The sequence below is a fragment of the Salvelinus namaycush genome, chromosome 29 (assembly GCF_016432855.1).
Source record: "Salvelinus namaycush isolate Seneca chromosome 29, SaNama_1.0, whole genome shotgun sequence".
Taxonomy (NCBI): Eukaryota; Metazoa; Chordata; class Actinopteri; order Salmoniformes; family Salmonidae; genus Salvelinus; species Salvelinus namaycush.
In genome coordinates this window covers 30,690,809-30,948,669 of record NC_052335.1, presented here as the reverse complement: position 1 = coordinate 30,948,669, position 257,861 = coordinate 30,690,809, and the positions used below count along the sequence as shown (strand labels likewise).

The 257,861-nt window shown below is 43.2% G+C and overlaps 6 protein-coding genes, 1 long non-coding RNA gene, 1 other non-coding gene and 1 pseudogene across 8 annotated transcripts; 3 read left to right on the top strand and 6 right to left on the bottom strand.

Annotated features, from left to right (window-relative positions):
• Window positions 1–25,286: 25,286 nt before the first annotated feature.
• On the bottom strand, window positions 25,287–35,175 carry slc30a1a (solute carrier family 30 member 1a). The gene is made up of 2 exons (XM_038968153.1): window positions 34,231–35,175; window positions 25,287–27,939 (listed from the first exon to the last, which is right to left on the bottom strand). The coding sequence occupies exons 1-2, from the start codon at window positions 34,820–34,822 to the stop codon at window positions 27,017–27,019; spliced, it is 1,515 nt and encodes a 504-aa protein (XP_038824081.1). The 5' UTR covers window positions 34,823–35,175; the 3' UTR covers window positions 25,287–27,016.
• Window positions 35,176–36,952: 1,777 nt separating this feature from the next.
• On the bottom strand, window positions 36,953–43,695 carry nek2 (NIMA-related kinase 2). The gene is made up of 9 exons (XM_038968886.1): window positions 43,347–43,695; window positions 42,622–42,839; window positions 40,917–41,157; window positions 39,985–40,067; window positions 39,760–39,886; window positions 39,312–39,543; window positions 38,931–38,985; window positions 38,643–38,719; window positions 36,953–38,183 (listed from the first exon to the last, which is right to left on the bottom strand). Exons 1-9 carry the CDS (start codon window positions 43,440–43,442, stop codon window positions 37,972–37,974), a joined length of 1,341 nt encoding a protein of 446 aa, XP_038824814.1. The 5' UTR covers window positions 43,443–43,695; the 3' UTR covers window positions 36,953–37,971.
• Window positions 43,696–48,472: 4,777 nt separating this feature from the next.
• LOC120024054 (acyl-CoA:lysophosphatidylglycerol acyltransferase 1-like) lies at window positions 48,473–129,330 on the bottom strand. Its single transcript, XM_038968155.1, has 8 exons — window positions 128,810–129,330; window positions 127,073–127,324; window positions 97,935–98,053; window positions 83,276–83,371; window positions 78,342–78,627; window positions 66,477–66,603; window positions 51,507–51,613; window positions 48,473–51,337 (listed from the first exon to the last, which is right to left on the bottom strand). Exons 2-8 carry the CDS (start codon window positions 127,308–127,310, stop codon window positions 51,186–51,188), a joined length of 1,125 nt encoding a protein of 374 aa, XP_038824083.1. The 5' UTR covers window positions 127,311–127,324; window positions 128,810–129,330; the 3' UTR covers window positions 48,473–51,185.
• Window positions 129,331–131,158: 1,828 nt separating this feature from the next.
• Window positions 131,159–137,137, bottom strand: LOC120024246 (annotated as a pseudogene).
• A 400-nt stretch (window positions 137,138–137,537) lies between these two features.
• Window positions 137,538–138,443, bottom strand: LOC120023879. Its single transcript, XR_005472791.1, has 3 exons — window positions 138,312–138,443; window positions 138,088–138,134; window positions 137,538–137,684 (listed from the first exon to the last, which is right to left on the bottom strand). It is a non-coding gene; the product is annotated as an uncharacterized LOC120023879 (long non-coding RNA).
• Window positions 138,444–144,634: 6,191 nt separating this feature from the next.
• On the top strand, window positions 144,635–152,951 carry LOC120024050 (denticleless protein homolog). The gene is made up of 15 exons (XM_038968151.1): window positions 144,635–144,844; window positions 145,271–145,375; window positions 145,484–145,576; window positions 145,845–145,906; window positions 146,016–146,136; window positions 146,618–146,683; window positions 147,091–147,206; window positions 147,313–147,386; window positions 147,626–147,729; window positions 148,005–148,109; window positions 149,687–149,799; window positions 149,941–150,030; window positions 150,395–150,533; window positions 150,821–151,479; window positions 151,688–152,951. The coding sequence occupies exons 1-15, from the start codon at window positions 144,793–144,795 to the stop codon at window positions 151,772–151,774; spliced, it is 1,986 nt and encodes a 661-aa protein (XP_038824079.1). The 5' UTR covers window positions 144,635–144,792; the 3' UTR covers window positions 151,775–152,951.
• A 191-nt stretch (window positions 152,952–153,142) lies between these two features.
• Window positions 153,143–229,185, top strand: ppp2r5a (protein phosphatase 2, regulatory subunit B', alpha isoform). Its single transcript, XM_038968152.1, has 13 exons — window positions 153,143–154,314; window positions 192,026–192,222; window positions 207,239–207,340; window positions 207,470–207,562; window positions 223,702–223,832; window positions 224,615–224,674; window positions 226,076–226,184; window positions 226,892–226,945; window positions 227,266–227,316; window positions 227,466–227,585; window positions 227,932–228,059; window positions 228,456–228,557; window positions 228,816–229,185. The coding sequence occupies exons 1-13, from the start codon at window positions 154,170–154,172 to the stop codon at window positions 229,066–229,068; spliced, it is 1,545 nt and encodes a 514-aa protein (XP_038824080.1). The 5' UTR covers window positions 153,143–154,169; the 3' UTR covers window positions 229,069–229,185.
• On the bottom strand, window positions 223,158–223,234 carry trnav-uac. Its single transcript has one exon. It is a non-coding gene; the product is annotated as a tRNA-Val (tRNA).
• Window positions 229,186–240,370: 11,185 nt separating the features above from the next.
• On the top strand, window positions 240,371–252,367 carry opn8c (opsin 8, group member c). Its single transcript, XM_038968440.1, has 4 exons — window positions 240,371–240,491; window positions 242,917–243,210; window positions 249,113–249,444; window positions 252,011–252,367. The coding sequence occupies exons 1-4, from the start codon at window positions 240,371–240,373 to the stop codon at window positions 252,365–252,367; spliced, it is 1,104 nt and encodes a 367-aa protein (XP_038824368.1).
• The last annotated feature ends 5,494 nt before the right edge of the window (window positions 252,368–257,861 follow it).

Sequence of the window (257,861 nt, the reverse complement as noted above, 5' to 3'; positions counted from 1 at the left end):
GGTCTGGCTGGTCGGTCTGGCTGCTCGGTCTGGCTGGTCGGTCTGGCTGCTCGGTCTGGCTGCTCGGTCTGGCTGGTCGGCTGGCTGGTCGGTCTGGCTGAAATTTGATATAGAGGAGGTCTTAATAAAGACAATCAAGTCATTGACTTTGTTCAAGAGTTAATTTGTTCATTTGTTAGGCTATTGGTTAAAGGTGCAACACAATATTTATTATTGAATTACCTTTGATCTAGTTCAGTCTTATTAATCACTTAAACATATTTAAAAATGATCTCCTACCTAGCTTGATGACGATGGGCGTTTTTGTTTACTTTTTGTTTTAAATGGAGACTGCATATTGGATTGTGTAAAAATTCAGGAAATAAGCTTAAGATGCCCCAAAAAAGTGTATATCTTTGTCTTATAGAACCACAACAATAAGAGTCCAAGTCATTCAGATTACCAAAATCACATAAACATCTTCAAATGGAAACTGCTGTGTCTGCGTGTACATGTGTGATGGTGACTATCAAGAGTACAGTGATGGGCCTCAACATCATCTTATAACCGGACAGCACTAAAGTGGGCAGAACCAAACCAATCAGTTATAAGTATATAGCGGGTGAGGGCATTCACAGCCGACCGCTCAGATGGGTGAGGGCATACCAGCCAACCGTTTTCCATGGTCCTTCTAAACGGATTTAGTGTCCAACAGTTTTTTACATGGACCGTAATTTCTCCAGAATTAGCGACCAAACATTTTTACAATTAGTGAACATTTGAGAAAGTTTGAAAATCACTAAATAAATGACCGTTATCTTGGCAAGAGTATCCAAAAGGCACTGATAACTCTGGTTCCACAAAAAACAATAGAGGCAATTGTTGAGAAGATTAAGAAGGCAAAATACTTTGCTGTCATCATGGACTGCACGCCAGATATAAGCCATGCTGAAGAGCTGTCAGTGGTATTACAGTGTACAATATTTGCACATTGTTGATCATTGCTAGACAGCCATTTTCAAGGCTTGCCATAGATTTTCAAGCCGATTTAAGTCAAAATTGTAACTAGTCCAATCAGGAACATTCAATGTCGTCTTGGTAAGCAACTCCAGTGTATATTTGTCCTTGTGTTTTTGGTTATTGTCTTGCTAAAAGGTGAATTTGTCTCCCAGTGTCTGTTGGAAAGCAGCCTGAACCAGGTTTTCCTCTAGGATTTGTCCTGTGTTTAGCCAATGACAAGCATACTAAGAGCATACCCATAACATGATGCAGCCAACACCATGCTTGAAAATATAAAGAGTTGTACTCAGTAATATGTTGTGTTGGATTTGCACCAAATATAACGCTTTGTATTCAGGACATAAAGTTAATTTCTTTGCCAATTTGTTTTGCAGTTTTACTTTAGGGCCTTGTTGCAAACAGGATGTATGTTTTGGATTTTTATTCTGTCATTTAGGTTAGTATTGCGGAGTAACTACAATGTTGTTTATCCATCCTCAGTTTTCTCCTATCACATTAAACTATGTAACTATTTTAAAGTCACCATTGGCCTCTTGGTGAAATCCCTGAGTGGTGTCCTTCCTCTCCGGCAACTGAGTTAAGAAGGACGCCTGTATATTTGTAGTTACTGGGTGTATTGTTACACCATCCAAAGTGCAATTAATAACTTCAATATGCTCAAAGGGATATTTAATGTCAGATTTTTTTTACCCATCTACCAGTAGATTTCCTTCTTTGCGAGGCATTGGAAAACCTCCCGGGTCTTTGTTGAATCTGTGTTTGAAATTCACTGCTCGACTGAGGGACCTTACAGATAATTTTATGTATGGTGTACCGAGATGAGGTTGTCATTCAAAATCATGTTAAACACAGACTGGCCTCTGCCTGGGGCCTCCAAATCACTAAGTCCACCCCTGCACACCAGAGGAGGTGTGCACATTGTGGCAACACACAGCAGGTGACTCATCAGTGGGTCCAAATGAAAGAAGAATCTAATTCAGTCTTGTGACCAGTGACCACAGGGTTGGCTGCAGGGTCATGGATGAAAATATGTGAAATTGAGAAATATTCATAATACAAACATTGCTCAAGTGGTTTACTGGGTCACTTGAATGAGCTACGATGGGAATGATTTGCTATTGGTAAGATAAACAAATGAAAAGAATCAAACAAATGTGTTTGAGTTCTGATAGCTGTGTTCTGATGGCTGTGTTCTGGGCTGTGTACTGATGGCTGTGTTCTGATAGCTGTGTTCTGATGGCTGTGTTCTGATGGCTGTGTTCTGATGGCTGTGTTCTGATGGCTGTGTTCTGGGCTGTGTACTGATGGCTGTGTTCTGATGGCTGTGTTCTGATGGCTGTGTTCTGATGGCTGTGTTCTGGGCTGTGTACTGATGGCTGTGTTCTGATGGCTGTTTTCTGATGGCTGTGTTCTGATGGCTGTGTTCTGATGGCTGTGTTCTGATGAATTATTGGATAGTCAAACAACATTTTTCAATCCATTGATTTCACGGAAAGTGAGCCTTCCTTCAGTTAACCAACTATGGCAGTGTTGTGCATTTGTGGCCCCTCTCTCTTGGATAAGTGGATTCAGCAAGGTGTCAAAATAACAAGGTGGTGGGCAGTGTAATTGACTACTCACTGTCTTTTTCCTGGCCTTTCACACAAGCTGGCTTGCTGCTTCAGAGCCTGGTGTTTGCGCTAGGGGTGATGGCCCCCCTCAGACTGTTGCTGTGATAGCGAGGGCTCAGCCATTATGCAAGAGAGGGATGGGGCACCAGGAGGACTGTGGGTTTGTGGCTGCAAATATTCTATCAAAGCCCCTTGGTTTTGGGTATTCTTTAAAGAGGAATACCTCAGGGTTGTATTTTGTGACCTCTCCAATTCAAAAACAGTGGACTACATTGAACTCGCACATCAATTTCGAGCTGTACTACTGCTTTTGGTTTGCCAACAGCTAACACTTGTTGGCTTATTATGAGTGTATAATAGACTGAAAGGCTCCTTAGATGTTTGACGAGCAGGTGTCCACATACTTTTGTCCATGTAGTGTATATCCCAAAAAAGCACAATCCCTAAACAATTATTCTATTCATGACCACAATATAATTTGAGTGTTAGTCTAATCACATAGACAAAATACAAGATCTTGTGACCTTAGATGGAAATCCATCAGAGCAGATGTAATTTAAGATGTGCTGTGTCAATGACCTTTGCTCGTCCATATACTTATATGTACATATTCTCATTCACCCCTTTAGATTTGTGTGTACTAGGTAGTTGTTGGGGAATTGTTAGATTACTTGTTAGATATTACTGCACTGTTGGAACTAGAAGCACAAGCATTTCGCTACACTCACATTAACATCTGCTAACCATGTGTATGTGACCAATAAAATTTGATTTGACCTCAAGCAGAATCCTGTCCCTCTGCTGAGGTTGACCCTGGGGTCGGTAGGATCAGGGGCCTCATTTATGAACATAGATATTTATATACAGTACCAGTCAAAAGTTTGGACACACCTACTCATTCAAGGGTTTTTCTTTATTTGTATGAGAACTTTTGACTGGTACTGTATACAGTACTGTGCAAAGGTTTTAGACATGTGTGAAAAAATGCTGTAAAGTAAGAATTCTTTCAAAAATAGACATGTCAATAGATTATATTTATCAATTAACAAAATGCAAAGCGAGTGAACTGCAGAAAAATCTACATCAAATCCATATTTGGTGTGACCACCCTTTGCCTTCAAAATAGCATACATTTTTCTAGGTGCACTTGCACATAGTTTTTGAAGGAACTCGGCAGGTAGGTTGGCCCAAACATCTTGGAGAACTAACCACAGTTCTTCTGTGGATTTAGGCAGCCTCAGGTGCTTCTCTCTCTTCATGTAATCCCAAACAGACTCGATTATGTTGAGATCAGGGCTCTGTGGGGGCCATACCATCACTTCCAGGACTCCTTGTTCTTCTTTACGCTGAAGATAGTTCTTAATGACTTTCGCTGTATGTTTGGGGTTGTTGTCATGCTGCAGAATACATTTGGGACCAATCAGATGCCTCCCTGATGGTATTGCATGATGAATAAGTATCTGCCTGTACTTCTCAGCATTGATGAGACCATTAATTCTGACCAAATCCCCAACTCCATTTGCAAAAATGCAGCCCCAAACATGCAAGGAACCTCCACCATGCTTCATTGTTGCCTGCAGACACTCATTTGTGTACCGCTCTCCAGCGCTTCGACGAACAAACTGATTTCTGCCACAGCCAAATATTTAACATTTTGACTCATCAGTCCAGAGCACCTGCTGCCATGTTTCTGCATGCCAGTTCCTGTGTTTTTGTGCATAGTTGAGTCACTTGGCCTTGTTTTCACGTCGGAGGTATCCCTTTTTGGCCGCAAGTCTTCCATGATGGCCACTTCCGACCAGACTCCTCCGGACAGTAGATGGATGTACCAGGGTCAACACTGTTTTCTGCCAATTCTGAGCTGATGGCACTGCTGGACATCTTCAGATTGCGAAAGGAAGTAAGCATGATGTGTCTTTCATCTGCTGCAGTAAGTTTCCTTGGCCAACCATTGCGTCTACGGTCCTCAACGTTGCCCGTTTCTCTATGCTTTTTTAACAGAGCTTGGACAGCACATCTGGAAACCCATGTCTGCCTTGACATTTCTGCTTGGGAGAAACCTTGCTGATGCAGTATAACTACATTGTGTCTTGTTGCTGTGCTCTGTCTTGCCAAGGTGTATGACTTTTGACAGTAAACTGTCTTCAGCAACCTCACCTTGTTAGGCGAGTTTGGCTGTTCCTCACCCAGTTTTATTCCTCCTACACAGCTGTTTCTGTTTCAGTTAATGATTGTGTTTCAACCTATCATATTGAATTGATGATCATTAGCACCTGTTTGGTATAATTGTTTAATCATACACCTGACTATACGCCTACAAAATCCATGACTTTGTGCAAGTGTACCTACAAGAATTGATGCTGTTTTGAAGCCAAAGGGTGGTCACACTAAATATGGATTTGATTTAGATTTTTCTTCTGTTCACTCACTTTGCATTTAGTTAATAGATAAATATAAACTATTAAGATGTATATTTTTGAAAGCATCCTTATTTTACAGCACTTTTTCACGCATGCCTAAAACTTTTGCACAGTACTATATATATAAATACATTTTTTCTCAATTGCGCTAAAGCAATATTTGGATATGTGTTGAAACGTATCTATATCAATGATCAAATGCTCAAATACATTTACAGAACTTCTAGTACCTGATTTGAATATCTTAGACCACCTTTTGCAAAACATTAAATACAAATGTCACCATTGAATATCCAATTATTTGTTAGGTTTTGTTGAAAATAATATTAACATACTGTTTTTATCAGAAAATAAATGTGTGCATTTGTGTTCACTGTTTCCGGGAGTGAACACAAATTAAATTCTAAATCACTCCATCCGTGTCAAAGGGACAGGAACTGTCTAATTGTTATGATTTTTAACAGTATTGCGGACATGCAGAGAATGAAGTTGGGTTACATCTTTTTATTTATTTTTCACCCCCTTTTTTGTGATATCCAATTGCGATCTTGTCTCATCACTGCAACTCACCAACGGGCTCGGGAGAGGCGAAGGTCGAGTCATGCGTCCTCCGAAACATGACCTGTCAAACCGCGCTCCTTAACACCCGCCCACTTAACCCGGAAACCAACTGCACCAATGTGTCGAAGGAAACACTGTTCAACTGACACCCGAAGACAGCCTGCAGGCGCCCGGCCCACCACAAGGAGTCGCTAGAGCGCGATGAGCCAAGTAAGGTCCCCCGGTCAAACCCTCCCCTAACCCGGACAACGCTGGGCCAATTGTGCGCCGCCCAGGGGCGCCGTATGGGGGGAAAGTTAGGACGATTCTAAGGGCCTGTGACAGGCGCCGCAAAAAATTATTCAAACATTAGGTACATTTTTTTCAATATTAATTTATTAACCTATCATCATTAATAGAATATTTGATTTACAATGTACTGATAAAACTATGTTTATTTTTCTTTTCTTGTATTTGGCAAAAAGAAAACATCCAGAGAGCCTCTGTATTGTCAGGGAGGAGTGTGGAAGTGGAGGAAGAGGTGAAAGACAGTGCCTGCAGTACCAATGCAGATAATGAGGATGGAGCAAATGAGAGAAGGTGCACAGAAAGAGACAGAAAGTGAGGATGTTGAAAAACAAGCTGTAGATGGCTAGTTATGTGAAAGAGATTCAGAGGAAGATCATTTTCTATCAGATGACCCGTGTTTGTGGCCAGCAAAAATAACTGATATGGACAGGGAGACTATTGTTAGGAAATTGACCACAAGAGATGAAGACCTAGAAATGCCACAGGATTCAGACGGAAACCCATTCCCAGAATACTTGCAGTATACTAAGGCAGCCAATGGAAGAGAGAAGGTGAAGAGAGACTGGGTAATTCATAGCAAAAGTACTAATGCACTATATTGCATCCCATGTGTGCCTTTCTCCCATGGACAAAAAAATACCTTCCGTTAGTGCACTGAACAGTCAACATGGATATAAAATGTCCGATGTGAAGTGGCGTCGTATGTATGATAAATTCCCAAGCCATGAGAGGAATAAGGCACACAGAGACTGCTACTTGAAGTGGAAGAATTTGCAACAATCTGTAATGGCAGTTCGTGGCATTGACTGTCAGTTGCAGAAGCAGATACAAACAGAAACTGAGAAAAATAGAGCTCTCTTGTAGAGAATCCTAGATGAAACACTGCACTTGGCATCAAGGAATTTACCTTTCAAGGGTTAAACCAAAGACCTAAATGACATCCACAATGGTAATTTCCTAGGCACACTAGAGCTCTTGTCTCGTTACGATCCACTGCTGAATGAGCACTTACAAAAAATCAGGGACAAAAAAAAGGAACCAGGCTGACACATTATCTGAGCTCTGACATTCAAAATTAGTTCATTGAATTATGTGGCAGAGGAGTTTTGAAAATAATTCTAAAGGAAAGGGAGGATGCTATTTATTATTCTGTAATCTGTGATGCTGTGCCAGACATTTCCCATACTGAGCAGAATGTTGTGCTCATAAGATATGTGAGTTATAACAAAGAAACAGATGACTGGGAGATCACTGAACAATTTCTTGAATTCAAGAACTTTCACAAAAAGACAGGAAGTGAGATAGCAGAGATGATTGAAAACGTGCTTCATGACCAAGGGATAGACATCGGAGATTGCAGAGGGCAGGGATATGACAACAGGGCAAACATGTCAGGGAAAGTCAAGGGAGTCCAAGCCCAAATATTAAAGAAAAATCATCTGGCTACACTCTCACCTTGTGCCTCCCACACCTTAAATCTTGTAGGTGTGCATGCTGCAGAGTCAAGCCCAGAAGTATCAACATTTTTTGGCTGCATCAATCGCCTTTACACACTTGTTAGTGCCAGCCCAGAGCGATGGGCCATCTACAAAGAGAAAACAGGTTGCTCTTTGTATCGCCTCTCCAATACCCGCTGGAGTGCAGGGATTGACAGTGTTAAACCTGTAGTAAAACACCTACCTTGCGTCATCAAGGCCCTTGATAGCGTACTCAGGAACATGCAGTCTCACCAGCGAGGCCAGAACATAAGCTAGTGGTCGGAAGAACTACTTCATGTCATTCAACGCTATTGTCCTCCTCACTGTCTGGCTGAAAGTACTGCAATGCATTGAGGACAGGAATGTGATTCTCCAGTCAAGAAAAATCTCACTTGACACAGAGGCAGCCAATATTAGAGCCTTAAAGGAAGAGATGCAGGCTCTTAGAGATGGATGGGAGTCTCTCCTGTCTGAGGCAATACTGATTGCTACGCAAATGGATGTTGTACCTCAATTTAGCAAGGAACACAGCCGCCAGAGGAAAAGGAAGAGATTCCATGATGAGACCTCTCAAGAGGAGACAGCTCAGGACAGTGCAGCAACGGTGTTTCAGAACACAGTGTTTTTTACTGCTATGGACAACATCATACGTGACTTGGACACAAGGTTCCACACCACTGCAAAAATTGTAGAATCATTTTCTGCTGTTCTGAAAGTTGGGCAGATTAGTGAGGATAAATTCCCTTCTGTGTACCAACCATTGATCATGAAGTATTCCAGAGATCTTACACCTGAGTTTCAAAATGAAGTAAGACACCTGAACACTGTATATGCTGCCACTTTCCCTCCTAACTTGTCCCCTCTTGGTCTCCTGAATGCAATTTGTAAGATGCAGCTGCAAAGCATTTTTGGAGAAGTGTGCATAGCTTTACGTATATTTTGCACACTGCCTGTGACTGTTGCTGGTGGCGAGAGAGCTTTCAGTAAGCTAAAACTGATTAAAAAAACTATTTGAGGTCCACTATGTCCCAGGACAGGCTTTGTAGTCTTGCCATGCTGTCCACTGAAAGCCAGTTAGCTAGAAAGCTGGACTTCAAAAACTTGATCAGTGACTTTTCTAGCAAGAAGGCTCAGCGCTAGGCTGAGCAAGGGCCAGTGTGTCACACCCTGATCTGTTTCACCTGTCTTTTTTATTGTCTCCACTCCCCTCCAGGTGTTGCCCATCTTTCCCATTATACCCTGTGTATTTAGGCCTGTGTTCTCTGTTTGTCTGTTGCCAGTTCATCTTATTTGTCAAGCCAACCAGCGTTTTTGTGTCAGCTCCTGCTTTTCCCCAGTCTCTCTTTTCTCATCCTCCTGGTTTTTTGACCCTTGCCTGTCCTGACCCTGTACCCACCCGCCTGACCACCATGCCTGCCCCTGAGCCTGCCTGCCGTCCTGTACCTTTGCCCCATCTCTAGATTTCCGACCTCTGCCTGACCTGACCCTGAGCCTGCCTGCCGTCCTATACCTTTGCCCCATCTCTAGATTTCCGACCTCTGCCTGACCTGACCCTGAGCCTGCCTGCCGTCCTGTACCTTTGCCCCATCTCTAGATTTCCGACCTCTGCCTGACCTGACCCTGAGCCTGCCTGCCGTCCTGTACCTTTGCCCCATCTCTAGATTTCCGACCTCTGCCTGACCTGACCCTGACCCTGCCTGCCTGCCCCTGACCCTGACCCTGCCTGCCGTCCTGTACCTTTGCCTCTGTTGCTGAAATAAACATTGTTACTTCGACACGGTCTGCATCTGGGTCTTACCTTGATACCTGATACAGTGATAACTGTTAAATGGCATGGCTATGGATATTGGATCACTACACACATGATGCCCACAGGCTGAGAACAAGACTGAGAACAGACTGAGAACAAGATATATCTCAAAGTAATGGCTGGATTGCCATAAAATGTGTTGTGCACAGTCAAGACCCCAAGTGGAAGAAACCTATTGATTTGATGACCTAGTGACCTTTCCCCTAGCGCCACCATCAGGCCTTTTCATTTCCATATTGTTTTCCATTTCCCATTTCCACTTTTACAGCTGCTTATTTTCTAGTTGGTATGTATACTTTGTTCAAAAATCTGCTGCTGATTTTATTATTTGGTTTGTTATATCATTCTATAGATGATCATGTTAATTTATTTTAATTGAAGGTTAATATATATTTAAGTTATATTTATTTTAAGTTATTCATTAATGCTAAGAGAATTTTCAATTCAAGAATTGTTCCGTTAAAATTACATTTAGATTGTAGAAGATGGCCTTTAGCACATTTCTTACTGAGGGTATCAGTCTTGTATCAAATAGTGAATTCCACTGAATGCAGAATGTTGCATGTATGTCTGCACAGTGTTATATTTTCACTGCTCACTGTCAGTAAATATCGTACAGTAAATATTGGACTACAAGAGAGTTGCAAGCCTGCAAAGTTAAGAGTTATTTAAAGCTTTGAATGGGTCGATTGGGTTCTGGAGGTGTGTGGTTACAGCAATTGGGCAGGGTTTGAGTTGGCTGTGGTGGTGGGGCCCAATGTGATATCTTTCCTTGGGGCCCAAAATCTGGCACCGCCCTATGGTACTCCCGGTCACAGCCGGTGGTGACAGTCTGGGATCAACCCCAGGTCTGTAGAGAGGCCTCAAGCACTGCGATGCAGTGCCTTAGACCGCTGTGCCACCTGGGAGGCGGGTTACTTCTACCTCCAACATTGTGACCTTCCATTATAGAGCTTTGCTTAGGGTGTGGATTGAGGCCTACACAATCATATCAGTTGTTTCCTTCATTGTATTCACATTTCCTTGTTTCTATTGTGGATTGTGTTTCTTTGCGCCAATGGAAAGTCTACAAAACTATGAGCAAACCAACCTTTGTATTGAATACATGGAATTGGATTATGATGATACCGATGAATGAATCACAATGTGCTTATTTTTTACTTATTTATGACCATATTACAGGGGCTGAGTTACTAGCCTCTTTGCGCTCTTCCATACTGTCTTTGGGAGGGTGCATTACATCATGCCAGGTATTTGTCACTATGCTCAACTCCATAATGTAGGTTGAGTCTCTGATGTTATTTTCCTTCCTGGGCTTACTCGACCTTGTCTCAAGGTAGCACTAGCGGTCTGTTGACATCCCTTAAGGGGTGTGGGGGCTGTGCTTTGGCAGAGTGGGTGGGGTTAACTCCTACCTGGTTGGCCCTGTCCAGGGGTGACTTTGGATGGGGCCACAGTGTCTCCCGACCCTCTGTCCCCAGTCTCTATGCTGCAATTGCTTGTATGTGCCGCGGGGGCTAGGGTCAGTCTGTCCTATCTGGTGTACTGTGTGATTTTAGGCATGCTTTCACTAATTCCTCTCTATGTCTCCCCTCCCGGAGGACCAGAGCCCTAGGACAACCTGCCTCAGGAGTTTTTCCTAGCTTTCTTTGCGCCAACTTCTGCATCTGCATTGCTTGCTCTTTTGGGGTTTTAGGCTGGGTTTCTGTAAAGCACTTTGTGACAACTGCTGATGTAAAAACGGCTTTACAAAATACATTTGATTTATAAAAATGTATATGTAGTGGATGGCAACACCTTGGGTCCATACTTGCGAACATTAGAAAAAGTTTTACGGTTAAGCTTTTTCTTGACTCAAAATGCACATCAGCCAATTAAAAAAAAAAATCATGTTAGCTGTTCCCATTACAGAACCTGGCACATTTAGCTTTATGCTAACCTGACCAGGTGGCAGTTATTATTTCCGGTATCTGTCACGTCTACAGACATGTAACTAACAGAAATGGAATAATGTGTCCCTGAACAAAGGGGGTTTCAAAATCAAAAGTAAGTCAGTATCTGGTGTGGCCAAGAACTGCATTAAGTACTGCAGTGCATCTCCTCCTCATGGACTGCACCAGATTTGCCAGTTCTTGCTGTGAGATGTTACCCCACTCTTCCACCAATGCACCTGCAAGTTCCCGGAAAATGCAGGGGGGAATGGCCCTAGTCCTCACCCTCCGATCCAACAGGTCACAGACGTGCTCAATGGGATTGAGATCTGGGCTCTTCGCTGGCCATGGCAGAACACTGACACTCCTGTCTTGCAGGAAATAACGAACAGAACGAGCAGTATGGCTGGAGGCATTGTCATGCTGGAGGGTCATGTCAGGATGAGCCTGCAGGAAGAGTACCACATGAGGGAGGAGGATGTCTTCCCTGTAACGCACAGCGTTGAAATTGCCTGCAATGACAACAAGCTCAGTCCGATGATGGTGTGACACACCACCCCAGACCATGACAGACCCTCCACATCCAAATCGCTCCCTCTCCAGAGTACAGGCCTCGGTGTAACGCTCATTCCTTCGACGATAAACGCGAATCCGACCATCACCCCTGGTGAGACAAAACCGCAACTCGTCAGTGAAGAGCACTTTTTGCCAGTCCTGTCTGGTCCAGCGACGGTGGGTTTGTGCCCATAGGCGACGTTGTTGCCGGTGATGTCTGGTGAAGACCTGCCTTACAACAGGCCTACAAGCCCTCAGTCCAGCCTCTCTCAGCCTATTGCGGACAGTCTGATCAATGATGGAGGGATTGTGCGTTCCTGGTGTAACTCGGGCAGTTGTTGTTGCCATCCTGTACCTGTCCCGCAGGTGTGATGTTCGGATGTACCGATCCTGTGCAGGTGTTGTTACACGTGGTCTGCCACTGCGAGGACAATCAGCTGTCCACTCTGTCTCCCTGTAGCGCTGTCTAAGGCGTCTCACAGTACGGAGATGGCAATTTATTGCCCTGGCCACATCTGCAGTCCTCATGCTTCCTTGCAGCATGCCTAAGGCACGTTCACGCAGATGAGCAGGGACCCTGGGCATCTTTCTTTTGGTGTATTTCAGAGTCAGTAAGAAAGGCCTCTTTTGGCGCAGCGGTCTAAGGCACTGCATCTCAGTGTTAGAGGCTTCACTACAGACCCTGGTTCGATTTCAGGCTGTATCACAACCGGCCGTGATTGGGAGTCCCATAGGGCGGCGCACAATTGGCCCAGCGTTGTTAGGGTTTGGCCGGGGTAGGCCGTCGTTTTAAATAAGAATTTGTTTTTAACGGACTTGCCTAGTTAAATAAAGGTTAAATAAATAAATAAAAATACATTTTTTCAAAAGTATCTGTAATCTGATTACAATATTTTTGCTGGTAACGTAACGGATTACAGTTACCGTTTTATGTAATTTCTTACATGCCTTTGTAATCCCTTTTGTAATCCCTTACATGTAACGGATTACAGTTACCATTTTTTGTAATCCTTACATCCCTTTGTAATCCCTTACATGTAACCCTGTATGTTGCCGTAGAAGACTAAATAAACCCTTTCTCACCAGAATAATGTAATAGATCGATATAATGAATGCTTTAATCTAGATGGTATCAAACTGAGCATTGCATTCTCTCAAGATGCAGAAAGAAAGAAATCATATTTCTCCACTCTTGTTCCCAAGCCCAAATTTGGCCTACATTTGTTGTATCATTTTACTGCAAGAATTGCTTAATTCTTCAGGAGTTATTATTAAGGCTATGTGAGAGGTTATAGATCTACAGTCAGTGTCCAGATTTCAGTTTCCATTTAACCCATCTTAACAATAGTCTACAGTTCTCTTGACATGCCATAGGCCTATTTGAAGTCCCGTCTTGTGACTGTTGAATTTTCATGGCGCCAAACAATCATCACACACAACATAGCCGGTACTGCTATCATCGTCTTTTACCACTTCACCAAATCTTTTCCAAACACTTTTCTGGCCCTCCCTTATTTTCAACTCTCCTTTTGCAGCTTTTGTCTTCTTGAATTAAACTTCGATAATGTCCTTTTTGCCTGCATGGATTGATGTTAACAGTTTCAAAATCCTTATTTGGCGATTGGCTGTGTAGGCTATTTGGCACGCATACAGTTAAGCCCTAAAGTTTAGGCTTATGCACTAATGCCTAAAATAATGAAAGAAAAACCTCCATGTAGCCTGTAGATATAAATTTCAAAATAATTATACATTTATGGATTTTTTAAGGTATTTTTTCTCTTTATTCAACCTGCCTTTATTGTGTTAGTGTGTCGCAAAGGGAAGTGCAACCAAGAGAGGCATTTTGAGACTGAGATTTTTTTTTTTTAAGTTATATTTTTCTAATATTCACAGGTATGGACCCCTTGGCTTTTCTGGGCCTTTGTTATTGATAGGCCTGGGGAGCGATGCTGAACAAGGCACTTAACCCCAATTGCTCCAGGAGCGCTGGACAATGGTGACCCTGGTCGTGACCTCACTCCCTGCGGGTGTCTCAGGGGGAGTTGGGATATGAAGAAACACATTTCCATGACACACTGTTACACACTTGTACAAGTGTGTAACAGGACAAATATAAGCACCCCCCAAAAAAATATTATTACTATTATTATTGAGTATGTAGTTGTGCAACAGTGTGGAGGGTAGTGTGAGTTCACTCTCCAGTCGGGATGGAATTTCCATTATGTCACACACACAAAACACAAGATTTATAATAAGCTACACAAAACACAAGATGTGTCAAAGGTTTGGTCACCTTGATGGAAGCTGTCAGTTTACCTGTTCAAGAAATGACAATTTTGGTTAATGCTGAAATTGCTCAAATACACACAAATTATTGTTGTTCACAGTTAATGAATGTGGTCCCAGGATTCTAGAGGCGCCATCGGCTTTTGGCCTAGTAACTGGCTTGGCATGGACTCGCCACTGGCATGTGCTTATTTTACCACTAGGCAAGGCACACTGTAGATTCAGTATGAACCTCCAGTTGTTTACTCTCTGACCTGGTAATCTGCCCTTTGGGGAATTTTGAGTTACTTTCACCCAACCTTTTATAACCTACAACCTCCTTTCCATGGACGAAATGATAATCTATATTTTATTTAAGAAATAAGTATGAATAGGCCATGGATTAGCTGAAGGAGTTAAGCCACCAGAATGGTTGACTTTGGCCAAAAGCACATTTAACCTGGGGAGCTTTGGTCTCAGCTATTGGGTTGTACAGGCTTATTGGGCTATATCTCAAGATTTAGCAGTGGAAAATATCAAGAAAGCATTACCAAGATTAGTCACACTACAGCCTATGGCTTTAAGAGGCATGAATTCATAGTCTGGAAGTGAATTCCATTACGGCATACACAAACTACACAGGTTTGACATGGGGTTGATTTGTGTGATGCTGAATGTTAAAGTGAACATGTCTGTTAAACGGAACACTTAAACAGTCATCACAATCAATTACAAACTATTACGTCTGTCTGTGTGTGTGTGTCCGTGTACCTCCAGAAAATATGTCCTTTGTGGCCCAATAACAGTACATGTTTTACAACTACTTAGACTGACCAGGTGGATCGAGGTGAAAGCAATGATCCCTTATTGATGTCACCTGTTAAATCCACTTCAATCAGTGTAGATGAAGGGGAGGAGACGGGTTAAAGAAGGATTTTTAAGCCTTGAGACAATTGAGACATGGATTGTGTATGTCTGCCTTTCAGAGGGTGAATGGGCAAGACAAAAGATTTAAGTGTTTTTGAACGGGGTATGGTAGCAGGTGCCAGGCGCACCGGAGTGTGTCAAGAACTGCAAAAAAACAAATTTTCTGTGCATTCCTTAATGAATACAAACCTGGTTTGTGTATTTCTAGTTTCCATTAGTTAGGGTTTGTTCCAGTATTCTGTTGTCTCTCACCTGTAAAGGCCACGGTGGGGTGGTCCTCTAACCCCTCCTCCGCCCCCGACAGCATCTTGTCTGGGACACACAGTTAGAATTAAGAGGACTACTGTAACACAGTCACTACATGACCAGTGATAGCATTAGAGAAAGCCGTGTTAAAGAGGACCACTGTAACAGTCGTTACCTGACCAGTCACAGCTTTAGAGAAAGCCGTGTTAAAGAGGACCACTAACAGTCGTTACCTGACCAGTCACAGCTTTAGAGAAAGCCGTGTTAAAGAGGACCACTAACAGTCGTTACCTGACCAGTCACAGCTTTAGAGAAAGCCGTGTTAAAGAGGACCACTGTAACAGTCGTTACCTGACCAGTCACAGCTTTAGAGAAAGCCATGTTAAAGAGGACCACTGTAACAGTCGTTACCTGACCAGTCACAGCTTTAGAGAAAGCCGTGTTAAAGAGGACCACTAACAGTCGTTACCTGACCAGTCACAGCTTTAGAGAAAGCCGTGTCAGACCAATGGTTCTCCAACCTCTCCTCTGGGACACTAAGCTCTTCCATGTATTTCAACTATTCCTGAATTAGCACACCTGATTCAACTTATCAACTAATGCCCAAGTTCCTCTTAGTTTCATCAGATATGCTAGTTCAGTAATAAATAAATACAAATGTTAAATGGCTAGGGGTGCTGGAGGAGAGGTTTGGGAAACACTGTGTTAGATAGAGGGGGCAGTACATAGGAAAGAGAGAGAGATAGTTACTAATCACCTTTCTGTTTTCTGAGGAGGAGTGGACTACTGCAGAAAGGCCTGCATTGGCTGCAGGCAGGAACAGGAAGAACACACACAGGAACAGGAAGTTAAGGAGAGAAAATAAGTTAGTGAGAGAGGGGATACGTCCCCCCCAAATGGCACCCTATTCCCTAGATATTGCTATACTTTTTACCAGAGCCCTGTGGTTCTCTGGTCAAAATTATTGAACTATACATTGAGTATACAAAACATTAAGAACACCTGCCCTTTCCATGATATAGACTGACCAAGTGAATCCAGGTGAAAGCTATGATCCCTTAGTGATGTCATTTGTTAAAACCACTTCAATTGGTGTAGATGAATGGGAGGAGACAGGTTAAAGAAGGATTTTTAAGCCTTGAGACAACCGAGACATGGATTGTGTATTTGTGCCATTCAGAGGGTGAATGGGCAAGACAAAATATTTAAGTGCCTTTGAACGGGGTATGGTAGTAGGTGCCAGGCGCACCGGTTTGTGTCAAGAACTGCAACACTGCTGGGTTTTTCATGCTCAACAGTTTCCCGTGTGTATCAAGAATGGTTCACCACCCAAAGGACATCCAGCCAACTTGACAACTGTGGGAAGCATTGGAGTCAACATGTGCCAGCATCCTTGTGGAATGCTTTCGACACCTTGTAGAGTCCATGCCCCGACAAATTGAGGCTGTTCTGAGGGCAAAGGGGGTTGCAACTCAATATTAGGAAGGTGTTCCTAATGATTTGTCCACTCAGTTTAGATCTGTGTTGTGTTGAGAGAGCTTCTGGTAAATTGTGAAAAATTGAGCAAGAGGTTGTTTGATAATGTGTTGTTTATTCTGTATCTCCTGTTTCTCTCCTGCACATCCCCGTGATAGGAGTGTGTGTGCTTGCACGTGTGTGTTCTAGAATGGCTTTGACCTTACTTTCCTCAGACAGAAGAGCCACTGATGACCCCCCCAAGGCTCTTTGAACAAGGGAGGAGGGAGAGAGAGAAGGAGAGGTTATAAATTACACTCCCTATGATAAATATACTTTTTTAACAGCGCAATACAAATAATATTGTTTGATTAATTGATTGATACGATAAATAATTTTTCAAGTGTATGTTAAAATGTATCTACTGTAGTAATATGATTGTATAAGGGAAGATGCTTGTCTCATCGCATCACTCCAATATTATTGCTTTGGTCAAAGGTTTTATCAGTTCTTGGGCCCTTTTCCTTGTAATCTTTGCACCATTAAAAAGAAAAACAACGAAGGCCCAATGAAATAACATGTCTATTTATAGGCCTCAGGGAAAAAGAGGTGAACATTTCACACAGAAATCAACACAAACTTACACATAAGATGTTCAGTCAAAAGATGATCAGTCCGTTTAAGTTTAGCTTCCCTGGTTTTGTACATCCTTGGTTTGTCCTATTGTCCTGTCGGCCTGAATCCAGGCTGCCTCTCGATTGGGAGCAGTGAGATAGAGAATGTGGCATAGTCTGCCTGCGCCCTCCATCCAGCCTGCTGCTCTATTCAGCTTGGGCTTAGCGGGTCTATCGGAGCGCCCAGTGATGTCATGGGGGGGGGGGGTTGAGGAGTATGGAATGTGGTCTGTAATACGCCAGCCAAGCAGTGTCTGCCATCTGAGTAGAATACACCACGCGGTCGGTTGCTGTGGAATGGTGTGTTTTTCAGCATGGTGTATTTTTCAGTCTTGTAATATTCTATGTTGTACTCTTGGCTTTGTAGATTGTACAGTAGGTTACTCAATTACATGTGTGATGCTCAGTGCACTGCTAAGCAGAGTAGCATGATGTACTACAGTGCCCATAATGCTCTGTACCTTGCATCCAGTTTTACTAAAAGCCTTTACACTATGGAGTACAGTACAATAAGTAACCAATCTCCTGTACAATAAGTAACCCAATACTTTCGTTTATCTTGAAAGATTAGCGAGACTGTGAAAATGTAAATCTTCAAGGTTACCTAATAGAATTACATGAACTGAGATAAACTGAATTTATCAGTCTTTCCCAAACATTCCTCTGCACATCCTATCATTTGTTTTGCAATCGCTGTCAATCAATGCATCTTTATTGTTAATGATATAGCTCCTCATAATCATGAGATCTTTATGATGACCGGAACAAGGTCGTCTGATAGGAGCATGCTCCATCCAGATACTGGAACGTCCCCAGCTAAACATTTCCTTTGTTTTTCCTTGTTACATACATGTTGACAATCCTTCAGATTTGATCATTTGTGAACTTTTGCATCTTACTGAAAGTGTTCGGTTTAACAACAGGCAGTGTTGAGGAGTAGTGAACTACATGTAGTTCAACTAGTCATTTAATTACATTTTACAGTAGCTTGGTGGTAGTTGAACTAAATTCAAATCTAGGTTGTGTTTTCAGCACTTCATTACTTTTTGACATGTGTTGTAGCTAACTACTGGAACTAAACACGACTTTTTTGCTAAATGAAAACCAAATATGGGTGAAGTAGGGAATATTTGGTTTTCTTTTCCGACATCGGACCTGCCCAATCCTCACTTGAAACATTGTTTTTGTGTTTAATAAGCTAAATTGTATTTGCCACATGCGCCGAATACAACAGGTGTAGACCTCAAAGTGACATGCTTACTTACAAACCCTTAACCAACAATGCAGTTTTAGAAAATACCAAAAAAAGTAAGAGATAAGAAAAACAAATAATTAAAGAGCAGCAGTAAATAACAATAGCGAGGCTATATACAGGGGGTACCAGTACAGAGTCAATGTGCGGAGGCACCAGTGTCGAGGTAATTGAGGTAATATGTACATATAGGTAGAGTTATTAAAGTAACTATGCATAGATAATAACAGAGAGTAGCAGCAGAGTAGAAGAGGGTGGGGGGGAGGGCAATGCAAGTAGACTGGGTAGCCATTTGATTATCTGTTCAGGAGTCTTATGGCTTGGGGGTAGAAGCTGTTTAGAAGCCTCTTAGACCTAGACTTGGCGCTCCGGTACCGCTTGCTGTGTGGTAGCAGAGAGAACAGTCTATGACTAGGGTGGCTGGAGTATTTGACCATTTTTAGGGCCTTCCTCTGACACCGCTTGGTATAGAGGTCCTGGATGGCAGGAAGCTTGGCCCCGGTGATGTACTGGGCTGCACGCACTACCCTCTGTAGTGCCCTGCGGTCAGAGGCCGAGCAGTTGCCATACCAGGCAGTGATGCAACCCATCAAGATACTCTCAAGGCTGCAGCTGTAAAACCTTTTGAGGATCTGAGGACCCATGTCAAATAGGTTTTGTCGTGCCCTCTTCAAGACTGTCTTGGTGTGCTTGGACCATGTTAGTTTGTTGGTGATGTGGACACCAAGGAACTTGAAGCTCTCAACCTGCTCCACTACAGCCCGTCAATGAGAATGGGGGCGTGCTCGGTCCTCCTTTTCCTGTAGTCCACAATTATCTCACAATTATCTCCAATTATCTCCTATTGTCTTGATCATGTTGAGGGAGAGGTTGTCTCATCGTTGTCGGTGATCAGGCCTACCACTGTTGTATCATCAGCAAACTTAATGATGGTGTTGGAGTCGTGCCTGGCCATGCAGTCATGAGTGAACAGGGAGTACAGGAGGGGACTGAGCATCCACCCCTGAGGGGCCCCCGTGTTAAGGATCAGCATGGCGGATGTGTTGTCACCTACCCTTACCACCTGAGGGCGACACGTCAGGAAGTCCAGGATCCAGTTGCAGAGGGCGGTGTTTAGTCCCAAGGTACTTAGCTTAGTCATGAGCTTTGAGGGCACTATGGTGTTGAGGGCACTAACGCTGAGCTGTAGTCAATGAATAGCATTCTCACATAGGTCTCACTTTTGTTCAGGTGTGAAAGGGCAGTGTGGAGTGCAATAGTGATTGCATCCTCTGTGGATCTGTTGGTGCGGTATGCAAATTGGAGTGGGTCTAGGGTTTCTGGGATGATGGTGTTGATGTGAACCATGACCAGCCTTTCAAAGCATTTCATGGCTACAGACGTGAGTGCTACAGGTCGGCAGTCATTTAGGCAGGTTACCTTAGTGTTCTTGGGCACAGGGACTATGGTGGTCTGCTTGATACATGTTGGTATTACAGACTCAGACAGGGAGAGGTTGAAAATGTCAGTGAAGACACTTGCCAGTTGGTCAGCGCATGCTCGGAGTACACGTTCTGGTAATATGTCCGGCCCTGCGGCCTTGTGAATGTTGACCTGTTTGAAGGTCTTACTCACATCGGCCACGGAGTTTGTGATCACACAGTTGTCCGGAACAGCTGAAGCTCTCATGCATGTTTCAGTGTTACTTGCCTCGAAGCGAGCACAGACGTTATTTAGCTCGTCTGGTAGGCTCGTGTCACTGGGCAGCTCTCAGCTGTGCTTCCCTTTGTAGTCTGTAATAGTTTGCAAGCCCTGCCACATCCAATGAGCGTCGGAGCCGGTGTAGTACGATTTGATCTTAGTCCTGTATTGACGCTTTGCCTGTTTGATGGTTTGTCGGAGGGCATAGCGAGATTTCTTATAAGCTTCCGGGTTAGAGTCCCGCTCCTTGAAAGCGGCAGCTCTACCTTTTAGCTTAGTGCTAATGTTGCCTGTAATCCATGGCTTCTGGTTGGGGTATGTATGTACAGTCACTGTGGGGACGACGTCCTCGAGGCACTTATTGATAAAGCCAGTGACTGAGGTGGTGTACTCTTCAGTGCCATCAGAAGAATCCCAGAACATATTCCAGTCTGTGCTAGCAAACAGTCCTGTGGTTTAGCATCTGCTTCATCTGACCACTTTTTTATAGACCGAGTCACTGGTGCTTCCTGCTTTCATTTTTGCTTGTAAGCAGGAATCAGGAGGATAGAATTATGGTCAGAGTTGCCAAATGGAGGGCGAGGGAGAGCTTTGTACCTGTCTCTGTGTGGAGTAAAGGTGGTCTAGAATTTGTTTTCCCTCTGGTTGCACATTTAACATGCTGATAGAAATTAGGTAAAACTGATTTTAAGTTTCCCTGCATTAAAGTCCCTGGCCACTATGAGCACCGCCTCTGGATGAGCATTTTCCTGTTTGCTTATGGCGGTATACAGCTCATTGAGTGCGATTTTAGTACCAGCATCGGTCTGTGGTGGTATGTAGACAGCTACGAAAAATACAGCTGAAAACTCTCTAGGTAGATAGTGTGGTCTATAGCTTATCATGAGATACTCTACCTCAGGCAAGCAAAACCTTGAGACTTCCTTAGATATCGTGCACCGGCTGTTGTTTACATTTAAGCATAGGCCCCGCCCCGTTTCTTACCAGAGGCTGCTGTTCTATAGAGTTTATAACCCGTCAACTGTATGTTCTTAATGTCGTCGTTCAGCCACGACTCGGTGAAACATAAGATATTACAGTTTTTAATGTCCCGTTGGTAGTTTAAATATGCTTTCAGTTCGTCCCATTTATTTTCCAGCAATTGAACGTTAGCTAGCATGACAGAAGGCAAAGCCAAATTGTCCCCTGTTCCTCATAAGGCACCCTGATCTTTTTCCGCGAAATCTCTGTTTCCTTCTCCAGCGAATGACGGGGATCTGGGCCTGGTCGGGTGTCTGTAGTATATCCATCCCGTCCGACTCAATAAAGAAAAGCTCTTTGTCTAATCTGAGGTGAATAATCATAGTTCTGATGTCCAGAAGCTCTTTTCGGTCATAAGAGACGGTAGCAGCAACATTATGTACAAAACAAGTTACGAACAACGCAAAAAAACAAACAAAATAGCATGGTTGGTTAAGAGCCAATAAGACGGCAAGCATCCCCCCCCGGCGCCATCATCACATACTCCAGAGTGATATGTTGCAATTTGTTGTCTATGACATTTCAGATTTACATAGGGTAATTTTTCAAAGTAGTTTGGATGTAGTGAACTACTTTTTCATAGTAACTTTAGTGAAGTAAACTATATGTTTCTTTAGGATAGCTTTAGTGTAGCTTAACTTCTTCCAGTGTGAAGTAATTGGTAGTTTGGTAAACTATGTTTTCAGAGCAGCTTCCCCAACACTGCCAACAAGTGTTGGCTCTACTTTTGATCATGCTAGTTGAAGGGCCAGAACTCAAGTCAACTGAAGATATAACAGTACACACACAGTTATTATAACAACAACATCAACATGTGTATAAGTAGTTGATAACCGTGCATGTCTTTCACATGGGCCAATTGATCTAGAGCCATGAGATGTTAGTTTAAGGTGTTGTGCTAAATGCTTTATCTATTGATTACACAATAAAGAGGGTGAGTATTACACCTGGGTCATGTTGATGTCGTTGGCAGTTGGTTTATCAGTGAGGCGTTCATTATTGCAGGTTGAACCCACTCAACTCAACTATGATCAAAGTCTGAGAAAATGCTGAGTGAGGCATGAGGCATACAGTATACTCCGCCCTGGGGGGAGATTAACCCATTCCTTCCTTTACTTTTCTCACCCTTGTTTCTTCTCTCCTTCCAGCACACAAAATGGTGTCTGTTCTGTGAAGCAGTAGAAGAGACCTGCCTTGAGTAAAATAAAATGATTTGCATTGAATGAACTGTGTGGGTCTGTCACAAAAAAGTATTGCTTGCACACATATCGTATTTCCAGGTGCATAGAGAACATTACATGTTTTGTGGAGAATCTAAGCTCTCCAGTGTGTTGGAGTTTATTCCATTTTATTGTAACTAACCAAAACATTATATCTCAAAAAGTGAGACAAAACATCAAACGTGAGTGACAGAATAAATACATTTCAGCAGAGAGAGTTTTGAGCTAAGAGTGTCAACTTGGTGTTGTGTCACTGTTGGCCACCATGTGAGCCTTCGTTCCTGGGTGAGCATCATCATTATCATCATCTGACATGTAACATTCCAACATTCCCTAATCTCCCAGGGATGGGACAGCTCTTTTCTCAGTAGGACTGTGTCCCAAATGGCACCCTATTCCATATATAGTGCACAACTAGGGGCCCTGGTCAAAAGTAGTACACTACATAGGGAATAGAGTGCCATTTGGGACAGAACCTACACAGTTGTCATGTGATTCGACTTCGAGGAAGGGGCTGTGGGAAGTGTTGTGGGGGAGGGGTGGGGCATTATGGTATAATCCATTTTGGCAGTTATTTTCTCTTTCTAATCCTTTGGTGTTGACCCTCCTATAGTGCTCCCGAGTGGTACAGCGGTCTAAGGCACTGTATCTCAGTGCTAGAGGCATCACTACAGACCCTGGTTCGATTCCAAGCTGTATCACAAATGGCTATGATTGGGAGTCCCATAGGGCGGCACACAATTGGACCAGGGGTGTCTGGGTTAGGCCGTCATTGTAAATAAGAATTTGTTCTTAACTGACTAGTTCAATAAAAATATGTAGTTCCCCACTAGGCCTATCTCTCAGTCTATATCCCCCTTGCCTAGATCATTCCCATTACAGACTATTCTTACTAGCTTGGCAATATCACTGACATTCTCTAGGGCACTCTCAATGGTTCATCCTGTGGTCATTGTGGACATTATTATTACAAATGTAGAGAGTAATTAATTACTAATAGTTCGATTTTGGTTACTTAATCTATTTATAGGAAATGATGGGTGTTCTTACTGGTAGGGACACATTCAGGGTTGTCTGTGTGATCTGATGTGCCTTGAAAAAACTTCTGATTCAGAACCAACTTTCAATGACCTCAACTTGGTAGTTTTGGTACCTTTATTATTTTGTTTTTCTGTGGAGAAAGCAGACGTGAAACTGGCCTGTCAGCAGTGTATTATGTAACCATTTAACCATCTCTTCCCCTTAAAGTCGGAGTGTGCCAAGCCCATTGAACCAAACTGTAGATGTCATCTGTACTCTGTGGGAGGAGGGTTAGAGGTTAGGGGACAGCGATGGCAGCTAGCTCTCTGGAACAACAGTGGAGACCCAGGGCCTCACAGCTGCACTGACTGACCACTGGGTTCTGCCTCACTGAGCCTCACTGACTGACCACTGGGTTCTGCCTCACAGGGCCTCACTGCAGCACTGGGTTGCTCCACCCAGCGGTCTATGGGGGAAGGATGGTAGGACTGGTCATTATGTCCGTGGAGGACCAGACCATCTGTCTCACTGGCTTTGTTCACTTGTGTCCAGCCAGGTTGTGTGATGGGTGGGTGGAGTGAGGGTTGTTGGAAAAGGGGGTTTGGGGATGGTTGAGGGGGGGACACAGGGCTGAATTGAATGCTCTCTAAAAAAGGCTAGAGCAGGTGGACCAAAGCTCACAGGTTAAAAAGGTCTAGCTGAAGTGATTCCTCCTAGCCAACACATTTGTAAGCACAGGCTACATCATCAATGTACGCAACAAAGGCTAAACGAATAGGTAGTCAACAGGAAACTATATCTATTAAAATCAGATCAGGGAAACATCCTCAGAAAGGTGTCTGGACAGATTAAACCAGCAAGTCATCAGCACTAGGGCTCCCGAGTGGCACAGTGGTCTAATGCACTGCATCTCTGTGCTAGAGGTGTCACTACAGACCCTTGTTCGTATCACATCCGGTCGTGATTGGGAGTCCCATAGCGCACATTGTCTGGGTTTGGCCAGGGTAGGCCGTCCTTGTAAATAAGAATTTGTTCTTAACTGACTTAGTTTAAAAAATTAAAAAATGTTATGTAAGCTTTCAGCTATGGTTGATGGCCAGAGGGAACATACTATTGCTATAATTGTATCTATAGAACATGCATCCCAATTCAAGTTAATGTTCCGACAATGGCTTCTGTCAAATTGCCACCTGATCAGCTTTATCTTTCTAGAGACTATTTCAATGCATACAAAACCCCATTCTAAATGGTGTTACAGAAAAAAAACTTTAATAAACCCAGACAATAGAGACCTACCACATGCCGACCCCCACCTCCCTGAACCATTTGGCCACATTTTCCAATCACTACGGGTAGCAGCCTGGGACTCAAATGTAAATAAAGTGAAACAATGGTGAGTGCGGTGTTGTCTGGTTTAACCAGGCCAGGTAAATGTGGGCAGAGGCAGCAGGACGCTGGAATGCTGTATAGACTACTAGAGCCGTTTGGCTTTGTGGAATGCTCCCCCAGGGCCGCTTACATAAGGCCATCTGCCTCAGGGCTGTTCACTGGGCTACAGAGCTAGGCCAGGGGCTAATATGGCATACTGCCCTGCCTGGAGATGGACGCTAATTCTCAGTCACTAATGACGTTTGTTCCCACTGTAGATTCCCTTTCAAACGTTCAATGTAGATATATTGTGGAAGATGGCATTTGAAATGGCTAAGAAGCAGTACGGTTACATGTATTTTCTAAGGCCTTCAAGTGGCTTTAATAGTCTTACTTCTAGACCAGTCTACTGGATCAGTATCATTGCAGATATTAACTGCGTGTGTGACTTAAGTGTAGACCTAATGTCCAAAGAAACAGTATGTAACTAGACAAACACAGAACAGCTTAACTGTACCAAACAAGCATGTTTAATTTTCACAATGACACATTGACAGGTACTGTAATATATCAAAAACACATCTAAAATCCAAAAAACGACAACTCAATTTTGCACAGAGAGAGATCGGGTCTCAAAGATACCGAATAATAGTAACCAGACATTTTCAAAACAAAGAAACGTGTCAAAATACATTTCCCAATACAATGCTTCTATACTGCATACACATTTACTTTGAGTGGATATCTGAAATGCATCCTTGAATCATCATATAAAATGATATCTTTGTGATGATAAATGATACTGGATGAGGAATGATCAGATTTCCTTCTATTAAAAAGGCCACTAAGATTACTGTAAAATCGGCACATGAAGCATAACAAACCCATTCACTACAAAGAAAGGAAAAGCTTAGGCCCAAGTGACATTTCGATAAAAGTTATTCTTGCCATCTGAGAAAACAAGGAAGTAGGCTACTTTTTTGCAGCACTGTTGGCTTGTTTTGAAGCTCTGTGATTCAAATAACACTTCAGTTTGGTCATGCAAAGTTGCAGCAGAAGGACTAGAAACTAAAAACGTTCAGCATGGATTTTGACTAGGTCCCTTCCTCAACACATGAGGAATATTAGTATGAATTTCAACAACCCATCTGAATGTCCTCCAGCATAGATTTAAAACAATATAGTTGTTGACATTTTGTAGTACACATTTTATTTCAGTGAGAGACGCACAGGCTTGCAAGGCCGATTTGATGTTTGTCGAAGTTTGCCAATACAAGATAGGCTAACCTACAGTACTTATTTCAACTGTACTCAGTGCCATTTAAACTCAGTTTGAAATAAAGGCGAGGTTTGAGGTTTTTTACATTTTTTACACAGCATCTGCATTCAACTCACAACAACCATTAAAACAGAGTCAAGGCCAGAAAAGAAGTCATAATTAAAAGTAAAATGCACAATTTCAAAAACAAGTCTACAGCATAGATGGTTTGTCAAATATTCAAGTGGCAGAACAATTACAAAAAATGTAATCCATCATCCAAACTAAATATTATGAAAGCATTGACAGAGAGAAATAGATCATTACTAAACTTAAATACATAAATATTTTTGTTGTAATATAATCATTTTCCATTGGGCGCCCGAGGCTAATAAAATAGAGATGTTCAAAGCCTATCCAACAGAAATGTAATAATACATAAATGAAAGGTTCAGAGATCGATTTAAAAAACCTGCGGGGTAGACAGGTGTGCGTTGCCTTGCATATGTCGTATTTGCTCTTTGTCCTTGTTGGAGTCTCCCCTTGTCCTTTCTGCCCTGCATTGAGAAGCTTTGGCACAGAGACACCATGGAGGGACAGGACGACACACATCACAACATGGTGCTAACGAGGGGTAGGCCACACATGCAGCAGGCCAGACCAGGCCGAACCCCAGCCTGGGTGAGAGGTGAAGTCACAAGTATCATCAATGTGCTGCTCTCTGTGACACTCAGAGTGGGCCAGGGGTGAGGGGCTCAGAGGCGAGGATGTAAAGGTGGCGAGGGGTAGGTTGTGGAGGGGGGGCAGTGGGAGGGTTAGGGGCTCAGAACAGAGGGTGTCATCAAACCAGACCGCGGCGGTGGAGCCATTTTTCAACCCGTCTCCAGAAACCGAGAGCGCTGTACAAACGACAACCCGTCGGCAAGTTTAGCCCGCACTTTAAAAAAAAAACTCCTCTGACCGTCTGGTCTGGTCTCTCTCACAGAGAAGACTCCACCTCCCGGGTGATGACGACCTCGGGCTCCGGCTGAGGAACCACCTGGACAATTGCAGTGGCCGCCTGCTCCAGGACTGCAGCTCCGGGTCCTGCTGCTCCCTCTAGGGTCTCGTTGATTACATCTATGGCCGAGGCTGCCAGCGCATTCCCCTCACCGCTCAGGATCTTCTCCGTGCCCACCGGACCAGCACCAGCCACGCCCAGCTTGTCAGCAGCGCCACAACACAGCTTAGGTGCGCACTGCGTCCGGCAGGAGAGCTCGCAGAGGGACGCACTTGACTCGGAGTTGATGGTAACGAACTCGGGCTGGATGGTGGTGGCGTGGATGCCCTCGTCGTGGAAGAAGTCCTTGATGCGCTTGGCCACGTCCATGTAGGACGTGGGGTCGTGACACTTTATGTGCGCCGTGGCGATGATGCGTGAGCCCGCCAGCTGCCAGATGTGCAGTTCGTGGATGGCCAGCACGCCGTCCAGCAAGAGCAGCCGCTCGTTGAGGCGGTGCATGTCGATCTGCTTGGGCACCGTCTGCAGGAGGATCAGTGCAGACTCCTTGAGCAGTGGGTAGGTGGTGTAGAGCAGGATACCCACCATGATGATGCACAGCGTGGGGTCCAGGTACAGCACCCAGCACGGTCCCACCATGGTCCGTTGAAAGCTAGAACTGTTGCCCTCGGTGGAGTGGCTGTCGATGCATGGGTTGAAGCAGGTCTCGCCGGGGGGGCACGGCCGCCATACGAAGGTGAAGATGAGGGCGTTGACCACCACGATGACAGAGCCCAGGGCATCGCCCAGCACATGTAGGAAGACGCCGCGCATGTTGAGCGAGGCCTCGTCGTGGCTGTAGTCCAGCTCCTCGTAGGGAGCGCTGCCGTTCATCTGCATCTCACTGTCGTTACAAACAATCTCTGAAGGAAGAAGACAGAGACGAGGGGTTAAAGAAGTACAAGGGAGGCAAAAGCACAGCCCTGTCACAAATTCATCCTTCCTTCCTTGAGATAAGCATCGACCTATAAGTGATTAGATAGGTGAAAGCAGAGTGACCACTATCCCCAATGACAGGCAATTCAGATAGGTAGGAAGGATGCATTTTTACAGCATTTAAACAGAGCCCACATATTTGAGAGGACGGAAGGAAGAATGTCAGAGAAAATGGTGGGGGGGGGGGGGGGGCACTCTTCCAAGGGATGGAGAAAAGAAAATTGAGATTTTTTTCAAAGACGAGGAATGACTAATACATAAATCGTGAATGACTCACGAGTCCCGCTGCAATTTATCAGCTGACTGGTCCAACTAGTGACCCAAACAAAGCATAATGATTGATGACTGCGTCAGGGTTTTTGGAGGACATGGTTGAGGTACCGTAAGTTACGGCTGCCCCAGGTGATAAACACCTTCATAGGAAGCTAAGTCGTGTTAGACATGAAACCCATTTACTTTGACGTGGGAAAGAAAATAGGCCATAAGACATCACCTGAGGCAGGCCTCCAGTTCTAGACATGAACTACAACCAGTGTGGTGGTGGAAGCCAGTATATTAACCAACCACAACCGACTCCCCTGCTTAACACCTCGAGGATATTCAAATGGTGTCTGCAGACAAGTGAGACGGCCTAGCACGACACTACAGCTCATACAGTTACATAATGCCCAATGGCACCAGAAACAGTGCTAGGCTAATAGCCTCTGGCTTGGCACACAGCGACGTAGGGGAAATTCATCGGGCTAATAGTCTGGGTGTCGGTCACTGCCTTCGATGATGTATGGATGGCCGGGTGGCAGCGACCAGTGCACGGAGAAGGGAGAAATGGGCTCAATTTATTGAAACTGGCAGAGCCTGACAGGCCCAGGGTTGGGGGGAAATGACAGTCTCCTGGTTCTACCCTTTTCTGTACCAACAGGAAGCAAGGCCAAGGGCAGCTCTCAGTTCCCAACCCTTAGTATCAGCAAGAAGATGGTCAAACAATGTTTTACCTGAAACTGGAGGATCACCAAGTCTAAATCATGATATCCTGTTAATATGACAAAACAATAGGGGACATGAATCCCTGAAGGCATGTGACAGTGATTTAACACAAGTATAAACAGAAAGAAAATGGCTTAAACACATGGGTTTTGTGAAAGAAGCCAACTTCCTCCTGTTATGGGTGTAGCAGCACCAGTAGTGACAATAGAGATCAAGTGTCTTCATAAAAAGGTCACGATTTGAATGTGTAACAGTTCAAATATTCATTAATTTACCCAATGCAATTGGAGTGACCAAATCAGGATGGCGGGACTCCCACCAGTTTGGTTTTGTAACAAGTCATGACTCGCCCGCCACCATGTAAAACACATGTCAAACTCATTCCACGGAGGGCCAAGTGTCTGCGGGTGTTTGCTCCACCTCTTGTACTTGATTGATGAATTAAGGTCACTAATTAGTAAGGAACTCCCCTCACCTGGTTGTCCAGGTCTTAATTGAAAGGAAAACCCAAAAAGCTGCAGACACTCGGCCCTCCATGGAATGAGTTTGACACACCTGATGTAAGACATCTGCAGGCTGAGTGGGGGCTAGATTCTTCAGATAACAAAGATCAACTCAAAACAAACTTATGTGACAGTGAGGATGAAGGGGGCACAGGTTTAGGAACCATTAGGTCTTTCCCTGACAAGCTCAGATGCAGAAGCTCAGAGGTCATATTTATCCAGTTATTGCCTGATAACATGACATAAAAAATTGTTTCCTAAAGTGATGAAAATAATGAATGAGTTACAAGGTCTGTCTTGCACTCTCATTGCCTCTGCTAAAGGTACTTCAAAATGGGTGTGCAGAATGGACACAGTCATGGACCACATTGTTCTGTATCAAGTCACTGCTGATACCAGTCGCTGAAGTTTATGAATATAATAGCCCCGTCCCGGTTCCTGTTCAAAACTTAAAGCGACGGGCTGGATTTCATTATGATGCTCCCAACACATGCGTCTTTGACTGGTCTGGTAAAAAGGCTCCTACAGCTTACAGGGCAACAGATGATACTGATGATGCCCAAGCCAGGAGACACACATCAGCCCAGTTACACGTTTGAGATTGTAGTGGATATTGATCCATCTACAATACTACAGAAGAAACCCAGCCAAGACCATGTGAGACTGGCATCTTGATCAACAGGGCAGTTGTGTTGAATGTCTCTCCTCAAAAGGCAGAAATATCAAAGGGTTTTAAGGTCATTACCATGTAAAAGGACCCATGAGGACCAACATGTGAAGTCCATATAAGCATGTCAAATTGGGTGTCAAATGATAGCTAAGAGTCTATTTTTGAGAAATTACAACACACATATATACAGTACCAGTCAAAAGTTTGGACTCATTCAAGGGTTTTTCTTTATTTTTAGTGTTCTTTACATTGTAGAATAATAGTGAAAACATAAACTATGAAATAACACATATGGAATCATGTAGTAAGAAAGAAAAAAAGTGTTAAACAAATCAAAGTAGCCCCCCTTTGCCTTGATGACAGTGTTGCACACTCTTGGCATTCTCTCAACCAGCTTCATGAGGTAGTCACCTGGAATGCATTTCAATTAACAGGTGTGCCTTGGAAAGAAATTCCACAAATTAACTTTTAACTTCTTAATGCGTTTGAGCAAATCAGTTGTGTTGTGACAAGGTAGGGGTGGTATACAGAAGATGGTCTTTTACCAAATAGGGCTAAGTCCATATTATGGCAAGAACAGCTCAAATAAGCAAAGAGAAACAACAGTCCATCATTACTTTAAGACATGAAGGTCAGTCCGGAACATTTCAAGAACTTTTAAAGTTTTGCCAAGTGCAGTTGCAAAAATTAAGCGCTATGATGAAACTGGCTCTCATGAGGACCACCACAGGAAAGGAAGACCCAAAGTTAGCTCTGCTGCAGAGGAGAAGTTCATTAGAGTTAACTGCACCTAAGATTGCAGCCCAAATAAATGCTTCACAGAGTTCAAGTAACAGACACATCTCAACATTAACTGTTCAGAGGAGACTGCTTGAAAATCAGGCCTTCATGGCCAAATTGCTGCAAAGAAACCACTACTAAAGGACACCAATAATAAGAGACTTGCTTGGGCCAAGAAACACGAGCAATGGACATTAGACCGGTGGAAATCTTTCTTTGGTCTGACGAGTCCAAATGTGAGATTCTTGGTTTCAACCTCTGTGTCTTTGTGAGACGCAGAGTAGGTGAACAGATGAGCTCCACATGTGTGGCTCCCACCGTGAAGCATGGAGGGGGTGTGATGGTGACACTGTGATTTATTTAGAATTCAAGGCACACTCAACCAGCATGGCTACCACAGCATTCTGCAGTGATACACCATCCCATCTGGTTTGAGCTTAGTGGGACTATCGTTTGTTTTTCAACAGGACAATTACCCAAAACACACCTCCAGCCTGTGTAAGGGCAATTTGACCAAGAAGGACAGTGAGAGAGCGCTGCGTCAAATGACCTGGCCTCCACAATCACCTGACCTCAACCCAATTGAGATGGTTTGGGAGGAGTTGGACTGCAGAGTGAAGGAAAAGCAGCCAACAAGTGCTCAGCATATGTGGGAACTACTTCAAGACTGTTGGAACAGCATTCCTCATGATGCTGGTTGAGTGAATGCCAAGAGTGTGCAAAGCTGTCATCAAGGCAAAACATGGCTACTTTGAAGAATCTAAAATATGTTTAGATTTGTTTAACACTTTCTTGGTTACTACATGATTCCATGTGTTATTGCATAGTTTGTCTTCACTATCATTCTACAATGTAGAAAATAGTACAAATAAAGAAAAACCCTTGAATAAGTAGGTGGTTAAACTTTTGACTGGTACTGTATATACACGCACATATTTTTTTTGACAATAATTTTCCATCCTAAAAAGTATGAATAGGCTTTGATAAAAAAGGTATTAGAAACACACCAAAAAAATTAAGTAAACACCCCTGCCAACTAATAAACACATATTTAGTTTAAGATAATTTTCAGCCTTTTGTAAGTTTAAGAAACCTGACCTCATGCCTTGAAATTCCATTGCCAACAACCCACATATCTTCAAGATATTTTCTAATTTCTCCCACTCATGGTGGGAGGATAATGACATTTCACAGAAGTAACAAGGTAGACCTATCAACTAGTTAAATTACATTTTGTTTATGAATTATGAAGTGATTAAAACGCAATTGTTACCAAATCGGTAACAGACTTTCTGAAATTGTATTGGCTACAATGGGAAATCATAGTAGTCACAAACCACAATTGGGTCGAGTGTACTGTCCTCCCTTCCTCTGGCATACCGTTAGGCTTATGTTCAGATGAAATTTGGTCAGTCCGCCCTGGCCTTAATTTCAACGCCCATAGACGTCTGGACTGGCCTTCATTTGGCCCAAACATGGACATCCATGATTGGTACAGTACATTCAATACATCAAAGAGTAAAGTACAGTAAAGAAAAGTAGAGTAAAGTTCAGTACAGTACACAGTAGAGTACACTATAATTTACTGTACTATACTGTTATGTGCTGAGCTTTAATGTCAACTCTTGTGAAACAGACGTCTATGGTTGGTTCAGATTTGGTCCTGTCCAACCAAATTTGATCTTGTTTGATGATGGCTCTCAATATAATAGCCAGTGTGTAGAATAATACCTACATATAAAAAAGGAGGATATTGCATGTTTATACATTTGTGTACCTATTTATGATACATCACCATGATGACAATGACATTCATATCAACAATTATGCATTTCTGTGTAGTACAGATCAGGGACCCATGATCAAATTCTGTTACCGCAACTCTGTTACTGGATGTAAATCCACTTCAATATCCAAAATATATATATATATTTTTTTTAACCTAAGGTGTCATGTCATAGCTGACACCCCATTCTTTCGGCAAACAACGTTGAATCTTAATTTGGAGCCAATTTGCAATATCATTAGATTTTGATGACAGAATATTCCAGAGACAGCCACATACGCATTCATTTTAAACAATACATTTGACAATGTTTTTACGATTCTACTACATAAGATACATTTTATTTGAATGGTAAATCTCTTGATAAACTGGGTAAATTAAGATGCCATAGGCCTACTCACAATACAGGTGAATGCATATTCAAACTTCCATTTGGGACTTATATTAGCCTACTGATCAACAACATTTGCATAGAAGCATCACTCCAGCATGTCACACCTGTATGGAAGGACATCATAGATGTCTGCCTTTAGTTTGAGAATATAAAAGGACATATATTCAATGAAAATCGGTCCACGTAACGTCATGATTTGGGATCAGGGATGATTATTAAACTATTATTTTTTGTCAATTTCCATGATCTGGATTTTATTTTAGACTTCAGGACGTATCTCTAAACAACTCCACATGAGCCCTATTATCGGTAAATTAACTAAACTAATATTTGCAACAGGAGTTCGATTTAGGACACTGTCAACTCATCCATTTCTCTCAATACTTCACCTATCTGTTGGAGAATGAGCTAGCACGCTGCTGATTTACCCTGCTGGACATTCCTCGGCATTGTGCAGTGCTCCTGGCTCAGGCAGTGAGTGGCAGCTTGCATAGCAGCATTTTTGCAATGATCGAGAAGTGCGAACAGACTACAAATGGTTCAAATCGACCAGATATCGGCTCGGCCGATTATCCGTGGTTCTCCCAAAAAATCTATGGTTTTTGTTTTGCATATATTTAAGTGAGTCTCAGGGCAATTCCATTCAGGGCAATTCCGTTACCATGGAATTGCCCTTAACAAGAACACCACAGAGATGGCTTAGTTTGGACTAAAGATCGCTTCATCTTCAGTAGGCCTATGGCCTACGTTATTTAGTCAGCAAAGTCCCAGAAGTTTCAGTTATTTTAATAAATTCCCTGTCTGTGTGAGATTGTGAGTGTGTGCTCCCTCTGCCCCCACTCCCCAATAAAATATCTTATTTTAAATCGATGAAACCACATAGCTAGCCAAGTACAGTAGTTACAGTATTGTAATGAAACAGGCAGGGAGCAGGTCTCGAACCCTCGACCTCCTAGCCCGAGGTCCGGCGCGCTATCGACTGTGCCGCAAAAGCATGCTCAAGGGGCAGAGTCGATTTCCGCGCTTATAAACCCAGGGTCGTTACAGTATGTTGACAGTATAGCTAGCTACTGTAATAGACAAATGATTAACATAACTTACCATGTCTACGTCTCTCGGTGTTCACGCCATTAGGGGGGCTGTTGTGGCTTCCTACCAGGTTGTTGGTCTCCTCTCCTGATGATCCATTCGGTCTTTCTGACTTGCATAGTTTACCCCTCTTGTTTTTCTTATTTCCATGAGAATGGCCTCCTCCTCCGTGGGAGTGCCCGTGTCCACCACCTGCGTGTCCGTGGAACAAGCACAGCCCGAGGAGGTTGACCAGGAGCCCGGCGGCCCCCACACCGATAACTACATGGGGTTTCTCGATTTCATGTGGGTTGGTGAATCGCTCGACGGCCTCCAATATTATGGTAAAACAGAGAGCTGTGAGGAACACTGCGTTGACCAGAGCCCCCATCACCTCAGCCCGGATCCATCCGAAGGTGTTTTTATTTGTCGATTGTGTTTTCTGAGCGAAGCGCACGGCCACCAAAGCCACAAGCAGCGCTATGACATCCGATAGCATATGAAAGGAGTCCGAAAGCATTGCTAAAGATGCAGTGATCCGACTGACGACAACCTCCACGATAAAAAAGCCAAAAGTCAATGAAAGCATGCATACTAGCCGCACACGATTAGGTTCACAAGCCATTTCTCTACGCTGATCACTTGTTAACGTTAACTGAGTTAGCTAGCTAGCTTACGATATGCACGTACGATGTTACGGTATACTAGCTGTAACGTTAGCTACAACATGCGAGCCAATCGATAGGCATATGATGCGATTCCACCACGTCTTGTAAATATTTATACGGTCGCTAACAATTCGTCATTGTCATACGATTACAACCGACTCCAATTCCAGATACAGCTAAAACCGATGTTGGTTCCTCAAAAGCAGACAATTGGGAACACTCAAAGACAAGGGCATATTCCAGAAACGTTGACCGTAGACTCCGATTTGCAGACGGCTGAAACTTTGCACCCGAGCCGGTAAAGTTTCCACACGGAATAAGGCGACTGAGAGGCACGCCCTGGTCTTTTGCTATTGGTTGTTAGGGATAAAGTAGAATTTGGTTGGTCAATTTATACAACCATTTCACGTGGACGGAGCCCATCGTTGCTATGTAGCCACGTTGATTAATGCAAACATTTAGACGTTGCGGACTCCTCCAACATTCTGACTCATCATTTTTTAGGATGGTGTGTAGCATCGGCACACGGCCCCTTGTCTTATTTCTGTGTGGTTAACAAAATTTTATCCATTCGAAATACATTAGGTTAGACTACGTTTCAAGCACCCAACTGAAAAGAAGACTAGTCCTACTAGACTATAGGTCTAGACGTATTATTTCGCAATCTGTTCAAACACTTTTGAGAGGTTAAATGTCCTGGCAATACTTCAATAGAATAAACAACTTTCCATGCATCTAGGGCTGGGCCCTCACACATTCACAGGATTCACTTTGGAGGAAGCGCTTTACCTGCAGATTTCTCCACAGCCACTATCGAAACATCTTTCAACCTTTCCAACATGAAGAGAAAATATAAGGATAAACGACGACATCATGTGGGAGATACTGATAACTACAACCCTTTAGATACACAGTAGCCTACGTACATCACCGGGCTGTACATTTTGTTTCCCTTTCCATTGTTTGAAGTGAAACAAGTCAGTCAATCACCAGATAAACTCTTTACGAGGTGTGCATGGAGATCAATGCATGCAACATAAACTTTCCATGTAGAAAAATAGATCACTCTGATTACATCTGCATTAAATGTTTACAAGAGACCATTCACTACATGTTATGTTCCCACATAATTTACATGACCAAATGTATATGCAAACTAATTATGTAAAACATGTAAATTAAGTTTAAAAACATACATACCAAGAGTTGAACTTCATCATGCAACCAAAATAATGTACATGACGCCAATTTGAGATGAAAAACAGGAGACAATTCAAGGGCAAAGGAACAATAAAGCAAGGGCAAAAGGTCAATCAGTTGACAGTTCAACAGAAAGTAATGCCACGTTCCCGTCTTGTCGGAAACTCAGAAATGTTCGACTTGCTTGCTCGTTGTAGAAAAATTATACCGAGTTTAACCACTTGGGAAGTATCAGAATCAAGCAATAGGAAGCTCTACGCAAATAATTTATGTTAATTTTAAATCGGAGATTCTGAATTTCCGACATTATGTGAACGCAGCATGGAACTTTGCACCCGAGCTGCTTAAGTTTCCACTTTCCACACATAACTAGAGGAAAGGCCTGGTATTTTGCTATTGGTTGTTAGAGATAAATGTACAATTTGGTTGGTCAATTTTTACAACCGTTTCACGTGGGCGGAGCCCAGCGTTGCTATGTAGCCACGTTGCGTAATGCAAACGTTTCAACGTCATCGTTTGGAATGCGCTGCGAACTCATCCAAAATTCTGACTCATATTTTTAGGATAGTGTGTAGCATCTCCACACGGCCCCCTTATCTTATTTCTGTGTGGTAACAAAATAGTATAAATCCAAAATACATTAGGTTAGACTACATGTCCAGCACTATTACAAACTGAAAAGACTTGGCCTACTAGACTATCGTTATAAATAAAAATGGTGTATTTTTTCACCTTCTGTTCAAACATCTTTGATAGGTAAAATGTCCTGGCAATACTTAAATAAATGTAACAACTTTGAATGCATCTAGGGCTAGGCCCTCACATTCACATGATTCACTTTGTTGGAGGTGCTTTGAAGAGAAATGATAAGGACAAATTACATCATGTGGGAGATACTAAATACAAACCTTTAAATGTACAGTACATCAACAGGTTGCAAATGTTTCCGTTTACATTGTTTCAAGTGAAGCTAGTCAATCACCAGATAAACTCTTTACTTGGTGTGAATGGAGATCAACACATGCAACATAAACCTTTCATTTAGAAGAGATAATGTAGGTGTACATTCTGCAACAGTAATCACTGATTACAGCTGCCTTTAATGTTCACAAGAGGATACTCACTACTTATGTTCCCACATCATTTTCCTGGCCAAACTTCTATGCAAATTGCTTATGTTTAGAAAACAAAACATGTAAATGAAGATTAGAAACACATTTACCAAGAACTGAACCATCATGCAACCAAAATAAAGTACATGATGCAACCTTGAAATAAATAGACCATTCAAGGGCAAAGGAACAATAAAGCATTACGGACAAAGGTCAATCAGTTGACAGTTATACAGAAAGTGGACCTGTCTGAAACAGACATTTGTTGAAGGTCAACAGTGCCTGTTTTTTGCCAACCCATCCCAATATCATATTTGCAAAACATTGACATATTTCCTGAACAGAAGTGTATGCGGGAGTGTACACCTATTTATACATCTTCAGATAACGTACTAACATTGCCCTTTAAATATATTTTTAATGCCACCATACAGTATGTACATAGTGGTTATAAATCACATATTCACAAATCAGAACTTGAGTGAAATTCTGAGCATCAACAACACATTTTAAATGTCAAGGTTGAAGAAACACAAACACCACTATAAACAGAGATATCTGGCATCCAATATTAGGCAATTTCACCATAGTACAAACCAATCACCATGATACAAATAAATTAAAGCTACATAATTTCCCTATGGACCGCTAGGTTTCAATAGCTCTGAAACTAATGTTAGTCAAGAAAACTAAAGCAGAGACCTGCTACTTCAGGGACACACCTCAGACAACCATATATTCATCCATCCACATGACACTGTTAGTCAGGCCCTAGGCAGCAGACTCTCTGTGGGCTAGCGGATGCCTAGGATCTGCCAGCTCTTGAGCTGGTAGAGCCTCTCCACCTCCCCCAGGGCCTGGGCCCGCATGTTGGCTGCCTGCAGCCTCTTCTTCAGCCCCAGCTCCTGGCTCTTCACACTCTGCTTCTGATCTGGCCTCTGGTTCTCTTTGCTTTCTCCGGCAAAATGGACCTTCTTTCCAGGTGAGACGTTCGCCTCTCCCTCATCTAAGGGGCCAAGACGGCAAAGCGTTATATTTTTTATTTATGGAACTCTACAAAAAACAGCTCAGATAAAGACCCTCCTTTGTAGGATGCCTCTGGGATTTTTCAGACTACCCAGAAATGTTAAAATTCATAACTTAACTCTAAATCAAATATGCTTCCCACCTTTATTTCATTTAAAAACATGGTTACCCCATGGCTACTGTATATTATATTGAACTTCAATTACAAAGCAAAACAAGTACCCCTCATTTACCTCCTGGTTCCCACCCCATGTTTGTTGCAGGTTTTATTGCAGTAAAAAAATATATACATATATATACACACATTCACAAGGTTAAAATTCATAAATACACAAAAATACAGTAAAATGCTAAAAATTCCCCAATTAGAGAAGTGAACACAATGCTCAGTTCTTCTCAATGTTCTGGGGGTCCAGAGGCCTTCGCTTGACTCCCATACCCATTTCATTGGAATAGAGCAGTGGCAGGGCCTTCTGCTGTTTCACCAAGTTGTAGCTCTTCCACAAACTCTCCGCTCTAAAACAAAAAGCAAACATTGTTGGGAGTCAAAATGGATTATACCCACTTGCAGTTTTATAGCAAGCAATGAGATTATAACACCAAAGCAGGAAGCAAAAGTAGCATTAGCACAGCTTGGAGGAGGATTAAAGCCTTAGGATTTAGTCTGACAAACAGCAGTTTGCTGCATTTCAAGTAAATTAAGTGATCCAAGAGAGCTCCGTTTTACCTGGAAAGCTTCTCATTTGATAGTCTCTCGCGAACACAAAGCTCCTGCTCCCGCTCTGTAGGAGGAATGGAAACACATTCACCAGATTTAAATTAAACATACCTCAGGTTACAAACAATTCAGTCTGTGTATACTCGGTAGCATAGCCAGTGACACACTGACCTTCTTTACAACCAATCATTTCAACAAGACTGACCCCAAAAAACATGCACGTTCCAACACCACAGGGTCTCATCTGTGACTAGGACATTATAGGGACCAGGGTTGGGTTTGAAAACATTTTCAATTCAGGACATTAATTGAAATGGACATTCACTTCCTGAATTGGCTGAGCTAAAAACAGAATTGAGCCCAACCCTGATAAGGGCAAATGACACTCACGCTCCAGCCTCTCCTCTCGCTCCTTCAGGGCCTTCTCCCTGTGCCGCAGCACCTGCTCCTTCAGCCTCAGTGCTGCAATGGTAGGGGCGGTTGAAGACTCTGCAGGCTTTGGTTTCTCTGGATCAGCCGACCTCCTCCGGTGTCTTGCATGCGCCCGCCTCTGCTCATCGGCGACCAGGTCCGTCAACAGGCTGCTCTGGAGAATGGACTCAACTGAGGGCCTCAGGTAGTCCTGGCAACACGGCAGTCAAATCGACAAAGCAAACTGGTAGTTTGAGTACAAGGGAGTGAGGGATTCAAATCTCTTGACGTTGAAATTGTATATCGAGCCAAATTACATGCTTGGTGATTCAGACAAACAATCATCTCAACAGAAGTGCAGCAGTTGCTCACAAGATGCCCTGAACTTTATATGGAGATTATCAGTGCTGTGAAAGTTGTTCCAAACCTTTAAATGGAGCATTCTGGACAGGAGTGTATTCAGCTCCTCTGAATACCGGTAGGGGATTCTCCTAAACTTTCCCTCTCGGATCTTCTCTGCCAGCTCTTTTTGGTTATAAGCTGTGAAAGGAGGCCTACATGGAAGAAATGCATGCGCCAGACTTCAATATCGTCTAATGCATTGACTGGGGGATATTGAGCAAGAATATAGATGACAGGCAAGGTAACTCACGATAAGGCACAGAGTTCATACAACAAGCACCCCAAGGACCAGATATCTGATTTCTCATTGTAGGACATGCGATTTATTTGTTCCTGTAAAATATGAAAGTGTCCAGACATTGACAAACTGATTAGACAAGCTCATTATTTCTCTAAAATCATAATTAAAAAAATATCTACTTTTAAACCATAATCATAGTTGGAGTCGGTATTGACAATTTCCCCACCGTGGGGGAAAACACAGGGAAGTACTCAGACCGCCAGCAAAAAAGGCCTCTATTTACACGTTGCTTAGGAGTGCATTTCACACAACTTTTTGATTCTAAATTGGATTGTAAGGCACGTATGAATGTCCTGCGTAATATAATGTTTGTCATTGTTGCCAATCAGCTGCATTATACTTAAAAACACTTCAAATCAGTTAAAATTCCCTTTGGCTAACTTTGTCACAACCTATATCAATGAGCATTAGCATTCTAGCTCAGTGGTTCCCAACCTTTCTCGGTTACTATACCATCAAATACATTTTGCTCTGCCCGGAGTAACCCTGAAGAACCCCCTCACGTGAATTTTATCAGTAGGCCTTTGATCTCATGAATCTTCTCATCAACCCCTTGTCGATAGGCCAAGTACCCCCAGGCGTCCTAGTAACCCGGGTTGGGAAGCACTGTTCTAGTGAACTGCTGCATCCAAAATAGGTATTCTAAGATGACAATCAAATGTAATCTCACCGACTGTTCAAGCAATAATCAAAACATTGTAAGAGTTTGAGAACCCATCTCCGAAAGACCGCAGTAAATCTAGGCTGTTGAAAGGGCGCAGATGGCGAACGGCAGTTATCCCTACGGTGGCCGTTGTTCACAGGGCTACCTGTTCATGACATGAATAGCAACTTGGAGTATAGGATTCACAATTATATGATTGCCTTTGCTACGGACTCACAGGAGACATGTAGTATGGGGTCCCGACGAAAGTCTTAGCGAAACTGGTGTCATGGTTCAGGATACGTGCGAGACCAAAGTCGCCAAGCTTGACATTCTGCTTGACATCCAGGAAGATATTGGCGGGCTTAAGATCTCTGTGCAGCACTGTGGCCCCACCATTGCTCCGGCGATGGCAGTCCTTCAGGGCAAGAGTGAGCTGTGCCATGACTCGCATGATGAATTCCTCCTCCAAGTAACGCCTGGACACCAGGAACACAACATACAAGTTTTATTAGTCACATGTAAGAAATACACATGGACGATGTCTAACGAAATGCTTTCTTGCAGGTTTCTTCTCAACAATGCAACAATAAATAATAAAAATCCGAACATTAAGTAAATGGCTCAATAGAGTAAACATTTTAGCATAATACAGGAACACGCTATTTATAGTCCAATGTGCACACGTGTATGGGGGGGGGGGGGGGGGGGTGTATAAACTGAGCAATATAATACGTGTCTGGTAGCAGCAGTTGTGATGTGTACGTAGCATGAATGTGTGTGTAGCATGTGTGTGTGTGTGTGTGTGTGTGTACAGTGCATTCGGAAAGAATTCGGATCTTGAATTCCACATTGTTACTTTACAGCCTTATTTTAAAATTGATTAAATTGTTTTTATCCCTCCTCATCAATCTACATACAATACCCCATAATGACAACGCAAACAGGTTGTCATTTTTGCAAATATATAAATTAATGAAATAACACATTTACATAAGTATTCCGACCCTTTACTCAGTCTTTGTTGAAGCACCTTTGGCAGCGATTACAGCCACGAGTCTTCTTGGGTATGATGCTACAAGCTTGGCACGCCTATATTTCTCTGCAGATCCTTTCAAGCACTGCTAGGTTGGATGGAGAGCGTTGCTGCACTGCTCTTTGTAGGGGTTCAAGTCAGGTTCAAGTCCGGGCCACTCAACGACATTCAGGAGACTTGTCCCGAAGCCACTCTAGCATTGTCTTGGCTGTGTGCTTATGGCCGTTATTCTGGTGGAAGGTGAACCTTTCACCCAGTTTGAGGCCCTGAGCGCTCTGGAGCAGGTTATCAAGGATCTCTGTACTTTGCTCCGTTCATCTTTCCCTCAATCCTGACTAGCCTCCCAGTCTTTGCCGCTGAAAAACATCCCCACAGCATGATGCTGCCACCACCATAGGGATGGTGCCAGGTTTCCTCCAGACATGACACTTGGCATCCAGGCCAAAGGGTTTAATCTTGGTTTCAGCATACCAGAGAATCTTGTTTCTCATGGTCTGAGAGTCCATTGGGTGCCTTTTGGCAAACTCCAAGCAGACTGTCATGTCACTCTTCAGTAAAAGGCACTTCTGTCTGGCCACTCAACCATAACCATCCTACAGGGTGGCAGGTAGAGCGTTGGGCCAGTAACTGAAAGGTTGCTAGATCGAATTCCGAGCTGACAAGGTAAGAATGTCGTTCTGCCCCTGAACAAGGCAGTAAACCCACTGTTCCTAGGCCGTCATTGTAAATAAGAATGTGCTCTTAACTGACTTGCCTAGTTAAATAAAATAAAACATTCAAAACCCACAAAGGGTGTTGCACTGTCGCAGTTCACCACCTGGTGTCAGAGTGGGATGGCCATCAGAGAGGTGTATACATGACACATGCTGGACAAGGGAACCAAGGTCAGCACAAAACACACACACACCTTTCTTTGATGCATCTGGTGATGAGGCTGGAGAGGTCACCGCCTTCACAGTGTTCCATAACGATGTACAGTGTGGTGTTGGTCCGGTCAATGATGCGGTCATAATATCTCACAATGTTTGGATGCTTCAGTTCACGCAGGAGATTGACCTCGGACACCAGCATCTGCTTCTCGCTCTCAGCCATTGTGCCGTAGTCCAACTCCTTCCAAACTAGAATCTATGACGAAACCCAGACAACAGGACTAAACATGTATTGATTGGCCAAAACTTGTTGATGTTGGGAAACATTTTAAAGATAAACATACAGTGTAGGATATTTGCTAGCTACCTGTTTGTTTTACGTCAAATCCTGGTTTAGTTAAATGTTAGCAGTGTGGTTCATATGTATAGCTAGCTATATAACACGTGCCATATCATAAAACCACACAGTTCCTCGCAGTTGTAGGCAAACATGGCAAATGCTTTAGTATTGCTGATGTGGGGAGGTCTGGTGTTGTTCCCCGCTTAATGTCCAATGAGGTCATTTCTAAAATAAATGTAAAAAAAAAAAAAATGTCTGTCCACTTAGGGGACACCTTTTGTCTCGTCTCAAGAGCATCCCCCAGAGGCAAACGTTACGCACTGGCTCTGGTTACCTTGATAGGTGCAATGAGAGCATGCAAAGCAAACATAGCTAGCTAACGTTGATCAAACAACGCCTTAATAAAACGTCGGTAACACTTACCTTCGCATCAGACTTCCTCCGTATTTTCTGACATTTTCCGTAAGACCCTGACCCTATGGTATACAACACCTCATAATCTTCAACACGAGATGGCATTTTGTCGTAGCGAACGTTAACGTTATATAACTAGCTAGCTAAATGCAGATTGCAATGCAAGGTACCTAACGCAGCTATCTATCGAAGAGCAATAACGACTATTCTGGACGTCTTCTTTCTTGAAATATCGTTAGCAAACGTAAATGCTGACTATATCTCTCCGATAACGTATTGATAAAATAGCTAGCTAACTACTCGTCAAAACAACGTGTTTTATGTTGATAACACAAGCAACGAAAGGAAGCAGGGGATTCCTTGCGCTGGTTTCAAATTGGTGCCTGAATTCTTCAATGTGATTGGTCCGTCTACTACATATAGAATGTTCTAATTGGCTGTAATGAAGACACAAGCTGCTGGTTGCTAAGCATCTGAAACCCGCGAGATTTGGCGCGGTTGTTTAAAGGGGAATAATTATTTTGCCGACGGGAACCGTTCTGACGATACCTCAGTGACGGAAACGTTCTATCAAAGACAGTACGATTGCGTGGAAATATATTTGCATACCGCATTTGTCCAAATTAAAACGTAGTAATGTAATACATTCACAGAACCCCACGTATACATCTAAAATATGGAATCTTCACTTGCTGATTACCACAGAGTTTAAGTAATCTATACCATCTATGACACAACATTTACATGTTTGTCATTTAGGAGACGCGCTTACCCAGAGCGATTTACAGGAGCAATTACGGGGTAAGTGCCTTGCTCAAGGGCACATCGGCAGATTTTTCGCCTAGTCGGCTCGCAGATTCGAATCAGCGACCTTTCAGTTACTGGCCCAACGCACTTAAACGCTAGGCTACCTGCCACTACCCCGTGTGTATCTCACCACAAGGTGGCAGAAAAAGCATACTCTACTTTTATCCTGCCCCATGAAACTGAAAACTGAAGGTGGCCACTGTCCACGCAAGTTAGAATATAATAGCTTCTAGTGATTGTCTAGTACTTCCACACATCTATCTGATAACTAATCAAAGTACATTAGGTCCATCTATGCCAGTTAGAATATAATAAAACAAAATAGAATAAAAGAGAATAGAATATCCAGTGTAAATAAAAAAACATTATTTTGTGAACTCTACAATTCCTCTCAGATTCTAGTGGATATCAAGATACAGACAGCCTTGAACCCTCTTGGGTGTTTTTACATATGCATCATTGACTTTATAATCATTTTCTGCTGCGTAGCTTGTCATTGTGAGAACATGTGGCAGCCAGGCTGAGTTCTCTGTCTGTCCCACAGTCCCAGAGCAATGATGAATATGGGTATCAGTCTGCATCATAAATCACTGTCAGGGGAGCAGTGTGTTAGACATTGTTAGCAGTTGACCTCACATAGCGAGTGCCACATTTTGTGATCAACTGTTGATCTACCCTCATCACAGAGAAAGTGATACCCTACAACACAACACTGCTCATTGATTTACTGCCTGCATTGACAGGGAGGTTGTTTGGCGTTTGTACTAAGGTTGAGTGGGCCAGCTAGGCTAGATGATAGGCACCCATGAAATCTGCAGATCGTGTTGATTACTGTGAGGTACATTGAAACTCGAAACAGAGACCTCACACTCCATCCAGGGATATCAATAGCACTTTACCTGGGTCATATTCATTCATGCACACCATCGCAAAACATTTTACAACAGAAAACAAAAAATGAGCATTTCTCATTGGACACGTGCAGGTATTCCTTCCGTTTTAGTCCACTTTCTTCTGTTTAGTGCCTAATGAACATGACCCGGAACTTGTCAGTGTGAAATGATCTCGTCGTTGTCTTCATATCACCAAGCATCTTCCCTGTTGTGATGCACCCTGTGAAAGACAGGGGCCCATGTAGACAGGCTAGTTTGCGGCAACAATATCTAATTCCAATTATACCTGTGCACCTATTAATTGCCCCAAAAAGGTCATTGCCACTAGGGCTGTTTCCATGGCGCCCTCTCATGCACACAGGGGAGGCTACTGGGAATCAAGATCCAGCAAACACGGTATCAATCCTCAGCAGCGGTGTCATGTAATTAACAAGGCCCCCTGCAGAGTCCCTCTAGGGGCATACCGTGGTGACAGGCGTCTTCGAATTACCCCTGTGTCACTCGTCTCTCTCTCCTGCCGTCACACTGCGTCGTACACACACACGTCAGGAGGACATGGCAGGGCTCACGGTGCGGTGTAAAAGAGTCTGTCTGTCACCACAAAGGTAATTTCCTACAGAGGGGCTGTTATGGTACCAGTGTCCCTCTTTCTGTAAGCAAGTCAGGAGCGTTGGGGTGCTTAATGTGAGGCTGACAACCAAAACAACAAAGACCGCCGGGGGCGACTAGGGTCCCTTGGGGGGCCACGCTAGGTGTCACCCATCTCTCTGAGGGCCAAGAGCTAGGAGGGAGAGACAGTGGACCCCGTTTGAATGGCACACTATCACAACAGGGGTGTCAGTCAGTTTTCTTGTCTATATCCTTTGGTCTTTTTATATACCGTGTGTGTCAATGTGTATATGCTTGTGTACTGCGTATGTGTGTTTATGTATCGGCGTGTGTGTGTACCGGACAAGCCCCTATCCAAGGAGTTGGTGGGTCTTTGGTGTCACCGGGCATGGAAGGTGGCGGAGCTGGTGGCTGCAGCCATATTGCTGTACTGTGACATTCATCTGCCTGCTTCCCCTCAGACTGTCCTCCATCGTAGGTCACCCTGGCCTTCCCCCCCGCAGATCACCCTGGCCTTCCCCTGCCACCATGTCAAGTTTTAGTGTTTGCTGACTCAAGGGGAGCAGCCACGAACCACAACATTTATCAACCAGACCAGAGCAGCCGAGCATGAAGACATGGTACCCTGTGGAGCTATGCTTGTGATGCATTTAGTGTAACTGTCACTGCAGGCATTCTGGGAGCGACGCTATAGCCTAGCTTACCTGCGGCTGGGCATGGTGGAGTCTGTGTGCAGTCAAGAACATACCGGTACATGTGTTTGTTTCTACACTGATGTGTTCACATTGGCTCCGGGGTGAAGTTTCCCTCAAGGGACAGATCTAGGATAAGCTTCCTCTCTCCGAATCCTAACCATCAGTGGGGGAAATGGAAAACTGAACCAAGATCAGCATCTAGGGCGGGGATCGGCAACTTTGATGAGGGAGGGGGCCACAAAAAAAAACATTATTCATCATGAGGGGCCACAGTGGCTCATGGGTCTGCGTACCCACATCATATATATACATATACAAAAGGGGGGCCGGCTGCCAGTTGCCCATCCCTGGTCTAGCGGCAACTTCGTCCTACACCTTTCACATCACTTGTGTAAAACAGAAAATTACTAGGCCTTCAGAGAAGAATATGTATGGGGTTGTTGTAAATGTAGATTATTAATATTAATTCTGTAGTCTCTGGCTTACGCTGGCCATGAAAATACACAGCTCTGACACGTTGTGACGAAAGGAGATCCCTGGTCTGACTTTGGTCCTCCCTCTCAGTTGTTTGGTATGGAGATGACGCTCTGGTGTGAATCCCAGATTAGTCATTTTGCAGGTCAGCAGGGTCCTTATAGTCTCTCCTGTGCATCTTTAATCCCATTTTCCAGCTCACTTCCCAGTGCCTAGGCCCTGGCTACCCATTGGCTGCCTGCAGCTATGTGGCTCTCGCAGAGACCCAGCCCTCCTCCTCCCTTCCCCCTTCACTCCAGCTGCTATGGCGATGACAAGCCAGGCCGCCCTTGCTCTAGATCCTCGCTTATCATCCTATACATGATGTAACATTTTACTACATCTGCCAGTCAGGCGGCTTAGTTTAACAAGTGGCCACAAGGCCTCTCATTCATGACCTCGCCCCAGTGGTTTATGCCTACCTGGCAACAAATAAATGCAACAATCTTAGTAATTCAGTCCTGTGCCAAATGATAAGCGTAGAAGGATAAAGAGAAGTCTGAGAAGTGACAGATACTCTGTGTAGATAGAACAAGTGTCTGTTCAGAAGGGTGCGAAACGTGACATTTTCAGATAGAAATGCATTTTGTAGAACAGGCATGATATTCTGTCATGCAGAATTGGACATAAAAATGTAATTAATAAAGCTGACACTATCTGCAATGTTCTATAACGTGAATACACACCAGGAAGAAACGTGGTGGCATTCACTCACTTCCTCTAACATGGGCTGTGTTCAGAATGGCACAGCGTAGCAAAACGTTTTGGAACAGGAAATGAAAATCTACGAACAAATTTAGTTAGTGCCTCCCCGGTTTGAATGGTTTTCTTCCTACTGAGGACGACCCGTTTCAGAGCTGAAAGAGGATCTGTAATGTAAACCGTTGGGTCTCTGTGGTCAAATGACAGATGCCACGGTTAAACAAAGAGCAGAGACCAAAAGCAAGGACAGGCTTTAGTTACCTGGAAACCGCCCTGTGGCAACGGCATCACTATCAGTGCCTATGTCAATAGAAAATGAGGAAATAAGCCTGACAATAAACCTGACAGATGCAATCAGAGCACCATAAAATCACTATTTATTGTGCTGGGTTTAGGTGTGGGAGAAAGGGGTTTGCTTACCCATACCACTCCAAGACATAGAAAAAAATACAAATACATTGTGAAAGAGTTTGATTTACAAATGTTACGCTCCTGTTGTGTTATTTTTTTTGTTCTTACCTCGCCTTGAGACATGGCTGAGCTGCAATTGTTTTTTTTCTTCTTCAAATTAAGGAGTGGGCCTTTATTAAAAATGCCTCATGCACCGCAGTCTAAATTCAATCAGGTCTCAGTAGCTCACAAGTATATCACACATTCTATGAGTGACACCCTCTCTACACATTCTCAGTATATTAGTGAGATAATGGCTCCTAATAAAATTTATATATATATATCTATATGTATATTTATTTACATAAAACTCCAACAGAAGTAAACGTGTGCCATCTGAAAAGGGGTGTGTCAGACACTTCAAAAACCAACATCAAATACTGAGTATGAGGCAGAGAGAGTATGAGGCAGAGAGAATATGAGGCAGAGAGAATGAGGCAGAGGAAAAATCAGACAAGCTATCAGGATCTTTATGACCATCACTTTTATTCCAGCACAAGTTCTTTGTGTTGTAAAATGGCTGTGTAGCTAGGAAGAAAGGGAGGAGTACAAAATGGAAAATTACAGAGTTTCTAGTATCGTTTGTTAAAATTCTTAACGTTGTCATTGTTTTTCTTTCCTAAAACCATATCTAGGAAATCAGATTTTTACCTGCCTTTCTTTGGAGACAGTTAAAAATAAAAAAGAAGATGAAGCTTCATTTTCTGTCACTCTCTCACATTGAAAAGCAATCTCACGGGACCGGCACAAAGATGACCGCTAAAAATGTACGTCCCTATCTTCAAATGGACTCCTTATCTCCCGAACCAGCCAGCCTTCTGTCTTTCATACACAGCCTGTTACTGGACAGTATTAACCACAGTTTAAGAGGTAAGTCATGACTAAAATGCATTCCGTTTGCATTCCTTAGACATCATGATTGTAGCTGTTCATCTAAAGCGTAAATACCTCTTAGGTGTGTTTATATATATTTTTTAGATAAAAAAACCCCCATGGTATTATTAAAACAACTTTTGGGAGAGAATTGGTGCATAATTGCTGGGCCGTGTCTGAATTCCCCTCCAATGTGAAGGAGTGATTTCTTCCTGGATGGTCTAGTTTCAAATCAAAAACGTAATGCCCTACCAATAGACAGCTTCTTGGTACCCCCCTAAGATCTAAAAGGACTGGATAGAGATCAGTAAATTGGCAATATCTTTAATAGGCTAGGTGGGAGATTTGCCATATACTGCACACATCAATCAAGTCCTTTTAACATCTCCAAGTGGGAATCATCCAGTGCCTAGGGGGGAGGGGCCTATGTTCCTGTCCCGTTACTTCCACCAATCCAACCACTTCAGAGCTGTGATTATGTCAAGAAAGGTAGAAAGGAAAGGATGCATTTCTGAAGTATTCCAACAGGGCCATATGTGTATCAATGAGCAGTGTGACAGTGCAGGAGATGAGAGCCTGGCCGAGCCCTCTGGATTCATGAAGCGCGAATGAATAACATCCAGGTCAGAGGTCAAACCAAAGGTCAAGAAACAGGGAAGTAACAAAGAAGTGACTGGTTTCAAAAGCCGTTTGCTTTTTCTTCCTCATTTTTTTCTTGTTCTTTAAACATTTATGATATTTCAAAATTAAAAACAAATCAGAAATAGTACGGACCAAGAGAGAGATAACATCGGTTGCAGTCCCTCACAACATTGAATTTCTTCCTCAGCTTCGTTATGTACAAGAATAAACATACCCATGACGTAAGGACAACAGTTCAAGTCATTTAAAATTGAAATAAAATCTGACCACTAACAGTGATTTGCTGTCGAAACTCCGTTATCGCGGAGCAGCGCGACATCAATTTATATATATAAAGGGGGGGGTTATGCTGTAAATTTACAGTAATGACACCAATGAGTGTGTAAGCCAAAATCTCTAATTTAGAATGCAGAGCATTAGGGTAGCCACATCTATAAAAATTATATTTTTATTATGTCATTCCCCACCCCATGACTTAAATATTTGTAAAACTACAGTATGGAGTCCAATGGGGGTAAATTCAGCTTTGTCCTCCTTTTTCAGTTTGGCTCGCTGAGACGTTCCTATATGGACAGAGATCCACTCTGCTCTGTGTGTGTACGAGTGAGGACAGGGGGGTGGAGAGGGTGTTAGGGGAGTTTGTTTTCAGGGTGGATCGGATCAGAGTGCTGTCCCAATGTGCCATCAGTGTTCTGTCATCAGCGTTTGGGCACTGTTCCTCCGCCGCTGTGTCCTCCTTCCCCCCTTGGTTCCAGAACCAGGTACCCCGACCACATGTTGTGGAAACAGTCCTAACCAGAGCCTGACATCGTCGCCAGTGTCCCTTTAGGCCCAGACGGAGGGCCACTAGTGTAAACAAGAAGATTCCCCCGCAGTCAGTCAGTTCAGAATACTGTCGAAGACAGACAGAGTAAAGTCTCCAAGACTTCAACGTAGATAGAGAGCGACGACGACCACAACAAATGCAATGGCCGTTGTTAAGGGGAGGGGCAATTTAAAATAAACATTAACAGCTACCATTCAGGAATATTTCCTGGAGTAGAAGAGGGGGGTAGTAGGGATCCTTTTAGTGCAATGAAGGCTAGAGGAGAGGGGTTGGCATGGTAGTCTCTGATGGTACATACAACAGCCCACCCTCTCTGTAGTGTGGGTCAACCGCAGAATCAGCAGGCCTGGAGAGAGGTCCAACTGGGGGTTGGTTCACCCGAGGGTGGGGGTGGGTACAATGGCAGACACAATGCATACTCGCACACTGTAAAACTACACCTAAAGACCAGGAAGAGAGTCCACTTGAAAACACCCTCAGTCTAAATCCTGAGCCTCATGCTTGAGAATGAGGCTCCATTGGAGAGACCAACTAGATTGGGACGTTTATATCCAAGTAGTAAGTATGTGTAAATGATTAATGTTCAGAAGTATGGGCTTCAGTCAATTGTGTGTGTGTCCGTCCGTTTGTCTGTGTGTGTGTAGGTATTTATGTAACCAGGGGGGAAAATAGCCTCCAACATGGTCATTTTTTTTCAGTCTCTCCCGGTTTTTGCAAAATGTACATTCATCCATCATAGGAAGGAGAGATGGCGCCGGGGCGGGCGAGCCATCGACTGATCCAGAAGCAGTGCCATTAGGGTCTGGTCCACTTTTAAACTCCATCTTCTTCAGCACACTCAGAACAAACAGTAGTAGAAGTACTGGAGGACGCTGTACCACAGGTAGCCCGAGGCAAAGGCCAGGGATTGGATGAGACAGAGCCGCACGGGGTCAAGGGTCATCGCCCGGGAGACGGCCTCCTTCTGGCCTTTCGGTGGAGGGAAGGCTCCTGTTGGGGGGGACACAGGAAGGAATAGTCAGCGACATTGTGATCACGCCTCAATGTGGACAGTCACTTCTCTGAAATAGAGGGAGAGGCCAGAAAGAGACAGCTCAGAAAGAAAGGCAGAAAGAGAGGAGGGAGAAAAAGAGGGAGAAAGAAAGCAGTGAATACCGACCTGTTTTGTAGAAGTGAGCCAGTAGATCCTCCTTCTCCACAAACCTCTGGTACAGCCAATCTGTCAGGGGCTTGGTCTCTACCGGAACCTCCTTTATGGGGTATACCCTGGGAGAGGATCAAGGGGAGAGAATTATTACATTTAATTACATTTATTTAATATGTTCGCGTTGGCAATGTATGTGGTTACCCTTTCCATTCTGACACAGACAGACAGAACAGTATTATTGAAGTTTTTTCTCAACGAAGGCTGGCTGCATTGATCGGTCTCCTCACTCCCTGAGCTGAGTCTATCCCAGAGAAGAGTCTACCACAGTGTGTGTGTATGTGTAGAGAGATGTGAGAATGAGCTGCAACCCAAGTTTGTTAATGAGTTTATCAGAGAGTGTGTGCGCGTTCGTGTGTGTGTAAGCAGTACAAGCCTCAGCTCTTTCAGGAGACTTCATTAACAGACAGGCTAATCACGGTGACAGGGAATCCATCCCTGCCTCTGACTCTACAGAGATACAGACAAACAGCAGTCCCAGCAAACAGAGAAATGCTGCCTCACCTAGCTGGTCCCAGATCTTGTTTGTGTGGTCTTGCAAACTTGGCAAGTCAGCACAAACGTATCTGCGACCAGGCTAAACCTCACCTGCCCATATGAGAGAAACCACAAACCCGGTCACTTTATCAGGGCTAAAAACTGCTGGCTGTTGTACAGTGCCGTGCCGTTTTTTTGCATTAGTCAGCTCCGTTGTCACAGGGCCTGTGCAGAAATGGCCTGTACCACACCAAGGCACTTCTGAGAGGATTGGATAGATAGAAACAATATGGTAGTAGCTCCACCCAGCTCTCTGATAGGCTTGTTGTAATTCTGCCATACTGCTTAAACCAATCCAATCCTTTCAGATCCAAGACTATAGTCTTTCTAAACAAGAGATGGCAGAAAGTAAACTAACTGCCATCCAGGCTTCCCTGGACATCATGCTTTCAGATAAAAAAGTCAGATTCTCCCACTCATCTCCCATGACATGAATCCTTGAATAATACAGCTACACAGCCCATCTACCACAATAGTACAGCGGCAGGTAGCCAGGCGGTTAGAGCATTGAGCAAGGTCACTGGTTCGAATACCTGAGACGACAAGGTGAAAAATCTGTCGATGTGTCCTTGAGCAAGGCACTTAACCCTAACTTTCTCCAGTGGCGGTGTACTACTATGGCTGACCCTGTAAAACAACACATTTTACTGCACCTAACTGGTGTATGTGTATTTTTTGTAACATTGACTGTACGGAATAGGATTATTACATTGTGAACCAGTAACAGGGATGCTTGAAAGGATCAATGTAGCTCTGGTCTAGGTCATTAGTGCATGCCCCCCCGTCTCACAGCCAAAACCAGGGTCCTGTTAAGTTGGGAAAAAACGTTTTGAAATAGATTGAAACAGGGGAGGTACTGCCTGATCTCATCCAATAAAAACACAGATTTCTGTTTTTCATTGCAAAATGTTTGCGACAGCGTGCCCTACTGAACCTGCTCCAGCTACGCAACACTAAAGAATTGACGAGAAACACACTGAAAATGAAACATGGTTTCTTAAAATAATTCCTCTGCTTTTTAATTGATCCACATTTAGTCAACAGTGGATCTCGAATCAGAAACCGTCTAATCCTAACTATATGTAATAATCCTATATAGTGTACAACCCAAATGACACACAGAGCTGACCAAATGTATTGCACTATATAGGGCAGCGGCGTCAAAGTCATTCCATGGAAGGCCTAGTGTCTGCATGTTTGACTTTTATCCTTTAAATTAAGACCTAGACAACCAGGTGTAAGGAGTTCCTCACTAATTAGTGGCCTTAATTCATCAATCAAGTAGAAGGGAGGAGCAAAAACCTGCAGACACTCGGCCCTCCGTGGAATGAGTTTGACACCTGTGATATAGGTAATAGGGTGGCGTTTGGGATGCAGCCATTCATGAGAACCAAGCCCATCTAGCCATGGTTCCACACACACATAGCTGTTTTAGTGTAGCGTGCCTACTGCCTACCTATGAGGCCCTCTCCGGTCCCAGTGGTAGAAGATAACCCAGTAATCCTAGAGCCTAGCGAGAGGAAAGGGAAGCTAGCAGGCTTAGGCCACTTAATTAGCTGTTTGGGCATCAGTAAAGTGGCCACTGCCCTGAGCTTTCCTCTGGCTAAAAGATCCATCCAGGTTAATCAGGGACCAGGGGGGCAGAGTGGGGGAGGATCCAGGTTAATCAGGGACCAGGGGGCCAGAGTGGAGGAGGATCCAGGTTAATCAGGGGCCAGGGGAGCAGAGTGGGGGAGGATCCAGGTTAATCAGGAGGTAGAATGGAGAAGTATCCAGGTTAATCAAATGGTAGACTGGCATGAGATCACCCTTCTCTTATCTGTTATCTGCAGGGAAGTCGTCTGTGCGTGGGCAATAAAACAACTATACTCAACAACAATATAAACACATCATGCAACAATGTCACAAGTTTACTGAGTTAAAGTTGAAATCAGTCAATTTAAAACAATTCATTAGGCCCTAATATAGGTATTTCACATGACTGGGGAGCCAGGTCCAGCCAATCAGAATGTTTTTCCCCACAAAAGGGCTTTATTACAAACATAAATACTCCTCAGTTTCATCAGCTGTCCGGGTGGCTGTTCTCAGAAGCCGGATGTGGAGGTCCTGGGCTGGCGTGGTTACACGTGGTCTGTGGTTGTGAGGCCGGTTGGATGTACTGCCAAATTCTCATGGTAGAGAAATTAAACATTCAATTCTCTGGCAACAGTTCTGGTGGACATTCCTGCAGTCAGCATGCCAATTACACACTCCCTCAAAACTAGAGACATCTGTGGCACTGTGTTGTGTGACAAAACTGCATATTTTAGAAAGTGGCCTTTTATTGTTTCCAGCAAAGGTGCACCTGTATAACGATTTTTTTTGTTTAAAATTAAAAAAACATATAACCTTTATTTAACTAGGCAAGTCAGTTAAGAAAAAATTCTTATTTACAATGACAGCCTACCACGGCCAAACCCAGACAACACTGGGCCAAATGACCATGCTGTTTAATCAGCTTCTTGATATGCCACACCTGTCAGGTGGATGGATTATCTTGGTAAAGGAGAAATGCTCACTAACAGGGATGTAAACATGTGTGTGCAACGTGCTTTTGAGAAATAAGCTTTTAGTGCTTATGGAACAGTTCGGGGATCTTCTATTTCAGCTCAAGAAACATGGGACCAACACTTTACATGTTGCGTTTATATTTTTGTTCAGAATAGTTCCAGACAGCCTGACCCGAGAGAGAAACAACACTTTATCTCTGTGTGTGCGCCACTGAGGATTCCTTTTTAAGGGAGTGGAATCCTAATCGCCATTCCATATTTTTTTGTTTATTGGGAAAGGCGGATACGAAAGAGAGAAGGAAAGATAGAAGTAGACATAAACAGAGGATTAGATCCCATGCCAACACGTATGGCATATGCCCTACAGCCTGTGATTGTAGCTGCTAGACCAGCCCCAGGCCAGAAGGATTCAGTTAGCTCTCCAACAACACCTTTAACCATAGAGGCTGTAGACTTCATACAGAGTCAACCGGGGGTAGCCTGCAGGCATACTTCATCTTGCACATAAACATTTGACTGCTAACTGTGGAGCGATACATTGGTTACATGCACACAATATGATTATTGTGGATAGTCCAATTAATATAATAGTTTGTTTGAAACCTTGACATGCTTTACAAGGACAACTTTTTCATCTAATAATCCTGGATACATCTGAAATCAGGCTACCTGATGGGACTTTTGATAAACGCAGAAAATAAAACATTCTATCACAGTGATCATATTATTTTTTATTTGGACATATAAAGTTCGTATGTGAAGAAAAATGATTAGAGTTTTTCTGAACTCGTAAGATGGAGGCTTGCGCTACCGGTGCTGGTAGATGTGCAGATCAAATTCACCGCTGGAAAGCCCATTAAGCTGTTTACATGTCCTAATAATTAAAAAGATTGCTCAGAAAACCAGGCTTTTTAAGTAAGCAATTGAGTAATTGATTTGGGACCTTATTCCGATTAAGACAAGCAGAGTAAGGCGTTTACATGACTAATGTAATACTCTGCGTATTGCCATAATCAGTTTAATATCTAATCATTAGTGTGCATGTAAACATATTGATTGCTTCCAAATAGGGGTTTGGTGTCTGATGCGCCTGGGTCAAGTCCATTAGGGCCTAACGTAGCAAAACATTGTACAACGGAAAACAAAACGTTTCTTATTGGACAAGTAAAGGTTGTACCTCCTCGTTTGGGTCTGTTTTTTCCCGTTTGTGCCTAATGAACACAGTCCTGATAGAAACCATACACTGGATTTACTCAGGAGTGTTCAGCCAGCTTCACCTGTGTCTGTTTACTACTATGCTACTAGCATCGCCATGGCGATGCTAGTCCTCCAAGGAAACCAGTCCCTAAAATGTCACTTTTCATATTCATACTCCCAATAGACTAATAATCCTCACAGCCCTCATTATACACATCACCTGACTATACAGACAGCTGGAGAGAGGAATAGAGATGTAAAGGAGGGCTGGAGAGAGGAATAGAGATGTAAAGGAGGGCTGGAGAGAGGAATAGAGATGTAAAGGAGGGCTGGAGAGAGGAATAGAGATGTAAAGGAGGGCTGGAGAGAGGAATAGAGATGTAAAGGAGGGCTGGAGAGAGGTATAGAGATGTAAAGGAGGGCTGGAGAGAGGAATAGAGATGTAAAGGAGGGCTGGAGAGAGGTATAGAGATGTAAAGGAGGGCTGGAGAGAGGAATAGAGATGTAAAGGAGGGCTGGAGAGAGGTATAGAGATGTAAAGGAGGGCTGGAGAGAGGAATAGAGATGTAAAGGAGGGCTGGAGAGAGGTATAGAGATGTAAAGGAGGGCTGGAGAGAGGAATAGAGATGTAAAGGAGGGCTGGAGAGAGGAATAGAGATGTAAAGGAGGGCTGGAGAGAGGAATAGAGATGTAAAGGAGGGCTGGAGAGAGGAATAGAGATCTAAAGGAGGGCTGGAGAGAGGAATAGAGATGTAAAGGAGGGCTGGAGAGAGGAATAGAGATGTAAAGGAGGGCTGGAGAGAGGAATAGAGATGTAAAGGAGGGCTGGAGAGAGGAATAGAGATGTAAAGAAGAGCTGGAGAGAGGAATAGAGATGTAAAGGAGGGCTGGAGAGAGGAATAGAGATGCAAAGGAGGGCTGGAGAGAGGAATAGAGATGCAAAGAAGAGCTGGAGAGAGGAATAGAGATGTAAAGGAGGGCTGGAGAGAGGTATAGAGATGTAAAGGAGGGCTGGAGAGAGGAATAGAGATGTAAAGGAGGGCTGGAGAGAGGTATAGAGATGTAAAGGAGGGCTGGAGAGAGGTATAGAGATGTAAAGAAGAGCTGGAGAGAGGAATAGAGATGTAAAGGAGGGCTGGAGAGAGGTATAGAGATGTAAAGGAGGGCTGGAGAGAGGAATAGAGATGTAAAGGAGGGCTGGAGAGAGGAATAGAGATGACAGGGGTTTTTCAATATAAAAAGGCACTTTATAAAAGTGCAGAGAACAGGAACGATTCAACTTCTCCACCAAAATCCCCAAAATTGATATGGCTGCAAACTTCCTGTCAAGTGTTTGTGTGTGTGTGTGTAAGCACATGTAAGGACAAGAGGTGCCTAGCTAGCTGGGGACCAGGCAAGCATGGAGGTTATGAATTATGTCCCCCCCCCCAACACACACACAGAGCAGCAGTTGGAAACACACAGAGCAGCAGTTGGAAACACACAGAGCAGCAGTTGGAAAGGAAAGCTCAGAAAAAAACTGAAGGAAAATCCTTACAGGAAGAAATCAACCTGTTTAACACCTCTACAAACATACCTAGCTCACACATCTGCCATTCAGAAGGGGGTTCATAATGTCACAATCTGGGAGATTGTGATTACAGAGAGACAGACAGACACAGAGCATAGTACCTGGTATCATCTAAATTCCTTTCATTTTTTGTATTCTGAATCAGTGTAAGGTGGAGGGGCAAAACAATGTTTCTATCTCTCACACACACACACACACACACACACACACACACACACACACACACACACACACACACACACACACACACACACACACACACACACACACACACACACACACACACACACAACGAATACAGAGGAACTCCCCTATTTCCCAAACAAAGCCAGAAGACCCACCCCTATCTTCTAGTAGGCAGTTAGCAGCGACATACATTTAAAGATACTCCAACATTCTCAGATGACTCTGAAAATAACGACTAACCTTTTCAACACACCTACACCCACCCACAGCCTCAGTCTCCTCTGAATCGGAAAGTTCATCCTCATCAATCAAATCAATCAAATGTACACTGCTCAAAAAAATAAAGGGAACACTTAAACAACACAATGTAACTCCAAGTCAATCACACTTCTGTGAAATCAAAGTGTCCACTTAGGAAGCAACACTGATTGACAATAAATTTCACATGCTGTTGTGCAAATGGAATAGACAAAAGGTGGAAATTATAGGCAATTAGCAAGACACCCCCAATAAAGGAGTGATTCTGCAGGTGGTGACCACAGACCACTTCTCAGTTCCTATGCTTCCTGGCTGATGTTTTGGTCACTTTTGAATGCTGGCGGTGCTCTCACTCTAGTGCTAGCATGAGACGGAGTCTACAACCCACACAAGTGGCTCAGGTAGTGCAGCTCATCCAGGATGGCACATCAATGCGAGCTGTGGCAAGAAGGTTTGCTGTGTCTGTCAGCGTAGTGTCCAGAGCATGGAGGCGCTACCAGGAGACAGGCCAGTACATCAGGAGACGTGGAGGAGGCCGTAGGAGGGCAACAACCCAGCAGCAGGACCGCTACCTCCGCCTTTGTGTAAGGAGGTGCACTGCCAGAGCCCTGCAAAATGACCTCCAGCAGGCCACAAATGTGCATGTGTCAGCATATGGTCTCACAAGGGGTCTGAGGATCTCATCTCGGTACCTAATGCCAGTCAGGCTACCTCTGGCGAGCACATGGAGGGCTGTGCGGCCCCACAAAGAAATGCCACCCCACACCATGACTGACCCACCGCCAAACCGGTCATGCTGGAGGATGTTGCAGGCAGCAGAACGTTCTCCACGGCGTCTCCAGACTCTGTCACGTCTGTCACATGTGCTCATGTGCTCAGTGTGAACCTGCTTTCATCTGTGAAGAGCACAGGGCGCCAGTGGCGAATTTGCCAATCTTGGTGTTCTCTGGCAAATGCCAAACGTCCTGCACGGTGTTGGGCTGTAAGCACAGCCCCCACCTGTGGACGTCGGGCCCTCATACCACCCTCATGGAGTCTGTTTCTGACCGTTTGAGCAGACACATGCACATTTGTGGCCTGCTGGAGGTCATTTTGCAGGGCTCTGGCAGTGCACCTCCTTACACAAAGGCGGAGGTAGCGGTCCTGCTGCTGGGTTGTTGCCCTGCTACGGCCTCCTCCACGTCTCCAGATGTACTGGCCTGTCTCCTGGTAGCACCTCCATGCTCTGGACACTACGCTGACAGACACAGCAAACCTTTTTGCCACAGCTCGCATTGATGTGCCATCCTGGATGAACTGCACTACCTGAGCCACTTGTGTGGGTTGTAGACTCCGTCTCATGCTACCACTAGAGTGAAAGCACCGCCAGCATTCAAAAGTGACCAAAACATCAGCCAGGAAGCATAGGAGCTGAGAAGTGGTCTGTGGTCACCACCTGCAGAACCATTCCTTTATTGGGGGTGTCTTGCTAATTGCCTATAATTTCCAACTTTTGTCTATTCCATTTGCACAACAGCATCTGAAATCTATTGTCAATCAGTGTTGCTTCCTAAGTGGACAGTTTGATTTCACAGAAGTGTGATTGACTTGGAGTTACATTGTGTTGTTTAAGTGTTCCCTTTATTTTTTTGAGCAGTGTATTTATAAAGCCCTTCTTACATCAGCTGATGTCACAAAGTGCTGTACAGAAACCCAGCCTAAAACCCTAAACAGCAAGCAATGCAGGTGTAGAAGCACGGTGGCTAGGAAAAACTCCCTCGAAAGGCCAGAACCTAGGAAGAAACCTAGAGAGGAACCAGGCTGAGGGGTAGCCAGTCCTCTTCTGGCTGTGCCAGGTGGAGATTATAACAGAACATGGCCAAGATGTTCAAATGTTCATAGATGACCAGCAGGGTAATAATCCTCATCCTGACACCAGTGCACCACAAGGCCTCCCTCTGCTAAACTCAGCAACATTCATTCCCAGCAGCCAGTGTGTGTGTGTGTGTGTGTGCACAAGTGCCTCTCACAACAACCTGGGTTCCCAGAGCGGAGCTCCAGAGCGGCTTACCCTGCTGGGGAGGCTGATTGTAGTCACAGCCCAGCGGAAAGTCCCCTAGATGGGTTAGGAAAGAGCGTCTTGTCTCCTGCTTCTCTCATTACTGGGCCTAATGAGTCTTTAGCCTTAATCTGAGCCTGGCCCAGCAGTAGCAGAGAAAGGGGCCTCTGGGAGCCAGAGTGGGGGCTGGTGGAGGGCTCCAGTGGCCATGGTTCACACAGATCACCCGGATGTCAGCATCATAGCCCTCAGAGACCAGAGGGAGGTCTGTACCGGACTGGCTGGAGCACTGGGTCATGTTAATTTGGACCAAACTGACTGTGTTTTTGAACAAACACAACCTTGGATGCAGTGGACGGTGGAGTGGGCAGGAGAGCGAGAGAGAATGCCTCTAGAATGACAGGGCTGTAAAAAAAAGTCAACCCTTGATATAAATCATAGAGATCATTGTGATGCCGTTGGAAAAGAAGACTAATCAAAGAGAAAGTCATTGGAAATGTATATGCTAAGCCATCCACCTTATGAGAGGCCGTCGGTGTGAGGAGGCTGGGGTCACTTACACAGCTGAGCCTAGATCGGAGAGAACTAAAGCGAAGTACATGCCAAGTGTGCACTGCCTTATTAATGTGTGTGTGTATGCACGCTCATACACAAACATGCGCTCACACACAAACGCGTTTGTTTGTACTCTAATCAGTGCAGTAATATCAAGGGAAAAGCAGCTAAGGCAACCTGAGGAGATCAACGCTGTCAGAGGAATGGACTGAACTTGGCTGGGAGTGAGTGAGTGTGTGTGAGCGAGAGAGTGTGTGAGATCTCCTTTAATGAATAGCTGTAGAGCGGCAACAAAGTGACAGAAACAGCTTTTTAACAGCCTTGGCTTTAATCCTCACCCTACCTGAATGCCTTAACCAGGGAGTGATCTATGCAGTCCTAGTGTCATATCTTAAAGTCTCCTGTTCAGCGCTATCCCTTTAATTCCATGTTGACACGAGGCTAGCGCCACTTTAATGGGTTGTGGTTCCCAAATGGCCCCCTATTCCCGATATAGTGCACTACTTTTGACCAGAGCCCTGTGGATGGGAGTGGGGGAATTCCTAACAGTGCCACACCAACTGTAGGCTTCCGACTGAGGCCATTTCTCTACCTTTTAAGTAGCTGCTTTATGTTGCGTACAGCACTATCAGTGTAATGGCTGTAAAGTAGGTTCAAAGTCCTCTCTGTCTGCACAGAAGTTAGGGCGGCTCCTCCGTATTGCAGCTAGGGCGGCCCCTCCGTATTGCAGCTAGGGCGGCCCCTCCGTATTGCAGCTAGGGCGGCCCCTCCGTATTGCAGCTAGGGCGGCCCCTCCGTATTGCAGCTAGGGCGGCCCCTCCGTATTGCAGCTAGGGCGGCCCCTCCGTATTGCAGCTAGGGCGGCCCCTCCGTATTGCAGCTAGGGCGGCCCCTCCGTATTGCAGCTAGGGCGGCCCCTCCGTATTGCAGCTAGGGCGGCCCCTCCGTATTGCAGCTAGGGCGGCTCCATACTTCCGTCTGGACAGTGTGTCACATGAATAGGGGTTACTATGGAGTCACAACGTCTCAATGTCCCTACTTTGCTAATTAGCAGTAATCCATTAGTGGCATTCCAGGCACCTTGTCACCTAATTTATCAGGTGATTTACTGGACAACAGCACATTTAAGTAGGTGGTGCAGGTATCCTCATGAATGGCATAAATGGGGCGGGGGGTGGTCAATTTGTTCCAGCAAGCATGCAGGGGGAGTGGTTTTCAATGATTTCCTCAAAATGTATGTTTTCACTATTTTGAGAAAGTAACAAAAATAACTGGATGGCTTCTTTTTAAAGGCCTTTAGAGTCTTGTGGAGTCGTCTTTAATCAGAATGGCTAGAGAATGATAAGAATAGAATGATGTTCACACACTATGAGTGTGAACATTGTTTAACACATGTTAAAACAAAATTGGGATATTCACGTAACAAAACAAAATCAACATCACAGTGCAGTTAACACAAAACTAACAGGTCATCATCATCCTCAACCCTAACGCAACAATTGGATTTGATTGGACAATGCTGTACCGTAATGCACAAGACAAGTTGCGGGAGACGATGCTCGCGAATGAATAGGACCATATTCTGCATTGTGCACATTTTAATGGTAGTTTAAAACATTAAGATTTTTTTTTTTTTTTGGCACATCCCTAATAGAAACTGCTGAGGGGAAGGACATACAAAACTTACTGTACACAGCAGAGGCAGAGAGTGTGTGTGGGGGAAAGCTACAGCAACCAGCCTCTGTCTAATTAATCAAATCAAATGTTATTTGTCCCATACTTCGTAAACAACAGGTGTGGACTAATAGTGAAAAGCGTACTTACGGGTCCTTCCCAACAATGCAGAGAGAAAGACAAGAGACATAATAGAAAAGTAAAACTCGTAATAATAAAAGTAGTAATAGATACATAATGAGTAACAATAACTTGGCTATAAACAAAAGATACCAGTACTGAGTCGATGTGCAGGGGTACAAGGTCATTGAGGTAGATATGTACATATAAAACTTTGAATAAAGTGACACAGTAAACAGTAGCAGCAGCGTATGTGATAAGTCAAAAAAGTTACCGCAAAAATGGTCAATGCAGATAGTTAAATAAATTCCGCAAAAAAAGAAACGTCCTCTCACCGTCAACTGTGTTTATTTCCAGCAAAGTTAACATGTGTAAATATTGTATGAACATAACAAGATTCAACAACAGACAAACTGAACAAGTTCCACAGACATGCGACTAACAGAAATTGAATAATGTGTCCCTGAACAAAGGGGGGGAGTCAAAATAAAAAATAAGTCAGTATCTGGTGTGGCCACCAGCTGCATTAAGTACTGCAGTGCATCTCCTCCTCATGGACTGCACCAGATTTGCCAGTTCTTGCTGTGAGATGTTACCCCACTCTTCCACCAAGGCACCTGCAAGTTCCTGGACATTTCTGGGGGGAATGGCCCTAGCCCTCACCCTCCGATCCAACAGGTCCCAGACGTGCTCAATGGGATTGAGATCCAGGTTCTTCGCTGGCAATGGCAGAACACTGACATTCCTGTCTTGTAGGAAATCACGAACAGAACGAGCAGTGTGGCTGGTGGCATTGTCATGCAGGAGGGTCATGTCAGGATGAGCCTGCAGGAAGGGTACCACATGAGGGTTGAGGATGTCTTCCCTGTAGCATTGAGATTGCCTGCAATGACAACAAGCTCAGTCCGATGATGCTGTGACACACCGCCCCAGACCATGACGTATCCTCTACATCCAAATCGATCCCGATACAGAGTACAGTACAGGTACTGCCTTAGGCGTCTCACAGTACAGACATTGCAATTTATTGCCCTGGCCACATCTGCAGTCCTCATGCCTCCTTGCAGCATGCCTAAGGCACGTTCACGCAGATGAGCAGGGACCCTGGGCATCTTTCTTTTGGTGTTTTTCAGAGTCAGTAAGAAAGGCCTCTTTAGTGTCCTAAGGTTTCATAACTGTGACCTTAATTGCCTACCGTCTGTAAGCTGTTAGTGTCTTAACGACCGTTCCACAGGTGCATGTTCATTAATTGTTTATGGTTCATTGAACAAGCATGGGAAACAGTGCTTAAACTGTTTACAATGAAGATCTGTGAAGTTATTTGGATTTTTACAAATTATCTTTGAAAGACAGGGTGCTGAAAAGTCTGGGTAGTTATTTTGTTAACTATTTAGCAGTCATAGCTTGGGGGTAGAAAATGTTCATGGTCCTGTTGGTTCCAGAGTGCAGTAGTAGAGAGAACAGTCTATGACTAGGGTGGCTGGAGTCTATGACAATTTTTAGGGCCTGACGCCGCCTGGTATAAAGGTCCTGGATGGCAAGGAGCTCGGCCCCAATGATGTACTGGGCCGTACGCACTACCCTCTGTAGTGCCTTGCGGTCGGATGCCAAGCAGTTGCCATACGAAGCAGTGATGCAGCCAGCTCTCAATGGTGCTGCAGTAGAACTTTGAGGATCTGAGGGCCCACACCAAATATTTTCAGCCTTCTGTGGAAAAAGAGTCATTGTCGTCCCCTCTTCACGACTGTGTTGGTGTGTTTTGACCATGACAGATCCTTGGTGATGTGGACACAGAGGAACTTGAAGCTCTCAACCTGCTCCACTACAGCCCCGTCGACGTGAAAGGGGGAGTGCTCGGCCCTCCGTTTCCTGTAGTCAACAGTCAGCTCCAACAAACCACACTGCCAGGTCTCTGACCTCCTCCCTATAGTCTCATCGTCATCAGTGACCAGGCCTACCACCATTGTGTCATCGGCAAACTTAATGATGGTGTTGGAGTTGTGCGCAACCACGTAGCCGTGGGTGAACAGAGAGTACAGGAGGGGACTAAGCACATACCCCTGAGGGGCCCCCGTGTTGAGGGTCACCGTGCATATGTGTTGTTGCCGACCCTTACCACATGGAGGTGTCACATCAGAAAGTCCAGGATCCAGTTGCAGAGGGAGGTGTTCAGTCCCAGGGTCCTTAGCATAGTGATGAGCTTGGAGAGCAATATGGTGTTGAACACTGAGCTGTGGTCAAATTAACAGCATTCTCACATAGGTTTTCCTTTTGTCCAGGTGTTGGACAAAGGGCAGTGTGGAGCGGTATGCGAATTGGAGTGGGTCCAGGGTGTCTGGAATGATGGTTTTAATGTGAGCTATGACCAGCCTTTCAAAGTATTTCATTGGTACAGATGTGAGTGCTATGGGGAGATAGTAATTTAGACAGGTTACCTTGGCGTTCCTGGGCACAGGGACTATGGTGATCTGCTTGAAACATGTTGGTATTACAGACTGGGTCAGGGAGAGATTGAAAATGTCAGTGAAAACACTAGACAGTTGATCAGTGCATACTTTGAGTATGCGTCTTGGTAATCTGTCTGGCCCTGCTGCCTAGTGAATATTAACCTGTTTAAATGTCTTACATCGGCTACGGAGAGCGTGATCACAGTCATCCGGAACAGCTGGTGCTCTCACGCAAGGTTCAGTATTGCTTGCCTTGAAGCGAGCATAGAAGGCATTTAGCTTGTCTGGTAGGCTTTTGCCACTGGGCAGCTCGCGGCTGTGCTTCCCTTTGTATAGTTTGCAAGCCCTGCCACATCCAACGAGCGTCGGAGCCGGTGTAGTACGATTTGATCTTAGTCCTGTATTGACGCATTGCCTGTTTGATGGTTCGTTGGAGGGCATAGCGGGATTTCTTATAAGCGTCCGGGTTAGAGTCCCGCTCCTTGAAAGCGGCAGATTTAGCCTGTAGCTCAGTGCGGATGTTGCCTGTAATCCATGGCCTTTGGTGGGGATATGTATGTACTAGAGGTCGACCAATTATGATTTTTCAACGCTGATACCGATACTGATTATTGGAGGACCAAAAAAAGCCGATATGATTTTTATATATATATTTGTAATAATGATGATTACAACAATACTGAATGAACACTTTTATTTTAACTTAATATAATACATCAATAAAATCTATTTATTCTCAAATAAATAATGAAACATGTTCAAATTGGTTTAAATAATGCAAAAACAAAGTGTTGGAGAAGAAAGTAAAAGTGCAATATGTGCCATGTAAAAAAGCTAACGTTTAAGTTCCTTGCTCAGAACATGAGAACATATGAAAGCTGGTGGTTCCTTGTAACATGAGTCTTCAATATTCCCAGGTAAGACGTTTTAGGTTGTAGTTATTACAGGACTATTTCTCTCTATACCATTTGTATTTCATATATCGTTGACTATTGGATGTTCTTATAGGCACTATAGTATTGCCAGCCTAATCTCGGGAGTTGATAGGCTTGAAGTTTCCGAGAAACATAAGATATTACAGTTCTTCAGGTCTCGTTGATAGAATAGTCTAGAACGGAGCTCGTCCAGTTTGTTCTCAAGTGATTGTAAATTCGCTAATTAAACAGAGGGTGGAGGTGGATTATTTACTCTCTGCCGTAGTTTCATCAGGGCACCAGCACGTCGGCCTCTATATCGCCGTCTCTTTATCTTCCTAGTGTAGGGGGATCAGGGCCTGGTCAGGGGTGAGCAGTATGTCCTGTGCCGCCGATTTATTTAAGTAGAAATATTAATCCAAATCAAGGTTAGTGATCGCTGTTCTGAATCTGTTTACGGTCATAGGAAACGATGGAGGAAACATTATGTACAGAAAAACAGAAGATCAGCGCACAAAACCACAAAATAGCAGAGTTGGTCAGGAGCCTGTAAAACAACCGCTATACTTCCCATCGTCATCCTTCCTCAGAATGAATCCATAATTACAAGATCTGAACAACAAGAGCCTTAACATATTCTTATTATATTTTCTATGATGAAGAGGGCCAGACCAAGATATGGATCGCAACCTGGGCGAGCCCTAAAGCCAACAACCTGGGCGAGCCCTAAAGCCAACAACCTGGGCGAGCCCTAAAGCCAACAACCTGGGCGAGCCCTAAAGCCAACACAACACAGCCCAGCCTTGGATAGAGACTAAGAGGGTGAGAGAGGTACAGAGATAAAGAGAGAGGTGTCAGTATAGTTAGGGTCAGTCATTACCTGTAGTGTACATGTGTGACCGTGGGGGGTCTGTAGCCAAAGATCCACGTCTGGATGTCCATGGGCCTGGCTTTGGGGTACGCTATGGTCACGTCCACCACCCACTGCAGGCCTTTGGGTTTACTACCTGCACAGACGGAGATAGAGAGAGTTAGGACATGAATGAGCATCACAGGCAGACAGTGAGGATGATATGGACAGGGGAGAGAGGGGGGAGATGGGGAGACAGGGGCAGAGGGGAAGAGAGAGAAAGAGGGATGACAGATGGGAGGGAGAGAGTAAGTGACTCTAAGGGGTGTGTCTGTGTGTATGTCTGTCTGTCAGAGTGGGCTGTGCGTCCTTAGGCTGTGACAGAGAGGACGAGAGAGGCTAAGGGGGGTTGAAACCATCAGGAGAGGAACGTCTGGCTCAGACACAGGCCGTGTATGAAAACCTTACTAGCCGTCATATTCTTGCTTCCTCCGTCCTTGTTTCTTTAGTTCCTCTTCAAAGCTCATTGGAGGGGAGGATCCATAGTCCCTCCCTCAAATCTTCTCCTCCAATGAGCTTAGAGAAATTGAGCTAACGAGGAGGCAAGGATTTGAGGATTAAGTAGGCTTTTCAGACACAGAGCCATGGCATCACAGGGCGGACAGAGCTAGCAGGCGAGGCAGTGACATGGTCCAGGTGATTATCTAAGGATAAACCTCATCGCTCAAGCCGAGCCTCTGATCTGTGACATAAGGCTGCAATGGCCTACAAATACAGATGTAGCCTGTTTGACCTGTGTGTGTGACTGTCGGAGACCGTGTGTGTGTGTGTGTGTGTGTGTGTGTGTGTGTGTGACTGTCGGAGACCGTGGGTGTGTGTGTGTGATTGTCGGAGACTGTATGTGTGTGTGTGTGTGTGATTGTCGGAGACTGTGTGTGTGTGTGTGAGATTGTCGGAGACTGTGTGTGTGTGTGTGTGTGTGTGTGTGATTGTCGGAGACTGTGTGTGTGTGATTGTCGGAGACCGTGTGTGTGTGTGTGATTGTCGGAGACTGTGTGTTTGTGTGTGACAGTCGGAGACCGTGTGTGTGTGACAGTCGGAGACTGTGTGTGTGTGTGACTGTCAGAGACCGTGTGTGTGTGACAGTCAGAGACTGTGTGTGTGATTGTCGGAGGCTGTGTGTGTGTGTGTGTGTGTGTGTTTGTTGGAGACTAAGTGTGTGTGTGTGCGTTTGTCGGAGACTGTGTGTGTGTGTGTGTGATTGTCGGAAACCGTGTGTGTGTGCGCGCGCGCGTGTGTGTGTGACTGTCGGAGACCGTGTGTGTGTGTGATTGTCGGAAACCGTGTGTGTGTGTGTGTGTGTGATTGTCGGAGACCGTGTGCGTGTGTGTTGGAGACTATGTGTGTGTGTGTGTGTGTGTGTTGGAGACTGTGTGTGTGTGTGTGTGTGTGTTGGAGACTGAGTGTGTGTGTGTTGGGGACTGTGTGTGTGTGTGTGTGTGTGTGTGTGTGTGTGTGTGTGTGTTGGAGACTGCTTGTGTGTGTGTTGGAGACTGTGTGTGTGTGTGTGTGTGTGTGTTGGAGACTGTGTGTGTGTGTGTGTGTGTGTTGGAGACTGTGTGTGTGTGTGTGTGTGTGTTGGAGACTGTGTGTGTGTGTGTGTGTGTGTTGGAGACTGTGTGTGTGTGTGTGTGTGTGTGTTGGAGACTGTGAGTGTGTGTGTGTTGGGGAATGTGTGTGTGTGTGTGTGTGTTGGAGACTGCTTGTGTGTGTGTTGGAGACTGCTTGTGTGTGTGTGTGTGTGTGTGTGTGTTGGGGACTGTGTGTGTGTGTGTGTGTGTTGGAGACGGTGTGTGTGTGTGTGTGTGTTGGTACTGTGTGTGTGTGTGTGTGTGTTGGTACTGTGTGTGTGTGTGTTGGTACTGTGTGTGTGTGTGTGTGTGTGTGTGTGTGTGTGTGTGTGTTGGAGACTGTGTGCTGGAGACTGCGTGTGTGTGTGTGTGTGTGTGCTGGAGACTGTGTGTGTGTGTGTGTGTGTGTTGGAGACTGTGTGTGTGTGTGTGTGTTGGAGACTGTGTGTGTGTGTGTTGGAGACTGTGTGTGTGTGTGTGTTGGAGACTGTGTGTGTGTGTGTGTTGGAGACTGTGTGTGTGTGTGTGTTGGAGACTGTGTGTGTGTGTGTGTTTGTTGGAGACTGTGTGTGTGTGTGTGTTTGTTGGAGACTGTGTGTGTGTGTGTGTTTGTTGGAGACTGTGTGTGTGTGTGTGTGTGTGTGTGTGTGTGTGTGTGTGTGTGTGTGTGTGTGTGTGTGTGTGTGCTGGAGACTGTGTGTGTGTGTGTGTGTGTGTGTGTGTGTGTGTGTGTGTGTGTGTGTGTGGGAGAGTCTCAACATCAGTGAAGAGGCGACTCCAGGATGCTGGCCTTCTCGGCAGAGTTGCAAAGAAAAAGCCATATCTCAGACTGGCCAATAAAAAGAAAAGATTAAGATGGGCAAAAGAACACAGACACTGGACAGAGGAACTCTGCCTAGAAGGCCAACATCCCGGAGTCGCCTCTTCACTGTTGACGTTGAGACTGGTGTTTTGCGGGTACTATTTAATGAAGCTGCCAGTTGAGGACTTGTCTGTTTCTCAAACTAGACACTCTAAAGTACTTGTCCTCTTGTTCAGTTGAGCACCGGGGGCTCCCACTCCGCTTTTCTATTCTGGTTCGAGACAGTTTGCGCTGTACTGTGAAGGGAGTAGTACACAGCGTTGTATGAGATCTTCAGTTTCTTGGCAATTTCTCGCATGGAATAGCCTTCATTTCTCAGAACAAGAATAGACTGACAAGTTTCAGAAGAAAGGTCTTTGTTTCTGGCCATTTTTGAGCCTGTAACCGAACCCACAAATGCTGATGCTCCAGATACTCAACTAGTCTAAAGAAGGCCAGTTTTATTGCTTCTTTAATCAGACCAACAGTTTTCAGCTGTGCTAACATAATTGCAAAAGGGTTTTCTGATGATCAATTAGCCTTTTAAAATGATACACAGGAGTGATGGTTGATGATAAATGGGCCTCTGTATGCCTATGTAGATATTCCATAACAAATCTGCCATTTCCAGCTCCAATAGTCATTTACAACATTAACAACGTCTACACTGTATTTCTGAACAATTTGATGTTATTTGAAATGGACATTTTTTTTTGCTTTTCTTTCAAAAACAAGGACATTTCTAAGTGACCCCAAACTTTTGAACGGTAGTGTGTGTGTGTGTGTGTGTGTAAACTTTGCTAAGATGAACACAGACAGAATGAAAGCAGAGTTCTGATGCTGTTCAACAGAACATCTATTCCTGCCTGGGCAATGTTGAACATTTTGAATCAGGCCAACAGTGTTCCCATCGCCATGAGGGTAACATGGATCTGGTTCTCGGCACAGTGAAAGCCGAGCAGCCGAGCTTGCCGCTAGATCCGAAACAGGCGTGGTGCCAAGCTAACACTCCCTCCCTGTAACGCAGTGACAAACAATACTGTAATGACAGCACAGCCATTCATTTGATACCACATCGCAGTAGCCTGGATGCTGTAAACAGTTACAGAGGGAGCATACACAGGGTGTCCATCTCAAATGGCACCCTATTCCCTATAGAGTGCACTACATTAGACCAGGGCCCATAGGGAGTAGTGCACTAATAGAGGAAGTGGGATGCACACAGGGACAAAGGTCTCCCTGACAATGAGGCTAGTCAGGCCATGCTCTTAACCAATCAGGAGGTTCCTGGGTTAATGGACACCTGTGATTAGTCACTGCGCACGGGAAAATCCCATACACAGCTTATCAAAAACCAAAAGGCATAGCATCAAGCGAGTCATCAATTAACTGCCGAATGCGTTGTCATCCCTGTACCTTGTACAAGCGGCCATTAAGACTACAACATTTCCCCTGCATTTCCACATCAGCCCGTTTAACAGCAGTTATCAGATTGGCGACCATGCTTCGGTTGAGTGGCTTGATTAGGCTGAACAGGCCAAGCCACCAGCGAGAAGCTCGGCAGTCATTGGCTCTGGGTTTACACAGTCTCTGTTGTTGTGCGACTGTCTTTATTTACCCCGAGTGACATAGAGGGGCCGATACACAGCGGTGGTAGAGGAGGAGGAGGAGGAGGTGGTGGAGAAGGCAGCGAGCTATGTGGCTAATACACAGCAGTGGTGGAGAAGGCAGCGAGCTGTGTGGCTAATACACAGCAGTGGTGGAGAAGGCAGCGAGCTGTGTGGCTGATACACAGCAGTGGTGGAGAAGGCAGCGAGCTGTGTGGCTGATACACAGCTGAGGTGGTGGAGAAGGCAGCGAGCTGTGTGGCTGATACACAGCGGAGGTAGTGGAGAAGGCAGCGAGCTGTGTGGCTGATACACAGCGGTGGTGGAGAAGGCAGCGAGCTGTGTGGCTGATACACAGCGGAGGTGGTGGAGAAGGCAGCGAGCTGTGTGGCTGATATACAGCGGTGGTGGAGAAGGCAGCGAGCTGTGTGGCTGATACACAGCGGTGGTGGTGAAGGCAGCGAGCTGTGTGGCTGATACACAGCGGTGGTGGAGAAGGAGGAGAAGGCAGCGAGCTGTGTGGCTGATACACAGCGGTGGTGGTGGAGGAGGAAGAAGCAGCGAGCTGTGTGGGCGATACATTAACATCAAATCCCATTTCCTCCGAGTGGCCCAATATCTGCCTGTGTGAGTCAGCAGAGTGAGGCTCTAGGCACCATCAGGAAAGGTGAGAGAGAGAGCGCGATAACGATGTGCCTTTCATCAGCCAGGGATACAGACGCTAATACAAACTCACACACGCATATACAAACACATACTACACAAACTATTCCAAACACTCTCACACACTACGTAATAATAACACGTGTTGTATATAGTGCAGTTCAAGAGCCCAAAGACTGTTTTACACTAATGTGAATATACAAACACTCACATGCACTATAAGCGTGCACGCAAACACACGGTGCAAAACATTAATAAAACCAAAAGCGTACCTTGACTTGGAAGAGTTCCAGTGTTGGAAAAGCCATAGCCAGCTAGCTAACATAGCATCCCTCTCTGTTTGAGCCAGGAGTAGGCTAAACTAGCTAGCTGCATTTGCTAGCTAAGTGAAAGTAAAAACAAAAAATACAACCAAATATAGCTAGCTCTCTCGCTTCTCCTTCATTTTGGAAGAAATTAATTTGTTGTCTTCTTGAGTAAACTACTCACCACATTTTATACACTGCAGTGCTAGCTAGCTGTAGTTTATGCTTTCAGCACTAGATTCATTCTCTGACCCTTTGATTGGGTGGACAACATGTCAGTTCAAGCTGAAAGAGTTCTGATAGGTTTTTTATTATTCAACTAGGCAAGTCAGTTAAGAACAAATTCTTATTTTCAATGACGGCCTAGGAACAGTGGGTTCAGGGGCAGAACGACAGATTTGACGGCCTAGGAACTGCCTTGTTCAGGGGCAGAACGACAGATTTTTACCTTGTCAACACGGGTATTCGATCTTGCAACCTTTCGGTTACAAGTCCAATGCTCTAACCACTAGGCTACCTGCCGCCCCAGGTTGGAAGACGTCCTCTGGAAGTTGTCATTATTACTGTGTAAGTCTATGAAAGGGGGTGAAAACCATGATCCTCCTAGGTTTTGTATTGAAGTCAATGTACCCAGAGCAAGACAGAAGCTAGTTGTCCTCCGGCTACACCACAGTGCCCACCCCCAAGAGTTGCTGCTGAGGCTACTGTAGACCTTTACTGCAAAACAGTGTGTATTAATCAATAATTTGGTGATGTGAATATACAGTGCCTTTGGAAAGTATTCAGACCCCTTGACTCTTTCCACATTTTGTTACGTTACAGCCTTATTCTAAAATGGATTAAATAAAGCAATTTCCTCAGCAACCTACATACAATATCCCATAATGACACATCAAAAACATGTTTTTAGATAAAAAATGTTAACCTTATTTACATAAGTATTCCTTTGCTATGAGACTCGAAATTGAGCTCAGGCGCATCCTGTTTCCATTGATCATCCTTGAGATGTTTTTACAACTTGATTTGAGTCCACCTGCGGTAAAATAAATTGATTGTAAATCATTTGGAAAGGCTCACACCTGTCTATATAAGGTCCCACAGTTGACAGTGCATGTAAGAGCAAAAACCAAGCCATGAGGTCAAAGGAATTGTCCGTAGAGCTCCGAGACAGGATTGTGTCGAGGCATAGAGCTGGGGAAGGGTACCAAAACATTTCTGCAGCATTGAAGAGATGGTGCCGATAGAGATGTCAGCTTCACTTCTAGTCCTTAAGAAACTGTGCAGTATTTCATTTAAAAAAATATTATTTCTTATATTGTAAGCCCAGAAAACCTTAAGTGTTATTATATACAGCCATGAAGAACTATTGGATATCAGAGAGATGTCAACTTACCAACACAACCAGCACTACGACCAGGAATACGACTTTCCCAAAGCGGATCCTTTGTCTGCACCTCCCAGGGCATTTGAACTGACTCATGGTGTAATTATAACAACATACAAGAACAAGTCCTTTTGTTCACTTGACCTAGAATTCCTCAATCAAATGCCGACCGTATTATCTACAAAGGGAACTCTCCTCGGTTATCGTCACAGCCGTGTATATCCCCCTTCAAGCGGATACCAAGACAGCCATCAAGGAACTTCACTGGACTTTATGCAAACTGGAAACCATATATCCTGAGGCTGCATTTAATGTGGATGGGAATTTTAACAAAGCTAAGTTGACAACAAGGCTACCTAAATTCTATCAGCATATCGATTGCAGTACAAGAGCGAGTAACACGCTCGACCATTGCTACTCTATCTTCCGCGATGCATGCAAGGCCCTCCCCCACCCTCCTTTTGGCAAAACAGACCATGACCATCTTGTAGCTCCCCTGCTATAGGGAGAAACAAACAGGAAGCGCCCGTGATTAGGTCTATCTAACGCTGGTCTGACCAATCGGACTCCACGCTTCAAGATTGCTTCGATCACATGGACTGGGATATGTTCCGGGTAGCCTCAGACAATAACATTGATGTATACCCTGACTCGGTGAGCGAGTTTATAAGGAAGTGTATAGGAGATGTTGTACCCACTGACTATTAAAACCTTCCCTAACCAGAAACCGTGGATTGATGGCAGCATTCACGCAAAACTGAAAGCACGTACCACCGCATTTAATCATGGCAAGGCAACTGGAAACATGGCTGAATACAAACAGTGTTGTTATTCCCTCCGTAAGGCAATCAAACAAGCAAAGTGTCAGTGGCAGGGTCTACAGACAATAACGGATTACAAAAACAAAAAACCAGCCCCGTCGCAGACAATGACGTCTTGTTTCCAGACAAATTAAACAACTTCTTTGCGCGCTTTGAGGACAATACAGTGCCACTGATGCGGCCCGCTACAAATGACTGTGGGCTCTCCTTCTCCATGGCCGACGTGATTACACCATTTAAACGTGTTAACCTTCGCAAGGCTGCCGGCCCAGACGCCATCCCTAGCCGCGTCCTCAGAGCATGCGCAGACCAACTGTCTGGTGTGTTTACAGACATATTTAATCAATCCCTATCCCAGTCTACTGTCCCCACATGCTTCAAGATGGCCACCATTGTTCCTGTTCCCAAGAAAGCTAAGGTAACTGAACTAAATGACTATCGCCCTGTAGCACTCACTCCTGTCATCATGAAGTGAGAGACTAGTCAAGGATCATTTGACCTCTACCTTACCTGACACCTTAGACCCACTTCAATTTGCTTACCGCCCCAATAGGTCCACAGACGATGCAATCTCCATCACACTGCACACTGCCCTATCCCATCTGGAATACTTATGTAAGAATGCTGTTCATTGACTACAGCTCAGCATTCAACACCATAGTACCCTCCAAACTCATCATTAAGCTCGAGACCCTGGGTCTTGAACCCGCCCTGTGCAACTGGGTCCTGGACTTCCTGACGGGCCGCCCCCAGGTGGTGAGGGTAGGTAACAACATCTCCACCCTGCTGATCCTCAACACTGGGGCCCCACAAGGGTGCGAGCCCTCTCCTGTACTCCCTGTTCACCCACGACTGCGTGGCCATGCACGCCTCCAACTCAATCATCAAGTTTGCAGACGACACTACAGCGGTAGGCTTGATTACCAACAATGACGAGATGGCCTACAGGGAGCTGATGAGGGGCAACAGAAAACGGCGATCCTGCTGATTTGCGTCAAGTTAATAATGGCAAAGGTACATAAAGATGACGGAATTCAGAAACGACGCCATTGTTTTAGTACTATGCACATAGTTTTAAAATTATGGCGCACCAACAAATCAGCACAATCTACTCAGTTTTTCTAATTGGTGACATCTTGTAGCTAAAATTGGGATCATGTATACTGTGGTAAAGACAATACAATTATTATTATTATTTTTTTACAATACGTTGAACTTAGAAAACAAGGCTTTTGTGGTAAGTGCATGGGGGCCGCAAATGTTAAAAACATCTGTTGCTGCGGGGCTGCACAACGCAACGACGCAGAATGGCCTCGTTGTGTAGCTAATTGTAGTTCTTGCGTTGCATATACTGTATAGGGTATAAATCAAGCTTTAATCATCAAGCCCTTAGTATCCTCCATCATCATCCCTTTCCCAAACTATTAAATTGATTCTTTATTGGAATTTTTGTTTTACCTAAGAAGCATGTACTTCCATGCTTTTCAATAGACCTGGATGTATTTGATAGCTCAACTGTAAATGCTGAGTCTGTTATTGCAGGCCACTGGAGTTAGCTGCATTAGCAACCCCCATGGTGGCCAGATCCCTTAGCCACGCGCACTCAATACTGCTGGCCCCAAAACTACTTTACAATTACTAGAAATGCAGCAGGACCCGTTTAAAATGGATTTTGATCTTAAGCCAGGGAATTCCAATGTGCGTGCGTATGCCTGTTTGTGTGACGGGGGATTCTTGTGTGTGTGTGTGCGCGCTTCAGTGATGGTGTTTGTTAGGCTTGGGTGGTATACCGTATACCGAGGTATTTGGAAAAACCACAGGATGGTTTATCAATAACGTTAACACTATTTCCTTTAAGTATTTTAATACATTTTTATATTTGTAGCTACTGCACTTAAGTAAATACCTGCAGTCAACTTGTGCAATACGTTAGGAGATAAAGAACATTACCATCTTCATTTCACCTATCATGAAGGTTATGGCAGTCCCCAGTCACGTGGTGTTTTTTGTTGTTTTATAATTATTTATTACAAAAAACACAAGGAAGGGGTAACATAAAAGTATTAGAACATGAAGGACAAACAATACAGCATCAAGACACTATCAAACATGTATCAGTCTCCGCAACAGAGACATCCTTATGTGTGAGGGTGCGTGTGCATGATAGTGATATAAAATATATGTCATAGTTTCCTTTTTCATGATCACAATCTTGTGAAGCCCGAACCCTCCAAGATCCCCCCACAGTTCCCCCAATAGCTGTCCCTCAACAATTCAAGACCCCTCCCACAGTCCCCCCCCAGAAGATTAAAAACATATATAATTCCATTCCCCACCCCCAAGAACCCCCCCAATGCACCAACAACCAAGAGAATGAACTAAAGAGAAAAAAGGAAAAGACAAGAAAACAGTAAACAACAATGCAAAAAATATATAAAAAAAGAATACATTTAAAACAAAGGACATCAAGGACAACTGAAATCATAACAGCAATGCCTACCTTATATGTTAGTGTGCATGTCTGGCACTATTACATGTATGTGTGTGTTCTTGTATGTGTTTAGAGAAGAGAGAACACGTGGTGTTTGTTTACATGCACACAAAGACGTGAGTCACTCACTATTGTGCAGAATACACCAGGTGATCTAGTTACAGTATGGAATTCACAACTAAATGTTTGCCAGCTAGATATCGTCTAACTATTAAGTTTACTTTCTAAAATGTGCTAAATGCTCTGCAGTTGTGCATTCGATTTGCTAATTTAGTAGCTAGTTAGCCATCTAGCTAAGTGGTTAGCTTCTTCCAAAATCAAGCATTCGCTTAGTAACAGCAGAGAACCCCCTCCTGCATCAAGAGCCTTGCTGGCTAATATTTGTTTTGTGCGTGAAGCAAACTGTGTAGCATTTTTGAGTTACTTGTACAAAATGTTCGCAATGCGCTCATCAACATTTAGTTAGTGTTCTCTATGGGATTTTACATGTACTTGTTAGCATTGCTAACCTTCGGATTACAGAGTATCAGTGGCGTTTAAAAACAGCCGCCTTGTGTTCACTGCCGGTATTACCGAATATCCTAGTATGGCACAAGGTCGGTATGAAGGTATGACAATCTGGATACCGCCCAAGCCTAGTGTTTGTGTGCGCCTGTCTGTGTATGCGTGTATATGTGTGTTTGTACTCACGCCTGTATGTGTGGGTGTATGCAGCCTGGGTGGGGGGGTAAAATAAACATGTCATTTTCAGAGCATTTTCTTAATTGCGGAGACATCCTCCCACTCAATCAGTGTATTGAGGCCTGGTCCCCAGAAAGAGAAATTACTCTACCGCAAACTGTCGCTGGGGGTCCAGGGAGCCTCAGTTGCAATTTCTGGCTCCTTCATATGTGACACTATCTGTGTGTGTCGCCCCCCCCCCCATCCATCCAGCCCACGCCCTCCCATTTAAAACAGTATTCTCAGAGGGCACTACAACAGAGAAGTGATGATTTGATGTGAGTATTCCCGTCAACAGGCAGCCAGCTCAATACAAAACTCCCATTTGATCAAGATCTGCACTACACATTCTATGTATAGGAAGAGTGACAATATTTACAGGAACAGTATGGTAGTTTGAAAGAATAACTGTCAATATTTATCAAAGAGGCTACCAGTGAAAAAAGTAGTTTACTGACAGTAGAAACTAGTAGTTTACTGACAGTGTGACAAGATTTGCCCCTGGGAGGTATTTTGAAAGAGGTATTTTACTTGAAAACTAGGCCTACTCAAAAAAAAAAATTAATGAATCCACTTTTTGATGGAATCAAAAGCTTAAGATACATTGTTGAGTCTCATGCCAAAATCGCATGTCTGATTACTACTTCAATACACACAATCTCCTTCTCTCTCCCCCATTTGGAAAGTATAGAACTAGGGCGTGTTGTACTCTGGGAACCACAGGCATGGTTGATAACTGACCGGGAGAGTCAAAGAGCAGGAAGTGACGGATGGTGATGCGTCCTGACAACTTCTTTTCCAGGAATCCGTGTCTATCTGGAATCAGGTAAAATCCCCTTTAAACCAGGGTAGGGTCGTTTCAAATGGAAGTCAGTCAATTCAGGATGTCAACTGAACTTCCAATTCAATCATTGAAAAAAAGGGCACCAACGTTCAATGACTTCTCAATAAACTGAAAATGAGAAGCTGTTTATATTACAATTATAATCGCTTAATAATTTCAATTGACACAGACCCTGCTTCAAACACAGGAGACCTTTGCTTGGTGAGCCCTGGTGGCTGACCTGATCCTAGATGACTATAATAGGTGAACAGATGGTTCTGTCTGTACCTGTCCCCGACAGTCTGACAGGATTAGGGGGGGGGGGGGGGGGGGGGGGTGTCAGAGTCCTCTCAGACCTCAGGTGACTAGAGATTTGGATGCAGGGTAAGGTGAAACGGAAGAGTGTGTGTAGGGAGCTTCTGACTTGACAGTGTGTTAACGTGTGTCTCAATGTGTGTGTGTTGGTGTGTTTCTGAATGTGTGTGTGTCAATGTGTGTGTTTGTGTGAGAGAAGTGACAATCGTAAAAGAGAGTTTATGTATGTACATGGTGTGTGTGATCCATTAGCTCCCCCTCCCTGCCCTTTGTGTGTGTGTGTTGGTTACCCACCTGACTGGCTGGGGTGCACCGTGCTGGCCTCCTTCCCCAGGCTGCCGTTCTCCTGCTGCGGTCCTAGGGTCTTCAGGATCACCTGGGTGGCGCCTAGCCGCGGAAGCGTCACGTGCGTCAGGGGCGGTAGTGAGTTCTTCTTGGCAAACGCCTGGCTGGTTTCCCGCCGCTTGCGCAGGAAGCCGCCCTCCGGGAAGAGCACGATCCACTTCCTGTCGCGGCTGCGGTAGTACCGGTCCAGGTGGTCCTTTAGGTAGATCAGCTGCTTGTCCCGGTACGCTTTACCCTGCGGGGTAAACAGGAACACAGACCAGGGGTGTCATGAGGGCGCTATCAGGGCTGTCTGCACGAGGAACAATGTTTAGATATGCAGAAAATGTAAAGGGTCCACACACTAAAAGATTTTGCAAAAAGCTTCCGCTTTAATTTGTTTTATTCTTTATTACTGTGGTAGTGTACAGTCGTGGCCAAAGGATTCGAGAATGACACAAATATTAATTTCCACAAAGTTTGCTGCTTCAGTGTCTTTAGATATTTTTGTCAGATGTTACTATGGAATACTGAAGTATAATTACAAGCATTTCATAAGTGTCAAAGGCTTTTGTTGACAATTACATGAAGTTGATGCAAAGAGTCAATATTTGCAGTGTTGACCCTTCTTTTTCAAGACCTCTGCAATCCGCCCTGGCATGCTGTCAATTAACTTCTGGGCCACATCCTGACTGATGGTAGCCCATTCTTGCATAATCAATGCTTGGAGTTTGTCAGAATTTGTGGGTTTTTGTTTGTACACCCGTCTCTTGAGGATTGACGACAAGTTCTCAATGGGATTAAGGTCTGGGGAGTTTCCTGGCCATGGACCCAAAATATCGATGTTTTGTTCCCCCAGCCACTTAGTTATCACTTTTGCCTTATGGCAAGGTGCTCCGTCATGCTGGAAAAGGCATTGTTCGTCACCAAACTGTTCCTGGATGGTTGGGAGAAGTTGCTCTCGGAGGATGTGTTGGTACCATTCTTTATTCATGGCTGTGTTCTTCGGCAAAATTGTGAGTGAGCCAACTCCCTTGGCTAAGAAGCAACCCTACACATGAATGGTCTCTGCCTGGCCAGTTCCCCTCTCTCCACTGGGATTCTCTGCCTCTAACCCTATTACAGGGGCTGAGTCACTGGCTTACTGGTGCTCTTCCATGCCGTCCCTAGGAGGGGTGTGTCACTTGAGTGGGTTAGGTCACTGACGTGATCTTCCTGTCTGGGTTGGCGCCCCCCCTTGGGTTGTGCCGTGGCAGAGATCTTTGTGGGCTATACTCAGCCTTGGCTCAGGATGGTAAGTTGGTGGTTGAAGATATCCCTCTAGTGGTGTGGGGGCTGTGCTTTGGCAAAGTGGGTGGGGTTATATCCTGCCTGTTTGGCCTTGTCCGGGGGTATCGTCGGACGGGGCCACAGTGTCTCCCGACCCCTCCTGTCTCAGCCTCCAGTATTTATGCTGCAGTAGTTTATGTGTCGGGGGGCTAGGGTCAGTCTGTTATATCTGGAGTATTTCTCCTGTCTTATCCGGTGTCCTGTGTGAATTTAAGTACGCTCTCTCTAATTCTTTCTCTCTCTCGGAGGACCTGAGCCCTAGGACCATGCCTCAGGACTACCTGGCCGTGCTGCTGCTCCAGTTTCAACTGTTCTGCCTGCGGCTATGGAACCCTGACCTGTTCACCGGACGTGATACCTGTCCCAGACCTGCTGTTTTCAATTCTCTAGAGACAGCAGGAGCAGTAGAGATACTCTGAATGATCGGCTATGACATTTACTCCTGAGGTGCTGACCTGTTGCACCCTCGACAACCACTGTGATTATTATTATTATTATTTGACCCTGCTGGTCATCTATGAACATTTGAACATCTTGGCCATGTTCTGTTATAATCGCCACCCGGCACAGCCAGAAGAGGACTGGCCACCCCTCATAGCCTGGTTCCTCTCTAGGTTTCTTCCTAGGTTCTGGCCTTTCTAGGGAGTTTTTCCTAGCCACTGTGCTTCTACGCCTGCATTGCTTGCGGTTTGGGGTTTTAGGCTGGGTTTCTGTACAGCACTTTGAGATATCAGCTGATGTAAGAAGGGCTTTATAAATACATTTGATTTGACAGAGTGATCTCCAGCCTTGTCCTCGTCAACACTCACACCTGTGTTAACGAGAGAATCACTGACATGTCAGCTGGTCCTTTTGTGGCAGGGCTGAAATGCAGTGGAAATGTTTTTTGGGGATACAGTTAATTTGCATGACAAAGAGGGACTTTGCAATTAATTGCAATTCATCTGATCACTCATAACATTCTGGAGTATATGCAAATTGCCATCATACAAACTGAGGCAGCAAACTTTGTGAAAATTAATATTTGTGTCATTCTCAAAACTTTTGGCCACGACTGTACACAGAGGGAAAACATTTCAAGACGTATTACAGCAGAAAACTAAAATCTTATTGGACAAGTCCTGGTAGTCCCTGGGTGTTTCAAATCTTTTATTCTGTTTGGTGCCTAACGAACTAGTCACAACCCAGTTTAGAGGGTACACTACAGTATCAGTGTAACACTCAGCCAAGCTACATTGAAATAAATGGACAGCAAGGTTCATATGAGCTGTGGTTACATTAGCAGTAGGAGCATTATCAGTAGAGATAACACTAGCAGGGTTTTTGGATTGATTGCCAGTTAGGCCAGGTTCAGAGGCAGTTTAACAGGCATCAACACACTGAGGCTGGATTCATGTGCCAGTATTGGGTTTCTATATTTGTGTGATTAGTACATGTGGTATGTTATACAATAGAGTTATACATGTTGGTCAAGTTATGTACGTTATGGCATTTGTAGTGTGGGCATGTGCCTTCATGTTCGCCTCAATTTCTCAACCCGTAGTAATCTAAACCCCAAAACTTCATACACAACCTTTTGGACAGCTGAAGCAAGCAGACCATTTTTCCTTCAGGACAATTACCTTTTCTAGTTTGCATGTGTCGGGCATTTGCCTTCATATTTGTATGAGAGAATGTAAGTGAGTCCAAGTAGAGCTCCTGGTACTTGGTACAATATGCAGTAACATCATTCTAGAAAACTGGCTACCATGTTATGTGTGTTAGGTGATTTGTGTGTGTCAGCATTCATGCTAGTGTGAGTGCCATGTGGAGCAGTCCAAGTAAAGAGCATACTATGTAGTAATACATCATACCAGAGCCATATATTTCCATAAGATGTAAATATATGGCTCTGCATCATACTGTCTACTGTTGTGTTATGTATGTTGTGCAATTTGTCTTTTCATGCTTGTGTGCGTGCGATGCATGCCAGTCCGGTCAGTCCAGCCTAAGTAAAGAGCGTGGTGCCAACAGTGCAGATGTTCAGTGTGTGAGGGAGTGTGAGGTATTTGGAGGGAGGAATGCGAGCCACGTGACAGGAAGGCCAGAGGAGATTGGAGCTGCTGGGCCAGCATGCAACTGGCACTGTAACTGAATCAGCGCTCTCCCTCTCTACAGCACCAGTCCCCCTGTCCGTCTGTCTCAGTCTGTGTCCACCTCTCCCCGTCGGTCTGTCTGTTCTCCCAGTCTGTTAAGGTTGGGAAGTGCCAGGGACCTCATGATACGATCACAATACTTAGGTGCCGATACAATAAGTATAGCGATTCTCACATTTCTACATGTATTGAGATTCAATACTGCGATTTAATGTTCCAAACATATTGCTCACTATATGTCTGCTGCAGAGAGACAAGAGATAGCATGATATAATTAGTTTTGGTCAGTCATGGAAATAAGTGCTGAAAACATGTTGGCTTTATTTAAAAAGAAGATAGAGAACAAGCTAAAGGTTGAAAATATCAGAGTTTTGGCACATTTACTTTATGATTATTTTTACAACTCAATACTTGGGAGTCAAATTATCGATATATTATCCAAAATAATATTGCGATATCTAACTATCCATTCCCCCCCATCGCTACTGTCCGTCTGTCCCCGTCCATCTGTCTGCCTGCCTCTCTGTCTTCTCTCTCCGTCTGTCGGTTTGTCCCCCAGGCAGAACACTGCTCTCTGTTCTGTTGTCTTCCAGCTGCTCCCACACTGCAGGCTGGGTCACTCCAGGCCATGGGACTAGACTACTGTACGGTACCATAACACTGCTCTACTGTCCACTGGGCCTGCCTGGCTGTTCCCTGTTAGGGGGTGGAGGCTGTAGTCGTTTCCTGCCTGGCTGTTTCCTGTTAGGAGGTGGAGGCTGTAGCCGTTTCCTGCGTGGCTGTGTCCCTGTTAGAAGAGGAGGCTGTAGCCGTTTCCTGCGTGGCTGTGTCCCTGTTAGAAGAGGAGGCTGTAGCCGTTTCCTGCGTGGCTGTGTCCCTGTTAGAAGAGGAGGCTGTAGCCGTTTCCTTCCTGCTGCGCTGATATACTGCTCAGTTGGAGTGCATGTGTAATGAGTGTGTGTGTGTGGTAGGTAATAAAGTATGTGTAAGTAGGTAAAGTGTGTGTGGTAGGCAATAAAGTATGTGTAAGTAGGTAAAGTGTGTGTGGTAGGTAATAGTGTATATGTATGTGGTAGGTAATAAAGTAGGTAAAGTGTGTGTGGTAGGTAAAAGTGTGTGTGTGTGTGTGGTAGGTAATAAAATGCTAACCTATGGGACAAATACAAACATTGGTGAAAATATAAAACACATTTTTAGATAGAGACGATGACAGTGTGGAAAGATGGAGAGGTTGCCAGAGGGTAGAAGGCCTGATTCAAACCTATGCCGACACTGTAGATGTGTGTGCCGGACGCTGTGGCATTAGCCTTCCGCTAGATCAGCCAGACCACATAAAACAATATCTGATCACAAGAGCAGTTAGGTAGTTATCAACCATCAGGTGACGGCCGAGCTAAAGCCAGCCAGATGGATAGAGGTCTCAGAGTCTGTCTGTCTCACCTGTCTGATGAAGAAGTCCCCGTGGATTAGAGACACCAGGCCGAAGTTGGTGTACTTGAACACATGGTCCATCAACCACATCATCTTCCTCACCACCTAAAGGACAGAACGGAACAGACTGTGGTCACACACTCTATAGCCATAGGTCTGGACACACACACACAAACAAACACACACAGTCTACGTAGCCAAAGATGCGTCTGTGCGCACACACACAAAAACACAATCTATATAGTCATAGGTATGAAGGCAGTCTACGTAACCCTAGCCCCCGCTGATCAGCTTTGGCCCATTCTGCCATTTTGGTCACTTCCTTCTTTCAGCACTAAGAGGATAACTGGGCTGAGGAAGCACGTGATGAGGTGGATCATGTCATCATGTTGGTGCGCCCCGCTCTCCATCTCCTCCAGAAAAACCCTCACCCTCAAAACCTCCACAATTCACCCTCTCTTCATTCCCCAAACCAGGGGCTCATCCATATGATGGCAGTGGGCTGCGTGTGAGGTTGGCAGTCGTCCTCAACAAAGAACTGTACTATCCTGGAGAGAGGACAGGACAGGAGCACCAGCCCCCTGCTCAGTCCCCACTGGCTCTACCCACCACAGAGGGGGTGTATCAGTAAGGCAGCTCTGTGATGTTACACAGTATGACGTCTGCCTGGCTTGGCCTGCAGAAACCAAAGGCATTTCCAGGCAGCTCTATCACATTGATCTTTAAGTTGTACTGATAGAAATGTAGTTTATTAGATGTAGGCTAGTTTATTAGCCTAGGTCCCATACCGCACAGTAAGAAGCCCACTCTTATTAGTGTCATGTTGGGCTTGGCAATGAATGAACACAGAGTTGTTGGCAAAAAGAACAAACCAACTGGATCACCAGGATGGAGGTTCATATAAACCTGGGGTGAAACAACTTTTTAAAATAAAATGTTATTCATTGCATGCTTGGTAAACAACAGGTGTAGACTAACAGTGAAATGCTAACTTACGGGTCTTTCCCAACAATGCAGAGAGAAAGAAACTAGCGAAATAATAGAAAAGTAAATCATGTAATAATACATTCACAATGAGTAATGATAACTTGGCTATATACATGGGGTACCAGTACCGAGTCCATGTGCAAGGGTATGAGGTAATTGAGGTAGATATGTACAATGCATTTGGAAGTATTCAGACCCCTTCACCTTTTCCACATTGTTACGTTACAGCCTTATTCTAAAATGGATTCAATACTCCCCCCTCCCCTCAAATCTAAACACAGTACCCCATAATGACAAAGCAAAAACAAGTTTATAGAAATGTTTATAAATGTATAAAAAAATAAAAATAATAATATCACATTTACATAAGCATTCAGACCCTTTACTCAGTACTTTGTTGAAGCTCCTTTGCCAGCGATTACAGCCTAGTGTCTTCTTGGGTATGACACTACAAGCTTGGCACATGTATTTGGTGTAGTTTCTAGCATTCTTCTCTGCAGATCCTCTCAAGTGCTGTCAGGTTGGATGGGGAGCGTTGCTGCACTGCTATTTTCAGGTCTCCAGAGATGTTCGATCGGGTTCAAGTCCGGGCTCTGGCCGGGCCACTCAGGGACATTCAGAGACTTGTCCCAAAGCCACTCCTGCATTGACTTGGCTGTGTGCTTAGGATCGTTGTCCTATTGCGCTCTGGAGCAGGTTTTCATCAAGGATCTCTCTGTATTTTGCTCCATTCATCTTTCCCTCGAGGCCGACAAGTCTCCCAGTCCTTTCCGCTGAAAAACATCCCCACAGCATGCTGCTGCCACCACGCGTCACCGTAGGAATGCTATTGGCCAGGTGATGAGCGGTGCCTGGTTTCCTCCAGGTGAGACGCTTGGCATTCAGGCCAAAGAGTTCAATCTTGGTTTCATCAGATCAGAGAACCTTGCTTCTCATAGTCAGATTCCTTTAGGTGCCTTTTGGCAAACTCCAAGCGGGATATCAGGTGCCTTTTACTGAGGAGTGGCTTCCGTCTGGTCACTCTACCATAAAGGCCTGATTGGTGGAGTGCTGCAAAGATGGTTGTCCTTCTGAAAGGTTCTCCTATCTCTACAGAAGAATTCTGGAGCTCTGTCAGAGTGACCATCGGTTTCTTGGTCACCTCCCTGACCAAGGCCCTTCTCCACCGATGGCGCAGTTTGGCCGGGTGGCCAGCTCTTCCTAGAGTCTTGGTGATTCCAACTTCTTCCATTTAAGAATGATGGAGCCCACTGTGTTCTTGGGGACCTTCAATGCTGCAGAATTGTTTTGGTACCCTTCCCCAGATCTGTGCCTCGACACAATCTCAGAGCTCTACAGAGAATTCCTTCGACCTCATATGCACTGTCAACTATGGGACCTTATATAGACAGGTGTGTGTCTTTCCAAATCATGTCCAATCAATTGAATTTACCACAGGTGGACTCCAATCAAGTTGTAGAAACATCTCAGGGATGATCAATGGAAACAGGACGCACCTGAGCTCAATTTCAAGTCTCATAGCAAAGGGTCTGAATACGTACACTAACGTTCAAAAGTTTGGGGTCACTTCAAAATTTCCTTGTTTTTGAAAGAAAATGCAAAACAAATTGTCCTTTTAAATAACATCAAATTGATTGGAAATACAGTGTAGACATTGTTAATGTTGTAAACGAGCATTGTAACCAGCAGATTTTTAATGGAATATCTACATAGGCATAGAGGCCCATTATCAGCAACCATCACGTTCCAATGGCACGTTGTGTTAGCTTATCCAAGTTTATCATTTTAAAAGGCTAATTTATCATTAGAAAACCGTTTTGCAATAATGTTAGCACAGCTGAAAACTGTTGGTCTGATTAAAGAAGCAATAAAACTGGCCTTAGACAAGTTGAGTATCTGGAGCATCAGCATTTGTGGGTTCGTTTACAGGCTCAAAATGGCCAGAAACAAAGGACTTTCTTCTGAAACTCGTCAGTCTATTCTTGTTCTGAGAAATGAAGGCTATTCCATGCGAGAAATTGCCAAGAAACTGAAGATCTCATATAACGCTGTGTACTGCTCCATTCACAGAACAGAGCAAACTGGCCCTAACCAGAATAGAAAGAGTGGGAGGCCCCAGTGCACAACTGAGCAAGAGGACAAGTACATACGAGTGCCTAGTTTGAGAAACAGATGCCTCACAAGTCCTCAACTGGCAGCTTCATTAAATAGTACCCGCAAAACACCAGTCTCAACGTCATCCAGTGAAGAGGCGACTCCAGGATGCTGGCCTTCTCGGCAGAGTTCCTGTGTCTGTGTTCCTTTGCCCATCTTAATATTTTCTTTTTATTGGCCCGTCTGAGATATGAAGGTTCCCTTTATAGCGCACTACTTTTGACCAGGGCCCATAGGGAATCCCATAGGGCTCTGGTCAGAAGTAGTGCACTATATAGGGAACAAGGTGCTATTTGGGACGCTGTCAGTGAGTTTGGGACAGAGCCACTGGCTGAGGGCTGAGGGACTGGGTTCTCGCATCCCATCACAAGACGTGCCAATCATTTCAGGTTAAACTGGAGGGAGGCTGAGAATCAGATACTTGCTGGCTAGCCAGAGTACAGTATCAGCCAGCAGCGCTTCGAGTAGAGCTGTTACAGTCAACATGAAGATGTGTGTGTGAGTGAATGTGCGGATGACCCTGTGTGTGTATGTGTGTGTGTGTGTGCACGGTTTCCGTTAGGAAAATGTGGTGCCAGATATTTGACCGCCAGCATTTTACTACATTTTGTTGAGAAATTTAGCGGACCCATATGCATTGGCTGCGTATCCTTATTAGGGCGTCCACCCATGGTGCTCAGAATGACAGAAATCACATTTAGATTAAGACAATTCATCTTAAAAAAGGTCCCACACAGTCATCCTATTTCCCAAGTAAAAATTGCCTTTGAATGACCAAACCATCATTCGTAATATTTTTATGCTATTAAAATGCTCAGAATTTCTCAGAATCTCTAAGTACCAGGAAGCCTAAAAGAACAGGCGGTGAGCGTATATTCATGAGCTCACCTTGTCTAACAGCTCTTTGAAACACCTTTGTGGTCGTTGCCAGGTGACAAGGTAAGCAATGGGCAACATGTCGTTGATGACCTGGGTCCGGTTTCCCAAAAGCATCTTAAGTCTAAGTTCCTCGTTAGAACCTTGGTAGGAGCATTGTTAAATCTCAGAGCTGTTTCCCAAAACCATCGTTATTAAAGTTGCAATATGTTACTTTTTGGGAGACCTGACCAAAATTACATAGAAATGTGAGTTATAGATCTGTTACGTGTCGAAAGCAAGTCTAAGAAGCGGTAGATCTGTTCCATGTGTGATATTTCTGTGCTTAAGTTCTGTTTTTGCATCTTTTACCCTCGGTTTTGTACACCAGCTTCAAACAGCTTAAAATACTATATTTTGGGTTATTGATGATACAATGAATCTCTACACAATGCAAACTAGTAGGATTTTAGCAACCAGGAAATGGCTGAGTGATTTCTGCACATGACACCTTTAACGTTGCTTTTGAAAACGCTCGTAATCTAACTTCTGCTTCAGACCACTCGTAGAACTGCTAAGTGCGTCGTTAGATGTTTTTTTGCCCTCCCGCATCACTTAATACATAGAAGATCTCTGCCATAACATAGAATCACATGGTTAATCCGTCTCGCTGTGACCGCGATGTCAGAACAGTGGACTACAAATATAAAAGTTGCCAATGTATTTGTAATTGATAAAAACAAGTATAAAAAGATGCTTAAAATAAAAACCTAAATGACTGCATTAAAATAAACAGCAAGCTATAGGCCTATTTCAATCATATTGAAATATATTTAATGTTCAATCAAATGACTTCTATTTTGATACTTGTAGGCTAGTCTGTAATTTGTCTCAATGTATTTCATGATATGTAGCCTAATGATGTGCCAAATCGGGGATAATGCATTTTTATAGGGTAAGCATTAGAATAAGCCGCCTCAATATCAGCAGCCATATGTTGTAATATCTCTGAGCCGATCCGTCTTCAGTATTTTGAAATCAATTTAATGGGGGGGGGGGGGGGGGTTCTACTAAGCTAGCATATGGAATTGTGGTCATACCATGGAATATTTAGCTATTTTCGGACCCCTTAAGGTATCAATTTTTTTGGGATGAAACACAGAATTTGGCCTTACAGCTAATAGTCCATGGAAACGTTTGCTTCAAACATGGATAAACAGATTGTACAAAAAAAAATCAAAAGTTGGTACTGTGTCTGTTCTAAATCTGAGAGATAAGATAGATCAAGTATTTAACCACTTATTTTAGGGACTAAACTATCTCCATATACAGTGCATTCGGAAAGTATTAAGACCCTTTGACTTTTTCCACATTGTTACGTTACAGCCTTATTCTAAAAATGATTAAATAATTCCCCCCCCTCATCAATCTACACACAATACCCCATAATGACAAAGCAAAAACAGGTTATATACATTTTTGCAAACCCCCCCCCACATCAGCCACCATGCTTCACCGTAGGGATGGTGCCAGATTTATTCCAGACGTGACACTTGGCATTTAGGACAAAGATTTCAATCTTGGTTTCATCAGACCAGAGAATCTTGTTTCTCGTGGTCTGAGAGTCCTTAAGGTGCCTTTAGGCAAACTCCAAGTAGGCTGTCATGTGCCTTTTACTGAGGAGTTGCTTCCGTCTGTCCACTCTACCATAAAGTCCTGATTGGTGGAGTGCTCCAGAGATGGTTGTCCTTCTGGAAGGTTCTCCAATCTCCACAGAGGAACTTTGGAGCTTTGCCAGAGTGACCATTGGGTTCTTGGTCATCTCCCTGACCAAGGCCTTTCTCCCCCGATTGCTCAGTTTGGCCAGGCGGCCAGCTCTGGGAAGGATCTTGGTAGTCCACTGTGTTCTTGGTGACTCTCAATGCTGCAGACATTTTTTGGTTCCCTTCCCCAGATCTGTTCCTCGACACAATCCTGTCTCGGAGCTCTACGGACAATTCCTTCGACATCATGGCTTGGTTTTTGCTCTGACATGCACTGTCAACTGTGGGACCTTATATAGACAGGGACCTCATAAGTGTGCCTTTTCAAATCATGTCCAATCAATCAAATTTACCATAGGTGGACTGCAATCAAGTTGTAGAAACATGAAGGACGATCAATCGAAACAGGATGCACCTGAGCTCAATGCCGAGTCTCATAGCAAAGGGTCTGAATAGTTAAGGTATCTGTTTTAAATAAGGTATCTGTTTTTAACTTAAAATAAATGTGAAAACATTTCTAACAACCTGTGTTCGTGAGAGTCTCATCTTTTCATAGAGGGGTTATTATAGGAGGGGTTTGTAGGTTCGGATGCTCCAGACGTTTTCGTGAGAAGACTGATTTACGGGATGTCTCATTATCTGTCTGACAAACACCGCTCTAGCTCTGCAACCATTCACCGCAGATGGGGAAGGGTGACATTTGCAGATGCAGTGGAGTGAGACACAGCCCATGCAACAACAAAAAACATCTCTAGCCTATACTGACGAACTTATGGCAATTGTTTTGTTATCCTAATTAGATGTCCGTGGTGGAGCTGACATCGACTCTAGGGGGTTAAACCAGTCTCTTTATCTTTATCTTTCTCCCCTGTGTATTAAACCAGTCAAGATTTGAATGGCAAAAGCTGAACCGAGAGCAACGCTCCCTTTCTTTCGATCCTATCAGCTCCAACAACGCACTTAGCGACTGTTCTCTCTGTATAGGCCTGACAAGGAGTATCAGACATTTAATTCATAATTTACAATAGGCCAATATAGCCGAATAATGTATCAACATGAACACTCATGAGAAATAAAGGTGAGAAACAATGGTGAGACATCATTTGACATAAATGATTAAAGCCATAAGCCTAATATAGGCACCCGGCCACCCTACAGTGTGCAGGACCCCATTGATTCGCACAATTTAACACTCATCTCCAATCTGAATGCTTGAATAAAAAAATAAAAAAAATAAGTGACATATCATGTAAAATTAATTACTTAGGGTTTAAGAAATGCAACCAACTACAGAGATTGATGGGGAGGAGAGCGGGAGTGGAGGGTGACCCATATACCCCGCTTCAATCAAGCAGGCTTCAGTCACCCCCAAGATTGTAGCGGGAGACAAATCCAGCTATGGCCTCCTAGTCAGGCCTCTCACACTGGGTATACAGGGGTCCTGGGATGGACAGCTCAGGCCTCTCACACTGGGTATACAGGGGTCCTGGGATGGACAGCTCAGGCCTCTCACACTGGACATACAGGGGTCCTGGGATGGACAGCTCAGGCCTTTCACACTGGACATACAGGGGTCCTGGGATGCACAGCTCAGGCCTCTCACACTGGACATACAGGGGTCCTGGGATGGACAGCTCAGGCCTCTCACACTGGACATACAGGGGTCCTGGGATGGACAGCTCAGGCCTCTCACACTGGGTATACAGGGGTCCTGGGATGGACAGCTCAGGCCTCTCACACTGGGCATACAGGGGTCCTGGGATGGACAGCTCGCACAGCTTCCCCACATACAGCGCTGGACCAAGGGTAACATCGTTAAAAAGGAGATCCAGGAGCCTGTAATGTTTTTGAAAACAGAAATGTTTGTTAAAAATGGGTAGTGAATTTTATTTTATTTACTGTTGTAGGTTATGATGCTATCAATTTGTGATGCAGAGATCTACTCATTCCACAATGTGTTTTTGAAGTACTCAATTTGAAATATTTGGTCCTGTCCTTTTTTTGTAAAAGTTTTCAATGTTTGCATTTTGAATGTGTGCCTGAAATGCTCAATTGACTTGAAATTAATTACTATCACTTACAATATGTGTCATAGCTGAATCAGAATTAGTTAAGTAACATAGATAAATAACATAGATAAATAAGATGTTTTATCTACTTTCATAATATGCTTATGTGAGATACAGTGGGGCAAAAAAGTATTTAGTCAGCCACCAATTGTGCAAGTTCTCCCACTTAAAAAGATGAGAGAGGCCTGTAATTTTCATCATAGGTACACTTCAACTATGACAGACAAAATGAGAAAAAAAAATCCAGAAAATCACATTGTAGGATTTTTAATGAATTTATTTGCAAATTATGGTGGAAAATAAGTATTTGGTCAATAACAAAAGTTTCTCAATACTTTGTTATATACCCTTTGTTGGGAATGACAGAGGTCAAACGTTTTCTGTAAGTCTTCACAAGGTTTTCACACACTGTTGCTGGTATTTTAGCCCATTCCTCCATGCAGATCTCCTCTAGAGCAGTGATGTTTTGGGGCTGTTGCTGGGCAACACGGATTTTCAACTCCCTCCAAAGATTGGGGTTGAGATCTGGAGACTGGCTAGGCCACTCCAGCACCTTGAAATGCTTCTTACGAAGCCACTCCTTCGTTGCCCGGGCGGTGTGCTTGGGATCATTGTCATGCTGAAAGACCCAGCCACGTTTCATCTTCAATGCCCTTGCTGATGGAAGGAGGTTTTCACTCAAAATCTCACGATACATGGCCCCATTCATTCTTTCCTTTACACGGATCAGTCGTCCTGGTCCCTTTGCAGAAAAACAGCCCCAATGCATGATGTTTCCACCCCTATTCTTCACAGTAGGTATGGTGTTCTTTGGATGCAACTCAGCATTCTTTGTCCTCCAAACACGACGAGTTGAGTTTTTACCAAAAAGTTCTATTTTGGTTTCATCTGACCATATGACATTCTCCCAATCTTCTTCTGGATCATCCAAATGCTCTCTAGCAAACTTCAGACGGGCCTGGACATGTACTGGCTTAAGCAGGGGGACACGTCTGGCACTGCAGGATTTGAGTCCCTGGCGGCGTAGTGTGTTACTGATGGTAGGCTTTGTTACTTTGGTCCCAGCTCTCTGCAGGTCATTCACTAGGTCCCCCCGTGTGGTTCTGGGATTTTTGCTCACCGTTCTTGTGATCATTTTGACCCCACGGGGTGAGATCTTGCGTGGAGCCCCAGATCGAGGGAGATTATCAGTGGTCTTGTATGTCTTCCATTTCCTAATAATTGCTCCCACAGTTGATTTCCTCAAATCAAGCTGCTTACCTATTGCAGATTCAGTCTTCCCAGCCTGGTGCAGGTCTACAATTTTGTTTCTGGTGTCCTTTGACAGCTCTTTGGTCTTGGCCATAGTGGAGTTTGGAGTGTGACTGTTTGAGGTTGTGGACAGGACAGGTGTCTTTTATACTGATAACAAGTTCAAACAGGTGCCATTAATACAGGTAACGAGTGGAGGACAGAGGAGCCTCTTAAAGAAGAAGTTACTGGTCTGTGAGAGCCAGAAATCTTGCTTGTTTGTAGGTGACCAAATACTTATTTTCCACCATAATTTGCAAATAAATTCATTAAAAATCCTACAATGTGATTTTCTGGATTTTTTTTTCTCATTTTGTCTGTCATAGTTGAAGTGTACATATGATGAAAATTACAGGCCTCTCTCATCTTTTTAAGTGGGAGAACTTGCACAATTGGTGGCTGACTAAATACTTTTATCACAGCATTCCTGCTGCGGTGGTTGCCTGGGAAGCTGTGCAGACAGAGTAGATGTTGAATTCTCTAAAATGTCTATCATTACAGCTTGATGATAGTGGAAAGACAAAAAGGTGATGGAAATTATTAGCCCCAATCTACATCAACTGTAAGACAAAAACAAACAATGGAATGTCAGAATATGATTTTCAGAGGTAAATTACAAGTACCATACACGCTGCAACTCCTTTTGTTGCCAACATTCCTTCATGTCAGCTGTGTGCTGGCAGTTCTCAGACTCAACGTAGAGGGCTTAGGGATGTTGAAGAAAAAACATGGGTGTGTTACAGAAAATATACCATTCACAAATCAAAACAGCCACAATTACAGCCACAGCATCAGACTAAAACTCTGATACTTACATTATGGTCAGCGCTTGCAAGATCCATGTCAGTGATGGCAAAGCATCCGTCTTCAGGATTAGCTTCCTGGCAAGACCCATCGAATGTTCTCCCCAACTGACAGTGCAACTTCGCTCGACATATGCACTACACACGCGTAACATGATCATAATTTTTTGTGCAGCCTGTTATCCAAAATGAAAGCGTAGCCACTGCTGTCGGATGTCTTCCTTCAGATAATAGTTTACCATTAAATTAACACTATGGCATCCAGTCACAACAGTGTGCCTTTTCTGCCGTGCTAGTTGGTAGCCTGCTAGCTAACAGTAACACAGGTGAAAAGGAGTTAGTTACCAGTATAGTTCTGCCACATTCCGCTTGAGCCATCGTACAGTTTGTAAACAAAGCTGTATGACGCGCAACTGATGAAGGTTTTAAGGCCTTACATATTGCACCCCCCCTCCCCTCAATTTGCCTACATGTAGGCTATTGTTTATATGCCTATTTCACACTATGTTGAGGTAAAAATTGGAGTATAATGCTTGTATGGATATCAACCCCAATATATGTTCATGTCAATCAACTACACTACAGTTAAAAACGACTGACTGCCACCACCGATTTCTGTATGCTAGCTATGCTACCAGCATATACGAATGGGAGTTAGCATTTAGCAGTCACTTTGTCTAAACCTGAAAAGGGACAACTTATAAATGTTATGCTGCGAAAACAGCCAAATGGATTTTAGTAACCACATTGTGGGCCTGTTACAATACATCAATCATGACATAGTTGACAAATATCCACTTTGTTAGATCAGATTTGTTGAATGTGCATCAATCCAGTGTCCTTTACCCACGGCCTGTATTCCATTGACCTTATCCCCATTACCTCCTCTCTTTCCAGGAGTGCAAACTCATTTTTACATCTTTGAAATCCCTACACAAGGTATCATAAAGATGCATATTATTTGTGAACTGGCTTTGACTGGCCTTTCGTCAAAGTTGTCCATGTTTGTCAAGGAAGTGAGTTTGTGTTTATACAGGATGTACTGCAACCACCTACCGTTAACCAATCATGTCAATGCACAGCTCTATGGAGCACTCCACAGTGTTACAAATGTTGTCATGTCATGTTTTGCCAACTCAGATCTACTTGCTAGCTAACAAGGTAGAACAGTTGAATTGTTATGAACACATCCTTCTGTCCGTCTCCAACTGTTTGAACAGCATGCTAGCCTGTCCACGTGTTGAAATCAAGTGACCTACCTTATTTCTCAGAATGAGTTGCCAATTCCATATATAAATTGTTTTATTCTTATTGCACATTTATAAAAAATACAGCTAGTATAACAGTCTTTGGCTAACATGCTGCTAGCGGTACTGCGACAAACTGAGCATACATTTTCCAGAATCAATGTGAATTGATACTCCCATTTTAGTAGTGTCTGCTCTTCTCTCAATGTGAGGAGCTGACATAAAAATGGTATTGTTAGAAAGGTTAACTTCTCTATTACAGTAAAGTAATGTCTCAATGCGTTTCAGTGTCCATATGAACAATTCTGTTGGATCAAAACTGAAATGCAAATAGTGAGCTGAAGAAATAACCTCTTCCTTATTGCTGTGAGTAGCAGTGGGAGGGGCTTGGTGTGTGTAAATATTAAGATGCACACAGTCCACAGTCATTGAACACATCACAGAAGGAGCGAAGGAGCTGACACCAAAAACACAACATGAGAGCAAGCGGACATAAAATGCTAATAATATATATATATTTTTTTTTAAATATTTTAAAATGGATTCGTGCAATACAGGCATTCTGAAGATCACGGTAGTATCTGATTAATTAAATATCGCACAGACCCAGCCCTAAATTGAGCCATAAAATTGCATTGAAATTTCTTAGGAACTATGCACACATTGGAGAGGTGTGGCCACTTGGAGACACCAGTTAGTCCTCTCACTCAAACTCTTGTCATTTTTTTTGTCTTATGTTGCGCCTACCCCACATTTTCCAGGAATAGTATTAACATGTTACTGAATGTATCCGGGGTATTTTAATATTTTATCTTCAACAAATGCAGCGAAAAGTACAGTAAATGTAAAATGCACATAAAATCAACAGTGTAATGTTTGGATTCAGTCTTGTATCAGGTGAACTGTTGGGTACACACCTTTGGTCTAATACATGCCCCCTTTCAACTGCTGCCATGGTTATGCATATGCTTTTCATACTACTTTTGTAAGAAATTTCAATTTAGCCCTATCCAGTTAGGTCAATTCCCATGAGTGTAAACGGGTTAAACAACTTCAATTAGCAAATTTGACATTCCTAAGACAAACAAAGAAATACCACTGGATTTGAACTCCAGGCTCAGGTCTTTGGTCATCATCGCTTCTGTCCTTTTACCTTACCAATTATTTACTTTCACACAGTAGAACTGTCATTTTGGGTAAATATGCAAGTCACAAATGACGATATCTTATCTTTGCCAAACACATTCCAGGTAGTGTGTGTCACTGTGGATACTGGATAGTCAGTTAGTCCTGCTGCTACAATGGCTAATTATTAATATCATTCATCTGATACTGATAAGTAATATTATGCAATAATGTTGTGGCTCAGCATAGCTATCTCCCTTGGAGAATAGAACTGCTTCAGTGAATATTCCAACCCACACACAACCATCAGCCCACCTTGAGCAGTATATTAAGCAGGATATCACACCCAGACCATAGCCCTGAGTGCGCTGTGCAGCTCCCCCGGGATCAGCCCAGAGAGAAGCACGAGATTGAACTTCACTTAACTTTATAGAGCAATGACCAGCCCGGTCGATCGACTGGTCGATCTCCAAACATTTCTGTAAAAAACCCAACGATAAAGCCTTGTGTTACTATTTATTTATTTTTTCAGCTCAGGCTGTTGGCGGTAGGTGCACCCAATTCAGCTGCCCTGCGTGCCAGGTAGGCGAACTGTTGCCAGTTTGAACCATTTCATCTGTCTGAAGGTCCAAACTCTGCCTTCCCGGCAGGTCCAGAGAGCAAATCAAGTCATTGCTTACCACTGGTGTGCAGTAACGTAGCAGGCATAAAAGATTGCTACAGCAAAGTTGATACTGTCAGTGCGACACGAGTTTCCCAATCAGCTGGAAGAAGGTGTCCCTTTTTGTTCATTGTCAGTGGAGGAAAGGGAGAGCAGAGGGAGGATGAAAGGCGGACCCTCAGTCTGCTGCTCTCTCCTTCTGCTGAGACTGACCATCAGATGCCAGGCACCATCAGCCAGGTAATATAAAAATAAAAAGCAAATGATTTCAAATGTATGTTCACTCAGCTGTGCCTAAAGTAACACAACAAAGGATCTATTACCAGTGTGATCATATAGCCTACCTCAATGTTTTAGAGTTTGCCCTGTTAACACCATCAACATTTCCCTTTCCTGTGGCACTTGTGATTGAATCAACACAATATTAGCCACTTTCAATGCAATGAACTATGCAAGAGATTTTGCTGTAGGCAGAACACATCGGAGTAGGACTCTATTGCATTGATACGCACTACTCAGTCCATACTCAGCAAACACAATCAGAGCTGGAGTAAGCCTACATGCAAATAGACCTTTGCCATACATTGATCTGTGCCATTTACTTTCAACTGGACTGGAATTACAGCATGAGCAGTCGTGAGTAGATGAGCTTGTTTTGAGATCAAAGCGAGAGCTGCATGTAGCCACCAATGCACATTTTGTTCATATGTTTTGCTAGTTAGTGAGTTATTAGCCCACTTATAGATTATTTGTAGTCAGCAATAGGGGAGTCATTGCTTCCTACAAGAGCACAAAACTTGTACATTCCTAGGCATCTTTGAAAAGCGAGTCAGGCAAAGAGCTTTTTTTGTCTTAAAGGGGCAGTGTTGTATTTTGAGACCGGCTTGAATAAGCGAAGTAGCCAATAGGCAGAGGGTAGCATCATGTCTGATTCTCTGTAATAATATTATGGGAATAATAATGCATTTATTTTGTAAAGTGGTTTCTTGCATCAACATTTTCAGTCACCTCTTAGTCTGAAGGACAAGTGATTAAACAGGTTAATGTCAAGCCCTACATGTTTCTTTCTAAAGTCTCATGGAATGTACGCCTACATTGAACACCACACACAGGCTGCTACTGTAGGCTGAATGATAGAACAGCTATTTCCATGTTAAAATGTTAAGGGATGTATTTTCTCCATTGTTTTTGATGGTAGGCAAATTCTGGTAGGCCTACATTATGATCAAATAGCCACAGTAGCCCTCTATGGCCAAATTAAAACGGCAAATTAAAAGTGGGTACAGCCTCAGTGTTCACTGTAAACATGCGCTGGAAGTTGCACCGAATTGTCACAATGTTCAAGTTTGCGCTCATTAGACCTGAAATCTGTTCAGTGCAGGATTTTTTTTTTAAGGGAAAGTTGGTCCCCAGACACACAATCCAACCACATTTCAGACATCCAAGTCAAGTGCCCCTAATGGGTTGAAAGAGTTCAATTCAGTACCAGTCAATTGAAGACATTTTGTATTGAGAAATAGTCCTACCTCTTACATTTAAGGACATGTTTAACTGTCACTTCTAGATCTGTTAGTTTCATCCCTGAATTCACTTGAAGTGATTCGTAGTCTAGGACAGGGTTTCCCAAACTCAGTCCTGGGGCACGAGGACAGAGTTTGGGAAACCCTGGTCTAGGAGGCTACATTTTAATGCCAACTATGGAGGTGTCCATTACCGTGCCCTTGTCCTGCAGGCACATCATGAGGGTGCACACGTCCCCTGTGGCTTGGTGGTTGACGATGACCATGGCTTCCTCTTCAGAAAGGGGCCTTACATCGTCGCCCCATTCCATCACTGGAGAAGACGCAACACAAATGAAGTTAGTGGACACATCACAGTGACTGCACTTCACATTACTTCAGAGGATTCATAGCTAGGCCTACATCATATCAAACATCTAACAGCAAGTCACAACTTGTAGGCCTACATTTTAGTACAAAATGGATCAGAGTTGTCTTCTCAAGCTGGGAAAAGACCAGTTCAAATTAGACTATGTGTAATCACATTATCCAAAAATAGCTTTTCCTTGTGAAAGCCCCAGTGTCAGAGAGCGATAAGCCCTATGTTGTGCTGAAAGAACACACAACCATAACACGACATTGGAAAGCAACTGAACACTAAAGAGGTGCTCTTGAAATCTAGCAAATTCTATACTAATCTTGGAGAGAATGTTTCACCATTAAGTCAATGCCTAAAAACACCACACCACTTTGGTTTCAAAATGGACATGGGCCAGTCTTTAGCATTGATGCTCATTAAAGTAGAACTTTCTTGGACTCCATTCTATCCTGGCTGATTTACATTGGCACACTATTCAAGAGATAGCACGCTTAATGGAGTCTCTTTGGCTAACATGGTGGGTGACAACAATAGGCCTTCCACATAATAAACGAACAAGTTTAATTTGTTATTTAACTCAATTGGACAAGGGTGAGTATTAATAACAGTAGAGCTACCTCTCTGGAGACCTGGGAGACTTTTGGGGTATCGCTAAAGAGCTAAAGCCACAGAGTTGGACAAATCAATGGAAGATTGTGAGTGAATCCCCCCATGGTTCTGGGAGGCTCTTGCTGTGAGGGCCTGTGTAATGCTAATGCTAGCAGGCTCAGGGGTGCCTAGCTAGAATTTACTGTTCTGTGGGAAGGCTAGGTTGGTGGAGCGTGCCGAGTTACATTTTCAAGGGATTACTGGCCAAATGAGTCCCAAGAAGTGGACTATGCTACTGGGACTTGCCGATGAAACAACAGAATATGGCTTAGCTATGGCATGCAAACAACTCACTTGTAAATGGGTTAGCATTGTAGAGCAAATGTGAATAGAAAATACAAATATAAACTTTTCATTGCCCACACAATGTGGAAATTTGCCTTCATGGCGTCATTGCCATCAAACAGTATAAAACACTGATGGCATGATAAATATGAAGTCTGTAAGAGTCATTGAGATCGTCCCTTTTAGTCTTCACGACGACAAGACAGAAAATGTTTGGCCAAAGGTAAGATCTCTTTAGGCCGTTGCTAGGCGATATGACATCTGATCTATATGCAGCAGCCCTGAGGAAACCTTTCATTGATTGTTCCATTCTCTCATCATAATGATGAATACCCACTGAAAACATTATTAACGGTCAAGTTAGCACAGTCCTACGATTACATGCTTGAGTTACCCTGTTGAAAAAGGGCACAAGTGATCGCTCACTCCTGAAACAAATTGTAGGAAATGGTGTTTATCAAGTGTCAAATCAATAGATTCTTGGCAGATTTCAAATTGCAATATTAACATGAAGACAACAGCTAACTGGTATAAGATACACAGACATATGAAATCCAACCCTACTACTGTTTAAATAACATTATGTACAGCCTAGGCTAACCATAACAGTATCACCAAAAAGACAAAGAAAGGATGAGAGTTGTGAGTCCTGTACATTTGGCAGCACACTCAACAAAGTGTACAGGACCTGGTCGCAGGCTGGTTTCATGGTAGGAATAATGACAAGCAAAATAGAAGCAACTCTTTGTCACCACCATCATCAAACTATACTCAGCATATGGGCTGCTCGGTAGTTGTTACACAGAAAACTAAGCTAGCCCATCGATCACAATTCATGCCAACTTCAGGCAAACATGCTTCGTCCATGCCTCATCCCATTCAGATACCATGTTGACTTGGATTACAAAAACAATTACAGTAATCTTAAATGAACTGACTGACTGAGAAATGGGAATGATCTGACAAATTGACAAGCAAAGTTGAAAGTGCGGAAGTGCTTGGACGCCCATACAAAGAAAACATTTTCGGCTTGCTACTTTGTCAACGCTGGTGAATTTCAATGATACAAAGTGCTCGGCCGAGACAAAGGCCTCCGTTCAACACAGCTTCTGTGGAGATGTTTCACTCCTCATCCTCAATCAAGAGGGTTTTGTTGGGGGGAATTAGCCCTTTGAGTGCCCATGACACAGCAAGGTCAGGACCCATTCCCTGAAGAGGGGCAAGGATGCATCAGAAAAGGCGCCTGATGGAAAGAGAAAGGCCTGATTAGAAGCAATTGTTATTCACCAGAGATTTGGGGCTCTCAAGTGGTAGTGATTCACAATGTCGAACAGTGCTCAATGACATGGCCAAGTTTTCCAAATGATGGAGCTAAGACAGTGTCTCTCACATGACTTTAGGCCTATCCCCACAAAAAGAAACAGAATGTAACATTTAGGGAGCAGCACATCTCAGATATCAAATGAAAAGTGTAAAAGTGTCACTGTGGCTTCAGTGCTGGTAGTTAGACCTATTTACATGTCAGGCTACGGCTTGCCTTTCCGTTTGTCATTTTCATATTCAAATACACATACAACTGTTCCATTGTACATATAACTGAGCATGTGACATCACAGTGGGAAATTAACTTTTTGGTCCACCAGCCACTGTTGCAGGTAGATAAAAGAATATATATACCAGCCACTTTTTTACCATTATTACACTAGAAATGACAAATAACAGATGAGCATGCTTGTAATGTTTCTAAAACAAGAAATATATTACTAGTCAGAATAAGTAATGTGGTGTATAACTCAATTAAATACAAATTGTGTGACCGGAGTATTTTAAACAATGTATCTTAAAATAAATAATTTAGATACAATAGATTTACATCAGATGAACAGTTCTACAAATGAACATCAAGAACCAGCAAAGCGTCTGCCCTGCCACAAAATGCTGATTGATACAGCTTAGGCTAGTTATAATTAGGCTAGTTATAATTAAAGTTCAGGGCGCTATGCTGAAAGTTTTTACAAGGAGTACATAGGTTGAAATATAGGAGCACAATGAACGTGTTAAAGATCAGAAATAACTAAAAGTTAATCAATGAAAGATTTTTGGATTGTTCCACGCTAAATCAAGCACAATGTACCCCCAAATATTTGAGTCATTAGTAGAGATAAAAATGTTCTGCTACCCCTTTAAGGTGTGGGCCGTTACCTGTTAACGGGGCACTACTCCATGTCTGTCAGATATGACGATCTCCATGTCTCTTCAATAGCAGCAGACAATTGCAGAAAACTTCAACTAATATTTAAAAACAACAGCCAAGAACTGGCCAAGAAACACAAGGACAAAGTCACACTTTAGTAGCCTTTCGGGTTAAACAGACCAAGATCTAAATTTGTGTTTTGGATTTTAAAAAATACAACAATCACAAATGCTCTGTGACCACCCGCCAATGTCGCTGGTGAAATAGACATTTTGGCGAATGCCAAAATCTACTCGCATTTGGCGGGTGTTAATTACCCATCCTGTGTGACATCTTCAACATCTTTTGTCAATATCAACTTCAGCCCGATATCAGCTCAATAGCAGTCAGGTTTATCTAGTCTACTTATCATGCAAACAAAAAAAACATCAATGAGTATAGGGGGGGAAAAGCAACTTATTTGCCAGCCTCGATTCATTCCCACCTCAGGAAAGACATCCTAATCCCCATTAGAATAGAAATCGAGAGCAAGCAGTATGACACAATGACAGAGCTCCTTCACTCTTGGGGGTTCCAAGTCCCCCAGAAGGGTTGATGAAGGTCACGCAGTCATACCTCCATCATTGAGTGGCAGGTAGCCTAGTGGTTAGAGCGTTGGACTAGAAACCGAAAGGTTACAAGATCGAATCCCCGAGCTGACAATGTAAAAATATGTCTTTCTGCCCCTGAACAAGGCAGTTAACCCACTGTTAATTGAAAATAAGAATTTGTTCTTAACTGACTTGCCTAGTTAAATAAAGGTAAATAATAAAGGTAAATAAAAATAGAGTGCGGATGTCCTCCATTGTGTGGAGGAATAGGTGATATTTGAGAGACAGTTCATCTACAACAGGACTGTCATGGATCATTCATTAGGGAAATTGTCTGAGAAACGGCCCAGCAGCATGATAGTTGAGTAAAAAGGAACGTTTTTAATCCGTTAAAGGGGGTCGCTGACCTTGTCACCCCCCCTTTCCTCTAGCTCTCTCAGGGAGAGTGGTGATTTCGCAAGACACTCAACCCTCCTCTCCAGTATATTAACATGGGCGCATGCTCATCTTCTCTCAGTGAGGCTACAGAAGGCAGAAGAGACATCATTATACAATTTCCTGTGACTCACTTCCTGTGTCAGTGTATTTAGAAGTATGCAGTCAGTATCACTTAAAAATAGAAATAGCCCATAACCCCCAAAAATATTGGAAAATCAAATGACTGCTTTGACTTCAATACAAATGCTCTTTCACTCATGTATTAAAAATAAATGTATGTAATTGCTTGATGCCTTTACCCCTAAAGTGATCATTTTTCAAATCGTTTGTATGAATTAACATGGGGGCTATCAGACAGAATTTGTGCAAAGTAGAGTGGGTCAATGTTCATAGTTACAGGACAGGACAATGCAGCCAATTCTTGGGATGAATAAATAGGACTAGAGACCAAAATCAGGTCAGGATCACCACGTCCTGCTACAGATTAAATACGGCCAAATGTCACCAGCCCAGGAATACCAAGGCAATTAACGTAAAATCCACGTTTCTAAATAATGGTTTCAATTTCAACCTAATACAGGCTACTAGAGCTTGCTTGTTCACAACATCACAATTCATCTATTGGGATAAAAATATTGTCTAACAGATTTGTCAAATGAATATGCAGAAATAAAAAGCGGCATGGCCAAATACGTTAAACGGGAAGACTTTCACAATACTACGGAACAACAACGTGACCAAAGAACAGAAGGTCAACATTTCTAATCATGAGTCAGTCTCAAGGCACACAGTATATGATCTTCCAGCATTCCATTCTAGTGGGATAAAAAAAAAGATATAAATAATTTTTGAAAAAGCAATAAATCACTGCATGCCACCGTTCTGTGAGGCTGAAATCTGATCATACGCCCTCAGCTAAGACAATACTTGCTCTAAAGACTTAAAATTATCTTGAAATCTTTTCCACTGGACCAGCCAGTCATTGGCTGCGCTGTTAGTGGCAACCCAATCCCACCAATCTCGGCCTACAGGGGCAACCTTGTGCACTTCAGTTAAAATAACAACCCAATGTCTATATGCCAGGACAAATTAGCTAGCTAAATTGCCATAATAGTTTTATGCTTTTTGACCTGTCCCCAAATTAATATAATTGGTTCAGAGTTTTTGATATTTTAACCTGCGTGTCCTGATCGTATCTGGTGTGGGTGAACAAAATCAACTTGCGGAAGACCACGTACGGTCTGGTCAGCATGTTATTCACAAGTGATAATGCATAATTCACAAGTGATAATGTATAATTCACAAGTGATAGGCTAATATTGTCACCCATCAGACTATTCTTGATTTAATCTCGTCTTTACATATACTAAATAATATATGTGTGAAATTTGCTTTGATTTAGAATGGACCATTATCATGCATCTGTCTGGAAACGGGCAGAGGGGAAAAAATACATGTCATCTATGTACTTAAATAGCGAATGGAGGACGCTTTTCCCGTGGTTAATTTTCATGCCAGCCAGGTAGGCAATACTCCTGTTGTAAAGATAAGCAATGTGCTTAATATTAGTAAAGTTGAGAAATAAATATAGTAGGCCTAGCGTCATCTGGGTTAGGGAGGGTTTGGCCGGTAGGGATATCCTTGTCTCATCGCGCACGGTGTTTCCTCCGACACGTTGATGCGGCTGGCTTCCGGGTTGGATGCGCGCTGTGTTAAGAAGCAGTGCGGCTTGGTTGGGTTGTGTTTCGGAGGACGCATGGCTCTCGACCTTCGCCTCTCCCGAGCGGGAGTTGTAGCGATGAGACAAGACAGTAACTACTAACAATTGGATACCACGAAATTGGGGAGAAAAAGGGGGTAAAAAAATAAAAAATTTGGACACACCTACTCATTCAAGGGTTTTCCTACATTGCATAATAATAGTGAAGACATCAACACTTGACATGTAGTAACCAAAAGTGTTAAATCAAAATATATTTGAGATTCTTCAAAGTAGCCACCCTTTGCCTTGATGACAGCTTTGCACACTCTTGACATTCCCTCAACCAGCTTCATGAGGAATGCTTCTAAGTAGATGCAGCAGTCTAAGGCACTGCATGTCAGTGCTGGTTTGAATCCAGGGCGTGATTGGGAGTCCCAAAGGGGGGGCGCAAAATTGGCCCAGTGCCGTCTGGGTTTGGCCAGTGTAGGCCGTCATTGTAAATAAGAATTTATTCTTAACTGACTTGCCTAGTTAAACTCAACCCAAACCATCTCAATTCAGTTGAGGTAGGGTGATTGTGGAGGCCAGGTCATCTGATGCAGCACTCCATCAATCTCCTTATTGGTCAAATAGCCCTTACACAGCCTGGAGGTGTGATGGGTCATTGTCCTGTTGAAAAACAAAATGATAGTCCCACTAAGTGCAAGCCAGATGGGATGGCGTATCGCAACAGAATACTGTGAGACCATGCTGGTTAAGTGTGCCTTGAATTCTAAATAAATTACTGATAGTGTCACCAGCAAAGCACCATCACACCTCCTCCTCCTCCATGTTTCACGGTGGGAACCACAAGAGATCATCCGTTCACCTACTTTGAGTCTCACAAAGACACGGCGGTTGGAACCAAAAATCACAAATTTGGACTCATCAGTACAAAAGACAGATTTCCACCGGTCTAATGTCCATTGCTCGTGTTTCTTTGCCCAAGCAAGTCTCTTCTTCTTGTTGGTGTCCTTTAGTAGTGGTTTCTTTGCAGCAATTTGACCAGGAAGGCCTGATTCACACAGTCTCCTCTGAACAGTTGATGTTGAGATGTGTCTGTTACTTGAACTCTGTGAAGCATTTATTTGGGCGGCAATATGAGGTGCAGTTACTCTAATTAACTTATCCTCTGCAGCAGAGGGAACTCTGGGTCTTCCTTTCCTGTGGCAGTCCTCATGAGAGCCAGTTTCATCATAGCGCTTATTTTTTGCAACTGCACTTGAATAAACTTTCAAAGTTCCATATTGATTGACCATGTCTTAAAGTAATGGACTGTCGTTGCTCTCTGCTTATTTGAGCTGTTCTTGCCATAATAAGGACTTGGGTCTTTTACCAAATGGGGCCATCTTCTGTATGCCACCCCTTTATTGTCACAACACAACTGATTGGCTCAAACGCATTAAGAAATTCCACAAATGTACTTTTAACAAGGCACACCTGTAAATTGAAATGCATTCCAGGTGACAACCTCATGAAGCTGGTTGAGAGAATGCCAAGAGTGTGCAATGCTGTAATCAAGACAAAGGGTGGCTACTTTGAAGAATCTCAAATATAAAATATATTTTGATTTGTTTAACACTTTTTTGGTTACTACATGATTCCATATGTGTCATTTCATAGTTTTGATGTCTTCACTATTATTCTACAATGCAGAAAATAGTAAAAATAAGGAAAAACCCTTGAATGAGTAAGTGTGTCAAAACTTTTGACTGGTTCTTTCTGTGTGTGCGTGCGTATATATATATATATATATATATATATATATATATATAGAGAGAGAGAGAGAGAGAGAGAGAGAGAGAGAGAGTGAATCACCAATCTGGAAAAAAATCAAGTTGAGTTTTAGGCCACATCACCGAGCCCTTACTAGGGCACCTGTCTCGGCCTACTACGGCAGGGGCTCCCAAACTTTCTCACTCAGGCCCCCCTTCTAGCATTGGGGAACATCCCGCGCCATGTCTATTTCTGCACATTTGTATGAATTAACATGGGGGCTATCACAGACAGAATTTGTGCAAAGTAGAGTGGGTCAATGTTCATAGTTACAGGACAGGACAATGCAGCCAATTCTTGGGATGAATAAATAGGACTAGAGTCCAAAATCAGGTCAGGATCACCACGTCCTGCTACAGATTAAATACGGCCAAATGTCACCAGCCCAGGCATGCCCATGCAGAGTTCATGTAGAATCCACGTTTCTAAACAAATGGGTTTTAATTTCAGTCTAATATAGGCTAGCTTGCTTGTTCACAACATTACAATTCATCTATTGGGATAAAAATAATGGCTGACAACAGGTCAGATTTGTCAAATGAATACGCAAAAATAAAAAGCGGCATGGCCACACTACGTTCAACGGGGAAACTTCCACGATACTACGGAACAAAGTGACCAAAAATCAGAAGGTCAACATTTCTAATCATGAGTCAGTCTCAAGGCACACAGTATATGATCTTCCAGCATTCCATTCTAGTGGAATAAAAAAAAAGAACTAAGATCACTGCATGCCACTGTTCTGATAATACTAATATTTTTCCACTGGACCAGCCAGTCATTGGCTACGCTGTCAGTGGCAACATAATCCCCTCCTGCCGGCCTACCGGGGCACCCGTCTCGGCCTACCGGGGCAGGGGTTCCCAAACTTTCTCACTCAGGCCATCCTTCCAGCAATGGGAACATCCCACGCCATGTCTATTTCTACGGGCACAAGAACTGTGCATTCTATCACAACTTTCAAGAATAAGTTGATAGCTGGATGGAGTCACAACCCCCCCCCCCAAAAAAGGGTAGCGCGCCACAGTTTGGGAACCACTGTACTAGAGCACCCGTCTCAGCCTGATGATGTGTGTGACATTCTGGGCAGACGACCGGGCTGCAGCTGTGCCTTAGTGGAGTGGGGTGACGGGCTGCAGCTGTGCCTTAGTGGAGTGGGGTGACGGGCTGCAGCTGTGCCTTAGTGGAGTGGGGTGACGGGCTGCAGCTGTGCCTTAGTGGAGTGGGGTGACGGGGTGCAGATATGCAGCTATTTTTGCAAGAATCTCCTTGCGAATGATTTTGCCGAAAATTGTATATCCGCCGGCCTGGGCAGCTTGAGCTTTTGCTCTAAAAAAATAATGACCTCTTCACGAATTCGCATGTGCCTTAGTGGAGTAGGGTGTCCAGGTGCAGCTGTGCTTAGTGGAGTGGGGTGGTGTGACGGGGAGTGCTTAGTGGGGTGGGGTGACAGGGTGCAGAGAAAGTCATATGACAGGTCGTATTTCCACCCTGTTGAGATTTTTTTTTAAATGTAAAAAGGTAAATTTTTATAAAAAAAAAAAAAGGTTACTTTTAATAGCGACTACCATCTGTCATATAATCTGAGCCTAGAGAACAGGCCTGAGGACAACGACTTGAGGGAAGCCAAAGTCATTCCGCTACCAAAGAGTGGTAAAGCAGCCTTTACTGGTTCTAACAGCAGACCTATCAGCTTGTGTTAGGGTTAGCAAACTGTTGGAAAAAATTGTGTTAGACCAAATACAATTTCTACATAAACAAACTTAGAGACTTTTAGCATGCTTATAGAGGACACTTAACATGTACTGCACTGACACAAATGACTGATGATTGGTTGAAATACATTTAGAATAATAAGATTGTGGGAGCTGTAATGTTAGATTTCAGTGCAGCCTTTGATATTATTATTAACCTGTTGTTGAGAAAACATGTGTTAAGGCTTTTCAACTTCTGCCATATTTGTGGCTTCAGAGCTATCTAATAGAACTCAAAGGGTTTTCTTGAATGGAAGCTTCTCTAATGTCAAACATGTTAAATGTGGCGTACTGCAGAGCAGCTCTCTCGGCCCCCTTCTCTTTTCTATTTTTACTATTGACCTGACACTGGCATTAAACAAAGCATGTGTCCCAATGTATGCTGATGATTCAACCATATATGCATCAGCAACAGAGCTAATGAAGTCACTGAACCCCTTAAAGAATTGCAGTCTGTTTTGGAATGGGTGGTCAGTAATAAACGGGTCCAGAACATCTAAAACTAAGAGCATTGTATTTGGTACAATTCAAGTTGTAGACCTCAGCTGAATCTGGCAATGAATTGTGTGGCTGTTGAACAAGTTGAGACTAAATTACTTGGTGTTAGCTTAGATTGTAAACTGTCATGGTCAAAACATATAGATTCAATGGTTGTAAAGAAGGGGAGAGATCTGTCCGTAATAAAGAGATGCTCTGCTTTTTTGACACCACACTCCAAAAATCCAGTACTGCATGCTCTAGTTGAGTCTTATCTTGATTATTGCCCAGTCGTGTGGTCGAGTGCTGCAAGGACAGACCTAGTTAAGTTGCAGCTGGCCCAGGAAAGAGCGGCACGTCTTGCTCTTTTTTTATAATCAAAGGGCTAATTTAAATACTATGCATGCCAGTCTCTCGGCTATGAATAGAGAGACTGACTACATCACTTATTTTTTAGAAAAGTGTAGAAAATTCCAAATTGTTTGCAGTCAACTTACGCAAAGCTCTGACACACACTTACCGCACCAGACATGACACCAGGGGTCTTTTCACAGTACCCAAAACCACAAATTCAAGAAACCGTACAGTATTATATAGAACCCTTATTGCATGGAACTCCCATCTCATATTGCTCAAATGGACAGCATACCTGGTTTAAAAAAACAAACACAAAGCAACACCTCACGACAACACTTCTCCCCTATTTGACCTACATCATTTGTTGTGTAACATTTTTAAATTGATGTAGTTCTGTCCCTGAGCGGTTCTCTATTAATGTTCTGTATTATGTGTTTTTTCATGTTGTGTGGACCCCAGGAAGATCCTAATAAAATACCAAATCCTACCCTGTGATTTCAGAGAATAATTTTTTAGGACCTTATCTTTGTAACCACAGAGTATAGAAACAGACCATTTTCACATATGTAGACACTGGTATTGTGCTGGATGTAATGAGGTTGAAAAGAGGCAGAATAATCCTTTAATATTAACAAAAAAACATCCACACAGGCTTATATTAGGGTGAGGAAGTACATCCTCTCTACCGGTAAAGGCTGATCATGTGTTTATAGGCTACATCATTGATCATGTTACATCCTACGCACAAGTCACCAAGTTGTGAAACGGCAACACTGCAGACAGGTGTTGAGATTTGAAATGCTTTAATGGCTTTTCGTATTCTTTGTTACTGATCTGCTCCATCATTTCCCTCCCTCCCATCCATCCTGGAATCATAGAAGGGGCACTCCTTCCACTCAGAGGGAAGACCTGTTAGCAGGCTCCAGTGACCTGTTTGACCTTGGGCGATAAGGCCTAAAAATGTCAATTTTGTCAAACTTACAATTAAAAAAGGTCAAATGCACTGCATTAGTAGCATTATACCTAGGCTAACAAGTCTTCCACAACCATAAGACCAAATTATTAGTGGATATGTCTTTCAAGTCGATGAAAATGCCCTTTGTTACAAATGTAACCAGAACCATGCATAATGCACATTCCCTAATAATGACTAACTTCTTGAAGCAGGAATTAAAGAAAATGAACAGGTCTCATAAACACTCTCAAGCACAACAAGTCCACATGCTAGAGTAGCCCGCTAATCTTTACACAGAACCGTGAAAAAGTATTTCCCCCCTTTCTGATTCTATATTTCTGCATATTTCTGATACTGAATGTTATCGGATCTTCAACCAAAACCAACTTGCTTTAATAGAACAAGCCATGTGCTCTGCTCTGTATCAGAGACTTCTACATGGAGAATGTCAGGCCATCTGTCTGAGCTGAAGCGCAGCAAGACAATGGTCCAAAACCCAATCAAGTCTACATGAAAATGGTTAAAAAGCAACAAATGTGAAGTTTTGGAACAGCCTAGTCAAAAGTCCAGAACTAATCCCAATTGAGATGTGGCAGGACTTGAAACGATCAGTTCTTGCTTGAAAACCCACAAATGCAGCCTAGGTAATGCAGTTCTGCATGGAAGAGCGGGTCAAAATTCCTCCACAGCAACGCGAGTGACTGATCAAGAACAATAGGATGGCGTTTGGTTGGAGTCATTGCAGCTAAAGGTGGCACAACCAGTTAGTGTAAGGGGGCAATTACTTTTTCACACATGGGCATTGGGTGTTGCATAACTTAATGAAATCAATTAAATATGTACACTTAAAAAAATAAAACGCAACATGTAAAGTGTTGGTCCCATGTTTCATGAATTGAAACAAAAGATCTCATAAAATGTTCCATATGCACAAAAAGCTTATTTACCTCAAATTTTGTGCACAAACTGGTTTACATCCCTGTTATAGAGCATTTCTCCTTCGCCAAGATAATCCATCCACCTAACAACTGTGGCATATAAAGAAGCTGATTAAACAGCATGATCATTACACAGGTGCACATTGTGCTGGGGACAATAAAAGGCCACTAAAATGTGCAGTTTTGTCACAACACCATGCCACAAATGTCTCAAGTTGAGGGAGCGTGCAATTGGCATGCTAAATGCAGGAACGTCAACCAGAGCGGTTGCCAGAGAATCTAATGTTAATTTCTCTACCATCAGCCGCCTCCGTCATTTTAGAGAATTTGGCAGTATGTCCACCGGCTTCACAACCGCAGACCACGTGAATGGCATCGTGTGGTCGAGCGGTTTGCTGATGTCAACGTTGTGAACAGAGTGGCCCATGGTGGTGGTGGGGTTATGGTATGGGCAGGCATAAGCTACGGACAACGAACACAATTGGATTTTATCGATGGCAGTTTGAATGCACAGAGACACAGTGACGAGATCCTGAGGGCCACTGCCGCAAGCAACTCATGTTTCAACATAATGCACGGCCCCATGTCGCATGGATCTGTACACAATTTCCGGAAGATGAAAGAAAATCTGTTCGTCAGTGGCCTGCATACTCAGGGAAATGTTACCCATTGAGTACGTTTGGGATTCTCTGGATCAAAGTGCACAACAGCGTGTTCCAGGTCCAGCCAATATCCAGCAACTTCGCACAGCCATTTAAGAGATGGAACACACTCCACAGGCCTCAATCAACAGCCTGATCAACTCTATGCAAAGGAGATGCCGTTCCGTTGCATGAGGGAGATGGAGGTCACAACAGATACTGACTGGTTTTCTGATCCACGACCTTAACTATGATAAGCAACAGATGCATATCTGTATTGCCAGTCATGAGAAATCCATAGATTAGGGCCTAATTTATATATTTAACATTGACTGATTTCCTTATACGAATTGTAACGCAGTAAAATATTTGAAATGTTACATTTATATTTTAATTCAGCATAATTGTTTTGTTATTTGTTTACTCAGGTGCACTTGATCTGATATTAGGTTTTGGTTAAAGAACTGAACATTAAGAATCAAAATTATGCAAAAGTAGAGAAAATTAGAGTGGCAAATATTTTCACTGCACTGTATTTCAAGTTTAGCCAACTTGGATCTACAGTGCATTCGGAAAGTATTTAGACACCTTGACTCTATCCACATTGTTACATTACAGCCTTATTCTAAAATGGGTTAAAACGTTTTTCCCCCTCATCAATCTACATAATACATTGCAAATGTATTATAAAAAAAAAAAATGTTACATTTACATAAGTATTCAGACAATTTACTCAGTACTTTGTTGAAGCATCTTTGGCAGCAATTACAGCCCCAAGTCTTCTTGGTTATGACGCTACAATCTTGGCACACCTGTATTTGGGGAGTTCATCCCATTCTGCTCTGCAGATCCTCTCAAGCTCTGTCAGATTGCAGTGACGCTCCCCATACACAGCTATTTTCAGGTCTCTCTGGAGAGGTTAGATCGGTTCAAGTCCGGCTTCTGGCTGGGCCACTCAAGGACATGCAGAGACTTAGTTGTGTGCTTAGGGTCACTGTCTTGTTGGCAGGTGAACCTTCGCCGCAGTCAGATAACCTGCTCCAGAGTGCTCAGGACTTCATCAAGGATCTCTACTTTTCTCCGTTTATCTTTCCCTCTATCCTGACTAGTCTCCCAGTCCCTGCCACTGAAAAACATCCCCACAGCATGATGCTGCAACTGTTTGGCATTCAGGCCAAATAGCTCAATCTTGGTTACATCAGACCAGAGGATCTTGTTTCTCATGGTCAGAGCCTTTATGTGCCTTTTGGCAAACTCCAAGCAGGCTGTCATGTGCCTTTTGCTGAGGAGTGGCTTCTGTCTGGCCACTCTGCCATAAAGGCCTGATTGGTGGAGTGCTCCAGAGATGGTGGTCCTTCTGGAAGGTTCTCCCATCTCCACAGAGGAACTCTACAGCTCTGTCAGAGTCACCACCAGGTTCTTGGTCACCTCCCTGACCAAGGCTCTTCTCCCCCGATTGCTCAGTTTGGCCAGCTCTAGGTGGTTCCAAATGTATTCCATTTTAGAATGGAGGCCACTGTGTTCTTGGGGATCTTCAATGCTGCATACATTTTTGGTATCCTTTCCCAGATCTGTGCCGACAACCCTGTCTGAGCTCTACGGACAATTCATTCAACTTCATGGCTTGGCTTTTGTGCTGATATGCACTCTCAACTATGGGACCTTAGACAGGTGTGTGCCTTTCCAAATCATGACCAATCAATTGAATTTAACACAGGTGGACTCCAATCAAGTTGTAGAAACATCAAGGATGATAAATGGAAACAGGATGCACCTGAGCTCAATTTCGAGTCTAATAGCCTAGGGTCTGAATACTTATGTAAATAAGGTGTTTATCTTAAAAACATTTGCAAAAATGTTGTGGCATTGTGTACATTGATGAGGATTTTTTTTAAATGTAAATTCATTGCACTGTATTTGCTAGCTAACAAGGAGAACAGTTGAATTGTTATAAAACACACCCTTCTGTCCATCTCCAACTGTTTGAACAGCATGCTAGCCTGTCCATTTTGTTCAGATGTTGAAATCAAGTGGCCTACCTTATTTCTCAGAATGCAAAATAGTTGCCAATAACTTATTAAAATGTTTTATGATTACTGCACATTTATAAATACACACACTAGCCACCTAGTATAACGGTCTTTGGTCAAAATACTGCTCGCCGTACGTGGATTTCATTGCTTCGCAAGACAAACTGAGTATTAAAATTTCCAGAACCAATCTTAATTTATACTCCCATTTTAGTAGTCTGCTCTGCGCGCAATTTGAGGAGTTGAGACATGTAAAAAAAAAGAAAAAAAAAAAAAAAAAAGGTAAACTTCATTATTACAGTCAAATAAATGTCTCAATGTGTTTCGGTGTCCATATGACCGATTCTGTTGGACCACACCTCAAAATGAAAATAGCAAGTTGAAACCTCTTTTCAGAAAGGAAGAAGTGATCTCATCTTTGACAGGGAAAACCTGCCCTAGAGCTATCATACAGCTACTGGATCTCCGCCCAGTCAGTGCTGAGCAAATAAACTCAGCCAAACCCTCCTCTTGCCTCATCTCTCCCATTAATGGAGTTTGTTTTTAACAGGGTTAGCTGATTGAGTGAGGGAGGAGAAGAGCATAAAAACTGTGGTTTGGAGTTTATTTGGTTTCCTAGGAACGCCGAGACTCCCATGAAGATAAAAACACACCCTCGTCCAGTGAGTCAGGAAGTCTTTACTCCCAAAATGCAACTCCCAATCTGCGCCAAACTCTTGTAGATCCAATGCTTGAAACCAACCCATTTATTGGAGAAAATGGAATATCAGCTTTCACAGAATGCAGATGGACTTAGCCTCATAATTAAGTCCAACATTTAAGCAAAGACCTAGATACAATGTAATTTTACTTAATCATTTTATACCAATGTGGCATAATTGATCTTCAACTGTTGGGCCTTAAAAGATGACACAATCTGAAAGATTTCCTGCTTTTCAAATTGTTTCTGAAGCTAGGTTTCCAGCCAATTGGCAGATTTACCATTCGAATATTCTAAAACCAGCATAAAGAAACTTTGCACATTTTCCCACTAGTGTTGTTTCCACCAAACGGACTTGCTGCAGATAAAAATCACTGCTTGATGACAACGCACACAGTGTACTTTTTCTTATTAAGTTTTCATGTACCAAATAAAACCATAACAAAAATTGTTGCGTTAAATAGCAAATGTGCCTACTCTGGTCTTGGCATCTGCGCTCTAGCCAACAGCTCACAGATACAGTATGGGTAGGCAAGTCTACATGACGAGATTACGGATAAGTGAGATAATTTTTATTTGTCAAAACAGCACTCAAGCATCGATCACTATGTCACCAGAACAAGACCTTCAATAATTATTAGAACGGAGCATAAAAGATGACCATGGACTTTCAACACTGAGGTTCGTCATAACTTAATCTGTAGCATAATAAACTGCATGGTATCCTGACTCGTAGCGGGAGGACCACACACAGACTATATTACGTGACTCCAAGTTTACTTCGATATGATGGTTATATCAATATTTGCACATAAAAGGGATTTCACCGCCACTTCAATTTACCGCCACAAAAAGACCACAACCACGTGGAACGAAAAATTGTCAGCATTTAAAGATTTTTACAGTTTAACTTCATTCGCATAAAAACTGGATGGAACCGTGGTTTAATATGGTGAAATAGTCACCTCTAGTTCCTCTGTTGGTTTTCAATTAATGATAGAAATGCCTCAAGCTTATAGTACAACGGTCTTAACCTATTATAAACCAAAATAAAGTATCACTCCGTTGTTAATGTACACGAGTCCAGTAAACCAAGGATATAAAGTGCCTTCGGAAAGTAGTCAGACCGCTTTACTTTTTCCACTTTGTTACAGGCTTATTCTAAAATGGATTAAATACATGTTTTCCCTCAAAACGACACAATATCCCATAATGAAAGTGCGCTTGGAACCACAAATTCCCAATTTGGACTCGTCAGACCAAACGACAGATTTCCACCGGTCTAATGTCCATTGCTCGTGTTTCTTGGCCCAAGCAAGTCAGTTGTTTTTATTGGTGTCGTTTAGTAGTGGTTTCTTTTAGAGGTTGACCGATTATGCTTTTTCAACGCCGATACCGATTATTGGATGACGAAAAAAGGCCGATACCGATTAATCGGCCGATTTTTTAAATGTATTTGTAATAATGACAATTACAACAATACTGAATGAACACTTATTTTAACTTAATATAATACATCAATAAAATCAATTTAGCCTCAAATAAATGAAACATGTTCAATTTGGTTTAAATAATGCAAAAACAAAGTGTTGAAGAAAGTAAAAGTGCAATATGTGCCATGTAAGAAAGCTAACGTTTAAGTTCCTTGCTCAGAACATGAGAACATATGAAAGCTGGTGGTTCCTTTTAACATGAGTCTTCAATATTTCCAGGTAAGTTAGGTTGTAGTTATTATAGGAATTATAGGACTATTTCTCTCTATACGATTTGTATTTCATATACCTTTGACTATTGGATGTTCTTATAGGCACTTTAGTATTGCCAGCGTAACAGTATAGCTTCCATCCCTCTCCTCGCCGCTACCTGGGCTTGAACCAGGAACACATCAACAGCCACCCTCGAAGCAGCGTTACCCATGCAGAGCAAGGGGAACAACTACTCCAAGTCTCAGAGCGAGTGACGTTTGAAACGCTATTAGCGCACACCCCGCTAACTAGCTAGCCATTTCACATCGGTTACACCAGCCTAATCTCGGGAGTTGATAGGCTTGAAGTCATAAACAGCGCAATGCTTGAAGCATTGCGAAGAGCTGCTGGCAAAACGCACGAAAGTGCTGTTTGAATGAATGCTTACGAGCCTGCTGGTGCCTACCATTGCTCAGTCAGACTGCTCTATCAAATCATAGACTTAACTATAACATAATAACACACAGAAATACGAGCCTAGGTCATTAATATGGTCAAATCCGGAAACTATCATCTCAAAAACAAAACGTTTATTCTTTCAGTGAAATACGGAACCGTTCCGTATTTTATCTAACGGGTGGCATCCATAAGTCTAAATAGTCCTGTTACATTGCACAACCTTCAATGTTATGTCATAATTACGTACAATTCTGGCAAATTAGTTCGCAATGAGCCAGGTGGCCCAAAATGTTGCATATACTCTGACTCTGCGTGCAATGAACGCAAGAGAAGTGACACAATTTCACCTGGTTAATATTGCCTGCTAACCTGGGTTTATTTGAGCTAAATATGCAGGTTAAAAAATATATACTTCTGTGTATTGAATTTAAGAAAGGCATTGATGTTTATGGTTAGGTACACGTTGGAGCAACGACAGTCCTTTTCACAAATGTGCACTGCATCCATTATATGCAACGCAGGACACGCTAGATAAACTACGTAGTAATATCAACCATGTGTAGTTAACTAGTAATTATGATTGATTGATCGTTTTTTATAAGATAAGTTTAATGCTAGCTAGTAACTTACCGTGGCTTCTTACTGCGTTCGCGTAACAGGTGGGCTCCTCGTGAGGCAGGTGGTTAGAGCGTTGGACTAGTTAACCGTAAGGTTGCAAGATTGAATCCCTGAGCTGACAAGGTAAAAATCTGTCGTTCTGCCCCTGAACAAGGCAGTTAACCCACCGTTCTTAGGCAGTCATTGAAAATAAGAATGTTCTTAACTGACTTGCCTAGTTAAATAAAGGTGTAAAAAAATAAATAATAGGCAAAATCGGCATCCAAAATTACCGATATCCGATTGTTATGAAAACTTGAAATCGGCCCTAATTAATTGGCCATTCCGATTAATCGGTCGACCTCCAGTTTCTTTGCAGCAATTTGACCAGGAAGGCCTGATTCACACAGTCTCCTCTGAACAGTTGATGTTGAGATGTGTCTGTTACTTGAACTCTGTGAAGCATTTCTTTGGGCTACAATCTGAGGTGCAGTTAACTCTAATGAACTTATCCTCTGCAGCAGAGGGAACTCTGGATCTTCCTTTCCTGTGGCGGTCCTCATGAGAGCCAGTTTCATCATAGAGCTTGATGGTTTTTGCGACTGCACTTTCAAAGTGCTTGACATTTTCCGGATTGACTGACCTTCATATCTTAAAGTAACGGTCTGTCATTTCTCTGCTTATTTGAGCTGTTCTTGCCATAGTAAGGACTTGGGTCTTTTACCAAATAAGGCTATCTTCTGTATGCCAACCCTTTGTCACAACACAACTGATTGGCTTAAGGAAAGAAATTCCACAAATGTACTTTTAACAAGCCACACCTGTTAATTGAAATGCATTCCAGGTGGCTACCTCACGAAGCTGGTTGAGAGAATGTCAAGATTGTGCAAAGCTGTAACCAAGACAAAGGGTGGCTACTTTTAAGAATCTCAAATATAATTATATTTTTTGGTTACTACATGATGCCGTGTGTTATTTCATAGTTTTGATGTCTTCACTATTATTCTACAATGTAGAAAATAGTAAAAATATAAAAAGCCTGGAATGAGTAGGTGTCCGAACTTTTGACTGGTACTGTAACATAGATAACTATTCAGACCCTTTGCTATGAGACTCAAAATTGAGCTCTGGTGCATCCTGTTTCTACGATCATCCTTGAGATGTTTCTACAATTTGGAGTCCACATGTAGTAAATTCAATTGATCAGACATGATTTGACACACCTGTCTATATAAGTTCCCACAGTTGACAGTGCAATTCAGAGCAAAAACCAAGCCATGAGGACGAAGGAATTGTCCCATAGAGCTTCGAGACAGAATTGTGTAGAGGCACAGATCTGGGGAAGGGTACCAAAACATTTCCGCAGAATTGAAGTCCGAGAACACAGTGGCCTCCGTCATTCTTAAAATGGCAGTTTGGAAACACCAAGACTCTTCCTAGAGCTGGCTGCCTGGCCAAACTGAACAATCGGGGGAGAAGGTCCTTGGTCAGGGAGGTAACCAAGAACCTAATGGTCACTGACAGCGCTCCTGAGTTCCTCTGTGGAGATGAACCTTCCAGAAGTACAACAATCTCTGCAGCACTCCACCAATCAGGCCTTTATGGTAGAGTGGCCAGACGGATGCCACTCCTCAGTAAAAAGGCACACGACAGCCCACTTGGAGTTTGCCAAAAAGGCCCCTTAAGGACTCTCCGACCATGAGAAACAAGATTCTCTGTTCTGATGAAACCAAGATTGAACTCTTTGGCCTGAAGGCCAAGCGTCACATCTGGAAGAAACCTGGCACCATCTCTACAGTGAAGCATGGTGGTGGCAGCATCATGCTGTGGGGATGTTCTTCAGTGGTAGGGACTGGGAGACTAGTCAGGATTGAGAGAAAGATGAACGGAGAAAAGTACAGAGGTCCTTGATGAAAACCTGCTCCAGAGCGCTCAGGACCTCAGACTGGGTCGAAGGTTCACCTTCCAACAGGACAACGACTCGAAGCACACAGCAAAGACAATGCAGGAGTGGCTTCGGGAGAAGTCTCTAAATGTCCTTGAGTGGCCCAGCCAGAGCTCAGACTTGAACCCGACCAAACATCTCTGGAGACCTGAAAATAGCTGTGCAGCGTTGCTCCCCATCCAACCTGACAGAGCTTCAGAGAATCTACAGAGAAGAAAATGGGATTAATGCAACAAAACCAGGTGTGAAGCTTGTAGCGCCATACCCAATAAGACTCGAAGCTGTAATCACAGCCAACGGCGCTTCAACAAAGTACTGAGTAAAGGGTCTGAATACTTGTGTAAATGTGATATTCTTTTTTATGAATTAGCACAAAAAAAATCTAAAAAAACAGTTTTTGCTTTGTCATTATGGGGTATTGTGTGTAGATTGATGAGAAAAATAAACAATATTCAATTTTAGAATAAGGGTATAATGTAACAATTTGGTGGGTGATAATATTTATCCTCTTTCACACGTATAAGTGTGTATTATACGCATGTGAAATAGATAATTTTTTCTTTTCTTTTGCATATCCCAACTCCCCCACCGAAACACCCTCGGACGGTGGGACCATGAACAGGGTCAGCCATGATCAGTGGCTACCCTGGAGAAATTAGGGTTAAATGACTTGCTCAAGGACACAGATTATTATTATTAATTTTTTTACATTGTCGGCTTGGATATTCTAACAATCAACATTTTGGTTACTGGCCCAACGCTATAACTGCTAGGCAACCTGCCAAATTTCCGCAGCCCTCAGCATTAGGCCTACACCTAACAGTGGCAGTGCTGCAGTTGGGCTGAAATACAAACTCAGTATTGTGGTTTTCAGTGTCAGCATTGAAGCTTTCTCAACAGTCTAAGAATGCCGATCATAATGGAGAGAAGAGGGAGGACGACAAGTTGGATGGCTGATGGGAATACTACCCGTGTGATATATACAGTGCCGTCAGGAAGTATTTATACCCCTTGATTTATTTCACATTGTTGTGTTACAACCAGAATTTAAAATGGATTCAATTGTTTTCTCCCTCCCACCCAGCTACACACAATACCGCATAATGACAATGTTATTGTGGAACATTTGCCTATTCTTTTTAAAATTCTTCGAGCTCTGTCAAATTGATTGTTGATCATTGCTAGACAACCATTTTCAGGTCTTGCCATAGATTTGAGTAAATTTAAGTCAAAACTGTAGCTCAGCCACTCAGGAACATTCCCCGTCTTCTTGGTAAGCAACTCCAGTGTAGATTTGGCATTTTGTTTTAAATTATAGTCCTGCTTTAAGGTGAATTTATCTCCCAGTGTCTGGGATTTTGCCTGTGCTGAGCTCAATTCGGTTTCATTTTTATCCTGAAAAACTCCCCGGTCCTTAACGATTACAAGCACACCCATAACATGATGCAGCCCCCACTATACTTGAAAATATGGAGTGGTACTCAGTAATGAGTTGTATTGATTTGCCACAAACATAACACTTCATATTCAGGACAAAAAGTCAAATTACTTACGTTTTTTGCAGTATTACTTTAGTGCGTTGTTGCAAACATAATGCATGTTTTGGAATATTTTTTATTCTGTACAGGCTTCCTTTTCACTCTCTCAATTAGGTTAGTACAGTGGACTAACTAAAATGTTTATCCATCCTCAGTTTTCTCCTATCACAGCCAAACTAACTGTTTTAAAGTCACCATTGGCCTCATGGTGAAATCCCTGAGCTGTTTCCTTCGTCTCTGGTAACGGAGTTAGGAAAGACGCCTGTATCTTTGTAGTGACTGGATGTATTGAGACACCATCCAAAGTATAATTAATAACTTCACCATGCTCAAAGGGATATTCAATGTCTGCTTTTTATTTTAACCCCTAGGTGCCCTTCTTTGCAAGGCATTGGAAGACCTCCCTGGTCTTTGTGGTTGAACCTGTGTTTGAAATTCACTGCTCGACTGAGGGACCTTACAGATAAAGTTGTGTATGGGGTACAGCGATGAGGTAGTCATTCAACAATCATGATAAACACCATTATTGCACAGAGAGTCCATGCAAATTAGACCCATTTTACTCCTCTTTAGGCTAGCCATAACAAAGGGGTTGAATACTTAACTCAAGACATTTGTGGTTATTTTTAATTTGTAAAATAAATTCCACTGACATTACAGGGTATTGTAAGTAGGCCAGTGACAAAAACTCAACTTAATCAATTTTAAATTCCAGCCTGTAAGACAATTTTTTTAAAGTCAAGGGGTGTGAATACTGTGAAGGCGCTGTAGCCTATTGAAATTCTCTTGTGGTTGGGAGAGTGGTAAAAATATACAGGTCCAGATCTTAGACAATGCACCACAACGTATCATTTCAAAATTATATGTAAAATTGGTACTGCCCTCACTTTTCTCCCAAACACAGTACTTTCCCGAAATTCTCTTAACCAGGCGTAGATAAGTGACAGTAATTATGTTGACAAGGACTTGAGTGGCTGTAGCAATGAGTCACGCAAGATACTACGAATCATGGGAGCTTTAGCAGTCATTTACCTGTTCCTTAAAGTAACAGACCTGTAAGTAACTACTGACCTTGTGTAAACATTTATCATATGTGGAGGATGGGGCATGAAGAAGTCAGGAAAACCCCCGTTGTGCATAGGCAGTCCGGTCACAGACTCCAACATAAACAAGGTACTATCCCAGCAGTTCAGCAAGCTCTTAGCTTACCTGCCTTGGTACAGGGGTAACCTCATCTGCAATACGCTCATCAAGGTCCCATTACACAAGTTGCAAAAACAAGCCCAGGTGTTCTATAAGCAGACACCTATGTATTATTTATCAGCAGGCCGTGTTCATTACTTTGTAAAGATTTTGCGCTCAGAGAGCAACGTGGCTCCCAGACACCCAATTGAAAGGAGGGAATGAACATGTAAAGAGTGCAGAGGGGAAAAACACCCCTAGAGTGCCATCAGAAAGAATTCAGCCCCTTTGATTTTGTCCCACATTGTTACGCTACAGCCTTCTAAAATTGAAGAAAACTATTTAATCAATGTACACACAAAATAAAGACGAAGCAAAAACAGGTTTGGAAATGTTTGCACATAATAAAAAAACTGAATCACATAAGTATTCAGACCCTTTACTTTGTTGAAGCACCTTTGGCAGCGATTACAGCCTCGAGTCTTCTTGGGTATGATGTATTGGCACACCTGTATTTGGGGAGTTTCTCCCATTCTTATCTGCAGATCCTCTCAAGCTCTGTCAGGTTGGATGGAGAGCGCGCTGCACAGCTATTTTCAGGTCTCTCCAGAGATGTTTGATTGGGTTCAAGTTCGGGCTCTGGTTGGGCCACTCAAGGACATTGAGACTTGTCCCGAAGCATACAGCCAAGACAACACAGGGTTGGCTGAGGGTCGTTGTCCTGTTGGAAGGAGAATCTTGGCCACAGTCTGAGGTCCTGAGCAGTTTTCGTCAAGGATCTCTGTACTTTTCTCCGTTCAACTTTCCCTCAATCCTGACTCAAAAACATCCCCACAGCATGATGCTGCCGCCACTCTTGACCGTAGGGATGGTGCCAGGTTTCTGCCAGACGTGATGCTTGGCATTCAGGCCAAAGAGTTCAATCTTGGTTTTATCAGACCAGAGAATCTTGATTCTCATGGTCAGAGTCCTTTAGGTGCCTTTTGGCAAACTCCAAGCGGGCTGTCATGTGCCTTTTACTGAGGAGTGGCTTCCGTCTGGCCACTCTACCATAAAGGCCTGATTGTTGGAGTGCTCCAGAGATGGAGCAACCCTTCTGGAAGGTTCTCCCTTCTCCACAGAGGAACTCTGGAGCTCTGCCAGTGAACATTGTTATTATGGGGTTTTGTGCGTAGATGGATGAGGAAAACAAAACATTTCTAAAAAAATGTTTTATATAAGGTTGTAACGTTAAAAAAAAAGGTAGTCAATACTTTCCGAATGCACCTTATATCAAAGTTATTACACATGCGTTACTATACAGAGTTCCATACTATTTGAGCATGTGATAAGACCGGAAGCAGCAGTGTACGGTCTGCAACAAAAACTGTGCGTATAATATTTGCCTTCATAAAAGTATGCATACCCCTTGACTTATTCCACATTTTGTTGCATTACAGCCCAAACTCAATGGATTAAATTGCCTCTTTCCACACACATACACACTACCCCATAATGACAAAGTGAAAACATGTTTAGAAATGTTTGCAACTTTATTGAAACCGAAATATAGAAATCTCTATTACATAAGTATTCATACCCCTTTGCTATGACACTCCAACTTGAGCTCAGAGGCATCCAATTTCCTTTGATCATCCTTAAGATGTCACTACAACCTGATTCAAGTCCACCTGTGGCCAATTCAATTGTTCAGAAAAACACCTGCTTCCATCCCTCTCCTCGCCGCTACCTGGGCTTGAACCAGGAACACATCGACAACAGCCACCCTCGAAGCAGCGTTACCCATGCAGAGCAAGGGGAACAATTACTCCAAGTCTCAGAGCGAGTGACGTTTGAAATGCTATTAGCGCACACCCCGCTAACTAGCTAGCCATTTCACATCGGTTACACCAGCCTAATCTCGGGAGTTGATAGGCTTGAAGTCATAAACAGCGCAATGCTTGGAGCATTGCGAAGAGCTGCTGGCAAAACGCACGAAAGTGCTGTTTGAATGAATGCTTACGAGCATGCTGGTGCCTACCATTGCTCAGTCAGACTGCTCTATCAAATCATAGACTTAATTATAACATAATAACACACAGAAATACGAGCCTTAGGTCATTAATATGGTCGAATCCGGAAACTATCATCTCAAAAACAAAACGTTTATTCTTTCAGTGAAATACGGAACCGTTCCGTATTTTATCTAACGGGTGGCATCCATAAGTCTAAATATTCCTGTTACATTGCACAACCTTCAATGTTATGTCAATTACGTAAAATTCTGGCAAATTAGTTCGCAACGAGCCAGACGGCCCAAACTGTTGCATATACCCTGACTCTGCGTGCAATGAACGCAAGAGAAGTGACACAATTTCACCTGGTTAATATTGCCTGCTAACCTGGATTTATTTTAGCTAAATATACAGGTTAAAAAATATATATTTCTGTGTATTGATTTTAAGAAAGGCATTGATGTTTATGGTTACGTACACGTTGGAGCAACGACAGTCCTTTTTCGCAAATGCGCACTGCATCGATTATATGCAACGCAGGACACGCTAGATAAACTAGTAATATCATCAACCATGTGTAGTTAACTAGAAATCATGATTGATTGATTGTTTTTTTATAAGATAAGTTTAATGCTAGCTAGCAACTTACCTTGGCTTCTTACTGCATTCGCGTAACAGGCGGGCTCCTCGTGAGGCAGGTGGTTAGAGCGTTGGACTAGTTAACCGTAAGGTTGCAAGATTGAATCCCTGAGCTGACAAGGTAAAAATCTGTCGTTCTGCCCCTGAACAAGGCAGTTAACCCACCGTTCCTAGGCCGTCATTGAAAATAAGAATGTGTTCTTAACTGACTTACCTAGTTAAATAAAGGAGAAAAATAAAATATCGGCAAAATCGCCATCCAAAACGACTGAGTTCCGATTGTTATGAAAACTTGAAAATCGGCCCTAATTAAATCGGCCATTCCGATTAATCGGTCGACCTCTAGTGCAAAGCTGATACAGACATACCCAAGATGACTCAAAGCTGTCATTGCAGCAAGAAGTGCTTCTACAAAATATTGACTCAGGGGTGTGAATACTTATGTAAACTCAGCAAAAAAATAAACGTCCCCTTTTCAGGAGCCTGTCTTTCAAAGATAATTTGTAAAAACCCAAATAACTTCACAGATCTTCATTGTAAAGGGATTAACTTCACTAGGGCAGGGGGCACTATTTTCACCTCCGGATGAAAAGCGTGCCCAAAGTAAACTACCTGCTACACAGGCCCAGAAGCTAGGATATGCCTATAATTGGTAGATTGATAGAAAATGGTCTAAAATTTCCAAAACTGTTAAAAATAATGTCAGAGTATAACAGAACTGATTTGGCAGGCGAAAACCTGAGAAATCCATCCAGGAAGTGGGATTTTTTAATGTTTGTAGTTTTCTATTGAATGCCATTACAGTATCCATTGCCTTAGGACTTAAATTGCACTTTCTATGGCTTCCACTAGATGTCAACAGTCTTTAGAAATTGTTTCGGGCTTGTATTCTGAAAAATGAGGGAGTAAGACCACTCTGAATGAGTGGACCCTACAGTGTCCCAGAGATTTTTCATGCGCACGACCGAGAGCGCGCCTTTGTTTACCTTTTATATTGACGACGTTATTGTCCGGTTTAAATGTTATCGATTATTTAGGCTAAAAACAACCTGAGGATTGATTATAAACATCGTTTGACATGTTTCTACGAACTTTGCGGATACCATTTGGATTTTTCGTCTACCTGTGGTGACTGCGCTTGAGCCTGTGGATTACTGAACAAAACGGAGGTTTTTGGATATAAAGAGGGACTTTATCGAAAAACAAACATTTATTGAGTAAATGGGATTCTTGTGAGTTCAACCATATGAAGATCAAAGGTAAATTATTAATTTTATTGCTATTTCTGACTTGTGTAACTCCTCTAACTTGGCTGGTAACTGTTTGTAATGATTTGTCTGCTGGGCGCTGTTCTCAGATAATCGCATGGTTTGCCTTCGCTGTAAAGCCTTCTTGAAATCTGACACCGTGGTTGGACTAACAAGAAGTTAATCTTTAAACCGATGTATAACACTTGTATGTTTTATGAATTTTTATAATGAGTATTTCTGTTTTTGAATTTGGCGCTCTGCAATTTCACTGGATGTTGGCCAGGTGGGACGCTACCGTCCCACAGTGAGGTTAAACACCGTTTCCCATGCTTGCTCAATGAACCATAAACAATGAATGAACACACACCTGTGGAACGGTGGTTATTAAGACACTAACAGTTTACAGACGGTAGGCAATTAAGGTCACAGTTATGAAAACTTAGGACACTAAGAGGCCTTTCTTACTGACTCTGAAAAACACCAAAAGAAAGATGCCCAGCTCATCTGCGTGAACGTGCCTCAGGCATGCTGCAAGGAGGCATGAGGACTGCAGATGTGGCCAGGGCAATAAATTGCAGTGTCCGTACTGTGAGATGCCTAAGACAGTGCTACAGGGAGACAGGACAGAGAGCTGATCGTCCTCGCAGTGGCAGACCACATGTAACACCTGCACAGGATCGGTACATCTGAACATTACACCTGCCTGCGGGACAGGATGGCAACAACTGCCCGAGTTACAACAGGAACGCACAATCCCTTTATCAGTGCTCAGACTGTCCATAATAGGCTGAGAGAGGCTGGACTGAGGGCTTGTAGGTCTGTTGTAAGGCAGGTCCTCACCAGACATCACCCGCAACATCGTATATGGGCACAAACCCACCGTCGTTGGACCAGACAGCACTGGCAAAAAGTGCTCTTCACTGACAGGTCGCGACTTTGTCTCACCAGGGGTGATGGTCTGATTCGCGTTTATCATCGAAGGAATGAGCGTTACACCAAGGCCTGTACTCTGGAGCAGGATCAATTTGGAGGTGGACGGTCCGTCATGGTCTTGGGCAATGTGTCACAACATTATCAGACTGAGCTTGTTGTCATTGCAGGCAATCTCAATGCTGTGCGTTACAGGGAAGACATCCTCCTCCCTCATGTGGTACCCTTCCCGCAGGCTCACCCTGACATGACCCTCCAGCATGACAACGCCACCAGTCATACTGCTCGTGATTTCCTGCAAGACAGGAATGTCAGTGTTCTGCCATGGCCAGCGAAGAGCCCAGATCTCAATCCCATTGAGCACGTCTGGGACCTGTTGGATCAGAGGGTGAGGGCTAGGGCCATTCCCCCCAGAAATGTCCTGGAACTTGCAGGTGCCTTGGTGGAAGAGTGGGGCAACATCTCACAGCAAGAACTGGCAAATCTGGTGCAGTCCATGAGGAGGAGATGCACTGCAGGATTTAATGCAGCTGGTGGCCACAGCAGATACGGAATGTTACTTTTGATATTGACCCCCTTTGTTCAGGGACACATTATTCCATTTCTGTTAGTCACAGGTCTGTGGAACTTGTTCAGTTTATGTCTGTTGAATCTTATTATGTTCATACAAATATTTACACGTTAAGTTTGCTGAAAATAAACACAATTGACAGTGAGGACGTTTCTTTTCTTGCTTTGTTTAAATGAGATATCTATTTCATTTTCAGTACATTGGTAAAAAATATATTTTTTAAACATGTTTTCACTTTGTCATTATTGGGTAGTGTGTGTAAATGGCTGATAAAAAAAAATATTTAATCCATTTTGAATTCAGTCTAACAAAATGTGGAATAAGTCAAAGGGTATGAATACTTTCCGAAGGCACTGTAGGTCTAACATTTACAAGTAGGTGTACACTACAAATACAAGGGGGATGACCTGTTCAGCATTAACTTCCTAGTTCCTACAGACAGGTGCTATTGGTCTTGCACTTGAGGTACAACAATCCTGAAAGGGGACCAGGTAATCATTGAAAAAGGTTGTTGTCTTCAATACCTTGAATACAATGATCCCACCACACCAGTCTGAACCATGTAGGCTAGTGCTTGTGTCCACCATACCCCTTGCATTCATAGCTATCCCCAGTTTCAAACAACTGAGCCAAGGAAAAACATGTTGTGTGGCAGCTTACCTGTATAGCCTGCAACCCAGCCCCACAGTGACACCATTGCCAACATCCATTTGAACATTATTCCTTCAATGAGCCAGAAATAGCGACTGTCCATTATTCTCAGAGGTTGAAGAAGAATGCAGTAGAGGCAATACGAAGGGATTGCTACACAGTTATTGATGAACACAAAGATGAAACGAAGGAAGGCGTTCAAGAGTACCCAGCCCAGTTTGCGGGCACCTTCTAGAAGCTGTGCCATACTGATACACACTCCTGTAGAAAGAGGGAGAAAACCAGTAAGCCAGCTAATAAATACATTTCAGACTGGTGCATTTCTAATGTGTGTAACAACTTGACATTGACAAGTAAACATGGCTAGCTAAGACTATCACACTGTACGCTAGCTAATAAATGTAGTTAGCTACAAATATTGTTTGGTCGTTCTAAATTGGAGAGCATACATTACAAGCTAGGTAAAAGTAACATTTAGACACCTGAAAAAGGAAGCAGTCTTTCTAGAGACTAGGCTCATTATCACATTTTAAACAGGTGCAGACCTTAGTGAAATGCTTACTTACAAGCCCTGAAACAATGCAGTTAAGAAAAATAGAGTGCTAAGAAAGTATTCACTAAAATAAACTGATTTAAAAAAAAAATATATATATATATATATATATATATATATATATATATATATATATATATATATATATATATATATATATATATATAGAGAGAGATAAAGATAAATGATTAAAGATCAACAATAAAATAACAGCAGCGAGGCTGTATACAGGGGGGGGCGTGTCAATGCAAATAGTCCGGGTAGCCATTTGATTAGCTGTTCAGTAGTCTTATGGCTTGGGGGTTGAAGCTGTTTAGAAGCATCTTGGACCTAGATTTGGCGCTCCGGTACCGCTTGCCGTGCGGTAGCAGAGACCAGTCTATGGGTGGCTGGAGACTGACAATGTTTACGGCCTTCCTCTGACACCGCCTGGTATAGAGGTCCTGGATGGCAGGAAGCTTGGCCCCAGTGATGTACTGGGCCGTACGCACTACCCTCTGTATCCATGTACCAGCATTCGGTTTTATAGCTACACAAGATTCTACGTTACATAGTTAATGTCAATATCATTGAGCAGGACTCAGGACGAATACCGCCGGGTTCAAAATCACATCACTAGTCCATATCATGGGAGACCAGCCAAAAGTGGTCTTTGCATTGAATGAATGAACCTACAACACCGTTCTCTGCGTCCAGTGGTTCACGTAACTAGGTAGTTAAATATTGGGATATAAATAATATTAATAATAATAATAAAGCCATTAGTAATTACATTAACGATAGCTAACTTTGTGTTTGAATCTTCACCCAGGTAAGAAACTCAACCAGTTCGCTAGCTAATTTTAGCCCAGGTGCTCTGACTGAAGCAAGCGGCAAACTTATCCACAAAAACTAGTTAGCCAGTTAGTAACGTTAGACCAGTAGTTTATGTAACTAACTAGTTATAGGTACAACGGTTTTTACAACGCTGCATGGATAACCGCGTTTCTGTTAATGTTAACTGGCTAGCTAACTAATACGCCAACACGACTCACAACATGCTATGTCATTTCAATTGGATTTTAAGTACATTTTGTACAAATTCCGTGCCAATCATGTCTTACTAGTTAACATTAGCTAGTAAATCAAATCACGGTCAGAGGTTTGTCAGCTAACGTTAGTTAGCTAAACATCAATGTTCTTATCCTACTCACCCAATCTTACTATCACTCCGTCCAAATGCCGGACGATAAAACCAGCCAGCTAACGTTAGAGATAGCTGGCTTAAAATGGATGAATACCAAGTCACATGTATTTAGTTAACATGTTAGATCCTTCAACGTTGAGTAATACATCATCCTGTCTATGTGCCGTTCAGACTCCGGTCACGGTTAGCTCGCCGCTATCCATGTACTGAAACGTCTTCTTTAGCGTTGCTGGGTTGTTCTCAATCAATGGCACTCGAATAATTCCATCGATGCAACATCAGTTAGCTAGCTAACGTTAGTAGATAGCAAGCAGGATAGCCAGGCATCTGCTCCAGCTACATCCCTTGCGTCTCTTTTAATCCAAATGCAACAATCCCTTGATGAAAGAGCCATATAACACGCCTTTATTGTTTTAATGCAAAGGCGGACGCGTTTCAGTTTGTACATCGGGTGATGTTGAATAGATTCTGCTGTCTGCTCCTCTAGCTCGTAAAATCCGTTCGATTATATCTAGCTATTTATGCACTGCAGCGGCCACCAGAGGAGAATCTGTCGTTCTTCTTCGGCATTATGTTGGCGGATCGCATCCAATTTTAACTGCATCCCCCTGCCACCTACTGTACTGGAGTGTGAGGCCATTCACGGCCTATATACATTTATTTGTGTTAAGGTACAATACAATTGGGGAAAGGTAAAAATTACACTGCCAACTATTAGCCCTTTAAAATTAAACAATATTTATATAACAAAAAAACTAACAAAGAAACACCCCATTCCACTATTTATCCCCTCTAATCCTTCTCCAGACCGAAGGTCTGGGAGGACAGAACACTACCAATCAACAGCCCCTGCAACTGTACTGCAGTAAAACCTCGCAATCCCAAGTATTTGCCGCTGCCACCATAACCTCTATTTTCTGTGACTTTCGATCCATTTCTGCCGTGCAATTGACAACCATAGCTATGAATGCCAAGAAACCTACCTTACTGAAGCACATATTCTTCCCATCACTCTCTATTAGTCTCTGCCTACTCACAGGAATCATCTCAGGATCCCTCACCCTGTACCCATCTTCCTCTACCTCCCTCTTCATTGCTTCAGCATACAACACTTTCTGTTATTCTGACACAACAACCTCAACCTGCCTTTCTCTCACCGGACACCTCTGATCTCCAGCCCTAATGGGCACTCCCACAACTTTCTCCACTGAAACTACACATTCCTTCGTCTCATGCCCTCCTGCACACTTCTCATATCTAGGACTCTCCCTCCTACATACTGCTGTGAGAATCTGTGTTATGGGATAATCTCTCTGCCCTCTGACTGTCTCCTCCAATGGGTTTTGAGAAGGAGACGAGGGGAAAGAGGACGCGAGGAGTATGCAATTGAGATCTTCCCTATGACGACGACCAAAAACTTGGATTTGAGCAAGTGCCGACTGTCCCCACCGACCACCAAATGATTTTGAGCCAGAGATGAACAGTAATTTTTTTTACAAATAAATAGCATCAGTGCATAGACCTACATCAGTCCATCACTGAAGCTATTGTGGAATAAAATGAACTGTACCTAACTGAAAATACATACATTTCTGAAGGACATGTAACAATAACAGAAGGGGCAGAGAGCTGCATACAAGTCAAATTGATCAAGAGACTGTAGTCCATCCATACTTGTTCCAAATATCATTATTACCGTTCAATGATTTTGTTTAGCCACTGTAGAACATTATTCTACAATAGTCACTGACCGCCCCCTGCTGGTCTTGTTTAGAACAGCGCCGAGTAAAGGGATGGAAGGTGGAAATGGTTTTGAATACTTTCACTGGCAGTCAAGGGCACCTTATGCGGAGGCGGCCCTGCCCATGGATAATTTAATTTAATGGCTAAATGCTGCATTCTCTTCACTAAACTACAGATGGAGTAAGTAGCTTTGCTGAACATTTATATTTCCACTTTCCACTATACAAATCCTTTATTGAAAGCTAATAAAGGCACAGAGATATATGAAGTTATGTAGAATATTAATATTGTGATCTTGCAGACATTGATTTAGCTTCGATCTAGCTTCATTAAATAAGCACCATTCACCACAAATACGCCTGATTAGCCTGTTCTCTGGGCAGCCGAACGAGCAGAGCAGAGACTGTGCGTTATGTAGAGAATCCCGCACATGGGCAGAAGCTTCGGCTCTAGCTGTTGGGAAGAGGGTTCCAGACAACTCGGATCCGCAGCTAATCCGTATAATATAATGGGCATTTGTCCTACTGCCCCCACGTGACAACAATTAAACTACACTCGCACAAAGACTCACATTGCGGAGCTTCAGTAAAATGTGGTCTTTAATAATTGGAAAATGTATAGAATATTAGTAAACAGTCACCTGAAATTCTGCCAGACAAGCAACCTCCTGGGGGGGCTGAACTATAACATTCCAAAGCTTTGTCTCCCTTCCTCCATTCTGTGACCACTAACCTAAAAGAAATGGATAAGTGAAAGCAATGATGAGTAGATGAATGCTCACCAAGCCGTTGCCTCTATTTCTTCAGTCCAGTCATTTCAGAGAAGGAAAGGGAAGGAAACAAACCAAGAACTTTGGGACAAGGCAATGGGTTAGAGGAGTTTTACTAGGGTATCACTGGAAGCGAGCATGTACACTACTCCTCTGGGGGGGCCGGGGCCGGCTTGGGCCTAGCCTGCTGTGCCTGCTGCTGCTGTTGGTGGTGGCAGAGCTGCTGGGAGTAAAGGTCCTCCAGGGACTTGACCAACAGTGATTTTGGGCTGTCTTCCACTCCATGCAGCTCTCGTCCACCACTGAGGCCTCCACGTTGACCGTGTGGCTGCCCAGGATGGAAAAGATGAGCAGGAACTGGGTGCTGAAGTAGTCGTTGTGGGGCTCCCCCCGATGCTCAATTTCATTGGTCTTGCTGACCAGTGGAATCTAACAGGAAATGAAATATGCTGGTGGTTACATACGTTGGCATTGTTGTATTAATGAAGCTGAACCATTGGGAGTTGTACTATTTTTTCTTTAAATTAAGTTAAAAGTTCAAAAACCATAGTAGCTAGAGACATTGTAACAGTATAGGAGTACAATCTCAACAACTTATAACATCAGCCCATTAGTGTATACTGTATATAACAACTGCAATAATCATTACTAGGGCAGGGGGTTGGGATAGCTGCAGTCTTGGTCTGGAGAGCGGAGCTGACGTTGAGGCAGACAGACTGAATCTTGCGGAACAATCCGGGGGTGGAGCCACCTTCAGAGGCAGCTGTTGGTTGTTCTGCACCGGGATTGGCTCGGTTGGGGTCCGAGGAGATGGGGAAAAGCAAGCTGGCAAGCTGGAAAAGCAAAAAATTTACAATAAGTCTGGATCAATTTCTATAAATAATTTAGATGCAAAATACCACTTCTAAAAGGTAATTGCGTATATGATACATACATTTTACAGCGTACCAAATACCAATGCATCAAACGGCCCCTAAAGCAAGAACTGAGCTACAGTAGTGTATTCCCAATAGTATTTCCATTGCTTTAGTTAGTTCCTTTAATACTGGTTGACTGGAGTTTCTGGAAGAAGTACCTCTGGAAGGACAGTGGAACATTAACCAGAGATATGACCGCGTCACATCAAATGACTGCACACTGACTATAAGCAGGTGGCCAGTCACTGACCGTCAGGGAGGCGATGCCTTTCTGGTAAGAGTGCAGGGCCTCGGCGATGGCCGCCATAGCTGCGCTGTAGTCTCCGTCCTCCAGGCCGCTAAGACACAGCACAGCCTGGGACAACTCCTTCAGACCGTTGAGCCAGAAGTAGAAATGCTCCGAGGCCACATGCGTCTGCAGGCTCTGGTACAGCTTGCTGGAGAACTCATGGCAACCCTACGGAGAACAGAGAGGGCCAGACAGGACAGAACAGACATCAGGACAGTAGGGTGGAAATGCTGCTACACTGATATCAGCATCAGTGACTAATCATTAAGGCTTGAATACTAACTTGAGATATGCGCATTGTAACTTGAGTTTTCACGGAAGTCTGCCAATGACATCAATGCATAATTTATGCAAGTGTCAAGTTAAGCATGCACATTTAGGATTCCACCCTAAATGAGGGCAACAAAGATCTTATCTGTCACGTTCCTGACCTGTTTTCTCTTGTTTTGTATGTGTTTATTGGTCAGGGCGTGAGTTTTGGGTGGGCAGTCTATGTTTTCTATTTCTATGTTGGGATTTTGTGTTCGGCCTGGTATGATTCTCAATCAGAGACAGGTGTCTATCGTTGTCCCTGATTGAGAATCATACTAAGGCAGCCTGGGTTTCACTTGTGTTTTGTGGGTGTTTGTTCCTGTGTCAGCGTTTGGGCCACACAGGACTGTGTCAGGTTAGTCACGTTTGTTGTTTTGTTAATTTGTAGTGCTTTGTTGGTTTGCCATTAAATCATGAATACTTACCAATCCGCATCTTGGTCCGATCCATGCTCCTCCTCGTCTGAGGAGGAGAACGACATTGACAGCCGTTACATTATCTATAAATAGAGTATAGGTCTAGTCTTTCCTCTTTACTTTACTTACTTCACCGAGAGAGGACTACAAGAGCCACCTTGACATCACTATATTAGGTTAATTTGACAGGGACAATAATTAACATTCCTGTAAATGTCCAGATTTAATGAGTCTTGACTTCCCGCAGACTAGAAACTCACCATGCGCGAGGTCTGCCTGGGGATGAGGTTCACCATCCAACCGATGGCCATGTTCTCCAGCTGCTGCTTGATCACCAACGCCGACAGGGACAACTGGCTAGCCACAAACACCACAGTCGCCAGGGAGACCTAGGGAGAGGTGACACATGCCAGATGTCAGTATCTAGTAGGTGGGATTCGTGATTGGAGAACAGCTTTGGAAACAACTTGATAAGACTTCACACACAGAATTTATCAGAGACAATTATGACATATGAGAACAAATCAGTGCTCACTCCTTAGCTTCCTATTAACCCTTTACACTCGTGGGAATTTGCCTTAATTTAAATGTTTCAATTTCAATACACTTTTATGACTCAAAGAAGAGTCTTCAACAATAAGGTGCTTTTTTGAGCTCTCCTAGCTGTGTCGTTGAGGAACTAGAGCAAGCACACTTGTAGTTGTTTCGTTTGGAACAAAACCCTGCATCCCCGCCATCACACAATTACTGTTGTTTACGAATCCAAAAACGGTCCATTATAAAATCGCAATATAGGTCAGGTAGGCATTATTTGAAATCTTTTTATATTGCCAACATAACTAGCTAAGTTATAAAATACAATATTACAGTGTTAGGCTTTAAAAATGCAGTTCAGGGAAACAGACCGGAATTTTGGTGCGCATAGAAAGGAGTCATAAGTACATTCATGTGTGTGTGCCGCCACTCATTTTCTTCACAGTAGACAAACATAGGCTCATTCTATTGAGAACAACCCAGGGTATGACAGTATGTCATCTTGTAACTGTACATAAAATATAGGCTCATTCTATTGAGAACAACCAAGGGTATGACAGTATGTCATCTTGTAACCCTATCAACATAGTGATCATAAACGTTGACACTGTATATTACATGAGTTTTATGATATGGAAATGTGAAGTGCATATTTTGACTCACAGGTGTTTGGCTTGCTTGTATGACATCAAAGCAGTATTTATTATAATCCTCAACATCTCATCTATTAAAATATATCAAGTCGTCTTCATTTACAACATTTCCCTCACTCAGACAACAAAACGTGCAGAAGTTGCCCAATTAGCAATTTTTACTAATTCAATTCACTACACTTTTACTTGTCCCCTTAGGGCAATAACAGTTAGTATTAGGGCTTTGTGTATCTCTCAGCAGGAGCACCTGCAGCTTGTCGGTGAACGAGTGAATGACCACCCGGTAGAGGTCCACCAGATCCCCCAGCATGCCCTATCCCAGCACGTGTTAAGGGTCGCGGGCCGAGTGCAGCTGTCACAGCAGGAACTCCACAGCCAATTGGCTGAGGTGGGGGCGACTCTTCAGCAGCTGGACTAATGAGGTGAGAGCCATCTGGGGAGTGAGAGAGTAAAAAGTACACAATTACAACAAATGTGTTATAATTGTTTATTACAGATTTTTTTGTAAACTATTGATAAACTAATAGCTAATAAACTACAGTTTACATGGCACTTTTACACGACTACCAAGGAGGCCAAGCATCTTTTCCCCTCACTGTACAAGTACTGTATAGACACTTGGACCAGGGTGCTATCCACCTTGAGCGTGGCCTGAGCTCTGGGGCTGTCGCCCTGACTGCAGAGCTCCAGCAGAGACTCCACCCCCATCACTGTGTCCTGCTCCAGCTGCATCATGTCTGGGGAGGGAAAGCAGGACAATAACATTAATATAGATACCACTTTCATCGCTAAATAACACAGGCCAGGCAGCAACAACCATTACAAAAAATATTTTCTTAGCAAAGAACAAAACACTGCAGTTAATTAAATGGATGACTGTTACTTTATTACGGACAAGCCCTAATACTGTACTGGTATCTGTGAAGGCCTGTGAAAACCTTGGAGTGCACCAAACCCATTTTAACATGAATTCATCCACTACTGGAAATTTTTCTTAGGTAGACCCTATTTTGGATGGCTGTGAAGTGTGAAGACCTATGATGGTCAGGTAGCTAATTAAAGATGAGTGAGAGGACATCTCCTCCTACTAAGTGGTACCCTATACACACACCTTTCTCTGGATAGGAAATGGCGATGTTGGCGGGCACAGTGACTCCATGGGCAGAGAAGGCCAGGTTGCTGTGGTAACAGCATTCCTGCGCTAGCTTAACAAGGTCAGTGAGCCGAGGAGGGGTGAAAGCATCACCTGAGGAACAGAAAGAAGGAATGTTTTGGAAAGTTTTGAACCCAACTTAAGTAATTGACTGAATGTCACAAAGCCCCAAAACAGTAGGGCTGGTAATCAGTCTTAGTGAGTGTGCTGGTAAAGGATCAGATTTGTTAGGTAATAACTCCTACTCTGAGATGCTTTTTGAATACGGGCTTCAAGTGGAGCGTTGTTAAACTTTGAAGGGAAAAAACTGTTGTTGAATATGTAGTAAATAGTTTTTAAAAAAATGATTTACATGAAAGTCAGTTTCAGAATAGCTATGTAAGCAAGGTAATGCATTTCATGGGAAATAAATTAATACAGTATTATGAAAACATGGATTATCCTCTTAATAACCAATGAAAGATAATTCACCACTCGCTGTTGGATTATGGAGTTGGGAATTTGTAGGTATGTGTGGGACACAAGACCCCACCTGAGTGTTTTCTCTGTTCCAGAGATAGGTGGCCTTTTTAGCCAGGAGCTTCAAGTCCTGGATGGCCAGTCTCTTGACTGCATTCCTAGGGTCCTCCTTCATGTACTGGAGAAGCAGCTGTAACTTCAGAGAGAACAGACTATACATTAAACATTATTCAAAGCCTTCTACTGATCTCACATAAACTTAAGCTAAGGAAAGGAGTTTAGATTTTCTAGCCTGGGTGGGTGCCACAGCATGTTCTCCACTTTTGTTAAGCTATGCTGTCTTGGGACTTCAGGTGCATATAATAAAACAGGTCAGTTGTCACTCAAATTCTGTACTTGGACATCTGTTTGTCTGTCTGTTTTGAATGAGATGTACTCTGTCTGCTGCAGGGGTAGGTGTCATGCCAAATAGCATCCAGCTGCCAAAAACTGTCTGGGTTGCGTACCAATGGGATTCTAATATCCATTATTGTCCAGGGGAGAGACTATGAGGACTTTTCTTACCAGCATCCCATTGACAGGCCGTCTAGCCAAAATCTAAAACGGAGCCTGACCTCAACGCTAATCTTAACCAAACCCTTAACACAAACTAACATTAACTTAATCTTAACCAAACCCTTAACACAAACTAACATTAACCTAATCTTAACCAAACCCTTAACACAAACTAACATTAACCTAATCTTAACCAAACCCTTAACACAAACTAACATTAACCTAATCTTAACCAAACCCTTAACACAAACTAACATTAACCTAATCTTAACCAAACCCTTAACACAAACTAACATTAACCTAATCTTAACCAAACCCTTAACACAAACTAACATTAACCTAATTTTAACTAAACCCTTAACACAAACTAACATTAACCTAATTTTAACCAATTTGAAAATGTAATATCTGTTTACACGTCAGCCACACCCCTTAGTTTCCCTCTAGTGTCCGTTGCTATAGCTACCCATTTTGGGATGTCGATGAGCGAGGAGGCGGCCAGCTGGGTGAAGGTGTGCAGGGTGACAATGACCATGGGTGTGTAGGGGTAGGAGGTGACCAGCTGCTGGAGGCCAGGCTGCTGGAGGCCACGCTGCTAGAGGCCACGCTGCTAGAGGCCACGCTGCTAGAGGCCAGGCTGCTAGAGGCCAGGCTGCTAGAGGCCAGGCTGCTAGAGGCCAGGCTGCTAGAGGCCAGGCTGCTAGAGACCAGGCTGCTAGAGACCAGGCTGCTAGAGACCAGGCTGCTAGAGTCTAGGCTGCTAGAGACCAGGCTGCTAGAGACCAGGCTGCTAGAGGCCAGGCTGCTAGAGGCCAGGCTGCTAGAGGCCAGGCTGCTAGAGATCAGGCTGCTAGAGATCAGGCTGCTAGAGACCAGGCTGCTAGAGGCCAGGCTGCTAGAGGCCAGGCTGCTAGAGGCCAGGCTGCTAGAGGCCAGGCTGCTAGAGGCCAGGCTGCTAGAGGCCAGGCTGCTAGAGGCCAGGCTGCTAGAGACCAGGCTGCTAGAGGCCAGGCTGGCATTGTGGTGCATGTGCTGCAGAATAGGGATTAGCTTCATTTTCAGGTCCACCGGGGCATCCAGAGCTGTGGAGGAACAAGAGCATAGTGAAACATAGCACGGGCCAATGGGAGATCACAAGGGGTCATGTTCAGTTGGCATGAAATGGAAGAAAACGCTCACAAACCAGGACGTACTATCTGAACTTGTCCACTAACAAACATTTGCATTTGTCTGCCTTTGTTCCCATTGCAAAATGTTTTGCTACAGTGTGGCATAATGAACCACGACCCTGGATGCTTCATCTAAAAATAAAATCGCATGGCTTTTTTTCTACAACAACACCTAAGGGACAACAGCCAAAGGGACAATGAAGAATCCTTGAAAATGTGCTTGTTCAGTTGCTTGTATATAACTAAACCCTAATTCCTCAGAATGTAATGTGATTCTGCACAAGATATTCACATGACACTGAGAACATTATGTTACCTTGAATCAATTAACTGATTTTGTTGCAAATCCCAGCTGGAAAGTCTCTGCAGATTGAAATGGGACAGAGAAACGAACATGTTCAATACATAATTATTCCTCTATGGGGCATAGAACCAAAACAACTATGTGAACAGTTTGCAAGGAAGTTAGCTAAGTTCAAATAATGACAGATCGGCCAGACAACACAGCTACCAGACTGAAACTTATCTCAAACCACTTACTTTGACTGCGCAGATAAGTAGGCCGATGCAAAGATGTCCGCCTCTACTTCAACGTTGTCGTGTGAGTCTAGACTTTGGTGAACGCTATGATGGGCATTCTTCCTTTCAGGTATGAAAGTGGCCAAACTGCCAAGCATCCTTAATAAATCAAAAACAGGACGAAACACACAGATTCAGAAATCATGGAAGCAGAGCTGATTGAGTCTTAAAAAAAAAAACGCTTTGTCATCTATGGTGTATTGTATCCCATTTTCTTTTGGAATCAGTGAGGTTTCACATTTTCTTCATGCACTGATGATCTAGCCTTGCATTGCTCTTGAAATAGTTGTAGGTACGATGCATTTGGAAAGTATTCAGACCCCTTGACTTTCTCCATATTTTATTACGTTACAGCCTTATTCTAAAATTGATTAAATTGTTTTTTCTCATCAATCTACACACAATACCCCATAATGACAAAGCGAAAACAGGTTTCTATGAATTTTTGCAAATGTACATTTAAAAAAAACGGAAATATCACATTTACATAAGTATTCAGACCCTTTACCCAGTACCTTGTTGAAGCACCTGTGGCAGCGATTACAGCCTCGAGTCTTCATGGGTATGACGCTACAAGCTTGGCACACCTGTATTTGGGGAGTTTCTCCCATTCTTCTCTGCAGATCCTCTCAAGCTCTGTCAGGTTGGGTGGGGAGCGCCACTGCACAGCTATTTTCAGGTCTCTCCAGAGATGTTCCATCAGGTTCAAGTCCGGGCTCTGGCTGGGCCACTCAAGGACATTCAGAGACTTGTCCCGAAGCCACTCCTGCATTTTCTTGGCTATGTGCTGTTGTCCTGTAGGAAGGTGAACCTTCGCCCCAGTCTGAGATCCTGAGCGGTCTGGAGCAGGTTTTCATCAAGGACCTCTCGGTACTTTGCTCCGTTCATCTTTCCCTTGATCCTGAATAGTCTCCCAGTCCCTGCCGCTGAAGAACATCCCCACAGCATGATGCTGCCCCACCATGCTTCCCCTTAGGGATGGTGCCAGGTTTCCTCCAGACGTGTCGCTAGGCATTGAGGCCGAAGAGTTTAATCTTGGTTTCATCAGACCAGAGAATCTTGTATACCAACAAACAACGCATACAAAGTTGTATAGCGGCAGAAGAAGATATCGGGTAGGGAGTAGGCTATTTAATTACATTTTTTACTGACCACGTTTATTCCGAAAAGGACTCACTCTGGTAGTGAGTGGTAGTCTATGGACAAACATTACAAATTAGCTACGTGGTGAGTTGATGCCTATTCGGCAGCTACTGAATTGATCATGCTACTTTGTATGCGTTGTTTGTTGGCAACCTTGTTATTTACGAAGTTTTTGTAACAGATTCCTGTTGGAACGTTCCACAAATTATAGCCACCCAGTCAAGGGGTCTGAATACTTTCCGAAGGCACTGAATGCAATATTTCGGAATCAATTGTCTGAATTGTGAGACTAATGATGACCATCTTGCAAATCTGTAACACAGCTACTGTATGGATTGTGGACTTAACCACCATCATAATAATCAAGCTCTAATGGAAAGACAAAGAGAGCAGCATGCCATGATACCTGAGAGTGATGGCTCTGGTCACAGGGTCGTTGCTGTGGACCGAGGTAAAGACAGATTCAGGTTGGATAGTCGACGGATATTTTGTCTGTAGTTTTCTTTACGTCCACCAACAGCAGTTACGGACCGTCAACATAGTGACAAATGTAATTTTTCAAATTTCAATAGCTTTCAATTACTCCTAAAACTTTCAAAACTGGTTGTAGCTAACCCGATGGCAGACACACACATTGCACACACTTTTTTTTGTCGGTTTACATCTCACACCATTTTAAATTACTTATTTACATTTCTGAAATTAAATAGCGCCTTGGTCATGTGACCCACACACCTCAAACATGGTTCATAATGTACACTCAGTGGGCCAACACATTGCACACCCTTTTGTTTGTACATTTGCATCTCATGAGATTTTCTGACAATTTTTAAAATATTAAAATTTCAATAGCTCCTTAGTCTTATGACCAACAAACCTCAAACTACTTTCAGAATATCCACTGAGTAGCCTTATATGTAGCACAACCTTTTGTTTGTCCATTTTTATCTCACACGTTTTTACATTCATTTTCAATGTTTTTCAATGTTTCGTATTTCAATAGCTTGTGTGACCTACCTACAACCCTCAAACTATTGTCAGAATATCCACTGACAAGCCTTATATATTGCACACCCTTTTGTTTGTCCATTTTCATCTCACAAGATTTTACATGAATTGCCTGCTCTGCTCCCCTGAAGGACAGTGTTACTCACACACCTATTCACTTGGGCCTTCTGCCTGGGGCCTTCCTGAACTCCAGGCAGGCCCCCATTGACCTGGTGACCTCTGACTCCAGGCCTCTAGGCCTACACTCCCTGCCCTCTCCCTGGGCCTGAGAGTGTATACTCCCTGGAACTACAGACCTCCAGACCTACTCTCCCTACTCGGTCAACACCCCTCTCACTGGGCATCACCCATCACCGAGTCTCAGCCATCTCCATAACCTTGCCCACCAGGCGAACCGGGGCACCCACACTTAAGCACCCCTCCCCGGACACTAAGACGTCTATATTTCCACTGTCAAAAACCACGTGCACCTGGTAAACTGAAACAGGCACTGTACACCTGGTAACTCGAAACAGGCACTGTGCACCTGGTGACCCGCCCCCTTTTTTCCACTCAGAAACTAAGCCCACTCCAACCTCCATGGCCCCAGAGTCCGGCCGCCCCTGCTCGATCTCTGAGTGGCCTCGCCTTGATGGAGGCCTCCTCATGCACCTGGTGACCCTTTGACTTCCACAGCGAGTCCCAACCTGACTCACAGTCCACCACCTAGCCCCCTACCTATCCAGAGCCCCATGTCAATGTCTTACGCCTTCTACCTGTCTGCCTGGGCTCTCTCACACTCTGTGTCTGGCCTCTGGCCCTTCTGCGTGCACCTTGTAACCTGTAAGTAAAGAAGGAGGATGGTGGAGGAAGACACCTTCCGTCCCCGACAAAAGCTTGGATCGACGGCTGACTTTCAATAGATCGCAGCGAGTGAGCTGCTCTACTACATATGAAACCCTGACCCAGAATCGGGTCGTCTAAGAGTGATTTAGCACCAGGTTCCCAACAAAATGCGGTGCGCATCAGGAGAGGGGCGGCAACTCATCTGGCCGCACCCAACCCCGTTACGAACAGCTCTACTCACCTGCCAAAAGAGGCAGGCTATCCCGGGCCAACCAAAGATCCGTAGTGCTATGGTATCATTACGTTTAGGGGGATTCTGACTTAGAGGCGTTCAGTCATAATCCCACAGATAGTATCTTCGCACCATTGGCTCCTCAGCCAAGCACATACACCAAACGTACTTGGGTGATTTGAGTGCGACCGCAACAGGTGGGTACGCTCCTTTGAATTTCATCAAGTTGACATTCAGTGATCTGTGCCCATTGGGAACCTAGGTTTCTTCCATCCATTTTATGGATACGCAGCAAATCAATGGCCGTGGATAGCACTAGCCACATCAGATGTACGTCTTCCTCCCCAGACAAGCTGGTGATACCTCTTCCCCACTTCGTAGGGCATGATCCAGATCCATCCAATGTCCTATCACTGCGGGGCCAATCGGTTTAGTCTCCGCCTCGAGTCTAGTGAGCGTAGAGGAAATCTCCCCACCTACAATGTGTGGTGTCCAGCACTCAGGCAAGCCTGAGGCCTGGTAGTGTCAGCTAATGGCCACTACATGCTCCAAGGAGCGTGGAGGAGGGCTCCCACATAGAATGTGTAGAGTCCCGCACCCAGGCGGACCAGAGAGACCTGGCAGTATCCATAACAGCTAACCACATTCCATCTCCATTTAGTGCTCCACTGTTAGCAGGTCCAGCCGAAGCCAGCGTTCAATTCAAACCTTCGCGGTTTATAGTTAGCTAAGTATACGGGGGACGTGTTTAAACGTTTCACCACAGCCGCTCTGTGGTCAGACTGATGTCAGTAGTACACTTTCATCAGCCGTCTCCCAGGACTTAACTCCCCCCTCCCAGCCAAAGCCAGGGATGCGTTCGAGCCATCATTCTCTGATTGGCTTCTTGTCAAGGTCAGGATTCATTTACAAGAGCCTCGCAGCAAATCATTGTGTCTGGTGTAACCGCCCTCATATTTTCATGCTTGACCGAAAGCCCCATATTCCAGGACAAACTGCCGCCTTCCGTTAACGATCAACAGCCGTCACCATCTGCAGGACTCTCTTTGCGTACGGACTAGTACCGAGGTAATTCCCACTTGGTTTGCATCGTTAGCGACACCTGAAAACAGGTGACATACAGGGAGGGATTGGAAGAGCCCTGCTAGAGGACTACCTCCTTATCTCCCTTACTAAAGCTAAGGACTCCTTAAGAGAGTAATTGTTACTCCCGTCGTTTACCTGTGCTTCATTGAATTTCTTAACTTTGACATTCAGAACACTTGGCAGAAATAACATCGCGTCAACACCCACCTCGGGCCTTCGCAATGCTTTGTTTTAATTAAACAGTCAGAACTTGTGCGGACCAGGGGAATCCAAGTCAGCTGCTAGGCGTCGGGCCTATGCGACCCACCGGAGACCCAGCGCGAACAGGGCCGGTGAGCACCGTAGCTGGGGAGATCCGCAAGAAGGGCCCGGCGCACGTCCAGAGTCGCCGCCGCCAACCACCGAACCCAACCCCCCACCGGTCCGCCTGCCGACGGACACCACCCCGACAAACCCCCGCACGCAGCTCCTTGCGAGACCACGCACAAGAGACCGCGAGATGTGCCGCACAACGAACTTCTAACGGTGGCGAGAGGGTGACGGAGCAACTTCTCTCCCAGCCACGGCTTGAGCCCCGCGACTTCCTTTACCGACATTGTTCTAACATACCAAAGGCTGTTCATCTTGGAGACCTGCTGCAGATATGGGTACTGCCCAGCGCAAGATTTCCACCCTCTCCCCAGAGAGAGCTCACCGGACGCCACCAGAACTGCGACCCTTTCCAGGGCTTGGGCCCCTCTCTTGGGGCGAACCCATTCCAGGGCACCCTGCCCTTCACAAAGAAAAGAGAACTCTCCCTGGTGCTTCCGCCAGCTTCTCCGGGATCGGTCGAGTTACCGCACTGGATGTTTCGCGGCGCTCGTCTCCGTCAGTCCGTGGACATTCTGAAAGTAGTTTGAGGTCAGTAGGTCACAAATGAGAAAGTTTGAAAAATGTATGTAAAATCTTGTGAGATGAAAATTGACAAACTAAAGGGTGTGCAATGTGTAGGCCCACTGACTGTACATTCTGAACCTTGTTTGAGGTCAGTAGGTCAGGTCACATGACCAAGGAGCTAATGAAATGTAGAAAGTATGAAAAATTCATGTAAAAACGTGTAAGATGGAAATGGACAAACCAAAGGGTGTGCAATATAGAAGGGTAGTCAGTGGACATTCTGAACCTTGGTTGAGGTCAGTAAGTCACATGACCAAGGAGCTATTGAAATTCGAATGTAAAAAAAGTTTGTACTTTGTTTACGCTTCCTAACTAATACAAAATGCTGCTCACATTTCCACATGTTTATTAGCTTTGGAAAGCGAATTCATTTCCAAATCGTGAAAATAAGACCTGTGCAATTTTGGGGAAGACGACCACTACTTCACATTGCTAGCCAAGTTTCCAAGACGCAAAAATGTAATACATGACACAGTCAAACATTTAAATCCAAGCAGTCTAACTGGGCAATGTCTGAATGTAGCTAGCTAGTTTTAGTTTGCTCATCACTGTGACGAATAGCTAACAAGCTAGCTTGTCATTTTAATTGTAGTAGCTAGCTTAGCAAGCTAGTTGCTTGATGACTGGTTAACTGCACACCTTTGTCCAACTCCATGAAAGCTGAATTTGTATCAAATTCTTGTTCCCCATAACCAGCCTCTGACAAGAAAGGACGTGCAGTTAAAAGCGACATTGCTTATATTTTAGACTTCACGTGAAATAACTTTATATTCTCTTCAACAGTATCAATTTAGCCACTGAATTTAGCATGTTTCATTCCGCACGAAGGTAGAAAGTGACGTAATACAGGAAGTATCAGATTTCCAACCAATCGGCGAGTGTGATGTAGGTTTCGCGGGGGATTCGTGTTATATTTCTGTTACTTAAGATTTTTTTTTATGTATGTATGTATGTATGTATGTATGTATGTATGTATGTATGTAAGTTAGTTAGTTAGTTAGTTAGTTAGTTAGTTAGTTAGTTAGTTAGTTAGTTAGTTAGTTAGTTAGTTAGTTAGTTAGTTACTTACTTACTTACTTACTTACTTACTTACTTACTTACTTCAGTTCGCGCGAAAGGGGAGCCACGAATGAACTGATGACCACCGCACAGAAATTAATCTGAAAAATCGAAATATTAGAAAAATCGTCTCGCTTCGGCTAAGTTACAGAAATGCTTTTTCGCTCCATTGTTGACAGAGGAGTCTGTGAACAGAGGTGCAATGGTAAGAATGTCAATATATAGGGATCCAGACAGTATTCCGCCTGGTTTGACTCTTATTAACGTTAACTAGCTATAACGTTAGTTAGCCTAAGCTAGCTGGCTCAGCTGTGTCCACTTCAGCGTTGTTGGCTGCTAGGCTGGCCACTGTGTCGACTATAGCTAGATCTATCTACTCAGTCGATTGTTGACTCGTTCATAAAAAAACAATAGTATCCTGATCATGTTACTATCTTACACTCGATGGCATATTTTCATTGAATATATGTGTCTTGTTAATTGTTGTTGTGGGAAGTACTGGTAACTAACTCTATAACTAGTGACTAAGCCAAGGGCCTACCCAGGCCGGACGGGGTTTAGGGTGGTTATCCATACAGTATTGCACTGCATGTTCCTGAGTGGCTTACGTTATTTGTTTATTTCCCAACAGACCTCAGCCCAAAATACAATTTGTACTCTCTGCTGGACGGCTACCAGTGTGCCCGTCATGATGAACACATCTCATACGGGAATCTGGGGGTCGCCTTCTCTACAGGTAATACAATAAATATTGTACTCTGTTTTTGACGGCGACAACCATGAATCACTGTCCTGATTTCGTTATTTATTTATTTTTTACTGCATATTTACCTGTCGATTTCAGCCCCGGGGCTGCAGGGCGTCCTTGCGGTGGCCAGTGATGGGGGAGTCCTGAGGCTGTACAACACAGAGAACCGACAGAGTCCACTTCTGAAAGGTATGTTATGCCTGAGTGACAGAATCACACCACCAACAGAGTAACTCTAGTACCTTGTTTATTCGGCTCAGACAACAGATGGAATGATCATGAGGCTCCCTTATGATGCAGACCTCCTTGGAAGGTTGTGAGGCACACCACTAGTTGTGTGACTAGCCAATAGTCACCGCAGCTGTCAGAATCACCAGTCTAGCTTGTCTTGTTGTTGTACCATGAAATATCATCGGAGGCCAATTGAAGTACAAACTTAATGTATTCTATTCCACAGAATGGTCGGCACATGATAGTGCTATCTTTGACCTTGCTTGGGTGCCAGGGGAGGCTAGCTTGGTGAGTAGAAGTTTTTCCTGGTTGTTTCACACACAGTGATCAGACTAGTATTTTTTATAGACATTTTATAAGAGACATGATAAAATTATGTTTGTATTTTCACCATCAGGTGACCGTGTCAGGTGATCAGATGGCCAAGCTGTGGGATGTGACATCAGGGGAGCTCCTTGGTAGCTTCAAGGGGCACCAGTGCAGCCTCAAGTCTGTTGCATTCACACAGCAGGAGAAAGGTAAATTTCTAATCAATTCAATATAACTTTATTGTCCCAGAGGGATAATAAATCCGATACGTCACACTAACTGTGCCCCAGTCCCCCAACTTTTCTGACCGTTTCCGCATGTGATGGCTGAGGGAAAGGTTTTGTGTGTGTGTGTATATATATGTCTGCCTTTTTCTACGTTGTAGACATTCTTCCTGAATGCAGAGACATTGCTTGCTCCATCGAGTGTATGGTCTTTCAGGCTGTACATGTGTATAGCCATGCCACAAATATTTGTTATTTGATTATTCGTAGGCATCATCACTGACCAGCTTCACAGCTCAGCTACTGAAAACAAAGCTCTTCTTAAACGACTGCTGCAGAGTTTCTGTTTTACCCCAGGAGACCCCATGCTTTTTAGGCCAAATACACACTTAGTTGTTTGTGTCCGGACACTTCTTCATGAGTAACCATGGTAACCGTCCACTCTGGCTTCTTTCTTCTCCCACAGCTGTGTTCTGTACTGGGGGCCGAGATGGGAATATTATGGTCTGGGACACAAGGTGCAGCAAAAGAGGTAAGGCCAGACATAAAAGTGATTACGCTTTTCTTTAGTGTAGACGATGTTTGAGTTTTTCAGTGAGTAATCTTGAAACCCGGAACTAAAATCTTGGGTTATTGCATCAGATGCTCGATTAAGTTCTGCTTGGACACGTGTTAGAAAATATACTATAACGTGGAGCGATAGCAGGCCGGTAACTCCATTCCCCTCTCTCTGCAAGTTGGCCAAATGTCCCCTTTCCGAAATTCGAAAAGAGGCGTACACCTGTCCAAATGATCAGTTACAAAAAAATCTGTGCACCGGTACAAAGTACCTTGTTAGTCATCGCATCCTACAGTTTGTTGGCAGATGCTACTATACCAGTTATGTAGTCTGTCCACAAGAGATTATTCGGTGAGTAATGGAGTTTGTTTTTTCCTCAGACGGCTTCTATAGGCAGGTAAAGCAGATCAGTGGGGCTCACAATAAGATGGATAGAAACACACCCTCTAAGACGAAGAAGAAACGCCCCGGCACACGCGGCATGGACCCCTCTGTGGTGAGTGGTAATACGCTAATACCCTTAACAACTGACTCGGCGTCAGCTTTGTTTTTAATGTTGAATAGGGGACTGGGGTAACTGATTGTCTCCATCTCTCTTGTAGGACTCCCAGCAGAGTGTCACGGTGGTTCTGTTCCAGGATGAACACACACTCATCTCCTCAGGTGCTGTTGATGGGTAAGAATAATCTAATAACACAGGACCATATTCATTGAGACACACCGTAACATAATGTTTTACAACGGGAAACTAAAGCAAGCATTTCTTATTAGACAAATTCAGATGGTACCACCCTGTTTCCTTGCACTTTGTGCATATTGAACATGACCAGATGACTGTCGTAAGGATGTATGTGACGCCTGCATCACGCAGAATGATTCTGACATGAATTGTGACGTATTTATCCTCCTAAACAGGATAATCAAGATGTGGGACCTCCGGAAAAACTACACAGCATACCACCATGACCCCATCCCCCTCCAGGCATACCCGTACCCAGGGACTAGCACACGGAAGCTAGGTGGGTTTTCTCAAACATGGCTATGGCCCAATTTGAATTCTTCAAAATTGCATCTTCCCTACGTTGAATTAGGCTAATAACTTATCAGACCTCACTGAATTGGTGAAAGCTATTTGGTGTCTGGAACCCCTACTTTCACCTAGCCAACAGTATCAGATCAGTGATTACTTCAAGGAATGAGGGAAACATTTTACAAGTATTCAAATAGGGCCTAGGTTGAGTCAATTTTTGGGGTTTCCTAGTGTAGAACCTGACCTGTGTTGTCTGTGTGACAGGTTACTCAGGGCTGGTGTTGGACTCCACTGGCTCCAACCTGTTCTCCAACTGCACTGACAACAACATCTACATGTTCAATGTCAGCGGGCTGAAAACCACTCCAGGTAAACAAATGCTCCATACAAAGCTCATTCTGTGTCATCCTGTTTCTATGGCTACATCCATCAGAAGCATGTCTGCATTCAGCCCATGACTTTGTTTTATAGCAAGTTCGTTACCACCCATTCACATTCAGCTCCAGCAAGCCATTGTTTCAATCTGCCAGTACCACTGTTTACCACCAGATGGGGCTGCACACTACTTCTGTTCAGTTGAGGCTATTTGATGTATGGGAAGCTGTCTGTCAGTTTGGCAAAAATGCCATACTTTGGGAAGATTAATTTGCTTAAATAGCTAGTTGTACAGCATGGGGTTGCCAACCTTTTCAAAATGTTGTGTGTAATTCCCCTTTTATTCCGGATGTGGCTGTTATAATTTCATGGCAAAGTTAGAAAATAATAGATAATGATATACTTACTCATGATATACTTCTGCCAGGTAAGCCTACTTTTCAGTTAACATTTTAATTGAGAAGATTTTGGGGATAGTATTTCTGTCAAGCCACAAGATGGTTGTCACATCCACTGGCTGGCTACGCATGGAGTGCAAGACAAACGCGCGTACCACACAGACAGACAGAGACAATACTACTGGAAATTAATTATTGTGTTAAGTTTGGCTTTTTAAACCAATATTGACTAACTAGGTGTGGGATAATGTCAATGTTGTGTTGATTAGATATTAGCTGGGAGCTAATGGTGTCTGATACTTGTGAGATTTATTTATGACAGTTTGCGGTGGAACACCTGAAAATTGCATGTACTTTCAGAATTGTTTGGTGAGCTGCTCATAGGTGGGCTGCGAGCAACTGGTAGCTCACCATCGACCTGTTAGAGACCCCTGTTGTACAGCATAATAACACATAATGAATTTGGCTACTGTCATTCATGTGCCTGACACGTATCATAATATATCGTCTTTACAATAGCCCAGAGGTTGTTGAATGGCTGAGTGGGTACCTCTGTGTACAAGAGACTGTCTGACAGAAAGATGAGAAATACCTCAGTGTTTGTGTTGTTAATGAGTCATCAAAGTCTGGGTTGTGTTCATTTGAACATGCAACAGAAAACAATTCAGGTTGCAATGGAAAGAGAAAATTTGCAGTTCTTATTGGACAAGTCCAGTTAGTCCCTCCCTGTTTCACTCAATTCCCCTTTGGTGCTTAATGAACTGATCGTTTGTGTGTATGTATTGATATGTAGTTCTGTCCTTGAGCTGTTCTTGTCTATTAATGTTCTGTATTATGTCATGTTTTGTGTGGACCCCAGGAAGAGTAGCTACTGCTTTTGCAACAGCTAATAGAAATCCTAATAAATACCAAATATGGCCCTGGTATTGTTTGCAACCACTATTCCTTAGGAATTAGCCAAGAATGTAGCCCAGGGGGCTTTGACCTACCATGTGACCAGTCTCTTGACCAATCAAGAAGTAATATATGGAGAGCCTCTTAAGGATCCTATTTGTTGACCACTTTGTGTACTCGCACTGTATACTCTGAACAACTGAAATGTTGTTCTGGTGGTTTCACTGTCCAGTTCTATGCATGTTATTCCTGATGTTCATACATGTCTTTCTGTTGCAGTGGCAGTCTTCGGTGGTCACCTCAACTCCTCGTTTTACGTGAAGTCCACTGTTAGCCCCGACAACCAGTTCCTGGCTAGTGGCTCAAGTGACCATCATGCGTACATCTGGAAGGTGAGCTGCCATTTTGATTTGACCAATCCAGTGAAAACCTTTGAAAAGCAGACTGATAGACGATTGCTGACAAATCAACATGCTTTGACTATTCTATCCATGCATTTATTAGTGTCTTACCAACTTATATTCCGACTTCAGATCTCCGACACAAAACAGCCTCCCATGATGCTTCAGGGCCACAGCCAGCAAGTGACCTCCATAGCATGGTGCCCCACAGATTTCACGAAGGTGAGATCTAAGATTTTGTCAATGTTCACATAGCCAGCGTGATTTTAGATGAGTTTGAGAACACTCATCCTGCAGCGGCCAGGAAAGATACCCTTTAAGCTGCCTTTATATCCGTTCTGTGTCCCTGGAGAAAATGTTTTCAGTTTGATCTGCTCATTCTAAATATTATTATTTTGCCATAAAACAGAATTGTGGTAGTTGAAGTGGTCTGGAGGTGGAGGTGCAGGTTGGTAGCCGGGGTAGACCAGACTAAAAGCTGTGTTCACCATTGAAACAATGATGAGTGCAGCATTCAGTCTGGTTTAACCAGGATAGGAGAAGTGCAGGTTGGGGCCCTGTGTAATCTCATGTTCTGTCTTGGCAGATTGCTTCCTGCTCTGATGACAACACCGTACGGATCTGGCGTCTGGACCGGGGTACGGATGGAGCAAAGTCTTCTGTCGGAGAGGCCAATCTGGTGGGCTGGGCATGTTCTAAACCTGCCACCACCATGCACAGTCCAAGTGAGTACCACTACTGCTGCTATCTATCAGTAGAGAGGGGGTCCATTAAATGTTTTACATTCCAGTCAATTAAAGAATTGGATAGTACAGTTCATCTTTACTAATATTGCCTGATGAGGATTGGCAGTATCTAAAATTCCATATCCATTGCGGTGGTTACCATCCTCAAATGTTTTTACTGGTCTGTATAGCCTGTATATTGCCAACCATAACAAAGATGACTATCTCCAATGATTATTGAACAAGCTGAACTCTTGATTGAAACTAAAACTCTGTTTCTCTCTCAGTGCCTTTGAACCAGGCGGAGTGCACCCCAGCCAAGAGTCCCCGGCCAAGGCGTCTGGGGGCCCTGGCCTCCCCCCAGCCTGCCGCCTGCGCTCCCAGAGGAGCAGACCTGCCTCTCGCCTCCAGCACCACCGCCGCCTCCCCCCTTCAGGCCCAGGGCGCCAGGGCCCCCCTCATACGTCAGAAAACGCTCTCCATCAGGAACTGGTTTGCCCGGACTCCCGGGGAACAGATCACCCCTCCTCTCCGCAAGGTGCTTAGTCCCTGTCCCGTCCCTACCCTTTCCTCGGAGAGGACGGCCGAGTGCCGGCTGGAGATTGGTGACAGTGGGGCGGCAGGGGGCTGTGAAGGTTCAGGGGAGTGTGACTGCATCACAGGGCTCTACCCCGCAGCCAAGAGGAGCCGGGGACTAGCAGGAGTGTGCTGCCCTAGCCAGGAGCCACCTCATGCGGGCACAGAGAGGAGCGAGGCCTGGGGAAAAGCAGACCTCCAGGTGGAGGACCAGAGGCCTGTCCCAGCCACACAGGCAGACAAGGAGAACAGCTCTCCAGAAGGGGCAGACTGGTTGTCAGCAATGAGCCAGAAGCTGAGGAAAGGTTTGGGAAAACCCAGAAGCACCAGTGCCCCCAAGAGGCAAGATGGCAGGATACCGACCTCACCGGTATACACAAGATCCTAAAATTACAAGTTGACCAGAAATGTATTAAGTTTATTGATGTTCTTAACAGGATTTGCGCCATCTCTTTTACGTGTTTTTCATAATGTGATAACACATGGTGTTCCCAATGTAGAAAAAACATTGATGTCTCTTACTGCATATCCAGGAACCTGTTATCATTTACCTTTCTCCTGTTCCTTCCTTATCCCAGGCAATGTCCTCTCCCTCCTGGGCAATGCGCTCACCGAAATCCATTAAGAAAATATCTTCCTCGTTCCAGCGAAGGAATCGGGAGTGATCAGCTTGGAATGAAATGGTTTTCTCAGTGCTGATTCAGAGAGACAATATTTAGATTTGTAACAAAAAATATATTTCCTATATATGTATTTTAATTTGGATCACTGTTCAACATAGAGAAATATTTTTAAAGATATGAGGGTTGATTCTTAACCTTAATATACCCAATATTGCACCCATTTTTGAGGATCATTACAATGAGTTGTCCACTCAACATAGAAGACAAACATACAAGAGATTCCTGTTCTCACGTCTTTATTTTGTACATTAACTTTGTATACAATGATCTGCTTCCCCTCCACCAATCCTAACCTTAACCATTAAATGAGTCTAGGGGCAACTTCACCCTACACCATTCATGTCTGCACAAGTTTGAATTCCAGTCTTAGTTCCCCATTCTGAATAATTAGCTGTGTCACTACCATATCACACTATAAGTCATGAGTATTCACAAAGGCCATGAGACTAAAATTACCATTAGTAAAGTTTAATGTCAGATTTCCCTACAAAATATTTAGATGATAATGCAGAAAGCAAGTCCCTAGACATGACAATACTTATAAAAGTACATTAAAACTAAACTTTGGGTGAGTTAGTAGTGTTGTTAGTACTACATTATAACAGTTCACAGCCCATGCAATGCTGTTCAAAGGTTTCTGACACTGGTCTCCAACCTGTTTTTCCAGTATACTTTCCACTTCTGTTGTTGTAACTTGACATGTGTTTGCACTGTGTTAATCCTGTCTTCACATACACCATGATAATTTTTACTGAAAGGAGACTAAGAATGCATGATAGTTTGTAGTCCTGTCAACCTGCAACATTCTTTTGTGTCTGTCTGAAACATGGATGTCTGGTGTCTGAGCTAGTGCCTCCATCATGAGAACATTTTCTTCTGCTCTCTGCATGTGATCACATGTGCAAAGGTTAGCATGCTACTAGTGCTGGGGGCTTACATTCAGAGGATCACATGATTGTGGGGTCAAACAATATTTTTAACCTCACACCACACTGTTGGATCTCTGCTGCAAATATAGGTGACATTAATTGGATGTTAGTGTATCATCCTGATGGATAAATATAGTAAGTGATGTAATTGCAACCTATGCCTGGCCTCAAAAGAAGCACTCGCCTGAAATGACAATGTTGACAATTTTTGTTTATATGGACACAGTATCCTGCCTATTTATAAACGTTTCCAGTTGCCAATTTACTGGTATTTGTTTTCTGTGCAATATGTCACATGGTTTAGAGCCCAGTCTTAGTCGAATTCAATTGGTTAAAAAAAAAAGGCATGAGCATGCCTGTTTCAACATTTTGGTTGGCCACTGCAGTTGTCTGTCAAAGACGTACGCTTTTGTCACAAAATGCAATCCGACAACGATGTACTCATAAAGCTGTTTATGGTTTCACTGAGTTTGCAGTGTGGCGGCTTTTTACATGGAATTGTGTTATCTAATAAATCGAAAAAGTTATTGACGTCCGATTACAAGTAAAAAGTGATTATCGGTGTGTTCAGTGCAACTCGATATTTCCGACTAAATGGACACGGGAAAGTGCTGAACATGACTCCATTGGCGCCGTGGTTCTTCCGATATACGAACGTTACTGAGTAGTTCGAGGTTGCCAGACTTCATTCGTCCAGACTGTTTTTCATTTTGACAAAGCCAACTGCTGCTAGAAGACACGGAATACAATATTTATTTTTCTTGTGGAAAATAGTATGAATTTCATCATGACAGTTCGCTTTAAATTGTAAATGTTCATATTATTTAGGTAACGGTACGTTTTAACGAAGCAGCTAGCAAGGTAGCTAACGTTAGCCAAGCAGCCAGCTGGCTAACATTAGCATTTTTTGTCTGTCATTTAAAAAGCTAGCACTGACAGCTAGTTTTATGCTAGTTAGCATAAGTGTTCTCTCTGAAGTAGCTAACGTTAGCTGGTTAGCTATAAAATGACAATTATAGCAACAGGTTGCTATATTGCAGAAATTACAAGTTAAATATCCCCAGCAATTTATTTAAGCAGTGTTTCTGCTGTCAGTCTATTAGCTAACGTTAACCTAGATACGTTTTCTCATAAATCTGTCATGAGTTGGCTGGCTTGTTGATACGCGTAGCGTTAGCTAACGCTAGCTAGTTTTCTAAACAGCTCACTGGACTCAACAAGCGGGACGAAAATGCGGGCTTTACATGGAAACTGATTAACTAGCAAGCTTCAGTGGATCAAACAAGCAGAAGGTGTTTTTCAAAGTTTGCTGTTTACGCCATTATTTCAAGTTGCAGAAGATTTTGATGCTCCTGGGCTGGGAGACATAGCCCACTTGTGGAACACCCTAAATCTATCGTTGGTGCACATGTCCAAAAATACTTCAACGATACAGTTGATGCTTCAAAATGTCGGCGATCTCTGCGTCTGAGAAAGTGGACGGGTTCACGCGAAAATCAATGAGGAAGGCCCAGAAACAGAAGAAATCTCAAGGGTCGTCCCAGTTCCGAACTCAAACTTTTACCGAGCTTTCACCCTTGCCGCAGCTCAAAGGTAAGAAAATAAAAAATGCTGCCTGAAATAGTCTCAAGTGAAAGGGTGGCGGTGTTGACACTTCCCGTTTACTCTAGCAAACGTGATCAATACCTGACGTAGTCCGACATTGACTATTTTCTACCAATCTGTACAGTCAGACGATCTGTACAGAGATAAAAATGTGTTGGTCAATGAAACGCGGAAGCTTTGGGTAGCTAATGACAGTGGCATTTTCAGCCTCTGTTTTTTGGCAGCCAGCTGTGATGTATGCTCACAAGGAGGACTGAAGTGCAATCCTGGCAAAGTAGGCTACATCGAGAGAATGAGAGATTGATCTAATTGCTGATACTTTTGTGTATATTGTGCACTGCCTACGTTTTAGCTGGTTTGAAATCTCCGTCAGTGCCTGTCAATTTCTCCACTCAAATAGTACCGTTATTATTTATGCATGGTAATTGTTCTTTTGACATCTATATATTTTGTACAGTACTACTAGTCACGACGCATCTGGATAGTTGTTGGTTATTTTCCTGTACAAGACATATGGGCCAAGGCCAGACACATGCATTCATTTATGTTTTGAATCCATGAAAACTACAGAGCCCTCAACATAGGCCTACTACATTAACTTTATATTGTTTGTTTTGGTAAGGAGGAGCCTGCATATCAATGAAATGTTGCGTTCTGAGAATTTCATCCTAGCTGGAGAGTGATATTTTGTACACCTTGGCAGCCAGGAGAACTGTAATGTAGCCTATGATCTATACTGAACAAAAATATAAACGCAACATGTAAAACCAACATGTAAAGTGTTGGTCCCATGTTTCATGAGCTGAAATAAAATATCCCAGAAATGTTCCATATGTACAAAAAGCGTATTTCTCTAAAATGTTGTGCGCACATTTGTTTACATCACTGTTAGTGAGCCTCTCCTTTGCCAAGATAATCCATCCACCTGACAGGTGTGGCATCTCAAGAAGATGATTAAACGGCATGATCACCTTGTGCTGGGGACAATAAAAGGCCGCTCTATTGTTGTCACACAACAATGCCACAGATGTCTCAAGTTTTGAGGGAGTGTGCAATTGGCATGCTGACTGCAGGAATGTACACCAGAGCTGTTGCCAGAGAATGACATGTTAAATTCTCTACCATAAGCCGGCTTCAGCGTTGTCTTAGAGAATTTGGCAGTACATCCAACCGGCCTCACAACCACAAACCAAGTGTAACCAAGCCAGCCCAGAACCTCCACATCCGGCTTCTTCACCTGCGGGATTGTCTGAGACTAGCCACCCGGACAGCTGATGAAACTGTAGGTTTGCACAACTGTCAGAAACCGTCTCAGGGAAGCACATCTGCGTGCACGTCGTCCTCACCAGGGTCTTGACTTGACTGCAGTTTGAATTCGTAACCGACTTCAGTGGGCAAATGCTCACCTTCGATGGCCACTGGCACACTGGAGAAATGTGCTCTTCACGGATTAATCCCAGTTTCAACTGTACTGGGCCGATGGCAGACAACGTGTATGGCGTCTTTTCGGTGAGCGGTTTGCTCATGTCAACTTTGTGAACAGAGTGCCCCATGGTGGCGGTGGGGTTATGGTATGGGCCCGCATAAACTATGGGCATTTTATCGATGGCAATTTTAATGCACAGATTCCGTGACGAGATCCTGAGGCCCATTGTCCGTCATTCATCTGCAGCCATCACCTAATGTTTCAGCATGATAATGCATGGCCCCATGTCGCAAGGATCTGTACACCACTCCTGGAAGCTGAAAATGTCCCAGTTCTTCCATGGCCTGCATACTCACCAGACATATCACGCATTGAGCATGTTTGGGTTGCTCTGGATCGACATGTACAACAGGGTGTTCCAGTTCCCGCAAATATCCAGCAACTTCGCACAGCTATTGAAGCAGACTGAGACAACATTCCACAGACAACTCTGCGAAGGAGCTGTCAATACTGACCGGTTCTCTGATCCACACCCCTAGCTTTTTGAAAGTTCTCTGTGACCAACAGATGCATATCTGTATTCCCAGTCCTGTTAAATCCAAGATTAAGGACTAATGAATTTATTTCAATTGACTGATTTCCTTATATGAACAAAAATCTTTGAAATTGTTTCATGTTGTGTTTATTTATGTTCAGCGTAGCTTCTGTCCTGGGCCTTGAATGTAGTGGCAGATTGCTAAATTACAGGTAGCCTTTGTTTTACTCAGAGGTTCTTCAATATGGAGACTTGACATAGAACAGTGACATTGAGAAGAATGTTCACCTTACCTCATATAGTGCAACATTGCAAGTTAGTTTCACTGGATGGAATGGGAATTGTATGCTGCCAGTGCATTGTTACTGTTAAATCTGAGTCTGTTGCTATGCCCTGCCATTTTTGTTTTATAGGACATTTCAAGATGGATACTATAACAGTTGCCTCAAAATGAAAATTTCCAAGGTCAAATTCCTCAATCCAAACCGTTGTCAGACACAATGAAACCTATAGATAGGGATTACATTGCTTCATGCTCAGCAGTATTATTGGGATTGAGAGAGCGGTTCAGAATCCAAAACCGCTCGGCACTTTTAAGTGCGTACCTCCTTTTTATTCTTCATTCAGCAATTATGCCAAATTCAGTCCTGGCCACACATACTGTATTTCAATGACACGTGTGAATTGAGCGCCTGTGTTGAACTTCTCTTAGTCAACCCACACTTTGTATGATCAAGAGCTTGGTTATTATCTGATGAACTCCTAGTGTGTGTGTGTGAGAGACAGTCCGCTATATCTGGGGCCCTGGATGGGGCAGTGAAGATGGGACTGAAAGCCTCACACTGTAGCCTAAATGAGGTGATTGGGGTGTGTGTTTTAAAAAGCAGGGTAGCCACCAAGTATCAGGATCCAGCCTGGGTAGTAATTGTTCATTCAACCATCATGAATTATTCCTGATGGGAGAATTGACTAGATAATCCAAACCAGGTCATTTGTACAGTTCATTAAAGGAAGTTGATCCCACCACTCCCCAAATGTAGCTACAAGGCATCTGTGTTACAATGACAATTTGATCTTTAATGTTTATGCAGAGTAATTTATTGAGCCCCAATAGAGAATTATGTGTCGCTGAAGCCTGTCTGGGAGAGAAATGTCAATGTATTCAGGAATATGAAAGTATCTCCTTTCACCTTAAGAGTCCATATTGGAAACTCAGGATTCACACTATCCTCACGTCTACTGCATGGTATGAGGGAAGACTGCTTAAACTTAATTTGCTAAAGCAAAACCTCTCACTGACTTCAGCAGTCAAGTTCAGACAAGTTAGCCTGCCAACATGTTGAAATGACAAGGGGGAAAAGTGCAGACACTGAACCTTGGGCCTACATGGCATTGACTAGGCTAATGCTGCTTATGGATTGAGGGAATGTTTGACTTGTTTATTTGTGACTTTTCACCTTTTTGTTTGGTTAGAAACGTAATGTGCCATTATACACTACTCTGAATAAAGTCATTGATGGATATTACAGAGTAACGTGTCACAAACAGCCCCACACCAGCAGGACCGGAAGGACCGAGGGAGAGAGCCTAGGGGGCTTCGGGCTTCCCTCGGTGGGGTGGTTTCCCACCTGCGCCCCCCCTTCCATGACCTGCAGCAGCAGGCTTCCTCTCCTGATTTTTAAACTCAGAGAGGGAGGGGGGTGGGTATGGAGCACATGATAACAGATTATCTTTCTCCTCTGTTTGAATGTAAATTGACCACTAATGCCGATTTTATAAAAATAAAGTTGATCAGTAAAGTTCTCAATTAGTCTATTTTATTACTGTTTAGTAGCTAGTACTAACATGGTTAACTAGCCTAGTATGTGGTTTCATGGCCCTTTAGATTCTGCGAGGTAGTTGTAGTCGACCATAACCTCCTAGGCTACTCTTGTCTGAATGGGTGGCATTTTATTAATGATGTCGCAGACTGGTTCAGCTCTGGGTGATAATGCTGGATTGACTCGCACCCCTTGAATGGAGGATTGTGTAGGGGAGGGGGTTGGTATGTGGGTGGAGTGTTTTGTCGGGGGCAGTATTCCAGGCCAGTGACGGGTGTTACTGCTTGTGTGCATTGAGGACCTTTTTGAGACTCAGAAAACTCCCGACTTGAACTCTGAGGGAGTACAGGATGAACAAAGTGGGATATAATCAGATGTGCACCATGTTGCATAAGGACAAAGAAGTGGGGTTTGGGCATTGGGGCAGTGCAAGTACAAAAAAATGTGTGACTATTTCAGCATTTCTGACAGAATGACCTGCAGAATGAATAGCTGCAAGAATGCATGTCTATTTGAGTGACTTGACAGTAATTAGGCACAGTGGTTGGGGGTGATGAGGGGAGCTAACTGGACTTCTTGGTGAGGTTATGATCGCCATGACAGGGATGCTCGTGTGTCGTCAGACAGGATTCTGATTCACCCCACCAGCTCTCTCGCTCTCCCTCTCCTTCCCTATTTCTCTGGAGCAGAGACCTCATCCTACCGCTCTTGTTTTGGCTAACCTAGTCTGTCTGTTTCTCTGATCCCCATCTGTATGCCAGTGAGAGTAATCGGAGAGGTAGCCTAATGTTGTCTTGAGTGAAATGGGTTGCACAGTGGACGAGTTGCTCACCTCTTGTGTTGGTGTAGTGTGGTTAGGCTCTGATGTATTGATTTGAGCGCTGGTTGTTATGGCAAATTAATTTGGGGCAACTTATTTGTGGTTAGCGCCGTGTGTGGTTGTTTGACTCTGCTCAGGTGTGGGCCCCACACAGAGGTTTACGCCTCGCTCATTTGATTCATGACTGGTTCCATCAGTGGTTCCCAGGAATGCTTTCTGCCTACTCCTCAGAGGACTCACTCTGGTTCCCCCTGTTGTTCCCAATCAGCTACAGGTCGATTTGCTATGTCATTCACGTTTAAGTGGTCCCTGGGTATAAAGATGGATAGGTGAAGGCCTGAACTGTTTTGATTTCTGTTAAATCCATATCCCTGACAGGGAGCGATGTGGTTGAGTACCTCCGGTTTGATATAATTGGCTTAGCTGTGTCTGCACAACACTGATAGGGGAACGACAGCTTTGGTTTCATATTTAATGCCTCCATCCTCACATCACCTCTTTGTGTAAAAGTCATTTTACACAAATAATTAACCATTTTATTCATGTTGTGAAAAAGTGTTTTCCTCTGGTATAGTCCTCAATAAGCCCACACAACATGGGCATATTTCCCAAAAAATAAACAGCTTGGCATTGCTCATATTTCTTGACGCATTCTAATAGGCTACCCGTCATAACTTAATGGCATTATTACACTTTAACCCACAATCTATGCATCATGACAATAGCCTAAATCTGAGTTTTCTCAGCTTCAAGTTCCTTGGTGTCCACATCAACAAACTAACATTTGTCCAAGCACACCATGATAGTCGCGAAGCGGGCACGACAAAACCTATTCCCAAAAATATTTGGCATGGGTCCTCAGATCCTCAAAAGGTTCTACAGCTGCACCATCGAGAGCATCCTGACTGCTCGGCCTCCTACCGCAAGGCACTACAGAGGGTAGTGCGAACAGCCCAGTACATCACTTGGGCCAAGCTTCCTGCCATACAGGACCTCCATACCAGGCGGTGTCAGAGGAAGGCCCTAAAAATTGTCAAGGACTCCAGCCACCTTAGTCATAGACTGTTCTCTGCTACTGCACGGCAAGCGGTACCGGAGCACCAAATCTAGGTCCAAGATCTACCCCCAAGCCATAAGACTCCTGAACATCTAGTTAAATTGCTACCCGGACTATTCGCATTGCCCCCCCCCCCCCTCCCCTCTCCACACCACTGCCACTCTGTTGTCATCTATGCATAGTCACTTTAATTAACTTGACCTACATGTACATACTACCTCAACTAACCGATGCACCTGCACATTGACTCTGTAGCGGCACCCCCTTGTGTATATATTGTTATTTTTTTTTACTGCTGCTCTTGAAGTACTTGTTACTTTTATCTCTTATTCTTATCTGTATTTTTTAACTGCACTGTCGGTTAGGGGCTCGTAAGTAAGCATTTCACTGTAATACCTGTATTCGGGACATGTGACTAATAACATTTTATTTGATTCATGTTATGTTTGCGCTCCTTCCCAATCTAAAGTAATTGGTCAGTTTGTGTAAGTACCTGTGTGCAGGAGTGAGAGAGGGGCTGTGGAACCTGTTGTACAGAAGCTAAATGGCTTTACTACACAATGTTTGGCCAGCTATAATGCATGAATCACAGTATAGCAGGCTGGGGAAGTACTGCAGCTGTAGATATGCTGATCTTTCATCCTGCAGTAGAGTTTCTGGAGTGTTTATAGCCCCATGTTGTGTGATAAGACACTGAAATGATGACTCACTGGGAGACCTGCATTGTTGCCATGGCAGCCAGAAGCCCTGCAAGGTATTTCTCAAAACATGCTAGACCAAATTTTTTTTTTTTTGATTTTTCCTGAAGATAGCCGGCTTCATTTAAAGTCAGACTTCAGCGGTGTTCTAAAGCTGGATTCTGATCAAACCCTTGCCATTCTGGAGCAATTCAAACACTGATAAGTTAGGCCGATAGCTAAGTCTGTGTCCTGCTTTGTTAAATGCACAAAGTTGCCATTGACAACTCCTGACTAATAGATTGATAGGCTTTGTCATATGACTTACTTGTTTCCACTGTGTGTGTGCTAAAACAGGGTTTCCCAAATTCTGTCCTGGGACCTCTCCTGTGTGCATGTTTTTTTCCCGTAGCGCTACACAGTTTATTCGGATAATGAAAGCTTGATGATGAGTTGGTTATTTGAATCAGCTGTGTAGTGCTAGGGCAAAAAACAAAACTTTGTTTAGATATCAAGAGGTTTCGGCGAGCTGTTTAGATTTAGCTCAATGGATGAGTTGGTCTCTTTTTATTCATATGCAAACTGACTCATTTGCAATGGATGCTTGTCAAGTGGTAAATATGAGTGTAGTCTAGTTGTTTGCCATTTGTTCATGTTTTTCAAAAGAAGACAAATGAGCGGAGGACATGCTCTCTGTCAACCACAACCAGACACTTTGCAGATCACTTACATCAAGTTTAGCCTATTGTTAGCCCATCACAGCCTGAGTGCTATGGCTGGCACCTTTGTGTGCAGATTAGGAAGTGCACTCTGTGGAAGAGTGCACTTCCTTCTCTATGGGTGGGAAAGCAAAAAGCAGCCTTGGGTCTTGGCTGCAACAGTGTGTAACCACAGGGTTACAAGATCAAATCCCCTGGTTGATGATTATGTAATACCAGAGCATTACAAATAGAAAGCTTATACTAGTACTAAATGTAACATGAAGTAAAAACAACAATAAAATGTTGTAATAACCTTATGTTATTACAGCAGATAGGCCAGACTGAACAATGTAAAACATATGTCTTTTATTTTTTTCTTCGGTGATTATTTGTGTGGGACAAGACTTAGTATGCAGTGTAGTGTTATACCTCTTCATGAGGTCAGACATCTAAGCACAGCCCCGGCCCCCTCGGTTAGTCTGGCTGACAGACGTCTTTCTCGAAACCCAGTACAGAGCTCTACAGTGCGACAATTTTACTGGCATATGCGCCTAAAAATAGATGTGGATGAACTGTAAAAGTCAAGTATGAGCACGTGCGAGTTGATTTATAGCAAAGAAAATGCTGCCGTAGCTATTTTCAAAGTATTTCTGACGTTTTGTCTCATAGCTGTTAGCTAATCGCATAAAGAACTACGAACTCATAAATGGAATCTTTCAGCACGGGCACTATTGCGTGGTATCCTTCTCTCACCGCAACGGGGCTGAGCGCACTGTGAAGTGCTGAAAGATACGTTTTGAGCATAGATGTTGGTCGAATTTACCCCATACGCTACTAAAGGGTGAATTTTTCCTTTTGTTTCTTGGCCATTTACGTCGTTTTGTTCACGATCTTGGTTGTTTTTCAATGTTAGTTTGAGCTTGCTCAACTGCTAGCGAAGAGATGTCGGAGAATCTAATTTCTCTGACAGACAGGAGTGCCTCGTTACCACGGTTAACGGCCCACCACTTAAAAGGGCAGCTGATCATTGTTCTCATGTTCAAGAACTTTGTCATTTCTTATCATGAAAACTCTAACTCAAATACTTTCGTTGTGTGCCTAAATTTATTTTAGGAGAACATGCTCCTTGTAACGATTTGATCACACCGACAGCGTCATTGCACAAAATAGCACGCAGCATCATCTGGATTTATATACAACAAAAGTTCAACATGTACCTTCTGCTACCATTTCTGTCAAGTTTGACGCATATGTTTGATAAATTCAACGTATGCACCACACCGAATGCACTGCAAATGCCTTTGCAACGCAATGCTGCAAGGCAAACGCAGCGTTTCATTGGAAATGAATACAATTCTGGTGTATCAAAATGCAATGATGCTGTCGGTGTGATCGAAGACACACTCAAGTGTCACCGTGTCCCATAGACGGAACTGTTGTAACGTGAGTTAAAGACACCTGTGCTACGGATTCCTGGGTGACAGGTAGGGATTAACACTTCCGGTACAGTTGTTGAGGCCAAAATAAACCTCATGAGAATGATTGCAATGCCTACCAGGTGTGTGTGTGTATGTATGTATATTATATATATTTTTTAAACTTATTTTGAACTTCACAGGACCGTGTAAAAGCCCTGGCTTTGTGCGTTGGCGACCTTCTACTCTTAGCTGAGTGCCCAGTCCCTTATGGACGCCAGGGTTTTTATTTATGCTGTGTTGAGGGTTTGTTATAAGAAATCAGACTGCGGGGAACTTGCCGAGAGTGCATTGGTTGTATGTGGACCCTTTGTGTGCACTGACTCACTCTCCAGTGCATTCTAGTGCAGAATAAGTCATGCTTAGCAATTACATTGAGTGTCTGAAGGGAGCAGTCTTCATTAAAACGTAGACAGATTTCCAGAGTAGATACAATTTTGCCTGATCACACCTGCAGCTGAGCCTTTTTTACACCACAATCTCATTAGGCCTATTACGTGATCAGTTACACTGTCATTTAATCATATTCAAATATTCTAGTATAGTGTTATTTCCTTGTTATAAACCTATCAATCCCTTGGGATTTTTTGCTAATTGTTCTTGCTGTGTTTAACACATGTTCATTGTCAAAGAGTAGTCTGCACCAGGCCCACTAGGCCTCCTGTTTTTCTTGCAACACACTCTTTTTAATTGTCTCTTTGACTGCTCTTTTCTGTTTTTGTCACATGCTCAGCCGGCATCATTCGGAGTGAACCCTAAAGAAGCCTTTGCGACTGGTGTGAGAAGCAGACCTGACTGACCAGTCTCCCCCAACCGGTTTAGCAACTGCAGTGGGTTGTGCGGTATCAATCGACATGCATTAATGCCCACAGACTAGGCTACAGTAGGCTGTAGGCTGTCTGTCACTCCCTCATTTTATGACTCGCTTCACATGTTCATGCACTTTCTGTTTGCAATGGACCCCTACGTCATTGCCATTTTGCACTGGGCCAGTCAGATCTAGGCCACTTTTTCAAAGCTTGACAATGACATGAGGACCACATGTCGGTTTCTTTTGATCTAATCCCCCTGTGCTGTCATACCCATATTTAATTTATTCTCCATTTCATAAGGTCGTCTGACCCCTCCACTCAGAGGTTGCTGTCTATTTTTACAGTGTGAGAGGGTGGGAATATTCTGTAAAAGTGAATCGGCTGAATAACTAAATAAAGTTCAGGACTTGACCTATCAATATGTAAGCTAATAGGGAGGAGTAACGAGGTCCTGTGAAAGCTGCACCATGACTATCTAGAATGGAAACTGGCAACAAGTCCCGTTGGCACTAATCTACAATTTATAGCTTCATTTACAGTACACGTTTCTGATAACCTGGCAGTTGACTGAGCAAATCGTTAGGGCAAGTGCCGCTGCACTATTGTCTGCAAGCAGGCCTAAAGTGTAAACCCTGTTCTCTTTTGCATCTCTTTCAGATTGATGTGGTGTAGCAGTGTAACCTACATTCTGTAATGTAGAATGTGTACCTTGTGTGATTGGGAATATGATCATAAAGCACAGGCCTTATCAGGAGCCAGCGCTAGTGAAGCAGTGTCTTGTGTCCAGCGGTGGGGAAAGTACTCAATTGTGATACTTGAGTAAAAGTAAAGATACCTTTTTAATAGAAAATGACTCAAGTAAAAGTGAGTCACCCAGTAAAATACTACTTGTCTAAAAGTATTTGGTTTTAAATATACTTAAGTATCAAAAGTAAAAGTATAAACCATTTCAAATTCCTTATATTAAGCAAACCAGATGGCACAAATATATATATTTGTTTTTTACGGATAGCCGGGGCACACTCCAACATTCAGACATAATTTACAAACAAATCATTTGTGTTTAGTGAGTCCGCCAGATCAGAGGCAGTAGAGATGACATGGGATGTTCTTTGGTAAGTCTGTGAATTGGAGTACTTTCGGGTGTCAGGGGAAATATATGGTGTAAAAAGTACATTATTTTCTTTGGGAATGTAGTGAAGTAAAAGTTGGCAAAATTTTAAAAGTAAAGTACAGATACCAAAAAAATAAAACATCTAGTATTTTTACACCACTGAATGTCTCAGGTTTTTGTTAAATTTAGGCCAAATGTAAAAGGAGTTTCTTGAACTGTGGAAACCGTTGCCGCTGAAAATTAGTCAAACACTTTTTGACCTTTTCTAAGGTAATAAATGGTGTGCTCAGGTGTGATACCGAGGTCTGTGTTTTTGACATCTGGAAACCACCCCTTGGTGCTAGGTTCACAACCTGGAAGACATCCTCTTGCATTGGCACCTTTGTCATAACACTGTCCACGAGGCCTTCTTTTTCAATTCCAATTTCACATCAAGCCAGTTTGCCTTGTAGCATCATGGACATCTATCAGCCACTGGTTGTTTTTCCATGTTCCCAAAATTTTAAAAACTAAGTCATGTGATCGTTTGTTGTGCTTGCTGAAATTGTCCTGACACCTTAGCTGTCAGTCTCAATTGAATCTTGGGATATTCAGGTTTCTCCCATGGCTGCAGGTGTTTTTTTGTTGTTGTTTGTTTTAGCCTGTCAACCAACAAGATTGGAATAGCATCTCATGTGATGAGTAGCATGTGAACTTTGAGTAGCCTCTCCAACTTGACCTGAAGTCATGCAATAATGATGATGATAATAATAGCCATATTTATATTCTATGACCGTCAGCCTCTCTCTCAATGTGTGTTTTTGTCTCATAACTGTTTCTCACAGCATTGGCATAATCACAATTATAATTGGGTGGATGTCATGGAATAGGTTAGACAGTCATAGGACTGTGTCACAGCATTGGCATAATCACAATCATAATTGGGTGGATGTTATGGAATAGGTTAGATAGGTACGGTCTTAGGAGTGCGATTAGACACTACCACTACCAAGTCCACACTCCATCCCCAGGGGGCAGCATCAACCGGGTTAGGTAATATGCTCAGCCAGGAAGCCTTAATTACTCAGGTGTGGGCAATTGGGATGATCATCAGTCCTGGAGAGAGAGGAGGCCAGATACCTCTCAGCCCAAGTTACTTTGTTAACCTCTTTAGTTGGGCATGCCTTTTGTAGTTGTTTATTTTGTCGCCTTGACCATATGAATAATCTGACAGGACCGGCTGACCAAGAGGTCAAGACGGAGCTGGTCCTGAGCTCTGTAAGTTTGCGGTCTCCTGGGTACATGTACATACAACACGGTCCTCATACGCTGATTTCTTACACAGATGCACATCTTAAAACGTGTTGCAGACCAGTTAGCTAAGCATAAGATCCCTAGACTTTGCGAGCGTATCAATATTAGTAGTTTAGTTATTTGGTTTCTTAACTGTTTTTCTGCTATCAAATGATGTTCAGTAGATACAGTGCAAAAGGCAAGCTGCTCTCATTTGTGTACTCTTGAGTAGAGGTCAACCGATTTTAATTAGGGCCGATTTTCAAGTTTTCATAACAGTCGGTAATCTGCATTTTTGGATGCCGACTATGTCCGATTACATTGCACTCCACGAGGAGACTGTGTGGCAGGCTGACCACCTGTTATGCGAGTGCAGCAAGGAGCCAACGTAAGTTGCTAGCTAACATTAAACGTATCTTAAAAAAAACAATCAATCTTAACATAATCACTAGTTAACTACACATGGTTGATGATATTACTAGTTTATCTAGCTTGTCCTCCGTTGCATATAATAGATGCGGTGCCTGTTAATTTATCGACTCATAGCCTACTTCGCCAAATGGTTGATGATTTAACAAGCGCATTCGCGAAAAAAGCACTGTCGTTGCACGAATGTACCTAACCATAAACATCAATGCCTTTCTTAAAATCAATACACAAGTATATATTTTTTAGACCTGCATATTTAGTTGAAAGAAATTCATGTTAGCAGGCAATATTAACTAGGGAAATTGTGTCACTTATCTTGCGTTCTGTGCAAGCAGACTCAGGGTATATGCAGCAGTTTGTGCTGCCTGGCATGTTGCGAACTGTGTGAAGACCATTTCTTCCTAACAAAGACCGTAATTAATTTGCCAGAATTGTACATAATTATGACATAACATTGAAGGTTGTGCAATGTAACAGGAATATTTAAGAGTTATAGATGTCACCCGTTCGATAAAATACGTAACGGTTCCGTATTTCACTGAAAGAATAAACGTTTTGTTTTCTAAATTATATTTTCTGGATTTGACCATATTAATGACCTATGGCTCCTATTTCTGTGTGTGTATTATAATTAAGTCTATGATTTGATAGAGCAGTCTGACAGAGGTGGTAGGCAGCAGCAGGCTCGTAAGCATTCATTCAAACAGCACTTTCCTGCATTTGCCAGCAGCTCTTTGCGACTTCAAGCCCATCTACTCCCGAGATTAGGCTGGCAGTACTATAGTGCCTATAAGAACATCCAATAGTCAAAGGTATATGAAATGCATATGGTATAGAGAGAAATAGTCCTATAATTCCTATAATAACTACAACCTAAAACTTCTTAACTGGGAATATTGAAGACTCATGTAAAAAGGAACCACCAGCTTTCATATGTTCTGAGTAAGGAACTTAAACGTTAGCCTTTTTACATGGCACATATTGCACTTTTACTTTCTTCTCCGTCATTATTTAAACCAAATTGAACATCTTTCATATTTATTTTAGACTAAATTGATTTTTATTTGTATTATATTAAGTTAAAATAAGTGTTCATTTAGTATTGTTGTAAATGTCATTATATAAAAAATAAAATAAAAAGTCAGATTTTAATCGGTATCGGCTTTTTTTGGTCCTCCAATAATCGGTATCAGCGTTAAAATCATAATCGATCGACCTCTACTCTTGAGTGTGCCCATGTTTTCTCGTGTGCACGTCAGAGGTTGCAATAACGCAGGATTCTGTGTTTTCCACACAGAATAGGAACGATACAATTCAGTCTGCATGGTCAATGCAGCACATGCAACAATGTTGATGACAATGATGTTTCCACTGATCTTAATATAAATCCACAAGCGTTCTAGAATTACACAGAGTTCTTTTTTTATTTTTTATGATTAGATAAATTGTGTTAGCTGCTAATGCTAGTTAGCAAACGTAGCTCGCTAATACAGCCTGATAACAGTGCTGGTGTAGGCCTAACAGTATCTTCTAAATCAAAGAGGAATATAGTAATAATACCGCCAAATATTAAAAATACTATCGAGCTGATGTCACCTCCCAGCTCTTACTGAAACCTACCATGAGCAGCCCCCTCTTTCCATTTACTTTAACCAGCGTCCTCACCCACTGAGCACCAACAGACACTGCATGTCCATCGACTTTGAAATATGGTCAGTCCACCCTGGCCTTGATGTTAACGTCCACAGACGGACTGGACTGAACCAAATTTGAACCTATCATGGACGTACAGTCGGAAGTTTACATACATCTTAGCCAAATACATTTAAACTCAGTTTTTCACAATTCCTGACATTTGATCCTAGAAAAAATTCCGTCTTAGGTCAGTTAGGATCACCACTTTATTTTAAGAATGTGAAATGTCAGAATAATAGAGAGAATGATTTATTTCAGCTTTTAATTATTTCATCACATTCCACTCAATTTGTATTTGGTAGCATTGCCTTTAAATTGTTTAACTTGGGTCAAACGTTTCGGGTAGCCTTCCACAAGCTTCCCACAATAAGTTGGGTGAATTTTGGCCCATTCCTCCTAACAGAGCTGGTGTAACTGAGTCAGATATGTAGGCATCCTTGCTCGCACACACTTTTTCAGTTCTGCCCACACATTTTCAATAGGATTGAGGTCAGGGCTTTGTGATGGCCACTCCAATACCTTGACTTTGTTGTCCTTAAGCCATTTTGCCACAACTTTGGAAGTATGCTTGGACCCATTTGCGACCAAGCTTAAACTTCCTGACTGATGTCTTGATGTACAGTGGGGAGAACAAGTATTTGATACACTGCTGATTTTGCAAAAAATCACATTTGTATGATTTTTAAGTAATTAATTAGCATTTTATTGCATGACATAAGTATTTGATACATCAGAAAAGCAGAACTTAATATTTGGTACAGAAACCTTTGTTTGCAATTACAGAGATCATACGTTTCCTGTAGTTCTTGACCAGGTTTGCACACACTGCAGCAGGGATTTTGGACCACTCTTCCATACAGACCTCCAGATTCTTCAGGTTTCGGGGCTGTCGCTGGGCAATACGGACTTTCAGCTCCCTCCAAAGATTTTCTATTGGGTTCAGGTCTGGAGACTGGCTAGGCCACTCCAGGACCTTGAGATGCTTCTTTACGGAGCCACTCCTTAGTTGCCCTGACTGTGTGTTTCAGGTCGTTGTCATGCTGGAAGACCCAGCCACGACCCATCTTCAATGCTCTTACTGAGGGAAGGAGGATTGATCTCGCGATACATGGCCCCATCCATCCTCCCCTCGATACGGTGCAGTCGTCCTGTCTCCTTTGCAGAAAAGCATCCCCAAAGAATGATGTTTCTACCTCCATGCTTCACGGTTGGGATGGTGTTCTTGGGGTTGTACTCATCCTTCTTCTTCCTCCAAACACGGCGAGTGGAGTTTAGACCAAAAAGCTCTATTTTTGTTTCATCAGACCACATGACCTTCTCCCATTCCTCCTCTGGATCATCCAGATGGTCATTGGCAAACTTCAGACGGGCCTGGACATGCGCTGGCTTGAGCAGGGGGACCTTGCGTGCGCTGCAGGATTTTAATCCATGACGGCGTAGTGTGTTACTAATGGTTTTCTTTGAGACTGTGGTCCCAGCTCTCTTCAGGTCATTGACCAGGTCCTGCCGTGTAGTTCTGGGCTGATCCCTCACCTTCCTCATGATCATTGATGCCCCACGAGGTGAGATCTTGCATGGAGCCCCAGACTGAGGGTGATTGACCGTCATCTTGAACTTCTTCCATTTTCTAATAATTGCGCCAACAGTTGTTGCCTTCTCACCAAGCTGCTTGTCTATTGTCATGTAGCCCATCCCAGCCTTGTGCAGGTCTACAATTTTATCCCTGATGTCCTTACACAGCTCTCTGGTCTTGGCCATTGTGGAGAGGTTGGAGTCTGTTTGATTGAGTGTGTGGAAAGGTGTCTTTTATACAGGTAACGAGTTCAAACAGGTGCAGTTAATACAGGTAATGAGTGGAGAACTTGTGGGTGCTAACGCTGTCTTCTCCCGTTGAAATGTTGCATTTGGGCCTCCCGAGTGTCGCAGCGGTCTAAGACACTACAAATCCAGGTTCGATCCCGGGGTGTGTCGCAGCCGGCTGTGACCGGGAGACCCATGAGGCAACACACAATTGGCCCAGCGTCGTCTGGGTTAGGGGAGGGTTTGGCCGGCCAGGATGTCCTTGTCCCATGGCGCTCTAGTGACTCCTGTGGCGGCCGGGCGCATGCACGCTGACATGGTCGCCAGTTGTACGTGTTTCCTCCGACTCATTGTTGTGGTTGGCTTCCGGGTTAAGCGAGCAGTGTGTCAAGAAGCAGTGCGGCTTGGCAGGGTCGTGTTTCGGAGGACGCATGGCTCTTGACCTTTGCCTCTCCCGAGTCCGTATACATACATGTTATTCAATCATTGCACCCACACTGCTCGCTAGCGTCTGTGTAGCCAGGTGCAAAAATAGAACTTGGTTCTATTTGTGACGCTTGACATGCTGCAAGTCCCGCCTCTCCCATCTCCTCATTGGTTTTTAAGAGCATATACCCACGTGGGTGATTGAAAGATTAACTGAGGTCCACACTCCATTCCAGTTGTTGGTGGTAATACACCTTAAAGTTGGTTGCCAACCACCATATCAAAGTAAAATTCCAAGTAAAATAACAACCCAATGTTTATATCCTAGGACAAATTAGCTAACAGTAAGCTAGCTAGCTATTGCCATAAATGTTTAATGCTTTTCGACCTGTCCCCAAATTAATATAGTTGATTCCGAGGTCGTTTTGATATTTCCTCATGCGTGTCCTGATCGCGTCTGGTGTGGGTGGACAAAATCAACATGCGCGCGGTGGCGCACGCATGGTCTGGTCCGCATGTAAGAATCGATCTGTAGTCTGCACTGATATTACAACGCCACAATTTCCACAACATGTTTTACTCCAGTGTCAGCTCGTGGATTCTCTTATTTGCTGTTGTACCCCTGGCTTTGTTCTGCTGTGGAGAGGCCAGCATTTCACTCCAAAAGACTCAGAGCCACCCTCATGCACATAGAGACTGAGGATCTTTTAAGCGAAAGCAGATAGCGCTATAAAATAGGCCCATAAAGCTTTCAGCAGGTCCTTAAATAACCATCTACAGTTTTGTGACAGTCACTAGAAATAGACGCCTTACATTGCACCCTCAGCAAGGCCAGTGCAGTATCTGGTTGCTAGGTGACGGCAATGCGGAGCAGGTTTGCTGTTGCTCCTGTGATATGCTGCTGTGCTCTAGTGTCAGTGTTTCTCAATAGGAGAGAACATAAAAAGGGCATCAGGCCTGCTGCATCTCCTGTAAGAAGTATGAGCCTGGACAATTTTGTGCGTATAGGCTAAGGCTGTGGCGGTCATGAAGGTTTGTCAGCTGGTTATTGACTGTTAATTAACAAACATGTTTAGCATCTCTAGGCCTCCGCATACAAGCCGCTGATGCATGCCTTTTAGAACATCTACATTTTAAAGAATTCTAAAAAATCGATTTAATATACGCCATCACAATAAATGCATTATTATTATTTTTTATTTTTTTGGTAGGTCTAAAGAAACATGATATGGAGAATTTATTTCAGAAGAAACAAATATGAGTTGGCCTACTGTATGTTATCTGGCTATGCACCATACCATAGGCTGGAAGCTAGTTCATTTAGCAGACAAAAGCATATATTTTAATCTCCTGTCATTATGTTATGATTTTGTAAGAATAATATAATTGAACTTTGCTGAATAAAATGACAATGTTGAGCATATGTGATCATTTGAAACAACTCTAATCTAGCATATAGGACCTATTTGGCAACATTTGTTGTGAATGAAACAAACCTTAAATGTCTTAGAAATCAAAACATATATGGGCTGCATGACTATTTGAAAAGTTTGTGCTCTGTTCCTTAGCTTCATGTTGCACAACCTATTCTCTCAAGTGATCATATTTTTACCCGTCAGACTATTCTCAGTTTAATCTTGTTACTAATTAGTAAAATTTGTTTTGATTTAGAATGGCCAATTTATCAAATAGGTAAGGGCCCATTTATGAAAGAGGTAGGAACAGGGGCAGGGGGAAAAAGACATGTCATCGGTATGCACTAGAATAGCGAATGGAGGCCGCTTTTCTGCAGTTTAAGTCATGCCGGTTAGGCTACTCCAGTTTTGTAGCAGAGCAGCTGAGAAATAAATATAGTAGCAGCTGGGATCCTGCTTTTATAGTGTCAATCATCAAAACTCTGCTTTCACACGGGATTGCATTTAGAAATGTCTGGCCTTTAAGGACATGTATTTCACTTCATGCATCAACCACTGTTTGAGGAGCATGAGGCTTGACATGTCTTTTTTTTCTCCTGCCTCTGTTCCTACCTATTTGATAATAGGTGATATTCCGCCCAAACTATGTATGCAATGGGCTCTCCAACCATGTTCCTGCAGCTACCCAGTGTTTATTTTGGGAAACCAAGTGAAATCTGTTTGGGAACATTGATAGTAACATGTTTTCAAAACATAATTAAACTGTTGACAGCCCCTATCTCTGCGTGCTCAAGAAAGGAAAGAGGAGGACATGGAAATGCATGGTGGTGAGATATATTGTAGCTAAAGGTAATATCAGCTTAGTAATTATAATAAATATAAAACATTCCCTATTACTAGGCTATTCAAATGCAAATTGACGATAATTGTAGGCTAACACTGTAAGCCGCCCTGCACAATCGATGAACCAACAGCATCGCCTAGGCCTTTTCGTTCTCTCCTAGACTCATGGATAGAACGTTTGGAGCGTAGCATAAGGTAACCATTCCATCGAGTATGCATAATAATATAGTCCACACTCAAAGGCGATAACTAGAATGTGTTTCATTTTGGAGTGTAGGGTAGACCAATTATGTACCAAGACATCTTAAATCTGTAAAAAAAAAAATATATATATATCTACCGTGCATAATATCCGATAGGCTATGTAGGCCTATTGTATAACGGCACAGTCATTTTTTTGTTTTTTTTTAGGGCAGGGGGTGTCTCATAGAACATATGCATGTGCACAATTTCTAATATGCGTATGAGTGTTCTACATGCAACATCTGAAATGCTTGGAATTAATCAGCACCTTCCACAGTGCCTTCGGAAAGTACTCAGAACCCTTGACTTTTCCCAAAGTTCTTACGTTACAGCTTTATTCTAAAATGGATTTTAAAAGTCTACACACTACCCCATAATGACAGTGAAAACAGGTTTAGACACAAATATAAAAAATAAAATCTTTTATTTACATAAGTATTCAGACTAGAGGTCGACCAATTATGATTTTTCAACGCCGATACCGATTAATCGGCCGATTTAAAAATAAAAGGTATTTATTTATTTGTAATAATGACAATTACAACAATACTGAATGAACACTTATTTTAACTTAATATAATACATCAATACAATCAAGTTGGCCTCAAATAAATAATGAAACATGTTCAATTTGGTTTAAATAATGCAAAAACAAAGTGTTGGAGAAGAAAGTAAAAGTGCAATATGTGCCATGTAAAAAAGCTAGTGTTTAAGTTCCTTGCTCAGAACATGAGAACATATGAAAGCTGGTGGTTCATTTTAACATGAGTCTTCAATATTCCCAGCTAAGAAGTTTTAGTTTGTAGTTATTATAGGACTATTTCTCTCTCTACGATTTGTATTTCATATACCTTTTGACTATTGGATGTTCTTATAGGCACTTTAGTATTGCCAGTGCAACAGTATAGCTTCCGTCCCTCTCCTCGCTCCTACCTGGGCTCGAACGAGGAACACATCGACAACAGCCACCCTCGAAGCAGCGTTACCCATGCAGAGCAAGGGGAACAACTACTCCAAGTCTCAGAGCGAGTGACGTTTGAAACGCTATTAGCGCACACCCCGCTAACTAGCTAGCCATTTCACATCGGTTACACCAGCCTAATCTCGGGAGTTGATAGGCTTGAAGTCATAAACAGCGCAATGCTTGAAGCATTGCGAAGAGCTGCTGGCAAACGCAGTAAAGTGCTGTTTGAATGAATGCTTACGAGCCTGCTGGTGCCTCCATCGCTCAGTCAGACTGCTCTATCAAATCATAGACTTAATTATAACATAACACACCGAAATATGAGCCTTAGGTCATTAATATGGTCGAATCCGGAAACTATCATCGCGAAAACAAAACATTTATTCTTTCAGTGAAATACGGAACCGTTCCGTATTTTATCTAACGGGTGGCATCCATAAGTCTAAATATTCCTGTTACATGGCACAACCTTCAATGTTATGTCATAATTACGTAAAATTCTGGCAAATTAGTTCGCAACGAGCCAGGTGGCCCAAACTGTTGCATATACCCTGACTCTGCGTGCAATGAACGCAAGAGAAGTGACACAATTTCACCTGGTTAATATTGCCTGCTAACCTGGATTTCTTTTAGCTAAATATGCAGGTTTAAAAATATATACTTCTGTGTATTGATTTAAGAAGGGCATTGATGTTTATGGTTAGGTATAGTCGTACAACGATTGTGCTTTTTTCGCAAATGCGCTTTTGTTAAATCATCCCCCGTTTGGCGAAGTTGGCTGTCTTTGTTAGGAAGAAATAGTCTTCACACAGTTCGCAACGATAGTCACCGCAACAGCCCTAGGTCTACCATTTTAAAGCAACAGTCCTCTGTAGGCTACATGTAGGTAATGTGTTTGCCCTTTGTCATTCCATTCCTTTAAAAAGCCTCCGGTTTGTGCGCTGTCATTCAACTGCAAGGATGTTTGTCTTTTTGGGTCCTACTTATCATGTGTAGGACCCATGGGTCCTGAATGAGAAAAAGGCCGTTAGCTAGATTGCAATGGAAGCTGTAGATGGTGATTGACTCCTTGTCACAGTGAGTCCAGGTCATGTTGCCATTACTGAGAGACACTAAAGAGCTTAAGGCCTGTAATCCTGGGGCTCCTCCAGCTTCAGGTGCTGGCTGTCTCCCAGACCTGGATCACTGAAAACAGTCTTTAACGTGCCTCTCGCTCCAGAGGTAAACAAACAGACGCTCCCATACTTTACTGTACGTAAGCAGTCATTCATTCTCTCCATACTCTCCTCTACCTTATCACGGTATGTTTTCTCTCAAACACACACCTCACTTTGTCTTTTAACAGGTCTGAGTACATTCTGTGTGTGTGTGTGGTTATGAAACGACACACAAATACAATAGACAGAGCAAGATCAATTTGCCAATACGATCTCTCCATGCCATCAGCTATGCAAAGGTCTGTTACAAAACAAAGGCTTTTTGCATGTAGCGCTCACCAATCAGTCACAATGGGAACACCAGTTAATTGGAGTGAACCTGTTCATCTATTATGTGTGTACATCTGTTGTGCATATAGGCTAGTAAACCGGTATTGCAGGGTAACTGCCAACGTCGTGACATTAGAATTGCTAATGGCTAATCTCATTCCACCTTATAAGGAGGTTTTCACTTTTTTCCCCACATGCGATTAAGGCTACCCTTTGTTCTTGTAGACAATTTCCCTTGAAGGAAAACCCATGGTGGTCCATTCGCTGTGAGAGGAAGATGGTAGGGCTTTATCTTTAAATCTCCCCAAACCTCTGCCTCGTCGTCTTCACCAGCATTCTAATCCCCAGCTCTATGGTCATAGGCCTAGTTTAATCATGTTTCTCCCGGTGGAAATATTTCCTTTCTCTCTTCTAAAGCCCTCCTAGGAATGTGTGCAACAAAGCATCTTTTTTTTTTCGAGAGCGAGAGATGTCAAAAATAGCTGCGGATGGGGAGACTTATCTCCATGTCAGGCTGTATCTTCCAGTCTCAGCCAACTCTGCTGCTCCCAGAAGGTTAGAGATGATTCCCTCCATCGCGATCAGGGAGGGAGGTTTCTATTTGGAGGCAATCTGGGTCTCCTCCTTTTAGATGGCTTACAGAGAACATGTACACTACTGTCAAATCAAACTTTATTGGTCGCTTACACATGTTTAGCAGATGTAATTGTGGGTGTAGCGAAATGCATGTGTTCCTAGCTCCAACAGTGCAGTAATATCTAACAATACACACAATTTAAAAAGTAAAATAATGGAATTTAGAAATATGTTGGAGTCGAGAGTATAAATATACAGTGCATTCAAAGTATGCAGACCCCTTGACGTTTTCCACATTTTCTTACATTACAGCCTTATTCTAAAATGGATTCAATTGTCTTTTAGCTAAATATGCAGGTTTAAAAATATATACTTCTGTGTATTGATTTTAAGAAAGGCATTGATGTTTATGGTTAGGTACACGTTGGAGCAACGACAGTCCTTTTTCCGCGAATGCGCACCGCATCGATTATATGCAACGCAGGACACGTTAGATAAACTAGTAATATCATCAACCATGTGTAGTTAACTAGTGATTTATGATTGATTGTTTTTTATAAGATAAGTTTAATGCTAGCTAGCAACTTACCTTGGCTTCTTACTGCATTCGCGTAACAGGCAGGCTCCTCGTGGAGTGCAATGAGAGGCAGGTGGTTAGAGCGTTGGACTAGTTAACTGTAAGGTTGCAAGATTGAATCCCAGAGGTAAAAATCTGTCGTTCTGCCCCTGAACAAGGCAGTTAACCCACCGTTCCTAGGCCGTCATTGAAAATAAGAACGTGTTCTTAACTGACTCGCCTAGTTAAATAAAGGTGTAATATAAAAAAATCGGCCAAATCGGTGTCCAAAAATACCGATTTCCGATTGTTATGAAAACTTGAAATCGGCCATTCCGATTAATCGGTCGACCTCTACTCTCCAGAGATGTTCGATCGGGTTCAAGTCCAGACTCTGGCTGGGCCACTCAAGGACATTGAGACTTGTCTTGGTTGTGTGCTTAGGGTCGTTGTCCTGTTGGAAGGTGAACCTTCGCCCCAGTCTGAGGTCCTGAGCGCTCTGGAGCAGGTTTTCATCAATGATCTCTATTTTGCTCTGTTCATCTTTCCCTTGATCCTGACTAGTCTCCCAGTCCCTGCCACTAAAAAACATCCCCACAGCATGATGCTGCCACCATCATGCTTCACCGTATGGATGGTGCCAGGTGTCCTCCAGACGTGACTCTTGGCATTCAGGCTAAAGTGTTCAATCTTGGTTTCATCAGACCAGAGAATCTTGTTTCACATGGTCTGAGAGTCTTTAGGTGCCTTTTGGCAAACACCAAGCGTAAATTTCAGTCACTGATTTAATAACATTTGCTCTTGTATTTCAATATTGAAAAATATAATAACATAATGTCGTTGACAGAACTAGTCATTAATGTCCCTTAACGCGCAAAGACAGATTCAATGGCTGTAGCATAGCATATTCGACTGAATGATTAGCTAATAACTATTTGAGAAATGATGAATAATAAGCATATGCTTTTACCTGATAGACTACTAATGATAATATAACTTCAAATACCGAGCTAGTAACTTTAAGTAGCCTAGGTAAACTTAGCTGACCTTCAATTGAGGGAATTCAGAGACATTTTTACAACTCATTGAAACTCTGAAAATAAATACATGAGCAAATGTTACCAAACACGATAATAATAGGCCTGCATTATGGTAGGCAGCTAATTTATTAAATTACACTTTCCATCCTTCATTGGAAGGCCACTGTCTCTGCGCTGATCGCCTGTGAGTGAGACAACGGGAGCGTAGTAGAACGTCCCTCTGAGTAACGGGGCGTGGTTTTGGCTTAACTGCAGTGGATAAAAGAAAGATGCTGTTGTGAGGGCAAAAGGGGATGTGCAACTCAAAATAAGGAAAGTATTCTTAATGTTTTGTACCAGAGTATGTCAGCGGTGCGAGGAACAGAGTGTGCAAAATTGGACTGGAGCACGGTGTGAGATTTCCCAAAGGCTGGAGTGTTGGTCTTCTCGCCTGCTCCAGTAGCGCTCACTTCAGGAGCTATAGCCCCTTTAGCTACTGTCATGGAGTTCGCTAAATATTTTCATTAAGAAACTGATAAAACACACAGGTGCAAAATCAAGGTGACTTAGAAAGATGAGGATCAAAAGCAAGAGGAGTGCGGTGATGTGGTGTCCACAACTAAAGAATCATCATGGAATCTGAAAATACATGTATTCCGAGAGCATGATGGTGTACTTACTCTGTGTCACAAAAGGCTGCAAATGCTTGACATTTTTTTGGTATGCTATAGCTTTGAAATAATATAGCCTAAATAATACATTTTTGTTCCTTAGTCTCCCTGTTTGGCTCATGATCTATTTAGAGTTGATATGCTGTTTTTAATATGAAATGTAGCCTATTTGAAATTGTGTGTTCACCTTTTCATATTTATTCAAATACTTTTCATTCAAATCATATGGTTTGGTTTCAATACTTCAAAACCAAATGGTATGTCCAGGTAGTCACAGAAATAGATGGGTGTTGGTTAAATTGTGGTTTTAATGAATGGAGGGAATTTAGAGCTGTAGTTTTTTGTGTGAGCGAGGAGCGGTTTTTAGCAGAGCGGTTGGAAAGGACGTGGGACACCAGTACCTACATGAGCTTGGAGCAGAATATCCAACTGCTCAACTCCACTCACGTACGCAGTGTGTGTGTGTGTATATATTTATTTATTTATTTTAAGGTGACCTCGTCATTTGGCTGTCCAATTAGTCATCCAAAATTCAATGACCGTCACACCCCTACTATACCAGGATTTATTTGCTATGGCACAGGCACAGTAAGCCTAGTTATGATGATAACTAGAGTACTGTAACTAATGTATAGGGTCAAAAATAAATCCTGGCTCCAGTTAGGACAAATCAAAGGGAGAGAAGAATAAAAACAATGTTTAACTTGGTAGTCTCTCTGTTGGCCATGTCAAGGTAGGACGGTGCGACTAGAAGTAAGACAACACGCCTAGAGATGCACAAGGAGTAGTGAACTCTTCTACTCTCCTTCTCTAAGTGCACCTAAATCACACAATGCCAGAGGTGCTCAGGGGGGCTGTGGTTTTGAATATAACTGCGTGCCTTACCCCAGCACATTAGCCAGGGAATGCACTCCTTCACCTAACTCTTACAGATCTAAATCAGATGGTGTTTACAAGGTAAGGATGGAAACCACCAGGCAACAGCACTTACCTCACACACCCCATAAAGGCTGGAACCCAGAGCTCCCCTGCCCTAAGCAAAGAATTCCAGTCTCAGACAGGCCCTACGCTATAGCCTGCAGTAGACTCTTACTGTTGCTCACAGAGGAGGAATGTAAGCTGTGTGTTTGAGCGAGCAGCAGCAGCACCGGATAAAGATTCATGCTATGCAGGAAAAAAGAGAGGACGAAAAAATGTCTGTTACGTAAGACTCGCTAACCCAGAACACAATGACGCCTGATGCATTATGGTACAATCCACTCAGCCTTTGCCTGCCTGCTCCAGTTTAGCTTCAGACAGAGGACTTCCCGGAGTATAGAACCCAATTCTCTCAAAAGCATGACATTATGAGGTATTGGAGAACTGCTCTTTCTGCTATGTGACGAGACCTGAAGCCCTTCAGCAAGCCATGACAAACCGAAATGCATGTAGTGTGTAATAGCCCTAAAGCCAGGTGTGCCTAACCTTTCCTGAGCTTCTCTCATAGCGTGATATTTCCAGATACCCCATTTCCGGAGTCCATATAGTTAGCCAAATGCATGCTTACTGCTAACTTTAGTCTCCCAAGGCTTTTGATCCAAATTGAATCAAATGTTATTTGTCACATGCATGCCGTGAAATGTTTAAATACAAGCCCTTCCCCAACAATGCAGAGTTAAAAAGTAAGACATTTAGAAAATATTAACTCTGTAAATAGCAATCTCCAGCTGGAACAGATGTCTGCTAATGATGCTTTCCACTGCAATTTGTCTGCACTGCAACAGCCAAACGACCGGACCCTGTTGGAGTTCTGATGCGTCACGCCCCTGCCAGTCCTTCCACGCCACGGGCACAGTTTCACTAGGTTCGAAACCGCGGAGGGAATTCCCGTGGAATGTTCTGGTGCTACCACCTGTACAGTTCCTCCATGTCGTAATTCAGAAATGTGTCACTTCTCAATGAAAGACTGCCCCCACTCCCCCATCTTGCTTTCTCTACAGTGTCATGGTAACCCTCCCCCTCCTTGCTTGTACCAGCTCTGTCCCTCCAACAGCGGATGGAATATATGTGTTCAAGTTTTCATGTTAGTTTGTTTAGGAGTATATGTTTGTACAGTATGTAAATTTAGGTTTGTGTGTGTGCATGTACGCACAAATATACACACTGCACACATGTTACTCAACACTATACACATCAGCTACTACAGTGACTGAAATGACTAAGTGTTCAAAGAGCTGCAGTTAGTTTCAGAATGGGTGGCAAGGACTACGTTATTCCTAAATATTTCAAAAACTAAAAGCATTGTATTTGGGACAAATCATTCACTAAACCTCAACTAAATCTTGTAGTGAATAATGTGGAAATTGAGCAAGTTGCGGTGTCTAAACTGCTTGGAGTAACCCTGGAATGTAAACTGTCATGGTCAAAACATATTGATACGACAGTAGCTAAGATGGAGAGAAGTCTGTCCATAATAAAGCTCTGCTCTGCCTTAACAGCACTATCAACAAGGCAGGTCCTACAGGCACACAGCTCCGACACCCATGCATACCCCACAAGACATGCCACCAGAGGTCTCTTCACAGTCCCCAAGTCCAGAACAGACTATGGGAGGCGCACAGTACTACATAGAACTCTATTCCACATCATGTAACATAACATACGCACTATACACACATGTACACATGGATTTTGTGTTGTAGATATGTGGTAGTAGAGTAAGGACCTGAGGGGACACACTTAGTGTGTTGTGAAATCTGTTGTGTGAACCAATCCCACTTCCTTATTTGCTGGACCCCAGGAAGAGCTAATGGGGATCCATAATAAATACAAACAGCATTCAGCAGCACTGCACTATAAAGGTCTTGGTGAACAGGCAGTGAGTGTTAGGGTTTCAGTTAGTCACGTGCCAGCTGTGTGTGAAACGCTTTGCCTAGTTTGCTGTGTACAGTACAGACAGAGCTTTGTAATGTACATGAGAATCCATCTAGGCCTTTACAGTAAGGCCATGCTAATTAATAAATAACACATGCTGGAATTGGCGTGGCTTCATAGAGAAGGTTGCTTTTAGACCCTAATGCAGGGTTCCCCACCTGGCAGCCCGCGGGTGGTCTCATTTGGGCCCACAAGTTTTATGAACACAAGTTTTTTTTATTGTTAGACATAGGACTGTAAAAACACCAAGAAATCAGCTCCAAATGATTTTCATTTAAGAAATCTGTTCCTGCGTGTTCCCATGCAAAAAAGAGAGGCGTAATCATATTCAAATGTAAGCATGGTTTGAAATTGTTTTAGTCAAACATATGTATTTTATTTATTTAACCTTTAACTAGGCAAGTCCTTTAAGAACAAATTCTTATTTCCAATGACGACCTACGAAGAGGCAAAAGGCCTCCTGTGGGGACGGGGGATAAAAAATAAATAAATGTAGGACAAAAAAACACATCAAGACGAGACACCACAACACTACATAGAGACCTAAAACAACAACATGGTAGCAACACATGGCAGCAGCACAACATGGTCGCAGCACAAACATGGTACAAACATTGTTGGGCGCAGACAACACCACAAAGGGCAAAAAGGTGGAGACAACAACACATCATGCGAAGCAGCCACAACTGTCAGTAAGAGTGTCCATGATTGAGTCTTTGAATGTAGAGATGGAGATAAAACTGTCCGGTTTGAGTTTTTTTTGCAGCTTGTTCCAGTCGCTAACTGCAGCGAACTGAAAAAAGGAGCGACCCAGGGATGTGTGTGCTTTGGGGACCTTTAGCAGAATTGTGACTGACAGAACGGGTGTTGTATGTGGAGAATGAGGGCTGCAGTAGGTATCTCAGATAGGGGGGTGTAAGGCCTTAGAAGGTTTTATAAATAAGCATCAATCACTGGGTCTTGCATCGGGTATACAGAGATGACCAGTTTACAGAGTATAGAGTGCTATAAGGAGCATTGGTGGCAAATCTGATGGCCGAATGATAAAGAACATCTAGCCGCTCGGGAGCACACTTACCTGGCAATCTATAAATAACATCTCCGTAATCTAGCATGGGTAGGATGGTCATCTGAATTAGGGTTCTTTTGGCACCTGGGGTGAAAGAGGAGCGACTATGATAGAGGAAACAAAGGCTAGATTTAGCTTTAGTCTGCAGCTTGGATATGTGCTGAGAGAAGGACAGTGTACCGTCTAGCCATACTCCCAAGTAATTGTATGAGGTGACTACCTCAAGCTCTAAACCCTTAGCGGTAGTGATCACACCGGTGGTAAGATGGGAATTCTTCTTATCGAACCACACTACCTTTTTATTTTTGAGGTGTTCAGAACAAGGTTAAGGGCAGAGAAAGCTTGTTGAACACTAAGAAAGCCTTGCCTTGTTTAACACAAAATCTGGGGAGGGGCCAGCTGAGTATAAGACTATCATCTCAAATAAAATGTTATTGGTCACATACACGTGTTTAGCAGATGTTATTGCGGGTGTAGCGAAATGCTTGTCCATATAAATGGATGAAAGCTTCCTACTGCCTGACTTATGTTGTTGACGTAAATTGAGACGAGCGTGGGGCCTACGATCGAGCCTTGGGGTCCTCCCTTGGTGACAGGCAGTGACTGAGACAGCAGATGTTCTGACTTTATACACTGCTCTCTTTGAGAGAGGTAGTTAGCAAACCAGGCCAAAGACCCCTCAGACACCAATACACTACCCACAAGAATGGAATGGTCTACTGTATCAAAAGCTTTAGCCAAGTCAATAAAAATAGCAGCACAACATTGCTTAAAATCAAGGACAATGGTGACATAATTTAGGACCTTTTTAAGGTTGCAGTGACACATCCATAACCTATTCGAAAACCAGATTGTGTACCAGAGAGAATACTATAGACAGACGTAAAGAAAGCCAGTCAGTTGATTATTGACAAGTTTTTCCAACACTTTTGATAAACAGGGCAAATTAGAAATAGGCCTATAACAGTTAGAATCAGCTTGATCTCCCCCTTTAAATAAAGGATGCACCGTGGCTGCCTTCCAAGCAATGGAAACCTCCCCAGAGAGGAGAGAGGCTCTGCGATGATAGGGGTTGCAACCTTAAAGAAGAAAAGATCTAAACCATCTGACCCAGATGTTTTTTCAGGGTCAAATTTAAGGAGCTCCTTAAGCACCTCAGACTGTGACCGCCTACAGGGGGAAACTGTGTAGCGGGGCAGGGGAAAAGAGGGAGGAGCATCGGGGCTAGTCGCATTAGAAGGGCTGGGAGATGTTGGGAAATGTTGGATGGGCAACGAGGCATGGCTGAGTCAAATAGGAATCCTGACTTAATGGAGTGGTGATTTTTAAAGAGCTCAGCCATGTGCTCCTTGTCAGTAACAACCGCATCATCAACATTAAGGGACATGCGTAGCTGTGAGGAGGAGGGTTTATTCTCCAGAACTTCTTGGTGTTAGACCCACAGAGAGAGAACTGCTCCTTAAATTAATGTAACTAACTTTGGCCTTCCGGATAGCCTGAGTGCACACTTTTTTCTCATTTGCCTAAACGACAGCCAGTCAAGCCTGAGTATTTGTGTGCTGAGCCTTTCGCCAAATGGTGTTCTTGATCAAATCAAATACATTTTTATTTTTCACATGCACCGAATGCAACCGCTGTAGATCTTACAGTGAAATGCTTACTTCTTGAGGTGGAGTAACTCTGTCAGATCACAGTTGAACCAGAGGCTGAACCTGTTTATTAATTCAAATGTTCTTTATGGTGGTGTGTTTGTTAACAATACCACTGAAAATATTTTAAATAAGGTCCAAGAGGGTATCAAGCTGATTCTATACCAATTTACAGAGGCCAGGTCATGAAGGAAGGCTTGCTCATTAAAGTTTTCCAGCAAGCGTCTATGACAAATCAGGACAGGACGTTTAACTGAGCAGTCCATACGAACACAGGCTGTGAAACGGTGATCACTAAGGTCATTACAGAAAACACCAGACTGATACCTAGCAGGATTATTCGTGAGGATTAGGCGAGTAGCCTTTTCTGCATGTTTGGAGTCCTACCTTGTGGGATTGATAATAATCTGGAGGGATTTATTGTTTTAGGACTTGGTCAGGTGGTTTAGCATGTACCAGTTTAGGTCACCTAGCAGGACAAATTCAGATTTAGTGTAAGGGGCCAGGAGAGAGTTTTGGGCAGGTAGGGTACAGGCTTGTGCTGATGGTGGACGATAACACCCAGCAATAGTCAAAGAGCTATTTGAAAGTTTAATGCTTAAAACCAGCAAATCCACAGACTTGGTGGAGACAACCGAGCACTGAAGGTGTTCATTGGTAAAGATTGCCACTCCACTACCTTTGGAAGATCTGTCTCCGAAAAAGGTTATAACCAGAAAGATTAACGTAAGTGTTAACACTCGTTCGTTCTTTCTTTCTGTTTGGGCTTCTTACGGTCAATTTGCGGTCCGCAAATTATTTGTAATTTAGTTCCGGCTCCCCGACCATCCATTCAACAAAAAATCTGCCTGTGGCTGAATCTAGTAGATCAGTTATTCCCAAACTGGGGTACACAATGCCATTGGGGGTACGCCCCCAAAAAATGGATTCACTTAAAAAAAAAATTTTTTTTTTAATCCAACAGGGCTATACATTTGGGTTAGTTTTTTATTTCTCTTTCTCTCCTTAGTAGCCTCGTTTTCACTGCCAAAAATAACTGTCGTCTAGTGTTCAGCGAAATAACAACATGATTTCAAATACAGGTAGCCTAGTCAAATAATTAACATCCAATCATATTAACCATTATTCTCTCGCAGGAATTCCACTAACGGTCCGTATGTAGCCAAACATAGCTGCTGCTCATTCAGTTTGCTCGAAAATGGATAAATAGTTATTTTTTTAATTAAGGCCTGCATCCATGGAGACACATACCAGCTCTACTGATAGTACTGCTACTACCAGCAGTACAACACCTGCACAACGCAAGTTGTTCTGCTTCCACGAGCACATCCAATGCTAGCATCAGTAATTCTACATTTGTTGTTAGCCCAGCTAGCATAGACACTGACAGTTGTGAATCTGATGCAGCCGAAGAGCTACTGCCCCCTTACCCGGGAAAGCATCGAACAACAGACAGGGACATTTGACCATCAGAGGCGCAAATATGATGAGAACTACATTGATTTGGGGTTCACTTATGTTGGGAGTAGTGCCTTTCCTCAGCCACAGTGTGTTATATGTGCAAAAGTACTATCTCACAACTCGATGAAACCTTCACTCTTGCGCAGACATTTAGAAACCAAACATGCCATTTTGGAAAGTAAGCCACAGGAGTTTTTTGAGCGAGAATTAAGACGACTTTCGAGTAGTAAGACATGTATAAAAGCAACAGATACTATTAATAAAAAGTGGCTAGAAGCATCTTATATGGTGAGCTACCGAATGGCTAGGACAGGCAGGCCCATACTATTGTGGAGGACTTCATTCTTCCTGCTGCCGCCGATATGGCTGGGACAATGCTGGGGGAAAAGGCCAAAAAAAACTGTACAGACAATGCGTTTCACGACACATCAGTGACATGGCAGGAAACGTTTTGAAACAATTACTGCTTCGCATACAAGCCAGTGAACACTATGCATTACAGCTGGATGAGTCAACCGATGTGGCGGGCCTGGCATGTGTCCGTTTACGTTTATGGGGGGTCAATTTAAGGAAGACATCCTCTTCTGGAAACCAGGACAACAGGAGAGGATATTTTTAAGGTATGGGACAGCTTTGTGACATCAAATGGACTTTGGTGGTCAAGATGTGTTGGTATCTGTACTGATGGCGCAAAAGCCATGACAGGGAGACATAGTGGAGTGGTAACGTGCGTGCAAGCAGTTGCTCCCGACGCCACTTGGGTACACTGCAGCATCCACCGAGAGGCTCTTGCTGCCAAGGGAATGCCTGACAGTTTGAAAGACGTTTTGGACACTACAGTGAAAATGGTTAACTTTGTTAAAGCAAGGCCCCTGAACTCTCGTGTATTTTCTGTGCTATGCAATGATATGGGCAGTGACCATGTAACACTTATACAACATACAGAAGTGCGCTGATTATCAAGGGGCAAAGTATTGATGTGTTTTTTTGAAATGAGAGATGAGCTTAATGTTTTCTTTACTGACCATAATTTTCACTTGTCTGACCGCTTGCATGACGACAAGTTTCTCACACAACTGGCCTATCTGGGTGATGTTTTTTCTCGCCTGACTGATCTGAATCTAGGATTACAGGAACTCTCCGCAACTATATTCAATGTCCGGGACAAAATTGGGGCTATGATTAAGAAGTTGGAGCTCTTCTCTGTCTACATTAACAAGGACAGCACACAGGTCTTTCCATTGTATGATTTTTTTTTGTGTGCAAATGAACTCAAGCTTACGGACCATGTCAAATGTGATATAGCGAAGCACCTGAGTGAGTTGGGTGCGCAACTTTCCCTGAAACGGATGACAAATAACTGGATTCGTTATCCCTTTCATGCCCTGCCTCCAGTCCACTTACCGATATCTGAACAAGAGAGCCTCATCGAAATTGCAACAAGCGGTTCTGTGTGAATTTCATTTAATCAGAAGCCACTGACAGATTTCTGGATAGGGCTGCACGCAGAGTTTCTTGCCTTGGCAAATCGCGCTGTTAAGATATTGATGCCCTTTGCAACCATGTACCTATGTGAGAGTGGATTCTCTGCCCTCACTAGCATGAACACTAAATACAGGCACAGATTGTGTATGGAAAATGATTTAAGACTGAGACTCTCCAATACAACCGAACATTACAGAGTTATGAGCATCCTTTCAAGCACACCCTTCTCATTAACCTGTGGCGAGTTATTCACAATTTTCGATGATCAAATGAAGGTGTATATGCAAGATGGCTAAATAAAGAGCAAAATTATTGAATTATTATCAAATTATTATTTGAGCCCTTGTCCTATAAGAGCGCTCTGTCACAACCCGTCTTGTGGGAAGTGACAAAATCACACTCCATTCTTATGTTTAATAAATGTATTGTATAGTGTGTGTCTGTGGCAGGTTTACAATGATGGCAAAAAACAACATTTGAGAGTGCGCTGACCCTGGTGCTAGAGGGGGTACACAGCTGGAGGTTGAGTGTTTGAAGGGGTACGGGACTATAAAACGTTTGGGAACCACTGATCCCTGCCCTAATGCTTGTTCAATTTGGAAGAAAAATAGTGTTCATCTGGAGAATGTTGAGACATAGGCTGTCTTAATTATGTAAATAGCCCACCCTTTATGTTTTTTCTGTGATTTTAGCAAAAGCTCTGCAATCGGGAAGTGTCAAAGTCAAGAAAACAAGACTTTCCCCTGTGAACAGGAGGATTAAGGATGTCATGTCTCCCGTGTGAGCATCAGAAATTAAAGGAAATTGCTCTGTAGATCTTGTGCATCACCGCAGCCAGCATAGTTAATGTTTAACGAGCCGTTGGCATAGTGGAGTTGGCAAGGCCTTTCACACAGGTACATGTTATGGCTACGGCCCTGTGTTTTGTGCAATCATGTGACATAGCAAGATTTTATCCTGTGTTTTAAGCCTTATCCAGAAATAAGAATTACATCAAAAATTAAAGCAATTGTCTGAGGATGGTGCTGGACCATCTAACATAAAAAGAAAAGGAGACCGTTTGACGAAAAAGCTTTAAAAGGTAGACTCAGTGAAATGACGTTGCCACGAGCAGATATTGAGATGCAAGAACTTTGCTCTCACGCAGTCACACGGTATCTGCGCAGTGTGGTAGCCAAAGCACCAAAACAGCGGAGAAGTTGAGCCTCACACTTCAACGCTCTTAGTTGTTGCGGAAATTTACCAACTATGCTGCATACAAGTCCAAATCCAGGCATGTCACTTGACTGCACAAAACTCAGGACCCTAGTTATGTGCCTTTTTTAGTTTTCAGGCCTCGTGAAACATCTGGGATTTTTAAAAATGCCTTTAAAATGACAACAGAACAGTTAACGGTAAACACTGCTTGTTTGAGCTAAAACACTCACATGTTTTTGTCATAGAGAGCAGCTATAGGCCTAGATGTAAGTATTATTTTTGGCTTTGATAGTGCCTGAGATTGCTTTATTGACTTTGTTGCCTAACCTGTGCTGGTAAAAGTCAAATGCCAACCCTCTTGTTTCTACAGCGTCCTCCTGAATTATTGGCACCCTAGGTAAATATGAACAAAAAAGGCTGTGAAAAACTTTAATCGTTGTTTGTCAGCTTGATCTTACTCAACATATCATATGAATCTAACCTTTAATTGAGTTAAACACATTTTACAAGAAACTATTTTATTCAAAAACATGCATGCCAGTTATTGGCACCTCTACAAATTATTTTGAACAAAATCAAATTGATGTATATTCAGATTTTATGATTTGTTAATTTTAAAGTTCATCTGAGTCTTTGGGAACTCCATGACTTCCTGTTTCACTGGGGTATAAATATGAGGTGACACACAGGCTAAACTCTCTTTGTCATCCTTCAACATGGGAAAGGATAGAGAACACAGAAATGAAATGAGACAAAAGGTTGCTGACCTTCACAAATCAGGCAATGGCTATTAAAAAGGTAGCTACAAGCCTGAAAATACCCATCTCTACTATTAGGGCAGTAATTAAGATATGTAAACCTGGAGCTCTAATGAACCTGCCTGGAAGAGGACGCAAGTGTATTTTGCCCCCACGGACAGTGAGAAGGATGGTTCAAGTGGCAAAAAAATCTCCAAGGATCACAGTTGGAGAATTGCAGAAGTAGGTTACATCTTAGGGTCTCCAAAACTACAATTAGGTGCCATGACCAAGTTATTTGAAAGGGTTGCCAGAAGAAAGCCTCTGATGTCACCAAACCACAAACATAAGCGCCTGGAGTTTGCTAAATGTCATTGGAACTTTGATTGGAACCAGGTTCTATGGTCTGATGAGACTAAAATATAGTTTTTTTGCAACAAACACTAGAGTTGGGTTTGGTGTAAAAAGAACCATGGTAATGCAGAAAAGATCCTAATTCCCACTGTGAATGAAGTATAGTGGTGGATCTGTGATGTTGTGGGCCTGTTATACTTCCAAAGGCCCTGGGAACCTTGTTAGGATACATGGCATCATGGACTCCAAGTACCAGGAGATTTTAGGTCAAAACCTGTCTGCATTTGCCAGGAGGCTAAAACTGGGTCGTCGTTGGATCTTCCAGCAGGACAACGATCCAAAGCATACCTCCAAATCTACACATGGTTCGCTGACCATAGAATCAAGTTTTGCAATGGCCGTCCCAGTCCCCTGACCGAAACACCATTTGAAAACCTATGGGGTGAGCTGAATAGGAGAGTCCAAAAGTGAGGACCAAGGACTGAAGGATCTGGAGTGTTGATGTATGGAGGAATTGTCTCAAATCCCTGGTCTTCTCCCACCTCATCAAACATTATAGGAGATGACTCAGACCTGTTATCTTGGCATCTTTTTTGTTCATATTTTCCTCGGGTGCCAATAATTCAGGAGGGCAATATCTACTAGAGATAGCATTTCACTGCACCTGCGATAACATCTGCAAAACGGTACGCAACCAATAAACTTTGATTTGAGTTTGAGTGTTCTTTGAACTCACGTGTGATAGGGAATTATAGGTCATAAAATATCCCGGGGTCAGTTGCCACAGTGAAGTGATTTTACTTTGTGCATTTCAGTTTTGATACAATAACATTTCCACATGTAAGGAAAATGTAATGATACAGTAGCTTAGTGGCCATCTGAAAGAAAGGGGGGGGGAAAAAATGTTGCTTAATGGGTGGGAAAAGGAAAGACCTTCCAGACGAAAGGCAGTTTCCATTATGACAGGCATATCCTGTTCAGCAATGCCTCTCTTCCTCTCGCTCTGTTCTCGATCCCATCACCCACAGCAAAGTTTGAGTGCTCTCTGTCCAAACATACTGCACATTATGTGGTTCAGCCAGCCCGTCACTGACTGAGGCCTCTAAGTGAGTTAGGATGTTGTCAACATGGCACTCTCTATTAGAGCCCGACCGATATATCGATTCACTGATATTATAGGCCGATATTGGCCTTTTACCGCTATATCGGTATGGGACGATAATTCAACCAATGTGTAATAAATAGGATGAAAAAACATATCTCATGCTTATCTGAACACTTGCGGACATTCTCATGATGTCATTATTGTCACAATGTATTAAATCAGCATTTGAAGCAAACTTATTGAACAATTTCTCTTTTGGATGGCAAATTCTGAAAATTCACTGGAAAAATTACACTTTAATTTCCCCGCTGTAAAACAGTATATCACAGATATATCGGTATCTGCAAGTTTTGTCCCCAAAGAAATCTGTATCGGACAAAAAACAAGATTAACTTGGGCTCTAGTCACTATTCATTACTGTATTACAGCATTGAACCACAAACACTGGACATCTCATTACTGTATTACAGCATAGAACAACCACACATTCTTCCCTGAGTCTAAATACTGTATGTGTCCAGGAGAGAGTTGGAGCTTTAGGTCGCGTTCACGTTGTCATGCTGCGTTACACAGTTGCTAAACTAATCATCAAGCAATCCCCACAAAGTTAAGTGTCACTATTCCAAAGCAATACAATATTACAGAGAACAAGTTAATTATCTCACCTCAGAAAATATTTATAATTTTGTACTTCTTGTTCACTAAATGCATGCTAATGTTGGGTTTTTGAGCTAGTGCACAATTGGCTCCCATTCACGCCTTGGAGGAGAGCTGTCTTTGTCCCAGAATCGCCGGGAATGCTCCGCATGGCTCATTGACGACGTATGGGCAATGTACACAATGGGCATTAATACAATTCCAATGGAGTTTCCCATCTCCTCAAAAGTGTCTCTGGTACTATGCCCATAATTTTTTTTTCAAGGCTTTTTCATCCTGATACCGTATCAGTTAAGATCCATAACCCTACTGCTAGGCTAGGCTAGCCCAACGCTGTGCTGTACTGTTCTGTCATGGCGTCTCTGGGCGGCTGCCATAAGTGCTGTTTGTAGCCTGGCCGGGATCAGGTTTGACAGCTCTAATAACCCTGCACACACTCACTGTCTAATCCATAAATGGCTTTATGACAAAGGCTAGAGTGACTGGGCTGGCTCTATTGAGTTTTATGTCAAATGCCCGTTGATTGGAACAACACTGACTACCTCGAACTACCAAGGTTAAGGGCTTGTAAGTAAGCATTTCACTGTAATGTCTACACCTGTTGTATTCGGCGCATGTGACAAATAAGATTTTGATTTGAAATTGTGATTTTTAAAATCGGATCTCTGGGTCCTTGCCTGTGTTTAATGTCAATTATAGTCCTCACATCTCTGTTTTCACAGGCTGTGTAAGCATTTGGCCTATTATGATTTGAGGTACAGTATGGAGTGTTTACTAAAACCTACTAAAATGTTCCATTAGGATTACTCTCAACTGCACCTATTGTATCAGTGTTCTGTTCTGTGTTCTGTCACTATACACATAAGCCAAGTACCTGTAAACTTGTCGTCATTCAGAAAATGTCTGTTTGGCCTTGCACTGAGGATTTGAATTGAGGCCTCTGTATATTGTATAGTTTGGCTCTGTTTCAGTCAGTATTGACATCCAATCTGCCCATGAATTTTCATAAAGTTTTGTACTTTTCTCATGTCATGACGGGTCTTTTCCTAAGTTACATTGTCGGGCTGCCTTGGCAACAGTTGACTGCAGTTTGTGGGTAATGTTGTTTAGGCTACAAACCAGGCAAGCTTTTGTTGACATCGATACCATGCGATGGTTGTACATTCGCCCCATTTAGGAGTCTTAAGGCTAAATGACAATGTAGACTAAATGTTGTTTCCATGTCATCTCTGGTTCCAGATGCAACCTCCACGGAGCAGCAGGAGCTGTTCACCCAGAAGCTCCAGCAGTGCTGCATGCTGTTTGACTTCATGGACTCTGTCACCGACCTGAAGAGCAAGGAAATCAAGCGGGCCACGCTCAACGAGCTGGTGGACTACGTCTCCACCAACAGGGGCGTCCTGGTAGAGACAGCCTATCCGGAGATCTCAAATATGGTGAGTGGGCTCCTTACACTAACAGCCTTTTCACGCTACTGAGTAAAACCAAGCTGAGACTAGCTGTACGGTGTTAGCCTATTTACGCATCCTCCATAGTTGCTGAAATGGACAGTGGACAACAGTTTGTGTTAGTACAATAGTGTGAAAATGGTATACCAGAAAACTATTTTGTTTTGTCACGGTGAAACAATTAAGCACCCTGTCCCTGACATAGAAGTTTCATCAAGCAACATTGGGGGATTTTATACTCCGGACTCCGACATTGCTTGTCCTAATATTTCTACATTTCTTATTTCCATTCTTTTACTTTTTAGATTTGTGTCTTGTTGTGTATTGTTAGATATTACTACACTGTTGGAGCTAGGAACACAAGCATTTCGCTACACCCGCAATAACCTCTGCTAAATATGTGTATGCAACCAATACATTTTGATTTGAATCTTTATCCTGGATAGAATGCTACTAAAAAAGGAGAGAAAGTGGTCATTTAAAACATGAACTTCAATTGTAATCAGGGTTTGAACGAAGAAGAAAAAGTACTGGGGCCTCTCGAGTGGCGCAGAGGTCTAAGGCACTGCATTGCTGTGAGGTGTTACTACAGACCCGGGTTCATTCCCGGGCTGTGCCACAACCGGCCGTGGCAGGGAGTCCCATAGGACGGCGCATAATTGGCCCAGTGTCAACCTGGTTATGGGAGGGTTTGGCCGGGGGGGTCTTTACTTGGCTCAACGCACCCATAGCGACTCCTTGTGGTGGGCCGGGTGCCTGCACGCTGACCCCAGTCGCCAGTTGTACAGTGTTTCCTCCCCCGCGGCTGGCTTCCGGGTTAAACTGGCGGGTGTTAAGGAGTGCGGTTAGACAGGTCATGTTTCCGAGGACAAATGACTCCACCTTTTCTTCTTCCGAGCCCGTTGGGGAGTTGCAGCGATGAGACAAGACTGAAATTGGGGATAAAAAGTGGGTCAAATACAAAATAATAAATAAATATACATTTAGAAAAAGGACTGATTCGCTCATGGCTTGGTTATCAAAACAACTTTCCATACTCACAAAAAGCTTATTTCTCTACAATGTTGTGCACGAATTTGTTTACATCGCTGTTAGTGAGCATTTCTCCTTCACCAAGATAATCCATCCACCTGACAAGTGTGGCATATCAAGAAGCTGATTAAACAGAATGATCATTACACGGGTGCACCTTGTGCTGGGGACAATAAAAGGCCACTCTAAAATGTGCAGTTTTGTCACACAACACAATGTCACAGATGTCTCAAGTTTTGAGGGAGCGTGCAATTGGCCAGCTGACTGCAGGATTGTCCACCAGAGCAGTTGCCAGAGAATTTAATATTCATTTCTCTACCATAACCTGCCTTCAACGTCATTTCAGAGAATTTGGCCGTACGTCTTATGGAAGCTCATCTGCTTGCTCGTCAGCCTCACCGGGGTCTTGACCTGATTGCAGTTTGACTGTTGTAACCGACTTCAGTGGGCAAATGCTCACCTTCGATGGCCACTGGCACACTGGCGAAGTGTGCTCTTCACAGATGAATCCCAGTTTCAACTGTACCAGGCAGATGGTAGACTGTGTGGGCGAGCAGTTTGCTGATGTCAATGATGTGAACAGAGTGCCCCATGGTGGCGGTGGGTTATGGCAGGCATAAGCTACGGACAACGAACACAATTTTATTTTATCAATAGCAATCTGAAGGAACAGGTATACCGTGGCAAGATCCTGAAGCCCATTGTCGTGCCATTCATCCGCCGCCATCACCTCATGGTTCAGCATGATAATGCATGGCCCCATGTCGCGAGGATCTACACACAATTCCTGAAAGATAAAAATGTGCCAGTTCTTCCCTTGCCTGCATACTCACCAGACATGTCACCCATTGAGCGTATTTGGGATGCTCTGGATTGACGCGTACGACAGTGTGTTCCAGTTCCCGCCAATATCCAGCAACTTCGCACAGCCATTGAACAGGAGTGAGACAACATTCCACAGGCCACAATCAACAGCCTAATCATCTGTAACTCAGTAAAATCTTAGAAATTGTTGCATGTTGCGTTTTCATTTTTGTTTAGTGTAGATCTTGAATAGGAACAGCTGTCATTCTTCGAGATGTGGAATGAAAGGGCCTTAGGATATAACCTTATTGCGCACTGTACACAGTCACTATTCTCTGAGCAACCTGGGAGAGAGGCAGTGCTCCCAAAGCCCTCACACACCTTCAGCTCCAGTCAGACCCAAAGATTACCCAGACCTCTTAATCACCTCGCTCATCCTTTTGCCCTTGTCTCAACCCTCACCGCTAGCCATGGTCCCAGACCAGACAGAGAAGGACGACCCAAACGTCCCCAGTCAGTTTCAAGCACTCCTTCAGTTCAGCACTCCTTCAGTTCAGCACTCGATCATCAGGATTCAGGAAGCAACTAGCTGTCTCTTCTCCATGCCACCTTGAACTACTGTCTCTGGCATCCACTGCTTTCCTCTGCTATGAGGGGCTAAGCAGTATATTTATTGCATTTATTCATTGATATATCAATCAAATGTATTTATAAAGCCCTTTTTACATCAGAAGATGTCACGAAATGCTATACAGAAACCCAGCCTAAAACCCCAAACGGTAAGCAATGCAGATGTAGAAGCACGGTGGCTAAGAAAAACTCCCTTGAAAGGCAGGAACCTAGAGAGGAACCAAGCTCTGATGGGTGGCCAGTCCTCTTCTGGCTGTACCAGGTAGAGATTATAAGAGTATATGGCCATTAACCTCTCTCGGGTATGTGGGACAGTAGCGTCTCACCTCGTCAACAGCCAGTGAAACTGCAGGGCGCCAAATTCAAAACAACAGATATCCCATAATTAAAATTCCTCAAACATACATGTATTTTACACCATTTTAAAGATACACTTGTTGTAAATCCAGCCACAGTGTCCGATTTTCAAATAGGCTTTACGACGAAAGCAAGCCAAACGATTATGTTAGGTGAATGCCTATTCACAGAAAAACACAGCCATTTTTCCAGCCAAAGAGAGGAGTCACAAAAAGCAGAAATATAGATAAAATTAATCACTAACCTTTGATCTTCATCAGATGACACTCATAGGACTTCATGTTACACAATACATGTATGTTTTGTTCGGTAAAGTTCATATTTATATCCAAAAATCTCAGTTTACATTGGCGTGTTATGTTCAGTAGTTCCAAAACATCTGGTGATTTTTATGAGAGCCACATCAATTTACAGAAATAGTCATCATAAATGTTGATGAAAATACAAGTGTTACACATTGAATTTTAGATCCACTTCTCCTTAATGTAACCGCTGTCAGATTTCAAAAAAACTTTACGGAAAAAGCAAACCATGCAATAATCTGAGTACGGAGCTCAGACGACAAAATCAACCCAAAGAGATATCCGCCATGTTGGAGTCAACATAAGTCAGAAATAGCATTATAAATATTCACTTACCTTTGATGATCTTCATCAGAATGCACTCCCAGGAATCCCAGTTCCACAATAAATGTTTGTTTTGTTAGATAATGTCCATCATTTATGTCCAAATTCCTCCTTGTTGTTCGTGCGTTCAGTAAACAATCTAAACTCACGACGCGCGTGCAAGTCCAGCGGAAAGTGCTGACAAAGTCCAAAAAGTTCCGTCACAGTCCGTAGAAACATGTCAAACGATGTATAGAATCAATCTTTAGGATGTTTTTAACATAAATCTTCAATAATGTTCCAACCGGAGAATTCCTTTGTCTTCAGAAAAGCAAATGGAACAGAGCTCGCTCTCACGTGAACGAGCGTCACGAGCTCAAAGCATTCTGCCAGACCTCTGACTCATTCCCCTCTCATTCGGCCCCACTTCACAGTAGAAGCATCAAACAAGGTTCTATAGACTGTTGACATCTAGTGGAAGCCTTAGGAAGTGGAACATGACCCCATTTCCACTATCTTGGATAAGCAAAGAGTTGAAAACCTACGAACCTCAGATTTCCCACTTCCTGGTTGGATTTTTTCTCAAGTTTTTGCCTGCCATATGAGTTCTGTTATACTCACAGACATCATTCAAACAGTTGTAGAGACTTCAGAGTGTTTTCTATCCAAATCTACTAATATTATGCATATCCTAGGATCTGGGCCTGAGTAGCAGGCAGTTTACTCTGGGCACGCTTTTCATCCGGACGTGAAAATACTGCCCCCTACCCCAAAGAGGTTAAGGCCAGATTGTTCTTCAAGATGACCAGTAGGGTCAAATAATAATCACAGTGGTTGTCAAGGGTGCAACAGGTCAGTACCTCAAGAGTAAATGTCAGTTGGCTTTTCATAGCCAAGCTTTCAGATGTCGAGACAGTAGGTGTGGTAGAGCGAGAGAGAGAGTCGTTTAACACCAGGTCCGGGACAAGGTAGCACGTCCGGTGAACAGGTCAGGGTTCCATAGCCGCAGGCAGAACAGTTGAAACTGGAGCAGCAGCACGACCAGGTGGACTGGGGACAGCCAGGAGTCATCAGGCCAGGTAGTCCTGAGGCATATATCACATTTTAAGGATGTGTCAGACAGAGTAATTGTTTATCCAGATGTCATTTTATGGGATTGCTATCTAGGAAGATCAGCCCTGCATTACCTGACATTTGGCGTGTACCATTGCGCCAGGCAGCCACATTATACATTAGCATGTCTACTTATTCTCAGCTTACTTAGAAAATGTTCTGCACTTGTTATTCACAAGCTAGAATTAGATGGGTGATATACTTGAACATTATTAGTAATAGGTAATGACATTGTGAGAGGTTTTATAGTGTGAATATTATCTCCCTATTCCAGAGTAGTGTGGGATAACAAATGTAGCCCAGTTAGTTAAATCAACAATTGTTGGATAACTGGATATTTACCTATATTTTTGTTGTGGTGAGGCACATCTCCACTGCCATTTTGACTCATCAGCATATGAATCGGAGGGATTGTGTCGCCGCTCACCAGCCAGGCAAGATATGGCTAGATGTTTCCCATCCTTCCATTGTTTTCATCTTCACGTTGATGGTTAATCACCAATCCAACATGGCTGCTCAAAAGAACAACAACCAGGAACTAGACTACCTTTTCAGTTCAGGTAGCAGATAATGGACCCTAATAGATATTTATTTTGTTGGTGTTTTATATTAACTAATATACACTGAGTGTACAAAACGCTCTTAGGAACGCTCTTTCCATGACAGGTGAAAGCTATGATCCCTTATTGATTTCACTTAAATCCACTTCAATTACTGTAGCTGAAGGGGAGACAGGTTCAATAATGATTTTTAAGCCTTGAGACATAGATTGTGTATGTGTGCTATTCAGAGAGTGAATGGGCAAGACATAATATTTAAGTGCCTTTGAACAGGGTATGGTAGTAGGTGCCAGGCGCACAGGTTTGAGTCAAGAACTGCAACGCTGCTGGGTTTTTCACATTCAACAGTTTCCTGTATGTGTCAATCAACAAATGGAGGCTGTTCTGAGGGCAAACTCAATATTAGGAAGTTGTTTCTAATGTTTTGGACACTCAGTGTACATTGGTTCTAACTTGAATAATTATTGGTTTACAATTGTACAATTTATGCTACCCGTATATAAAAGTCACGAAAACTGCCGGAAAGCCCCACACACTCTCCCCGGTTTTAGCTTGTCGTCTAGCTGGCTAGGTTTAGGATATTTACCAGCCCATACCAGTGATAAACATAGCTATGTTATCGACATATTATGTTATCGTACACAAACAAAATCAAGCTCACTTATTTTGCTAGCTAGAAAGAAGTAGCCACAAATTCATTCAGAAACAGAGGAAGAGGAATGCTAAATGCGTTATAGCTAGCTACTGTTAGCATAGAGGTACCAAGCTAGCTCTTTCACTTACCCGATTGAGGTCCATGCTCTCTTAAGCCACTGATAATGTTCGGTCTCTGCTGGTGCTGCTGGCTGTTTGACATGCTTTAGAAGCCACATTGATGGTAGGGACAGCATCCACTTTGAGAAGGAACTTCTTGCTGAACCCCTAGTTCCATTGTTGATAGCCATGGAAGTTCTCATGGATAAAATGTGTCCCTCAGTAGATACCCAATTTGCCCGCCTCATTCTCATATCCCACTTTTTTTTAAACTTTTGTTATTCATCGTGGGATTTTGTCCCGAAGTTAGAGCTGATTTGGCGAAAACCTCAAACCCAACTTTTTGAACAACTTTGTATTATAACAATTGATTTAAGAGTTTGTAATTTGGGAATGTTTTCTTGGTGTTCTAAGTTAATATTATATGCATTGAGAAATAAGTGCTACACGTCCTTTAACCGCCCTGGTAGAGCTTTCACATGTAGTTTGATTATTTCGATGACAGGCTGGGACATGCGTATGACAGAATCAGTGAGAGTTGGCCAAATGTAGCGTTCAGTTGGTTGCGTAAGTTGTGCTTAACCCACCTCTTTCACAGGTAATGTGTATGTAACGGGAAGCATCCTGTTAAACTGTGGAGTGTGGTTTGAGTAGCTCTGTCTTTTTCTGTAATAGGTAGTCACTCTTGAACACAAAGAAGCCTGGCCCGCCTCTAACAGCCTCACAGTGACTCACTCACACAGCGTTTACAGTGCCACGGATACGGACTCACTCGGCGGCGCTGCCAAGGGAACCGCTGATTACACACGGGGATAGGTTATCATCAGGACATCCTTAGCTGCCGCGGCCAAGGGGACTGCAGGTTACTTGTGTGTCATAGGTAATCGTGTAGGCATCCTTCCTAGGAGGGGCCTATAGATTTCGATGTAGCAAATCGATAACATACACATCCAGGGACCGCTGCTTGACTATACTGCTGTATAGGTTGTTGACTTGTCTGTCTTAAATGTTGATGGCTCTCTGCCTGTAGAGTAGCCTCACAACTGGGCATGTTAGGAGGAGCAGGGCCTCTGAATAGGGTTCGTCATTAAAGTTGCTCTCACCAACAGCACCCCATCTATCAGTGCTATTTATCTGGAGGCCGAGGGCTGCTCTGAGCGAGAGGAGGAACCATGGTGGACAGATGGGCAAGGGCGTCCTCGGGATTCTCCATTCTCTGCATCCCATGATAATGAAGTGGTGGGTGTTGAAGTGCAGTCCATTATGCCCGAGCCACAGCGACCGCTTTGATCATTGAGGCAATGGAGAGTACAAACAGGTAGATCATAAATGTAACCATGGCTCTCGCTGAAAAAAGCCTCTGCCCCTGGGTGCTGATAGATGAAGGGTTTAGCCTCTGTAGTTGCCCACTCTGTTTGACACACGAGCAGTGTAATATGAAAGACAATCTTTACAGCTGCACAGCTGTCTCAGTTCAAGGTGAAGAATGTTTGATTGACTTCATATTGTGTAGGCCTATGATTTTGCCGCCGCCTTTTGTCAGCGATGAGGATGGGAGGACCGAGGGCTTACGCAGAGATACTTTCAGAGCTCTGATTTACATTGAATTCCGTGAACTCTGGCATTTATGGTATAATAGGTCCATTAAACTACATCTATAACTGGATGATTCATCTCTATCCACACCTTCTCTATCCTTTTCTTGCGCCCTTTTACTCTTTTGTACAGCACCCTTTACTTTATTTCACTCTCTTATATACACACCACACACACACACACACACAGTACAGATTTAGCGTGATACCACTGAGTGAGTGGGGCGTTGCTGTGTCACACACACAGTCCCTCAATGACCCCACACAGAGTTTAAAGCCTTCTGGTGCCATTAGTGCATTTCACTTACAGTTATCGACCCCAACCCTGGATAGAGACACACCCCCCTTCTCTTTCTCTCTTCTTTTCTCTCTCTACCATACACTCTCCTGTTCCCTCTCCTTCATTTCTTTCATTGTGGTCCCAATCTCCCACTGTGCATTTTGACATGTTTGATATGTGTGCCGTGAAATAATAATAGTCATGTCCATGCAGGGGGTAATCAAACTACATTCATGGTATGACACCCTATTTTCAGACTAACACAATCATATATGAATGAAAAAAAATATGCAGGTATTTCCTCTGGAAATTGAAAAGGGGCTGATGTTACAATAAATCAATTATTATACAGCTACATTATAACATTACAGCAAGAATGGCTTAATGCTGCTACAGCAGCACAGGAAGAATGAGCTAATATTGCTACATAACAGAGCTAATAGTGCTACAGAGCTAATAGTGCTAATATTGCTACATAACAGAGCTAATAGTGCTACAGAGCTAATAGTGCTACAGAACAGAAGCCAATAGTGCTACAGAGCTAATAGTGCTACAGAACAGAGCCAATAGTGCTACAGAGATAATAGTACTACAGAACAGAGCTAATAGTGCTACAGAGCTAAGAGTGCTACAGAACAGAGCTAATAGTGCTACAGAGCTAATAGTGCTAGGGAACAGAGCTAATAGTGCTACAGAGCTAATAGTGCTACCGAGCTAATAGTGCTAGGGAACAGAGCTAATAGTGCTACAGAGCTAATAGTGCTAGGGAACAGAGCTAATAGTGCTACAGAGCTAATAGTGCTAGGGAACAGAGCTAATAGTGCTAGTATTTGTATGTGTGTCGCAGTGGTTGTTATCAGCCCGGGCAGTTGTCTTGAGGTATTTGGCGTCAGGGCGGGATGAGTATCACACTGTTGCTTTATGTCCCGCCTGGCAGCCCTCCCTGGAATGTGGCCCATGTGACACCACCAGCAGCCAATCAGCTGCGTTATACCAGGCTAGAGAAATATGCCTCTGAGTGAGCCCAGGAAAAAAAACTCCCATTTCTTTCACTGGCTTGTTTGGGATCAGCTGGACATGTTCAGCACAGGGTGGTGAAGAGAATGCACCCAAAGCATTGATATGAAGCTGTGTTAGCTACTCTCATCTAACACATGAAATCACATCATACACAGATTACATCAGTTAAGGGAAAACCATATAGTCTAGAAAAAGAGTTGAACAATTTGTCCTAGTTTTACTAGCCTCGGACCTGTGTCCCCCACTCTCCACTTTACAAACCGAAGCAGAATTTGATTGTTCAATACAAGGTTATTGTCCAATGTGTATTTTTCTCTTTCTTTCTGTCTGTTAGTTTACTCAGTTTGGTGTTGGGTGTCCCTAATTGAGGCTGTCGGTTAAGATCCAGTCCTCCTTGAACACCTTAGAGAGGTGACTGGAGCGTCGTAGCTGCAGATAAAAGGCTTTGTCACCGGCTGTAGTGGGTTGTCTGGCGTCTTATCCCGTATCCATGGCAGAGCGGCCCCACACCTAATGAGATCTGGCCAGATTAAACCCTGAATGGAAGTACACAGAGATGGCGGAGCGAGGCAGGGCTGCACCTGTAGACCATCCAGGGACCCAGAGAGGTGTTATTGAGGTAGAGTAGGTTCCTTGAAGTGACGGACAGGAAATTCAATACCACCCTGAATACCACTTCAAGGCCTGTCTTCAAGACGACTCTCTTAGGCACAGCACTACAGTGTCATTAGTTTGAGCAGCTTTCATTCTAAAAGAGACATGAACTTGGGTCAAGGAAAGGCGAAGCACATACATAGTTATTCTCGAAGTAGCTAAACAATTCAAAAGTAATTCCTGTACATACTTCCAACAATTTTCCATCTACTCCCCCATGCTATTGTTCAACACACTATCTGTGTGTGAGAGTGGCAGGGATGTGTGACTGGCTGCTTATTTGAACCCCAGTGTGACTCTGTCTATAGTCTGGATCATTAGTCTCCCCCATTCCCCTCCTCCCTCCCTCTTCCCAATGTGTCTCTTTCTCTTCTTCTCCTGATGGTCTCTGTCTATTTCCCTGAATAAAAATATCTGTTTCCAACACACACGTACACTGTCTCTCTCTAACATCCACCCACCTCCTCCACCAAGGCAGTGAGATGCAAGACAGTGTCCAACAGCACCCCGTTGCTTTAGAAACCTCGGCCAGTGAAAGGAAGACTCTAAAGCGTTCTTTACACCAAGGAGATCAAATCGACCCAAGCTGTTAGCTCCAGCTAATTACATATGGCGCCATCTTTGTAGTGTGTGTACCGTGCACTCTCGGAGCCTGTCTCAGCAGTGGGCTCTGCCTGTCATGATAATGAAATGGTATAACAGCACTTATGTGTTTAGCGTTGCACATTGTTCAATGGCCGCTGCCAGTGCCATCCAAATAAGGATATTTCATTCAATGTATGGTTCAGTGGGCTCAGTATGTTCAGTGTTATCCAGCCACCTCTGCGGAAGGCTAATTTTATAGTCAATTAAACTCTAAGGAAATGGTATAGTAAGTAGCAGCAAGCTCTTCGGCATCTCAAAAGTTGCATTACTGTCAGCTGAAGAATGTTTTACTCCTTCGTCACCCCTTTAGAGCTGTGTGGCTTGTCAAACTGACAATAGGTAATTGGGTGTTGTCATACACACACACACTGTGCAGAATGGTAGCACTCTTGCCAGCCTCTCCGTCGTCGTGTGTGTCACTCCAATTCCTCCAAGGCTAAAAATAAACCTCTGCTGCAGTGATCGTGGTGGTGATGACCTGCCTCCAAACCGAGTCTCCAGCACAGAATTGTAATGGGGAGATGTGGCTGATGCAGAATCCTTAATGGATTTATCTTTGCCCCCATCCGTTTTGATTCTATTATTCTCTATCCTTCGCCACGGTAGATGTATTGAAACATGCTTAGTCATAATAAAGTAAAGAGGAAGTTGTCCTACGCCCCCTCTGTAAATTACTGCCAGTTGTGTTTATGCAGCACAGCATGAATATGATTTGCTCTCCTGGGTCACGTTAGCTTTCAAAAGTCTGCATTTTCAAAACATAGACCCTCCAAAAATATTTGTAAATTTTTTTTTTATTATTATTATTATTATTATTTTTTTTTTTTTTTGAGTTTACCTTCTAATTAAACAAACAGACAATAAATACATGGCTCCACTCAGTGTTGTAGAATGCAGGAAAATGCGGGTCAGTTCAAGACAGTGCTATGTGAATACTTTGTTTTCTTTACCCAATGTCGTTATAATCACATGCAACAATCATTTGTAGTCTGAATGATATTATAGCCGTAATATGCTTGTAGCCTACTCGACACTGTTGATGAAATACAAACACAATAGGAGCGTTGGAAAAATGACACGCATCTGATTAATTCATTATGAATAGGATTCATTTAATTTCATTATTTTACATTTTTAATTGTAACCACAATGTAACAAATAATTAAACTGTGGTTCGAACTTTAGCAAACAAACTAGTGTGAAAACGTCAGCATAGCAAACATTGTCAACATAAATGTGCGCCTACTTCCTCATCTCCCTCCTTTGCGCTCTGTTTTCTCCTTGTCAAAAAGGGTGCGTGCCCAAGCAAAGTAAACATTTCAGGACTCCGGTGCCCCTATTTTTAAAATTGTCATTAGTCTCTCTGGGTGATCAGTGCCTATGCAGGAGCATTTCTTGGGTCAGAATTTGGTTCTGGCAGCTGAATCCCCCTTCAGCTCAAACACTGGACACGAGTAGGACCACAGCATGCGCTGTGAGCTGAGCGTGTGCTGGGAACACGTTCCAAATGCCACTGACTGAGACTCCTGCCACATACACCCTCCCCACAGACCGGCAGATAGAGTACAAGTGGTTTGGAGGGTTGATGAGACGTTTCGGATAATTGCAGCGAGTCTATTAAAATATTAAAAGCTGAAACTTGAAATGTTATGTCATGGTCAGTACACTTGCGTTTTCAGAATGCAACACATATTTGTGCTTTTTGTTGTTGTGCGAAACATAATTCTAAATAATTGTGCTTTAGCTAGGCTACAGCTCCATGCACTGTTAGAAATGAGTGATGAGTGCTACATTTCTATGTAAACAGCCCACAGGCCTCGCAAATTCTTTCTAACACACAGACGCATGAACACACACACACACAGAGACGTATACATGCGTTTGATACACACACACACACACACACACTACTCCGGATTGTATGGATTGGGTTACCTCTGTGAACAGTCGTTAGATCATACCATGGTTTTACTCTTCCTACAGTGCCTTCAGAAACTATTCACAACTGTTTTTTTGCACAATTTGTTGTTTCAAAATGGGATTAAAATGGATTTAATTGTACTTTTTTTGGTCAATGATCTACATAAAATACTAAAAAGAATCTGAGTACATGCAACTTATTATGTGACTTGTTAAGCATTTTTTACTTCTGAACTTATTTAGGCTTGTCATAACAAAGGGTTGAATACTTATTCAATCAAGTTTATTTTATATAGCCCTTCGTACATCAGCTAATATCTCGAAGTGCTGTACAGAAACCCAGCCTAAAACCCCAAACAGCAAGCAATGCAGGTGTAGAAGCACGGTGGCTAGGAAAAACTCCCTAGAAAGGCCAAAACCTAGGAAGAAAACCTGCCCATTATTGACTTTCAACTTTTCATTTTTAATTTGTTTGTAAACATTTCTAAAACATAATTACACTTTGACATTATGGGGGTATTGTGTGTAGACCAGTGACACAACATGTCAATTAAATCCATTTTAAATGTGAATACTTTCTGAAGTAATCTCTTTTATTTGTGGTACCTAACTTTGAATGCAGAATTTAAACCGTTCTGTGAGTGTGTTTAGTCAGGCCTTCTTTATATGTTGGACATTTTTGAGCGGACTGAACAATACAATAAAACTGTTTCCATGCATCCTAGACTACATTCGATTAGGCCTGTCTGTAGTTTCTAGTTTTTCAACAGAAACTTGTCTTTCAGTCCCAAGATTTTGAGGAGAGCCGCATCTCCCTCTTCTATCCTTCAACCCTCCCTGTATGTTTGGATTGTTCTGTGGCTGTGTTCATGATAAAGCAAAGGATCCCAGCAGATAACAGCCTACTTATCGTCCCTCACTCAGCATATTAGTGGAGTAAACTGCTACTGTTCTCTGGGTATTAATACAATGATAGGAGACTTGCAGCTTTCATCTACCTGTATGCAAGGGAAGCCTCCCTCTGTTTCCTAGCTGCAGTGCAAGCTGTACACATCTACATTGGGAAAAATATGTATAGCTGAAATTGTAATTCATTTTATGTCTTTGTTTTGATTTAAAGTTAGTATAACCAAATAAAATAAAATAAAATTTTATTTGTCACATACACATGGTTAGCAGATGTTAATGTGAGTGTAGCGAAATGCTTGTGCTTCTAGTTCCGACAATGCAGTAATAACCAACAAGTAATCTAACCTAACAATTCCACAACTACTACCTGTAGTAACCAATTGATATGCAACCTGGTCACTCACTATTAATTTCCTAGATATCTTCATTTCTCTATAAAGGCCTAGTGGGCTAGTTATTGTGCAATGTATTTTACGCCATGTCTGTTCTAGTAGCGGTACCATAATGCTGTGTTGATTTGCTGAATTGATGTGAAACACTTAAAGGCCATCCTCAATGGGGAAAGTAATCTTGTCCGCTAGCGTGGGGAAGGACATCTAGAGGCCTGCACAGGCATGAATTTTAAGCCCTGCCCATGCCGTTCAGGCCCTACCCTACCCATGCCCCCGACGTTCAGGCCCTACCCTACCCATGCCCCGACTTTCAGGCCCTACCCTACCCCGGCCCATTGCATCTGCCAGATTTAAGGCCCGGTCCGAAATCAGAAATAACTTCTTCCATTAGTAAATTCATTAGCTGCTCCTATGCTTGTCATTGCTCCCTATGCACAGCTCGCACTGCATGCGCTCTACCCATGACGCTCGGGGTCTGAGTATCCATAGCAACGGCTCTGCTTGGGCTGCTCTGCTCAATGAGGAGACATAAGTGAGCAGTTAGCTGCTTTATGTCACTCTAAACTCAGACAACTCAAGTAACATTATTTTCTTTGAAATAATCTCTCCTGTTTTATATTTGACGAGGTTGAAGCACTTCTGACACCATGTTATGATCTTAGTCAGATATGACTACTGTGCAGCAGAGCACAAGCAGATGGCTCAACTTCAATATGTTAGTGATCAAATTAGTGATATCCGAGCCCTGCCCATACCCTAGTTATTGATAAATAAATAAAAAACAGGCCCTACCCGATGTATAATCGGGGCTCCCGAGTGGCGCAGCGGTCTAAGGCGCTGTATCACATCCGGCCGTGATTGGGAGTCCCATAGGGTGGCGCACAATTGGCCCAGCGTCGTCCTGGTTTGGCCGGGGTAGGCGCGTCATTGTAAATAAGAATTTGCTCTTAACTGACTTGCCTAGTTAAATAAAGGTAAAATTAAAATAAAAAATTGGGGTCGGGTAGCAGAGCTCTAAGGGCATCCCATTCTGATGTCCTGGGAACACCCATCATCCCAGGCATTAAAATGCATTGATTGAATTATGTTTGAATTATGAGTTACACCTGTGGCACTACCATTACAAATGTCTCCAAACGAGAACTTTCTCACCAGAAGTAATTGTCCCATGATGTGTGATGATTAAGAAGCACTAGGCCTTTATCTTAATTTCTCTGACTAAATTTAAGACAATTTTGAATCTCCTGATGTGGTCATATTACTGGAAAACTGTTTAAGTCCGGGATAAGGAGGCTAGGACTATCATGAGGCTTTTAAGGAAGTTGACAGCAGCTAGGCATTTGGCTATAAAGTTTTCCCTCAGGACATCAGCAAATCCACAGTGTGTAACTTTTTAATGTAGCCTAGTATTCTTAGACTTCAGTCTGATTGTTACAGCGGGCCAAACTGCATTGGACATGAAATGCCTTAGGAAATATCATTCTGGTTATTCTTTCATTATGTATTGTATGAGTGGAAACCTAATGAATAGTAAACAGTGTATTGTAATACCTCTTGTCTTGTAATATGTCTTGTGACCACCTGTTTAATCTTCAAATTTCATGTAGCTCTCCAAACCTAAGGTCGAAGTTGACTATGTTCAGTGGGTAAAAGTCTGCCGTTTGTCCAAGTGCTTTTGTGTCAGTTTTTGTTGTTACAGTTTTAGTGTGTTCATGAAATGCCCTCTTGTTCACAGATCTGCACCAACATATTCCGGACTCTTCCGCCGAGTGACAACCCTGATTTTGACCCAGAGGAGGATGAGCCTACTCTCGAGGCCTCATGGCCACACATACAGGTTAAACCACGTCACTTCAACTTGACCTCATCTTAACTCTACTTTTTTTTAACATATGTGTTATACCTGGTAGTATGCGCTATATGTATATTTCATTTGGCTCAGATTTAGTTCGTTGACTTTTCCCAGCTTGTCTACGAGTTCCTCCTGCGATTCTTGGAGAACCCAGACTTTCAGCCCAGCATCGCCAAGCGCTACATTGATCAGAAGTTTGTGCTGCAGGTAAGCATCCCGTCAATGACCCTTATCCCCTCAGATTTCATGCCATCGTCAGTCAAATGGCCACGTGACATCGCCATCAGCAGGGGTGTGTGTATTCACTAGGAGGCAAACGGGCCAAAACATTGAACTTGTCCAATAAGAAAGTCTTGTTTTCTGTTCTTAACGTTTTCCGTTGCATACACCCCTGGTTTGTCAGTGTTGTTCAAAGCTATTGTATTGATTACCAAATATTGTAGAGACTCTCATTTTCTGTTGTTTACTGATGTCACTGTCGGTTCTCTGTGGAACAAAAAGGGTACACACAGAAACAAGGCCAAACTAAGTGAAGTCAAGAAGACAGACCTGGCAGCCTCACAAGCCTCAGACTGCCTGCTTAACATCTTCTCTTCAAAAGTCTCCAGTACAATACATCAAACACCAACCATGTTTGAATAATCATTTGGTAAATGAATCTGTTTTGTTAAAGCGGTCATTTTGATTTGGCTTTGAACAAAAGCGGCACCGATGTGCAATTCCGTTTTGCGCTCCAGAGCAGAAAGGTCAGAGTATGACCGACCGAAAACAATGAACATGTTTGATTGATTATCTCTCCTGGCAGTTATCAAAGCCTGTTTTTTTTAACAATACATCCTGTGAAAGTTAGTTTGGAGCATAACATTTTACGAGTACATTTCTTCAGTGTTAGTCTCAGTATTTAGCCTAGCTTCTCACGGGCACATATGCCCTGATCCCAGATTGCCCGAGTATGTCTCAATGGTATTTCACCATCTTAACGTCCCACCTTGGGTCGTAATCATTAGGCACCAAAAGGTAGAAAACAGACTGAAACTGGAAGAGACAACCTGACATTTCCGTTAAACAAAACGTTTGCTGCGGTGTGCCCTAATGAATACGACCCTGTCTCACCCTTGCTGGAGCTCTTCAGCGGTAACCTGCTGGGGCTGTGCCGTGCGTATTTATCGAGCCGTCCTCCTCTCCCTAGAGCGAGGGAATAAAAGGACGAACGCTATGGCCTGGAATGTTGGCTGAGCTGCAGCATCCGAGGTGCTCTGGCTGAGTTTCCATGATGCGAGTGGTGGAGTGGTGTCGTGGGGAAGCTTTAAATAGCTCCCTATTGTTTACTCTGTTGGGAGGGAAAAGGGGACTGTGGTTGGAAAGAGGCTGGTGAAGGGGCCGGGCTAAGGGTCGGACAGAGAGGACAGGCCCTGTTTTTTCTGTGGTTGTTTAATTCTCAGTGCTCTCTCCTGTTTCTCTATGACTGTTGGAGACAGACCTTGACATGGGAGAGGGACTGTACAATCAGTTCACATTGGAACGTTTGTGTATTTATAGCCGACTGTATTTCATTTCATCAGGTTGAGCTGTCAGGACATATTTTATGCATAGTTATTTATTAGGGAAATTGCACTCTCTGTGAATGTAGTAGTCTTTGAAATGGTGTAGTACGTGCAGAGGGGAAGGAAGTACAGCCCTGTCATTACCAGAGTTGCGGAGGTGTTGTCACTATAGATTGGCTTCCTGTCGCTCTGCTGATGCTGGGCAAAATACTCCTCTCAAAACATCCACATGAAAGGTGTCGTACTCTCCCAAATATTCAATCAGTTTGAAGATATAAGCATAATTTTAAATGTTTCCAAATGATGTACATATTGCAGCGGGCACTGGTTTTTCTCCCAGTTACTGAATGCCCACTAAAGAATGGAATACATACAATTGTACCATGATATTTGATTAGAAAGCTCTCTTTCAAAGTGTGTTGATATTTAACAAGGAAGCCGTTGAGTCCAGATCTTATGTAGCCTATGTTTCTTGTCTCTGGATGTGTCACAGATAGTCATCATGCAGAGCTCATTGTGTGGTTAGTGGCTGCTGCTGTGGTATGATCAGAACGCCTGTGTCTTCACTGTCAGCTATGTGCTTGTCAGGGCAGGGGGACTGGGAGAGGGCCGGGTGGGACAACAACATGGCAGGGAAAACACTCAACACATTCTGTTTTGACTGGCTGACTGGTTGATTGGCTGGCTGGCTGGCTGGCTGGCTGGCTGGCTGGCTGGCTGGCTGGCTGGCTGGCTGGCTGGCTGGCTGGCTGGTTGACTAACTGACTTGCTGAAGGCAGTGAGGAGTTATTCTCACCAGCCCCGCCCATATCCTGAAACTGAACAAACCCTTTGCTGTTGAACAAGGCTTCTAGTCACTTGGAAAGATGCTTTGCTAGAACTGAACTGAAACCTATTGTGAGTCATGCATTCAAATTACAGTGACACTCTCTCTGTTACCTTGTTCCTCACTTTTTACTTTCTGTTTGAACCTATATCTGCCTCTGTATACTGTGTATGTCTGCGCACGCACACAATGTTGTACCCTTAAGTAGTGTTAAGTGGTATTGCCTCTGCTTCCTGTATATAATACAGGTTAGGCTACTGACTGTAGAAAGAGGCTGTTTGCACAAGTCTAATCCCGATCATTAGATATATGCTATGAACCCATTAAGCCCTGTGTTGTCAAAACAACAATACTTAGTGACAGAGGTCTCTCGACCTCCGTACGTTCTCTCTATGTTCTCCCCCTCCTAGTGCACGGTTAGCCTGTCCAGGCAGAGCTCTCTGTGAGGGGTCTGGATGTGACTGTCTCAAATGGCACCCTGTTCACTATAGGGAATCCCATAGGGCTCTGGTGGAAGGTAGTGCACTGAATAGGGTATAGGGTATTATTTCCGATGCAGCCCGCGTCTCCGATTGAACTCTTCTCTTCCAGGTGGGATTATTATTAAATGACGCCGTCACGTCATTGGCACGCAGCGAAAGGAAAGAGAGCTCCAGGGGGGCTGTTTTTACCTTTGAGCACAGACTGAGGCTTAGCCGGGGCAGAGAGGAAGAGCGAGGAAGTGCTGGAGGTCACAACCTCCCCGTGGATACACCCCAATTATTTACGTAGCTGCTCCAGACCCACTTCCTCCCTCTCTGACTTCTCAATCAAAATACTGCACACAGCTACAGTGTAGACTGTACGCGCATTACAACAAGCCCGTATTAAGTTTGTCTGTCTGTCTACAGCTCAAATGCATGCATGCACACGTGCATAGGGTGTACACACAGCGCACAGCAGGGGGTGCGATGATTGCTTTTCTGTCACGCAGTGTCAAGCTCACCTGACACCTGAAAGGCATTGACATGCATTGTTTCTTTTAGCTTCTCTCAGAGGGCTGCACATAAACAGACAGGATGAGGATCAGCCATTTTGTTTATGCACCATTCTCCTTCCATCCTGGTCTCAGTGTGTGTCTGTGCTTTGTAAAAATAGAGACCTGTTGTTCTGCTTCCCTATCGATAAAACTGGAGGTACTTTCTCTGAGGTTTAGCAGAATGTCGCTCTTTGTTTTGCTGCTTTTATCTGCAGCAGGAAGTAGCCTTAGACCTGCAGAGAAAATAACTACTTTGAGTGTAGCTTTTAGAAACTTATTGGCTTCTTCTGAAAAATAGTAATTTCAGTTCAACCATGACTCATCAGTAATGACCCTTTTGCAGAGACAATTGACATTGTTGGAGGTTGGTTGTAACAATAGCTCTGTCACAGTGGCAACAGCTCTGGTGGAGATTCCTGCAATCAGCATGCCAATTGCACGCTCCCTCAACTTGAGACATCTGTGGGATTGTGTTGTGTGACAAAACTGCACATTTTAGAGTGGCCTTTTATTGTCCACAGGACAAGGTGCATCTGTGTAATTATCATGCTGTTTAATCAGCTTCTTGATATGTCACACCTGTCAAGTGGATGGATTATCTTGGCAAAGGAGAAATGCTCACTAACAGGGATTTAACCAGATTTGTGAACAACATTTTTGTGCATATGAAACATTTCTGAAATATTTCAGCTCATGAAACATGGGACCAACACTTTACATGTTGTGTTTTTGTTCAGTATAAAATGTGATTTAAGATTATCTCCAGCTCAGGGCTCCAGCTATGCAATTTGTTTGCTAACTTGCTAGCTAGCAAGATCAAACTTCTTGGTTACAGCAATCAACCCCTGCTGGATCAAGATTCCTGCTTCCTAAATTGTTTTCTGCGTCAAAAAAACATCCCTTGTGTGGACTGCCGGTAATATCGTATACCCCGGTATGGTACAGGAACACTGCCGGTAATATCGTATACCCCGGTATGGTACAGGAACACTGCCGGTAATATCGTATACCCCGGTATGGTACAGGAACACTGCCGGTAATATCGTATACCCCGGTATGGTACAGGAACACTGCCGGTAATATCGTATACCCCGGTATGGTACAGGAACACTGCCGGTAATATCGTATACCCCGGTATGGTACAGGAACACTGCCGGTAATATCGTATACCCCGGTATGGTACAGGAACACTGCCGGTAATATCGTATACCCCGGTATGGTACAGGAACACTGCCGGTAATATCGTATACCCCGGTATGGTACAGGAACACTGCCGGTAATATCGTATACCCCGGTATGGTACAGGAACACTGCCGGTAATATCGTATACCCCGGTATGGTACAGGAACACTGCCGGTAATATCGTATACCCCGGTATGGTACAGGAACACTGCCGGTAATATCGTATACCCCGGTATGGTACAGGAACACTGCCGGTAATATCGTATACCCCGGTATGGTACAGGAACACTGCCGGTAATATCGTATACCCCGGTATGGTACAGGAACACTGCCGGTAATATCGTATACCCCGGTATGGTACAGGAACACTGCCGGTAATATCGTATACCCCGGTATGGTACAGGAACACTGCCGGTAATATCGTATACCCCGGTATGGTACAGGAACACTGCCGGTAATATCGTATACCCCGGTATGGTACAGGAACACTGCCGGTAATATCGTATACCCCGGTATGGTACAGGAACACTGCCGGTAATATCGTATACCCCGGTATGGTACAGGAACACTGCCGGTAATATCGTATACCCCGGTATGGTACAGGAACACTGCCGGTAATATCGTATACCCCGGTATGGTACAGGAACACTGCCGGTAATATCGTATACCCCGGTATGGTACAGGAACACTGCCGGTAATATCGTATACCCCGGTATGGTACAGGAACACTGCCGGTAATATTGTATACCCCGGTATGGTACAGGAACACTGCCGGTAATATCGTATACCCCGGTATGGTACAGGAACACTGCCGGTAATATCGTATACCCCGGTATGGTACAGGAACACTGCCGGTAATATCGTATACCCCGGTATGGTACAGGAACACTGCCGGTAATATCGTATACCCCGGTATGGTACAGGAACACTGCTGAAAATATTGTATACCCCGGTATGGTACAGGAACACTGCTGAAAATATTGTATACCCCGGTATGGTACAGGAACGGTATGAAGGTATGACCATCTGAATACCACCCAGCCCTACAGAACACAACCCTGGTCAGAGCTGTTCTACGTCTATAATGTTTCGTTAGACTGTGTTGGCTTAGCTTATTAGCACCAATAGTGTAACAGCCCTCTACTTTCAGGATATTTTCATCATTCATACAGTGAAACGTATCGACTGACTGACTGATGACGAACGTACAGTACTGTGTCCCTCTGGGAGCTTTGTCTCTCAGACATCATAGGTTCTTCTTGGATGACCTTGCAGAACAGAACAATTCGCTCAGCTCCCAGACCCCAGTGCGACTGTAACATAACAGACATAACAGACACAGCAGAGGTCAAGTTCAGGAAAAAGTGCATTAGCCTCTGGGTGAAATCCCACTGGTCGGGTCTTGATGATCACTGATGGTGATTGAATATTGACCCTGGCCCCGGGCCCCCTGCATGGCTGAATCATAGTCTTGTCCGGGCCACGTCCCAACACTATCAAGCAACATCCTTATCTATGGCCTATTTCCTTGTCCTCGCTGATTTGAGTGGACTTGATGGATGCAGGCTAAGTAGCATTGCAAGAATAAAGCTGAAAACAGCAGTTAGCTGTAAATTAGCTTCCCGCATTTGGAGTGATGACATAAGGTCATACAATAGGTCAAAGGATGTTATTAAGAGTATTGGGAAGCAGCCTAGTATCGTCTGTGTGTCTGCAACAGAGGAGTCTGCTGCCTCGGTGTCAAGCTGGGGGATGAGGGCTGGACTGTAACGGAGGAGGCTGCTGCCTTGGTGCCAGGCTGGAGGAGGGCTGGACTGTAACGAAGGAGTCTGCTGCCTTGGTGCCGGGCTGGGGGAGGAGGGCTAGACTGTAACGGGTCTGCTGCCTTGGTGCCAGACTGAGGGAGGAGGGCGGGACTGGAACGGGGGCACTGCTCTGCTGGAATGGCAACCCTGTCATTGTGGTCCTGGCAACCTCATAAAATGACGAAACCCACATTTTAGGAACTGGCCGACATCAGCACTAGCTAGGCTATTCCTCTGGGCTCAGTGGCATGTTCCTACACCGCTCCTCTCCTTTAAACAGTAACGTTACAGTACTGATCACTGATACCAAAATCGCTCTTCTCCTTTAAACAGTAGCTAACATTACAGTACAAAGGACTGATCCTAAACCGCTAATTTCCTTTCAACAGCAATTTGCCCGCCCACACGACGCCATACACGTGGTCTGCGGATGTGAGGCTGGTTGGATGTACTGCCAAATTTTCTAAAACAACATTGGTAGAGAAATTAACATTAAATTCTCTGGCAACCGCTCTTGTGGACATTCCTGCAGTCGGCATGCCAATTGCACACTCCCTCAACTTGAGACATCTGTGGCATTGTTGTGTGACAAAACTGCACATTTTAGAATGGTCTTTTATTGTCCCGAGCACAAGGTGCACCTGTGTAATGATCATGCTTCTTGATATGCCGCACCTGTCAGGAGGATGGATTATCTTGACAAAGGAGAAATGCTCACTAACAGGGACGTAAACAAATTTGTGCTCAAAATTTGAGAGCTTGTGCGATTTGGAAAATTTCTGTGATTTCATTTCAGCTCCGGAAATATGGGACCAGCACTTTACATGTTGCGTTTTATATTTTTGATCAGTGTGTATATACCTGCACCAGAACCTACAGGGTTACATCATGTATATGATATGTAAGCAGTTGGTAGCTGCAATAAGATATAATGTGATTTATGTCTGTTCTTGGCTCTGATGACTAGTAGGTAGCGGCAGGTAGCCTAGCGGTTAGAGCGTTGGGGCAGTAACCGAAAGGTCGCTGGTTTGAATACACGAGGTAAAAAAGGTCAAAGATCTGTGCCCTTGAGCAAGGCACTTAACCCTAACTATCTCCAGTGTTGCTGTACTACTATGGCTGACCCTGTAAAACAACACATTTCACTGCACCTATCTGGTGTATGTGACAAAACATAATTCTTTGTTGTAGCAGGCATATAGTTGACTATATTTGTCACATTTGGTGATAAAAACATAGTAAGTTTTAGTTGAAACTGTCTTTAAATCATGTTTATTTAATTTTTACACCACCCTCTGTAGGTATGACTGGGTATGTTGTATGTTTGTATGTATGTTTACGCTGCTATTTGTTCCTTTACATTGGTTGGTTGTTTAGCAACGAAACCGACAGGTGCGCAAATATGGGGTGAAACAGATGGGGTTGGCTTAAATTGTTGACATGTAAACTATATTGTCTCCAATGTTTATTGAAAACATAAATAAATGAGCACTTATTGTCTCTCAAATGCATCGTTACAGTTGTTTTAATAATACTGATTGTGGCTTCTATCAATGTAATTGTCTGCATAATTTCCAATCCCCCATATATATAATTTTTTTGTAAATATACTAATGGACAACAATACTTAAGCTTACACTTCCAGCTGATACATACTACATACATTTCACAGACAGTATATTTTACGTTAGTTATCTTTTGTTTGTTTTTAGTCCCAGCCTTCAGCTTAAATCAACAATATTTTACCGCTGGTTTAGAACTTTTGTGAAATATCACATTCTCATAGTTTCTATAGATTATAAAAGAAAGATAAACACCTTTGCTAATAGTATTATTATATTATTGATTGATTGTTCTTATCAAATCACCCAGCAGTGCTATTTGCAGAGTTGGTTACATGTAAGTGTTGCATTCCTTCAGCCATTCCTTAACCTACGACCAAAAACATGCTATACAATTGAAGTCGGACGTTTTACATACAACTTAGGTTGGAGTCATTAAAACAATTTTTTCAACCACTCCACAAATTTCTTGTTAACAAACTATAGTTTTGGCAAGTCGGTTACGACATCTACTTTGTGCATGACACAAGTAATTTTTCCAACAATTGTTTACAGACAGATTATTTCACTTATAATTCACTGTATCACAATTCCAGTGGGTCAGAAGTTTACATACATACACTAAGTTGACTGTGCCTTTAAACAGCTTGGGAAAATGCATGGCTTTAGAAGCTTCTTATTTGAGTCAATTGGAGGTGTACCTGTGGATGTATTTCAAGGCCTACCTTCAAACTCAGTGCCTCTTTGCTTGACATCATGGGAAAATCAAAAGAAATCAGCCAAGACCTCCACAAAAAATGTTTTGCAGACCTCCACAAGTCTGGTTCATCCTTGGGAGCAATTTCCAAACGCCTGAAGATAACACGTTCATCTGTACAAACAATAGTACGCAAGTATAAACACCATGGGACCACGCAGCAGTCATACTGCCTAGGAAGGAGATGCGTTCTGTCTCTTAGAGATGAACATACTTTGGTGCGAAAAGTGCAAATCAATCCCAGAACAACAGCAAAGGACCTTGTGAAGATGCTGGAGGAAACAGGTACAAAAGTATCTATATCCACAGTAAAACGAGTCCTATATCGACATAACCTGAAAGGCCGCTCAGCAAGGAAGAAACCACTGCTCCAAAACCGCCATACAAAAGCCAGACTACGGTTTGCAACTGCACATGGGGACAAAGATTGTACTTTTTGGAGAAATGTCCTCTGGTCTGATGAAACTAAAATAGAACTGTTTGGCCATAATGACCATTATGTTCGGAGGAAAAAGGGGGAGGCTTGCATACCAAAGAACACCATCTCAACCATCACAACAGCATCATGTTGTGGGGGTGCTTTGCTGCAGGAGGGACTGGTGCACTTCACAAAATAGATGGCATCATGAGGGGAAATTATGTGGATATATTGAAGCAACATTTCAAGACATCAGTCAGGAAGTTAAAGCTTAGACGCAAATGGGTCTTCTAAATAGACAATGACTCCAAGCATACTTCCAAAATTGTGGAAAAATAGCTTAAGGACAGCAAAGTCAAGGTATTGGAGTGGCCATCACAAAGCCCTGACCTCAAACCTATAGAAAATGTGTGGGCAGAACTGAAAAAAAGTGTGTGTGAGCAAGGAGGCCTACAAACCTGACTCAGTTACACCAGCTCAGGAGAAATGGGCCAAAATTCTATGGTACAATTTTTATTGCTATCTATCTGTAGTGTTAGTCCTTCCATTTCCTTTGTATTGTATGGACTCTTTTGACCTAAATTGCTTTTGTTTTATAGATGAGTACTGAATTGCATTGCCTCTAAAGGCACATTTTAAGTGTGGATCTGCTGTACCTATGTCATGTCTGAAAAAGTCAGTTATAAATTATTCTGTTCTAGTTAAAAACAAGTTATCATCCAGTAGGCTGATTTCAATTTCCAATATCCTCATCCATGTGGAAATTCTGTAAGAGTAATATATATGCCAATTATGTGACCATCCGACCGCATTCTGTCCCTTATCAACATTTTTTATTTTATTTTATTTTGGCGCCATAGAGAATGACATAAGAAAGTAATCAAGACGACTAGCTTGATTAAGCTTCCGCCATGTATATCTCACTAGGTCAGGGTATTTAAGCCTCCATATATCCACTAATTCCAATATATCCATGACATTCATGATTTCCTTAAGTGCCTGAGGGTGATAGTGTGATGTCCTTTATGGGTCCATAGAGGTATTTAAAACCGTATTATAATCTCCCACCGTAATAATAGAGTCTTGGGTTGATAAATTATTATATATATTTTCAAAGAAGTGTGGATCATCATTATTTGGACGATATAAGTTAAGACATATCTGTTTATGGTCCAATAACATTTAAAATCATCTACCTTGAGGATCTGTTTGGACAATTAGCGCAATTGAATCAAAATTACTGTTAATTAATATCGTCACCCCTTTTGAATTGCTTTGCCCATGGGAGAAATATATTTCGCCCCCCCGTCCTTTTTCCACAAAACTTCATCTAAAATTGTTGAATGAGTTTCCTGTAAACCAATAGATATTATATTCCTTCTCTTTTAGCCAGGTAAATACTGATAGTATTTTCTTATTATCTGCTAAGACATTAGAATTATAACTGGCTATACTTATTTCACTAATTACCATAATGAGACAAGTCAATTCCATTTATCATAATATATGTTTTTGTAAACGTACCATGATGATTGAGTGTCTATATAGCTGTACCATGATAATTGCATTGCTACTAAGTAAACTTCCAATTGGTCCCAACTATTCCACCTGCTAAAACCCCTCCTCATCCTGAGTTGGGTTGTCATCCCAGTGACCGGTAGACCACCCACGATCCCATGGCCCCCGAGAGATCAGGACCCATCCTTCGATAAGAGCACACAGTGCCACCCACAGAACATAAGCAGATCAACCGGCAAAACCATTTCCATTGCCCTCAACCCAATTTTATATTATATATTTAAACAATTATACAATACCGTTCAAAAGTTTGGGGTCACTTGAAAGAAAAGCAATTTTTTTGGCCATTAAAATATCATCAAATTGATGAGAAATACAGTGTAGACATTGTTAATGTTATGACATGACTATTGTAGCTGGAAACGGCAGCTTTTTTATGGAATATCTACATAGGCGTACAGAGGCCCATTACCAGCAACCATCACTCCTGTGTTCCAATGGCACTTTGTTAGCTAATCCAAGTTTATCATTTTAAAAGGCTAATTGATCATTAGAAATCCATTTTGCAATTATGTTAGCACAGCTAAAACAGTTGTAATGATTTAAAGAAGCAATAAAACTGGCCTTCTTTAGACTAGTTTAGTATCTGGAGCATCAGCATTTGTGGATCTCGTACAACGTTGTGTACTAATCTCTTCACAGAACAGCGCAAACTGGCTCTAACCAGAATAGAGAAAGAGGAGTGGGAGGCCCTGGTGCACAACTGAGCAAGAGGACAAGTACTTTAGAGTGTCCAGTTTGAGAAACAGACGCCTCACAAGTCCTCAACTGGCAGCTTCATTAAATAGTACCCGCAAAACACCAGTTTCAACGTCAACAGTGAAGAGGCGACTCCGGGATGCTGGCCTTCTAGGCAGAGTTGCAAAGAGAAAGCCATATCTCAGACTGGTCAATAAAAATAAAAGATGAAGATGGGCAAAAGAAAAGACACGGGACAGAGGAAGAAAAAAGTGTTATGGACAGACGAATCTAAGTTTGAGGTGTTCGGATCACAAAGAAGAACATTCGTGAGATGCAGAAAAAATGAAAAGATGCTGGAGGAGTGCTTGACGCCATCTGTCAAGCATGGTGGAGGCAATGTGATGGTCTGGGGGTGTTTGGTGGTGATAAAGTGGGAGATTTGTACAGGGTTAAAGGGATCTTGAAGAAGGAAGGCTCACTCCATTTTGCAACGCCATGCCATACCCTGTGGACAGTGCTTAATTGGAACCAATTTCCTCCTACAACAGGACAATGACCCAAATCACAGCTCCAAACTATTCAAGAACTATTTAGGGAAAAAGCAGTCAGATGGTATTCTGTCTATAATGAAGTGGCCATCACAGTCACCGGATCTCAACGCTATTGAGCTGTTCTCGGAGCAGCTTGACCATATGGTACGTAAAAAGTGCCCATCAAGCCAATCCAACTTGTGAGAGGTGCTTCAAGAAGCATGGAAGCAATACATTGAAGAAGCAACAAATTGACAACTGGAATGCCAAAGGTCTGCAAGGCTGTAATTGCTGCAAATGTATGATTCTTTGACAAAAGCAAAGTTTGAAGGACACTATTATTTCAAATAAAATCATTATTTATAACCTTGTCAACGTCTTGACTATATTTCCTATTAATTTTGCGACTCTTGTGTTTTCATGGAAAACAAGGACATTTCTAAGTGACCCCAAAACTTTTGAACGGTAGTATACATATTTTTTTTAAATAAAATAATAATATATATATATTTAAATCCTGCTTATCTTAATTTCCATAATTAGCCATTCATAAACTCAGCAAAAAAATAAACGTCCTCTCACTGTCAACTGCGTTTATTTTCAGCAAACTTAACATGTGTGAATATTGGTATGAACATAACAAGATTCAACAACTGAGACATAAACTGAACAAGTTCCAGACATGTGACTAACAGAAATTGAATAATGTGTCCCTGAACAAAGGGGGGGTCAAAATCAAAAGTAACAGTCAGTATCTGGTGTAGCCACCGGCTGCATTAAGTACTGCAGTGCATCTCCTCCTCATGGACTGCACCAGATTTGCCAGTTCTTTCTGTGAGATGTTACTCCACTCTTCCACCAAGACACCCTAGCCCTCACCCTCTGATCCAACAGGTCCCAGACGTGCTCAATGAGATTGAGATCCGGGCTCTTCGCTGGCCATTGCAGAACACTGACATTCCGTCTTGCAGGAAATCACGCACACAACGAGCAGTGTGGCTGGTGGCATTGTCATGCTGGAGGGTCATGTCAGGATGAGCCTGCAGGAAGGGTACCACATGAGGGAGGAGGATGTCTTCCCTGTAACGCACAGTGTTGAGATTCCCTGCAATGACAACAGGCTCAGTCCGATGATGCTGTGACACATCGCCCCAGACCATGACGGACCCTCCACCTCCAAATCGATCCCGCTCCAGAGTACAGGCCTCGATGTAACGCTCATTCCTTCGATGATAAATGCGAATCAAACCATCACCCCTGGTGAGACAAAACCGCGACTCGTCAGTGAAGAGCACTTTTTGCCAGTCCTGTCTGGTCCAGCGACGGTGGGTTTGTCCCCATAGGCGACATTGTTGCCGGTGATGTCTGGTGAGGACCCGCCTTACAACAGGCCTACAAGCCCTCAGTTCAGCCTCTCAGCCTATTGTGGACAGTCTGAGCACTGATGGAGGGATTGTGCGTTCCTGGTGTAACTCGGGCAGTTGTTGTTGCCATCCTGTACCTGTCCCGCAGGTGTGATGTTCGGATGTACCGATCCTGTGCAGGTGTTGTTACACGTGGTCTGCCACTGCGAGGACGATCAGCTGTCCGTCCTGTCTCCCTGTAGTGCTGTCTAAGGCGTCTCACAGTACGGACATTGCAATTTATTGCCCTGGCCACATCTGCAGTCCTCATGCCTCCTTGCAGTATGCCTAACAGGCTGACTACACCACTCGCGTCGCGTGCGTTGCAAAATACATTTAGAAATCTATGTTATTCAATTATTGCGTCAATGAGCGTCTGCATTGCCACGGGCTAAAATAGAAGTCCGTTCTATTTCTGACGCAGATCGCGCTGCAAGTCCTGCCTCTCCCATCTCCTCATTGGTTTATGGAAGCAGGTACCCACATGCCATCACCTCATTGGTTATACCCACGTGTGACTGAAAGATGAACGAGGTAAGTGGCGGTAATGCACCTAATTTATGAAAGTTGCCAATCGCAATATAAAGTCAAGAGAAGAAAAGGCCTGGAAGGAGGAGAGATGACTAGGAACGATTCGGTTGACCGTTTTATGTGTGGATTAATTGTCGGAGTAGAGGAATTTCAGGTAAAATAACAACTCAATGTTTGTTTCCCAGGACAAATTAGCTAGTAACAGCAAGCTAGCTAAATGGGACAAATTAGCTAGCAAGTGCAAGCTAAATTGCCATAAATGTTTAATGCTTTTCGACCTGTTCCCAAATTAATGTCATTGGTTTAGAGTTTGTTTTGATATTTTAACCTGCGTGACGTGATCGCGTTTGGTGTGGGGGTCCAAAGTACATTTATGCACGATGGCGCATGTGCGCAGACAGTTTGGGTTCCGTGTTAGGCACGTTCACGCAGATGAGCAGGGACTCTGGGCATCTTTTGGTGTTTTTCAGAGTTAGTAGAAAGGTCTCTCTAGTGTCCTAAATTTTCATAACCGTGACCTTAATTGCCTACCGTCTGTAAGCTGTTAGTGTCTTAACAACCGTTCCACAGGTGCATATTCATGGGAAACAGTGTTTAAACCCTTTACAATGAAGATCTGTGAAGATATTGGGATTTTTTACGAATTATCTTTGAAAGACAGGGTCCTGAAAAAGCGACATTTCTTTTTTTGCAGAGTTTATTTGTAATAATGTAGGTAGTTTATGCAAAGGATTGTTACCTCTTACCAGTATTGCCATTACAAAAGTTACATTTTGGCAAGCAATTATTATTTTAGCAAACAATTATTGTTATTCATACTATATTGTCCCTCACATCTTTACTCCCGAGCAACAGTTGTGGGACACACACACACACTCAACCCCTTTCCCCCCAAACAACCATACACTCAGATGCTCAACAGTTGCACCATCCCAGAGCCCAACTCGAGAAAGGCCTTGATTTACGAATGCATATACAGTTGCAGCTGAATGAGAAGGCCTGCAAAACTTATCAAAAACGGGCAGAAATGGGGAGATTTGGTTAACCATTGTCACGTCCTAGGTGATGGAGGTCAGATATACCCTCTTCCCCTGAAGCACCCACACATGGTGCCCCGTAGTGGCCACATTCCCAAGCATCTCCGTGTAGTCAGACCTTTGAGTTTGTGCCACCATGACCACAATAATATGCCCCCTCTCTGAATGTCAGTGTGACCCCCTCCCCATGGGTTACTGCAGCTAGTGTTGCCAGCACTGCCACTGCCTGGGTGGGGGCACCCCACCGGCTAGGTACAAGGTTCTCATTAGCAGCTTTTGAGGATTTCCTTGTATATTATGCTCTCCCATCAAGGGGCTTTTTTGCTATCTATTTGTACTGTTCGTTTCTCTAGTTCATTTTTTAAGATGAACTTTTTTGACATAAATAGTATTGAATTGCATGGCCTCTAAAGGCACGTGTGACATACAATAAGGAAATAATCTGTTGTACCTATGTAGGAAAGAAAAACAATCAGAATTATTTTGTCTTGGTTAAAAAAAAAAAGTCATCCGGTAGACTCTCATTAAATTTCCAATATTCTCGCCCTGTAAGAGTAATGTGTTTACCAATTATTTGATGGTCTGACCGCATTCTGTCCTCTATCAACACTATTTAAACGTTTGGTGCCACCCAAAATGACAAGGCAATCAAGACGACTAGCTTGATTGATCCTCCTCCATGTATATCTCACTAGGTCATGGTATTTAAGCCTCCATATGTAATGTCCACTAGTTCCAATATATCCATAATATTCGTAATTTCCTTAAGCACGTGAGGATGATAGTTTGTAGTGTGATTTACTTTACGGTCCATTGAGGTACTTGAAACATTTACATTTAAGTCATTTAGCAGACGCTCTTATCCAGAGCGACTTACAAATTGGAAAGTTCATACATATTCATCCTGGTCCCCCCGTGGGAATTGAACCCTGGTCCCCCCGTGGGAATTGAACCCACAACCCTGGCGTTGTAAGCACCATGCTCTACCAACTGAGCCACACGGGACCACAAACCGTGTTATAATCTCCCACCATAATAATTGAGTCATGTAAGCTCGATAAATTATTATATGTATTTCTAAAGAAGCGTGGATCATCATTATTTGGAACATGTAGATAAATGAGCAAAATCTCTTTATTGTCCAATAGCATATTTAAAAGGATCCGCCTTCCTTTCGTAACGTTGTCAGGTAACTCATCTATTGACAATTTTGGTAAGAGGGCCTGGGTATGGCTTTGCTTTAGGTGCCTTTGCGCCGCGCCTGTAAAATAGAATCGAGTTGAAACACCACTGTTACCATAGAGAGAGACACAGCCCAGTCAGAAACAAAACTTTAGATTCTAGGTTTGAAATGCTTTGAAATGACACTGGGAAGCTAGGAAATAACTTTTTGCTCTCTTGCTCTTGCTCGCTCGCTCTCTCTCCTCGCTCTCTCTCTCTCTTCCTCTTCCCCCCTCTTCTTTGACCTTGGCAGCTCCTGGAACTGTTTGACAGCGAGGACCCCCGGGAGAGGGACTTCCTGAAGACGGTCCTGCATCGGATCTACGGGAAGTTCCTGGGGTTGCGGGCTTTCATCAGGAAGCAGATCAACAACATCTTCTTGCGGTGAGTGACTAGTGAAGCGGCCCTCTCTCTTGTTCACAGGAGCAAACAGTGGGGCCTCCTTCGAAGACACACAGAACCACACAGGAATCCGTCAAACTGAGTTCAACCCCCCCCCCCCCCCCCCCCCCCCCGCAGCTCGGCACCTAAAATGTCCATGGTCGTATTCATTAGGGCTTATCGTAGCAAAACGTTTTCAACTGGAATAGAAAAGTAGCGTTTCTCGTTGGACGAGATCATGAATACCGCAACCTCCCCTGTGTTCCTGGGAGCCCACTCCTGTCAGTTGACTTCCCCTCTTCTTTCTGTCTATGCCCTGGCTGAGAAGGGGAACTGTCCAGCTTTCTGTCTATGCCCTGGCTGAGAAGGGGAACTGTCCAGCTTTCTGTCTATGCCCTGGTTGAGAAGGGGAACTGTCCTACTTTCTGTCAATGCCCTGGTTGAGAAGGGAAACTGTCCTGCTGTGATCGTTTCCCTGGCAGGCTTTCCCAACTAGGTTCTTTCAGGCAGCAGCAGCTTGGGGACAACTGGTAGATAGATGGGACATGATCAAGCCTACGTCAGACCCACAGCACAACTGGTGTCAGTGGCTGAGCACATTTCACAGGTTTTACACATGCTATGATTCGACTCTGAACATCGATGTTAGCAGAGGGGGCCATCCTCATGCACTGTCTCTATCCCTCTCTCTCTGCTCCGTTGTGTCCTATCAGAGCCATATGCTCCGCTACTCAGTGTGTAGTCATTTGTAGTTTGATTGTGATGGTGTGTTTGTGTTCTGGTAGGTTCATCTACGAGACTGATCACTTCAACGGAGTGGCCGAACTCCTGGAGATACTGGGGAGGTGAGTCCAGAGGTGGTGTGGTGGGACGCTGGGGAGGTGAGCAGAGGTGTTGTGGTGGGACGCTGGGGAGGTGAGCAGAGGTGTTGTGGTGGGACGCTGGCGAGGTGAGTGCAGAGGTGGTGGGATGCTGGGGAGGTGAGTCCAGAGGTGTTGTGGTGGGACGCTGGGGAGGTGAGTCCAGAGGTGTTGTGGTGGGACGCTGGGGAGGTGAGCAGAGGTGTTGTGGTGGGACGCTGGGGAGGTGAGTGCAGAGGTGGTGTGGTGGGACGCTGGGGAGGTGAGCAGAGGTGTTGTGGTGGGACGCTGGGGAGGTGAGTGCAGAGGTGGTGTGGTGGGATGCTGGCGAGGTGAGTGCAGAGGTGGTGGGACGCTGGGGAGGTGAGTGCAGAGGTGGTGGGACGCTGGGGAGGTGAGTGCAGAGGTGGTGGGACGCTGGGGAGGTGAGTGCAGAGGTGGTGGGACGCTGGGGAGGTGAGTGCAGAGGTGGTGGGACGCTGGGGAGGTGAGTGCAGAGGTGGTGGGACGCTGGGGAGGTGAGTGCAGAGGTGGTGGGACGCTGGGGAGGTGAGTGCAGAGGTGGTGGGACGCTGGGGAGGTGAGTGCAGAGGTGGTGGGACGCTGGGGAGGTGAGTGCAGAGGTGGTGGGACGCTGGGGAGGTGAGTGCAGAGGTGGTGGGACGCTGGGGAGGTGAGTGCAGAGGTGGTGGGACGCTGGGGAGGTGAGTGCAGAGGTGGTGGGACGCTGGGGAGGTGAGTGCAGAGGTGGTGTGGTGGGACGCTGGGGAGGTGAGTCCAGAGGTGGTGTGGTGGGACGCTGGGGAGGTGAGTGCAGAGGTGGTGTGGTGGGACGCTGGCGAGGTGAGTGCAGAGGTGGTGTGGTGGGACGCTGGGGAGGTGAGTCCAGAGGTGGTGTGGTGGGAGTTCAAGCATGCATCAACTGCATCAACATATATCAATGTTATCAAGCACCTTTGACTCTAGCAGCAGTGGCACAGCGAGCTCATGGAACTAGGACATGCAACCATTTACACTCGTATGCCAGAATATCTCCATTTGAGCTAATATACTCACCACTACATCAGTAGGTCCCTTTAGTGTTGCTACAGGCTTTTCTGCTGTTAGCTCCCCATCCCCACAGAATTCGGGGAAACCCAGTCACACTGCTGACCTCTGCCTTTTCCACTTTTTGAGCTAAAGGACACTAGTGGCTCTTCCTGTTTAGTTTTATTTGTAGAAAGCGTTCTTTTTTTCCAGCAGTGAAATGTCTCTCTGGCTCTAGCTATGAATAATCTCTGCTGCATCATCCATACTGTGTGTGTGTGTGTCTCATGCATGTGTGTTTGCTAATGCTTGCTTCTCGAGGCAATGATTGATTGAAGTGTTGTTTTTGTCTATCTGCAGCATCATCAATGGCTTTGCACTGCCATTGAAGGCGGAACACAAGCAGTTCCTGATGAAGGTGCTCATCCCCATGCATACCGCCAAAGGACTGGCCCTGTTCCACGCACAGGTAACCAAATGTGTAACTGATGCTCAATTAAGTTATGAATCCATACGTGTTAAGAGAAGAGGTAGAACTAGGATTGGAACTGGAATGAACATCTCCACACTCTTTTTGAAAACTACGTGCCGAATGTCCCCTCCACTTCCAAAATTCAAAATATGCTAAATCGTGATTTGTCCAAAGCACCGGAACTAATGCTATTGGTTCTCACACGGCCCGTCATATCACGACAGATCTACGGTACCATTTATGTTTACGTGGTCTGTGTACGAGAGATGACCAAATTCCTAATACCAGATGAATAAATAACCCATTTTAAAGGGGTTGATTTGAAATACTCACTCTCACTAGACAACAACTCTTCTCTTTTTAGCAGTTATCTAAATCTGAGGAATGTACCTGGCATAATGTGGGTTTTAAAAGGAATTCTAGGTAGAAGTTCATACAATATTATGATACGGTAATTAGCCTAGCTACCCATTTTGTTCTGTCAGGCTTTGTGAACAGTAGATGACCTAGATGCCTAGTTAAGCATAATTCTCATGAGCTGAAGTGAACTGTGCTCTGAAAAAAAGCCTTGGATAACAGTGCTATCTAGTGGCCGTAGAATGAACTTGAAAGCTCTGATAGTATTGTGTACAGAACATACCACATGGGAACGTTTCTGTTAACAGTAAGTAAATAATATCACTACCTGTTCTGTTTCCTTTTAGCTGGCCTACTGTGTCGTCCAGTTCCTGGAGAAGGACCCCACCCTCACAGAGCCGGTACTCTAACCAACTAACATTCGTCACGTTGTTCTACCTTCGGGACACTAGGTTCTGCTCTCCCTTGGAGCTGTAGAAATGTTGTTGTGTGTTAGGAATCTATCTGTGCACCTTTCATGTAGGGGACAAACAATGTTAGCTTTCTCAAACAAGTTTGAGTCCAAAATCATGAATAGTTCATATGGTACCTAGCTAAATGGCATGTAAAATGCTGCAGCACTATCGACCTATGTACAGTACTGTAGGTTTGTTGACTAAAGACAGACACAAAAAACTAAAGGTATTTCCTTGGAAATTAGTGTCATCTGTTCAATCCTCAGGTGATTCGGGGGCTGTTGAAGTTTTGGCCCAAAACCTGTAGCCAGAAGGAGGTATGTCTGTCTGTCATGACTGGTAGATGACACCGAACACGCTAACAGATGCTGTACCTTGTATACCATAAGTGTGGTTCTGAACAGTTTACCTGCTTCTCTTGAACATATGACTTCCTCATGTGTCTGTTGTTTCCCCCCTGTCCTAGGTGATGTACCTGGGGGAAATGGAGGAGATCCTGGATGTCATTGAGCCCACCCAGTTCAAGAAGATCCAAGAGCCCCTGTTCAAGCAAATCTCCAGATGTGTGGCCAACCCCCACTTCCAGGTACAGTCTTGATTTCCTTGACCTTCAACTTACTTTTAGCTCCTAGTGGAGCAAATGGCATCAATAAAAGTGCGTCTCCAGCGAACCCTGATCTGGGACGTTTTCTTGAGTTTGTTTCAGGTGGTTCCTCATACAGTACATTAAGGCTATTTCTGCTCCTTCTCCATTTACTGCTACATGTACTTTTTTCCCTTTCATTTTTCATAATGACCTCCTCAAGGAGCTTTCCAGCAGTTCTCTAAAGGGTTTTCAATCTGGCAGTGGAGCTGTGAAAATGGCTGCCCTATACGTAACATGTTTTTGTCATTTACTGCCAGCCCGTCTCATTTCTTGTTGATTCCTACAGGTAGCGGAGAGAGCCCTCTACTTCTGGAACAACGAGTACATCCTGAGCCTGATTGAGGAGAACATCGACAAGATTCTGCCTATCATGTTTGGTAGCCTGTACAGAATCTCCAAAGAACACTGGAACCCGTACGTATGCCACTCTCCAGTTCTCAACAAATGTTTTATTTGAATTTTTTTATTTTACCTTTTATTTAACTTGGCAAGTCAGTTAAGAACAAATTATTTGCCTCTCAGGGTAAAGCATTAACAAGCAACGCCATGCTTAATACTGAACTCTCATACCTATAGTTGGCGTAGAGGTTGGGGTCTTATGTAATCCCTCTCTAACTATGTACGTATGACAAAATGGTCATGTCTCCAGATATCAATGTCATGTTTCCTCCAACATCCTGTCACTGAAATACCAAAGGAATGTATTTCCAGTTATTTAATCTCAGCATTGCTACTAGGATTGACTGAGAGCCGGTAAATATCCTCTGGATGTATTTAAGTCAGATGCCATTGTCCCCTGTGTGTTTCCAGGACGATTGTAGCTCTGGTCTACAATGTGCTGAAGACCCTGATGGAGATGAACAGCACACTATTTGACGAGCTGACAGCCTCCTACAAATCAGACAGACAGCGGTAAGTGAGCTCCCTCCAGCTCTTATATTCATTCTTGTTCTTCAGTCCAAACAAACAGTGTTCACAAACTATTACAATAACTAGTCAGGTATAATTTATGAAGCGTGGAAACAAAGCTGCATGGTACAACACAACACACTGGATTACATAACCTCTGTTAGCTACCCTTTTTCAAGGACAGTCAGGTCTGACAGCTTCTTGTATGTGTCCGTGCGTGTGTGGTGTCCGTGCGCCCGTAACGCGCTTGTGTCTCTCCAGGGAGAAGAAGAAGGAGCAGGAGAGGGAGGAGCTGTGGAAGAAGCTGGATGAGCTGAAGCTGAGCGACGCAGCGGCTCTGGTGCAGAACAACAGCCACGGGCTCCAGAACGCTGCCCAGAACAACAACAGCAACAACAACAATCACCAAGAAAACCAGGAGAAGGGCACCGCTGTCATCGCAACGGACCATGAAGAGCCTGTCATCGCCATGGATACCGCAGAGAATGTCAAGGGCGTCAAGAGTGCCAAATGACACAGGACTCCCATTTTGTACTCTGTAACGGTTTCCAGGACGTCTGAGAACTGTCAGGGAGGGGCTCGGGGGTGACAGGGAGGAGGGGCTTGAGAAAATAGCCACACAAAAAAAAAAGAGATAAACCTCATCAGTATGTTAAATCTATATACATTAAAACTACTTCAAATGCCAGAAATTCTCCTTTGGCAGAAAACGTATATTTCAACTTAAGACTATTTTGGGATGTTACAGTGTGACCACAGTATATTGGTAAACTTTTTTTTGTCTGATCAAAGAATTTATCCTTTCACATTTAGTTTCTTAACTGAGAAAAGGTTTTTTTGGGGGGGTGATATTCAATGTATGAAAATATAGGAGGGGGAGAAAATGACTTGAAAATAACCTTTCTGATTGTGCTGCACTTCGAGAAGCTAAATTGCTATTTTAAGATTTGTCTATTTTGTATGTGCTTTCATCACTGCTGCCAACATAGGGGTGCAAACTGTAAGGAAGAGGGGGTCGGGGGCGAGCTTTGGAGGGTGGGTGGGTGGGGGGCTATGGAGGAAGGACTGTGTTAATAGTCTCTACATAGGAGACCTGAGTGAATGTCACTATCATGAGGTCTTGTGTTTTCGGGTGTTTGATATATGTATCTGAATACATGAAGCTTAATGTTATAGCCGTTATTATAGCACATTCAAGACCTGCAGCCATACAACCTATTTACAGTAAGTATTTGAAATGAGTTTAGTTTAGAGAAACGAACGATGAAACGGGCACAGATTTAAGTAAGTATAACATATTTTTCCAGTCTGAATAGAGAATTGATTAATAGATAATGCCGATGTAGAAAAAGGTAATGAAATGAGCCATATATTTTTTTCCAGAGTATTGTTAAAGGCAGAGATGTGGATTTTTGAAGCCAGATGGTGTCAGATTGCCGATAGTCTGGTTTCTGCAGATTTAAACGTGGCTGGATGAAGTGTGTGCGTATGGGGGTCAGGGGTGTTTGCTTTAACGTGTCTGTTCTCTATTGTAGGTCCAGTCTTTTCTGATGCCTTTTCTGTCAGAGTGTACCATTCCAATCTCTGTGACATGCAACTGTGTGGGGAACCTGTTTTGTAATAACTGACCTTATCTAGGTTTTAAATAAAAATAAAGTCTACCATATGTTTCTACTCTAAAACCACAGGACTATGGCTCTTTCTTTCGTATTGAGTAGCAGCGACACGTTGTCACCAGATGGCGCCAGAATTTAATATTAATCTTCTGTGGGAATTTTAGTACGCTTATTTGAAAACCTATCTATCAAAAGTTAAATATAAGCCTTGATTCAATCAGATCAAGCATTGATCCTCATTGGCAGACATCCACATAGCAGATGTTTTGGAGGTGTAACTGGTATGAGCTGACCAATAGGTGAGTGGCTGCCCTTCCTTATTGGTCCGTGCTATCCGGACCGGGATCCTTGGGACATCCATACCCTACCCTAACCATTGTACATTTCAACTTTAATGCGGTAGGGACGTCCCAAGGATTCCAGATAGCATTTCCATATTATCCCTACAGCGTTAGAAGTTCAAAGCGACAATAGAAAGTGTAGGCTAATGCATGTTTTCATGTTAATTTGGATGGGGGATTTATTGCTTCAGTCTAATTGAGGCGTAGACAATACACAAGTATACATTCAAGTGATTGAACTTGTAACACGGCTGAACGGGATTTGTCAGTTTATAAAGTCGGGTGGTTTCGTTGTATCCAATGGCAGTGCATAGAGCTAGATAGAGAAATTTGTATCTGTTTCATTACAGCAGTGGTTCCCAACTCCGGGCCTCAAGTACCCCCAACAATACACATTTTTATTGTAGTTCTGGAACAGCACACCTGATTAAACTTGTCAACTAATCATCAGGCCCTCAATGAGTTAAATCAGGCACGTTTATCTGGGGCTACAACAGAAATGTGTGCTGTTGGGGGTACTTGAGGCCCGGAATTTGGAACCACTGCATTATAGCCTCTGTGACAGCATGGGCAGCACCATTTAGGCTATGCCATTTTGAAGTACTACATTTTCTTGACGATTGGCTGATCCATCCTGATGACCCGGTTGGACATGACACCAAAAGGGTCACCAGGAGGGATCAGCCAATGAAGTTGGAAATCTCATCCAGTTGACTACATTAAAATGGTGGAAGCCCTCAATGGCGCTGCCCATGCTAATATAGCTTTTTGTCCAATAGAGGCCTCTATCATTCTCTATGCGTGGATCTGATAGAATCTTGCCATTATTTTTTTTCAAAGTATTCAAACCCAGCACAGGTTTAACATTTTATTGCCTTAAAGTTTCCTTTAAAAATCTATTAACTTTGGATTTTTCCCCACTGATCTTCTACATAACTGCCACATTTAAAATGAAAACATTTTTTAAATGTATTGGGGCATTCAAGTTTTATTTAGGAAAAGTTGAGGCGAGCAAGCAAATATTTGTTTTTAAATGTAGTATACCCTCTTATTAAAATACTATAGCAACCTTAGTTCAACACCAATCAATAGATGTTAGCCTCTTAGCTCAGCCATAATCTGAGAGGAAGTTGTGTATCTCTTTACTGCAAGCTTGAAGGCATTATTTTTGCTATAATTGTGCAATCTGTTGGTACAACATTTACATTTTTAAGATTTATTTTTATTTTTTATGAAACGTGTAAAGGGGAATTTCCTTAAATGTACAGTGGGGCAAAAAAGTATTTAGTCAGCCACCAATTGTGCAAGTTCTCCCACTTAAAAAGATGAGAGAGGCCTGTAATTTTCATCATAGGTACACTTCAACTATGACAGACAAAATGAGAGAAAAAATATCCAGAAAATCACATTGTAGGATTTTTAATGAATTTATTTGCAAATTATGGTGGAAAATAAGTATTTGGTCAATAACAAAAGTTTATCTCAATACTTTGTTATATACCCTTTGTTGGCAATGACAGAGGTCAAACGTTTTCTGTAAGTCTTCACAAGGTTTTCACACACTGTTGCTGGTATTTTGGCCCATTCCTCCATGCAGATCTCCTCTAGAGCAGTGATGTTTTGGGGCTGTTGCTGGGCAACACGGACTTTCAACTCCCTCCAAAGATTTTTTCTGGGGTTGAGATCATGGAGACTGGCTAGGCCACTCTAGGACCTTGAAATGCGTCTTACGAAGCCACTCCTTCGTTGCCCGGGCGGTGTGTTTGGGATCATTGTCATGCTGAAAGACCCAGCCACGTTTCATCTTCAATGCCCTTGCTGATGGAAGGAGGTTTTCACTCAAAATCTCACGATACATGGCCCCATTCATTCTTTCCTTTACACGGATCAGTCGTCCTGGTCCCTTTGCAGAAGAACAGCCCCAAAGCATGATGTTTCCACCCCCATGCTTCACAGTAGGTATGGTGTTCTTTGGATGCAACTCAGCATTCTTTGTCCTCCAAACACGACGAGTTGAGTTTTTACCAAAAAGTTATATTTTGGTTTCATCTGACCATATGACATTCTCCCAATCTTCTTCTGGATCATCCAAATGCTCTCTAGCAAACTTCAGACGGGCCTGGACATGTACTGGCTTAAGCAGGGGGACACGTCTGGCACTGCAGGATTTGAGTCCCTGGCGGCGTAGTGTGTTACTGATGGTAGGCTTTGTTACTTTGGTCCCAGCTCTCTGCAGGTCATTCACTAGGTCCCCCCGTGTGGTTCTGGGATTTTGTGTGGTTCTTGTGATCATTTTGACCCCACGGGGTGAGATCTTGCGTGGAGCCCCAGATCGAGGGAGATTATCAGTGGTCTTGTATGTCTTCCATTTCCTAATAATTGCTCCCACAGTTGATTTCTTCAAACCAAGCTGCTTACCTATTGCAGATTCAGTCTTCCCAGCCTGGTGCAGGTCTACAATTTTGTTTCTGGTGTCCTTTGACAGCTCTTTGGTCTTGGCCATAGTGGAGTTTGGAGTGTGACTGTTTGAGGTTGTGGACAGGTGTCTTTTATACTGATAACAAGTTCAAACAGGTGCCATTAATACAGGTAACGAGTGGAGGACAGAGGAGCCTCTTACAGGTCTGTGAGAGCCAGAAATCTTGCTTGTTTGTAGGTGACCAAATACTTATTTTCCACCATAATTTGCAAATAAATTCATTAAAAATCCTACAATGTGATTTTCTGGATTTTTTTTTCTCATTTTGTCTGTCATAGTTGAAGTGTACCTATGATGAAAATTACAGGCCTCTCTCATCTTTTTAAGTGGGAGAACTTGCACAATTGGTGGCTGACTAAATACTTTTTTGCCCCACTGTATACTGTATGGCCTTACAAATTGAAAACGGGGATGTCTTGATGGCAACAGTATCCTCAGTGGTTGGGATGTAATCTATAACAATTCATAATTTTTATAGTTTTTAGAGTGAAGATTTAAAGCAATCCAGAGTTTAAACAATAACAAAGCACTCTCCGGCCACTTGTTTTTGGTAAAAAGCAGAGGGTTCAAATCAATATCAAATCAAATTGTATTAGTCACATGTGCTGAATACAGGTGTAGACCTTACAGGAAAATGCTTACTTACGAGCCCCTAGCCAACAATGCAGTAAAAAAAAAAAAGATTTAAAAAATATATATATAATAGAATAAGAAATAAAAGTAACAAGTAATTAAAGAGCAGGTTGCGTCTGGAGAAATGTAACCACTCTCAAATTCATAGACGGAGCTATGGATGCAAGAACTGACCATCAAAATTATAGTTTTATCCATGTTTTGAGGCTATACTGTGTTTTATTTACAAACATTGGAGATGAATAAGCTTATATTTTGGGTTCTGATGGGAGGCGACACTTGAACTAAGCTCATGAGGCAAAACCTCTTCAGGATTTAACCCTTTTTTCCCCATTTTCAGCTAAAATGACACACCTAAATCTAACTGCCTGTAGCTCAGGACCTGAAGCAAGGATATGCATATTCTTGATACCATTTGAAAGGAAACACTTTGATGTTTGTGGAAATGTTACGTTAATGTAGGAGAATATAACACATCAGATCTGGTAAAAGATAATACAAAGAAATAACATGTGTTTTCTATTTATTTTTTTGTTCCATCTTTGAAATGCAAGAGAAAGGCCATTATATGACTTAGGAGTCTAGGCGCAATTTAGATTTTGGCCACTACATGGCAACAGTGTATGTGCAACGTTTTAGACTGATCTAATAAACCATTGCATTACTGTTCAAAATGTTCTTTCAAGCTTTGCCCGAAATGTGCCTAATTGGTTTATTGGTACATTTAAGTACATAACTGCACTCTCCTCAAACAATAGCATGGTATTCTTTCACTGTAATAGCTACTGTAAATTGGAGAGTGCAGTTAGATTAACAAGAATTTAAGCTTTCTGCCCATATATTCCTGGGAAATGTTCTTGTTACTTACAACGTCATGCTAATCACATTAGCGCACTTTAGCTCAATAACATACATTTTATACAGTGCCTTCAAAAAGTATTCACACCCTTTCAATTTGTCCATATCTTTTTGTTACAGCTTGAATTGAAATTAATTAAATTTAGATTTTTTTTGTCACTGGCCTACACACAATACCCCATAATGTCAAAGTGGAATTATGTTTTTCAAAAATTAAATAAAAAATGAACGTTGCCTGTCAGCGCTAGTTGCATAGCTTCACGTTTCGTTTGTTCGTTTTGTTGTTTTTGTTCGGTGTTAATTTATTAAAGTAAAAATGTACGCTACACCATGGGGAAATGGCTACCTAAATATGATCCCCAATCAAAGACAACGATAAACAGCTGCCTCTGATTAGGAACCATATCAGGCCACCATAGACATACAAATTCACCCAGATGACCCACCCAAGTCACTATCACGCCCCAACCAACACAGAGAATAAACAGCTTACTCCTTACGACGATCGTGACAAAGATGTCTGTGGGGTTTGGGGAAATTGGCTGTTTTGTGTTTTGAGTAGGGAAAAACTGTAATCACGTCAGACCAACAAATATTTGTAACATCATCCACAAAAGAGTCACAGCAAAATCTTTTGTATGATCTCTTATACACTATTTTAGGCCCAGCTGTTGGGACTTTCACTTTCCTGGATATAGCCACTATATTGTGATCACTGCATTCAATGGGTACGGATACAACTTTAGAACAAAGTTCTACAGTATTAGTCAAAATGTGATCGATACATGTGGATGATCTTGTTCCTGTAGTGTTTGTAAACACCCTGGTAGGTTGATTAATAACCTGAACCAGATTACAGGCACTGGTTACAGTAAGAAGCTTCCTCTTGAGCAGACAGCTTGATGAAAACCAGTCAATATTCAGGTCCCCAAGAAAGTAGACCTATCTGTTAACATCACATACATTATCAAGCATTTCACACATTATTTAGATACTGACTGTTCGCAGTTGGTGGCCATATCGCAACACCTCAAAAGTCTTTCGATCTCGGGGCGACAGGTAGCCTAGTGGTTAGAGCATTGGACTAGTTACCGAAAGGTTGCTCGATTGAATCCCCGAGGTGACAAGGTAAAACTATGTCATTCTGCCCCTGAACAAGGCAGTTAACCCACTGTAATTGTAAATAAGAATTTGTTCATAACTGACTTGCCTACTTAAATAAAGGTTAAATTAAAATGAAGTTGTGCCAAGTGAACCTGCAACCACAACACTTCAATAACACTTGACATAAGATCTTCTCTAAGCATTACAGGGATATGGCATTTCTGTCTTTCTATAGATGTTATATCCTTGTATTGCTACTGCTGTATCATCAAATGAATTATCTAAGTGAGTCTCATAATAGTTTTAACATGTTTTTATAATGACTATCTCATCTTTGTACCCCACACATACAATTATCTGTAAGGTCCCTCAGTCGATCAGTGAATTTTAAACACAGATTTAACCACAAAGACCAAGGAGGTTTTCCAAAGCCTTACAAAGAAGGGCACCTATTGGTAGGTGGGTTAAACAAAAAAACAGACATTGAATATCCCTTTGAGCATGGTAAAGTTTACAATTACACTCTGGATGATGTATCAATAAACCTAGTCACTACAAAGATACAAGCGTCCTTCCTAACTCAGTTGCCGGAGAGGAAGGAAACCGCTCAGGGATTTCACTGAGGCCAATGGCGACTTTAAAACATTTACAGAGTTTAATGGCTGTGATAGGAAAAAACTGAGGATGGATCAACAACATTGTAGTTACTCCACAATACTAACCTTATTGACAGAGTGAAAAGAAGGAAGCCTGTACAGAATAAAATATTCCAAAACATGCATCATGTTTTCAACTAGGCACTAAAGTAATACTGCAAAAAATGTGGTAAAGAAATTAACTTTTCATCCTGAATACAAAGCAAATGCAATACAACACATTACTGAGTTCCACTCTCCATATTTTCAAGCATAGTGGTGGCTTCATCATGTTATTGGTATGCTTGTAATCATTAAGGACTTTTTCAGGATAAAAAAAACAAATGGAGCTAAGCACAGGCAAAATCCTAGAGGAAATCCTGGTTCTGCCTGCTATCCACCTGACACTGGGTGATAAATTCACCTTTCAGCGGGACAATACACTGGACTTGCTTACCAAGAAGACAGTGAATGTTCCTACAGTAAGTGGCCAAGTTTCAGTTTTGACTTAAATCTGCTGAAAATCTATGGTAAAACCTGAAAAGGGTTTCTAGCAATGATCAACAACCAATTTGACAGAGCTTGAAGAATTTTGAAAAGAATAGTGGGCAAATGTTGCACAATCCAGGTGTGGAAAGCTCTTAGACTTTCCCAGAAATGGAGTGAATCCTTACCACTGCTACACCTGGCTATCAGCAGCACCTTGTCTGGCAGCGAAACAGTTCATTCAACGTCATTTACTGACTTTTAAAAAACATACAGTTGAAGTCGGAAGTTTACATACACTTAGGTCGTTTTCCAACCACTCCACAAATTTCTTGTTAACAAATTACAATTTTGGCAAGTCAATTAGGACATCTACTTTGTGCATGACACAAGTAATTTTTCCAACATTTCTTTACAGACATATTATTTCACTTATAATTCACTGTATCACAATTCCAGTGGGTCAGAAGTTTACATACACTAAGGTGACTGTGCCTTTAAACAGCTTGGAAAATTCCAGAAAATGATGTCATGGCTTTAGATGATTCTGATAGCCTGTGGATGTATTTCAAGGCCTACCTTCAAACACAGTGCCTCTTTGCTTGAAATCATGGGAAAATCTAAAGAAATCAGCCAAGACCTCCACAACAAAAAAATTGCAGACCTCCACAAGTCTGGTTCATCCTTGGGAGCAATTTCCAAATGCCTGAAGGTACCGCATTCATCTGTACAAACAATAGTACGCAAGTAAAACACCATGGGACCACGCATACTACTCAGGAAGGAGACGCATTCTGTCTCCTAGAAATGAACCTACTTTGGTGCGAAAAGTGCAAATCAATCTCAGAACAACAGCAAAGGACCTTATGAAAACGAGTCCTATATCAACATAACTTGAAAGGCCACTCAGCAAGGAAGAAGCCACTGCTCCAAAACCGCCATAAAAAAGCCAGACTACGGTTTGCAACTGCACATGGGGACAAAGGTGGTAGATTTTGGAGAAATGTCCTCTGGTCTGATGAAACTAAAATAGAACTGTTTGGCCATAATGACGATAGTTATGTTTGGGGGAAAAAGGGGGAGGCTTGCAAGCCGAAGAACATAATTCCAACCGTGAAGTACGGGGGTGGCAGCATCATGTTGTGGGGGTGCTTTGCTGCAGGAGGGACTGGTGCACTTCACAAAATCGATGGCTTCATGAGGATGGAAAATTATGTGGATATATTGAAGCAACATCTCAAGACATCAGTCAGGAAGTTAAAGCTTGGTCTTCCAAATGGACAATTACCCCAAGCATACTTCCAAAGTTGTGGCAAAATGGCTTAAGGACAACAAAGTCAAGTTATTGGAGTGGCCATCACAAAGCCCTGACCTCAATCCTATAGAAAATGTCTGGGCAGAACTGAAAAAAGCATTTGCGAGCAAGGAGGCCTACCAACCAGACTCAGTTACACCAGCTCTGTCAGGAGGAATGGGCCAAAATTCACCCAACTTATTGTGGGAAGCTTGTGGAAGGCTACCCAAAACGTTTGACCCAAGTTAAACAATTTAAAAGCAATGCTACCAAATACTAATTGAGTGTATGTAAACGTTTGACCCACTGGGAATGTGATGAAAGAAATAAAAGCTGAAATAAATCATTCTCTGTACTATTATTCTGACATTTCACATTCTTAAAATAAAGTGGTGATCCTAACTGACCTAAAACAGGGAATTTTAACTCGGATTAAATATCAGGAATTGGGAAAAACTGAGTTTAAATGCTAAGGTGTAAACTTATAAACTTCCGTAAACTTCCGACTTCAACTGTAGCTGATACTTTGTAAACTTCCGACTTCAACTGTAGCTGATATGGCTGACTTGCTTAAACAAATATGTTTTCTATTGACATTTGAGATGTACAGAACTATGGCAAAAAGGGACGACGAGCGGATATGAGGCAATCCGTAATGTCAATTAAGACATTAATGAGCGAGCTAGGATGGACATAGTCAATATAACTATTTGTTCAGCACTTTTGAAATGTACTGCAACAGGATTCAGAACATGAGCAGTTCTTACAGTATTCTCCTTGCACACCAAGTCAGAGCCGTAGGATAAATAAAGGGGACATATAAGCAGACAATGAAAGCTCTTTTATTTGAATTTTACAAATGTTAGAATTTGTCTAGATCGTTGACAAAACATTACAATTAAACCTTCTGAAGGGGCTGTATGTCCAAAAATTGATGTCGCAACTCCAGATTTACCCTTTATTACACCCAAAAATGCTTACTATAAAGTGTAAAAGGGGTAAAGGAGCTAATTTATTGTGGTAGGATGTTTATCAATTACATTTCTTACCAAAAAGTGAAATAAAGTAGAGTCTGAATCTGAACATGATTGTTAAGCACACAGCAATTATTTATATACACTGGAAAAGTTTTGAAGTCTTCATATCAAGATAATTGGATAAAGTGCACCTGAGTAATGGGTCTACCATTCCAGTGTTTAATTGCTATATTGTAATTACTTTGCCACCATGGCCTATTTATTGCCTTACCTCCCTTATATTACCTCATTTGCACACACTGTATATAGACATTTTCTACTGTATTACTGACTGTATGTTTGTTTATTCCATGTGTAACTCTGTGTTGTTGTATGTGTCAAACTGCTTTGCTTTATCTTGGCCAGGTCGCAATGAGAACTTGTTCTCAACTAGCCTAGCTGGATAAATAAAGGTGGGGGGAAAAAAAATAATAATAATGAGTCACACACACAAAATATTCTGTCTTTAGCTAGTAGGTACAGTGTATCTATAGCTGTATGTTTCAACACAGAGAATAAAGGCACCATATAGATCAGTCCAAGGTATATGGTCAGTCTGCTGCAACCTGCTCTCAGCGCATTTTGTATTATTCTGTATGTAAATCCGAGGACCTCCATTTAGTATGATATGTTACATTTCGTATGATATGTATTAATTTGTAGATATCCATCATCCATTCCATATGATATGTTACGAATTACAATTTGTATTATATTTTGCAAAACATACAATATGTAACAATTCCAATTTGTTGTGACTAACGTTAGCTAGGTGGCTAGCTGGTTACGGTTAGGGGAAGGGTTAGCTAAAAGGGTAAGTTAGGGGAAGGGTTAGCTAACATGCTAAGTAGTTACAAAGTAGCTACAAAGTAAGTGAAAAGTTGCTAATGCGCTAAAATGCTAAAGTTGTCACTGATGAGATTCAAACACTTGAGGCTGGGGTGGATGGGTGGGCGTATAACACGAAAGGTTGCGTTTTTGAATCTCATCAGTGACAACTTTAGCATTTTAGCTCATTAGCAAATGTTCACTTACTTTATCACACTAATTTGATGGTCCCGGTTTTACATTTACTATGAGACCAGGCTGCAACTCCACAAGCTTCAGAGAAAACATCTGTCTGAGTTTGACCAAATAATCCCATCATTATTGGTCTCTTCAGAGATAGCGACTAGAAGAGAGTACACATGATAATTGATGGCGCGAGCGTAGGACATTTCACTTTATGCTAAACATGAGATGACTGACACGAACATGTGATCCAATGCCACGAATATTTGCTTTTGCTGGCTTTTAAATGTTGAGTCGGATTCAAAAGTGAGGTGATCTACCTTTTCCTGAATTTGTATCCAAAATGATCTCACTGAACTCGTCAGAACGCACAGATGTGTGTGGGAACCGGACTGTCTCTATTTTCTCCTCCAAACTCGCACCTGGTGCTGATATAGGTGTGGGAATTACAATCCTGTCAATCGGTGAGTTGGACTTTGTTATTATCACTTTCATATCTGATCATCTAGAAAATGTATCCTAGAATATAGACACGCTGATGTTGATGCCTAGTTGATTGAGATTTATAGCACATGTTATTATTATTTTTATTTTAGTGGTCAGGTTCTTCCTACAAATTACACTTTAGAATGAACCGTGCGCTATACAACGACTTTGTGGGCAATAGTAAATCATACAGATGTATGTGTAAAATATTTGAAATGTTTGTTTCACAGACTTTATTCATATTTTAAAGTATTTCATGTAGCTTATTTGTGGTATGTAAGTTATCCACAGTACTATGTATAGCCACCTACATACAGTATACTGCATTCGGGAAGGATTCAGACTCCTTGACTTTTTAAACATTTTGTTACGTTACAGACTTACTCTAAAATGTATTAAATAGTTTCTACACACAATACCCCATAATGACAAAACAAAAACAGGTTGAATTTTTTTGTGCAAATGCATAAAAAAAACTGAAATATCACATTTATTCAGACCCTTTATTCAGTACTTTGTTGAAGTACCTTTGGCAGCTATTACGGCCTTGAGTCTTCTTGGGTATGAAGCTACAACTTGGCACACCTGTATTTGGGGAGTTTCTCCAATTCTTCTCTGCAGATCCTCTCAAGCTCTGTCAGGTTGGATAGGGAGGGTTGCTGCACAGCTATTTTCAGGTCTCTCCAGGGATGTTAGATCGGGTTCAAGTCCGGGCTCTGGCTGGGCCACTCAAGGACATTCAGAGACTTGTCCGGAAGCCATGCCTGTGTTGTCTTGGCTGTGTGCTTAGGCTCGTTGTCCTGTTGGAAGCTAAACCTTCACCCCAGTCTGAAGTCCTGAGTGCTCTGGAGCAGGATCTCATCAAATATCTTTCTGTACTTTGCTCAGTTCATCATCCCTCGATCCTGATTATTTATGTATTTCTTAATTCAATTATTTCACTTTTAGATTAGTGTGTATTGTGAATTGTTAGATACTACTGCGCTATTGGAGCCCGGAACACAGGCATTTAGCTACACTCTCAATAACATCTGCTAAATATGTGTATGTGACCAATAAAATATGATTTGATTTGATTTTGACTAGTCTCCCAGTCCCTGCCGCTGAAAAACATCCCCACAACGTGATGCTGCCACCACCATGTTTCGCCGTAGGGATGGTGCAAGGGTTTCCTCCAGACGTCACGCTTGGCATTCAGGCCAAAGAGTTCAATCTTGGTTTCATTAGACCAGAGAATCTTGTTTCTCATGGTCTGAGAGTCCATTTTCTTAATCTTTTCATCATCCTTTCATTTGTCTCTGTGTCAGGCCAGGAGGTTGGTGGCACCTTATTTGGGGAGGACGGGCTCATGGCAATGGCTGGAGCGGAATAAGTGGTTTCCATGTGTTTGATGCCATTCCATTCGCTCTGTTCCAGCCATTATTATGAGCTGTCCTCCCCTCAGCAGCCTCCACTGGTGTCAGGGGTGTTATTTGTACCTCTATTGGAATATCTGACAGTCTTATTGTAGAAACAGAAATCACACACTATCAAAGTCTTCTTCCTTTAGGGTTCAGTAGTTCATGTGTTTGTTGTACGGGCCTACTTCATTTCAGTATTGCGGACACATGTTATTGCAGACATGGGTTATTATTTTGAGTCACCTGAATGCCTTATTGCCTGGAACAGCTACTATTTCAGGAAATCCATCACTCTCTATCCACGGTGACTTATGGCTCAGAGGTTCCTTAGTGGTGTATTCCCTCTGTGTCCAGCAGAGTTATTTCTCACACCTCCTCTGTGATGTTTACATAGTGAGTGAACACACTACAGGGGGTTAGCTGTGATTGCCAGCCAAAAACCTTAACAGTAGAAAGGTCATCCGGTGACTGGTATCTGTCTTACAGGAACATGATACTGTAGGTCTTATATAATGTCAGGTGTAATACATGGAAGCGTTGGTTTAATATTTCAGACAGGTTATATTCAGGATCCATTCTGATCACTGCTTGAGGAAACTTTCTTTCTGAAGATACCTGTGGTTATTGCACCAGATCTTACTGTATATATTCAGACTACCATGAGAAATTACATGTCAGAATGTACGGTGCCCTATATTTTGACATGATCAAACCATATCAATATAACATTTCCAACATCCCATACACTCTTATCCCTAATTGAGAGAAAACTTTTATTTATTTTACCTTTATTTTAGCAGGTCTCATTGAGATTAAGGTATCTTGTTCAAGGGAGCCCTGCATCACACAATTACACAACAAATGACACAATAGGAAATACACAAGAAAATAGAAAAACCATTAATGAAAAACAATCCAACGATAGACCATATCAATCATCACTCTCTTCTCCCATCTCTATAGAGATTCTTTGTATCCCCTTTCTTGTCTCTCTTCCAACCAGTGCTTCTGTCCGTCCTCGGCAACGGCCTGGTGCTGGTCATCTCCTACCGACGGAGGAAGAAGATGGTGGGTTCAGAGCTCCTCTGCGTCAACCTGGCCGTGGTAGATTTCCTATGTTGCATCTGTTTCTACCCGCTGTCCATTCTGTCATCGTTTAACCATGCCTGGCTGGGGCACCACGTCACGTGCGTCTACTACGGTCTGGGCTGCTACATATTCGGCCTGTGCGGGATGTTCACCATCGCCGCCATCAGCGTGACCCGGTATCTGAAAACATTCTATAACCTGGTCTATGGTGAGTAGAGCCTAGTCTATTTGGAGGGGGGGGGGGGGGGGGGGGGGGGGGGGGGGGGGGCAGCCTGGTCTATGGTGAGTAGAGCCTAGTCTATTTGGAGGGGGGCAGCCTGGTCTATGGTGAGTAGAGCCTAGTCTATTTGGGTGGGGGGGGGGCAGCCTGGTCTATGGTGAGTAGAGCCTAGTCTATTTGGGTGGGGGGGGGGGGGGGCAGCCTGGTCTATGGTGAGTAGAGCCTAGTCTATTTGGAGGGGGGGGGGGGGGGGCAGCCTGGTCTATGGTGAGTAGAGCCTAGTCTATTTGGAGGGGGGGGGGGGACAGCCTGGTCTATGGTGAGTAGAGCCTAGTCTATTTGGAGGGGGGGCAGCCTGGTCTATGGTGAGTAGAGCCTAGTCTATTTGGGTGGGGGGGGGGCAGCCTGGTCTATGGTGAGTAGAGCCTAGTCTATTTGGGTGGGGGGGGGGGGGGGCAGCCTGGTCTATGGTGAGTAGAGCCTAGTCTATTTGGAGGGGGGGGGGGGGGGCAGCCTGGTCTATGGTGAGTAGAGCCTAGTCTATTTGGAGGGGGGGCAGCCTGGTCTATGGTGAGTAGAGCCTAGTCTATTTGGGTGGGGGGGGGGGGGGGGGCAGCCTGGTCTATGGTGAGTAGAGCCTAGTCTATTTGGGTGGGGGGACAGCCTGGTCTATGGTGAGTAGAGCCTAGTCTATTTGGAGGGGGGGCAGCCTGGTCTATGGTGAGTAGAGCCTAGTCTATTTGGATGGGGGGGGGGGGGGGGGGGGGGGGGCGGCATCCTGGAGTACCAACCAGTTAGTTGGGTTTGCATGTTTGGGACTATTCTATTGGTTTTGTTGTACCAGGCAAGGTCAATATTACATTTACATTTTAGTAATTTAGCAGATGCTCTTATCCAGAGCGACTTATAGGAGTAATTAGGGTCAAGTGCCTTGCACAAGGGCACATCGGCAGATTTTCACTTAGTCCTGTCGGGGTTTTCGAACCAGCGACCAAAATATTTCACCAGGCTAAGTGAATGCTAGACTCCCTACAAGCTTACCCAACCTAGCTGCTGCACACTACACAAAGTACAGATACCCCCCAAAACGACTTAATAGTACTTTAAAGTATTTTTACTTAAGTCATTTACACAACTGCTCACAGCTGCTGCACAATGCACAAACAAAGTACAGATACCCCCAAAAATTACTTAAGTAGTACTTTAAAGTATTTTTTACTTAAGTAATTTATAGAACTGCTCCCAGCTGCTGCATACTACACAAACAACCACTGACTCAGTGTGACGTTAAGTGAACAACAACATGAATCGAAATAGCTGATATCATCGTGATATGAAAATCACACTCAGGACCATGAAGCCAATAGAGAGTGTCTGTGTTGTTCTGTGTTGTGTTATCTGTAAGCGGTGTGTGTGTGTATGGTGTGTGTGTGTGCGCATGGTGTGTGTGTGTGTGTGCGCATGTGTAGTGTATTTGTGTGTGTGTAGTGTGTGTGTGTGTATTGTGTATGTGTGTGTGGGTGTGTGTGTGTATGGTGTGTGTGTAGTGTGTGTGTGCACGTGTGTGTGTGTGTGTGTGTGTGTGTGTGTGTATGGTGTGTGTGCGTGCGTGTGTGTGTCATCCTGCTCCCGAGTGGCGCAGCGGTCTAAGGCACTGCATCTCAGCGTCACTACAGACCCTGGTTTGATTCCAGGCTGTATCACAACTGGCCGTGATTGGGAGTCCCATAGGGCGGCGCAAAATTGGCCCAGCGTTGTCCGGGTTAGGGTTTGGGGGTAGGCTGTCGTTGTAAATAAGAATTTGTTCTTAACTGACTTGCCTAGTTAAATAAATGTTATGTAAAATATAAATCCTGTTTGTGTCCATTGGGGTCTTTCCAGGAAGTCTCCAGGGACTAATATACAGTACCTTCAGACAGTATCCATACCACTTGACTTTTTCCACATTTTGTTCTGTTACAATGTGGGATTCAAATGGATTTGTCATTTTTTGTCAACCATCTACAAAAAATACTCTGTAATGTCAAAGTGGAAAGAAAAATCGAACATTTGTTAAACAAAAAATATAAAAAATAAAACACTAATATATCTTAATTTATATTCAACCTCCTGAGTCAATGTTACAGTCACCTTTGACAGTGATTACAGCTGTGTCTTTCTGGGTAAGTCTCTTAGAGCATTCCACACCTGGATTGTGAAACATTTGCCCATTATTATTTAACAAATTCTTCAAGCTCTGTCAAATTGGTTGTTGATCATTGCTAGAGAACCATTTTCAGGCCTTGCCATAGATTTTCAAGTAGATTTAAGTCAAACTGTAACTCGCCACTCAGGAACATTCACTGTCTTCTTGGTAAGCATATCCAGTGTAGATTTGGCCTTGTGTTTTAGGTTATTGTCCTGCTGAAAGGTGAATTCATCTTCCAGTGTCTGATGGAAAGCAGACTGAACCAGGTTATGTCAGCTATTATGCCATATTATGACCGTGTCATAACGTGTTATGATGCTGGATGTCAAGTAAAGTGTAACCATATTATAATATATGACAATATGACATGATCATACAAAGCGGGCAACGTCCTGCTTACAGACATCAACAACGACAAACTTAAAATCTGCGAAGACTACCACTACTACCACTACTGTTGTTGATGATGATATCAGTAAACAGGAAATCACCACTCTGTATGATGATGTCATGCTTTCAAAGCTCTGCGGTTTAAGAGCCCAGTTTTTTCTCTGTGGTATATTTATAGGCTGTATTTATAATGTATTGCATACACATTTATAGGTAGTTATACAGGCTTGATCTCTCTTTTGTTGTAGCACCATCCCTAGGGTGGCTATAACAGAACGCTTGCTGCCCTGTTCTGTCCCTAGGGTGGCTATAACAGAACGCTTGCTGCCCTGTTCTGTCCCTAGGGTGGCTATAACAGAACGCTTGCTGCCCTGTTCTGTCCCTAGGGTGGCTATAACAGAACGCTTGCTGCCCTGTTCTGTCCCTAGGGTGGCTATAACAGAACGCTTGCTGCCCTGTTCTGTCCCTAGGGTGGCTATAACAGAACGCTTGCTGCCCTGTTCTGTCCCTAGGGTGGCTATAACAGAACGCTTGCTGCCCTGTTCTGTCCCTAGGGTGGCTATAACAGAACGCTTGCTGCCCTGTTCTGTCCCTAGGGTGGCTATAACAGAACGCTTGCTGCCCTGTTCTGTCCCTAGGGTGGCTATAACAGAACGCTTGCTGCCCTGTTCTGTCCCTAGGGTGGCTATAACAGAACGCTTGCTGCCCTGTTCTGTACCTAGGGTGGCTATAACAGAACGCTTGCTGCCCTGTTCTGTACCTAGGGTGGCTATAACAGAATGCTTGCTGCCCTGTTCTGTCCCTAGGGTGGCTATAACAGAACGCTTGCTGCCCTGTTCTGTACCTAGGGTGGCTATAACAGAACGCTTGCTGCCCTGTTCTGTACCTAGGGTGGCTATAACAGAACGCTTGCTGCCCTGTTCTGTACCTAGGGTGGCTATAACAGAACGCTTGCTGCCCTGTTCTGTACCTAGGGTGGCTATAACAGAACGCTTGCTGCCCTGTTCTGTACCTAGGGTGGCTATAACAGAACGCTTGCTGCCCTGTTCTGTCCCTAGGGTGGCTATAACAGAACGCTTGCTGCCCTGTTCTGTACCTAGGGTGGCTATAACAGAACGCTTGCTGCCCTGTTCTGTACCTAGGGTGGCTATAACAGAACGCTTGCTGCCCTGTTCTGTACCTAGGGTGGCTATAACAGAACGCTTGCTGCCCTGTTCTGTCCCTAGGGTGGCTATAACAGAACGCTTGCTGCCCTGTTCTGTCCCTTGCTCTGATCTGAAAGACATTAAAGACAATATGGGCACAATTCCACCTAGCCTATCACAGGGTAAGGTGGAGGTGCTGTAATACTACAATACCTTGGAAAACTAAATGAAGTGCCTATGAGAGGGGGCTAAGGATCGATTTGGATTTGAGCGTCTCCTGTCTCGCTCTCACTTTGTGTTTCAAAATCAAATCAAATTTTATTTGTCACATACACATGGTTAGCAGATGTTAATGCGAGTGTAGCGAAATGCTTGTGCTTCTAGTTCCGACAATGCAGTAATAACCAACAAGTAATCTAACCTAACAATTCCACAACTACTACCTTATACACACAAGTGTAAAGGGATAAAGAATATGTACATAAGATATATGAATGAGTGATGGTACAGAACGGCATAGGCAAGATGCAGTAGATGGTATCGAGTACAGTATATACATATGAGATGAGTCATGTAGGGTATGTAAACATAAAAGTGCATAGTTTAAAGTGGCTAGTGATACATGTATTACATAAAGATGGCACGATGCAGTAGATGATATAGAGTACAGTATATACATATACATTATATTAAGTGGCATTGTTTAAAGTGGCTAGTGATACATTTTTGATCAATTTCCATCAATTTCCATTATTAAAGTGAGCTGGAGTTGAGTCAGTATGTTGGCAGCAGCCACTCGAGTAGTGGTGGCTGTTTAACAGTCTGATGGCATTGAGATAGAAGATGTTTTGCAGTCTCTCAGTCCCTGCTTTGATGCACCTGTACTGACCTCGCCTTCTGGATGATAGGACCGTCTGGTCCTCCTTCCCCTTGTTCGGCTGGAGCGAGTACAGGCAGTGGCTCGGGTGGTGAACAGGCAGTGGCTCGGGTGGTTGTTGTCCTTGATGATCTTTATGGCCTTCCTGTGACATCGGGTGGTGTAGGTGTCCTGGAGGGCGGGTAGTTTGCCCCCAGTGATGCGTTGTGCAGACCTCACTATTCTCTGGAGAGCCTTTTGGTTGTGGGCGGAGCAGTTGCCGTACCAGGCGGTGATACAGCCCGACAGGATGTTCTCAATTGTGCATCTGTAGAAGTTTGTGAGTGTCTGTCTGTCTGTCTGTCTGTCTGTCTGTCTGTCTGTCTGTCTGTCTGTCTGTCTGTCTGTCTGTCTGTCTGTCTGTCTGTCTGTCTGTCTGTCTGTCTGTCTGTCTGTCTGTCTGTCTGTCTGTCTGTCTGTCTGTCTGTATGCCCAGTGGCTCCCGAGTGGCGCAGCAGTCTAAGGCACTGCATCTCAGTGCAAGAGGCGTCACTGCAGTCCCTGTTTCACATCTAGCCGTAATTGGGAGTCCCATTTGGCGGCGCACAATTGGCCCAGCGTCGTCCGGGTTTTGCTGTGGTAGGCCGTCATTGTAATAAGAATTCGTTTTTAGCTGTCTTGCCAAGTTAAATAAAGATTAGATTTAAAAAATGTAATAATAATCTCTCTCTCGCTCTCTCGCACCCCTCTCTCTCTCTCACTCTCTCACACACACCTCTCTATCTTTCTCTCTCCCTCTCTCTCTTTGTCTCTCCAATTAACTAGTAGCAGGGCTTTCCGCTCTCCTGTGTTAATTGTAAGAGACGAGTAGGGTGCTCAGCCCTGAGTACTGGGATCAGGTGTGGATTAGGACAGGAGATGAGGGGAATAATACCACGGGACAGGTTAGTCATCAGTCAGTCTTCTTATCTCAGTCGGGAGCCTGTGAGATCGATTGGTGCTCTCTAAATACCATCTATGTGTCAGATCAATGGAGACCACATAGCATTTCTTTTGGAGAAATGGCCTTATTTGCCCATGGACTTTACATTTATGTGCCATAACTGCAATATTTTTAAGCCAATATTCTATAAGACAGGTATTCAAGGTATTCAAGCAGTAGAGAATTTGAGGTGCGGTACTCAGTACTGGTGTGTTCTGGCCCAAATCAAGCACTGATTAATCACTGAATCATCCAAACACAATGACAATCCCAGATGTCACCCTCCCTTTAAGAATGTAACCAGGCGATGGATGTCTCTTTCCTTGCAGCAGTCTGGCTGGATGGCGCCAACATCCGACTGGTGTGCTGTGCCTCGTGGCTAATCGCCGCCGTCTGGTCCTCCTTCCCCTTGTTCGGCTGGGGCGAGTACGTCCCCGAGCCCTACGGCCTGTCCTGTACCATCGCCTGGCACAGCTACCACACCTCCTTTAAAGACGCCTTCTACGTCATCTGTTCCTTCTCTTGTTTCATGCTGGTGCCCGTCCTGCTCATCGTGATGTCCCAGATGCAGATCCTCTATAAAGTCTATCATTTCACCTACGCCTTGTCAGCCCGGGGGATCCGGACCAACCTGCGCCATGCCGAAAAACGTCTCTCCATGGTGAGAAGGGTTTTATGTCCTGCTTAAAGAGGAACCAGGGCAATGTGCCTGAACCTCTCTGACTCAGTGGAGGACTGTCTGTCACAGTGCATACGTCTTTCACTCAGGGAGAGCGGATGTAGAGCTTACTGCAGCGCTAGATACAACTTTTACCTTCTGTCACAGTGAACATAGTATCTTTATATTTGATACAAGACCAATCGATTGTCAGATATTCCATACAAGGTTTTCACATACAGTACCACCCCAGTCAAAAGTTAGGACACATCTACTCATTCTAAGGGTTTTTCTTTATTTTTACTATTTTCTACATTGTAGAATAATAGTGAAGACATTAAAACTATGAAATAACACATATGGAATCATGTGGTAACCAAAAAAGTGTTAAACAGATCTGTTCATCCTGTCATATGCTCTGGCATTATACAGTCTGGATGACATCTTATGTCATATGTTATTACATGCTACGTAAGAGTCTACATACCAGATGTTATAACAGGGTGTTATGTCATTTATTAACCTCTGTGTCACATTATTACATTGAATGGAATGATGTGCGTCATAACCATGTAATATGCCCTTATAGAGTGTGCACATACACCTTAAGTAAAGTGACATTCATTTGAGGTGGTATAAAACAGTTATGAATGTGCTTATACCACGGAATGAGTTGAAAGTATCACAAAAAAAGGACACGTTATAATAACCAATAACACAAAATAGAAATAGAATTATAAAGGGCTCGATTTTGTCGTTCTAAGCATATGCAATGTGTCTGCTTCTGACATAAAATAAACGTTTGACTTCCACACAAAATTACTTTACTTATTTTAGGTTTAAGGAAGTGTGAAGGCCGCATTCTTTATTGTAGAGTTATGTATTTATATCCGCCTGCTCAAGACAAATTCAGCCATTGCTTTGCCAAATACACGTTCATACGACAGAGGACGTTGACATGGTCCTAGTAAGGTCTGGGTGGCTGTCTTCTGACTTATAAAATGGTGGGAAATCAATCAAATCAGTCATGTAAATATATGCATATTTTTTCAAAGTAATTCTAGTACCCAATTTCGGGGACTGTCAGCTTAAAAGGCTAGTTTGCTAGCTACGGGAGGAATTAACTGAGGGATGGGGCTGGAGAAATGTAAACACTCCAATGTATAGACAGAGCTATGGATGCAAGGATTGACCATCCATGATATCAAAATTATAGTGGAACAATGTTTTGAGGCTATTTTTTGTGTTTACTTTTATTTTGTTAACAAACATTTGAGTAAAACAAGCTTATATTTTGGGTTCTGATGGGTTACTACAGTTGAACTAAACTCATGAGGCATTTATTCAGTTATATTCTTCAAGGATTAATGGGTACTTATCATTCATTTATAAAGAGATGTCGGCTCATCATGTGGCAAACCTAGTTACAGTAGCTACAGCAAATAGCATGGATAATAAAAAACAATAGTTAGCTTGAGTTAAATAACGTGTATTATGATGAAAAGGTAATTGTGTTTAAAGTGTACGTGAAAGAGGATGTTAATGTGCAATGTGCTACAGAGTACTTTTTTTCATTCCAAAGGGTGGCTACTTTGAAGAATCATAAATCTAAAATATATTTTGATAGGTTTAACACTTCTTTGGTTACTACATGATTCCACTATTTCATAGTTTTGATGTCTTTTGACTGGTGCTGTATGTTCTTTGAGAAGTTTAAAAGATTTATCATGCTTGTGACTATTTCTCTACTACGGATGTCCTTTGTCGTTTCAAATGCTGCGTTTACACAGGCAGTCCAATTCTGACATTTTGCCCAATTATTGTCAAAAGAGCAGATTTTAAAAAATCTGAATTGGGCTGCCTGTGTCAATGCAGCCCAAGGCACGTATGCCATTTTTGGGCTGCATTTTGCTCAGTAATGTCAGTACAGAAGTCAGTACTAGTGGTGTCATTAGGTAGGCTTGAATTAGCTGCATATACAGAAGCCAACTCTAACGCTGAAAGAGTTGGCTTTAGTACATACTGTATATTTGAATCTACCCAATGATACCAGTTATTGTATGAGAGCTTACGAGATAGAGTTGGATTTAGGCCTCCCGAGTGGCGCAGCGGTGTAAGGTACTGCATCGCAGCGCTAGAGGCGTCACTACAGACCTGGGTTCGATCCCAGGCTGTGTCGCACAATTGGCCCAGTATCGTCTGGGTTAGGGGAGGGTTTGGCCGGCTGGGATGTCCTTGTCCCATCGTGCTCAAGTGACTCCTTGTGGCAGGCCGGGAGCATGCACACTGACTTTGGTCGCCAGCTGTACAGTGTTTCCTCCAACACATTGGTGCGGCTGGCTTCTGGGTTAAGTGAGCAGTGTGTCAAGAAGCAGTGTTGCTTGGCGAGGTCGTGTTTCGGAGGACGCATGGCTCTCGACCTTCGCCTCTCCCAAGTTTGTATGGGAGTTGCAACGATGGGACAAGACTGTAACTACCAATTGGGGGTAAAAAGTTAAATTTAGCAAATAATGTATGGATTTGGGTCTAGATATTGGACACAACATAATGTCTCTGTCGTCCCCCTCAGATGTTCTTCTGCATCAGCCTTGGCTTTGTGACGGCCTGGGCTCCCTACGCCGTTGTCTCCTTCCTCTTCATCTTCCACAAGGACAACAGGTACATGGCTCCTGGGGGCTTCGTGTTCCCCGCACTGTTCGCCAAGAGCTCCCACGTCTACAACCCCTTCATCTACTTCTACTTCAACAAGGCCTTCCGTCAGGAGCTGCGCTGCCTGTTGCGCTCCTTCTGCCCCCGGTTAGCCGGGAACCGTGTGGGGGTCCGCTCTGCCACGGGCCAGGAGGGACTCCCCGGGGGGCCACATCCCATCCAGATCCAGCTCAAGGAGCTGGGGATGTCTGGAGGGGGAGTCCTAGGGGAGGAATAGCAGTAAGGACACGGGGAGCACACTTTGGGGCGATCTCCTGCTGAGTGTCCAAGATCAGAGTGACCCCCTCGGGTGTGGACCATAGACCTGTCCAGTGCTTGACTTGGGCAGGAGCTCACCGGAGCTGAGCACCAGCACCTCAAATGTTCTACTGCTTGAGTTCCTGTTCCTCTTATAGAATATGAACTCAAAAGTATTGTGGAGTTCTTGCACCTAAATATGAACAGTATTGGCACCCAAAATGAGTACCGGCACCTATTTCAATTCAAGTCAAGCACTGGCACCTGTCTAATAGTTCCTTCCCATCCCCACCTGAACACTGATTGGATGATGAGAAAGAGAGGGGAGTGGACTTTGCAATAGGTTTGCTATAAGTTGAAAAGTGAATCGGGGTTGGTGCTCCTGAGACTGAGGCTGAATCACAAATCAGTCCCTTCCCCTCATCCCTCAGCCCTCCATTTGCGTGTTCACACGTGCCTCCACAATATGCACAAGTGTCTGACAGCTAAGGGAGTGAAAATGATCGAAGGTGTAAGGGCTTATTAGCCACTTTAACTGAGCCAGCAAGTTACATGTTGCGTTTATGTTTGTTCAGTATATATGCCATGTGCATTTTGTTCGTGTCTGAGTTTGAGATGAAATATCTCCCAAATTAAATGTTTGACTGTTACTGTAAAATGACATGGGGAATTTGTTCATTTGAATTTCATGCTTGTTTTATTATTTAAATGTGGAACATGAATTACATAATTTAAGTCACGAGTGTGTCCTGAAGTTGATGGGTTTATTTGATCCCATTGCCACTCTTAAAGTCACCCTCAAAGTTTTGTCAGTAGCACGTGACATTGGAGGGCCCTCCCAGTGAGTTGGTAGGGGGGAAGGGGCTGGTTTGGGATTCCCAGTGAGACTTCTGAGAGCAGTACAGGAAGTACACAGGAAGTACATTGATCCTTCTGCAGAAGCAGTGACAGGGTGCTACCATAGGAGGGCCAGTGAGACCAGAGACAAAGAGCTGAGGCCACAGAACCAGGAAGAGGCCAGGAAAGACTCCCAGCCAATAGGAAGAGATCAGCATAATGGTATGGTAACACACAGACAGCACTGGACTAGAGTACAAGATGAGAACAAGGAGTAAAAACATTTTTGTCTTGTAAAAACTAAAATTTGCCAATTATTAATAGCATTTCAGTCCTAAGTGGATTTATAAGAATACCTAAATTGTAATGAAAACAACATGAAATCAGTGGTTTATGTATTAATCTTGTCCACCAGCTGGCTCGCTTTCTCTGTCTATATGGGGTAGCAATTGAGTTGGGGGACGAGGTTATGTACTGTTTGTATAGTCAGTCGTGTAATGTAGGGTAAACACAAATAAATGCAGTTTACACACTTTTGGGGGGGTGGACAGTTTACCCACCTTTTGAGAAAAATGCTTTGAAAGTTTAGGGAGCGTAACCTTTTTTCACTGCCACCGGTAATCAAAGCTTACCCACCATTTTTTTTTACCACTAGGCTACATCACTGGTATAGGTGATGACACTTTTAAATGACTGGGCTAAATTATGCATAAAAAACTCATGTATTTTGTTTTATTGTTACACTAGTGTTCCCCATGAATTTTAATTGTCTGTTAATACCTTCATCTTCTGATTAAGATTCCATAAGATTTGTACCTGTGCTTGAATGCACACAGTACATGGAGCTACAGTGCCTTCAGGAAGTATTCACACCCCTTGACTTTTTCCACATTTTGTTGCTACAGCCTGAATTTAAAATGGCTAAAATGTAGATTTTGTGTCACTGGTCTACACATAATACTGCATAATGTCAAAGTGGAATAATGTTTTTAGTAATTTTTACAAATTAATAAAAAATCTAAAGCTGAAATAATTATTTTGTTATAGCAAGACTAAATAATTTCAGAAGTAAAAATGTGCTAAACAAGTCAGATAATAAGTTGCATGGACTAATGATTTTTGAACGACTACCCAATCTCTGTACTCCATGCAATGATCTGTCAGGTTCCTCATTTGAGCAGTGAATTTCCAGCACAGATTCGACGACAATGAAGAGGGAGGTTTTCCAATGCCTTGCAAAGAAGGGCACCTATTGGTAGACAAAGAGAGATGGCGTCCTTCCTAACTCAGTTGACGGAGAGAAAGGACACCGCTCAGGGATTTCACCATGAGGCCAATGGTAACTTTAAAACAGTTTTTAGGATAAAAAGAAAAGGAATAGAGCTAAGCACAGGCAAAATCCCAGAGGAAAACCTGGTTCAGTCTGCTTTCAACAGAAACCGGGAGACAAATCCACCTTTTAGCAGGATAATAACCTAAAATGCAAAGCCAATTATACACTGGAGTTACTTACTAAGATGACATTGAGTGGCCTAATATACAGTTTTGACTTAAATCTGCTTGATTTAATCTATGGCAAGACCTGAAAATGGCTGTCTAGCAATGATCAACAAACAACTTGACAGAGCTTGAATAATTTTTAAAATAATAATGGGCAAATATTGTACAATCCAGGTTTGCAAAGCGCTTAGAGACTTATCCAGAAAGACTTGCAGCTGTAATTGCTACCGAAGGTGATTCTAACATGTATTGACTCAGGGGGTTGAACACATTACAGAGTATTTTGTGTAGATCGTTGACAGAAAATTAAAACTAAATCCATTTTAATCCCACTTTGTAACAGAACAAAATGTGGAATAAGTCACATTTTGAATACTGTCTGAAGACATTGTACATGTTGTGCCTATCTACATGTTGTGCCTATCTACATGGTGTACCTATCTACATGTTGTACCTATCTACATGTTGTACCTATCTACATGTTGTACCTATCTACATGTTGTACCTATCTACATGTTGTACCTATCTACATGATGTACCTATCTACATGTTGTACCTATCTACATGTTGTACCTATCTACATGTTGTACCTATCTACATGTTGTACCTATCTACATGTTGTACCTATCTACATGTTGTACCTATCTACATGTTGTACCTATCTACATGTTGTACCTATCTACATGTTGTACCTATCTACATGTTGTACCTATCTACATGTTGTACCTATCTACATGATTGTACCTATCTACATGTTGTACCTATCTACATGTTGTACCTATCTACATGTTGTACCTATCTACATGTTGTACCTATCTACATGTTGTACCTATCTACATGATTGTACTGACAGGATCAATTGGAAGGATGATTTTCACACATTGTGGTTATGGGTCAAAATCAATCTTCTCTTCATTTGATTGATTTGACCATCATTTCACCGTATTATCCAGACGAGCAGTGCTTTCAAATCTGTTGCCTTGTTCTATCCGTATCATCTATTGAGTTATCATAGGGGTTTTTACAATGTGATGCTTGACTGCTTTGTCAATTTCTTCAGTTAAAAAAAGCCTAGTTTGAAAGCATTGACTGTAGGCATCTTGTTTGGATGTTGACATACATTTATATATATATATAAAAGCTTTGTAAGGTATGTTTGTGTCACACGTTCTTAGATGTCCAAGCGCTTATATAACATTATTAAAATAGGCTTTTACACATGATTTGCTGTATGTTTCAGTACAATATTCAATAGTTGCTGTTAGTTACTGTTAATGGTCATTTTCAATTGATAATATACACCTATTGATTGTTAAATTATATAATTTATAAATGCTTTATGAGCTTAGTAGTAGCTTGGTAGAACTGTCCTATCAGAACTCAGAAATCTACGTTTGTATTACTCCACTGTTTATGTTGTTGTCATTTGAGTGTAAACCTACCATGTAGCCTACAGCTTCCTATTTGAAACATATCATGTCGATCTCATGGACGGTGTTGTCCTTGGATACATTGCATAATTTAGCGCCAGGTGTCAGATGTTTGTTGTTTGGATGTTTATGTTTCAGAATTTTTATTGGATTCTGGTTTGTTCCGCTACTATATATGATGTTTCTGAATACATTAGGAAATCTGTCACTCAGTCCACTGATTATTATCATTTGTAATGAATTAAATGATATCATACCAAAGTTGCAGTCTATCTCTTTTAGAATGTGTTCTGCATTAAATGACTTATGACATTATAAATGCTTATACATGATTATCACATGCCATAATGAATGATACCTTTCAGATTTAAGTACAGTGCAACCAATATATATATATATTTAATGTGCTGTGAATGTCCAAAAAAGAACACACTGAATTCACCCTAACAGCAATATTCATAGTTAAAAAATAATAATTAAAGGCAATTAGTTAAGGCAATTTTCTCTCTTAACAGGTATTCTGTAGGTATTCTGATATGACTTCAATGTTTAAATACCATAAATGTTCTCTTCCCTTCTTATTATACAGCCCAAGCGAGGGACTGATTCCATTAGAGATACTGGACCACTAATGGACAAAATGAAAACAATTATGAGATATGGGTAGAATAGTTGCATTTAATCAGTCTTAATAACCCTTCTACTAACCCTCTGAGACTGCCTCATCTCATGCATTTTAATGAACGGGCAAGAGACATACAGTACATACTCTATCTGTGATTATACCCTCCTCAATCAATGCTCTCTCTGACACCGTGCTCTAACATGCAGTGCTCTCTCCGACACTGTGCTCTAACATGCAGTGCTCTCTCCGACACCGTGCTCTAACATGCAGTGCTCTCCCCGACACCGTGCTCTAACATGCAGTGCTCTCTCCGACACTGTGCTCTAACATGCAGTGCTCTCTCCGACACCGTGCTCTAACATGCAGTGCTCTCCCCGACACCGTGCTCTAACATGCAGTGCTCTCTCCGACACCGTGCTCTAACATGCAGTGCTCTCTCCGACACCGTGCTCTAACATGCAGTGCTCTCTCCGACACCGTGCTCTAACATGAGTCAGATATATGTGACCAACTGATGGATATTTTTCTGGAGGATGAGATGTCCCACAAACTGGTGTGCACACACACGCACACACACACACACACACACATTATCCCCCCACCCATTTCATCCCATTCACTGTGAAATTGTAATGCATCAAAGACCATTTCTCAGTAGCCACTTAAAACGGATTGAAGTGAACCTGTAGGGTTACTTTTCAGCTTTAAACACATTGATATTGGACAGAGGATGCATTAAAAGCTTCTCATGAAAGAATTGTAATAGTCAAGCTGAGAACCACAGGAAGTTTCTCAGGGCATTCTTGTCTTGTTGATTTGAGTGACCTGGGCCAGAAAAGGCTCACGTTGTTTACACAAAACAAGCATTGTCCGAAAAGCAAGTCACATGCCCAACATGCAAATATATATATATATATGACAAAGAAGTCATATGCACAATGCGCAAAAGACAAGAGGCGGACATTTTAGGGGACACAATGCTCTCAGGACATCGCTGTTCAGGACAGTTAGGGGCCGCTGGAGAAGTTCATTAAGGCAGATGATTGCCTGTGAGTGGACAGTATGGTGTCTCTACTCTGTCA

Coding starts and splice junctions, on each gene's coding strand:
- slc30a1a (XM_038968153.1), bottom strand. CDS start 34,822: ATGGCTTGTGAACCTAATCGTGTGCGGCTAGTATGCATGCTTTCATTG. Junction 27,940..34,230: donor CACCGAGAGACGTAGACATG/GTAAGTTATGTT, acceptor TTCTTCCTTCAG/AGATTGTTTGTAACGACAGT.
- nek2 (XM_038968886.1), bottom strand. CDS start 43,442: ATGCCATCTCGTGTTGAAGATTATGAGGTGTTGTATACCATAGGGTCA. Junction 39,887..39,984: donor TATGAACTCTGTGCCTTATC/GTGAGTTACCTT, acceptor TCTTCCATGTAG/GCCTCCTTTCACAGCTTATA. Junction 39,544..39,759: donor CCAGAATGCTCCATTTAAAG/GTTTGGAACAAC, acceptor CCGTGTTGCCAG/GACTACCTGAGGCCCTCAGT.
- LOC120024054 (XM_038968155.1), bottom strand. CDS start 127,310: ATGGCACAGCTTCTAGAAGGTGCCCGCAAACTGGGCTGGGTACTCTTG. Junction 98,054..127,072: donor CTGGGTTGCAGGCTATACAG/GTAAGCTGCCAC, acceptor CGTCTTCTCCAG/TGATGGAATGGGGCGACGAT. Junction 66,604..78,341: donor GGTGCACCCCAGCCAGTCAG/GTGGGTAACCAA, acceptor CCGTCTGTGCAG/GTAGTAAACCCAAAGGCCTG.
- LOC120024050 (XM_038968151.1), top strand. CDS start 144,793: ATGCTTTTTCGCTCCATTGTTGACAGAGGAGTCTGTGAACAGAGGTGC. Junction 145,577..145,844: donor ACAGAGTCCACTTCTGAAAG/GTATGTTATGCC, acceptor TCTATTCCACAG/AATGGTCGGCACATGATAGT. Junction 147,207..147,312: donor GCGGCATGGACCCCTCTGTG/GTGAGTGGTAAT, acceptor TCTCTCTTGTAG/GACTCCCAGCAGAGTGTCAC.
- ppp2r5a (XM_038968152.1), top strand. CDS start 154,170: ATGTCGGCGATCTCTGCGTCTGAGAAAGTGGACGGGTTCACGCGAAAA. Junction 207,341..207,469: donor CCTCATGGCCACACATACAG/GTTAAACCACGT, acceptor GACTTTTCCCAG/CTTGTCTACGAGTTCCTCCT. Junction 227,586..227,931: donor TGGCCAACCCCCACTTCCAG/GTACAGTCTTGA, acceptor TGATTCCTACAG/GTAGCGGAGAGAGCCCTCTA.
- opn8c (XM_038968440.1), top strand. CDS start 240,371: ATGATCTCACTGAACTCGTCAGAACGCACAGATGTGTGTGGGAACCGG. Junction 243,211..249,112: donor ATTCTATAACCTGGTCTATG/GTGAGTAGAGCC, acceptor CTTTCCTTGCAG/CAGTCTGGCTGGATGGCGCC. Junction 249,445..252,010: donor CCGAAAAACGTCTCTCCATG/GTGAGAAGGGTT, acceptor CGTCCCCCTCAG/ATGTTCTTCTGCATCAGCCT.